Genomic DNA, 277035 nt, shown 5'->3' with positions numbered 1-277035 from the left:
TTATGACGCTGTGATTTACAAGCAGAACTGTGTTACTCGTTGGGCATACCAAAGCTTGTCCTTTTATTCGTGTATAAAATTGTAGTTGCCTTGAAATATTCTACTCGTAGTTGTCTTGCTCAGGCAGGCTTGTATACATGCTTCAATATATGGGGTTTTTTTTTGTGTGTTGATCATCGGTTCTTGTTGGAATACATAGCACTTAACATGGTTAGAACTTAGAAAGTACAAAGATGAGAAGTAAATTTATACTCCCTCCATTTCAGATTGTAAGACTTTCTAGCATTGCCCATATTCATATAGAAGTTAATGAATATAGACACATATATATGCCTAGATTCATTAACATCTATACGAATGTGGACAATGCTAGAAAGTCTTACATTATGAAACAAAGAAAGTACATCTTTAGTCGTACCACGTTGAAATGGTAATCGTGTGTTGATGAAAGTATTTTTATTATTTCTAGCCTGAGACAACATAATGGTGAGTTAAAAGGTGGTGCCAAAGCTTCCTCTGCTGGAAGGCCATGGAATCTCGCATGCCTTATTGAAGGATTTGTCAACAGAAGTGAAGGTTATTGATTGTAACCATCATTTTCCAACAGCTTCAGACTTGGTTGAGATGTTACTAGAATTGCGTATAGCCATATAGTGCTCTAGCTTGTAAGTGCAACTTTTCCTTTCCAGTTTTCACTTGATTTAGGGAGTCATTTCATTTTTTCTGAAATTATTTTGTATCATAGGTTGGTACTTTTCTGACATGTTACCCTAGGAAGCTATGTTTATTTAGCCATACCAAAACAATTTGACAACATGACTGTCTGTACTGGTCACTTCTTTTCTTGTTTTGTTTAGTATTATATAATTAGTGTTTCATCAAGGTTTCTATGTTCATTGACTCTTTGGCATAAAGAAACATTTAGTTATTGTTACCTCTTTTTCTGCACAGAGAAACATTAACATTGTCTATGTGCTTTAGATACTCAGGTGCCATCTGCATCTTTTGCATCGAAATGAAATGAATGTTTCCCTTTTCAAGTTTGCACTACTACGTAAGAATTCCTATTTACTGAATTATTTGTGTGCAGCCTGTGAATTTGAATCAAAATGGAAGAACATCTCCCGGAAAATGGCACGCAAAAGGAGTGAACCTAGCATGACCTCATTGCTGCAGCATCGAGATATGGCATTGAGCAGAGTGAAAAACGATCTGGCCTGTAGCCATCTGAAAATCAAATGGCACTCAAGTTGAAGTTATTTCTCTCATGTTGGTATGTACATGCATTTAAAACTATGCAAAAAGTCACCTGTTACTTTGTAATTTGTGAGTGTGCTTCAGCATAGGCTTTTCAAATTCCATATTTATGTTTGAAAATCACTTGTCTTCAAGCTCAACACTGTTATCTCGCAGAATGATGAAGCTGGTTGTTGTATTTGTTTATTTAAGATTAAGATATGAAACATTGAAAATTAAGGGTCCGGTGCTTTGCAAACATTGTGTTTCTTTACTTGGAGACTGCACCGGTGTCCAAAATGTTATCATTTATGATATTGCTATTTCGATATATTTTTCTTCAAAGGTTCTCCAAACTACCTGGCTACCCCAGAAGCCCAGATTGAGTATCGTCAAGCATAAATGCTGTTATCCTTGTATTGCCACAAATATTTGACGTATCAGATACACACACAGAGCGGACCGCGCGTGTCATAAATATTTGACGTATCAGATTCTGTCAAACATTATTGACGAAATCTTGTGTTAACAGTATTAAAGCCATGCGTTGATGGGAAAGATTGAAGCCATGCGTTGCTACACGAAGGTCAAATGGCCAAACCAGAAGAACCTCAGGTGATAAAATATTTAATAACCAGACAAACTAACCAATCAGCCTGCGCGCTCTTTAACCGGATTACATGATTATGCTCTATTCTACATAACTAAAGCAGAATTTTCACTGCAGTTAAATGTTTTTTTCAGCAGTACCATTTTCAGCAGGCCCGCCATTCGCCAGCTCAAATGGTCTATAAGGCACGTCACTCATTGGTCGAGGAATCAATCGACCTCCAAAATCTTCTGGGAAGAACTCAAAATTGGGACCAAAGTTGAACCTGACTTGACAGTTTGGTTGGTCAGGCAGTGTATACATTGACGCAGCTGGGTAGTACCGCCCTCCAGGAATGTCCACAAAAGCAGTGCCCTGGCATATCCCATTCTTGAAGTAGCATATCTCGCTACCTGCATTTGCAAAATGGATTATTTGATGAAAAACCAGTGAGAGGTTGAACAGATAAAACAATGGATGCTACAAAGTAGGAAGTGTCATATAGTGCAACTTTGCAAAACAATCATTGTTAGGACCCTGACTTTGTATGCGAAAAACAAACAAGTAACCCCTTTTCTGTTTAAACAAAAAAGACCATGTAGGCAAGACAGAGAGATCTAGTGGAAGATATTAATGTGCACCTATTACAGGATACCTGCACTGAATATCTAATATTGAAACTTTTCAATTAGTGCCTTTGTGGCAACTAAAATCTTACTGTAGTGTCTTTCATATTCAAGTAGGCATAATATAATGCAAGATAAGGTGGAATGTTGACTGGATAAGTAAAAACACCCAAGGTAACCTCTTTGATGTAGGAGGGAGACCTTGAGATCAGGATTAGTACAGTATCTTATGTTGTACTTGTGATGTAGACAAATCACAGAACGGAAAAATATAAGTATTTATAGTTCAGTATAAATATTATAGAATGTATCGTCAGATGAAGATATAGATACTCTTGAACAGGACAATGAGGTAAATTTTGTTACATTTCATGGATATTTCTTGTCTTTGATTGAGTGGCAAATTAATAAGTTATGCATATTGTAAGGCTGCTGCAGAAGCAAATCGTTACATTTTCATGTTGTGCTTCCTTTGCTTTTCTGGTTTACATTCTCAAGATAGCATCACTCAAGTAACATAAGCTGCTTCCTTTGCTTTCCTGGTGTACATTTTGACTTATGAACTGTATGTTGCACTCACCATTACCATATTATGGCATTATGCTTCTGCACTAAGCGCCTCCAATAATACAGATGAAGATATGCAATAACTATATTTCTTGGTACAGAACACTATGCTTTGGAAATGATTTCAAGAGAAGTGAGTGAAAACTATCTAGTTTGTGCAATTGAGATATAGTGACTACTGACACACATGTAGGTAACCTTGTGTCCAAACAGGGATCAAGAATTTTCTCAAAGGTTGAATAGGAAACATCAAAACAATCCCCCCAAGCTGACCAATGGGATTGAGATATTTACTACAAACTCGTGAAACTGAGCAATACAGAATGCAAAAGACCGATGAAGCTTATTAGCTGTACTTTTCAGTTTTGTAAGGACAAGTGCACTACTATCACCCTTTAACCATTGGAAGTTGTAATGTTTGTTGTATAACCATGCATCTATAAAAACACTGCCTAAAACCTAAATCACTTATTTTTTTATGCAATTCTGCCATTGGTAATTGGCACACAGTATTGCATATAACGTCATCAGATGTGCACCCTTGTTATTATGTACAGAATGTTATTTGTGAAATAGCTAGTTCATACCCATTTGTTTTGTGAAACATAGCATGTGTTATTTTCCTAGCACGGTGATCTGCAACTAGTCCACTAAAACACATGAAGTAACACCGGTGGCACTCACCAGGAACAGGATCCTAAATCCTGAATCCTAAATCACTTTAAAATGAAAATCTACTACTGGTAATTCCGTAATTGGTACAAATTCTACATTATGCCAAGTATTGCATATAACATCATGAAACCTGCATCCTTGTTATTACACAGAATTTTATCTGTGAAATTGCTAGTTCATACCAAGTTGTTTCATGAAAAATAGCATTTGTTGTTTTCCTGGCTGACAATCTACCACTAGTCTATTGAAAAGTGTAGAGTCAAACACAATGGTAGTATGGTACTGACCAGGAACTGGATCCGGCGTCTTCTGCTCAGCCGCCTTGGGAGCTTCTGCGCGGAAAGGAAGCCCCTTGTAGTGAACCAGGAAGGGCTGCTTGGGCTCATACAGCTCCCCGTCAGGAAGATGAATGTAGAAGCCGAGGACATCGCCATCGCCATAGCCTTGCTCAGCGTAATTGGCCCTCCATGCCTTGTGCACCTTGGTGCCATCCATGTCGCGGTATCCGAATCCAAACACATCGTAGCCAACGGGTGCGTGGATGTCAGCATTGTTGGTAGCCCATCCAAGGCGGGTGTGGCCGGTGCTGCCGAGGTGAAGGACCTTGACCTCGAAGTACCAAGCGCCGGCAGCGACGCCGCGGGTGGCGCGCACCATCCGGTAGCCCTTTGTGCTGCCGGCGGTGAGGCGGTCGTCGGAGACCTCGACCTTGTCGGACTTGAAGACGCGGGAGAGGAGCACGGGCCGATCGGGCGCGTCGTCGTTGCGCTCGGCGGCGAATCGGGGCGCCGGGGTGAGGACGAGCTCATCCTCGCCGCTGGAGGGCTTGGGGAGGCGGCCGTTGGCGCCGCCGCTGCCGCCGGCGAGGGCGTTGGCCGGCTGCTTGGCCTTCTTCTTGCCCTTGCGGGAGTTGGGCCTGGTCCAGACGCTGTTGCTGTTCTTCTTCTTGGACTTCTTGCTCGGCGGCGCCGGGGGCGCGAGGGCCATGTGCTTCATGGCGCCGCCCAACGGGTTGGTCCCGTCGTCGTCGGGTGGCGCGGCGACGCCCGAGGCATCAGCATCGGATGCATCGGCGAGCGCGGCGTCGGAGAAGGGGGTCTCGGGTTCGGCGGAGGCGGAGGCGGGGGTGTCGGGGAGATTTGGGGTATCGGCGGCGGATGGGGTGGCGTCGGACATGGGGGTATCGGCGGACGCGGGGTGGAACGCGGAAGGGGGTGGGGAGGGAGGCGCATCGTCGTCGGCGGCGGCGTCCGCCATGGGGAGGGTTTCTGTGCGATTTGGGGTCGGAATTGGGGATTTGGGTGGTTTTGCTGCTCTCTCTCCCGCGGTTTGGGTTTGGTTTGCGAAATCGCGAGCGGGAGGAGGATGCGGTGCACGGCACCCGGCACCCGGCCTCCCGCGAGTGGAAACGGTAGAGCAGTTTGCCGTTTTCTGCCTGCACACCGCCGAAAATATATCTCTGCGATCACTGGAGCTAGCAAAATCGATCAAAAACTGCTGAAACTTGGGCTGCAAATTGAACTAGAATCGGACTACATCTGGGTTTCCTCCCTGGCTCAACCCGTACTACTGCTGTTCTGGGTGCTCGAAGCAAGGTTTAATCGTTAAGATCCTTTTGCGCTCAGCTGCAGCAGTCGAGTGCAGCTTTCAAGAGTAGCAGACAGTTAATCAGAATCCAAGTTGCAATGCACGCCAGATGGAGTAAGAAGACTAGGACGAGCAGGATACTGAGACTTGATCAAAGTTTCATAACATGTTATTTATGTTATGAGAGTAGCAGAACCTCAAATACAACACATCTGCTGGTTGATCATACTACAACGACATATTCGAAGTTAACAGTCATAGGCACAACGAACTACACAGCTCACTAGAGTTTTATATATGAGCTACGGACGCTGGCCGCTCAAATGGGCATATATAATCAACAGATCGCCATCCATGAGACTAGAATTCAGACCAGCCTGCATTGCAGTTGAACAAATATTAGTTGAGATAAAAAAAACAAATACAAAAGCATATAATCACACGTCTCAGCAAAAAAAAAAAAAACATGCTAACAGTAACATGTGAAATGGTTTGTGGTTTCCCTGGTATCATACTTGCATACCAAAGTTGATTTAGCCTTTCCTACAACAATAGAAGCATAAAAGTGAATAATTCTAGATAGGGGAACAAAACAAACAGTCCATATACTTATACATATCAATATCAGGTAGGAGTGCATCTCCAGTTTATTGTTCAATGTGGCATACTTGAATTCAAGCATTCACCAACTAGCCCATTTGTATAAATTGTTCTGCTCCGCAGTCCATAGAGAACACTTTCGTTGAACAAAATCAGCAACAAGTGTGGTTCGTTTTTTCAGATCTTTCTCCAGTAACTAACACAAGCTATGATGCAGCCAGTGGAAAACCAGATTTGTCAGGCCTCAGGTGTGATCATTATACATGTGATCAAATGCTAACTGCTTCATCCATATAACCATTCAGCTATATCCAGTCAATACTAGCATGCTGCTACAGAAAAGGACAAAGCAATTTCTTAAACGCCTATATGCCAGGTTTTTTTGTGTCCATGCTCAAAGTTCAACAAGTTACTTTGGCATATCGATGCTAACCCATTACATGCCAAAGGAATGGAAACTATAGGTTTAAACATCATCACAGGAATATGAAGGATAATGCGACCATCAACACAAGAATAACACCACTAATCAAACTATTTTATCCACAGTGCGTTTAGCTACAATTTCCAATATCAACAACTAGACAACTCGCAATGCATGAACAACTGAATATGTGATAAAATAATGATGTATGAGTGACTGGCCACAACCGACAACACCAAAAACAGATGAAACTATTTGAAATTATAAGGATACAACATAATAAAATAGGAGGATGCTTGCTTCTATGGTTTTCAGCCTGCACCTCTGTCTTATGCAACATAAAAAAGCTAATGTAAGTACAATAACTGAACAGCAAAACTTGCAAATCAGATTTTTTTTTCCAGTACTGAATGTACCGGCTACCAGGATTTTCCTTTCCTGGACATCATATTTATGGCACATGGTTACATACTTACATGTTCATTCATATTAATCATAACTAGCCAACAAACCAAGACAACCCTATACTAACTCAGGTCCCAAGAGATTCTCAAATTACACCCTAATTAACCTGCCAATCTCGATATTCTAATGCATTCAAACAAGAAACAAATGCTATGCATTGGAAAATGCACTAAATGACTGAATTAGTGAAATCTCTAAATACAGGCTGGGAGGGGGAAGGCACCACACGGTGTTGAGCATATCCTCACAAATTTCTAAAGCCACAAAGCTAAAACCCAACCAACAGTTGACAAAGATAACAAGAGGGGAAATTGGGGACACCAATGAATACAACACAATTTGCCAGGGGTCATTACAAACATGAAACATCATAAAATAATCTAGACCCATTTTGTAGCTAACAGTACCAGCAAATATCCAGTCATCAATGTCTAGTTGATTGACCCACAACTTACATTGGAACCAAAGAATGTAGAATTACAGGAGCGCACAATTAATCCTCCTAATTACGTCGCCAGTAATCAGTCAGCATGCGAGAATTCATCATATCCCTCTATTCGACAAATGATGAGGACACGAATGACTACAACACCAGAAAGAATCATCCTAATCAATTGGCCAAAGCGGAACATTTGATACCCAAATAAAGGCCGCCCAATTCATGATTCCTAGTCAAAATTAAGCGTACCTAGTCCTCAATTCTCAATCCACAACACTATTTGATCAACCAAGAACCTTACCTAGCATCAAAGGAAGGGCCAAACAAGAACTGAAAAATTGAAATTACCAGAGGCACGGTGTCTAGTTGTAGTAGAGCTCGAGGCCCATCCCGTCGTGGATCTCGTAGTCCCTGAGGGTGATGTGGTCCTTGTAGATGTTGTACCACTTCTGGATGCGGATCTTCTCGGGCCTCGTCCCGGTCTGCGCCGCCACCAGCTTCTTGAGGTCGCCGATGGTGTCGTCCTCGTTGCACTTCACCCGCACCTTCTTCCCCAGCCGGTCGTTCAGCACCACCTCGATCATCTTCTCCTCCTCCTCCTCCTCCTCGAACTCTCTCCTGCTCCCTCCTCCCGAAGATCACGCAAACCCTAGCTCAGTCCTGGCCACGGCGAGACTTGGTGTTGGAAGCGGCAAGGGAGAGGAGAATCGTGTGGCCTCGCCTGCTCGCCCCGCTCTCGGTGGAGGAGCAGAAGAATCGAGAAGGAGATGAGGGAGCACCGGAGCAGTAGCAGTGTAGCACGAATTTTTTTCATTTTTAGATTTTTTTTAATATTTACAGAAATAATCTATCGGCCAAAAAAAATACAAAAATAGACCCTGCCGCCCCAGTGGTGGGCGGCAAGCTGACGTGGCAGACGGCGGGTCGACCGTGCCGTCTGCCGCCGTCGGCCAAAATTGCAATTACCCCCAGAGGGCGGCAAGGGGCTAATTGCAATTTTTGCCGCCCATAAAGAGGTTGCGCTCGTACTTTTTGCATTTGGGCCCCTTGCTGCCCCAGTAGAGGGCGGCAAGGGACCCAGATGCAAAAAGTACGGCCAAACGATTTTTCTATTTTATGTTAATAATAAATAAAGAAGTATTTATTGGTAAAACTTGTTAATATTGTTATAAAAATGTATTGAAGTTGGTTGTTTCGCAATTTCATATGTTAAGGAAGGTATTATTTTGTAACTTATTCGACGTATTAGTACTCGGATAATTAATAGGCCTATCGCAGTCTCGGTTGTAGAAACATTATATGGACTTAAACAAGGAGAATTATGTAACATGAAGAAATAGTAGTACAATTTGAACATGATACAACTATTTCCATTGCGGTTACATATATGATATTAGATTTGAACTAGGAGGGAGGTAGTGCAATAGTTGAACACAACGACGATGTAGTAATGGGACAAGGAAGCATGACAGTAGAAATTTCAATATGCCAAGTTGTCCGATAATAGCTAACCCCTACGTGAGTATCCCTCTCCTCTCTCAAAACGCGCTTTAGTAACCCTGTATTGCTCTGGTAGTTCAAGCTACACAACACGGCAAGGTGGAGTTAGAACCCTTCTGGTGTCTATCCATTCTTTGTATTGACATCTCCTTGGTGGTTCCTAGGAGGAAAGAATAGATGTAAAGCGAGCAAAGTTAGTAAATATTGTGAGAAAATAAGGATTCATGTAATCAAAATATTCTTACCATGAAATCGTCGTCAAGAATATTTGGACAAACAAAGAACCTTCGACCCAATGTTGTAGGCTTTATGGAACGAAGAACCTGACAACGATCACCACACCTGCATCTTGGACGGGCTTCCCATGGAGGGAGTGCCGTAGTTAGCACCCGCCAGTCGCTCTGTTGTTCACGACATTGTCGTTCATAAGCCGCTTTTCTCTGTAAGTATTGCTCAGTACTTTCGGATGCGAAATACCAGCGACCTTCTTGTAAACAAGTGGTTAGGTCGAAAACGGGATTTTCTGTATCGACCCACTCGATGTATGCGCAAGCCGTAGTGCGGGTCTGCCGAATAGAGTAGTGTTACGAAGAATAAAGCGATTGCCCATACGGAATGAATAAGCATATGCAGATAATAAAATACCTCACGGTCATAGTTAGGGCACCTAAAAAAGCGCCTTCCTCGAATATCAGGATTCCTCGAAGCCATTAGTTGGCATCGATCACCGCATAGGCAGAGAGGACGCTGGCACCAATGTGGTAGTAGGTATACACAAGAATCGCTACGCCAGTTCGGATCCTCAACACCCCGGCGTCTAGCCATTGACGAAAGCCGGTAGGATTTGTAATGAAGCAAGTGGGGAAGAGAGTACTGAATGTGACTGAGTTCTGAAAGACTGTGAGGCCTCACTCGTTAAGGTGACTTATATAGGCGCAAAAAATCGAGTGATATCCCTGACATGTGAACGTGGCGGGGCATGGTGGGTACGCCTGATCGGCGCCGAAAGTTACATTGGTCGTATGCGGCAAATGGCGGGCAAATACTCGTATCGCACGCGAATAAAAGAGGCTGCATCGGTGCGGCAGAAAGTAGTCGTGCATGCGCCGAAAGGTATCGTGCACATATAATGTCACGCCCAGAAATTCCCGAATAGAATTCCAAGCAGAATGTGCATTAAAACCCCCGTCCAGGACCGGCCGGGGTACACAAACGACAATGTTGACATACAGATCCACGTCTTACAAACATTATAAAAGTCTTACATAAATGCAGCGGAAAAACAAAAGATAACCGGAGCTAATCCTTGACTTGAACTGTAGCGGGAACACCACTCCACAGGCATCCTCGACGGCACGGACGAAGCCTACTCCTCGGAGAACCCGCCATCGGATACACACTCGAGCTCTGGGATTGGGGGAAAATAGAGCAAGGCTGAGTACTATCCACTGTACTCAGCAAGTCATACCGGAAAGGGGGGTATGATGCAGGGATTCAACAAGGGATAGCTAAACAGGTTCATTTGCATAAATACTGGCATTTATAAACAGGAATTGAATGCGAAAACAGTTGTAATAATTAAGCAGTATTAATCATCCACTATCCAACGTTACACCACGTTGCAACAGGCCCAACCATCCACCTATACCATCCAATTTCATTAGACTAAACTAAGGTGAGTCTAATCACGGTGAGTCTGGTTGACCGCCCATAACCGCGGGCACGGCTATTCGAATAGTTTTACTCTGATCAGAGGTGTACAACTGTACCCACAAGACACAGCCCCACGACACGTTTCCGTGCGTCGACATGCCACCACGACATACCGGAAAGAGGCCGTGACAGGACCCTTCGCATAACCCCCTCTAGCCAAGCACACCACACCTCAGGTTTCACCCCCGTTCCCAGCGGGCAACGGGCAGTCCCCTCTCGTGCCTAGATGAATCTGGAAGCGACAGAGGCCGTCGCAGGGCCCGCCCCGCTCCATCACGCCCACCCTTGCCTGGATGCGTCAGCTAGAGAAAAGCTACACTACAAGCCCAGCCGTTGCCCACGCTGGCTTGTGGTAAGTACGATAAGTTCTTCCAGGGTTTCCCGCGAACCGGTCCTTAATTGCCATGGGCGCGACTAGCAAAACCATGCACCCACAGCCCACCATGTGATTCATTTTATTTAACCAACACCAGAGCGGTGGTACTAATCCAACATTATCATATAAACCTATAGTCTAGGTTTTAAATGAGATTTCCCCATTGTGTGCTAGTTGAACTAAGCATGGCTAAGCAATTCCTAGTCCAAAGTCTAATCATGTTATAACCCAAGCTAACAAAGGAGCATGGTATCCAAAAAGCATGGCTGTAACAATAGGTAATCATCCCATAGTATAATTGCAAAACAAATGCGGTATTTGAAAGAAAACATTAGGACATTTGCAATATAGGATCAACATGATCAAGTGACAAGCATGACTTGCCTTGCTCTGCTGCTGGAGGAACCTCGGCGACTATTTCAAAATACACCGGAGCGTCGGAAGAGCCGGAATCTAGCGACATACAAGGCAAACAATGCAAACAGGCTATAAGACTACTGAAACAGAGAACAAAACCATTTTTAATGGATTCTACACATTTTTCTTGATTTACTGAGACTTGAATGGGCTTAAACGGAGCTCGGATGAATTAGTTATGAATTTTAGAAGATTCACTGTGTTTATTACTATAACAAAAATCCTTAAATAATTTATTGCGCAATATTTTCCAGGGCTGACGTCAGCACGGGGGGAGGCGCGGCGCCGACAGGCGGGCCCCACTGGTCAGCGACTCAAGGGGGGGCGGTTCACCGTGGACCGGGACCACACGGGTGGTCCACCGCCGGTCCACGGGACCGATGGCCCAGATCGCCCTCGGGGCCGATCGGACGGGCGGCGATAGAGGCGGCCGCCGGGCTCGGCTCGGCATCAAAGCCAACCGGCCGGCCAGGGCTAGCGGCGACGCACGCGGCCGACGGCGGCGGCGACCGGCGGCACGGGAGGCGGCGGCGGCGACCGAAGGCGACGGCGCGCGACTTGAAGCGGCGGCGCGGCACTAGGAGGGGAGGAAGGGGAAAAGAGGGGAGGGATGCCTCACCAAGGGTGGCCGGCGCGGAGGAAGACGACGGCGAACGGCGACGACGAGCCACGGGAGGACGACGGCAACCGACGGACGGGATTCGGGGTGCCCTAAGGAAGGAGAAGAGAGAGATTAGAGGGAGGGAGATGAACCACGGCGACCGGCATTTATGGCCGAAGGCAGCGGTAGAGGTTGAACTCACCGGAGCGCGAGGGGATGCGAATTCCGGCGATGAATCCGGACGGGGAAGGGGTGGCCGGGGTGGAGCTTAGCCTCGCAAACCCGACGGCAGCGACGGCGCGGTGCGGCGGCGACCCTAGCGGCGGCTAGCGGCGGCCGGAGTAGCGGAAACGGCGGCAACGGGTGGTTGCACGGCGCGGGAGCGATGGGGGGCACGAGGGAGTTCGGCGAGATGGGGAAAAAGCGAGAGGGGGCGACGGGGAAGCTTAAATAGGGGAGGGGAGTCCCGGACGTGGCCGGTAGGGGCGAGATTTTGCCGGCCAACGTGGGGAGTGGGGGAGGAGAGAGAGGCGGGATTCGAAAATCGAATCCCGGCCATCTCGGGCGCGGGCGCGAGCGCTAGAGAGGGGGAAGTGGGTGCGGGAGATGCGGCGCACGCGCGGGCGTGGCCAACGCGGCCCGGAGAAGGTGGAGGCGTGGGCGCGGTGGCGGTTGCGGGCGCGGCGGCGCCAGCTGGAGGAAGGAGACGGGCCCGACAGGTGGGGCCCACCTGTCGGCGTCCCGGGGAGAGAGGGAGGGGCGGCTTGGGCCGGCCCACAAGGAGGAGGGCGCGCGCGCGGCGGGGTGGACTGGGCCGACGGCCCAAGGAGAGGAAAAGGAGGGAAAAGGAAAAAGAAAAGGAGGAAAAGAATTTCCCTGGGATTTAAAATATTGCATGCTCGATTTTAATTGGTTAAAATTATTTCGAGAGCTCTGAAAATTCCACTAAAAATCTTGTTAGTGAATTTCGACATGTAGAACTCAAGAAAAATTCCACATGCCAATTCCGATTATTATTTGCATTGATTTAATAGGGTTAACTCTTGCTTTGCACCGGTATTTTCTTAGGGTCTCTTATTAATTCGATTTTAGGCTAAGGAGGAGAACTCAGGGTGTGACAAACCTACCCCCCTTAAACGGAATCTCGGCCCCGAGATTCGGAGGAGCTGGCGAAGAGGTGCGGATGGGCGGCTTTCAACTCATCTTCCCTTTCCCAGGTTGCTTCCTCTTCTGAATGGTGACTCCACTGAACTCGGCAAAACCTGGTGACCTTGTTTCTGGTTCTTCTTTCGCTGGTATCAAGTATACGAATCAGCTTCTCCACATATGTCAGGTCCTCCTGGATATCAATGTGTTCCGAATCAGCCTGTTCTTCAAGTACTCTTAAGCACTTCTTTAATTGGGACACGTGGAATACATCATGGATGCCGATCATATTGGATGGAAGTTCTAACTGATAAGCAACTTCTCCCCTTCGTTCCAAGATTTTGTAGGGTCCCACGAAACATGGTGCCAACTTGCCTTTGGTTTGAAAACGGTGCACTCCCCGGAGCGGAGTAACCCAAAGATACACATAATCCCCTGCTTCAAAAGTGAGCTCTCTTCGGCGGTTATCCGCGTAGCTCTTCTGTCGAGACTGGGCAATTCTCAACCTTTCCCTGATGGTTCTGACTTTCTCTTCTGCTTCCGTTAATACCTCTGTCCCGAACAATTGACGCTCGCCTGTCTGATCCCAGAAGAGAGGTGTGTGGCACTTCCGGCCGTATAAAGCTTCGAACGGTGCCATCTGTAGACTGGCTTGGTAGCTGTTGTTGTACGAGAATTCCGCATATGGCAAACATCTGTCCCAAGCTCCACCAAAGTCAAGAGCGCAAGCTCTCAACATGTCTTCCAAAATTTGATTGACTCGCTCGGTCTGACCATCTGTCTACGGATGGTAGGCGGTACTGAAATTTAAACGGGTCCCCAATTCTTCTTGCAGTTTCTGCCAAAATTTTGAGGTGAACTGACTACCTCGGTCAGATACTATCTTCTTGGGTACCCCATGCAAACACATGATCCTTGCGAGGTACAATTCTGCCAATCTCTTTCCCGTATAGGTGGTATGTACTGGTATAAAGTGAGCCACCTTGGTGAGTCGATCCACGACTACCCAGATTGAATCGTGACCCGATGATGTCCGGGGCAGTCCTGTTATAAAGTCCATTCCAATTTCCTCCCATTTCTATTCCGGGATTTGAAGAGGTTAGAGTAAGCCTGCTGGCCTTTGATGCTCTGCCTTCACTCGCTGGCAAACATCGCAGAGTGCGACGAATTCGGCTATTTCCCTTCTCATGCTGACCCACCAAAATTTTTCTTTAAGGTCTTGGTACATCTTGGTGCTGCCTGGGTGAATGTAATACTGTGTCTGATGGGCCTCGGTGAGTACCAGATCCTTCAGCTCCTTGTTGTCAGGTACACACAATCTTTCCCCCATCCAGATTGTGCCATGCTCATCCTCAAGGAAATCCCGAGCCTTTCCGACTCTCATGTTCTTTTTCAGCTCTGCTATTTCCGGATCATTTACTTGAGTGGCTCTAACTTGATCGACGAGCGTAGGCCGTGCTTCCAGAGCGGCTACGAACCCGTGTTCAACAATTCCCACGTTGAGATGCTCCAACTCCTGCCGCAATTCCTCACACATGCCCTCGATGCATAGAGCAGTGCAGTAACTTTTCCTGCTTAATGCGTCTGCCACCACATTGGCTTTCCCCGGGTGGTAGTGAATGCTCATATCATAGTCTTTGATTAATTCCAACCATCTTCGTTGTAGGAGATTTAGGTCCGGTTGGGTGAAGATGTATTTCAGACTCTTGTGATCCGTATATACTTCACAACGGTTGCCAATCAAATAGTGCCTCCAGATCTTCAAGGCATGAACCACTGCTGCCAGTTCCAGATCATGGGTTGGATAATTCCCTTCGTGTGGACGCAGCTGTCGTGAGGCATACGCCACCACTCTGCCTTCCTGCATTAGAACACACCCAAGCCCGTGGCGGGATGTGTCGCAATAGACTTGGAAGTCTTTCATCTGGTTGGGCAGAATCAAAACTGGTGCGGATACTAATTTCTTCTTGAGCTCCTCAAAGCTCTTATCGCACTCAGCTGTCCATTTGAACTTCTCATCTTTCTTAAGCAACTGAGTCATGGGTCGGGCGATCCTAGAGAAGTTCTCGATGAAACGGCGGTAATAACCCGCAAGTCCAAGAAAACTTCGAATCTGCGACACGGTCTTCGGTGGGGTCCATTTGGTAACCGACTCCATGTTGGATGGGTCGACGGCCACACCCTGAGCTGTAATAACATGGCCCAGAAATTTGACTTCCGTCAACCAGAAGTCACACTTGCTGAACTTGGCGTATAACTGGTGCTCCTTCAACTTCTCGAGTACCAGACGGAGATGATGCTCATGTTCTTCTTCGGACTTTGAGTAGATAAGTATGTCGTCGATGAATACCACAACAAACTTGTCCAGAAACTCCATGAACACTTTGTTCATTAGATTCATGAAGAATGCGGGTGCGTTGGTAAGTCCAAAAGACATAACCGTGCACTCATACAGCCCGTACCGAGTGGTGAAAGCCGTCTTTGGAATATCCTCTTCCCGGATTCTTAACTGGTGGTAGCCTGATCGCAGGTCTATCTTAGAGAACACCTTAGCTCCCTTCAGTTGATCAAACAAATCATCGATCCGCGGTAAAGGATATTTATTCTTGATTGTGACCTCATTGAGTGCGCGATAATCAACGCACATCCTCTTCGTCTTATCCTTTTTCTCCACAAAAATGACCGGAGCACCCCAAGGTGAAGTACTTGGTCGTATGTACCCTTTCTGCAGCTGCTCATCAACCTGCTTCTTGACCTTTGCTAGTTCGTTGGCCGCCATCCTGTACGGTCTCTTGTAAATTGGTGCGGTTCCCGGTGCCAAATCAATCCGGAATTCAATCTCTCGCTTGGGTGGCATGGTAGTGAGGTCTTCGGGAAACACTTCTGGTTACTCGCAAACTATGGGAATCTCTTCCAATTTCCTCGAACTCTTCTCCTTAGTGACCACTGGGATTTCCGCCTCAATCTGATTCAAGGAGACCCCTTGCTTTGGTGAGACTAATGATTTGTACACTACGGTTTCTCCCTTCTCGTTGGTCAAAGTGACTGTGCGATTCGCACAATCAATGACTCCCTTGAACTTGGTCAGCCAATCCATCCCCAGAATGACATCTAGGTCTTTGGAATCAAGAAGAATGAGGTTGGCTAGGAATGGTGATTTTTGAATTTCTATTGTTATAGAAGGGCTGAATTGTACCGAAGTGGAGCTATTCCCTGGGGTATGAACCCGCATGGGTGTGCTAAGTTCCTCTCTTATTAACCCATGCACCCCGACAAACTTCTTTGAAATGAACGAATGCGTTGCACCAGAATCAAAAAGTACTGTTGCAGGGATTGAGTTAACAGGAAACGTACCCAGTACGACCTCTGGTGCTGCTTGTGCCTCCTCTGCGGACGCATGGTTGACGCGAGCCTGGACAAACCTTGGCCCGGTATGCCTGGGCTTCGGGCATTTGTCAGCGAAGTGGCCAAGCTCGCCACAGTTGAAGCAGGACCCTGGTTTTGTGCCAGTCTCCTTCTTGGCTTGCGCGGACGGGGCTGACTGTGTTGGTGCCATTGGTGGGCGTGGAGCTGCACCGCGGTTGGGCTGACCTCCATGGTGCTGACTGCCACTGGCGCCCTGGTGGAAGTTGCTTGAGTTGAACGGGCGGTGCTGCGGACGATCATGGTGGTAGGTCCACCCTGCTATCCGGGAGTGAAGCGCGGTCGGTGCTGACTACCTTGGTTGGACCGGAGCTGCGCCGCCTTTCTCTTCCCGTCCATTTTGTTGCGCTGATCCTCCTGACGGATTGCCTTGTCAACCAGCCTTTCAAAATCAGCGTAGTCCCCAGATATCAGTTGGTTGGTCAGCTCGTCATCCAGACCTGCCATGAACTTTTCCTGTTTCTCGGCGTCAGTGCGGACATCCTCCAGTGCATATCGCGCGAGACGATTGAACTCGTGAAGATACTCGGTCACTGTCCTGTTGCCCTGATGGAGTGCCCGGAATTCCCTCTTCTTTTGTGCCACGACCCCGTCTGGCACCTGCGCCTTCCTGAAGCTACGACAGAACTCCGCCCAAGTGACTTCAGTGCCTAGCGGGCGGGTGGCCATGTGATTGTCCCACCAAGCTGACGCGGGACCTTGAAGCTGGTGTGTGGCGAAAGCGACCTTCTCCTGATCATTGCACTGCAGGAGATTCAACTTCTTCTCTATGGCATGGAGCCAGTCATTCGCCTCCATGGGGTTGGTGATGCTGGAGAAGGTAGGTGGCCTGACGCGTAGAAACTCTGGCAACTTGGACTGAGGGGGAGGGGGACCAAACTGCTGGTGCTGTTGTTCGGCATGCTGCAGCATCCTCTGATGCATCTGCTGGTGCTGCTGCTGCATTTGCTGCATCATGGCTGCCATCATCTGAGTCTGATGTGCCATAACTTGGGCCAGTGTCGGATTCTCGGGAAGTGGTGGCGGACCATTGCCGGAATCACTGTTGGGGTGCACACCATCAGCGCGTTCTTCGCCGTTGCTGCCCTCGCCAGTCGTGCGGGTGCCAGTTCTGGTGTAGACCATCTGGAGGAAGGGCAGACGGGGAAACGGAGAAAAACAGATGCTCAGGAACTAAGCTTTATTATATAGAAATTTAAACTGCAATTGTTCTGATCTGAATTAAAACACTTTAAACAGCAAGCAAAAATCCTTATTGGGACAGCCATATCATAGGCACATGATATCGACCATCGACTGACCCCAAGCAAGCAACCTAAACACACAAACTAACAAGCAGAAACTAGACAGTCGATAAGCTAATGGAAAACGAGCCTAATGCTCGGAACGGCTCCTGCGGTCGGTGGAGTCGAAGGCGTCCTCCTGCTCATCACCAGGTCCCTCTGAGCGACTCCTAGAGCCTGGCAGATAAGTCTCGCCGCTGCCTGGCTCTGAGCCACTGGAGCTGCTGCTGCTGCGGTCACGGCTGCCACTGGGAGTAGCTGGCAACCAACCTCCGTTGCCACTGGCGGGGCCCCTGACGGCTGATGCAGGTGCGAAGGAGAGCGCGGATGCTAGAGCTGACATGGGAACGGGAGCTGGAGCTGGCGCTGGAGCTGCAGGAACTGCTGGAGCTGCGGGTGGAACTGGAGGAGCTGCTGACGGAGGTGGGTTCCTGGGCGCAAGCTGGACGTGCACGGGTGCCGTTGTCGACTTGCGAGGCGTAGTGCGGATCCGGACTCCCCTTGGCGCGGGAAGACCCTTCAACTGAGCATTCTCCCTCTTCAGGCGCGCTATCTCGTCCTTCAGAGCGACGATCCTCATGAGCTTCCCATCATTCAAGGCCTTGGACGCCTTGTGCAGGTCCGAGTGCATCCTGTCCATCCCCCTCATCACAGCGCACATGTGACCGAAGGTGGTGTCGTTCTCACCGGCTGTCGGACGGAAAGAACTGACATCGCTGCCGCTGGCTCGACGAGGGTGGAAGCGGTACGCCGTGTCGTGGAAGATGTAGTTGTGGCGCTCCCATAGTCTGGCCATCATCAGGTAGGCTGCCTCCTGACATGCGTGATCTGCTGTGCCTCCTGACGCCTCAACCGCCATGTTAGCGAGGCAAGTCCCCACGTAGCCATGGACCTCCAAGCGGACACGGTGAGGAAGCTCGCCACTGAGCGGTGGAATAGTCGTGTACTCCGGTGCGTTGGGGTAGCCCACCACCAGTGTCATGCGTGCCAACTCTGCCACGAAGTCATCCATGCCTTCTCCGTGGTGGTTGGGTGGGTGCTCGGCCATCTGGAGAAGACAAAGGGGTAGGATCAATGCATGCTCAAATCCAAATTAAATAAAGCAATAAAGGACTCAAATAACAGAATCGAATAAGAGCGAAATTTTATGCATAGATCATTTTGCATGAGAGCGAATAAATAAGACGGACTTACATAGAGGTAAAATAATGGGGAAATTAGATACATACTTATAATAACAATAAAAGCATAAATACCTTACAACCCATATTCCTGAGCTAAAACCTAGTGCATTCGCCCATCAAATCCCAACTGACGGTCAAAAACATCTCAAATAATTTTTACTAAAACCCTAGACCGACTTGTTTTGACAAATCTCACTTAAACGAGCGACACGATTTTTCCCTTGAACCACAAGAACAGATCCCAAATTTTCCCGGAACAATTCCAATTGCAAAGAACTTATGCAATGAAAAGGATTCAGAGGGCTCTTAGGTTTCCATTTGGCTTGTCCTACGGTCAAGGTCGGCTCTGATACCAACTTGTCACGCCCAGAAATTCCCAAATAGAATTCCAAGCAGAATGTGCATTAAAACCCCCGTCCAGGACCGGCCGGGGTACACAAACGACAATGTTGACATACAGATCCACGTCTTACAAACATTATAAAAGTCTTACATAAATGCAGCGAAAAAACAAAAGATAACCGGAGCTAATCCTTGACTTGAACTGCAGCGGGAACACCACTCCACAGGCATCCTCGACGGCACGGACGAAGCCTACTCCTCGGAGAATCCGCCATCGGATACACACTCGACATTGTCGTTCATAAGCCGCTTTTCTCTGTAAGTATTGCTCAGTACTTTCGGATGCAAAATACCAGTGACCTTCTTGTAAACAAGTGGTTAGGTCGAAAACGGGATTTTCTTTATCGACCCACTCGATGTATGCGCAAGCCGTAGTGCGGGTCTGCCGAATAGAGTAGTGTTACGAAGAATAAAGCGATTGCCCATACGGAATGAATAAGCATATGCAGATAATAAAATACCTCACGGTCATAGTTAGGGCACCTAAAAAAGCGTCTTCCTCGAATATCAGGATTCCTCGAAGCCATTAGTTGGCATCGATCACCGCATAGGCAGAGAGGACGCTGGCACCAATGTGGTAGTAGGTATACACAAGGATCGCTACGCTAGTTCGGATCCTCAACACCCCGACGTCTAGCCATTGACGAAAGCCGGTAGGATTTGTAATGAAGCAAGTGGGGAAGAGAGTACTGAATGTGACTGAGTTCTGAAGGACTGTGAGGCCTCACTCGTTAAGGCGACTTATATAGGCGCAAAAAATCGAGTGATATCCCTGACATGTGAACGTGGCGGGGCATGGTGGGTACGCCTGATCGGCGCCGAAAGTTACATTGGTCGTATGCGGCAAATGGCGGGCAAATACTCGTATCACACGCGAATAAAGGAGGCTGCATCGGTGCGGCAGAAAGTAGTCGTGCATGCGCCGAAAGGTATCGTGCACATATAATGTCACGCCCAGAAATTCCCGAATAGAATTCCAAGCAGAATGTGCATTAAAACCCCCGTCCAGGACCGGCCGGGGTACACAAACGACAATGTTGACATACAGATCCACGTCTTACAAACATTATAAAAGTCTTACATAAATGCAGCGGAAAAACAAAAGATAACCGGAGCTAATCCTTGACTTGAACTGTAGCGGGAACACCACTCCACAGGCATCCTCGACGGCACGGACGAAGCCTACTCCTCGGAGAACCCGCCATCGGATACACACTCGAGCTCTGGGATTGGGGGAAAATAGAGCAAGGCTGAGTACTATCCACTGTACTCAGCAAGTCATACCGGAAAGGGGGGTATGATGCAGGGATTCAACAAGGGATAGCTAAACAGGTTCATTTGCATAAATACTGGCATTTATAAACAGGAATTGAATGCGAAAACAGTTGTAATAATTAAGCAGTATTAATCATCCACTGTCCAACGTTACACCACGTTGCAACAGGCCCAACCATCCACCTATACCATCCAATTTCATTAGACTAAACTAAGGTGAGTCTAATCACGGTGAGTCTGGTTGACCGCCCATAACCGCGGGCACGGCTATTCGAATAGTTTTACTCTGATCAGAGGTGTACAACTGTACCCACAAGACACAGCCCCACGACACGTTTCCGTGCGTCGACATGCCACCACGACATACCGGAAAGAGGCCGTGACAGGACCCTTCGCATAACCCCCTCTAGCCAAGCACACCACACCTCAGGTTTCACCCCCGTTCCCAGCGGGCAACGGGCAGTCCCCTCTCGTGCCTAGATGAATCCGGAAGCGACAGAGGCCGTCGCAGGGCCCGCCCCGCTCCATCACGCCCACCCTTGCCTGGATGCGTCAGCTAGAGAAAAGCTACACTACAAGCCCAGCCGTTGCCCACGCTGGCTTGTGGTAAGTACGATAAGTTCTTCCAGGGTTTCCCGCGAACCGGTCCTTAATTGCCATGGGCGCGACTAGCAAAACCATGCACCCACAGCCCACCATGTGATTCATTTTATTTAACCAACACCAGAGCGGTGGTACTAATCCAACATTATCATATAAACCTATAGTCTAGGTTTTAAATGAGATTTCCCCATTGTGTGCTAGTTGAACTAAGCATGGCTAAGCAATTCCTAGTCCAAAGTCTAATCATGTTATAACCCAAGCTAACAAAGGAGCATGGTATCCAAAAAGCATGGCTGTAACAATAGGTAATCATCCCATAGTATAATTGCAAAACAAATGCGGTATTTGAAAGAAAACATTAGGACATTTGCAATATAGGATCAACATGATCAAGTGACAAGCATGACTTGCCTTGCTCTGCTGCTGGAGGAACCTCGGCGACTATTTCAAAATACACCGGAGCGTCGGAAGAGCCGGAATCTAGCGACATACAAGGCAAACAATGCAAACAGGCTATAAGACTACTGAAACAGAGAACAAAACCATTTTTAATGGATTCTACACATTTTTCTTGATTTACTGAGACTTGAATGGGCTTAAACGGAGCTCGGATGAATTAGTTATGAATTTTAGAAGATTCACTGTGTTTATTACTATAACAAAAATCCTTAAATAATTTATTGCGCAATATTTTCCAGGGCTGACGTCAGCACGGGGGGAGGCGCGGCGCCGACAGGCGGGCCCCACTGGTCAGCGACTCAAGGGGGGGCGGTTCACCGTGGACCGGGACCACACGGGTGGTCCACCGCCGGTCCACGGGACCGATGGCCCAGATCGCCCTCGGGGCCGATCGGACGGGCGGCGATAAAGGCGGCCGCCGGGCTCGGCTCGGCATCAAAGCCAACCGGCCGGCCAGGGCTAGCGGCGACGCACGCGGCCGACGGCGGCGGCGACCGGCGGCACGGGAGGCGGCGGCAACCGACGGACGGGATTCGGGGTGCCCTAAGAAAGGAGAAGAGAGAGATTAGAGGGAGGGAGATGAACCACGGCGACCGGCATTTATGGCCGAAGGCAGCGGTAGAGGTTGAACTCACCGGAGCACGAGGGGATGCGAATTCCGGCGATGAATCCGGACGGGGAAGGGGTGGCCGGGGTGGAGCTTAGCCTCGCAAACCCGACGGTGGCGACGGCGCGGTGCGGCGGCGACCCTAGCGGCGGCTAGCGGCGGCGGGAGTAGCGGAAACGGCAGCAACGGGTGGTTGCACGGCGCGGGAGCGATGGGGAGCACGAGGGAGTTCGGCGAGATGGGGAAAAAGCGAGAGGGGGCGACGGGGAAGCTTAAATAGGGGAGGGGAGTCCCGGACGTGGCCGGTAGGGGCGAGATTTTGCTGGCCAACGTGGGGAGTGGGGGAGGAGAGAGAGGCGGGATTCGAAAATTGAATCCCGGCCTTCTCGGGCGCGGGCGCGAGCGCGAGAGAGGGGGAAGTGGGTGCGGGAGATGCGGCGCACGCGCGGGCGTGGCCGACGCGGCCCGGAGAAGGCGGAGGCGTGGGCGTGGCGGAGGTTGCGGGCGCGGCGGCGCCGGCTAAAGGAAGGAGACGGGCCCGACAGGTGGGGCCCACCTGTCGGCGTCCCGAGGAGAGAGGGAGGGGCGGCTTGGGCTGGCCCACAAGGAGGAGGGCGCGCGCGCGGCGGGGTGGACTGGGCCGACGGCCCAAGAAGAGGAAAAGGAGGGAAAAGGAAAAAGAAAAGGAGGAAAAGAATTTCCCTGGGATTTAAAATATTGCATGCTCGATTTTAATTGGTTAAAATTATTTCGAGAGCTCTAAAAATTCCACTAAAAATCTTGTTAGTGAATTTCGACATGTAGAACTCAAGAAAAATTCCACATGCCAATTCCGATTATTATTTGCATTGATTTAATAGGGTTAACTCTTGCGTTGCACCGGTATTTTCTTAGGGTCTCTTATTAATTCGATTTTAGGCTAAGGAGGAGAACTTCAGGGTGTGACATATAACAACAACGTAGTCATTACACAAGCATACAGTACTGGAAAGTGAAGCAAATAAACAAAGAGAAGACTGCTCTACTGGCCCTGCCCCGCGCCGCGACCACGCTTGGTCCTCCGGGCATGTGCTCGCACGTGGTCCTGGGAGCAGGTGAAACGATCCGGTGGCACAGCACGGGTAGCACGAGAGGGAAGAACTGCCTGGAACCGATCCCTAAAATACCTACATGTCCCATGTAAAATGAACTCCACTATGCCAACTAGTGGCAGTCCACGGACACCCAGTTGTAAACTTCTGCCAAATTTGTTGTCATTATTCCATATCTAGCACCACCTGTGTCATACGCCTTGGCCCATTTCTCTTTTGGTTCATGCAGAATCCATTGAAAAAATTTCCGAATCTCCAATCCAGTTCTTCTAACCAATGTTGGACTATCCGTTGGGAGAGGTCCAAGAGCTTGAGGAGGGTCAGCATCGGCGGTCGATGGAGCCGCTGCACGCTGATCACTGCATTTGGCTGTCAACTCATCGAATCTCTTCCAAAGCTCATTGAATTTTTTCTCCTGGTTCTGATTGCATAGCCTCTTAAACATGTTCATAAGCTCCTTGTTCTTGAATTGCTTGAAGAAATTAGCTCCCATATGACGCATGCACCACCTGCTCTGTACATCTTCCCACTCACCAGGGTATCCTCATTCCATACTCCCAAACTGCAACTCTTCTATCGCTCGCAGAATGCCAGCGTGCCTATCATGTATCAGGCACACATTTGGCCTCATACCAACAACTATTGTTTTAACCAATTTCAGGAACCAATACCAGCTGTCGGTATTCTCACTCTCAACAAAAGCAAATGCCAAGGGCAATACCTGATTGTTCCCATCTACCCCTATTGCTGTTAGTATCTGGCCCCGATACTTTCCTGTCATGAATGTCCCATCAATGCAGAGAACAGGACGATAGTTCACGAATGCCATCTTGCATGCATGTAGAGCTAAGAACGCCCTTTGCAGCACACTCTTGCCAGGATGTTCAATTGAGGGGAATTTCTTCACTTCGTAAGAGCTCCCAGGGTTTCTTTCCTCGATAACACCAAGCAGGCGTGGCAAATTGTCATACGAGGCTTCGTAAGTTCCAAATCTCATCTCTATTATTTTCTGTTTGGCCCTCCAGGCCTTGGCATAGCTAATAGTATACTTGTATGTCTCTTCGATGTGTCAGATTATTGACATTGGTTTATATGTGAGATTATCGATGACATGCGCATACATCTCAGATGCAACAAATGCACATGTAATGTTCCTGTGGTATTTCTGAACACTAGGTAGAAAACATGTATGCTTGGTAACGACTGACAATGTTCAATAATCCTTCCATTTCCCCTTGTACGCGTGCATTCTCCAGGGACAACCATCTTTTTCCTTAACACACCGAACTTCATATTGCGACCGGTTGGACTTGGCAACCCAAAACTCTCTATGAAGTGACACTGCAAAATGTTTTACCGCCTCCTTCATATCTTCTGCTCTACTATAAATCGCTCCCTGAATAACCTCATTTTCTTTGTACTCCCATCTCACACTATCCTCTTCAGAGACGACTAGCCCAGAAAAATCCTCACTAGCCCATTCTGTTGGATTAATATCCGTCTCATCATCTGACAAATCACCTTCCTCTACACGCTCGTTGTCAGAATCCTTCCTCTCCATTTCATCCACAATGGCACCGACAGTCTCCCCCTCGTCGGCCACTCCACCTGGTTGAATGCCCACTGGAGCTACTACACCCCTGTCCTCTCGTGCGTTGACCTCCTCCACAGAAGTCTCATTTACTTCAGCACTTGGTCCCTCACCATCATCCATGTTCATCTGCACACATGGATCCTTCGGGTGAACAAACGAAACCATAGCTAGAGGCCACCCGCGTTGCAATGCATTTTCCACATACCATCTCCACACTCGAGAGTTTTGAACTGGCATTAGTTCCCAATAAAAACCCTCAGCTGCCCGACTTACTATAACATTGATTGTTATGTCACTTGTCTGTAGATCAACTCTCAAGCCCCTCATTAACCATCCTTTTATAGAAGGTACACTCTCCTCAGCCGGTCTATCAATTCCCCTTTCTGATACAATAAAATCTGACAGATCTACCCAGTTGGCCCGTAACGGACGTTTCCTGGGCCATGGTAAACTTGGAATATTTGTTTGTTCGACATATCTGTCAACGAAATAACTAGATCATATTACTCTTTCATGCAATAAACATCTACAACGTAATATCTTCTTGTGTATGCCAATGCAACGGTAAAGTATTGATTCCAAACTAGCAGATCTACATAGTTACCGATATCTACAATACGCACTTCTAGATTAGTACAACTAAAACCCTAAAAATATAATGCATTTATTCAAACAAAGTTTTAAAAAATACACACTATTTAACTCAATAGTCACATATAGGATCTATGAATATTACCTGAAATCGGCGTCTGAATCCGGCAGGGCTTCGCCCCTTCTTCTCTTCTCCTCCCCTTTCTTCTTTTTTTTTCACTAGATTTGAGGGGGAGGAATGAGGGCTGGGGGCTGGGCAGCAGGCCTTTTATAGGCAGCGAGGCTTGCCGCCCGACCAGAGGGCGGCAAGGGGCCGCCTGCAAAATGGTCGGCCCCGACTGGCTTTTTTGCATTCGGGCCCCTTGCTGCCCCAACAGAGGGCGGCAAGGGCTTTACTGCAAAAAACCCTCCCTCCGTCACCGTCCGTCCCTCCCCCGTTCGCCACATCAGCTTGCCGCCCCAGAGGTGGGCGGCAGGGTCTATTTTTGCAATTTTTTTGGCCGATAGATTATTTCTGTAATTTTTTTTAAAAAAAAAATCTAAAAATGAAAAAAATTCAGTGTAGCACTGCTAGATTGTGATGGCCGATGGGCTGTATGGGCCTTGTCTACTTAATGGACTATAGTAGACAGTTCTGAATAAGTTCACTTGACGTTCCTCATTTTTCCGTCGAGTTTATATGGAATCCCTAAATTGCAATATCGAAAATCTTGGAATAAGTTCACTTTGACTCTCTGTTCGTATCTTATTGGTATCTCTCAACCATAATACCGGATATCTCAACCTCCTAACTATTAAAATTGGTGTAATTTGACTCACTCAGCGGTTTTGGAGGGCGCTTTCCCTTATGTGGCACCTACGTGAAGTTTATACTTTTTAATTCTAATAATGCCACGTAAGCGTCACATCAACGTCATGTGAAACGAAGACCAAGTAACACCGCCATGTAACCACCACATGAGCTAAACAAACGGGATGCGAAGGCACATAGTCGGATTGGGGATTTAGGGTGGATCCGAGTCGGAACCAACAGACTGCGAGAGGCGCTCGCACCAGAAGCGCGAGGCGGCGCGGGCCGGGGAACGGCCACGTTCAGGCAGCGGGGCCAGGGGGGACACGACGCTGCCCATGGAGCAAGTCGGCGCGCCCATGAAGCAGCGGTGCAACTGTTGCAGCGCTCGCCACGGGGACGGTTTAGGTTGTGTTCTTAAGGGTGTGTTTGGTTGCAAGCCACACTTTGCCACAGTTTGCCACGCCTAAGGTTAGGCAAATTTGACAGGTGTTTGGTTGTAGCCATAGTTGTAGCAAGATTCCCCTCCAATAAATTGGGTCCCACGTGTCAATGGCTCAAAAAAGTGTGGCAAGATTCTCTTAGGCTTAGTAAGTTGTGGCTAACAATTTGATCACCTCACCTTAGGCAAGATGTGGCAACTTTTGTTGGCAAGTAATGGTAAAGTGTGGCTGGGAACCAAAAAGCCCCTAAGTCCATGATCCCAACCTCACTCTCTCGTTTACCGCGCGCACGCTTTTCAAACTGCTAAACGGTGCGTGTTTTGTAAAAAAAAATTTATAGAAAAGTTGTTTTAAAAAATAATATTAATTCATTTTTAAAGTTTTTAAGCTAATAATTAATTATCCACGCATTAATCAAAAATGCTTCTATCCGGACGTCCGATCGAACATAAAAAAATCGGATGCCTGCGCGCATGTCCTTAAACCGTGTAATAAGATTAATAATAGTGCCCATCGCAATCCCTCATCATTCTCCCTCTCATATTTATATTGCGTAGGCATTTTTCTCTTGAAGTAGCCTATGTAACTGCTCTGACATAAAGTAGCCCATATTCTCTCTCTCGTATGCCTCTACCGCTTTGACATAAAGTAGTCTATATTCTCTCTCGTATGCCTCTACTACCACACATGCTTCTACTCCTTAATGAATAACTCCAAATAATCTTATTTCACAAATTATTTATCTAATCCGTAATCTAAATATACCATTGTATTCACCGCAATTAAATCTTCATAACAAGATCTCACTTAACTATATTTTGGTAATTTTTTAAAAAAGTTTTTTTGTTGTAATGGATTTTTTAGTTGTTGCAATAGGTATTTAATAACGTTTCAATAGGTCATTTGGGAATGTTGCACGAGGTGTTTTTTTATGTTTCAAGAGGTATTTTGTGATGTCTTCGATTGATGTTTCACTGTATCATTTTTTAATGTTGCACGTGGTGTTCTTTAAATGTTACATGAGGTATTTTGTGATGTTTCAGCTAATATTTTACTAGGTCATTTTAAAGTGTTTCACATGGTATTATTTTGATGTTATACCAGGTACTTTCTGATGTTTCATTAGGTATTTTGTGGTGTTTCAGCAGTTACAACTCATTGTTTTCATATATAATATAAAAATGTTTCAGTTATGAATGTAATTAAAAATATATAATTTATTAAAAATATAATTATGTGGGATCTCTTTGAAAAGATTTAATTGCAACGAATTCAATGGGGCAATCAGATTAAAAATCGGATAAATAATTTGTAAGAAAAATAATTTATAGTTTGTTAATAAAATGCACACGATAAGATATTTGCATTCACAAGAATAAATGAGAGAGAAATAATGCGTGTATATGAAGGCTGATAGATAAAAAGTGATACGTACATGGTGCATGTTGGGGATGCATGATGCGTGCCGAGGAGTGGCCGTCCGATTTTTTCTCATAATTCGGACGTCCGATTTGCAGTGGCTTTCCGCATTAATCCATTGCTCCGTTTTCCGTTTTCCATAGAACTCCAGTAAATCCGTGTGATTGGGGATTTGGGGTGGATCCGAGTCGGATTCTCTCTCGATTCCGATCGGCCGGGACGCGGAGTCCGATCGGTTTCTTCATCTATAAAGTCTGCAGGTAGGGGCGCGTTTATCTCCTGATCCATTCCCCCCAACTCAACCGCTGCGGCGTTCCGCCCTTGTCGATCTCTTGTGCAGGGAGGGCGGCGTGTTGCTGCTGCAGATGGAGGAGGCCGCTGCGGTCGCAAGAGGGCTACCAAGGGATTTCCCTCCCATCGAGAGCTACGTCGATCGTCACGGCTTCTTCCATAATAGCTGGACGGTTGGCAGCCGTAGCTACTCCAGCATCATGTTTCGTCCAAGAAGTACGCCGCCATTAACGCTCGCAGAAGTTCACGAGAGCACTCGCGAGGACGTGAGGGAGGCCATCAGTGAGGGGGTGATACGATTGGACAGAGCCTTCTTCCAACAGCTTCACGATCATATCCAGCGCCAGCCCCGTGGCACTGGCACTGCCATGGATGGAGTAGTAGATTGTCAGGATCTCAAGAAATCAACAAGAGAAACAAGAACACACAAGGATTCAGGCAACTAGTTTGGATTGATCTGCTCCAACCCAACAGGATTGAGCCTTCCGCCGCCACCGCCACCGAGATGCCAAATCATAGTTGTCTTCCTCGAGTTCATCTTATTTATACAGTAGCATCTCCCTACTCACACGACACACACAGTAGCCAGCTGTACAACAGATAGCTGGGCTACGCAACCCACTCGGACCCATGGTAACGAGGATTGGGCTTTGGCCCTCTTGTGGGTCTTGCTCTTCCTGGAGTAGTAGTCTGTATCTCCTCCTCCTGGACTTCAGCTTCTGCTTCATCAGGTTCTCCTTCTTCAGGTTCCTTCTCTCCCTGTTCAGCTTCTGCTTCATCAGGTTCTCCTTCTTCAGTACCCATAGTGACAGGCAGGTTCCTGACAATCCCCTCCCCATGAAATTTGGCTTGTCCCCAAGCCAAGGCTCCAGGGAAACGCATCTTCAAATCTTCCAGATCCTCCCATATGGCTTGTTCATGCTGTAAATAAGATCGCCAATGATCAATTGCCAATAAAATAGCCATACATTCCTTTTCATATGTAGAAAGTCCAATAGTTCTGGGCCCTAGGGCTCTGCTAATGTAAGCTATAGGATGCTTATCTTGAGATAATACAGCTCCTATCCCACATTCACTGGCATCAGTCTCCACTGTGAAAGTTTTCTGAAAATCTGGAAGGGCAAAAACTGGAGCTGAGGCTAATGCTTGTTTGAGGGTGTTGAAAGCCTTGTCAGCTTCATGTGACCAGACATATGGGATTCCCTTCCTCAGCATCTGTGTGAGAGGTTTACTAATGATTCCAAAGTTCTTTACAAACTTTCTGTAATAGCCTGCCAATCCCAGAAAACCCCTCAATTTCTTAACTGACACAGGTACAGCCCAATCTAATACATCCTGTATTTTAGAGGGATCAGTGGAAACACCATGTACTCCTATAATATGGCCAAGGTAAGATAGCTGCTGTTGTGCAAATGAACATTTACTGATTTTAACTCTCCACTGATGTTCCTTCAGAAGTTGCAGCACTTGTCTGATGTGATCCAGGTGGCTAGAAAAATCTTTACTGTAGATGAGAATATCATCAAAGAACACCAAGACAAACTTCCTGAGTACTGACTTCAGAGTGTCATTCATAGCTTTGAGAAATGTGGCTGGAGCCCCAGTCAATCCAAAGGACATCACCTTATACTCATAGTGTCCTGAGTGAGTCTGAAAAGCAGTTTTGTACTCTTCTCCGGCCGCCATCCTGATTTGGTGGTACCCAGACCAGAGATCTAGTTTGGTAAACCACTGAGCACCAGTGAGTTCGTCAAGTAATTCCTCTATCACAGGAACAGGATATTTGGTTTTCACAGTTATGGCATTGAGCTGCCTGTAATCAATGACTAACCTCCATGTGCCATTTTTCTTTTTGACAAGTATTGCAGGAGAAGCAAAGGGACTTTGGCTATGCTGTATGACACCAGAACTGAGCATGTCAGAAATCTGCTTCTCAATTTCATCCTTGAGAGCTGGGTTGTGTCTATAGGGTCTGAGGTTGATTGGTTTAGCTCCTGGGACAAGGGTAATTATATGGTCACATGTTCTCCTTGGTGGTAATCCCTCAGGTTCCTGAAAAATCTCCTTATAATCCTGAATAATGTGTTGTACCTGGTCTGGAATGTTAATATCTTCCTGTCTAGTTATAGGCTGCAGTTGAACCAGGTAACTGAGTGATCCCCTTCTACTCATTCCATTCAATTGATGGCATGTAACAGGTGAACATTGCACAGGAGTGGACAGCAGTCCTTGTACCCTGATGCTGGCACCTTGATGATTGAATTCCATCCACTTGTTTGCCCAATCAACCTGCATAGGGCTGATAGATTCAAGCCAATCCATTCCAAGGATGATATCATAGTTTCCCAAGGGCAACATTCTGAAATTGTTGCAGAACTGATACCCCTGCATCCACCATTTGCAGTTAGTAATTTCATGTGTGCAACTCATAGTTCCTCCATCAGCAATCCTAACAATGAGAGGTTGTTTTAGTTTCTGAATTCCTGATAACTTCAGACCTACTTCCTTATCAATAAATGAGTGTGTGCTACCAGAGTCCACCAACATTAGTAATTCCATATCCTGAACCCAACCCCTGAGTTTGATAGATCTTGTGGACTCAGTTCCCCAAACTGCTTGCTGTGAAATGGCCAGTAAGACTCCCTGCTGTTGGATCTCACTATCTTCAGGACTGGAATCAGGGTCAGCTTCTGAATTAACAGTTAGAGCTTCCAATAATTCCTCCACCACATGTAACTGTATAGAACTGGCACATTTATGTTCCTTGCCCCATCTTTCTCCACATGTAAAGCACAGACCCTTAGCTCTTCTATAGGACCTCAGAGCAGCCAATTTTTCATCTCTGGCTCTAGCTGCCTCTATACCTCTCCTGTCTTCAGCACTGGTATTGCTGGACTTTGTATTGAGCGGATTACTGTAATTACTGATGGGTCTACTGCCCTTAATTCCAAGTACTGAGTCTGATCTTTTAGGAGCTGGTGATTTAATCCCTTCAATTGCCTCTTCCTGCAACAGAGCAATAGCACAAGCTGTATCAAGATCCTGGGGTCTTTGGACCATTACCACCACCCTAATTTCATCTCTGAGCCCTTCAACGAACTTGGTAATAAAGTATACTGGAATCAGGGAGGAGTCATATGCCATCAGTTGGTGCATTAAACCATCAAACTTCTCCACATACTCAGCTACAGTACCAGTCTGATTTAAGTGAATCCATTGTCTAATGAGGGCCTGATGCTTGTCCTTAGCGAATCTAGCACAAACAGCTTCACACAACCCATACCAAGAAATTCCTGCCATCTGAGACCTCACTGACTGTAACCAAAATGCAGCATTTCCCGAGAAATTCAGGGTGGCAATTTTAACCCAATTTGCTGGATGAATTCCATATACATCAAAGTACTGTTCACAGTTGGCCTTCCACATCTGAGGATTATCACCACTGAATTGTGGGCATATCATTGGGGGAACACTACCACTAATTTCCATAGTACCACCACAGCCACCAGATTTCTAAGCAAATGATTCACAGAAATGAAAAGCAGAGGGAGTTGAATTTGGGTCTTGCATACCAGAGGGGTGGGTTTGTGTGCTCCCACCCATACCATTAGTTTGTTCCTCTTTGAGCTGACTTCCTGTCCCGATCTCCACCTTGGCAGCTTGCATCATCTTACTCTCGAGCTTGTCCACCTTGAGATTCAACTCCTGGAACGCGGCTCCCAGTTCATCCACCCTCTTCTCCACGGCAGGAATCCGTGACTCCACCGTACGCTTGAGATCTTGGTACTCCGCCCTGGTGCGCTCATCAGCCTCAACTCGTTTCTTCTCATTCCCTTCCACAAGTTGCAGAAGGAGGTCCAACTTCTTATCAGTCTCCATGGCCTCGGATCTGGATCAGGTACCTACTGCTCTCGCTCCGAATTCCGCGAACCTTAGGGGGCAAGTTTCCTTTTCGCGGTGCCGATCCGAAGATCAGCTCCAATCCACCCCAAGGAACAATTTCACCGCAGAATCAAGAGAATTTGAGAAGCAAGAGAGGCTCTGATACCAGATTGTCAGGATCTCAAGAAATTAACAAGAGAAACAAGAACACACAAGGATTCAGGCAACTAGTTTGGATTGATCTGCTCCAACCCAACAGGATTGAGCCTTCCGCCGCCACCGCCACCGAGTTGCCAAATCATAGTTGTCTTCCTCGAGTTCATCTTATTTATACAGTAGCATCTCCCTACTCACACGACATCTCCCTACTCACACGACACACACAGTAGCCAGCTGTACAACAGATAGCTGGGCTACGCAACCCACTCGGACCCATGGTAACGAGGATTGGGCTTTGGCCCTCTTGTGGGTCTTGCTCTTCCTGGAGTAGTAGTCTGTAGCAGGTTCCTGACATAGAGGAGGACGATATGTACAGGAATGGTGGGTTCGGCTCTGTGCCTGCGTCAAGCAAGGCCATGGCCGAGCTGCAGGAAGCGCAGGTGAGCGAGGCGAGGGAGAGCGACTGCGCTGTGTGCTTTGAGGGCTTCGACCAAGGAGAGAAGCTGACGAGGATGCCCTGCTCGCATTGCTTCCATGCGACCTGCATCTTGGATTGGCTCTCGCTCAGCCATCTCTGCCCGCTCTGCCGATTCCCGATGCCAACGGGGCAGTAGTAGCCATCAGCTACACTATTGTCTGAAAGTGTCTTCTAGAGTGATTGGCAACGGAGGAACTGTTCTGCCAACGCTCAAGAAATCTTTTGTTGATTGGCAACGGAGAACAATATTTACCATTACGAATCCCACACCTGAAAAATTGAAAAGAAAAACAGATAACTGAAATGGTTAAAAGTAGTCGATCATTTTCCCCAGCCCAATATCCATGATGAAAATCAAATGGTCCTGATCATCTAGTTGTCACCAAAATCAAGTAAAAACTATTCAAATAAATTTATTTCATTTTGTGCTTCACTTGAAAAAGTAATCGACAAATCTGAGCCCATGCCAAAAAAAAATATAGCCTTTGTGACACCAAACAGAGAAGAAAAAACGTACTCCTTAATGCTACCCCATGATCCATTTCTACACAAAATGGAATGCTCATTAACATCCTAATAACTATATGAAACTCCGCGCTTTGCTATTAGTATGAATCAGTAAAAATATCATAGCTAGACATCTTAAGCCCATAGAATTTGTATTTTTATTGATCATTGGAAAAAGGTTATAAACCATTATGTTGATGTGGTTTATGATAATTTAAATAGCATATAGATTGATAATCCAAAAGTAAAAGTAAGACGATATGGCTTCATGAGAGAAGAAAATGAAGAAAATTATTTAGGCTATAGATTAATCATCTAAAGGTTAGAAACAAGGCAAAATTTGCTATAGGACACTTAAAAATGCGTAATTAGCTGTGGGACATCATAAAAATGTGAATTTGCCCGAGAACACTTCAAAATTCCGGTAATTTGCTGCTGGACACTAGACACATTAAAATATAATATCCACTCAATTGATGAGAGAGAAACCATAAAAAATGACATTTTTACCCTTATCTTCTTCTACCGAATCCTCCATTGATTCCCCCCAATCCATCACCCCATTGGCAGACGGCGACTGCTTGGAGCCTAGAGCCGGCACGCCGCATGCAGCAGGGCAGGCGGAGGCTAGGAGGGGCGCGGCCGCCGGGTTCCTGGGCCACGGCACGGGCGGCGCGACGGCTGCACCTGCGGTCACGGGTGGGGATCGCGGTGTCCTTCTTGTCGCGCGCCATCGTGCCTTTCGCCCGTTCCTAGGTGGCGGAGGCAGCAAGAAGGCTAGCAAGAAGGCTATCTCGTCGTCGTCGAGGAGGAGGAGGAAGGTCGGGCTGGAGCTAAGCTTCCACGCGGAGGACGGTGTGTGGAGGAAGGAGATACTGATGGAGGAGCAGTGCCAGTCGTTGGACTTCTCCGGCATGATCTACTACGACGTCGCAGGGAGGCGTCTGGAGCAGCCGCCACCGCCGCGCACGCTGCTGTGCAGCCCGCTGCCGTCGTCCATCAAGCTCGCAGCCAACGCCGCTGGCGGCTACTAGCCAGAGACACCCCCTGCTCTCACGGGCTTGCAGCAAATCTCTGAACTTTTGGAGCAAGCTTAGCCAGCCGCCTTCCTCTGCTTTCTTGCTGCTTTTAATTTTACCTTCTTCGACATAGCAATAGGTCTCTGCTTCTGATCTTTCTTTTTCTCTCCTTCCCTTGGTGTGTGTAGTGACAAGTGATCACAGATCAGTACTATATAAAAGAGTTCTATGGAAGCTTAGCTTATGTTTTCTGAAACTAGCTCTTGTTTTACAACTCCCACTGTTTACAACTATAATTTTGAATCTTTGGTCATCTAGTTGTTCATTAGTACCATTTACTCTCTGACTACTTTTTAGCTCTGCTTTTGTCGCCGAAATCCATGGGAGCTCCGCCGCCAAGGAACGTCTCGGCGACACGCGCGGGCGGTCAGCGGGGGGCTTGGGGGTGGGGACGAGGCCGGTGCCAACGGCATGCTACACAACCACGCCGTCGACTACGCGCTAGCACCTGTCCACCATGGGCAAGCCAATAGAGCTTGCTACATGTGAGCATCGGAACTCGGAACAAACTGAAAGAAGGGAAAAAAAGATAAGGGCAAAATTGTCATTTTATGTGATTTCTCTCTCATTGATTGAGTGGATATTATATTTTAATGCGTTCAGTATCCAGCAGCAAATTACCAGAATTTTGAAGTGTTCTCGAGCAAATTCACATCTTTATAATGTTCCACAGCTAATTACGTATTTTTTTGAGTGTCCTTAGCAAATTTTGCCTAGAAACAATTGAGATGATATGCCATATTTATGGGCGATGCGCAAAGATGGGCATGAAGAAGAGGTGGAAAGCTATTCGGTGGATAACACCTACCATAAGAATGGGATGGTGATCGAATGGTGTGACGGGGTTATGTATTTAGATAGGCTCTTGAACCGGTAGCTTCACTTTGGTATGAATAGTCACGGTGCCATCGCCGCCGCCACCACCACCACCACCATACAACCTACTATGATGGCGTACAGGAATGGTAGTTTCAGTGATGTCCCCGCGTACAGGAACAGTGGGTTCGGTGCTGTGCCCGCGTCGAGCACGGCCATGGCCGAGCTGCAGGAGGCTTGGGCGAGCGAGGCAAAGGAGCTCAATTGCATGCGCTGTTTAACTGGAGGTCTTTGAGGTGGGAGAGAAGCTAACGAGGATGTCCTGCTCTCATTGCTTCCGTGGGCCCTGTATCTCGGATTGGCTAAGGGTAAGCCATTTCTACCTGCTCTGCCAACAGAAGAACAATATATGAAAATAACTCTCTTTTCTGTGAGAATTTAATTTCGTTTGTTCGTTAAATTCAAAGAACCAGCATGTTGTTTATTTTTGGATTCTTAACACACTAAACCTTTCTTTTAAACCTTTATTTGTGATGAAAAATACAAGGGAAAATTGTGTACCAGTGTAACCTCGGCCCAAGCCTATATAACCCATAGCAGTGAAATGGGCCAAGATTAATAAACATGGGAAAGTGCTGAGCTTTTACTGGCCAAAATCGTGATGGACTTCGAGCCACTCCCCTCAGCCGCCGGCGACGCCACCGCCGACGAGACTCCTCCCGGTCGCGCCGTCTGCAGCTCCGGCTGCGGCCGCCCAACCACCGTCTGCCTCTGCCCGTACCTTCCCGCCACGCCGCTCCCCACCTCCACCACCGTCGTCATCCTCCACCACCCGCACGCCCTCCGCCGCAACCCGCTCTCCACCCTCCCCCTCCTCGCCCGCTCCCTCTCCAACCTCCGCCTCATCCCCGGCCGCCGCCTCCTCCCTTCCTCCGCCCCCGTCATCTCTCGCTCTCCCGTCCTCCTGCTCTTCCCTTCGCCGGACGCCGCCGACCTCGCTTCCTGGTGCCGATCCACGCCTCCGCCCGCGCGCGCCAACCCGACACTGCTACTGCTCGATGGGACATGGAAGCAGGCCAAGGAGATGCACGCCGCTAGCCTCCCGTTCCTGTCCTCCTTCGCCGTCCCCGTCTCGCTGCCCGTCGACTGCGGCGTTGACGGCGACAGCATGTTCGAGGGGGAGCTTGTGGTGAAGAAGGAGCCGCACAAGGGGTGCGTGAGCACTATGGAGGCCGTCGCGAGGGCTCTGCGGCTGCTGGAGCCGGAGGGGAGGGGAGAAGAGATCGAGGAGACGATGGTGGGGGTGCTCAGGGCGATGGTTGCCTTCCAGGCTGAGCATTTGCAGCATCGGCCGATGAAACCGAGGGTGAAGATGAGGAAGAAGAAGGATATTAAGAGGGAGGAGGAGATGAAGAGGAACACATTGGACTGGAGTGACTGAATCACTGAACTACTGAAGCATCTCTGGACACATTGGACTGGAGTGACTGAATCACTGAACTACTGAAGCATCTCTGGACACTGGACATACAGTAGCTCATTGCCGAATCGTTGCTGGTCATTTTGGAGGAATATCGCTAACATTATCACCAATGAGCAAGGTTTGATCTCTTTTGGAAGCATAGTCTACGGTTACTAGTTCTTTATGAAAACTAAGTGAGATGATTACATTTTGATGGCTGTATCTCAAAAATTGCAGCAACCATGCATGTTTGACTGTTCGAAATGTTTCAGGATTCACCAGAGTACCTAGATAGACTAAACTATAGGAGGATCATGAATCATGCTGTTCTCTGTTCTGAAGACACTTGTAGGGCTGAAGTTCTCATTGGAACTTAGGAAGGAATGAACTTTATATTTTTCCAGAGTAAACAACACTGTTTATGCTACTAGATAGCGGGGCTTGGGGGGTCTACATGAACAATTCATGGTAATTAAAGGAATTGATAATCATCATGTAGCCAATGCTAAGCTTGACCATACCGCATATGTGCTGAACTCCTGCTTGGCTTTGTTCTGCATCAAAGAAAATTGTATTTGTTTAGATTGGTTTAGAAATGTTTAGCAATGTTGTGCTAGCTAGCAATTCAGAAATGTTCAGAAATATTTGTTTAGATTAGTTCTGAAATGTTCAAATATGTTCGGAAATATTTGTACAGATTATTTCTGAAATGTTCAGAAATATTTGGTCCGACTAGTTCAGATTATTTCTTGAATTCGTATAAGTTCGGTATGTTGCTATGTATGTTTTTCAGATGCACATGTACAGAACTTTACAAATGTAGTGGCCTAGACTAGAGCAGTGTATTGATCATCTTCTTTTAGAGGATTTATGAGAAATATTGTAAGGGCTAAAGGGCATGACAATTGGTAGTGCCCCTGTGGGGTTACTTTCAGTTTCAGTAATATTAACCTGTATATCTGTACATGTGCTAGTTATACAGTAAATTATCTGCTGTAGCTAGCAACTCCACTATAAAACATGTCAAACTTGGCATATTCTTAACTTGATGCAATACATGAGAGTTACTGATCAAGTAGTATTCAATTTTGTAGGCAGATGCTCACAAGAATATTCATGACTTTTGTGATTTCTGTAAACTTGTTCTTCGGTTACAAGAAACAAATGCGTAGGTTGATATTGCCTCCATGATTATCCCAATTCTTTATTTGTTTGATTATGAACAAAATGCCGTGGAGTGCAGATTTTTGTTTGAAGTGCAGGACATTCATAACAGTGTACTAGTGGCATGACATTTGGTTTGTTGCTTACTGAGTGTGCTCCTTCCTTTTTTATTTTGCAACTTATGTGACCTTGACCTTTTGTAGTGATCAAGAGAAGGAGAGGGCAGGAGATGCTTTAAGTGTTTCTTGAGCAATTTGTGCAACAGGTATTGGGAACTGTTCTTGAGTTTTGCTTTTGCATGCAAGTTGGAGATGATATTTCTTCGACAGAAATATGAGGCGGTTGAAGATGGATTTCTAAGCAGAATGTGGGTTGAATGCAGTTTACTGATGTCAGATTGTTTTGGAGCTGTACCTATGATTTTACTGGGTTAGATTTCCAAACAGTACTCTGTTGTAATGTTCTCTTGTTTGATGTAATGCTTTTCTGCCACTATATGAGTTCTGCCTTAGTGAAAACTAGGCACAATCTAAAATTTCTTGCGAGGTGACCCAAGTCGTTTTGTTAACTTTTTTTTTTTCGAGAATACGCTCAAGGCTTGCGTATCATTGTATCACAAGTGACGCCGGGGGGGGGGGGGGGGGGTCTGAGCAGCCCGGAGGGCCGCTTCCCTCCCCCTCAAGCTTTGCTACCTCGGCCCAGGATTTGCTAAGGGCCTAGACCTATATTACACTACGACATGGGTATGTAGGGGAGTCGCACCGTAGCTATGGCCAGCGCCATGGCATGCCACAAGAGAGGATCCACCGGTCCTCGATCATCTTCTCCTCCTCTTCCTCAAACTCTCTCTTGCCCCCTCCTCCCCCGAAGATCACGCAAACCCTAGCTCCTGACCACGGCGAGACTTGGACAGAAGATCACACAAACCCTAGTTCCTGACCAAGTTGGAAGCTAAAAGCGAGAGGAGAAAGGCTTGGAGTTGGAAGCTAAAAGCGAGAGCGAGACTTGGAGTTGGAAGCTAAAAGCGAGAGGAGAATCGTGTGGCCTAGCCTCTCCGCCTGCTCGCCCCGCTCTCAGTGGAGTTATGGACGAGTAGAAGAATGGAATAAATTCATTTTATGACCCTTAACTTTGACAGCTACTTCGATTTTCGTCTTGAACCGATACACCCGATATGTTAAAACCAGTGCAATATAGATTTTAAGGTGGTTTGAACAACGGTTTCAACTAACGTGATGTCTACGTGGCTAATTTGATTTGGTCTTTATCTGGCGTGGCATCGACGTGTCACATTAAGCAAAATTCAACAATTTAAAAAATAAAACAAAATATGTGGGCCCATACGCTAGTTAAATAATAAGATTAAAAAATAATGGGATCCACATCAGTGGGCCCATTTCCTTCACCTCATCGCATCAATTCTCTATCTCCTCCCATTTCCTCTTTTTTCTTGCTCCGACTACGGGGTGAGCACCAGCGTGTCGAGGTTGGACTGCAGCTTCCGCTCGTCGCGCTGCTCCTTTCCTCGTTGTTCGCCGTGCCTCTCCATGCCGCCCTCGGCGGTGGCGGTTTGCGGGGGCATGCGCTTGACAAGAGGTCACCAGACCCACCACCACCATCTTCGCCTCGACCTTGGCCGCCATTGTGCCAAGTTGAGCTCCGCTCACATGCGTGTGCCCACACACACACACCGATTTAAGAACAAATACTTAAAAATAAAATACAACGAAAAAAACCATAAAGCTTATAAGCTAAATCCTAAATGATGGGTTGTCAATGTTGAGCAAGAAAATTGACATTCTACCATTCTCAAATGGGTGCTTTGCTAAAATACCACTCCACAATTGAAATTCGCCAGAATGTCACTCTCAACTGGGGGCTCCGCCCAAATGTCATTTTCTTTCAATTAAAATAGTTGTCCCTTTCCTCCATCTTTGATGACCAAAATGCCCTTGGTTGTGTGGCGGTGTGACGTAGAGGCGGGCTAGTGAGCGTGAGCAGCAGTGTGGCGACAGAGGCGCGAGCAATGGGCGGTGGCTGGATGGCGCGGGAGGAGGTGCAGCGACGGACGACGCAAGGGGAGGGGCGGCGGAGAGGCAACCAGCGAACGCGAGCAGTAGGGTGGCGATGGAGAGGCATGAATGGGGATGATGGTTGGATGGCATGGGAGGAGGTGCGGCGATAGGGCGGCGCGAGGTGGGTTTAACTATTTGCCACTCTTACAAAGTGACACTCTTGAGATGCCACTCTTCCAAATTTCTTTACAGAAATGCCACAAGGAGAGAGAGCTAATATTTATGAATTACCAATTTTACCTAATTAGAACGCCATGTCAGCTTTGCAAGTATGATAGGAGACTTAAAATGACTCTTTTACCCTTGGGTCAAAGTAATATTGATTATCATATGAGATAAATTATTATGGACAAATATTCATTGAAATATGAGGGAATTATATACAAAGTTTGTATACAGTATTCGTTGAAATATGAGAGAAATTTATACATGATCTTGTTATGCGTACACAAACATCAACCAGGAAACAGACACAAGTATGTATTAAAACAGACAATTGGTAGATTAATTTCTCAAATCAATCTACTAATTTCGTAGATATATGCGAGATATATCTACATAGGTACGCAATATTTTATATACAATTTATCGTAATCACGTGGTTTTCATATATAAATGCAACACCGCCTTGGCCAACAGGAGTAGGGCTATTACATGTGTGCCCGAATCTGTATAAAAATCATTGTCTCTCGTCTCTTTTACTTCAATCTTGCGTATACCATAGCTCCAATGATCCCCATACTCTATGTTGGCAGTATCTCATGAGACCCTTCGACCAGATCTGCCGAAACCGTGCGACCAGTCAGGATTCAGGCTCAAGGTGTTAAGTTCATCGGGGCAAAGCCCCATGGTGAAGGCGGTGAAGCCACATGGCGAAGACAATGGAGCGAGGACGGCAAAAGATGGAGCCCCATGGCGAAGACTGTACATCCTGGGCGAAGGGTGCCCGCCAAAGGAGGGTGACTTCGCCATCCTGGCCGCTTTGGCCGGCCTTTGGGCCGGCATTCGCCAACCAGGCCCATTAGAGGCCCATGTATGCCAATGACACTGTATACCCATGTAAATGTCCCTTTCACAAGGGCAACCATATAAATTCCCCTGTAAAACCTAAACCCTAATAGGGGGGCCTGTAACAAGGATATAAATAGACCCCTAGGGCCATGTAAAGGGGATCCTAAGAAAAATTCTCAATCTAATACACTTTACTGTTTTCCAACCATCGTTGAGTAACCACGTCCTTCGACGTATGCAGTTGTCATTTCGACAACAGCTGGCGCCGACCATGGGGACCTCCAAGCGAAACTACTGAGAGCGAATGCCCACCAAAGAGGGTCGTGAAGGAGAAGGTTACAAGGTGAAAGGAAAGCGAAGCTGGGGGAGAGATGGCCACCGAAGAGGGTGTAGAGCCTTCGGCGCCCGTCGCCGAGGATGGCGGAGCGCCACCAGCTTCAGCACCCGCGCCACTGCTGCCGTCTTCGGCTCCTATCGCCTCGCTGGGGCAGGTGCCGAACACGCCTGACACGATGAAGGCGGCTGCAGCAGCAAGGGCACTCCAAACCAGGGCGGAGATCCTTTCGACAAGCCATCTGCTGGCGCCCCAAGCCGCTCCATCACAACCGGCAATGGTCTCGACTGCGCTCGTCGCCGCACAAGTAAACCCTGACCCCGAAACACAAGCCGAAGCCGACATGGAAGCCATGCGACAGAATATGACACGACTCCAAGGCATGCTTCGACAGATGCAAGAACAGCAACAGGCGTACGAGGCAGCGAGGCGGGCCAAGGCCGCTTCGGCCCCAATCCTCCAGTATTCGGCAGGCTATGTCCCACCCCAAGTCTACCCACAAGCCACGCAAGTGCCAGCATACTTCGTCGGGCAGCCTTCGATCGCAGCGGTACATCCGGCCCCTCGCGGGCAGCCGCAAGCTCAGCCGGTCACTGTTCAAGTACACCCACAACTGCCCGGCCAAGTGTCACAAGCAATGGCAAAAGGGGCTTCGACTCGGCAGGCACAGCTTCAAGCTTTCCTTCAGCAACTTAGCCAACCCAGAACACAAGTCAGGGTGCGCCCAGTTGGTTGCCGTCGAATCAGCCAGGTCTGGGGGCTTCGCCTTGGAGTCAGGGACCGCAGTTCGACTTCATCAATGCTGCTCAGGCACCAGCTGTTCGGCCGCAAGCACCAACGCCAGGCTTCGGGGCGAACCAAGCACCAAACCAGGCCGCCATGGCGTGGCCCCAGCCAACGTTCGACTCATCCATGGCGGCTCATCAAGCACCACCAATTGGAACCGCGCAGCCGAACACTGTGGCCCAACCTTACGCGCAAGCCGTTACCTCGCCTTTCGCCACGCCATATCCGCAACAAGGTGCCGTGAACAGGGCAGGGGCGAAAAGGGGCTACCACTGAGTGGGGGAATCAAGATCCGTCCAATCCCACCCCAGTTCAAGTTCCTACCCGTCCCACGCTATTCAGGCGAAACTGACACAAAAGAGTTCCTATCCATCTACGAGTCCGCGATCGAAGCCGCTCATGGCGACGAGAATACCAAGGCGAAGGTAATACATCTCGCTCTTGACAGCATTGCCCGTTCTTGGTACTTCAATTTACTAGCTAACAACATTTACTCATGGGAGCAATTGCGCGATGTCTTTGTCCTTAATTTTCGAGGCACCTATGAGGAGCCGAAGACACAGCAACATCTACTCGGCATTCGCCAGAGACCGGGGGAGTCGATAAGGGACTACATGCGTCACTTCTCGCAAGCATGATGCCAAGTGCAGGACATCACTGAGGCATCCGTCATCAACGCTGCTTCGGCCGGACTGCTCGAGGGCGAACTCACAAGAAAAATCACCAACAAGGAGCCACAGACACTCGAGCACCTGCTCCGCATCATTGACGGATACGCGAGGGGCGAAGAGGATTCCAAGCGACGGCAAGTGATCCAAGTCGAGTACGACAAGGCCTCAGTCGCCGCTGTCCAAGCCCAAGTACAAGCGCAAGTATCCGAACCGGCTCCTCTCGCTGTTCGCCAGTCTCAACCACCGGTCCAAGGACAACCGCCAAGACTAGGCCAAGCTCCTATGACTTGGAGGAAATTCAGAACTGACCGTGCAGGCAAGGCGGTGATGGCTGTCGAAGAAGTTCAAGCCCTCCGCAAGGAGTTCGACGCCCAACAAGCAAGCAGCCATCAACAGCCCGTTCGCAAGAAGGTCTGAAAAGACCTCTACTGCGCTTTTCACGGGCGCTCTTCGCACACCACCGAGCAATGTCGAAACATTCGGCAGCGTGGCAACGTGCAAGATCCAAAGCCACCACAAGGACAAGCCACCGAACCACCTCGCGAAGCTATTCAAGAGCAAGCGCCACCGGCCGAACACCGCCAGGATGGGCAGCGCAGAGTAATCCAAGTGATTACAAGGACCGACCCGCCGAATCAGCTGTCAAAACGGCAAAAGAAGATGCAACAGTGGATGGTGCACAACATCACTTCGGCAGGCGAAGGGGCCCCGCGATACCTGAACTAGCAGATCTCTTTCGAGCCAGAGGATGCCGAAGGGGTGCTGTTCCCACATCAAGACCCCTTGGTGATCTCGGCCGAGGTAGCTGGCTTCGAAGTCCGGCGAATCCTGGTTGACGGGGGGAGTTTGGCCGATGTCATCTTTGCCGAAGCATATGCCAAGATGGGGTTGCCAACCCTAGCCCTCACCCAGGCTCCAGCCTTGCTTCGTGGTTTTGGCGGCGAAGTAGTTCAGGTATTGGGCCAAGTACAACTGGTGGTAGCTTTCGGCATAAGTGAAAACAGGCGCGAAGAGCAGATACTGTTCGACATCGTCGACATCCCATACAATTACAATGCCATCTTCAGTCGTGCAACCTTGAACAAGTTCGAAGCCATCTCCCACCATAACTATCTCAAGCTCACGATGCCGGGCCCAATTGGTGTGATCGTCGTCAAGGGGCTTCAACCTTCGACCTTATCAAAGGGCGATCTGGTAGCAAGCAGGACAGTGGACAATGTTGAGGCCGAACCACATGACCATGCTAAACGCATGCCGAAGCCTGCACCTCACGGCAAGGTGATCAAGATGCAAGTCGACGACGCCGATCCCACAAAGTTTGTCCTGCTAGGGGGCGATCTAGGCGAAGAGGAAGCTGAGGATATCCTGAAGGTGCTCAAGAAGAACATTGACATCTTCGCCTAGGGCCCCGACGAAGTGGGAGGTGTTTCGAAGGACCTCATCATGCACCATCTGGCGGTCAAGCCGGGTGCCAAGCCAAGGAAGCAAAAGCTGCGCAAAATGTCCGCTGATCGCCAGGAGGCAGCAAAGGCCGAAGTACAAAAACTGCTCAAGGCGGGGGTGATCCAAGAGATCGATCACCCAGAGTGGTTGGCGAACCCGGTTCTGGTGAGGAAGTCGAACGGCAAGTGGCGCATGTGCGTCGACTTCACAGACCTCAACAAGGTATGCCCGAAAGATGACTTCCCCCTACCACGGATCGACCAGCTTGTCGACTCGACAGCTGGTTGCGAACTCATGAGCTTTTTGGATGCGTACTCCAGCTATCACCAGATCCACATGAATCCGGCCGACATCCCCAAGACAGCCTTCATCACGTCGTTCGGCACGTTCTGCCACCTCAGAATGCCTTTCGGCCTGAGGAACGCCGGAGCAACATTCGCCAAAATGGTGTATAAGGTCCTTTTCAAGCAGTTGGGGTGAAATGTGTAGGCTTATCTCGACGATATCGTCGTAAAAAGCCGCAAGACTCTCGACCATGCGTCCGACCTACAGGAGACCTTCAACAACTTGCGCGTGGCTGGTATGAAACTAAACCCTGAGAAGTGTGTTTTTGGTGTTCGCGCGGGCAAGTTGTTGGGTTTTCTTGTTTCTGAAAGGGGTATTGAGGCGAACCCCGAGAAAATCGACGCCATTCGGCAAATGAAGCCTCCGTCGAGCGTACGCGAAGTACAAAAGCTCGCAGGCCGAATTGCGGCGATCAGTCGATTTCTCTCGAAGGCAGCCGAAAGAGGTTTGCCCTTCTTCAAGACCCTCCGGGGCGCGGGAAAGTTTAGCTGGACACCCGAATGCCAAGTCGCGTTCGATGAGCTAAAGCAGTATCTGCAAAACCCACCCACCTTGGTCAGCCCAACACCAGGAAGCGAAATGCTGCTTTATCTAGCAGCTTCGCCGGTGGCGGTCAGTGCAGCTCTTGTCCAAGAGACAGAGTCAGGCCAGAAGCCAGTATATTTCATCGCCGAAGCTTTGCAAGGGGCAAAGACAAGATACATCAAAATGGAAAAGCTCGCTTACGCTCTAGTGATGGCTTCGCGCAAGCTTAAGCACTACTTGTAGGCCCATAAAGTCACTGTGCCATCGCAGTATCCTTTGGGCGAAGTACTATGGGGCAAGGAAATCACCGGCCGGCTCAGCAAGTGGGCGGCAGAGTTATCACCCTTCGACCTACATTTTGTCACTCGCACAGCCATCAAGTCCCAAGTCCTAGCAGACTTCGTGGCCGAATGGACACCGGCGTTCGCCCCCGAACCCGAGTCCGTCGAACAGCCTTGGGTAATGCACTCCGACGGCTCGTGGTCGCAAAAGGGGGCGGGCGCCGCGGCAGTACTCACTTCGCCAGGGGGCGTGCCGATTCAATATGCCGCAAGGTTGCAGTTTGGCACGACCAACAACATGGCCGAATACGAAGCTGTACTATTGGGCCTAAGAAAAGCAAAAGAATTGGGGGTTCGGTGCTTGCTCATTCGAACAGACTCCAAACTAGTGGCAAGTCATGTTGACAAGTCTTTTGAAGTAAAAGAAGAAGGAATGAAGAAATATCTGGAGGCCGTTCGGTCTATGGAAAAGTGCTTCGCTGGCATAACGGTCGAACACTTACCTAGAGGCCAGAATGAGGAAGCAGACGCCCTGGCGAGATCCGCCGCCTGTGGAGGCCCGCATTCGCCAGGCATCTTTTTTGAAGTCCTATACGCACCAAGTGTGCCCGCAGAAAGCCTAGTCATCCTGGCAATCGACCAGGCAGAACTGGGCGAAGATGCAGAGGACTGGCGAACACCGTTCGTCAAGTACCTCAAGAACGGCTGGCTCCCGGAGGATGAAGCAGAAGCGAAGCGCTTACAGCTCAGAGCCACAAAATACAAGCTTATCTCTGGCCAGCTGTATCGCTCTGGGGTGCTCCAACCCTTACTTCACTGCATCTCTTTCGCCGAAGGAGAGGAAATGGCGAAAGAGATACACCAGGGGCTGTGCGGTGCACATCAAGCCGCAAGAACGGTCGCCTCCAAAGTGTTTCGCCAGGGAGTCTATTGGCCCACTGTGCTGAAAGTTTGTGTCGAGCAAGCCAAGAAGTGCGAAAGCTGCCAGCGGCATGGCCGAAGCCAAACTGCACCTCAGTACGAGCTACAACCTATCGCACCAGTATGGCCTTTCGCCAGATGGGGGCTAGACATCGTTGGCCCATTCCCTGTGGCGAGAAATGGGTACAAGTTCGCAATTGTAGCCATCGAATACTTCTCCCGCTGGATTGAGGCCGAACCACTCGGTCCGATCACTTCAGCAGCTGTGCAGAAGTTCGTATGGAAAAACATTGTCTGCCGTTTCGGAGTGCCTAAGGAGTTCATCACTGACAACGGCAAGCAATTCGACTGACAAATTCAGAGAAATGTGCGAAGGGCTAAACCTGGAAATCAGGTTCGCTTTGGTCGCACACCCACAGTCAAATGGGGCGGCCGAACGCACAAATGGCAAAATCCTTGAGGCACTCAAGAAAAGGCTTCAGGGGGTGGCGAAGGGTAAATGGCCAGACGAAATGCTATCTGTTCTCTGTGCCCTTCGCACGACCCCCACCAGACCAACCAATTTCAGCCCGTTCATGCTTCTCTATGGCGATGAAACAATGACCCCAACTGATCTAGGGGCTAATTCGCCAAGAGTGATGTTCTCTAGAGGCGAAGACGGGCACGAGGTGTCACTCGAACTCCTTGAAGGGGTAAGAGTCGAAGCACTGGAAAACATGCGCAAATACGCCACAAGCACTTCGGCAACTTATAACAAAAAAGTTCGCCCGATAGAGCTGTTGCCTGGCCATCTCGTCCTAAGGAAAAAGGCGAACCCTGTGGCGGTCGGGAAGCTTGAATCGAAGTGGGAAGAGCCATACCTTATCAAGCACAGGTCCAGGACAGGCTCCTTTTGCCTAGCGACGCTGGAAGGCGAATAGTTCGACCATTCCTGGAACGCTGCTTCACTTAAGCTCTTCTATGTCTAGAACGGGTGGCACCCAAATTGCCAACTTGTAAAAATGTATAATACTGTTATGTAAGCCTTTCGGCACTATGTAAGCCCTTCGGCACAAAAATGCAAAAAAAGAGGAAAATAAAAAAAGAGAGGAAAAAAAACTGGATGTAGGGTTATTATCCGCCGTGGAGGCACGAACCAATATAAAATCCTTGTGTTTTTCGCCTCTTTACCTGTGTGAATGATAATTCGTGGAAAAACCCCAAGGCAAATGTCACGCCCAGAAATTCACGAACCATAATTTCTAAGCTGAATGTGCATTAAACCCTTGTCCAGCACCAGCCAGGGTACACAAACGACAATTGTTGACATACAGATCCACGTCTTACAATAATATAAAAGATTACAAATGCAACGGAAATGGAAAAAGCGAGCTAAGCCTGAAGACTTGACTCTTGCAGCGGGCGACTCCATTCCACATGCATTCCTGATGGTAGCGACGAAACCAACCTTTCTGAGACAGCTCCAACTGAGAAGAACTTTAGCTCTGGAGTAGGGGAAAAGAGAGCAAGACTGAGTACTACCCACTGTACTCAGCAAGTCATACCGGAAGAGGAGGTATGATGCAGGATATATCCAAAGGAGGCTAGAGGTTCATTTGCATAAAGCTAGTATTTAAAAGCAGTAGTTGAAGGAAATAAAACAGTTGAAGTAATTAATCAATATTAACCAATCACTGTCCAACACTACACTACGTTGCAACAGGCCCAACCAACCACCTGAACTACACCAGTTCATTAGCTAACTAGGGGTGAGACTAATCACGGTGAATCTGGTCGACCGCCCATAACCGCGGGCACGGCTATTCGAATAGTTTTACTCTGATCAGAGGTGTACAACTGTACCCACAAGACACAGCCCCACAACACGTTCCCGTGCGCCGACATGCCACCACGACATACCGGAAAGAGGCCGTGACAGGACCTTTTGCATAACCCCCTCTAACCAATCGCACCACACCTCAGGTTTCACCCTCACTCCTCGCAAGGCAGCGGGCAGTCCCCTCTCGTGCCACGGTGAATCCGGAAGCCGATCAACCGGACACCCCGGCCGACCCAACTCCATCACGCCCACCCTTGCCTGGGTACGTCGGCTAGAGGAAAGCTACACTACAAGCCCAGCCGTTGCCCACGCTGGCTTGTGGTAAGAACGATAAATTCTTCCAGGGCATCCCGCGAACCGGTCCTTAATCGCCATGGGCACAACTAGCAAAACCATGCACCCACAGCCCACCATGTACTGTATTTTAATAAACTAACACCATTGCGGTGGCACTAACCAAAAACTATGCCAATAATCAAAGTCTATGCATTAATGTGATTCCCCTTTTGTGTACTAGTTGAACTAAGCATGGCTAAACATTTCCTAAACCAACATCTAATCATTTTGATACCCAAGTTATCAATGGCATAAGGTAAACAATATATGGCTGAGTAGTAGGACCCATCCCACATGATATTGTAAAACAATGCAACATTTAATAGAAATGCGGGACATTTGTAAATTGGGTACAATATGATCAATTGTGATGCATGACTTGCCTTGCTCTCGCACTGATGAAACCACAGCAACGTCTTCGAGAAACCGCGGATCGACGAAACGGCCGAAATCTACGCGACAAACAAAGCACACAAGCAAAACATGCTATAAGTCTACTGAAACAGGAAACAAAACCATTTTTAATGGATTCTATACATTTTTATGAATTTACTGAGACTTGAATGGACTTAAACGGAGCTCGGATGAATTAGATATGAATTTTAGAAGATTCACTGTGTTTTTACTATAAACAGATAAATCCTTAATTGATTTATTGCGCAATATCTCATCCCAGGGCTGACGTCATCAACGAGGGGGCGGCACCGACATGCCGGACCCACGGGTCAGCGGCTTAAGGGGGAGGTCCGCGGTGGACCGGGTCCACGGACCGGGAAGGAGACGGCGCACCACGTGGTGCACACGTCGCGCCGACGTGGCGCACACGTGGCGGCCACGTGGCAGCCACGCGGGCGGCGGGTCGGGTAGATCGGACGGCGGGGGCGGCTCACGGCCGGCCGCACGGGCTCGGCTCAAGCCGGCCCGACGCCATGGCGCGCGGCGGCGCGGCTCGACGCAGCGGCGGCGACCGGGGGCGACCGGCCGACGGCGGAGGGCGGCGGCGTCGCGGCAACGCGGACGGCGCTAGCGGCGGCTAAGCAGCTAGGTGGCGGCGCAAGGCTAAGCGGCGCGGGAGAGAGAGGAAGGGAGGAGGGGCCCCACCGACGACGATTGACGACGGCGAGCGACGGAGGGCGACGGCGATGGCAGGACGAGCTCCGAGACCACCTAGCGAACACGAAGAAAGGGGTTAGAGAGAGAGAGGAAGATGGAAGAGGGCGAGGAAGCCGACCGAAAGCAGCAGCCATGGCGGTGCTCACCGGCGCACGGTGCGGAGTGGGTTCCGACGGCGGAATCCGACGGGAGAGGGGTGGACGGGGTGGCCCGCTCGACGGCGAACGCGGCGGCGTCGACGGCACGGCTCGGCACGGCGGCTAGCGGCAGCTAGCGGCGACCAGAGCGGTGGTGGCGGCGGCGGAGAGGAGGGCGACGGCGCTAGGGCGGTGGAAGGCACGGGGGCGGGTGGTTGCAAAACAAAAAAAAGAGCGGAGGAGACGAGGGCGCTTTATATAGACCCGCGGGGGTCGATCGTGGCCGGGATGGCCGCGATTTCGCAAGCCGACGTGGGGAGGTGGGGGAGGAGAGAGAGAGGCAGGATTCGAAAATCGAATCCCGGCCGTCTCGAGAGCGGGAGCGGCGGGATAGTCGGCCGGCGGTTGCGGGACGCGCGGGATGCGCGCAGGGTGAGGGCGACGTGGGCGCGGGTGCGCGGGGAAGAGCGGGAGTGGCAGTTGCGGGCACGGCGGCTCCGGCCGGAGGTGGGAGACGGGCCCGACAGGTGGGCCCTACCTGTCGGCGACCCGAAGGGAGGAGGGAGGAGGCGGCCGGCTGCTGGGCCTTGGCCTTCGGCCGGCCCAGCGGGGAGGGGCAGGGGGGAGAGAATGGGCCGGCGGCCCATTCGAAAAGAAAGGGAGGGAAAAAGAAAAAGAAAAAGAAAGAAATGAATTTCCAGGGATTAAATAATGCTTGTGCTCAATTTTAATTGGTTAAAATTATTTCTAGAGCTCTGAAAATTCCACTAAAAATCTTGTTAGCATATTTTGACATGTAGAACTCAAGAAAAATTCCACATGCCATTTCTGATTATTATTTGCATTAATTCAATTAGGGTTTCTCTCTCTTTTACACAGGTAATTTCTCGAGACCATTTATTAATTACTTTAGGCTTGGGAGAAGAACTTCAGGGTGTGAAAAACCTACCCCCCCCCTTAAATGGAATCTCGACCCCGAGATTCGGAAGAGCTGGCGAAGAGGTGCGGATGGGCGGCCTTCAACTCATCTTCCCTTTCCCATATTGCTTCTTCCTCGGAGTGGTGGCTCCATTGAACCCTGCAGAACCTGGTAACCTTGTTTCTGGTTCTTCTTTCACTGGTCTCAAGGATGCGGACTGGCTTCTCCACATAAGTCAGATCTTCTTGAATGTCGATGTGCTCCGAATTGGCTTGTTCTTCTGGTACTCTTAAGCACTTCTTTAACTGAGACACATCGAACACATCATGGATACCAGCCATGTTGGACGGGAGTTCTAGCTGATACGCGACTTCTCCTCTTCGTTCCAAGATTTTGTATGGTCCCACAAAGCGTGGTGCCAACTTGCCCTTCGTCTGGAAACGGTGTACTCCCCGGAGCGGAGTAACACGAAGGTACACATAATCCCCTGCTTCAAAAGTGAGCTCCCTTCGGCGGTTATCGGTGTAACTCTTCTGCCGAGACTGAGCGATCCTCAATCTTTCCCTGACAGTTCAGACTTTCTCCTCTGCTTCCGTTAACACATCTGTTCCGAACAGTTGACGTTCGCCCGTTTGATCCCAGAAGAGAGGTGTGCGGCACTTCCGACCATACAATGCTTCAAACGGTGCCATTTGCAAACTGGCCTGGTAGCTATTGTTGTAAGAGAATTCAGCATAAGGCAGGCTTTTATCCCAAGCTCCGCCAAAATCGAGTGCACAGGCTCGCAGCATATCCTCCAATATTTGGTTGACTCGCTTGGTCTGACCATCAGTTTGCGGGTGATAAGCTGTGCTGAAATTCAAACGGGTTCCCAATTCTTCTTGTAGTCTCTGCCAGAACTTTGAAGTGAACTGACTCCCTCGATCCGATACGATCTTCTTGGGTACCCCATGCAAACACATGATCCTTGAGAGGTAAAGCTCTGCTAATCTTTTGTCCGTATATGTGGTATGCACTCGAATGAAATGAGCGACCTTTGTGAGACGGTCCACAGCTACCCAGATTGAGTCATGTCCCGATGATGTTCTGGGTAAACCAGTGAAGAAATCCATCCCAATTTCCTCCCATTTCCATTCCGGAATCTGAAGAGGTTGAAGCAAACCTGCGGGCCTCTGGTGTTCTGCCTTGACCCGCTGACAAACATCGCAGAGTGCGACGAATTCAGCTATTTCCCTCCTCATGCTGGCCCACCAAAATTTTTCCTTGAGATCTTGGTACATATTGGTACTGCCCGGATGAATGGAGTACTGAGTCTGATGAGCCTCGGTGAGTATCAGATCTTTCAGCTCTTTGTCATCAGGTACGCATACGCACAATCTTTCTCCCAGCCAGATTGTGCCATGTTCATCTTCCAGGAAATCCCGGGCTTTTCTGACCCTCATATTCTTTTTCAGTTCAGCTATTTCAGGATCATTTATTTGAGCTGCTCTGACTTGATCCATAAGCGTAGGCCGCGCCTCTAGAGCGGCCACAAACCCGTGTTCTACGATTCCCAAGTTGAGATGTTCAAGCTCCTGCTGCAATTCCTTACACATGCCTTCGGTGCCCAAAGCATTGCAGTAGCTCTTCCTGCTTAATGCATCTGCCACCACATTGGCTTTGCCCGGATGGTAGTGAATGCTCATGTCATAATCTATAATTAATTCCAGCCATCTTCGTTGTCGGAGGTTCAAGTCAGGCTGAGTGAAGATATACTTCAGACTCTTGTGATCAGTGTAGACTTCACAGCAGTTGCCAATAAGATAGTGCCGCCACATTTTCAAAGCGTGAACCACTGCTACTAACTCAAGATCATGAGTAGGATAATTGGTCTCGTGTGGACGCAACTGCCGCGAAGCATATGCGACCACTCTGCCTTCTTGCATCAAAACACATCCTAGCCCTTGGCGAGATGCATCACAGTAGACCTGGAAGTCTTTCATCTGATCCGGCAGAATTAGAACTGGTGCAGATACTAACTTCTTCTTAAGTTCTTCAAAACTTTGGTTGCACTCAACTGACCACTTAAAATTTTCATCTTTCTTCAGCAACTGAGTCATGGGTCTGGCAATCTTAGAGAAATTTTCGATGAACCGACGGTAATAACCCGCAAGTCCAAGAAAACTCCGGATCTGAAAAATTGTCTTTGGTGGGGTCCACTTAGTAACTGACTCCACATTCGACGGATCCACTGCCACACCTTGAGCAGTAATGACGTGACCCAGAAACTTGACTTCCGACAACCAGAAGTTACACTTACTGAACTTTGCATATAACTGGTGCTCCTTCAATTTCTCGAGTACCAGACGGAGGTGCTGCTCATGTTCCTCTTCAGACTTTGAATAGATAAGTATGTCGTCAATGAACACCACGACAAACTTGTCCAAAAACTCCATAAACACTTTGTTCATCAAGTTCATGAAGAAAGCTGGTGCATTGGTGAGTCCAAAAGACATGACTGTGCACTCAAACAACCCATACCGAGTAGTGAAGGCTGTCTTGGGAATATCCTCTTCCCGAATTCTCAACTGGTGATAGCCTGATCGTAGGTCTATCTTAGAAAACACTTTGGCACCCTTTAACTGGTCAAACAGGTCATCAATCCTTGGCAAAGGATATTTGTTCTTGATAATGACCTCATTGAGTGCGCGATAATTGACACACATCCTCTTGGTCTTATCTTTCTTCTCCACAAAGATAATCGGGGCACCCCAAGGTGAAGTACTCAGTCGGATGTATCCTTTCCGCAGCTGTTCATCAACTTGCTCTTTGACTTCTGCTAGCTCGTTAGCTGCCATCCTATAAGGCCTCTTGTAGATCGGAGCAGTTCCCGGTGCCAAATCAATCCAGAACTCGATTTCTCTCTTCGGTGGCATTGTAGTGAGGTCTTCAGGAAACACCTCAGGATACTCTTGTACTATAGGGATATCCTCTAACTCCTTAGGACTTTTCTCCACTATTTCTGTCTGTTCCTTAATAGCAGCCTGATTCAGACTTGCTACGGACTTCTGCGACACTGGAGAACGGAAGGTGATCTTCTCCCCTTTGTCGTTGGTTAGGGTGATGGTGCGACTCGCGCAGTCGATCACTCCCTTGTGTCTGGTCAACCAATCCATTCCGAGAATGACATCTAGGTCTTTGGATTCAAGAAGGATAAGGTTGGATAGAAACGGTGACCTTTTGATCTCTATAGTCATCGAGGGGCAGTAGTGTGCGGTGTTCATGTCATTTCCAGGGGTATGAACCCGCATTGGTATTTTAAGTTCCACTACCGACAATCCATGTGTCCCAGCAAACTTCTTGGAAATGAAAGAATGCGTTGCACCCGAATCAAAAAGAACTGTTGCCGGATATGAGTTCACTAGAAACGTGCCCAGCACGACCTCTGGTGCTGCTTGTGCCTCCTCTGCAGACGCATGATTGATGCGGGCCTGGACGAACTTGGGTCCAGCACGCTTTAGCTTCGGACACTTGCTAGCAAAGTGGCCGTGCTTGCCATAGTTGAAGCAGGGTCCTGGCTTTCCTGCAGACTCCTTCTTGAGCTGTTCTGACTGGGCTGACATAGCTGGTAGTTCTGACTCAGCTGGTGCCATTAATGGGGGTGGAGTTGAGTTGTGGTGGTGCTGCTCACTACTGTTGTGACTGCCACCGTTGTAGTCGTTGTTGAAGTTACCCGAGTGGTAGGGACGGTGCTGACGGACGATCAGGGTGGAAGGCTCACCCAGCTGTCCCGTCATGAAGCGAGGCTTCTGACTGTTCCCCTGAGGAGTCCTGAACTGAGCTGCCTTTCTTTTACGGTCCATTTTGTTGCGTTGCTCTTCCTGATGGATAGCCTTGTCCACAAGCTTCTTGAAGTCCTCGTAAACTCCTGAGATCAGCTGGTTGGTCAATTCATCATCCAGACCAAACAAAAACTTCTCCTGCCTCTTGGCATCGGTGCGCACGTCCTCAGGAGCGTAGCGCACAAGGCGGTTGAACTCATGCAGGTATTCTGTAACTGTTCTGGTTCCTTGTTGCAGTGCACGGAACTCTCTTCTTTTGTGCCATGATCCCCTCGGGAATCTGTGCCTTCCTGAAGCTTTGACAAAACTCTGCCCAAGTAACCTCCGTTGCATCTAGACGGGTTACCACGTAGTTGTCCCACCAGGCAGAAGCGGGACCTTGCAACTGGTGTGTAGCAAAAGCAACCTTCTCTTGGTCGTTGCATTGCAGAAGGTTCAGTTTCTTCTCAATAGCATGGAGCCAGTCGTTGGCCTCCATTAGGTTGGTGGTGCTTGAGAAAGTAAGTGGCTTGATATAGAGGAAGTCTAACAGCTTGGACAAATGTAATGGTGGAGGACCAGACTGCTGGTTCTGCTGCGCCTGCTGCAACATCTCATGGTAATGTTGCTGCATCTGTTGCATCATCATTGTCATCATCTGAATGACCATTGGGTTCTCGGGCGGTGGAGATGGAATGTTGCTAGATGCACCACTGGTATGTGCTCCATTGATCTGCTCTTCGCTGCCACTGGCGCCGTTGGAGTCACGGGGATCATTCCTTGTCTTCACCATCTGGAGGAGGATAGGTAGAAATAAGAGAAAGGAAGAAAACAGACGGCTTAGAAACTAATCTTTCTTATATATTTATGTGCAATTATCTTAATCTTGATTAAAACACTTAAAAGGAAGCAAACAACTCCTAATTAAGGCAGCCATACCACTAACACATGATATCGACCGCCGGCTAACCCACAAGCAGCAAACCTAAACACAGAAACTAGCAAGCAACAGACTAAGAAGACGATAAAGCTAAGGGCGGTGACTCTGAAGCTCGGAGCGGCGCTTGCGATCGAGGAATAGGTCTGACATCTAAAGAGGACAGAGGGATAGGAACCAATACATGCTCAAATCCAAATTAAACAAAGCAACGAATGACTCAAGCAACTAGCCAAACATGATGATTTTTATGCATGGAACATTTTTCATGAACCCAAACAAAAGATACTAATGCAACCGACTAAACAATAAATTAATGCACGAAATAGATGCATAGCTATAATGATACGCATAAAATCTCCCCATTGAACCTAGACACGACTTAGTGCATATCACCTAATAAATTCCCGACTCACTGTCAAATAAATTCCGAATAAAATTTTACTAGACCCTAGACTGCCTCTAGCCGAGAAATCCGATTAAATAGCGATCAAGATTTTTCCCACAAATCAAAAGAACAAACCCCAAAATTTTCCCGAAACTAATCCAAGTGCAAAGGGCATGTGCAGATGAAAAGGTTTCAGAGGGCTCTTAGGGTTTCCAATTGGCATGTCTTACGGTCAAGGTCGGCTCTGATACCAACTTCTCACGCCCAGAAATTCACGAACCAGAATTTCTAAGCTAAATGTGCATTAAACCCCTGTCCAAGACCAGCCAGAGTACACAAATGACAATTGTTGACATATAGATCCACGTCTTACAAAAATATAAAAGATTACAAATGCAATGGAAAAGGAAAAAGCGAGCTAAGCCTGAAGACTTGACTCTTGCAGCGGGCGACTCCATTCCACAGGCATCCCTGACAGTAGCGACGAAACCAACCTTTCTGAGACAGCTCCAGCTGAGAAGAACTTTAGCTCTGGAGTAGGGGAAAAGAGAGCAAGACTGAGTACTACCCATTGTGAATCTGGTCGACCGCCCATAACCGCGGGCACGGCTATTCGAATAGTTTTACTCTGATCAGAGGTGTACAACTGTACCCACAAGACACAGCCCCACGACACGTTCCCGTGCGCCGACATGCCACCACGACATACCGAAAAGAGGCCGTGACAGGACCTTTCGCATAACCCCCTCTAACCAATCGCACCACACCTCAGGTTTCACCCTCACTCCTCGCAAGGCAGCGGGCAGTCCCCTCTCGTGCCACGGTGAATCCGGAAGCCGATCAACCGGACACCCCGGCCGACCCAACTCCATCACGCCCACCCTTGCCTGGGTACGTCGGCTAGAGGAAAGCTACACTACAAGCCCAGCCGTTGCCCACACTGGCTTGTGGTAAGAACGATAAATTCTTCCAGGGCATCCCGCGAACCGGTCCTTAATCGCCATGGGCACGACTAGCAAAACCATGCACCCACAGCCCACCATGTAGTGTATTTTAATAAACTAACACCATTGCGGTGGCACTAATCCAAAACTATGCCAATAATCAAAGTCTATGCATTAATGTGATTCCCCTTTTGTGTACTAGTTGAACTAAGCATAGCTAAACATTTCTTAAACCAACATCTAATCATATTGATACCCAAGTTATCAATTGCATAAGGTAAACAATATATGGCTGAGTAGTAGGACCCATCCCACATGATATTGTAAAACAATGCAACATTTAATAGAAATGCGGGACATTTGTAAATTGGGTACAATATGATCAATTGTGATGCATGACTTGCCTTGCTCTCGCACTGATGAAACCACAGCAACGTCTTCGAGAAACCGCAGATCGACGAAACGGCCGAAATCTACGCGACAAACAAAGCACACAAGCAAAACATGCTATAAGTCTACTGAAACAGGAAACAAAACCATTTTTAATGGATTCTATACATTTTTATGAATTTACTGAGACTTGAATGGACTTAAACGGAGCTCGGATGAATTAGATATGAATTTTAGAAGATTCACTGTGTTTTTACTATAAACAGATAAATCCTTAATTGATTTATTGCGCAATATCTTATCCCAGGGCTGACGTCATCAAGGAGGGGGCGGCGCCGACATGCCCGACCCACGGGTCAGCGGCTCAAGGGGGAGGTCCACGGTGGACCGGTTCCACGGACCGGGAAGGAGACGGCGCACCACGTGGTGCACACGTGGCGCCGACGTGCCGCACACGTGGCGGCCACGTGGCAGCCACGCGGGCGGCGGGATTGGACGGCCCCGATCTACCTACGGGCCCGGCTCAAGCCGGCCCGACGCCCATGGCGCGCGGCGGCGCGGCTCGACGCAGCGGCGGCGACCGGCCGACGGCGGAGGGCGGCAGCGTCGCGGCGACGCGGACGGCGCTAGCGGCGGCTAAGCGGCTAGGCGGCGGCGCAAGGCTAAGCGGCACGGGAGAGAGAGGAAGGGGAGGAGGGGCCTCACCGACGACGATTGACGACGGCGAGCGACGGAGGGCGACGGCGACGGCGGGACGAGCTCCGGGACCACCTAGCGAACACAAAGAAAGGGGTTAGAGAGAGAGAGGAAGATGGAAGAGGGTGAGGAAGCCGACCGAAAGCGGCGGCCATGGCGGTGCTCACCGGCGCACGGTGCGGAGTGGGTTCCGACGGCGGAATCCGACGGGAGAGGGGTGGACGGGGTGGCCCGCTCGACGGCGAACGCGGCGGCGTCGACGGCACGGCTCGGCACGGCGGCTAGCGGCGACTGGAGCGGTGGCGGCGGCGGTGGAGAGGAGGGCGACGGCACTAGGACGGTGGAGGGCACGAGGGCGAGTGGTTGCAAAACAAAAAAGAGAGTGGCGGAGACGGGGGTGCTTTATATAGACCCGCGGGGGTCAATCGTGGCCGGGATGGCCGCGATTTCGCCGGCCGACGTGGGGAGGTGGGAGAGGAGAGAGAGAGGCGGGATTCGAAAATCGAATCCCGGCCGTCTCGAGAGCGGGAGCGGCGGGATAGTGGGGCGGCGGTTGCGGGACGCGCGGGATGCATGCGGGGTGAGGGCGACGTGGGCGCGGGCACGCGGGGAAGAGCGCGAGCGGCGGTTGCGGGCACGGCGGCTCCGGCCGGAGGTGGGAGACGGGCCCGACAGGTGGGCCCCACCTGTCGGCGACCCGAAGGGAGGAGGGAGGAGGCGGCCGGCTGCTGGGCCTTGGCCTTCGGCCGGCCCAGCGGGAAGGGGGAGGGGGAAGAGAATGGGCCGGCGGCCCATTCGAAAAGAAAAGGAGGGAAAAAGAAAAAGAAAACGAAAGAAATGAATTTCCAGGGATTAAATAATGCTTGTGCTCAATTTTAATTGGTTAAAATTATTTCTAGAGCTCTAAAAATTCCACTAAAAATCTTGTTAGCATATTTTGACATGTAGAACTCAAGAAAATTTCCACATGTCATTTTTTATTATTATTTGCATTAATTCAATTAGGGTTTCTCTCTCTTTTACACAGGTAATTTCTCGAGACCATTTATTAATTACTTTAGGCTTGGGAGAAGAACTTCAGGGTGTGACAGCAAACACCCGATCAGCGAAAACGCTAGGGGGGCAAAACGAATCGGCCGAAGCATCGCTCGCCGAACGTTGAAACCGCGACAGCTTGTTTCGAAAAAAACCAACCGAACACCGTTATACTCAATCCATGTGAAAACGTAACTGCTCTCAGCACGAAATGTCACGGATTGAAAGCGGAAGTTGAAAGCTAAAAAGTCAGCATACCTATTTCGCTAATATACGCAAAGGGGCCGACATGTTTCGACCTAACGAAAGCACGAAAGGTGCCAATGCGAAAAATAGCGAAAAGGAAATAAAACACACGTTTATTAACTTCGGAAAAATGATTGAAGAATACTGCCATACAACATGGTACAAGCAAAGAAAGCAATGGCTTCACGGCCTACCTCACAAATAAATTACATCTTCGCCCCCAAAGCAATCCCCACTCCCAAAGAAATGGTTCGGCGAACATGGTTCGTCGTCACTACTAATGTCATACACTACCCTAAGGGGGGAAGGGGGCGAAACACAAACTAGACTATTTTCACGCCCGAAAATTCACTAGTAATTTTCGAACTTATTTGTGCATAAAATCCTCGTCCAGGAATCAGCCAAGGTACACAAACTGACAATTTAATATACAAATTCATCAAATTAACTAGAACGATAAATACTTACTTAAGAGGCACTTAGTCCTCACCAAGAAGTAAACTGCAGCGGAAAATAAAATCTAACGAAGCTCCGGCTCCACTCCCACAGGCAGCTCAACTGGGGTATAAGCCAAACGTCTTCTCCTTCGCAACTTGTCTTCAACTGAGGTTGATTAATTATTGCAAGGTGAGCATATGACATACTCAGCAAGCCACACAGCAAATATGCAAGTGCACAAGGATACCAAAGGATGGCATAATATAGGCTCATTTGCAAAAGCAGCACTTAGCAAAACATTTAAGAGATGTAAAACAGTGGAGTAATTAATCAGAAATTTTAATCAACACTGAACAACACACCCATACTGCACAGGCCCAACCATTCTGAACAACCATACCCGGCTGTACAGATCTAACTCCAAACCAGGAGCTAAGCAAATTATTACCAGGTATAACATCCATAATTATTGTGAGAGGTGTGAGACTAATCATGAAAAACATTGCTCAACCCGCCCATAACCGCGGGCACGGCTATTCGAATAGTTTTACTCTGGCCAGAGGTGTACCACTGTACCCACAAGACACAGCCTCAACATCATGTCTACCATGCGTCGCGATACTGGAAAGTACCCGAATAGAGGCTGTGACAATACCCTCTGCACAACACAACTCACCACAGTGCACCATTCCTGGATCATAATCACCCCCTCAAAAACCAGAGGCATGGACTCCCCAGCGACCCCCGTGGGCTTATCTCCGCCACTTCTCAGTCTGGTGCTCTGCAATGAATCATGTTATACAAAAGGTAAAGCCGTTGCCCACGCTGGCTTGTGGTTGGCACGGTTAATGTTTCACAATAGTAGCTCGCGAACCGGTCCTTAATTGTCATGAGCACGACTCTCAAAACCATGTGCTCACAACCCACCATTATCAAGTTTTAGTTGGCAAGTAATTAATTAACCAATCACGATTGACCATCGTGAACTATCATTAAGCCATCATTAAATAATAGTGAATCATAAGTTATCCCAATAATGTGCTAATGTTTCTAAGCATGGCTAAGCAATCATATCTAATATCTAGCTGAACCAATATATATAGCCCAACTAGTCAAGTTATAATAACCCAAGGTATCAAGGAATAAAGTAATCAATGCAAATTGGCCATAACAAAGGAATAGGTTCACACCACCCAGTGACATTCGAAAATAAATGCACAGTTGAAATAAATAGAGAATTTAAATATAGGATCAATATGCTCAAAGGATTGTGTTTAGGATCTGTGTGACTTGCCTTGCAATAATCGGTCTTCAATTAATCTTCTTGAATACTTCCGGCGCACTCGCGAACCTTCGCAACGACAGAAACGACAAGCTAACACGCAAAACGAAGAAAAAGACTAATAAAAACCAAATAAACAATACATAAAAAGTAAACAAACATGTAGATCATAATTTTAGATGAATTATGAGACTTGAACGGCCTCATTCTGACTTCAAATGAATTTATTATGAATTTTACAAGATTAAATATATTTAAAGCCCATTTAAAAAGAATTAAATAAATTTAATTCAATTTATGGACAATTTTAATATGTAGATCTTTATTTTACACAATTTTTGCAACTTGAACCACATTAAACTGAGTTACAATGAATTAGTTATGAATTTTTAAAGATTAAATCGGATTAAAACACTTATATGGATTTTAATTGAATTATGACGCAATAATGAATTATTTTTGAAAAGGAAAAGGAGGATTATTGCGTCAGCGGCTAGGGTTTTCGGTGGACCGGGTGCACGGCAGCGGTTCACGGGAACGGACGGCCGAGATCAACCCTATCCAAAACGGACGGCCGAGATCGAACGGATCCACCGCGGCTCACGGGAACAGCGACGATGACGTCAGCGATGACATCAGCGATGACGTCAGCACCGGCGGCGGCTCGGGAGCACAAGCTCGCTGGCGAACGACGGCGCGACGACGCAAACAGAGGGCACCAACGGGTAGAGGGCGACGCGGCGAACTCACCGGTGACCAAAACAACGGCGGAAAAGCAACGGACGGCGCCGGCGATGAGGAAGAAGCGGCGGCAACCTTCGGGTCGACGGTGACGGCGATGCTCCGGCGGTCTCCGGCGGCGGCGAAGGGGCGGACGAGGACGGCGGCGACTTGGCGACCACGATGGCGATCTCCCCGAACGACGGCGACGACAGGAGCGACGGCGGCGCACGGCTGGAGCGGCGGCGACGACGGCGGCGCGAGGCGGCACGGCGCTAGGGCGCTACAAGCGACGAGAGGCGAAGGCGAGGGTGGCAGCGGGTAGAGGAGAGCTCAGGGGTCCTTTTAAAGGGGCAAGGAGGCGGCGGCAAAGGCCCACGGTGACCGGCGACGACGAAGGAAAGCTAGGGCTCGGAGAGAGTAGTCGATCCGAATCGAACTCGAATCCACGGATTTCCAAATGAAATTAGGCGATGATTCCAAAAGAGAAAAGGAAGAGGAGATCGAGAAGATCATTTCCCCTCTAAAGATTTCACCGGAGAAGGAAAGACGCGGCCGAATTTGGAAGGAGACGGCGGCGGCTTACGCTAGGGTTTCGGGCGGCGGCGGACTGGGCCGGACTGGGCCGAGGGAAAGAGAGAGAGGGTTTTGGGCCGGCTTTCGGCCCAAAGCCAAAAGAAGACTTTTAAAAACCTTTTTCAATTTAAATTATTCATGAAATGCAATTCCATTTATTAAAAATACTTCCTTAGCTCAAATAAATCCCAGAAAAATCTAGGAATTATAGAATTAAGCAAAGTATTTAACAAAATTTTATCTAGCCCAATTTTATGTTGAGATTTAGCAAATTAAAATTAGATCTTCTCTTTTAGGCTTTTAAAATCATTTCTAATAATTCCTTTTAAACAACAATTTATAATTTACGGATTTTTAAACAAGAAAAGCTCTTAACAATTATAATTAGATCATTAATGATCAAATAATTACTGAACTGTTCTTTGTATCATTTAGGAATTGAGCTCTGAAAAATCCGAGAAAATTTCAGAGAGTTGACTTAATCATGGAGAATTTAATAAAAATTAAATCCATCCATGCTTTATATTTAGGAAATTTTATTTCCCACATTTAACTTCACTTGTAAATTAAAGAACATTTAATATAAATTCTAATAATAATTTATTAAATAATTTATAAATCCTAAAACGAAAATCAGGATGTGACAACTATAACGACGCTGGGCGATTGCTTCCTGACGATCGGATTTCTGATGGTTTCGCCAAAAGCGAACCATATCCTCCCGACGTTCGGTATGGACACTATCGTAGTCTTCCAGGGTTCGCCCGGGTGCGCCCGCATCCAGCTGGCAACCTTCAAAACCTTGTAGCTGTTGCCGTTGATTATCATCTCACGGTAAACTGGCCGAAACGGACACCACACCTTCGGCAAACCCTTCACCGCTACGAACTTTTCGTTTTTACTTCGCCAATAACCAAAGAGGGCCCGAATACACAGTTTCCGGCGAGCACCCTGATAAAATAGCACAGCAAAGGCAAATAGGAAAAACGCTGAGTTAAGACATGAAAAAGTGGGCAAAATGGAAAAACTGTCGTACGCGAAAATAATGCGAAGATAACGCGAAAATGATACAAGCGCATATGCCGAAGGCTTCAAGCACAACAGTTGGCTAAACTAGGGTCATTCATTTCATATGTTAAAAAAGCCGCTTTTGGCTACAACTAGAAGGACAGAGGGCCATCGACCAAATATACATTGTTCGCCCTCCACGACGAACACAAAAATAAAGCCACAAAATCTAAAAAGCAGGCGGAGGGCCTCACACCTCTGGGTGATCCTCGGCATCGCCTCTGCCCCCGCCGGCCGTCGGCTCTTCGCCTTGATCCGCCGCCTCCGCCTTTGCCAGTTGCTTGAGCAGGCACGCCTTAGCAGTGGAGCGGCCGTCCTTCTGCCAGAACTGCTTACGCCAAGCTCGCAGAGCGGGCGAAACGTCCTGCGGACTAATTTCCCAGTCCCCTTTCGCAAAGTTGGGGAACTCGGCGACGTGCTCGCAGCCGAACTGCTGCAGAAGGCCCAAGGCGAAAGTCGCGGACACGCGCGCACAGCTGTCGCCATACGTAGTGGCGCAGTCCGAGACCGCACCGCCGGCCTGCTGAGTCCACTCGGAGAAGTCGAAGGCGGAAGCACCTTCGCCAGGGACTCCGCGCATTCTCGCCCCCATGTCAGAAAGGGCGAGGCGAAGAGTTTGGCTACGGTCTTTGCGGACTCGGTGGCTTTCGCCATCTCCAGCGTGAACCGTTGCGCTTCCATCTTGGCATTCGTCTCCGCTTCGACGACCTCTTGGCGAAGAGCCTCCATCTTTGGCTCGGTAAAGTTGTAGTAGTCGGTCAGAGCGGCGGAATGAGCCTGCTCTTTTTTGAGCTCGGCCTTGAGGCGCTCAATCTCCGCCTTCGCCTCACTCCCCTCCTCCAGTTCAGCCCGAAGCCGCTTGTTCTCGGCCTTCGTCTCTTTGAGGGCGTGGGCGAGGCCTTCCATTTCCAGGCTCTTGCGGCCCAGTTCGTCATCTTTGGCTCGGAGACGGTTCTTCAAACCATCAAGACGAGCCCGCATGGTTCGCTCGGTCGAACAGTGGGCCGCGAGGATCTGGTTCAAAGGTAAGAGAGATAGAGCGAATGTTAAAGACAAGGTGTCGAAAGGTGGCGATCAAAATAAAAAACGACAATCAAGCTACGTACCCGAACCGCCAAGCTCTTGACGGCAGAGCAGCCCTCGTCGAACTCGTTCTGCTCTGTGAACAGACTCGAGCTGCCAGCCGGAGAAACGAGTTTGCTCACCCCCTCGACAAACGGGATAAGTTCTGCCCGGGTTTCGAAATCGCCAGGGGCAAAATGGGGCACGGCAAGGGAGTAATCCGAAACGGATGTTTCGACCGCCGTTTTCTTCTCCTTCCCAGGGGCGAGCGGCGAAACAACCGGCTGGCGAACAGGGCTGCCGAAGACCCTAGCCGCGGTCTTCGCAACCTGATCGATTGAGGCCGAAGCCCCGGCGACACTCCCGCCAACCCTGCCCGCATCGACCTTAACGCCGGGAGCGGTCGAAAGACCCAAGCTTCGACAGGCGGGCGAAGTAGGGGTCTCGTCCGAGGACTCGTCGTCACTAAAGACGCGACCGACATCGACGAGCCTCTTCCCGGAGGTCTTTTTAATTGAACCCCCCTTCGCCACCTTGGCCGCAGCGATCGCGACCAGCGCCTTCGCCCCCTCCACATCCTTTTGGCGGAGAGGGGAGCAGTTCGACTCCACCCCAGTCTCGACAGGCTCGGGGCTCGGGGTTGGAGTGTAGCCGGGCGTCTCGGCGCGATTATCGGCGGCTTCGCCAGCGGCCTTTTCGCCCACAGCTTCCGTCTCCCCCACATCCCCCTCCTCCTCTTCGTCGTCATCTTCGATGGTCTCCTCGTCATCGGTGTCGGAGTCGGGGGCCCTTCGCTTATGAGGGGTCCTTTTTACCTGCCAGCGCATCCGCTTGCGCGAAGGCCCTGCATCGTCATCGGTCCTGTGAGGGTTCGCCCGGGGAGGCAGTTCGCCACCATAAACCCGGTTCACCCGGCCGGCCGCCTGCCGCGTGAGCAGCTGGCTGAACTCAGTGACCGACACGTCGCCGATCATCTTTCGGGCTTCAGTGTCGGCCTGTGCAAGAGTCAAAACTGCGAGGACGAAAGGTGCAACTATATCATGCGTCAAACCGGGAAAAAGAGCGAAGCACAAAAGTATGGTTAAGCATAGACTCACCATTCGCCCCCGCAGGCATGACGAGCTTCGGCAAGCCGTCGACCTCCTCGTCTTGGTCGATCCCGACTTGCCACGACTGGGAAAGGGGGAAGATGTGAAGCATGCATAACTCCTCCACCAAGTCGCGGCAGCTGAGGCGAGAGCAGATCCGGCATAGCAGAACGAACCGGGCCTCCATGGCGCCATCGACGACGACCTTGGGCTTCCTGTTCGGCGAGATCGCCCCGCGTCGCCACCTGAGGGCATTCGCCGCATCAGACCCAGCCTCGAAGGGGATGGAGTGGTAGAACCACTTTGCCATCCAATGGCGATCCCACTTCGACATGGTTGCGTTCACCGGCTAGAGATCGGAGCGCTCGGGGCGAACATTGAAGTTCACGCTCCCGAATACAGTCTTCTTCGTCCCGGCCGGGGTGACCACCGTCTTCGAGTTCACAGTGGCGAAGAATACCACGCCGAAGAGGTCGGCGCTCGGTTCGAATCCGGCGGTCTGGCACGCCCAGTCAAAGATGGCGATGCGGACGAGCGCCGACGGGCTCAGGTGGGGAAGCTCTGTCACGCCCAGAAATTCCCGAATAGAATTTCAAGCAGAATGTGCATTAAAATCCCCGTCCAGGACCAGCCGGGGTACACAAACGACAATGTTGACATTCAAATCCACGTCTTACAAACATCATAAAAGTCTTACATAAATGCAGCGGAAGAAAGGAAAGACAACAGGAGCTAAGCCTTGACTAGAACTGCAGCGGGAACACCACTCCACAGGCATCCTCGACAGCACGGACGAAGCCTACTCCTCAGAGACACCTTCTTCCAACACATACTCGTGCTCTGAGGTTGGGAAAAATAGAGCAAGACTGAGTACTACCCACTGTACTCAGCAAGTCATACCGGAATAGAGGCATGATGCAGGGAATCATCAAAGAAGAGCTAGAGTGGTTCATTTGCATAAAGCGAGCATTTATAAACAGAAGTTGAAAGATTAAACAGTTATAATACTTAATTAATATTAACTATCCACTGTCCAATGCTATCCCATGTTGCAACAGGCCCAACCATCCACCTAAACTATCCAATTTCAAAAGATTACACTAGGGTGAGACTAATCACGGTGAATCTGGTTGACCGCCCATAACCGCGGGCACGGCTATTCGAATAGTTTTACTCTGATCAGAGGTGTACAACTGTACCCACAAGACACAGCCCCACGACACGTTTCCGTGCGCCGACATGCCACCACGACATACCGGAAAGAGGCCGTGACAGGACCATTCGCATAACCCCCCTCTAACCAAGCACACCACACCTCAGGTTTCACCCCCACTCCTCGCAAGGCAGCGGGCAGTCCCCTCTCGTGCCTAGGTGAATCCGGAAGCCGCATAGGCCGTCGCAGGGCCCATCCAAACTCCATCACGCCCACCCTTGCCTGGATGCGTCGGCTAGAGGAAAGCTACGCTACAAGCCCAGCCGTTGCCCACGCTGGCTTGTGGTAAGTACGATAAGTTCTTCCAGGGCATCCCGTGAACCGGTCCTTAACTGCCATGGGTGCGACCAGCAAAACCATGCACCCACAGCCCACCATGTGATTTATTTTAATTAACCAACACCAAAGCGGTGGCACTAATCCAACAAAACCATTAGAACCAACAGTCTAAACATTAATAAGATCTTCCCCATTGTGAACTAGTTGAACTAAGCATGGCTAAGCAATCCCTAGTCCAAACTCTAATCATGTTATAACCCCAAGCTGACAAAGAGACATGGTTCAACAACAGCATGGCTATGACAATAGGTAAACATCCCATAGTAACATTATAAAATAATGCAATATTTGAAAGAAAACAACAGAGCATTTGCAATATAGGATCAACATGTTCAAGTGACAAGCATGACTTGCCTTGCTCTGCTGCTGGAGGAACCTCGGCGACTATTTCGAAGTACACCGGAGCGTCGGAGGAACCGGAATCTAGCGACATACAAGGCAAACATTGCAAACAGGCTATAAGACTACTGAAACAGGGAACAAAACCATTTTTAATGGATTCTACATATTTTTCTTGATTTACTGAGACTTGAATGGGCTTAAACGGAGCTCGGATGAATTAGTTATGAATTTTAGAAGATTCACTGTGTTTATTACTATAACAAAAATCCTTAAATATTTTATTGCGCAATATTTTCCAGGGTTGACGTCAGCACGGGGGAGGTGCGGCGCCGACATGCGGGGCCCACTGGTCAGCGGCTCAGTGGAGAGCGGTTCACCGTGGACCGGGACCACGCGGGTGGTCCACCGCCGGTCCACGGAACCGACGGCCCAGATCGCCCTCGGGGCCGATCGGACGGGCGGCGATAGAGGCGGCCGCCGGGCTCGGCTCGGCATCAAAGCCGACCGGCCGGCCAGGGCTAACGGCGGCGGCACGCGCGCGTCGCGTTGCCGGCGACGGCATCCGGCGGCGAAGGCGACGGCGCAAAAGCGACGCGAAAGCGGCGGCAACGACCGAAGGCGACGGCGAGCGCGGGCGGCGGCGACGCACGGGGAATTGGGAAAGAAAAGGAAAGGGGAGGGAGTCCTCACCGGAGGGGACGGCGGCGTCCGGCGACGAGGAGCGACGGAGGGAGGTCAACACGCGGCGGACGGCGACCGGGACGACCTAAAGAACGAAAAGAAAGAGATTAGAGAGGAAGAGAGGGGCCATAGGAGACGGGAATGCCGGCCGAAAGCGGCGGACATGGCGACCCTCACCGTCGCACGATGGGAATGGCGCTCCGGCGGCGAACCTCGACGAAGGCGGGGTGGACGGGGTGGATCTCGGCCACGCGAACCCGACGGCGGCGACGGCGCGGTGCGGCGGCGACCCCAGCGGCGGCTAGCAGCGGCCGGAGTAGCGGAAACAGCGGCGGCAAGAGGTTGCACGGCGCGGGAGCGATGGGAGGCTCGGGAGAGTTCGGCGAAATGGGGAAAAAGCGAGAGGGGGCGACGGAGAAGCTTAAATAGGGAGAGAGGGGGCCGGACGTGGCCAAGAGAGGCGGGAATCGCCGGCCGACATGGGGAAGTGGGGAAGGAGAGAGAGGCGGGATTCGAAAATCGAATCCCGGCCATCTCGGGCGCGGGCACGGGCGGGAGAGAGAGGGGAGTGGGCGCGGGGAACGCGGCGCTCGTGCGGGCGTGGTCGACGTGGCCCGAAGGAGGCGGAGACGTGGGCGCGGCGACGGTTGCGGGCGCGGCGGCGCGGCGGGAGCGGCGGGAGGTGGGGGAAGGACCCGACAGGTGGGCCCCACCTGTCGGTGACCCCAGGAGAGGAGGGCGGCGGGGCGGCCTGGCTGGGCCTCGGCCTGCGGCCGGCCCGGGAGGAAAGGAGAGAATGGGCCAGCGGCCCATTCGAAAAAAGGAGGAAAAAGGGAGGAAAAAGAAAAAGAAAAAGGAAAAAGGATTTTCCCTGGAATTAAAATATTGCTTGCTCAATTTTAATTGGTTAAAATTATTTCTAGAGCTCTGAAAATTCCACTAAAAATCCTGTTAGTGAATTTCGGCATGTAGAAGTCAAGAAAAATTCCACATGCCAATTCCGATTATTATTTGCATTGATTTAAAAGGGTTTACTCGTGCTTTGCACCTGTATTTTCTTGGGGTCATTTATAAATTAAATTTTAGGCTTGGGAGGAGAACTTCGGGGTGTGACAAACCTACCCCCCTTAAACGGAATCTCGGCCCCGAGATTCGGAGGAGCTGGTGAAGAGGTGCGGATGGGCGGCTTTCAACTCATCCTCCCTTTCCCAGGTTGCTTCCTCTTCTGAATGATGACTCCACTGAACTCGGCAAAACCTGGTGACCTTGTTTCTGGTTCTTCTTTCACTGGTATCAAGTATACGAACCGGCTTCTCCACGTAGGTTAGGTCCTTCCTGGATATCAATGTGTTCCGAATCAGCCTGTTCTTCGGGTACCCTTAAGCACTTCTTTAATTGGGACACGTGGAACACGTCATGGATGCCGATCATATTGGATGGAAGTTCTAACTGATAAGCAACTTCTCCCCTTCGTTCCAAGATTTTGTATGGTCCCACGAAGCGTGGTGCCAACTTGCCTTTGTTTTGAAAACGGTGCACTCCTCGGAGCGGAGTGACACGAAGATACACGTAATCTCCCGCCTCAAAAGTGAGCTCCCTTCGGCGGTTATCCGCGTAGCTCTTCTGTCGAGACTGTGCAATCCTCAACCTTTCCCTGATGATTCTGACTTTCTCTTCTGCTTCCGCTAATACCTCTGTCCCGAACAGTTGACGCTCGCCTGTCTGATCCCAGAAGAGAGGTGTGCGGCACTTCCGGCCGTATAAAGCTTCAAACGGTGCCATCTGTAGACTAGCCTGGTAGCTGTTGTTGTACGAGAATTCCGCATATGGCAAGCTTTTGTCCCAAGCTCCACCAAAATCGAGAGCGCAAGCTCTCAACATATCTTCCAAGATTTGATTGACTCGCTCGGTCTGACCATCAGTTTGCGGGTGATAGGCCGTGCTGAAATTTAAACGGGTCCCCAATTCTTCCTGCAGCTTCTACCAGAATTTTGAGGTGAACTGACTCCCTCGGTCAGATACAATCTTTTTGGGTACTCCATGTAGACACATGATTCTCGAGAGGTAGAGCTCCGCCAACCTTTTGCCCGTATACGTGGTATGTACTGGTATGAAGTGAGCAACCTTAGTGAGTCGATCCACGACTACCCAGATGGAATCATGACCCGATGATGTCCGGGGCAGTCCTGTTATAAAGTCCATTCCAATCTCCTCCCATTTCCATTCCGGGATTTGAAGAGGTTGGAGTAAACCTGCTGGTCTTTGGTGCTCTGCCTTCACTCGTTGGCAAACATCGCAGAGTGCGACGAATTCAGCTATTTCTCTCCTCATGCTGACCCACCAAAACTTTTCTTTGAGGTCTTGATACATTTTGGTGCTGCCTGGATGAATGGAGTACTGGGTCTGATGAGCCTCGGTGAGTATCAGATCCTTCAGTTCCTTGTCGTCAGGTACACACAATCTTTCTCCCAACCAGATTGTGCCATGCTCATCTTCATGGAAATCCCGGGCTTTTCCGACTCTCATGTTCTTTTTCAGCTCTGCTATTTCAGAATCATTTACTCTGCTCTGACTTGATCCACGAGCGTAGGCCGTGCCTCCAGAGCGGCTACGAACCCGTGTTCAACAATTCCCACGTTGAGATGCTCAAACTCCTGCCGCAATTCCTCACACATGCCCTCGATGCATAGGGCAGTGCAGTAACTTTTCCTGCTTAATGCGTCTGCCACCACATTGGCTTTACCCGGGTGGTAGTGAATGCTCATGTCATAGTCTTTGATTAGTTCCAACCATCTTCGTTGTCGGAGATTTAGGTCCGGTTGGGTGAAGATGTATTTCAGACTCTTATGGTCCGTATATACTTCGCAGCGGTTGCCAATCAGATAGTGCCTCCAGATCTTCAAAACATGAACCACTGCTGCCAATTCCAGGTCATGAGTTGGATAATTTCCTTCGTGTGGACGCAACTGCCGCGAGGCATACGCAACCACCCTGCCCTCTTGCATTAGGACACATCCAAGTCCATGGCGGGATGCATCGCAATAGACTTGGAAGTCTTTCATCTGGTCGGGCAGAATCAAAACTGGTGCGGATACTAATTTCTTTTTGAGCTCCTCAAAACTCTTATCGCACTCAGCTGTCCATTTAAACTTCTCATCTTTCTTAAGCAACTGAGTCATGGGTCGGGCGATCCTGGAGAAGTTTTCGATGAATCGGCGGTAATATCCCGCAAGTCCAAGAAAACTTCGAATCTGCGACACGGTCTTCGGTGGGGTCCATTTGGTAACTGACTCTACGTTCGACAGATCAACTACCACACCCTGAGCTGTAATGACATGGCCCAGAAATTTGACTTCCATCAACCAGAAGTCACACTTGCTGAACATGGCGTTAGCTGGTGCTCCTTCAACTTCTTGAGTACTAGACGGAGATGTTGCTCATGTTCTTCTTCGGACTTTGAATAGATAAGAATGTCGTCGATGAACACCACAACAAATTTGTCCAGAAATTCCATGAACACTTTGTTCATCAGATTCATGAAGAATGCGGGTGCGTTGGTAAGTCCGAAAGACATAACCGTGCACTCATATAGCCCGTACCGAGTGGTGAAGGCCGTCTTTGGAATATCCTCTTCCCGAATTCTCAACTGGTGGTAGCCTGATCGCAGGTCTATCTTAGAAAACACTTTAGCTCCTTTCAGTTGATCAAATTCGAACAAATCATCGATTCGCGGCAAAGGATATTTGTTCTTGATTGTGACCTCGTTGAGTGCGCGATAATCAACGCACATCCTCTTCGTCTTATCCTTTTTCTCCACAAAAATGATCGGAGCACCCCAAGGTGAAGTACTTGGTCGAATGTACCCTTTCTGCAGCTGCTCATCCACCTGCTTCTTGACCTCGGCTAATTCATTGGCCGCCATTCTGTACGGTCTCTTGTAAATTGGAGCGGTTCCCGGTGCCAAGTCAATCCGGAATTCAATCTCTCTCTTGGGTGGCATGGTAGTAAGGTCTTCGGGGAACACTTCTGGATACTCGCAGACTATGGGGATATCTTCCAATTTCCGCAAGTTCTTCTCCACGGTGTCCTCTGGGATTTTCGTCTCAATCTGATTCAAAGAGACCCCTCGCTTTGGTGAGTCTGGTGATTTGTACACTACCGTTTCTCCCTTCTCGTTGGTCAAGGTGACGGTACGATTCGCACAATCGATGACTCCCTTAAACTTGGTCAGCCAATCCATCCCAAGAATGACATCTAGGTCTTTAGATTCGAGAAGAATGAGGTTAGCTAGAAATGGTGATCTTTGAATTTCTATTAGCACTGAAGGGCTAAAACTGACTGAGGTTGAACTATTTCCCGGGGTATGAACCCTCATTGGTGTGCTAAGCTCTTCTTTCCTTAACCCATGCATCCCGACAAACTTCTTTGAAATGAACGAATGCGTTGCACCAGAATCAAAAAGTATTGTTGCAGGGATTGAGTTAACAGGAAACGTACCCAGTACAACCTCTGGTGTTGCTTGTGCCTCCTCCGCAGATGCGTGGTTGACACGAGCCTGGATAAACCTTGGCCCGGCACGCCTAGGCTTTGGGCATTTGTCGGCGAAGTGGCCAAGCTCGCCACAGTTGAAGCAGGACCCTGGTTTTGCTCCAGTCTCCTTCTTGGCTTGCGCGGGCGGGCCTGACTGTGCTGGTGCCACTGGTGGGCGTGGAGCTGCACCGCGGCTGGGCTGACCTCCATGATGGTTCTGACTGCCACTGGCGCCCTGGGGAAAGTTGCTAGGGTTGAACGGGCGGTACTGGCGGACGATCATGGTGGTAGGTCCACCCTGCTGCCCGGGGGTGAAGCGCGGCCTCTGGTGACTTCCCTGAGGTGCCCTGAACAGAGCGGCCTTCCTCTTCCTGTCCATCTTGTTGCATTAATCCTCCTGACGGATTGCCTTGTCAACCAGCCTTTCGAAATCGGCGTAATCTCCAGATATCAACTGGTTGGTTAGCTCGTCATCCAGACCTGCCATGAACTTTTCCTGCTTCTCGGCGTCGGTACGGACATCCTCTGGTGCATATCGCGCTAGGCCATTGAACTCATGGAGATACTCCGTCACCGTCCTGTTGCCCTGATGGAGTGCTCGGAATTCCCTCTTCTTTTGTGCCACGACCCCATCTGGCACCTGCGCCTTCCTGAAGCTACGGCAGAACTCTTCCCAAGTGACTTCAGTACCTGGTGGGCGGGTGGCCATGTGATTGTCCCACCAAGCCGACGCAGGACCTTGAAGCTGGTGTGTGGCGAAAGCAACCTTCTCCTGATCATTGCACTGCAGGAGATTCAGCTTCTTCTCTATGGCATGGAGCCAGTCATTCGCCTCCATAGGGTTGGTGGTGCTGGAGAAGGTGGGTGGCCTGACACGTAGAAACTCTGGCAACTTGGACTGAGGGGGAGGGGGACCAAACTGCTGATGCTGCTGTTCGGCGTGCTGCAGCATCCTCTGGTGCATCTGCTGGTGCTGCTGCTGCATCTGCTGCATCATGGCTGCTATCATCTGTGTCTGATGTGCCATCACTTGGGCTAGCGTCGGATTCTCGGGAAGTGGTGGCGGACCATTGCCGGAATTGCTGTTGGGATGCACACCCTCAGTGCGCTCTTCGCCGTTGCTGCCCTCACCCGTTGCGCGGCTACCATTCCTGGTGTAAACCATCTGGAGGAAAAGCATACGGGGAAAAGAAGAAAAACAGATGCTCAGGAACTAAGCTTTATTATTTAAACTGCAATTGTTCTGATCTGAATTAAAACACTTAAAGAGCAAGCAAAAATCCTTATTAAGACAGCCATATCATAGGCACATGATATCGACCGTCGACTGACCCCAAACAAGCAACCTAAACACACAAACTAACAAACAAATGCTAGACAGTCGATAAACTAATGGAAAACGAGCCTAATGCTCGGAACGGCTCCTGCGGTCGGTGGAGTCGAAGGCGTCCTCCTGCTCGTCACCAGGTCTCTCTGAGCGACTCCTGGAGCCTGGCAGATAAGTCTCGCCGCTGCCCGACTCTGAGCCACTGGAGCTGCTGCTGCTGAGATCGCGGCTGCCACTGGGAGTAGCAGACAACCAACCTCCGTTGCCACTGGCTGGACCCCTGGCGGCTGATGCTGGAGCGAAGGAGAGAGCGGACGCGGGAGCTAACACGTGAACGGGAGCTGGAGCTGGAGCTGCAGGAACTGCCGGAGCTGCGGGCGGAGGTGGGTTCCTGGGCGCAAGCTGGATGCGCACGGGTTTCGTCGTCGTCTTGCGGGGTGTAGTGCGGATCCGGACTCCTCCTGGCGCGGGAAGACCCTTTAACTGAGCATTCTCCCTCTTCAGGCGCGCTATCTCATCCTTCAAAGCGACGATCCTCATGAGCTTCCCATCATTCAAGGCCTTGGTCGCCTTGTGCAGATCCGAGTGCATCCTATCCAATCCCCTCATCACAGCACACATGTGACCAAAGGTGGTGTCGTTCTCGCCAGCTGTCGGACGGAAGGTACTGACATCATCACCACTGGCTCGACGAGGGTGAAATCGGTACGCCGTGTCATGGAAGATGTAGTTGTGGCGCTCCCGTAGTCTGGCCATCATCAGGTATGCTGCCTCCTGACAGGCGTGATCTGCTGTGCCTCCAGATGCCTCAACCACCATGTTAGCTAGGCAGGTACCCACGTAGCCGTGGACCTCCAGGCGAACACGGTGAGGAAGCTCGCCACTGAGCGGTGGAACCGTCGTGTACTCTGGCGCATTGGGGTAGCCCACCACCAGCGTCATACGTGCCAACTCTGCCACAAAGTCGATCATGCCTTCTCCACAGTGGTTGGGTGGGTGTCCGGCCATCTAGAGAAGACAAAGGAGTAGGATCAATGCATGCTCAAATCCAAATTTAAAAAAAGCAATAAAAGACTCAAATAAGAGAATCGAATAAGAGCGAAATTTTATGCATAGATCATTTTGCATGAGAGCGAATAAATAAGACAGACTCACATAACGATAAAATAATGGGGAAATTAGATACATACTAATAATAACACTAAGAGCATAAATACCTTGCAACCCATGTTCCTGAGCTAGGACCTAATGCATTTCACCCATCAAATCCCAACTGACTGGCGAATAAATCTCAATAGTTTTACTAAAACCCTGGACTGACTTGTTTTGACAAATCTCACTTAAACGAGCGACCAAGATTTTTCCCTTGAACCACAAGAACAGATCCCAATTTTCCCGGAACAAATCCAATTGCAAAGAACATATGCAATGAAAAGGATTCAGAGGGCTCTTAGGTTTTTCCATTTGGCTTGTCCTACGGTCAAGGTCGGCTCTGATACCAACTTGTCACGCCCAGAAATTCCCGAATAGAATTTCAAGCAGAATGTGCATTAAAATCCCCGTCCAGGACCAGCTGGGGTACACAAACGACAATGTTGACATTCAGATCCACGTCTTACAAATATCATAAAAGTCTTACATAAATGCAGCGGAAGAAAGGAAAGACAACAGGAGCTAAGCCTTGACTAGAACTGCAGCGGGAACACCACTCCACAGGCATCCTCGACAGCACGGACGAAGCCTACTCCTCAGAGACACCTTCTTCCAACACATACTCGTGCTCTGAGGTTGGGAAAAATAGAGCAAGACTGAGTACTACCCACTGTACTCAGCAAGTCATACCGGAATAGAGGCATGATGCAGGGAATCATCAAAGAAGAGCTAGAGTGGTTCATTTGCATAAAGCGAGCATTTATAAACAGAAGTTGAAAGATTAAACAGTTATAATACTTAATTAATATTAACTATCCACTGTCCAATGCTATCCCATGTTGCAACAGGCCCAACCATCCACCTAAACTATCCAATTTCAAAAGATTACACTAGGGTGAGACTAATCACGGTGAATCTGGTTGACCGCCCATAACCGCGGGCACGGCTATTCGAATAGTTTTACTCTGATCAGAGGTGTACAACTGTACCCACAAGACACAGCCCCACGACACGTTTCCGTGCGCCGACATGCCACCACGACATACCGGAAAGAGACCGTGACAGGACCATTCGCATAACCCCCCTCTAACCAAGCACACCACACCTCAGGTTTCACCCCCACTCCTCGCAAGGCAGCGGGCAGTCCCCTCTCGTGCCTAGGTGAATCCGGAAGCCGCATAGGCCGTCGCAGGGCCCATCCAAACTCCATCACGTCCACCCTTGCCTGGATGCGTCGGCTAGAGGAAAGCTACGCTACAAGCCCAGCCGTTGCCCACGCTGGCTTGTGGTAAGTACGATAAGTTCTTCTAGGGCATCCCGCGAACCGGTCCTTAACTGCCATGGGTGCGACCAGCAAAACCATACACCCACAGCCCACCATGTGATTTATTTTAATTAACCAACACCAAAGCGGTGGCACTAATCCAACAAAACCATTAGAACCAACAGTCTAAACATTAATAAGATCTTCCCCATTGTGAACTAGTTGAACTAAGCATGGCTAAGCAATCCCTAGTCCAAACTCTAATCATGTTATAACCCCAAGCTGACAAAGAGACATGGTTCAACAACAGCATGGCTATGACAATAGGTAAACATCCCATAGTAACATTATAAAATAATGCAATATTTGAAAGAAAACAACAGAGCATTTGCAATATAGGATCAACATGTTCAAGTGACAAGCATGACTTGCCTTGCTCTGCTGCTGGAGGAACCTCGGCGACTATTTCGAAGTACACCGGAGCGTCGGAGGAACCGGAATCTAGCGACATACAAGACAAACATTGCAAACAGGCTATAAGACTACTGAAACAGGGAACAAAACCATTTTTAATGGATTCTACATATTTTTCTTGATTTACTGAGACTTGAATGGGCTTAAACGGAGCTCGGATGAATTAATTATGAATTTTAGAAGATTCACTGTGTTTATTACTATAACAAAAATCCTTAAATATTTTATTGCGCAATATTTTCTAGGGTTGACGTCAGCACGGGGGAGGTGCGGCGCCGACATGCGGGGCCCACTGGTCAGCGGCTCAGGGGAGAGCGGTTCACCGTGGACCGGGACCACGCGGGTGGTCCACCGCCGGTCCACGGAACCGACGGCCCAGATCGCCCTCGGGGCCGATCGGACGGGCGGCGATAGAGGCGGCCGCCGGGCTCGGCTCGGCATCAAAGCCGACCGGCCGGCCAGGGCTAATGGCGGCGGCACGCGCGCGTCGCGTTGCCGGCAACGGCATCCGGCGGCGGAGGCGACGGCGCAAAAGCGACGCGAAAGCGGCGGCAGCGGACGGTGGCAACGACCGAAGGCGACGGCGAGCGCGGGCGGCGGCGACGCACGGGGAATTGGGGAAGAAAAGGAAAGGGGAGGGAGTCCTCACCGGAGGGGACGGCGGCGTCCGGCGACGAGGAGCGACGGAGGGAGGTCGACACGCGGCGGACGGCGACCGGGACGACCTAAAGAACGAAAAGAAAGAGATTAGAGAGGAAGAGAGGGGCCATAGGAGACGGGAATGCCGGCCGAAAGCGGCGGACATGGCGACCCTCACCGTCGCACGATGGGAATGGCGCTCCGGCGGCGAACCTCGACGAAAGAGGGGTGGACGGGGTGGATCTCGGCCACGCGGAACCGACGGCGGCGACGGCGCGGTGCGGCGGCGACCCCAGCGGCGGCTAGTAGCGGCCGGAGTAGCGGAAACGGCGGCGGCAAGAGGTTGCACGGCGCGGGAGCGATGGGAGGCTCGGGAGAGTTCGGCGAAATGGGGAAAAAGCGAGAGGGTGCGACGGAGAAGCTTAAATAGGGAGAGAGGGGGCCAGACGTGGCCAAGAGAGGCGGGAATCGCCGGCCGACGTGGGGAAGTGGGGAAGGAGAGAGAGGCGGGATTCGAAAATCGAATCCCGGCCATCTCGGGCGCGGGCGCGGGCGGGAGAGAGAGGGGAGTGGGCGCGGGGAACGCGGCGCACGCGCGGGCGTGGTCGACGTGGCCCGAAGGAGGCGGAGACGTGGGCGCGGCGACGGTTGCGGGCGCGGCGGCGCGGCGGGAGCGGCGGGAGGTGGGGGAAGGACCCGACAGGTGGGCCCCACCTGTCGGCGACCCCAGGAGAGGAGGGCGGCGGGGCGGCCTGGCTGGGCCTCGGCCTGCGGCCGGCCTGGGAGGAAAGGAGAGAATGGGCCAGCGGCCCATTCGAAAAAAGGAGGAAAAAGGGAGGAAAAAGAAAAAAGAAAAAGGAAAAAGGATTTTCCCTGGAATTAAAATATTGCATGCTCAATTTTAATTGGTTAAAATTATTTCTAGAGCTCTGAAAATTCCACTAAAAATCCTGTTAGTGAATTTCGGCATGTAGAACTCAAGAAAAATTCCACATGCCAATTCCGATTATTATTTGCATTGATTTAAAAGGGTTTACTCTTGCTTTGCACCTGTATTTTCTTGGGGTCATTTATAAATTAAATTTTAGGCTTGGGAGGAGAACTTCGGGGTGTGACAAGCTCCACCTGGAAAAGGCGAAGGATCTCAGGCAACAGTACGTTGCACGGAAACCGAAGCCCTGCCTTGAAGAACATGGCGAATACAACCGTCCGGTTGTCGCCGGGCTTCGGCACCACGGCCTTCCCCGGGGCGAAAGCTTGCCCCTCCACCACCGCGCCAGAGCTGACCAACTTTGCCAACTCGTCCTTATCCACAAGTGAAACCCCTAAAAAGGCGGTGTTGTCATTGTCGATCTGGCCGGGATCGCGGCCCGTCGCGGAGGCCGGATTCGGTTTGCGGGGAGCCATGGCGAGAAGCATGCGCTGTGGCAAAAAGGGTGAACGGGCGAACGACCTAGCGACTCTAAGGGCGCTGTGAAGAAAAGAGAGAGAAAGAGAGTGATCTTGCGGTGAAAATGACGGGGGAGCGGCGGTGAAAAAGGGGAAGGGGAGATATATATAGCCCACCCAGGCAACAGTTCACCTTCCACCCAACCACGAGCCGCCGCGTGTCATAAGGGTAGGCGAAATGGTAAATTCCCATTGACCAGGCCGCACAGTGACAAGCCCACGAAGGAAAGCCCATCACTGTTCAACCCGGCCCAGCGAAAGAATAATACCAACTTCGCCGATTCGCAGAGTGTGAAAGCTGTAACACATTACTAACCACAGGAATAATGTATGCGCAGTGCACACATCCTTTACAGGATTCCAAGACAGGTTTCGGTAGGAGCATCGGTCAAAAGGGGGCGTCTCATACCATACCACATAGTTTGCATGGTCTCGGCCGAAGCTCCTATCTCACCCTTGCCCGTGAGGGGCTTGTTGGCAGTATGTCATGAGACCCTTCGACCAGACCTGCCGAAACCGTGCGACCAGTCAGGATTCAGGCTCAAGGTGTTAAGTTCATCGGGGCGAAGCCCCATGGTGAAAGCGGTGAAGCCACATGGCGAAGACAATGGAACGAGGACGGCAAAAGATGGAGCCCCATGGCGAAGACTGTACATCCTGGGCGAAGGGTGCCCGCCGAAGGAGGGTGACTTCGCCATCCTGGCCGCTTTGGCCGGCCTTTGGGCCGGCATTCGCCAACCAGGCCCATTAGAGGCCCATGTATGCCAATGACACTGTATACCCATGTAAATGTCCCTTTCACAAGGGCAACCATGTAAATTCCCCTGTAAAACCTAAACCCTAATAGGGGGGCCTGTAACAAGGATATAAATAGACCCCTAGGGCCATGTAAAGGGGATCCCAAGAAAAATTCTCAATCTAATACACTTTACTGTTTTCCAACCATCGTTGAGTAACCACATCCTTCGACGTATACAGTTGTTATTTCGACAACACTCTATAAATACCATCTGCGGGTATAGCCCATCATATAAAAACACTATTTATCATATATATAAAAAAAGGTTATCATGAGCAAATATTCGTTTGAACAAATTCAACACAATATAATAATAGATTTAACATGGTCACGCCCATACAAAACCGAAGCATCCACGCTAGTTCAATATATATTACTAAGCTAACATGTTCACAGGTCCATGATAACATTTTTTTTAGATATAATAAATAATATATTTTTCATATGTTTGTATATAATTTCTCTCATATTCTAACGAATATTTGCCCATAATAATTTCTCCCATATGATAAATAGTATTACTTTGATTTGACCTAGGGGTAAAAGAGTCATATTAAGTCTCATTTCATACTTGCAAAGCTGACATTTCATTTTAATTAGGTAAATTTGGTAATTTATAAAGAGTAGCTCTCTCTGCTGTGGCATTTATATAAAGAAATTTGGAAGAGTGTCTTAGTGTCTTTCCGTAAGAGCGGTGAATACTTAAAAACCCCTGGGGGGGGCAGCATGAACCCTGCCCTCCCAGGCTACTGCTACCTTGCTGACGCAAAAGGATGGAGATATTTTGATGATTTAATCAACAAATAGGGACAAAACTATTTTAATTGAAAGAAAATAATATTACGGTTAAGTCCCCAGTTGAGTGATATTCGTGGCGAAGTCTCATTTTGATAATAGTAGAATGTCAATTCTCTCCATCAAAGCGAGGGTTGATGAGAAGACACTCGTAAGAAAATTACCCTCTTCAAATATTTGAACGTATCATTGTGATTTGTGAATGTCACGGCAAAAAATCCATAATGGTGATTTTGTTTCCATTCTTATTATCGGCAATAAATGTAGGTGAACAGTAGTATGAGAAATAAAATCCATGAGATAGAATATAGTCTCGGATTACAGGTTTCATCTAATGCTAAATAAGTTAACCACAAGACTATTCGAAATTACACTGTATTCCATATAGTATTCCGAATATTCCAAATTGTGCCTACTAATGCGGAAATGTTTTTGGCAGAGGCAATGATTATATGAAACCAAACATTTCATTCCCATTAGTAATTACACTCTATTCCGTAGAGTATTCTGAATATCCCTAATTGTACCCACTAATGCAGAAATGTTTCTGGCAGTAAGATGATATGAAAGTGAACAATTCATCCCCACCAGTTCTCCATTCTTGTTGATCACCGGAGTCCCGAACTCTGCCGAAACACTCACCGCGCAGTTGTGCGAGAACTCATGTCCATTCAATGTCCTGAGCACAAACAAAATCAGCATTTTATTATTATATAGACGACTATTGCTGTAGCTTATTTACTTGATTATATGGATAATAAATCAAATATTTTGAAAAATAAACTTAACAAATATTAGTTTAAAACAAGTGGTTAAGCAATGAAATAGAAGTTTTTTTTGAGAGAACGTATTTTTCAAAGCACGAAGCAAATAATCTGCTGATTAAGCTGAAAATGACAGGGATGATATACATACATATGTGTGACATTTCCTGGAATTAGTTGCCCATATAAGCCATTATATACATACACTGCTTCGGACATCTGAAGCGGCTGATTGCACATTTCGACCCTCTTAAAAAGATCGGTATTGAACTTTTCATCACCCGGACAGCAATAGATTCCAACCAATCCATTTGTAATATTACAGTGCTTGGGAAGGGGTTTTATGCATTGTTCCCCCGGAAAGTCAACCGTGATTTTATCAGCTGCAATATTTCCCTCAAACGCACGAGCATCTGCTACAATATATGCATAGGTCGGATCACACTCCACAATAATACCATTTTGCCGAATAGTTCTTTCTGGAGTTTTTTCGATGGCAATGTTCACCACACTTCTATAAATGCCATTATACACCTGGGGCACAAACAGACAATTTATGTACTTATGTAGTGACCCGTCAAATTAGATAATACGGTACTGTAGTAGGCACTAGTTGCTCAGGATGCTCAGTTCTCTGTGTGTTTGTGTGTGTGTGTGTGTTGGGGGGGGGGGGTAGCCAAGGCACCATAGAAACACTTGCCGATTCCGTGATTCTGGGATCCACCTGACTTAAGCATAAATCTACTAATCTAAAGCCGACAGTTTTGCTGGCATCCTATTTGTCCATTTGGCACTACAAATTGCAAGAGATTTGGTGAAATCATGTCTCTCGCACTTGGTCACTCTAGATCAATCCGGAAGGTGGAACGACATATTGACCATTGGAAAAAAAAACATAGAGAGAAAGAAGGCAGGCCCTGGCTGCTCTCTCTACTAGGACCGTATGGCCCAATATACACATATGGGCTTATTGCGCATGGACGGAAAAAGAAGAAAAAACAAAAGAACATAACGCATAAAATCATTCGACAAATAAGATATACTACAGGTAAAGATGGTAGATAAATACGATATAATATGGGTTAATTTCAGAAATTGAGACAAGTATGATGACTATATTTATAATATACTACGCTCTCCGTCCCTAAATATAGCAACTTCTACTAATGTATTTGGACATGGCCAATGTGCTATATTTTGGGAAGGAGAGAGTATATTTCTAGAAAGAAACAATAAACAACAAAATTAAATGATATAAATTATGTAACAATATTGTATCAAACTTTGCATTCCTAAAAATCCTTTTTTAAGAATATTTAGTTTCCGATAGATTCTCATACATATAGAAAAGTACAAATCACAGCAATTTCGAGATACCATATCCTTCCTTTTATTTTTACTAATAGTATATATAGTTATTTGTCAAACTTAAAGAGACTCAATCCAACAAAATTAATGGCAAGCATATATTATTATTACTATGTTATTTTGATTTACAATCCATTAACACGTCTTTTTAGTGTATACTTTCTGTAGGAATTAAACTAAGTTAGATAGTAACAAAAATAACTAACCCATGTAAAAATTATACAAATTATTTTCTGTGCTATAGAAGAGCTCTAAATAATATGCAAGGGCCATAAACTAACCGGCGCCAACTGGGGCGTCTATTTTTCTAGTAAATGAGTAAACACTCACCGGATCTGGCGCCGGATCCATAGGAGGCGGGCTAGAGGCGGAGGTGCTGGAAGCGCAAGGGAACGACGGCGTGGAGCGAGAGACTTCGTTGGAGGCGGTAGGGGCCCAGCGCCTCCGCCGCGCAGCCAGTCACTAGGCCGCACCAGATCCAGACATGGATGGATGGAGACGAATGAGGAGGGAACAGTTGACGAGCGCGTGCCCAGACTCCGCCTTGGCCTGCGCCCACTCTGGGCTGGGCACCGCCGACCGGCCGCCTGCTCGCCGCGAGGGGGGAGCTAGCAAAGGGAGACGACGAGACGAGAGAAGAGGCGGCGGCGCTCGGTTCAGGGGCGAGGGAGAGAGTGTAGTGTGCGTGTGCGTGTGCGTGTGCGCTGGTCTGGTGGGCTTCGAGGAGGGAGGGTACCACGGACTGTTTAGGGCTTGTGGGCTGGTCGTTTAGTGCTACTTACTAGGAATAAGTCTATTTTGCCTCCCACAAGTCTTGCTCTTGGATGAATCTCACCCCTCAACCGTAAAACCGGGTATAACGCATCCCCCAACTTCTAAAACCGATGCAAATAGAGTCCCTTGGTGATTTTAATAGCGGTGTCATCATACGTGGCACTTACGTGGCGGGTTGACTTAATCTTTATCCCATGTAGTATTGACGTGACACTAAAAATAAAAAACCTAGATAGCATCCACATGTTAGTGAGTAAAACAATAAAAATAAATATCAGACCCACGTATCAGTTACCCTTTCTTTCTCTCAGGTCTTCGCCTCTTCCCTGCGAGTGACAGGGGATAGATGCCAGGAGGGAGCACCGTCTTGGCGTTGTCCGTCCCGTCGAGAGGGCGGCATATAACACACGGCCACGGCGCTCCTCGAAGTCCAGCCGGCGGCGACGTTCCCGTGGACTGCGGGATGAGCTGGCGTCTCAGAAGGTGGTGCTCGCCGAGATGGCGCAGGAAGTGGGCCTTCCCACCAGTGAGTGCATCTAGTGTATCATCTCGACGGTTATTGTCGGGAGGTCCTCCTTGGGGATGCTAGTGTGCTCCCCAACATTATTGTATTCAACACCTTGCTCATGGGCTTTCTCGAGGACAACAAACACTAAGCCGTTTTCTGACGTTGTTAGCAAACTGAGCTCACAAACACTAAACCATTCCCGAATCTTTTTTCTGCTAGCTCAAGAACAGTAAAAGAAAACGATTTTTTAATCTGCATCTTGGGGTTCTTGCAGATTCTTGGGATGACGGAGCGACGCAAGGCCCGGGAGGGCACCGCCACCTACTTGTCGTCGCACCACTGGATCAGGAGAGGGCTATCGCCAAACATTGCCTATGCCCATCGACCTCCTTGCCGCTGCCACCAAATCTGCTTCGCTGCCCTTGCTGCGGGCCTGCGTCGTAGTGACGAGCATGCCACCACTTAGAGTCAATGACGCATAGGCCATCATGTATATGTGACATATATGAGTACAGCGGTAAATTATTAATTACCACTTATAGGAGTGACAAATAATTAAATATCTCAAATTTAAGAGTTAAAACTCTATCAAACATACTCTTATCTCATTACGTTTTGTTCCGTACCTAGACAAGGCACGGCCAATCCTGTCCATCCGATCTTCGAATCAAATAGACCAGATCTCCTCGACGCAATCCCCTTGATCCGTGCCTCCACGCCTCTCCCGAGGGTACGCCTAATGGGCGATCGATCGCCCTGGGGATGGGGTAGCGATCAGATTCGCTCCCCACCTCCCCCTCTCTCCCTTCACCTGGTTTTCTTTTTTTGGCACCGCATTACTTTTCTATTTTAGTAAATTTATATACCTAAAGTTTATACACCTCAAGTTTACACATCTAAACTTTAGAGACCAAAAGTTTATAAGTCAAAAGTTTATATATCCGATTTAAATTTGAATTTGAATTCAAATATTTTTTATATATAGTATTTCTATACATCTAAAGTTTATACACCTAAAATTTATAGACCTAAAGTTTATATACCCGATTTAAATTTGAATTTGAATTGAAATATTTTCTATATATAGTATTTCTATACATCTAAAGTTTATACTCCTAAAGTTTATAGACCTAAAGTTTATATACCTGTTTCAAATTTGAATTTGAATTATATCTGATTCAAATTTGAATTTGAATTGAAATATTTTCTATATATAGCATTTCTATACATATAAAGTTTATAGACCTAAAGTTTATATACCCGTTTCAAATTTGAATTTGAATTATATCCGATTCAAATTTGAATTTGAATTCAAATATTTTCTATATATAGTATTTCTATACATATAAAGTTTATAGACCCAAAGTTTACATATCCGATTCAAATTTGAATTTGAATTCAATTTTTTTATATATAGTATTTCTATACATAAATTTTTCTAACTTTTTGTTTTTTTAAAAAAAATTGTGGAGATGTGTAAACTTGAGGTGTACAAACTTTAGATGCATAAATTTACTAAAATAGGAAAGTAATGCGGTGCTAAAAAAAAAAAAAGAAAACTAGGTGGAGAAAGAGAATCAGATCTGATCGCCCCTAGCGAGGTAGCATTCTCGCTCCCCCGAGGCCCCGACGCGCATCGCTCCGCATCCGGACTTTGTCCCCAGTCCCCATCCCACACACTCTCATCCCGCCGCCTCCGCCACTTTCGCGACGCACCGACTACGCGTCCCCTCCATGTCGCGCCCACGCCTCCGTAGCGTCCCTGGCGGCCCCTCCACACGCCGGCGTGCGCCCCCGCCTTCTCCACCACCGTCTCCGCGCTCAAGGAGTTCATCCTCGCTCGGTGGCCGCAAGGTCAGGCAGGAGATTCTTGATAGAGTAGATGGATTTTGTCACCTGATCTGCTGCATATTTGATTTGATGAAAACACTAGGGCTTGTGACCTGATCTGCCGTCGTTTTTCTCGCCTGGTGTTTGTGTGGGCGTTTCTTTCCCTCCCTGTTCCTACCCTCTCCTGTGGTTTTGCTCGTGTCCGATGACTGTTAAATCGGTAATTTATCCTTCTCTGAATGGACATTCTGACCAACTGAGTAGCGCGCAATTAGTCCTTCTCCCCGTAGCTTCAACAGTGTTCTAGAACTTGATAATTCCCCTTCTGAGTGTACTTGCATCATCCATAAAAAAAACCTTGACCTCGCGAATTTGGATATTGTATTGTGGGAAGAATATATGTGGCAGAGAACCGGAAAGACACATTTTAGGCAATGATTCGGAATTTCAGATCATAAATAAGTGCGATGATGGGCCAAACAAGAAACAATGTCGTCTTCCTTTGCCCTATGTAGAGTAAAGACGAATTAAATTTGAAAATATACTGTTCATACTTTTTTTTTCAGAAATATTCGTGATGAAAATCTTTTTGCAGAAATATACCGTCGATCTCACATAACCATTGAGCATGACGTCGTGGGCGGTATCGTGCAGGGAAAGCCGGTCTCGCTGATTGAAATAGCGATACCGGACTGCCACCGATTCAATTAGTGATTAATTATCATGATTAGCGATTAATTAATTAATTATTAATCACTAATCAGGATAATTAGTCACTAAATATTATTAGTTAATAGTTAATTAGGTAATTAATCACTAATTAAAAAGTGGAGATCATTGCATCAGTGAGACAGTGTCGCTGTTTCAATCAGCGAGACCGCTCTTCCGTTCCGCGAGACTGCGCGGTCTCGCCCTTTTGCGCAACGGTTGTGCGAGATCGATGGTATATTTCTGCAAAACAATTTGCATCCTGAATATTTCGAAAAAAAATGAATGAACAGTATATTTTCAAATTTAATTCGAGTAAAGACTCAAAGAAGATGGCACAATGCCATGTTTTATAACAGTATTATGCGCTTTTCGTGTACCTATTTGCTTTCCTACATTATCTGAAGGTAAGTTCTGCTAGCCCTATGGAACTAAACATATATTTGCTCCTTTGCGTCAATATGATTGCTGGGCCATTCGCAAGTAAACGACTAGTCGGCAACGATGAACTCTGGACACCAATTGCTAATGTATCATTTTTTTTGCGTGAAACCATCAGCATGGAAGTGATTATCATGATTTCAACCACAGCTGTATTTCTATTGACACTACCGAACACATGATTGATCTGGTTGTTTGTACACTTAAGCATAATGATCAGCAAGGGCCCCATTTATCTTCTCATGTGGGACACTGAAGTTACTGACAGGCAGCAGAATCTTTTGCATAGCTAATAGCAACCTTTTGTTTGTGTCATGGTCATTGGGCCGGAAGACAGAGGCCCATAGGCAGCCTATATCAATTAAGTTAGAGATATGATTATTAGTTCAGTTAGAGATAAGATTAGATCAGCCCATATCAATTAAGTTAGAGATAAGATTATTAGTTCAGTTAGATATAAGATTAGATTGAATCCTTACTTAGGGGTCAAGCTATACCATCTATATAAGGATGGGATTGTGTCTATTAGCATTAAACAACGAATATCAATTAGTCTAATCTCTCCCTCTCAACAGTGTTCTTCTCCCTAGCCTAAATCTACATCCCTTCTCCAGGAGCCGACGCTGCCCGGCTATCTTCCCGGCAGTGTTTATCCCGTCATGTACTCATGTCCTCGGGTCATGACAGTCTGGCTGATGTTTTGCCAAAAAAAGATGCTGATTATAAATGGGTGTCTGTTTACATTGATATCATTGGACCACTGATTTTCTGTATAACTGAGGAAATGTATAGATCAACAATTGTCAGAGAAAAAAAACTGACTATCACACTTAGACATGGGTTCTTTTCTTGATGTGCAATGCTTGGGTGAGGTGCTCCTGCCTGAGTAAACTAGACAAGTATCTGCAAACAAGATATTCCTCCTGCAGTACTTTTGCCCTCATTGACTGCACACACACTGAATTACAACTGGAAGTTTGAAAATGGTGCAATTTCTGTTTTTCTGAGACACTCGATTGATTATGAATGAGAATTAATGTTTTCTGGAGGTCCTCAGATTGACCTGCATTCAAGGGATCTTTTGTAATTTTGTAAAGATTTCACTTAATCATAATTCATACTTGTTATCCTTATTGGATTCCAAATTTATTTTATTCAAGGGATTGTTCTTGCCATTTTTATGACAGACAAGGAAATAACTCCAAAAACTGTCAATGACCTGAAGCTCATTAATGCCGGAAGGATATTGGAGAATAACCGGACACTTGTGGAGTCCCGTGTTCGAGTAGAAGTTCCAGGAGGTGTAATTACAATGCATGTGGTAGTCCACCCTCCACAATCCGACAAAAACAGTGGTATTGCCGCCAATTTGATCTGTCTTTTTTTACATTGTTTTCTTTTTGCACTGGGTCAATCAAATCAAAGGATTGGTTAAAATTTACATTTACAAGATGTTTAGATGTGATCTCTCTGAATTTTGCCAATAAAATAGATTGTAGTTTGTCTTGCTCATGTGAATGACAATACTATACCTGAGCACTAATCTAGGATTTTTTTTCTTGACATACCCATGTCTTTTTTTGATTGACTTTCATTCATACATCTAGGAGCAGTAAATCTAAGGACTGGAGAAACACATGTTTTGCTAGAAAAAAAATATTTACTGTCGTGGAGTTATGATGATCAAAAGAGCACATTGTGTTCTTTTTGTAAATATCAACAAATGCTAATTGTTTTGAGAAGGCTGGAACACATAACCTTTATAGTGACCAGTTGTTTGTTAATAAATAATTTGACCCTTTCCTCCGATCATGACACATGCATCTACATTTGACTACTTATTATTCTCCAGGATGGATGATTTTGAGTGAGTCAATCAATTCATAGGATTGGTTGAAGAAGTGATCCTTGCAGTTGCAAGTAAGTTTGGGAAATATCTAGGACCCATGCTTTCCCTACACTTAGGGGAATGCGGCTGTTGGTAGTTGGTACTCAAATCCATTGTAGCTGTTTGTACTCAGATCCGTTGTAGTAACGAGGTAATTCATGCATTTTTGCAGCATTTCAAGTCAAGCTTGCAAAATCTGTAGTCATGTTCAAGTAGTGAGTGATAATGAGATTCTTTTTCGTTGACCTAGAGTGATTTCTTCACACCCTGGCTAAACCAGAGATCAAACCTGGCCACCAAAGTGCCATATCATTTTTCTGCGGTCAATAAAAATCATCACTCCCTGCTTTGATGATTTCTCTCGCTGGCACTACCCTGCTATGATGGGAACCCATTGTTGATAAATCTGATGCAACCAAACTACTTCCGACATTCCTCTCTTGTTCGATATTAGGTTAGTGGGGCTAACCTAGCTCTCCCTGGTTTTCCATGCAGAGAGGAGAAGAAATAAGAACCAGAGAACATTATGGGCAGAGTGAACACAATGGATCTTCTTGACAGGAAACATTGCAAACCTCCCAGTGCTTCTCTCCTATGTCAATCCTGTCAAGCTGGGCAAAGGGAGACTATGGAACATCTCTTCTCCAGCTGCCACTTCAGTTCTGCTTGCTGGAATTATATTGGCTTTCAATGGGACTTCAACTTGAATTTTCATGATATGATTTTGCATCAGTGGCTACTGTTTGGACATCTTTGTTTCATGGAAGTTTTTCTTCTTGCTGCCTGGAATATTTGGAAACACCTGAATAACTTAGTTTTCAACAACGTTTTACCTACCACTTCAAGCTGGAAGCGAGCTTTCAAGGCAGACCTAAGTCTACATTTAGTTGGACTTAGAGATGATAAAAAACTTTTTGTTCAATCATGGATAGACATTTTGTAAATTCCCTGTAATCTTTACTCTTTTATATAATTTTAATATACCGTAGGGGCCTCCCCTACTGTTTCCTGGTAAAAAAAAAGGAAGAACCAGAGACACCCAGGTATCATGATCGTGCTAAGGAGTGCCTTGAGATCAAAACCCCGAGTATGAACATACAGAGCTTGGTTCATTTCATGCTGTGGCACCTCCTGGAACTGATTTAAGGTTACTGGCCACAGGTTTCATTTGTCTGACTTTTTTTTTTGTTTGGTTTATCATATGCCCTTCTGGAACTCTAACTTCAGCAATTATTGGTATTACAACTTGCAGATGCACACAGAATATCTATTGAGAAAAACAAATATCTTGGAGGTTGGTTGTGCAGCAGTCTTATATCCTTTTCATCCTTTTGGGGACAAGGAGTCACTTTGGCTTGTATGCTATAAACTTTTTTTTCTTGCTTTATTTGTTTGTACTTTATAGACATGTTCTCATACATGTGCATGAGTGGTTGAAATTATGACATAGTTGCTTCTGACTTCTGTGGAAATGAGAAATTGAATCTTTCTTTGGAACTGTGTTATGTCCACATACTGCAGCAATTCCAGATTTTTTATTTGGAATATGAACTATGAAGAGTGAACACTCGCTTGATTGTTAACTTCCTTTTAATTTGAAATATCAGGGGCTAGTGTGTACTTGGTATTTGGACCGAGTCAGTCAGTTATGCAGAGCTGAATATTAATGGTGGATACTGTAGTTGGACATTTTTTCTAAGAGCATATGATATATTCTTGTGAAAATGAAGACTCAGATGCTTGAACTACCATGTTGATTGACATTTAATTTTCACCTTTTGTGTTTTAAAGGTGATATGCAAATACACATCTGGTCATTGGATTGGACTATGCTCTACTTCACAAAGTACTAAGTGAAATAGAAAAGTAGGCCTGACACAGAGGGTGGGAAAGATACACAGCCAAGGTACTCCCCACCATACTATTGTTTTAGTCTCAGTGTTCCATACCATTTGATCATACCTTTTCTTGATAGTTTAGAATCCGTAGTATTGTGGACAACCTGTCAGATTCATGGTTCATTTCAAATGCTGTAATATATTGGTAAGAGTGATTACTGCTGTCATATTTCTTCAGTATAGGAAATTACGGAGTTGATTCCATTGTTTATTTATGACACAACAAGTTGTCAACCTCTTTTAGGGCCAGTCCTCTTTCTTTAATTGGAGGTGATTAAGAGAGATCCATTTTTCTCTTGTTGGACTGCCAAGCCAAATTATTCTGTTATTCATGATTCTTCCAACCTGTTTCTTGAGAGCATTATGCACAACTAAGTAGTTGGATTTGTATGGTGATGCTTCTTTAATGCCTTCTTTATTTTTATTCCGAGTGATAAAAATGAGACATATGTTTTACAGTGGCTGCTGGATCATTCTTAGTGAAACATTATTTCATGTACACTATTGTGAGGATCATCATTACCACCTTGTAGAATAATACAATAATTGGTTGCATGCATCTCTTGATTTGAGCTATACCAATATGAAATTATCGCCTCATGTCCTTCACCCTTGTCTGGACGCAGACACCTTTGTAAGTTAGTTATTAAGTAGATGGTCTATATATTTAGCCTGTGCACTTGTGTTGTTGAGGGCAACAAAAGAAGATCAGGCATCTCATTCAGCACGGCAACTGTAAAGGTATATTTCCTTTTAGTTTTAATTGATGTTTGCTTCTTATGTGATGGACCATATAATATAATATGGACACTAAATCCATTCTTGGTTCATTGCACTACGTCTATCAATGGATCATAAAGCCACAAAGCATCATAAAGTTAAATGAAATGCTTCTTCCTGATCGCATGACATTTATTTACAATATGGTAGCTCCTTCAAATGTTCCCATTTTTAGTGCTTACATGATTGCATGCGCGTGAGTGTGTGGTTGATTACATGTTACTGCAGACAGAATAGTCATGTAGAGCGAAGTGCAAATTATAGGCATTGGCTCTTCTCCCATTTTCCTTCATTTTATTTTCATCACTCATCCATGTTCATCTGTACTAACCATGGTGCTTTTATATTGTAAAAAAACATTACTGCTATTTCAATTTCTAATTTATCTATTCTATACTAGCATGTAAATGATAGCATTGCTTGTGTTTATTGGCTTTTACAGTACTCATATTGCATGACTATGTTGCATTCTATGATGTGTTTTGTTGTTTGTTTCTCTGCTTTAACCTGGAGTGCAGTACGATCAACATGCTCAAGCTCCCACTTCACTTCATAACATGCAAACAAGAGAAGAAAGATATGAATGATGAAAGAATTTTTCATCATTCGCTTCTTTGATTTGAACTATTGGTTTAAGTGGTAGGGTGATTAATTTCATTAATGAAACCAGGAGGATGGACTTACCAATGATATTCCGACAACTCTTCACAGGAGCAAAGCTGATTGCCCTGTTCCAGAGGTATTATGGAAATACATCATATACCACGTTGAGATTTCCTGAATATTATTGTTTTCCTCGGCATTCTTCTTGCTTCTTCGGGAGATGGTTACTGTCAGTGTGGATGGTTCTGTACTTGACAGGATTGCTAAAATCATGTCATACCTTTGACTTGGATCATCTGGGGAAGTCTTAAAGAAAAAGATAAAGGAAAGGGACTCAAGGTATGTTACTTGAAAATTAAAATGCATTTTGTGTAGCGGAAGTTGATTAAAAAACTAACTGACAATAGGAAAATGTTCTTGGTTAAGAGAGTATGTGAAAATATACTGAAATAATTTGTTTGGAATCTGAGTGTTTATATTTTGAGCAATATAGAAAGTATAATTTTATACTTTTTGCCAAGATGGTTGAGTCTTGTTTCAATTATTCCCTAATCTTCTGTCAAGAATTAAACTCCTGGTATTTATGTACTACTACTGGCTTTGTTCGATGCTGGTTCAATTTTGGGTATTTTGTGTACTGCTACAGTCCTACTAGCTTTGTTCTTTGCTGATTCAGGGAAACAGGGAAGCAAGTTCTGTTAATGAATAATTTATGGCCATATCTTACTCGTTTGCTTTATATTCTGCATGAGTTAATTAATTATTTGGCTTAATTTATTTGTAATGTATGTACTTTCTCATCCATATACACTTGCTTTGCTTGTTGAAGTTAGGTATCTTGATTCTTGTTATGCTTGCTATACTACGATGAGGTAGCTGGACCTGGCCAAACTAGGTTCTACTCTGAAACATCAAGTTCAAAAGCATATGCTGTCGCCACCACCCCTTCAAAATAATAATTTCATATTTCAGCAGGAGTGAGAAACAGCCTATTGCTAGAGAAGATGAAGATTACAATTTTGTTGGAGATGAAGTTGACTATTCTGCTAACAAATAAATCAGCCTTGTCTCTGAAGGTATGGATGAGTCTCCACATAACCATTAGAAGCAATCCTGTTTTGCTGAACCTGTCTACAAGCCCGTCCCACCATCTGACCCTGCTCAAGATTGGCCACAACCGGTAATCCCACTAATGTTCAGTAACTTCGGTTCCACAATGCTACATGTAAAAATTGAATTTTGCATGTTGGAAGTTTGAGACAAACCAAATTAAATTTGAACTATGCACGTTGAATGATTGATACAAACTAAATATTTTTTTGCCCATGGTCATGATCTTATACTGAAATTGCCATTAACTATTAGTTTGTGCTATCTTGACCTGTATCTCATAAAAGTTAACGTCTCTTCTGATGTCACTGGAAACGATACTGTTCAAGTCCGAATGGTAACTGCTGGATATCAAGAAGAGTTGTCAGGCTATCAGTTTGGTGAGCAACAGATGGCCTATCCGGAACAGTACATGCAACAAAGCAGACCCATCTATATCCCAGGAACCAAAGCTTGATAACTCAAGCAGATAAAGAGTTCTTTGGTTCTGTTTCAAACATGATAATTGAAGGCTTGAGCGGCTAAGGGAAGAGGATGCACTGGATGGAGAAAGATCCTAATTTTATTTCAGGGAGCGATGATGAGGATGATTAGTCGAAGATGGACATGGGTACTGTATTCTGTGAATCTGTCCTTACCTTTTGCCTGTTTCCCTTGCTGTGCGGATTTCTTGAGCTCATATTTGATATACCGTTTTCATCTTTTGCCCTATATTTCCATACCTCATTCTAAGTGTTGTACTATTGCATAGGTGGGACTGAGGAGTGGGCCAAATATAACGACCGGAAGCCATGCCAAAGGCTGCATTCCTGTTTGGAGGGAAATGCAGGATTGCAGGAAGACGAGGAAGCAGAACAAGGACCAGAAGCTCACAAATGATCTCCACAAAATTAATAAGATACTTGCGAGAAAGATGAATCATGAAACAGATGATGGCGGGCCTTATGATGATGATCTACCTAGTGGGAAGAAGCTATTAGCCACTTTTGTTAGTTTATCCCACGGGAGGTGTAAAGTTGTATGTGTACTGGGAATTACAGTGCCATGAACACCTGGCGGTTGCAATCTCCAGCGTTCATTTAAGGTTGGCCCTGTACAGTTCAATCTGGAACAGAAGTAGATGAGGATGACCATGCCTTCGATCTGGAACAGCGGTAATATGTGGTATCTCCATTTTTATAATAGAACAGTAGGAAATTCGCTTTGTTCTATGATGAAATAAAAACATTACCAAGATGTCCATTTTTTCTATGACAATGTATGCGTTCAGTAAGTCATTTAAAATATTTACAGAAGATGCCTGTCATAAATAGTTATGGAAAAACAATACTGCGAAAAAGTCAAATGAGTATAACTATCGTTAATTTCTGTCTAATCACCATCTTGCAGTAACTTTGTGTCAGTCAACCCGTAAGGTTACAGGTCCTAATCTGTCCAAACAGACGAGCTTGAGATATAAGCATTAATTTTCAGCTGGCTTGCAAAATCGTGATGTTCCTTTGGTCGATGTAAATTAACCTTTTCTGTTTCAGTAAAAAAAAAAATCACCGTTTATAGCAAACTGAGCCGTGCTAATTACTGAGTTAAGATATAAATGTTTGTTTTTAGTTCTTCGATGATCAGACTAGCTACAGTATCACCAAGTAGCATAAAAACAAACATCAGCACACCCATATCTTCGATAATCAGACTACACTATCACCAAATTATAATACTAGTATAAGAACAAACGTCACACCCATATCAGAAGTGACGCGTATAGGAACACTTGGAAAAGAACTTGTTTGATAAATCGAGGGAAGAGAATTAAGAGTTTAGATGAGAGAATTGGTGAGATTAATATGAGAATTTGATTCTTAATTTTATTATTTTGTTTGGTAGAGATGATGCGAACAAATTGAGATAGAGACGGGATTTTAAGTGAAAATATATGGTTAAGATTTTCTTAGGAAACTTAAAGAAGTAATTAATTTCGTTTCAACTCTCACCCCCTACCTTACTACTATTAAAGAGTATGGAGTTCCTTTCTTAATTCTTCATCCTTATTCTACTATAACTTGTAGCTCCTCAAACTAAATAGAATAACCATCATTCCATACTCTCAATCCCTTCTAAAAACTAAAACTTCCGCAACCAAATGGAGCATTGCATTTAAACAAATAGATGAAAATGAGTGCATACGAGAAACTAATTAAGCACGAACAGAAGTCACATTTCATGCATCCAACACAAAAAAGGTATTACTGAGTCAGGATAAACATAGATCTCCTAGTCACTCATATAATCTCAAACCTCTAGACCAGTTATCCTAATCAATCACTTGAAGTTTCTGGTACTCGTCCCCAGCAATTGCATCAAGCATCTCATCTTCCGGCTCCACCACCCCATTGTTCTCAAGAAACAATCTCATCAACTCATCCGAGTATCCACTAAGTGTCATGACTCCATCCTTAGTTGCGGTTAAGCCTGCAGAGCGTGGCCCCTTAAGGTTCCACAGTACGATCTGAGGTACCACGTCCTGAAAGCCTACCCTCTTGAATTCTTCGCACACCCTCCGATATTCTTCATGCCACGGACGCGACGACAATGGATTAAAATCTTCATGTTCAATCAGCTCAACCGGACGCACTGATGCCTTCTCAAAAAACTTGTCTGTGAATATGAATATGGTCTTCACCATATTGTCCGGGGTAACACCACTCGTTACTGCCCTTGTAATTATCCCCTCAAACACCTTCTTTAGGTTAAACCTCTCTTCGCAAGGCATCTGGCGAATAAAATTCAACTTTTCCCGATAGCTGCCAACAGGAAGCACAAGAGGGAAATAGTTTGAAGCGAAGGCATGCACCGAGTTCGTCCATGGAGGCGAACTGAGTTCAGAGATTAAGAATCCAAGCCCCACACAGATCTTCAACAACTTCTGGCCTTCACTTTTGACCAGCCCCCCCTTGTTGACGTCGCAGACCGCCATACAATTGCACAGAGATCCCTTCCCACGGAGATGATCGACCAAAGTGCGCCACTGCTGAGCAGCATCCTCCCTTCGTTTGATGTTGCTGGCATGCGATGCCAGGCCAAGCGAGGTAATGATGTCTTGCAGAAGGGGTGGCTGGGGCGCCGCCTTCTTTGCCTTGTGCTTGGCGGCCTCGCGGCTATCTTTGTGGTCTTTGAGAAACGCCGTGAAGCGCCCTTCATCGTGCTTCTTGAACAAGTGCTCGTAAATCCTCATGGCCTCTGAGGCCACGCGCTCGTAAGGCAGATCAGACCATTGGTTTTTGGACATATAAATCTCGGGCAGCTCCAGGTCCTTACGCAGCGGCACGAGAACCTCGCGGCGGAGACGGCGGCGCACAAGGAAGATGTAATGCTTCTCTTTCATGTTGGCGTAGCTAGCGTCTGATTCGCGTGGAAAGAGACCGCGAGCGATGGCCTCACATAACAATGTGGATTGGTCGAAGGACGAGTCTGGTGAGGGACAACATTTGGCGGTGAGCCCGATCTTGGACAGCTTGCCGGACTTGTGGTGCTCGAGATCGGAGCGGAGGTTTTGTCCACAAAGAAACTGGTGATGGAGTTGAAGAGGAGACGATAGTTGTCATCTTCATGGTATATTTTCATGGCCAACTTGGCGAGGCGGGCCGCCTTGAGCACCTTCTTGCTGGGGCTGCCCTTCACCGGCGCCTCCCCCACGACATCCTCTGTCTCCAGGTTGACGGCGTCGGCGAGCAAGTGGTCGGGCTGGGGCTGGGGCTGGGGCTGGGGCTGGACCTGGACCGCATCGGTAGACGCCGCAGGCGTAGGGTCGTCGTCGTCGTCGCGGGCGCGCTTCCGGCCGCTCAGTCTGGCGAGGTCGCCCCCTCAGGCCTTGGACTTGGCCTTAGCGACCTTGCGTGCATCAGCGCCGTGGATGATGCGGTAGAGAAGCTCGGGGAAGTCCTTGATGTAGCCGAACTCGGCGAACGCGGAGAGGTTGCCGGCGAGCGTGCGTGGGTGGTATTGGTGCATCCAGAGCGCGGCGGTGTAGAATCCCTCCCTGTCGCCCTTGCCGTTGTCGCGCACGCCGCGGAGGTTGAAGACGAGCTTGAGCGCGGTGAGGGCATCGTGCTCCCAGGCGGCGGCGAGGAGGTCGCGGAGGTGCTGGGGCGGCGTGTCCCTGTCGACGAGGGCGAAGAAACTAAGGCAGGGGTTGCCAAAGGCGCCACTTTGCAAGTGCTCGACGACCTCCGCGCCTGCGACATGTCCCGCGGTGGAGGTGGAGCCCGCTTCGGCTGACGACGACGCATTCCCGACGGGGAGGCCCGCGACGGGAGGGCCAAGGATTAGGTGGTCCCCGGCGGCGGAGGACATAGCGCGCAGCGGCGAGGTGGAGGAGGGTTTTGGGGGTTTCGGCTTGCTCTCTCCACTCTCCATCACCCGTGCTCTCCAGGAAAGGGAAGGGGTTTCCTTGTCCTTGGTTTTTCTCCGCCTGCCTGGGTCCGGGTTTTGGTTTTGGTTTTGGTTTTGGGGTTTCGGCTTGGTCTCTCCGCTCTCTCTCCCACTCTCCACCCCCGTCTCCAGGAAGGAAACATTGGGTTGGGCGAGGTGCCAAAGCTACGTGTCACTGTTTTACTCGTTGCAGCTGGCCTCCATGCCCTGTCCCCATGGAAACAGTGAACCCGCATCTTCTGACCTGATATGTGTGTGTTGATTCGGTCCGTTGCCTATTGGTCTGCTCTGTACTCTACTCTGCACAGTGACGTTGCAGCCTGCCTGGTCCATGGTGCACCGAGCGTATATGCTGCTACTAGTCCAAATTTAAACCCAAAAGGCATCTATATTCCATTTTGAAATGAAGGTTTGAACGGAGTAGTTCATATTTAAACCCAAAAGGTATCTACATTTTGGGTGTGTTTAGTTCACGCTAAAATTGAAAGTTTGGTTGAAATTGAAACGATGTGATGGAAAAGTCGAAAGTTTGTGTGTAGAAAAGTTTTGATGTGATGAAAAAGTTGAAAGTTTAAAGAATAACTTTGAAACTAAACACGGCCTTTGAAGCGAAGGAAGTGCATACCAATATACCCTACCTGCATCAGCAAGCAATGCAAACGTATAATCATACCATATTATATCTTCATTTTTTTAACCCACGGGATGTTTGGCATGTGTAACTTTTTTGTTTTCCATTAGCACGTTTTCGAAACTGCTAAACAGTGTATTCCTATATAAGAACTGTTATTTCTTCGAAAGATCAAATAAACTTACAAAAGTAAGTTTATAATGGTTTTGTCTTGTTCTCTGTGTCACGAAATTGTCATTGCCAAACTCTAAAACGAACTCAACAACATAAATGTATTGCCCGGAATAGCCCGTATGTATCCTTTCGCCACCTACATAATCTTAAAGAGATCTTCTGGAATGCTTTAAATTAATTAGAACCCTTGATCAATAATGATCTAACGGACAGAGAGAGAAGGTACTAGAAAAAAGGTATTAAAGGAGTGGGCCAGGTACGAAAGGTGAAAGGAGTAATTGATTTTCATTAAATTATTTTTCGGTAAATGGCAAAAGCGGTGGACCTCGTTTCCATGATCGCCATGGCGGATGGCGCGGGAGGAGGTGTTCTGATTAGGGCCGCGTCAATTGATTTGAGATCTCCGGTGATCGATCTGGTCAATCTATCTGCAGGATTGGATTGTTCGCTTGATCGCTTCATCACTAGTTGGTCAGTTGGTGTCGTTTTTCTTTCGTATCCTGTAGCTGTGATCTCGGCTGCCTGACAGCCTGAGGCCCTTGTGCTTCTGAAACTTCTGATTAATTTGATGATCCGAACCTGAGATGAGATTGACTGCCTTGCTGTTAGTTCGATCATTCAAGATGTTCGATCGATTTTGATTGTCTCATCAATGTGCATGATCGACCTGCTCGAGTACCCATTACCCTTTGCCTTCCTGGTGAATGGATTTGTGCAGTGTAAAAAATTTTGTTCCTAAATTACCCTTTGAAGATTAACGGTGGATAACACTTCATTAAGAGGTACCTCAGGTACCTTCCAAGCACTGTAAAAGACCTCTTAATTAAAAGGGTATACAGCGAGCGGCATACTCCCGGTGCAAATAATACTGGCCAATTCCGGCCAAATTCCGCTTGGTATTGACCATAATGACCAGATTTGACGTAATATTTGTTCATGTGTAATGTAAGTGATATTTATGTAGAATTTGCTCTAGTTGATTGGTCGGGGAATAAGCCAAATGACATATTTATAAACAAAAATAATTTATAAATAAAAATTTTATATGCATGTTCTTAACGATCAAAAACTAAAGGCTGAAAAATAAACTTCGATAAAATAAACCCAGAATGAACTCTAAATTTAAGGTTGAAATTTTATTATATCTATAAAGTAATAGAAAAAGGAGCCTCCACGTTCGCTCTCACGACCTAGAAATTCTCACATTAATCCAAAAAATAAGAAAAAAGAAAAATAGAACTAGATTAGGATTAGTTAAAAACTGAAGAAAGAAAAAAAAGGCATATTATGAAACTCGAATCGGACAATCTGTCCAAAACAAAAAAAAAAGGAAAACCTAATCTTTCTTTTTCCTTTTAGAAAAAAATCACGTTTTATGTGTGCAATGTCCGATTGGACAATGAAGAAAAAAATTACCTAAGCTGGCTACAGTAACCGTGTACAGCACAAATCACAAGCGTGCATGTATGTGACAGGTACTATCCAATATTGGCTCACTGTTTATCTCTATTCTCTCCGTTGCAACAAATCGAATCTCTGATGACGGGTTCAGATGTGCAGACTCCTGTTGTAGTGGAACCGTATCCTCTGACATTACACAATAATGTCATGGTGTGACATTCTTTCAAAAATCCACACCATCCATTCTAAATCAACAGTCATAGATTATTTGGCATGCAATTAATCAAACTAATTAGTGGATTGTGTAGTTATAAATTGTCCCTAGATCAAATATTGCATTTTCAAGAGACAAACATCGTTGTTGACTGGTGGAAGAATCCGCAAGTTACTAGCACATGATGATAATTAGGTATCTCCGTCAGAACGGCGCAATTCTGAATATACAAGCCGATGGGTTAATGTTTAATGAAGATGAGGATACTGCTTTAGTGCTAACAAAAAAAAAATTCCTTCCCACCTATTAAGTACACACCTACATAATCTGTTAATTAGTTTGATTAGTTAGATAGCAATTAATATGTGGCCATTGATTTAGAATGGATGGAGCGGATTAAGGAATGTCACACTGTGACATTACTATATAATGTCAGAGGATACGGTTCCCCTGTTGTATTTATCCATATATCTATATTATCTTAATGTAATAGGAAAAAGGGCCACCATGTTAGCTCCCACTTCCTAGAAACTCCCATAATATAATCCATAATAATTAGAGAAAAAAAGAGTCCAAACAGAACCACGTGGTCAACAATTCAATACATCTAAAATTCAGAATAAAAAAATAAATAAAAATTAGAGAAGAGTCTACGTAGATGTACAATTTAGAAATATCCGAAACTCGGATTAAAATTTAAAAATAATTAATATTGAGATAAAAGTACCTTTAGAAATACAATTTAGGCAAAAAATAGATAATATTAAGAGAATAAGTACCTAAAATTTGGAGAGAGAAAATAAATATTATGAAAAAAATTGTTCATGTATGAGTATTATATAAAAATAGTTTGAAGTTGGATTAGAACTAAATAATATTCTTTCCGTCCCAAAATATATCAACTTCTAGCCTCTATAATTTGTCTCAAAATAATATAGGTATAAATATAATTTATAAATACCTATAATTAAGATTCAAAAAATATTATAGAAAATGGATTTTTTTAAAAAAAATAGTAATTGAGAGAGTCATTAAGAATACAATTTTTAGAAAAGAAAAAAAATGAGAGTTCAAGTGAAAAGTAGAAAATACAATTCAAACTATGTGAAATTCATAAGTAAAACTAAATAAAACTAAAAAAGAGTCCACATATAAATACAGGAGCCTCCACGTTCGCTCTCACAGCCTATAAATTCTCATATTACTCGGAGAAAAGAAAAAAATATAGTCTATCTATAAATACAATTTGAAAAATAGCTGAAATTCAGGATTAAAAAATAAGGGATATTGGAAGAGGGGACTAGAGTCCATATAGTTATACAATTTAGAGATAATTGAAATTTGGAATGAAAAAAAGTTAAATATAGAGTTAAAGTCCATATGGAATACAATAAAGAAATAACTAAAACAGAGTTAGAACTAAAAAAATAAGAAAATTAAAAGTAGACTTTATAGTCCATATAGAAATACAATTTAGAATTACAAAAAATCAAAACTAAAAATAAACAAGATTGGCAGAAGAGACTAGGGTCCATATAGGCATAAAAACTAGAAATAATAAAAAATCAGAATAAATAAAAAAATTAGAAAATTAAAAGTAGAGATTAGAGTCCATATAGAAATACAATAAAGAAATAACTAAAATTCGAAGTTAAAGATAAAAAATATTAGAAGAAGAGTCTAGAGTCTAAATAGGAATACAATTTCGTGGAATTCAATTTTTTTAAGAAAAGAATACTAAAAGAAGAGTCAAAAGTCCATATACAAATTTAGAACTAACTGAAAGTCAAAAATTAAAAAAAATAATAGTATATCTTAGAGTTCATATAGAAATACAATTAAAAAAGAACGAAAATTCAAGATAAAAAAAGATTGAGAGAAGAGTCTAGACTCTAGAGCACCTATTGGAATACAATTTAGAAATAATTGAAGGTCGTAATTAAAAACTAGGAGTATTGAAAGAAGAGTATAGTGTCCATACATGAATACAATTTAGAAATAACCGAAATTTGAAATTTAAAAATGAGGAATATGGAAAGAATAGTTTAGAATCAATATAAAAATAATTGTAATTCGGGATTTGAAAATAAAGAATATGGAAATAACATAACTTTCAAATTAAAAAAAAGGAATATAGGAGAACTTTGAAACTGAAAAAAAAAAGAAATATTGGAAGAGGAGTCTAGACTACTCTAGAGTCTATATAGGAATATAATTTAGAAATACTCCCTCCAACCTCCATCCCATAATATAAGGCGTCCACGCATTTTAACATTCCACCTTCAAAACATTTTGACCAATATTTAGTACAATATAAATTGAATTTTACTTGCTAAAAATTATATCATTGGATTAACATTTGGATTTACTTTCAAATGGTTATAATTTTGTTACTACAGACCTTATAGTATATGAGAAATTATAAGATAAAAAATAGTTTTAGAGACCGTGTCAAGTTTGATCATGCCTTATATTATGGTATAGAGGGAGTAACTAAAATAAGGAATTAAAAAATAATTATAACTATCACATATATACAATACAACATGAATACTACACATTGGTTAGTTTGGTCAAGTTCATATAGAATTTAAAAATTATGTTGCCATTTTTAATATATTTTAATAATAAAATGTGAAAATAGATATGTTAATAAGTGAAAAAATATATAACGGTACTAGCCGTGCAATCTGCGCGGGCCACCATACTAGTTTAAATTATGACAGATAAGCATAAATATAAGCGAAAATATGAGGATGCGAAGTGGGAGTTAGGTTTAGGGTTTGTATATGGCTAATGGGCCAAGAGAAAGGGGCACAAGAATGAAGAGATGGGCTAAAATTAGCTAATACAAAAGTATCGGGTCAGGCATGGGTTATCCGTGAAAAATAATAATATACGACTATTGCCCGCTATGTTCTTAGATTTCAGACGGACGTGTCCGCGGGTAAAATATTACACCCATACCCAGTGAGCGGAGGCAGCGGCCGGGCACCACGGGCAATTGCTCGGGCTCCATGCGTACAACAACACTGCTCCAATGCATATGCAGCATATTACTCGTTAATCATATACTTAATCACTTTGTCTCGTAGGTTATAATGGAGATTAATCAGATGAATAAACAGAAAACGAGGCAGCAAGGACCAAACCATCGAACTGTAGCTAATCCAGTTTTAAATTAAAGGACGTGTTTTAGATAAACATAATAGTTGTGGGGGGTTAAAATGGACTTTATCGTTTACAAATGATCTGAATCAAACTCGATGTTAAAACGAGGGACCTTATTGCACATAAGAACCATTTTGTCCGCTGAGCCGGGGCAGGTCGACCTCTCCGTCCCCTTCACCCGCGGGTTCCCGCGCCGATCTCCATCATCGGGAGCGGCGGCGCCGACGGCGTCCACCGCATACTCTCGCCTCTGAATCTTTGCGCCCAAGTCGATCTACCCGTTCCCTCGGCCTCGACTCCCATCTCCTGCGAGTTCGTCGCCGCCTCCGCCGATCTCCATCAGGCGAGCAGCGGTGCCGTCGTCGTGCTGCTTCCGCCTCCGCCCTCCGGTGAGCACACCCGTACCGACGCACATCCTATTTCTTTCTCATCCCTCGCTTTCGTTGTACCGCACCTTTTCTTTTTGCCTTATCTTCTCATCATTTGGACGCTAGGTTTAGGTTGCCCCCTCCCCCAACTGAACCCCCATGGCCCCGCCCTTGGCTGGTACAAATTTCAATAGTTGAGCTAAGAAAATATTTGGAGACACCTATCAACATTATCGTTGTCTATGCCCGATACATCTACGGATCTACCCCTTGTGAATTGGAGGTCTGAAAAAGATATTGCAAGGAAACATTGTGCTTAATTCTAATGACATTATGGATTTTAAAATTTGTATATTTTCTGGTAACTGTTTTGAGTCCTGTCCAACAAACTCATTGAGTGAAGAGTATTTACTCTTTTATACTTTTGTAAAGTTGATTTTGGATCTTACAGGAAAGTCATCATCATTGACATAAAACCTATATTTGTGACCTTTTAATTAGTAAATCCGTGTTAGTTTTATGGTGCTGCTTTTCTGTTCTGATCCACATTTTGCACCTTTTTTTCTTTTAAAAAAACTTATGCTTCAGTGCTGAGAAGATGCGGAGCGGTCGTTATGATCTCAGAAGTAACTTGAAGAGGGATGAAAAAACTGATTTTGTCATGACGTATTCAAAGAAGCATAGAATAAAGGAGGACATAGTTTGCAATGAAGGAGAGATAGCTGAGTCCTTGGTTTCAGGTTTGCTGGTCCTTCCTCTTTTCTGCATGTCTCTTATATCTCTTGCTGAGCATTCACGGTTGTGTTGTATGTAACTAGGTGACTTGCCCTGCGAATCGAATCAAGGTGTCTTCTGGAGTGAGCTCAGTGGAGAAGTTGCATCTAATCTGTCCAAAAGTGTTGTTTCACTTGCCCTGCACGATGGTGATTATATGTGCTGTTATACCCTTCTTACTTTTCCAGGCATATATATAAACACCGCTAATTATGAATGATTTAAATCACAATCTTATGTAGGAAACACAATGTTATTTGTATGCTCGGGCATAGCTGTACACCGTAATGGACATGTTATAAAATTGCTGACCTCAGCAAGCTTGCTTAAAGCTTTTAATGACGCAAGAAAAGATCATGATAACTTGAAGGTTGGTGCTGCTAATCATCCTTTACTATTTTTTCTTCTTACATAAGGTAGTTGACTGGTTGTGATCATTGCTTACTCTTCACCTGATTCTTCATTATAGGTTGAAGTGCACCATGAAGACACTGTTGTCATAGGGTTTTTGAGAGAATATAATTTAGATCACAACATGGCTGCTGTCATTGTGGAGAACTTACCTGATCTTCGTCCTGTGCCTTTCAACAATGTTCAGAAATTTGTACCGCATAGCAAGGTAGTAGCTCTAGGCCGTGATATCTCTGGCAAATTAATGACCACAAGTGGGGTATTGATTGGTGAATCATACAATGGATATCTTATGTCGTCCACTTGTAAATTCTCTGAGGTACACCTTTTCTTTTACTACTGTGAGGTACACGCTTGCATTACAACAAAAATATTTAATCCCTTTTGTTTTATACCTCTGAGGCAATAAGATGATGATTTTTCCTACATATCTTCTTGTTCCATTTCACTTTATTTTGTCCAATGCAACTAGTATTGCCTGTAATCCTGTTCTGTTTGGTGCCAGGTTTATGAAGGTGGGCCACTTTTTGATTTTGATGGGGACTTTCTTGGCATGAACCTTTCCTTCACTACCGAGGGAACCGTATTTGTGCCAGGGGATAGAGTTCTTGACCAGCTTGTGAATTGTATACTCGATCATGAGGTCAGATTTGCTGCGCGGTTAGAGGCTTTGAAGGAAGTCTGGTATGTTTTGCATATTTTGAATGGGACACATATCCTGCTCTCTCCCTGCCATACGTGATTTAATGAATTTAGCTGTTCTTTATGCCAAACAGTTTATGGGACTAGGTTTTGCTATAATCTGGATAGTTGGGTGTTGTTCCTTTTGTAGGTTTTCTGACATTGTAGTTCCTCTGCAGTTTTCAATGTGTTATGTTCCCATAATGCAACATGATTCTCTCCCACCTATACCAAGATGTTTCTCTGTCCTATTGGCACATAACACTACCTCCCTGTACTAGATTAGTCACATGTTTCAATGTTTAATGATATTTGTCTAATTTTATTAGAGAAAGGAACATTTTGTCCAGATTTAGTGGTCACACTGCTATGAATTATGATGCCTCTAGACACTGGAGGTTTTATATAACATTTGTTCAATTCTCTTGCTTTCTTGAAATATTTATATCCATAATACTCCAGGTCCTCTTTTATCTATATTGTTTGTTCCTACAATTATATTCATGCTGGTGTTGCATATAAATTGTGCTGGACCTGGTTTGATAAATTTTACTTTTGGCTACTCATGTTGATATTTTTCTGCAGGGTTGGAGAAAGTCCCAGCGGTGAGATGCCTAGCTCTCATCAAGGTGAGCACAGTGATACTTTAGGCTTCTAGTATTTTGGTATATGCAATTCATCGTTATTTCTAATATTCTGTATTTGTACATAAATGGTGTAAATTTTAGGTTTTACACTTACACTCTTGTGATAACTATCGATGGGCTTAGCTTTTTACGGTTGTCATGGAGTTAGCGACAATCAGTTAATACTGTTACCCTATGCTCATGGGTATTGTTAAGCAGAATCAATATATTGTGGTTTGCAACTCGGGTTATCATCATATATTGATCGTCTGTACTTATATTATGTGTGGAATTTTAGTTGAATCTTATCATATACTATATTAGTGTTAATCACTCACTATTGATATTGATACGCCAGTACATAGAGATGTTCTTAACAAGGATCGATACGGGGATCTAGAATCCTTGGGCTATCCTGAGCCCCCAAAATCGAAAGGTAAGTAAAACCCTGTAAATATCGTGACAGTTTCATGCATTGTGTTTTTGTACTTACTGTACCACTTACAACTATTTTACTTGGTATGTTCAACTAGATGGCATGATTTTGGCTTATACTTTTGAAGAGCCTTTTGGTGACATATTTGGTAAAGGTGTCTGGAGTGAACTAAGTGAAGATGTTGCCTCTAGCATATGCGAAAATACTGTCGCACTTGCTTCATTCAACGGTGATTTTTCAGTATTGTGCTGTTTACGGTTTCATATTTGTACTCTAATCATAACTAACTAATGATCAAAATTATGATATCCAGGAGATAAACGAACTTTTGCATGCACGGGTTTCTTTATTGAATGGAACGAGTGTGCCACTATTCTGACTTCAGCGAACTTACTTAGGGATTCTAGTGATGAAAACAGGATTGCTGAAAACTTGAGGGTTGGTGCTTCTAAATATTCTGTGATCCCTGTTCATTTGATGAACTGCTAAGAGTTTTAATTGTGTCGCTTGCAGATTGAAGTGTTGCTTCCAAATAATCTGCGCACCGTAGGGACAGTACAACATTATAATTTACATTACAATGTTGCTCTAGTCAGTGTGAAGGATCACTGTGTTCGCCAACCAGTGAAAATTCAACCTTATGGGCATAACTGTCGGAAATTACTAGCTGTAGGGCGTATCTTCGAATCTGGCAGATTAATGGCTGCAAGAGGGCAACAATTTCCCACTGTTGTCACACATGACTGCAAATTTCTTAGTTACTCTGGATGTACAACCACTAAGGTAACAGCTTCTATTTTTCTTGTCTACTACACAGTTGAAGTAAATAGTTGCATCAGAATATGAGTTAACTATGATTATTTGATTGGCATTACCAATTATAACTTCTCCATTTCACCTGGATAGGCTGGCATTGGAGGGCCTCTTCTTTGTTTCGATGGAACCTTTGTTGGCATGAACTTCTACGATGAGGGTGTAGAAGGCACCGCATTCCTATCATGGTGTGAGATTCGCGAGATCCTGAAGTATTTTAAGACAAAAGGGTATGTCTAGATCTTTTTGGTTATTCAAATGCTTTGATGATGTGCTCCTTCCAGTCACAAAATAGTGATGTTCACATGTAGTTAAACCAATTGACTTTGACCATAGTAATTATTTCAAATGTTAAGCTTTGAATGTATAAAATGATACAGTAAAATATCATAATATTACACTAGATTAACATTTTGGTGACTTTTTTGAAGTTAATTTTTTATGTTCTGCCATGTTGACTTTGAAAAGCCAAAAACTTGATCCTTTAGTAAACAGAGGGGATATTGTACAAATTCATGTTTTGAATGTATAAAATGATGCAGTAAATTATCATAATATTACACTAGATTAACATTTTGGTGACTTTTGTGAAGTTAATTTTTTAAGTTCTGCCACGTTGGCTTTGAAAAGCCAAAAACTTGATCCAAGTAAACAGAGGGGATATTGTAAATTATCATGTTTCAAGGACGTGCTCCTGTAATACTTGTGAGAACAATTAATTTTGAATTGTTGTTGAAGCAGGTTCAGTCAAATCATAATTTTCCATTGAATTCTTTGTTGTGTTTGATAGGGCTGTTGCTGAACATAGCCATGGTAATCCATCTGATGTGCTTGATTGGAAGATTGCTGGAGATGATAGTGTTCACCCTGATAGGTATTATGATGCATTACACTACTATCACGTTAAATATTCGTACAAATTTGTGGATAACATTACATTGTGGGCAAATTACTGAATGGCAGATGGCCGGTTCCTATGCCGTATTGGACTCTTCCTGAGGATCTGGTCCAACGTAAACTTGCAGCTAAAATAAGAAGACAAGAGGCCATCCTGTGTTGAATTGATCCCCATATCACTATCTTGTGAACCTGTTTAACGTCGAGAGACCTAGTTTCTAACTTTATCACAATGATTATTGTCTAGTTAGTGTTGCATGTATTATAGTGCTTGGTTTCATAAATTATTACTAATGTTTCTGAGTAGTGTTTAAGTGCTCTGCCTTTTGAGCCCGACTGCCCGAGGGCCATCCGACCAGTGATGGACGTCCGAGCGTGCACTGTGATGGGCCATATAGCCTATGGTCTTCCATGCCCTTCTTGTGCTACAAATATGTAATCATCCTTTGTACTCCCTTCATCACAAGAGTTGCACGTACTTATTTCGTTTCAGTTTTTTCTCAAGAGTTTTACGTATTCTGCATGTGTCTCGAAAGACTAATCGCGCGGGCCTTCGTTTTGCGGCTGAATTGAATTGTCCACGCGAGCGGCCCTTGGTTCCTTTTAATTAAAATTGATGAATCTGCGGCTGAATTGAATTGTTCACGCCAACGGCCCTTCGTTCCATTTAATTAAAATTGATGGATTCATCAACGTTTTCCTCAAAGGCCACCCTCGCCGCTGCTGCGCCAATAGCAAGATGGATAATGGGTTAGTCCGCTATGTCGTCAGAGATGGCAAGGATGAAGCAGCGGTCGCTGAGTTTGATAGCGAGCACGGCGGCGCCGACGAAGCAATGCAAGAATCTGACTCTATCTCGTAGTAGTACGTGATTGATTCCCTAGCCGGCGATACTGAAGTGATGCCAGCAGAATCCCAGCAGGGGGACCGTGGACGGTGAGCTCGTAGCCCGTGGAAGGCATCATCGTGGGAACGACACTGTCGTCGATGCGCTGCATGCCGATGGTGACATGCATGAAGCTATCCATGCACTTGTGCACCTCTCATCGATCAATGAGTGGATATTCCAGATCAATGAGTTCATGATGCTTGGGCAGCCATTGCATTTGGATTGAGGAGGGATTGGAGGCAAAGAATACGAAGACTGAAGGGCTGATTGAGGAGCAAAGAACTGATTGAGAAGCAAACAATTGAGTGGCGATCTGGCGCCCGACCCGCCTGCTCCCGCGTGGTCGCCGCCGCTGCCGCATCGCAGGTCGCCGGCCACCGGCCGCCGAACCTCCTCCTCTCCCGTCTCACCCTGTCGGCCGGCCTGCCCACCCAGACTAGAAGAGAAGTGAGAGAGAAGAAGGGAAAAGAGAGACATGACGTGGCATCCTGATACATGGGGCCCATATAGACCCACGCTAACTCAGCAGTCACGCCAGATAAAACCGGTATCAAGTGAACAGTTTTTCAAGTTGAGAGACGTGGTTTTACGGTTGGAGACGATTTTGCAACTCGATGACAACTTGAGGGACCTTGGGTATACTTTTTCCTCCATTCTTCCCCCAAGCTGCAAGGGTTACCCCATATTCAGGCCCAATTACTGGGGCAAAAAGCAGCCGCTAGGGCAAGGGCCTACTACTACAGCGTTGCGCCGTCCGCCTGCGTCCTTGCTTGATGCTTCGCACGCGCGTGACGGCGCCGCCGTTCCTCGCCTCTCTCCTCTCTCCTCTCTCCGCCACTCCGCCTCTCCCCCATCCCATCGTCCACCCGGCCCGAGCTGCGGAGGCGCAGACCTCCGCCGCTGCGCCCGCATCGGCACAGCTACAGACCAACGCGGCCGCCGGCGCTGGGAGCTCGGGACGCGAGGACAGCGGTACAGCCGGACCCCCGGCTGACTGACGCAGTGCCGCCTGCCTCTGCCCGTCGCGGCGTCGCCGTTAGCCTCTTCTCTTGCTCTCTGCCCTCTGCGCTACGGCTGCCGGCTCGTGTGACTCAGTGGCTGTGAAGTCCTTCCCAGCGGGCGAGACGGCGACCCGGCTCCTGCAGGTTATACCTCTAGCAGTTTAGCTCATAGCTTCATTATTCCCATTTAGTCATTGTGTTTGAACTTTCTGCCAATTGCCACTACCATTTGCTAATCTGTGATTAGTGAATGGGATGCTGACTTGCTGCCGCTGTAGTTTGTAGGATTGGTAAAACATGAAGAGAAATGGGGATATTGCTGTTGAACTATCTATACTTCTATACTATGAGCTGGTGGTTCTGCCAACCACCACCACCACCACCACTGAAATATGGGCCATGGTGTTAGTATAAGTTTCTGAGTGCTTGGTCAGCTTTTTTCTGTACTTCTGTAGAATAGTTGTGTAGTCTTTACTCTCTAGCTGGTATTTGAAGTACTATATAAACTAAAGTTCTTTAATTTTATATTGATTTACCTTTTGTCATCTTGATTCAACTAAAGAAAACCCACAAACTTTTTAGGTTTTAATTGTAATTTAAAATGACATAGACAGCACAATTCATTGAAGAGTACATATTTTGTAATCATATCAAAGGACATATTGTTAGCACAATTGGAGTCATCTATCTATACTGAAACAAACTATGCCATTTTTCTTTCTGTTTGTTAATACAAAGAAGCTAATATTTGTTGCAACACGGATGTAATTTGTTTGTTGCTGTTTTGAATCTGGTGTAACGCACAGGTATTTGGCTAGTCTATATTTATTATTTGTACCTTTTGAACTTGCTTGTTTCATTAGTCGATTATTTGTTTTATAAGATGTTATTTGCTATATTTGTATCTCTTTTTACCAAATTTATACTTGCAATGTTCAAAAATTTTTGGCATGTAATGTGAAATTGTGAAGTAGGGCTAGTCAACCATAAATTCCTGGCTATGCCAGTCTCCGTCCGGTTACCAGAGGAGCTCAATCCAGTTGCTTGCAGCTTGTATCAGGCGGTGAGCAGCTCACTCCTGTAGATCCGCTTGCTTGCAGCTTGGATCGGGCTGGGAGAAGCTTATTTTGGGACAAACGGAAGGAGGCAAAGATGAACTTTTTATGGAACGGAGGGAGTAGGGTGGAACAGAAAAAAAAAAAAGAAAACCTTTGCTTTGCTTTGGCAAGGAAGTTAAACCGCATGGGTCCTTACTCCTTAAATCCTAGCTTTGCTAGCTCTGCTCCCCTTCTCATTTTTCTTCTCTTCCTCTGGATCAAATGGAGCACAAACTTTGTTTAATGCACACTTGCAAAAATTGAGCACCGCACCAACACTGCCGGATGTTAGCACCCTAAGCAGCAGCCCACAGGTTGTCTTGCTGGGAGGAGCTCGCTCTAGTGGTGGCGGGCTCATCTGGGTAGCGGGGTCTTCGATTTGGGTGGCGCGAGAGTACCCAGCCATTGTGGTTGTTGTCCAGAGAGCGAGGGAGGGTGTACGGTAGGAGGTGTACAAAGTGAGATGGAAATGGATCCCCGAGTAACATAGAGAAGAGGCCAAGAAGGGATCCAATCACATCTCTCTCGCAATCCAAGATTGGGAATTCCGACCAACATAACTCTCAACGACCCGCTGCAGTGCTGCGATTTTTGCATCCCAACCTCCATATAGAGGGTCAAACAACGAGATCTCTTTGGTTAAGACATTGAATATTCTATCATTGTGCTGTTTTTTTTTTCTTTTGCTATTTCTACTGTTGCAGCAGCTCTCTCTCTCTCTCTCTCGTTGCAGTACTATGCTGCTAATTGCTTTCTTTTTATTATTTTGTTTCAAAAGGTTGTCTTATTGTATAAATCTATAAATGTTTGCTCCTAGTTGTAGCGCCTCTTTGATTTTTCATATTTCGTTTTTATTTAAAATGAACATCACTATAGGTTCATGATTGGGATTTATTATTTTGCAGTTGAGTTGCCATGGATATTGAGCGACAAGTTCAAGAGACATTTAGTAACCACTATAAAAGCGTGGTGCTAATCAGAAGGGGATCAGATGGCATCGGCACTGGCTTTATTATTGGTAAAACAAGGAAAAGTTATGTTGCGATGACATGCTACCATGTCATCTCAGGTAACCCCTCTGGTGCTTTAAAGGTCAGACTACCTAGGGACACAAAGGATTATGTTGCTGAGCTGCTATATGAGCATCAGGGTTATGATCTTGCAATTATTAAAGTTAATGGAGTGAGTGGAGAATGCCCAATTCTTCAATTTGGTGATTTAGAAGGTGTGGCGCATAGGGCCAATGTCGTTCAGCTTGGATATATCCTTGGGTCACAGTTTGCTTTAAACTTGGACCCCTCAGTATCTCCTGGATCAGTCATGTGAGTTATTTTCTTTTGTTATTTTTTTGTTAGCTTGTCTAGTTTATACTAACTTATATAGTAGCCACATTATTTTTTTTTGTTATTTTTTTGTTAGCTTGTCTAGTTTATACTAACTTATATAGTAGCCACATTAATATCTTTTATTTGTTTTAAAGAAGACCGGCAAACCAAAATGGAATGATGGGCAGCCAGGATGTTGTCTACAGTGCCGCTGCAAGACATGGCGCCTCAGGATCTGCAGTGATGTTTGATGATAAAGTTATTGGAGTACTATATTCAATGTCTACAAATAGCCAAGTTGCGTATGCTCGATCAAGTACTACTGTTCACATGGCCTTGAAGAATTGGTTGCATCCAAATGTGAGTTGTTTCTGCTCTTTTTTAAGGTAGTCACTTAACTGTTGCTTGTCACCTAATTATATTTTATGACTTCTTTTTTCAGGATGCTGCAATAACCACTGAGAAGATGATAGAACTTGTAGTAAAACCTCTAAATGATTCAGAGTTAGACGATTGATTGGACTGGCTATGGATTGCAAGGGCATGTGGACTCAATGGGTGTAGACTCTATTAATGTAATCGCCCATGGTTGTTTGTTATTTTTATTGATGTCCTCTTTCCATGGGAATATGTTGTCTATGTAATTTTTAATGTTTGAAATTATCAATAGTTAGCTAGCTATTAGATCTTGTTCTTTTCAGCTGATGGACAGCTTACGGATAGTTATTGCATGCTTTTAAAGCTAGAATTCCTTTCAAAAAAAAATGTTATCGTTGACAACTTTTTCTAAATTGTGGGACAGTGATAGTATTAGTTAAACCCAGTCTCTATAGTAATTTTTGGCTCCGTTGCCCGTGCTTTATAAACAGGAAGGCTAATACATTTACAAGTGAATTACTCTATTTGTTTTTGTTTGGCATTGATTAGTTTAAAATTGAACTAACCAATGTCATACATTGTGGAATGGGGATAGTATTAGTTAAGCCCCAAGTTAGCTCTAGTCTTCAAATTTTTGGCTCCGTCAATTATGCCCGTGCTTTATGAACAGGAAGGGTAATGCATTTATAAGTGAGTTGCTCTGGTGGTAATCTATCTACTCAGCTGACACTCTTCTCGTAGTTGACACTATTAGTATGGATGGTTAACCGCGTGCACTAATGTAGAATTGTAGATTGTAGAATCCAAGGCAAATCTTTTGTTTGCTGAGAATTTCTGAAGAGTTTAAGCGTCGGATGTGAATGATGTAGCTCTCCCCTCTGTGATAAGAGTTGCCAATATATGTCAGGCCACCACTATTTTGCCGGTCATGCATTGCCAAATCTAAGGGCACTCACAGTGAAGACCCTCATTTGAGGAGCCTCAGGACGTTTCCGAGGACGTGACACATCAGAAGAGTTGCACCCTTTTCGATTTTTTTTCTTTTTTTTGGGGGGTGGGAAGGGGAGGAGGTATTATACCCGGTTTTTATTGTTGAGGGAGCTGACTACGAAAATTAATTTGTAAATAAAACTTTTATATATGTGTTCTTAGCGATCTAAAAGCAAATGCTGAAAAATAAAGTTCAATGAAAAATCCTCAAAATCAAATCCAAATTTAAGGTTGAAAATTCAAATTTTGACTGATAAGCATAAGTATAAGCGAAAAGATGGGGCTTAATAAGGTGCAACAGATTAGGGAGGCAAAAATAAAGTTATTCCTATTTGAGGGAGTTAGGGTAGACTTTTGCCATGTCAAAATGTCAATGAAGCACATCAACACGATCAGGTCACACAAGCCTGAATCGTCGTCGGGTAAAAAACGGCCCGCTCGACTCATGTAATACGGCAAGAGTGTAAAGGTAGACGCCCCTCAGCCACGGAGACACCAACCCTAAAGTGTCTTGCGGTCTCGCCCCGCCGCCATCTGTGTAGTCGCCACCTCCCCACCGTCCCTCTCTTCCAAGTTCTTCCAAGTTTCAGTTCACCGGTGGAGAGATAGCTTCGGCGGAAGACAGGGAAGGAGGTCAATCTGCCGCGTAAGTTGTGCTCTTCACTCATCACTTCGTTAATTTTCTTTTCTCAGCTTGGGTGTTTGATCTTGTGATGGTGTTTTGCTCTAATTTTGCCCCCAAACTGCATTTCAATGAAGAACCGTAGATCTGTGTGTAGCAACTATATTTGGCCATTGACTTTCCTCAAAACTCCATTCCGCGACCAACAGGCACCTGCCGGATGCGGCGAGCTGCGGTGCGCCTTGTAGTGTTCTTTGTTCAAGGGCTGGGGTTGGGACTTGGGACTCCGCGAGCTCAAAGAGAGCACCTTATCTTCTGTTTTGTTTGTATAGGACTAATATATAATATTGCTTTTGGGATAAATTGCTATTGTGTTGTTAGTTTATGAGATAATTAGTTGATATGATTTTCTGTTTTGTATAGGACTAATGGAGAATATGGAGAATGAATTTCGTAGGGTCTTCAAACATGTCTCTCCAAGTGTTGTGTTAGTGGAACAAGTCGGACGGATCGACTATTACTGTATTGGTTCGATTATTTTCAGTGATAAAAAAAAACTTTCATACTCACCCAGTCCTCAATTACTTCATCTGCTGCGAATCTGTCTGTCCGTTTCTCCGATGGTTTTAAACAGTCAGCATCCCTCATTTTAAAACAAGATGTACAAGAAAGTGCAAGCGGACAATGTGAATTATGCATCTTGATGACTGATTATCATTCCAATTCCAAGACGGTGGAGTTCTTTGAAGGTGATGTTGATCATTCATATGCGGTTGCTATCGCCCCTGAGTCAAAATATTCCGTACACAACATGCCCGGTTTTATTATACATAGGTCACTTGAAGCAGCAAGCGATAGCTCTGAAAGTGTGTACAAAGGTTCTGAGGATTATTTCACTTTCGCATGCCGATATGGAGACACAAGTCCGAACCTTGTGAGCAGATTAATCACAGGTCCAGTTTTTAATCTGAATGGGCAAGTTTTAGGGATCGTTGTTGATGATATTGAGTATAAATTCTGGCCCAAGAAGCCCAGGAAGGAAGATGGTAGTCAAGAGATTATTCATGAAGATCTTTTCTATCGCGCTGGATATTTCTTAAAGGTTGCTATGCGTGTTAACAACCTTCAGCAAGACTTGAGGTCGATGGTAAAAGACAATGACTGGCAGAATGGTCTGAAGAAAATAGCTACTGAAAGAAGAGTGTAACAGCAAAAAGGAGCATGATTCCTGAGATGAACAGTAATAGTTTTTGGTCGCGATCCCTAAACTGTTTCTGCTGTAGTTTAGTTGTCTGCTAAGTACTTTGGCTTGAATCAGTCATATTTAATCGTACTGTAAGACTTTATTTGTCGCAAAGTGTTGGCTCTGCAGACTTTATATGTTTTCATTCGTACCGATCGGTTGTAATTAATTTATCAGACTTGAGGTCTTTTGTTTGGAAAAAGTTCATTTTTGTCTTAATTATCACCAAATTCAAATATCGAGCGATCTTCAGATATGCTTATTATTAGATTTGTTTTATCGTATATTTTGAATAGGAAATATTGGTTCAAACTGTTTGTGATTTTGCTATATGATTTAAAAGTTTTTAGCTGTCAAAGAGAAGATTAAACTACCAGTATTGTTTGCTACCATGTGCTTGCATGGTCATTACCGGTAACGTAAGAGCAAGTTTAATAGTATAGTCCACTATTAGCTCCAAAACATTTATAATTAATGTAATAGCCAATTTATATAATAGTTGTTTACTATACTATAATTATCTGGTCCCACTTGTCATACACACATTATATCTTGGAGTTCGTGCCGTAGCTGGCTACAGATCTGTAGCCCGCTGCTCTTCTCTCTCATCCGTTATCTCTGTAGAATATGTTTATAGCTGGCTTATAGCCTGCTATTGTACCTGCTCTAATGAGGCAAATACACATGATGTGTGGCCCACTGTCAGTCTGTCATTAGCTGTTCTAATCTAATACTATATGTCTTCCGACATATGATCCTCGTCTCCTCGATCCTCTTTTTTTTCTAGTCCCTCCTAATTCGAGCTCAACACAGATAAACATTCAGATTGCTACTTGTTGCACTTGCACCTGATCGTTGCAACAGCTGGTGAGAAAGGAAAAGGATTGGATTATACATCACCATCGGCATCTAGTTAAAAAATAACAATCAACAAGTCATTAGTGGATTACATTCACGTTTGCACAATTTACTCCCTGAATTTAAATTATTCTCCACTGGACATTTTCAAATCCAGACTATCAACATTAGCCAAATTAAGTTGTGATCCCTAATTTGCTCCAAAAATTTGTGAAAATAGAATAAGTCCAATTATATAAGATGTAAATAAATAAGTAGAGCATGCTCATCTTTCCTGGAAAATAAAGAACCCATGCAATACCTGCACATGTAATTCAAAATGGACTCCGATGATTCCCATGCAACAAGAAGCTGATCACACACATTTCGTGCACGTTTCATTAAAAAGGGCAATCATTTAAAACTCTCTTACTCTATTTGGTCAGCGTTACCACTACTAGAAAACGACTTTTAGCGACATTGGCCTTTTATTTTTCCACACGGGTATGATCCTCGCAGCCAAATATCTGCCTACGAAAATGTAAACCGAGGTGGATTTTCGTCATCCGCCTGTGAAAATCATTTTTTCTAGGCGGACCACTTAAGAGGTCTGCCTGCGAAAATACCTCTTAAGTGGTCCGCCTAGAAAATACATTAAAAAAAATCTAAGTCCTATCTTATCTTTTCCTCTACCATCTTATCCTCTCCCCACCACTCATTCCTTCCCCCCTCTCTCTCGTTTCCCTCCCCTCCCTTTCCTTCCTTCCGGCGGGAGGGGGAGGGGGGGGGGTGGGGGCGGAGGCGGAGGCGCGAGCGGAGGAGGTCGGCGGCGGTGCGGGGGGAGGGGACGGGGCCTACCGCGCGTCAACGACGATGACGACGACGACTACCGAGCGACGATGACGACGATGACTACCGCCGGCCGCGTCGTTGCCCCTTCCCTCGACCCCTCCCCTCCCAGATCCGGCGGAGGGGAAGGGCGTCGGCGGTGGCGCGGGCAGAGGGCGTTGGCTACGACGACGAAGACTACTGCAGGACGACAACAGCCCTACCGCGCGACAACGACGACTAGCGCCGGCCGCGTCGCTGGCTCGCTGCCCAACACTCCCCTCCCAGATCCGGCCGAAGGGGGGAGGGAGGCGGCGGCGGCCACCACATGCAATAGAGGAGTTCGCCGGCGACGATGACATTGTGTTTTTTTAAGTTTACATGTTCATTGATGTTAACTTGCTGTGGATTTGAATCCAATGCTTTTGTGTTGCAAGTTTATAATGTCTGTGATTGGATTTTGTTTCCTGGATGAGATTTGTGAGAATTTATGATTTGTGATTTGAAACCCTAGGGAGGGGTGGGGTTGGCGGGAAATTTTTTTGGCGCTGAGGATATTTTCGCAGGCGGGGCTACAGTAGCCCCGCATGCGAAAATAGCACCTGCAGCTCTTGGGAAGATTCGAACTACTGCCTGTTTTGGTCCGCCTGTAAAAATTAGGGATTTTTACAGTCGTTTGGATACAGGCGGAAGGTTTTGCCACCTGCGAAAATGTGTTTTGACCGCCTGGAAAAACGTTTTTTTAGTAGTGTACTACATTAGTTTGCTAAATCTATTTTCTCTGGGCTTCCACAGTTTTAGCAGCGTATATGATAGTCAATAGAAATTTGTAACAGGTAATAAACCATTCCAAAAAGTATTTCTAAAAACTGAACCTTTTGGCCATGCTAATTGAGAGTGGCTGGCGTGGCAGGCTGGCATGGCAGGACAACGCTGCCACGCCAGCTGCTTGTGGCATGGTAGAATTATTTGGCCACGGCCTGACGTGGTCAAAAGGTTCAGATTTGGAAATACGTTTTGGAACGATCTAGTAATAAAATTAAAAAAAATAAAAAAGTCTAAATAATAATAATAATAATAATAATAATAATAATAATAATAATAATAATAATAATAATCTCTGAGCTAACCTGTGACAGAAAGCAAAATTGCAAAATCACAATAGGTTGTTGCTGCAAAATGCAAAATCCTGTTTTGTGAGGCTCCTGGCTGTCACAATAGGTTGTTGAGGCTGTATTCCTGCTTATAAAAAAATCAGCCAACAATGACGAGCATGTAAATTAGTTTTGGTTGCAGCAAAAAAGCTTATTGCACAGCTATATATAGATTACAATCAAGATTGTTCAATTTTGCTATATATTTGTCGACAAATTTTCTCCTGAAAATTTGACAGATGTAATTACAATACAGTCGTAGTGTAATTACATTGTAATTTCAATGTAATTACACCACAACTACAATGTAACTTGTATGCAACTTTTAAATATCTCTCCATAACATGTTTGTTGGCGGATGGCATGAGTCCCTTCGACCGAATCTGCCGAAACCCATGGCGAAGACCACGAGCCAAGGATGATGCGAGGCGAAGGGTCGCACGAGTGCACGCCGAAGAAGGACGACTTCGCCATGCCGAAGAAGGATGACTTCGCCAGGACCGGTTCGCCCCGGCATCCAGCCCAGAGAAGGACGGCTTCGCCAGGTCCAGTTCGCCCCCGCGAGGGCCGAAGTAGCCTTCTCGGCCCACCAAGCTTAGAGGCCATAGGGCCGGCGATCGCCTGATGGCCCATCAAGGGCCCATGAGCCTCCCTTTACGTTATGTAACCCTGTAAACGTCCCTTTCATAAGGGCAACTATGTAAATTCCTCAGTACACCCTAGACCCTAGAAGTGAGAATCTGTAACGGGGCTATAAATAGCCCCCTAGGGCCATGTAATACAGGGGAGAAAATTCAAGAAATCAATATACTTCGTTTCTTTCCAACCACTGTTAAGTAACCACGTCTTTCGACGTATGCGGTTGTCGTTTCGACAACAATGTTATTTTGGTAAAATAGAGGTCATGGGAACAAATCCTCTCACGTGTGTGTTGTGACTTTTTTCTTCCTAACCTACAAAAAACTTGAAATAGATCTAACGGTTTAAAATTATGTGAAAGTTACATACAAATTACATTGCAGTTACAGTGTAATTACATGCAAGTTATAGTGTAATTACGCTACGATTGTACTGTAATTACATCTGTCAAATTTTTAGAAGAAAATTTATCGACAAATAGGTGATCCCAGATTGTTTACATGAACTTTCAACACTAAAACAGGGCTCGGGAGTTACTTTGCTCTGGTTGCTGGACCAATTAGCTTAAATGAACATCACCTTATAAGAGCTATGATTATAGTCCTAATGATTGAGGATAACTTTCTTAACACTGACCAAAACCATATGAGAGCTAATGACCCATGTATGGTCAAATCACTACTACAAAGATGGTTTTTGCATACGGGGGAGAAGGGTTTTCGCATGCGGTTGGCACAACCGCATGCACCAAATCGTCAGCGAAGATCGTGATCTTTGCATGCGGCTGGCGCAACCGCATGCAAAAATCCGATTTTCGCATGCGGGAGCTTAAGACGATCACATGCAAAGAGAAAAAATCACGAAAAAAAAATAAAATTCCAAAAATAAAAAAAAAAGCAAAAAAGAAACCCTAGCGCCGCCGCCCGAGCTCGCCAGCCGCCCCGGTTCCGCCGCCGCCCTCCCGCCCGCGCTCCCGCTTCCGCTGCCGCCCGCCCGCGCTCCCGCTCCAGCCGTCGCCGCCCGCTCGAGCTCCGGCTACCGCTGGCCGCTCCCGCCTCCGGATCCAGGCAGGACGAGGCCCGCCACCGCCGGATCTGGCCCAGCTCCTCGTGGTCGTCGTTGGCGACGGTGAGGCGGGGATGCTGGTGGCGCCGCTGCCCGCGTCGACGCCCACTCGTCGTCGTCGTCGGGGTCATCGTCATCGTCGTGGCCACCCACTCGTCGTCGTCGTCGTGGTCGTCGTCGGGATCGACGTCGTCGTCGTCGTCGTCGTCGGGGTCGACGCCGCCGCCACCACCACCACTGGGGAGGAGCGGCCGCACGCGAAGGGGAGCGTCGACGGTGCCGCCGAGACCGAGAGAGAGAGGAGAGAAAAGAGAGTGATGAGAGAAAAGAGTGAGTGAGAGAGAGGAATAGGAGGAGAGATAGAAAATATCAAGGGGAAAGAGAGAGGATAGGAGAGATTGAAAATTTTTTGAAGTGGTGAGGAGGGAAAATTTTTATTTGAAATTTCGGATAGATTTTTACGGCACTAAATCAACTCGTATGAAAAGGTTGTCAAAATCAAAGTTGTATAACACATTGAGATCTACTATTTTTCTTTTGGTCATTTCGCCATCTGTGTTTGATTGAACTATATAAAATTTGAATTTTAAAAATAAGAAATTCAAATAATTTTTCAGGTAGTAAATGATTTGAAATCAAAAAAATTGTCAAGAACAAAGTTGTAAAACACATCAAGATCTATTTTTATTTTGGTCATTTTTCTATATGACTTTGTTTCGACAGTTTGAATTTGAATTTCAAATTATGACAACTTCAAACAATATTTTCAAATACTAAATGATTTCAACTGAAAAAGTCATCAATAACAAAGTGGTATAACTTATCAAAATCTATAACTTTTATTTTGGTCATTTATTCATCCAAAAAAGTGATTTGTAAGATTATTCACAAAATGTACATATCTCTTATATAGTTTTATAAACTATAAGAGAGATATGTAAATTTTGAAAAAATGTTACCATCACTTTGTCAGATGAAGAATGACCAAAATAGAAGTTATAGATCTTCATGAGTTGTACAACTTTGTTATTGATGACTTTTTCAGCTGAAATCATTTAGTATTTAAAAATATTGTTTGAAGTTTTGAAATTCAAATTTTTAATTGATAAAACAAAGTCACAAGAAAAAATGGCCAAAATAATAGTAGTAAGAACATAATAACATGGTAGAGCATGATTTTAGAAATATTTAGGAAAAAGAATTATCCAATTTGGTGTTCATATGAGTGAGATACACTATTTTCAAAATTTTCAAAATTATTTTTGCATACGGCTGCTTAAGACGCCCGTATGGAAAAATCGATTTTTTCCATGCGGGCGCTTAAGTGAGCCACATGCACTCTTAAGAGGCCCGTATAGGAAAATCGATTTTTCCATACAGGCATCTTAAGCAGCCGTCTGAGAAAATGCTACTCGATTTTTGCAGACGCCACTAGTTATGGTCCGTTTGTAAAAATAAAGGGGTCTCGTACAGAAAAATCATTTTTGTAGTAGTGAATACAAATAAGATATGTTAACACGCTTTTACTTGCAACAATAAGGAGCATATCAAGTAACATGATTTTACATTACCATGACCATGCCTTCATGCATTAAATATATAAAAAAAACACATCTGGACAAAATCGCCAACCTTCTTTTGTTCCACAAATTAGAACTATGGAGTGAATTTAATTCTAAAAGATCATTCATGGATATTGCCATAGATGGATCATTCATGATATAGCCAATAGGATCAATAGTTAAATACACATACCTCAAACTCTCAACATGCTGGTATAGATTATCTCGACTCACTCTAGCCCAAAAACATGTTGTCTTATTGAACCTCTCCTATCCCTTAGCTTCAATAAATTGACCATGTTCTAGACAGATGGCCCTCCAATAATTGTTTTCTTCTTTTAAATAATCTTCCTTCACAAACTGCAGCAAGTATGGTACTAAAATATGTGCCATGTTAGAATTCTAGATCTGGACATCACATTTGACAGACGACCATATAATTTCATTGTAACCTTGAATGTCCACTTAAAAAAAATGAAGTTACAAACTGCGATTTTTTTAGAGATAATTGTTTCTCTGCGAACTTTAGGACCAAGAGTAGTCTCCATATCCATTCCAAGAATTTGTTTGTCTATCTTGCTGAGCGACAAATTAACTTCTAGATTACTAAAAGCATGAACACACCTGATGTAGACTGAGAAGCGGCAAGGGCACAGCAATGGTGAAGATATATATAGAAGACCATGTGCGAAATAAGAACATTTCGGTGCAGTACCGCCAATCCTATGTAAGTTATAACCCACTGAATCCTAAACCTCAACATGCAAATATACCACATTATCATCCACTAATAATTATTACATTTAAACATCATGCAAGTAAGTTATATTATCTATAATATTATAATTTATTAAATTTTAGAGTTTTAAAATGTAAGCATGTTAAGTCATAATCCCACATAATTCACATGATATTTTCAATATATTTCTTTATCATTTTTTATAATATCATATATATGTTATTTCCCTCTTCTCTCATTAAATCACATCAATAGATTGTTTTTAGTATTAGATGATTAATCTATGGTCCAAACTATCTCGAGATTAGCTCACTCATTTTCTTTTTTCATAAAGCAACATCACCTTACTATTATATTTGAATCATCATTCTATATATAATTTAAATTTAAATTATCATAAATCATATCAACTTACATAAGTTTACGTTGTCTAGTTATCTTATAGATTATTTTTACTTATTGTTATCATAATAAACTTCCGCCGCAGCACGTAGGGTTTCACCTAGTTAGTACAAGAAGCAAGACTATTTTACCAACCAAAAAACAGAAGGGGATCAGGGCCTTTGGCCGCGTTCTTTTCAGTGGTTGGGTTTGGATGATTAGCTGCACGTAAAACGAGAAACGCGATCAGCATATAATTAGTTAGTAAGTATTAATTATTAAAAATTTGAAAAATAAATTTATTTGATTTTTTAAGCATCTTATATATAGAAAATTTTCGCACAAAATATACTGTTTAGTAGTTTGAAAAGCATGCTAACGGAAAACGAGGAATATATGAACTGCATTAGAGAAAGTTTAATAGTATAACCCAACTACTAACTTCAAATCATATATAGCCAATCTAATAGCTCATTCATACAACTAGGAAGGTAGCTCGCGTATTCGTGTGGGCATGTACCGTATGTAAGACGAATTTGAGAAACTTATAGGGACAATATACCAGCAAAATAATATCTGCAATGTTTCAAAATTGTGATTGTTTTTCATGAATTTTCTTCATTAGCATCACAAAACGAATTTAATTGTTATTTGTAAAATTATCTATTGAAGATTGGGGCTGGTAACTTATGGTACCTAAGAGGCTAAGACATACTCCCTCTCTGTCCCATAAAAAATCATCTTAGATTCATAGTTAGAAGTTGACTTTTTTTTGACGGAAGGAGTATGACTCTTGAAGTTCCATATGGAAAGAGAAAAAACTTAAGTTATAAAAGATATTACATATACAACCATATATAATTAATGGTTGTACTGATTTATGTAGAAAAATTGATACTATAACAATATTATTGGATGGCAGACATCGATTGGTCATAGCTATGGATAATTTCTCATAGGAAATTATGAATATGTGTATTGTACAGGGATACAAATTAGAAAAAAATAGTAGAGGCTACGAGAAAAAACAAAATATATGACCCTCAATTTTTACTTAATTCGGTAGTCCATTATTTCTGACCATTGGATATTTAGATGATCTAACATATTGTGCATATTCCAACTAACCAAATTATTCGTCTTCCCTCATCACCAATGTTGGACATGTTAATCCGGATAAATCTATTTATCTATGATTTACATATATAAAACTTTAAGTATAATAAAATGTACACACTACTCTGCCAACGCAGCCAACGATGTGTGCGACAGGTTCGCCACGGCCGGCTTCAACGTGAACATGATCACGTATACCTGACGTAGCAGCTGCACCGGCCGCTGGTGGTGGCCTCGAACCTCCTCACCAACTTCACCGGCACGGCTGATTCCTTCGCCAGCCACCTCTGGACCATCGCCACCGACGGCGTTCTATCCCAGCTCGGCATGCTCGGCCCCTCGTCGTGTCGGCGCTCGTCCCTGCCCTCCGCCCCGCGTCGTGCAGTGCTGCTGCCGCCGCCCCGTGACGACGACTATTTAGACTACGTACGTATACGTACGTACGCACGTACTGAGGAGAGGGTGGATCTATGGGAGAAGAGGAGGGTTGTGGGATTTTTTTTTTCTAAAGATAAATATAATAGTTGAAAATAGTAGGTCTAGCGATTTATTATTACAGAATAGTGGGTCTATCGATTTATTAGAACGTCACGTGATGGCTTAATTAGGAGCGTGGCAGCTTAATAGTGTTTGTAGGAAGTTTATTGGACTTTTAGTATATAATGGATAGAGAGAAGATACTTACCTATAAACATATACTACACCATTAATATATGGTCCCATCTCTCATACACACATAACGTATTGGAGTCCGTGCTACAGCTGGCTACAAATCTATAGCCCGCTTTCCTTCTCTCTTCTCTTCTCTCCTCCACATGTGCTTACAAGCTGACTTATAGCCTACTACTGTACTCGCTCTTAGGCCCTGTTTAGATCCCACACACAAATTTTATACCCTGTCATATCGAACGTTTGAACACATGTATGAAGTATTAAATATAGGCTAAAAAATAACTAATTGCATAGAATGCGACTAATTTGCGAGATGAATCTTTTGAGCCTAATTGCTCCATGATTTGACAATGTGGTGTTACAGTAAACATTTGCTAACGACGGATTAATTAGGCTTAATAAATTAGTCTCGCGGTTTACTGACGGATTCTGTAATTAGTTTTTTTTATTAGATTCCGAACACCCCCATACGACACCATATATAATATCCGATGTGACACGCCAAAAATTTACACCCTTGAATCTAAACACCCCCTTAGATGTTTAGAACGCGGCCCAAGACATCTCTGAAATTGTGCGAGGAAACTACTGATTAAGAGATCGATTGTTGCTTCAGATTTACTATAATTCGCGCATGACCCTTCTATGGCAATTATTGCTAGTACTTCCTCTTAGAGCAAGTATAATAGTAGGCTATAAGCCAGCTAAATGTTGAGGTGGAGGAGAGAGAGAAGAAGCGGGCTGTAAACTTACAGCCGGCTTGGACACAGAAACCAAGAAACTCTGTGAGAGAGACAAGTGGACCATATATTAATTGTAAAGAGCTAACTATTATATGGGTAGGCTGAGAGAAGGCTATCAAATCTTATAGCCAACAGGTCGGCTATATTATTAGCCTTGCTCTTAAGCAGCTCCTGCGTCTCTCGTTAGCATGTAATTCAGGTCATCCAGCCATATGATCTTGCTGCACGCATGCAATTAAATCATTCAGACATGAAAGAATGCATTATCAACTTAATTAGGGACATATAGAAATTCAGTGTCAGACAGCGGTGTAGGATCGAACAAAACTAAACAAACCTACCGAAGTGTGGATAAATGGTAGAGAAAACTGAAAACCCAGAATCTTTTGTAGAATAAAAGATTTACTTCGAACGGAGTAGACGACAAAGCTCTATCGCCGCTGGTCACACCGCCCGCTTGCCGCCGGTTAGACCACCGTGTCGCCTAAGGTTAGACCGCCACATAATCAACCTTGGAGCGTTCCTTAACCTAAAACAGCCTGTTCCCTTTCATAATCCGATTGATCAGCATGGGCTTCCCACACCTCCGAGGCCTCGGAAAAGCAGTAGTCAGGGAGAGGCTTCGTATCGGAAACGTCAAAATCCAGATTAAGGCCGTGGCGATGGATTGGAGAAGAAGACGACGACGGATGAGGGATGTGTAGGGGCGGGGAGGGATTCCTATCTCTCGCCCGCGGCCCAGCAACAGAGGTCGCGCGACGCCGCACCCCCCCCCCCTTCCCCCGCTTTTTTTTTCGATTTTCTCATTTCTTTTCGTGTTATTTTCTGATTTTTTTTTAATCTTCAACACATGTTTTCAAATCTTTACTTAAAAGTTTTCAAATCTCTAGTCGAAAGTTTTTAAAATTTGTCTTACAAATTTAAATTTCGAGTTGAAAATTTTTAAAGTTTGAGTTGAAAGTTTTAAAAATTTGAATTTAAAGTATAAATATTGAGTCGAAAGTTTTTAAATTTCGAGTTAAAAATTCTAAAAGTAAGTTTAGAGTTTCAAATTTTAAGTTGAAAGTTTTAAATTTATATAGGACTTTTAATTTTTCAATAGAAAGTTTTAAATCGGAAAACACGCACGGGCTTTCCAGGGTGGGGGGTTGCCGGTTAGGAGCCTCTTTCTAGAGCAATGCTACATGTACTAATTTTTTCTTACTAAACTTTTACTAACAATTATCTCAACCATTTAATTTACGTAGATGAAAGTTATAAAAAATCTAGATGCCACATAGCATGACACAACAGTATTAGTAATAATTTAGTACGTATAGCCTTTTCCCTCTAGTAGATATCACACTATACATGAGCAGATGAGCTCTCAAGGATCGAATTCCCTATAGATCTGTCGACAGATTTTCAGTTAAACATTATAATTATAATTACATTGTAATTTTAGTTTACTATCACTATATACCTTCAATATAAACTTTTTTTCCCTTGAACCAACTTGGCTTAATTGCTTTATGGTGTACGGTTAACAGGGCAGTGCAACTAGAGCTCTTCGAATCAATCCCCGCTATGCACGCACTTGTGTTTTTATCCATCGTATTAGTTAGCACAAATCTCCACGCAAATCATATGGCCTAAAAATCGATAAATCTTTAACTGAAAATCTGTCGACAGATCGATAGCGAATTCGTTTCTTTTTCACACGCATACTTTTCAAACAGCTAAACAAAGTATTTTTTCATTCTTTTTAAAAAATAGATAATACTTAATTAATTATATGCCAAGAAGTTTTATGTGCGTGTGAGATTAGTTTCCCAAACCACGTGATACGTACAATCCAATACTACTCGTTGCTCTCTGTATCAGGCGCTCTTACTACTCCCTCCGTTTCAAAATATTTGACACCATTAACATTTTAGTACGTGTTTGACCATTCGTCTTATTAAAAAAATTAAGTAATTATTTATTCTTTTCATATCATTTGATTCATTGTTAAATATATTTTCATGTACACATATAGTTTTATATATTTCACAAATTTTTTTTTAAATAAGACGAACGGTTAAACATGTGCTAAAAAGTCAACGGTGTCAAATATTTTGAAACGGAGGGAGTATTTCTTACTATCCGGGCGGCATGCTGAGAGGGTGGCGGCGGGGCACAGTCCCCGCAACAATCTCAGAATCCGGTACGGGGGACAAAGAGGTGAAACTGGCAACGGCGGTAGGGAGCTCCGGCATGGGTGGCCGCGCATCCGATGTCAGCGTCAATGGATCCAGCTCCCCCTGTCTGGATAAGGTGCCCTTGCGCCGGATCTGGCAGGGGCCGTGGCCGGCACCGCGGGGGCGCAAAGCTGGCGTGGCCGGAAGCGGCGATCAAGGCCGTGCGTGGCGGCGCGATGGGGCACGGAGGAGGTCAAGCGGCGCACGTTGCTGAGCGATGCGTGTTAGACACGGGAGCTGGCGGCCAGAGTGGTGGGTGTGGTGGATTTGGCCCTCCAGTGGCTAGATCAGGAGCGGGCAGCGACAAAGCTCATGGCGAGCAGGCGGCTCCAACTACGTTGCTTCTCGCAACGGTGGCGGAGCTCGCGGCGACTGCAGACGGGTGGAAGCGTGGGGTGGAGTGCGGAAGCGCTCCCGTGGTCGGTGGCGGAGGAGGACGACAGCGTAAGCGATGGTTGCACGACACGACCGTCGGCGAGGCCGAAGGCATGGAGGCCGTCACCGTGAGGCCAGCGTAGGCGTGGGCAATGTCAGTGAGGCCGGCACAGATGACGCCATGGAGGCTGTCATGGCGAGTCCGGTGGCGGTGATGGTGGCTAGCCGATGAGGCGCACGACGAGCATGGTGTGATGGCTTGTGGCTGGCGAGCGCGGCGCGGAGGTTGAAGCGGTGTGGCAGCTGTGGTGGGCCTGCAGCGGCGAGGCTACAGCCATGGGAGGTCGGAGGTGACAGTGATGCGACCAAGCGGCTCGTCAAGAGCAACCTGGTTGAGGCGGCAACGCCATGAGGTGGGAGTCGAAGGCTGCGCCGATCTCATCTCCTGGCGTCAGTCCTCTTGCAGCGGTGGCTTGCCACCGCCAAGATGGCCACTAGGGGTGGGCATATTTAGACCGAACGGAAGAACCGAACCGAAAAGATCGAGACCAAGAAATTCGGTTATCTGTTCGGTCCCAGTCCTTAAAAGACCGAATTTATTTCGGACATTTCGGTTATTGGGCTCGGTTAACCGAATTAACCGAAATGACTGAAATTTTGGCCCAATAGACCTAGGAAGCCCAATAAACCCACTAAAACAAACCCTAGAAGTGATACAACCCTACCAGTCTACCACCACAGCCGTCTACCGCACTCCTCCAGTCCCCACCGCGCTGCCGCCGCCTCCTTCAGCCCCCACCGCCGCCGCCGCCTCCTCCAGCCCCCACCGCCCCGCTCCCTCTTCCAGCCTCCACCGCACCGCCGCCGCCGCCTCCGATCTCCGCCGCGCCACCGCCGCCGTCCTCCACCGCGCCGCGGCCAACGCCTCCGCCCTCCACCGCGCCGACGATGCCTCCGTCCTCCACCGCGCCGGCGACACCTCTAGCAAATTTTTTCGTTCCAAACTTTCTCCTCAAAAATTTTGGTCAGACCGAGACCGAGACCGAGACCGAATTTGCCGGTCCTGAGTTTTTTTGGATGAAATTCGGTCCTGAGTTTGCAAAGACCGAACTGATCGAAAAACCGAAGACCGAGACCGAATTTTTCGGTCTGACCAAATGCCCACCCCTAATGGCCACACTAGACGTGCCAGTGCCCCGGGGGGGGGGAGGGGATCCATCCTTCTCTTTCACCCTTTCCCTCTCCAACTTGCCCGCGTGGATGGATCTGGAGCGCATCGAAGGTTAAGACCTTACTCTGATGGCCGGCCAACGGCACGGTGGCTGCGCATTAAGGGAGATTAGCTGGTGATGGATGCTATATTTGACGGGCACTCGTTGACGCGGGAGAGTAGGAAAGCAATGGGTGAAGGCCTAGCCTCTGGGCCGGCAATGGCAATGCTTGTGAGCGTCGCTTTCTCCCTTCGGGTGTTGTTACACTTTACTCCTTCTCCATTGGTTTCTTTAGGTGCGAAGCATCTAGGCCCCCATCATTGATTTTGGTAATTAATGACAAGCGCTAATTGTGGACTAACTATTTTCTTGAGTTATACATTTTGAGTTAGGACCACGTGATATGTATGCATGGATGATCACCGGGGACTAAATTCAATGGTGCAAAGCAAAAGGAACAAAGATGGTAAAACTAGAGGTTTTATTTTAAGTGATCGATGAGTTGGGCGATCAAAATTTGCTAGTTTTATTCATAGCTTTGTCGTACTATAAAGAGGGGTAATGACCTAAACAAAGAGATGATAAAAATGCCACATTAGATCATTTGCATTTAGACTTGGTTCACAATTAAAATTGATTTACTTCTCTATCTAATGCCGGTCTGACCGAGGGCCTAATGCCGATCTAACTGGCAGGTGTTGGCCGGTCTAACCGATGGGACCTTGCCAGTCTGACCGGCTGGCCTAGTACCGGTGGTCGGCCTCTGGGCGAAAAACCCAAGCCCCAGAGCCACAGCCAGTCGGTCTGATCGGCCGCCCTATGGCGGTTTGACCGGCTCCCGTGTGTCTGTGCATTTAATGCACTGCAACGGCTAGTTTTCTAGCCGTTGCAAAGTAGTCCGGTCTGACTGGCGACCCTATGGCAGCCTGACCGGCAATGCACTGAGTTGGGGATTATGACCCACACGGCTAGTTTTTGTGGGTGGGAGTATAAATACTCCCCCACCAACAGCAAGGAGCTCTCTTGGCACTTGCTTCACTTGCATATACCCCTTGTACACTCTCTCACACTCTCTAGTGCTTGTGTTCATCCATTTAGTGTGATTGAGGGTTGATTAGCCAATAGTGAAGTGCATTTGATTCATTGTAGAGCTAGTGTGGCACTTGATCATCTCCGAGCCAGGTCATTGCTTGTTACTCTTGGAGTTTGCCGCCTCCTAGATGGCTTGTGGAGGTGTTGCCTGGTGACCTCTCCAAGGAGATTGTGGAGAAGGCCCGGCGCCGGTTGTGAGTGGTTTGAAGTTCACCACCTTCGGAGTAAAGGAAGAACTACCCCTAGTAATTAAGGCTCGGGTAGTCCACTTCGTGGGTCGGCTCCCACCTTACCCACCCCTTGACAAAGGGGGCTTGCGGTGGCTTCGTGGTTTTGAGCGGTGAAGTTGGGCTCGCCTCAATGGGAAGTAGGAAACCGGCGAGTTTCCGAACCTCAGGTGAAAAACTCCTTCTCTCTTGTCTCATTTGCTTATTCTATTTATATTTGTGCAATTTACTTTCATAGAGACATATTTAAACCCATATCACCCTACGATTGCAAAACTTATATTATGTGTGCAATTTACTTTCACATATACATATTTGAGGCCGTATCACCCTAGGATTACAAAACATAACTTAGTTTCTTAGTTAACCTTGTATCTCACCAAGCCTAACAACTTAGGTTAGTTTTGAGTATGTGTCATTTAGTTTTAAATCGCCTATTCACCCCCAACTAGGCGACATCACGATCCTACAAGGTGAAAACCATAACCTGGTTTTTTAGAACGGGCAACGACGGCACTCTTGGCATCGCCACCTCCTTGGAGGCGTTGTTTAGAAGATTCATTCGTGTTGTGTGCCTGTTAGGCTTTTCAGTAGCAGGATCAAGCGCAGACGCGTGGTGTGGTTGTATTTTCCTTTTCCTTACTATAGTCTCCCAGTAATGTAGACCTTTTTTTCTTGTTATATATCAATATAAACGTCATAATATCTTGTACCGATTTCACCGTACATGAATGTCGCGGTTGCTGTTTTTGATGGTCGTTGAGACAGATAGTTTGGTACTATCAGATTTCAGTTCCGTAGCTCCTGGATCATGATAGCATCAGTTTCATCATCAGTTGGTCTGCGATTTCATCGTAGGCTAATAAATAGTACTTCTTCTTCTTCTGTACCCTAATATATATAAGAGATTTCGATATTTTGCTTACACTGTTTGACTACTCATCTTATTTAAAAAATTTGTGCAAATATAAAAAGTAATTTAGATAATAAAATAAATAAAAAAATAAAAAATAATTCTAAATTTTTTTTAAATAAGACAAATGATAAATAGTGCAAGCAAAATATCAGAACCTCTTCTATCAGGAGAGGGAGGAAGTATGTGACATGTTCTAGCCTTTTGGAAAGGAGAATCTACTGTTTGACCTGAGCATCTGAACAGTGCGAGCCCCAAAACTGAAGTCAACCTGGTGAATCTTGGGAAGACAAATGATGCCTTTTGCCATGGAAAAACATTTCAAAAGTCCCCAAGACCGAAGCAGAAATGGAGATGCTACTACTGCTATTTGTCTCTTTGGCCTATTTTTAGAGCGCTCATGTCTTTCTGCCTCACCGCTGCCTCTGCCTCCTTCCAAATGCTTCGCCCCCCGAGCTCTCCTCGGCGTGCGCGGCGCAGCGCCATCCACCCCGACAACTCCTCCCAACCCCCAACCTATCCAAACACATTTTCTTGCCCGCCCCTGCAGCTCCCTCCACCGCGCCACCCATCCATCGCCAGCCATGCACACCCTCGCTCTGACGACCCTGTCACGTTGAGCTACGCTCGGAGGAGGACGCCACGACGGCGACCGGGAAGAAGATGAACCCGCTCCCTCCCCCGGCCAGCCGGCTGTGGGAGGCGAGCATCCGCAAGCTCAAGTACTCCACCATCCTCCGCGGCTCCGTCGTCCCCTCCGGCGCCGCCTTCGATGGTGCGGCGGCGGCGGCCACCGGAGGTGACCCCGTCACGCTCACCCCAAGCCTCTCCGTCAGCTCCTCCACCTCCAACACCATCTACCAGTACGAAGACGGCGACGACGACATCGACTCCGTCCTCGACGACGTCGACACCGACGACGACGACGTCGACGAGGCGTCCCTCGGCGAGCCCAGCCACTCCGACCAGCTGCTGCCCAGCGGAGACTTCTACCAGGGCGACCTGCGCGGCGACCTCCCCCACGGCGCCGGCAAGTATCTCTGGACGGACGGCAGCATGTACGAGGGGTCGTGGCGCGGCGGCCGCGCGGCCGGGCGCGGCAAGTTCTCGTGGTCGTCGGGCGCCATCTACGAGGGCGACCTCGCCGGCGGGTACATGCACGGCCAAGGAACCTACATCGGCGAGCTCGGGGACACGTTCGCCGGGCTGTGGGCGAACAACCTCCGGCACGGCCGCGGCACGCAGGCGTACGTCAACGGCGACGTGTACGACGGCCACTGGCGCGACGGGCTGCAGGATGGGCACGGCCGGTACATCTGGCGCGGCGGCCACGAGTACATCGGGACGTGGAAGGCCGGCGAGATGCACGGCCGCGGGACGGTGATATGGGCGGACGGCGACCGGTACGACGGCGCGTGGGAGGACGCCAAGCCCAAGGGGCAGGGCACGTTCCGGTGGTCCGACGGCGGGATGTACATCGGCCTGTGGTGCCAGGAGTCCGGCGAGACGCAGGGCAAGGGCGTGTACTACCCGCCGTCCGGTGGCCCGGCGGTGCCGTTGCCCCGGGAACCCAAGGAGGTGATCACGAAGCTGCTCGAGGAGCTGGAGATGTCCGAGGGGAAGACGGTGTCGCTGCTGCCGTCGCAGAAGGTGCTGACATGGCCCGGGGTGGAGCCCGTGACGAAGAAGCCGGTGTGGCGGCCGCCGGAGGTCGCCGCTGACCAAGGGATGTGGCGGCCGCCGGAGGTCGGAGCTGACCAAGGGAGGAGGTCGAGCAGGAGGAACAGCATGTCGTCCGACATTGACAGCCTGGTTGAGGGGGAGGACGGCGGCGAGGAGACTCGCAACGACAGGTCATGGGTGCGGACACCGTCGTGTATGCGCGCGCCCACGCTGCCGAAGCCGGGGAAGAAGCAGGGGGAGACCATCTCCAAGGGCCACAAGAACTACGAACTGATGCTCAACTTGCAGCTGGGTATCAGGTGAGATGATTTGCTTCATGTCCACTAATGTTATTACACATGTTGACTAATTGACACTTTTAAGATATGGTAATTAAGAATTTGCAATTTGTTGTCTATGACATGTGAGTCCAATAGCAAGAATCACTTGTAAGAATGACAAATAGTTAATTATTCTGTCATTGGTGTTTTCTGAATGCTGATGCATTGGTCTTCTAAATTCGATGCATTGACATTTGCTGTTCATATTATTTGGGGATACAGACATGCTGTAGGAAGGCAGTCAGCTCCTGCTTCATTGGATCTTAAATCATCAGCATTTGATCCGAAAGAGAAGGTGTGGACAAGATTTCCTCCTGAAGGATCAAAGCATACTCCTCCTCACCAGTCATGTGATTTCCGGTGGAAGGACTACTGTCCATTGGTTTTCAGGTCAGTATATTAAGATACTGTAATATATGGTCATTCTTTTAGATTTATAATATATTGACGTGCAAAGATTTTGAGATACTGTAATATATGGTCATTCTTATAGATTTCTAATATATTGACGTGCAAAGATTTTGAGTGTTCAAAAAAAAATTGATAAGTTTTTTAGATAAGGAAGGTAAATTACATCCCCAGCCTCTACATCCAGGATGCAATATGTCATTAAATGTACCGTTCAAAAAAATGTGTCATTAAATGTTCCTTCTTTATTTTGTCCTACAGAGAGTAACTTCATTCTCTTAACTGTTGCTGGAAGCTTCAAAACCTGTGTTGATTTGTTCATGTATAATTCACCACAGGACTTTGCGCAAGCTCTTTGATGTTGACCCAGGAGACTACATGCTCTCCATTTGCGGGGATGATGCACTGCTGGAGCTTTCATCTCCCGGTAAAAGTGGAAGTTTCTTTTATTTCACCAATGATGACAAGTACATGATCAAAACAATGAAGAAAGCAGAAGTTAAAGTAAGCTCCATTCTTCCTTGTTTAGCTAATTTAGAAGAGATTCAACATTTCCTGTTGCATTTATGTTTTTTTTTTATGATCAGGTACTTCTGAGGATGCTTCCAGCCTATTATAAACATGTTCGATCTTTTGATAATACTCTAGTAACAAAATTTTTTGGCCTGCATTGTGTTAAAATTACAGGAGCTATTCAGAAAAAGGTTAGCAAATGCTATGATCAATTGATCAAACTGTCATAAGAAAAATTGATGCCTGACAAATGCTCAGATTTTGTTACCGTTGATAAGTACAGGTTCGGTTTGTTATAATGGGGAATCTTTTCTGCTCCAACTATTCAATCCACAGACGCTTTGATTTGAAAGGATCATCACATGGTCGCACAACGGACAAACCCCTCGATCAAATTGATGAGACTACCACTTTGAAGGACCTTGATCTAAATTTCATTTTCCGGTTAGAGGGATCATGGTATGAAGATTTCTGCAGGTATTTTTGCTCTCCCCAAATTGCATATATAGAGTGTTTCCCTTTCTCTATTTACTACTACCTCCGTTTCAGGTTATAAGACTTTCCAGCATTACTCACATTCATATAAATATTAATGAATCTAGACACACATATATGTCTAGATTCATTAACATCTATATGAATATGGGCAATGCTAGAAAGTCTTATAATATGAAACGGAGGAAGTACTTGTACTAAAAATTCATTTGTCCAAAAAGTACAAGGAAAGTATATTTGAGGTTCCAAAGCCAATCTGTGTCAGCAGACATTTTTAAAAATATATGCAAGCAATCATTTGTTTGTTTTTTCGTACCAGGCAAGTGGACAAAGATTGTGAGTTTCTGGAGCAAGAGAGAATTATGGATTACAGTCTTCTGGTTGGCGTTCACTTCAAAGACCGATGCAAAGATATGTTCACACTATAGTGATTGTTTCGAATACTTATAAATTTTTTAGGAGATGCATTTTAAGTCATGGGCCTGAAAATACTTTTTTCTTGGTTACAGACAGCAGCAGTCCTGACAACGAGACAACTCAAACTGCTCTTGAAGATGAGGAAAAAAGGTAGTGTATTTTCAGGATGCATTTGCGTCTAAAACATGGTTATATAGGCTATTTTCAGTTAAATACAATCATATATGTTTCAAAAATGCAAACACATTGTTTTCTTAAAGATTTTAGAACGTGGTGAACTTTTTCATCTATATATCAGCTGCTATTCTTCAACAATTCGTTCATTCAAAAAGAAAGAAGTGCCACTGCTTTCATCTGAAGAAGCTCCATCTTTCAGGACACCACAAAAGAAGCTTTCACAACAGCAGTTTCTCTGTTCTACCTAGCCTTCTTTATACTGCATTAGCAACGTCTGTATTATATGCACTTTGAAAGTTAAAACAGAAAAATATCAACTCCAAAGAAGTAACACACTACTTATAATTTTGCAGAAAAGCACCAGTCAAGCTAGGGATTGGCATGCCCTCAAGGGTGGAGAATGTTGTGAAGAATCCTGAAAGCGAATCCCAGCTCATTGGCGAACCAACAGGGGAATTCCAGGACGTTATCCTGTTCTTTGGAATCATTGATATCCTACAAGACTATGATATCAGCAAGAAGCTTGAGCATGCCTACAAATCCATGCAATATGATCCCAACTCCATATCGGCTGTTGATCCAAAGCAATACTGCAAAAGGTTCAGGGACTTCATTTACAGGGCTTTTAGTGAAGACGTACAGTAAATACGTCATTAACAAAAGGGAACACTCTTAACTCTTAACTCAAGAAAGCATAACGACCAGCCGATGGATGTTTTTTTTGGCCATTCCAGGACTATTTTGTAGGTAAGATCATTCATTCATTATGTTGTAGATGGCAATACGTAATTAGTCTGACGGTTTCTGCCCCTGGTGGGTGTATAGATTTTGTACATTTCCCAAATCTTTTCATGTGTAATTACTAATTAGAAGTAGTGTACTTGTACTCATGTCAATTGACATGAAAAGGATGTAGGACAGAAATTGTTGACCATGTAACAGTTCTTTCATTTTTGTTTTACTTATTTCCTCTTGTAGCAAAATAGTTGTTATATGAGCAATACTTAATCAATTTAACCGTCCAGTAGTCGGTAATGTTTTTTTTTCTTTTTAATGGAACTACTTACAAGATAATTGTAAATTTCTTAGTGAAGTTTTTTTTTGACGGGAAATTTCTTAGAGTTTATTAGTTATGTTACAAGATATTATTCAAAAAGAAAAAAAGAGTAACTATCCGGTGCTTCTATTAGGCTGTGTTCATTCTACCTTGTTCCCAACCCCCTCCCTCGTTTTCCGCGCGCACGCTTTTCAAACTGCTAAACGGTGTGTTTTTTACAAAAAGTTTATATATGAAAGTTACTTAAAAAAATCATATTGATCTATTTTTTAAAAAAATAGCAAATACTTAATTAATTACGCGCTAATGGACCGTTCCGTTTTCCGTGCCGGAGGGTAGAGTTCCCAACCACATGAAACGTAGTATAGTAGAATTAATCCGAGTTATGCTAGTACAATGAGTACAAAAGGTTCCATGCATTGCAACTAGAAGCTGTCAACAATTCAAAAACAAACTACAATGTACATGAAAAAAACCAAGTAAACTAGAAATTCCTACACATATGGAAATCAAATTCAACATAGAACTATGTACAAATCCTAGGAAAAACCCTCCTTCTGCAGGCAGAGTTGTGACTGTACAAAGAGGATCACCATCCATCAGGGCCATCGAGTCAGGCTTTGGCTCTACAAATCTTCAAAGGAGAAGCAGTGTGTGAGCTTCTCCCCCACCTTGTCCATCACCTTCTTCATCCATCTCGCCACACCAACGGACACCACCACAAGAACAACAATGTACGCCGAAACCCCGACGAGCAGTGCCAAGATGTAAGCCGACGTCGTCACCCTCCTGCAGCTCCCGGCGGCGTACACGCCCATGAGGCCGAACAGGTCCAGTATCATGGCGGCGTGCAGCGCCAGGAGCGCCGGCTGGGTGTTGCTCACCCTCTTGATCAGCAGCAACACCATTATCACCAGCGACGCCATGAACGACGTCGCGTTGCAGTAGAAGAAGACCTTGTAGCGACGTGCATAGTTGGTCAGGAGAACAGGGTCACCGACGATGTGCTCGGTTTGGCCGTCATCCCAGAGGCCACCGGGCGGGCTCATCGCGGCTTGGTAGGTGACGGCCGCCGCGAGCGCTGCGAGGAGCAGCAAGTATTTGGGGAGCTTCTCGTCCCAGAGATCGCGAGGCTCGCCGTCGCCGCCGTCGGCGGCCGTGTGCGGCAGCCGCTCACCGGCGTCCTCCTCAAGCGGCGCCCCTAGCTTGGAGAGGAGGCTGTTGACGAGACGTCGCAGCGACCCCGACACGACCAGTGCGACCTGGAACGCGATGCAGAGCAGAACGGCGAGGACCAAGACGAAGACATAGATGGACGTCTTCACCTTCCTGCAGCTGCCGGCGGCGAAGGCCCCCATGAGCCCGACGAGGACAAGGATCACGCACACCCGCAGCGCGTACGACCGGATTCCTCTCGCCGAGAGCTTCCGGTTCACCAGCAGCATGATGATGGCCAAGGACGCGACGAACGCCGTGGTGTTGCAGAAGAAGAACGCCAGGTAGCGGTGCCGGTAGTTGTCGTTGTTGAGCACCGGGTCACCGACATGGCCGGACTTCTTCTCCTGCCAGAAACCACCCGGTGGGTTCATGCCTGCTTCGTAGGTGAGGCTTGCTGCAAGAATCGCAACGAGGAGTAGGAGCTTTCGCCTCTTCTCCAGCTTCCACTCTTCCTCTTCCTCCTCGACATGCTTCTCCAACTCAAGCAGATTCTTGAGCCATTCAGGCATACATTGCTTCAGCTTCTCCCTCACTTCTACTCGCCATGTCGCCCATGTCGGAGACACTTCGAGCATGAACACCAAGACATGGATACCAACATAGAGAAACACCGGCAAAACAAGAACCGAGACGTACACGGATTTGGACGCCTGCCTGCAGCTCCCAGCGGCGTAAGCTCCGATCAGGCCAAACAAGTTCAGAATCATGGCGACCTGCAGCGCACAGTACTTGATCCCCTGCGTGCTGATCATGTTGCTCAAGAGGAGGATGAGGATGACCAGCGACGCGATGAAGGCGGTGGCGTTGGAGTAGAAGAACACCATGTATCGCCGGTGATACGTGATGTGAAGAACCGGATCGCCGGCGAGGTAATGGCGGTATCCGTCGGTGCCATCGCTTTGCCAGAAGCCTCCCGGCGGGTTCAGTCCTGCTTGGTATGTGACGCTCGCCGCGAGAATCCCAAGCAGGAGCAAGTACATGCGAGATTTCTTGAGAAGAAGGTAGGCGTCGCCATTGCCTTGGTTGGATAGTGTGATCTGCTGCTGATTTCGCTGCTCCAGTTCATCCAATTTCAAGCACTTTTGCAGCGTCTCTCCAGCACGGTGGAGCCAATCCTTCACGGGCTCGCTGATGAACACCATGAACTGGATAGCAATGTAGAGCAGGACGGCGCCCACCAACGCGATGACGTAGATGGACGTCTTGAAGCTGCGGCAGCTGCCGGCGGCGAAGGCGCCCATGAGCCCGACCATGGCCGCGCCCACGCACACCCAGAGCGCGCTCGACCTGAACCCGTGGCGCGACACGGTCCTGCTCATGAGCAGCATGATGGTGACCAGCGACGCGACGAACGCCGTGGTGTTGAAGTAGAAGAACACCATGAATCAGTACGGGTGGTTGCCGCGGAGCATGGGGTCGCCGGCGAGGTGCTGGTTCTCAAGGCTGCCTAGCCAGAATCCGCCCGGCGTGCTCAGCCCGGCTTGGTACGCCACGGTCGCCGCCAGAGTCGCGAAGATGAGCAGGTACTTGCGCGCGCGCTCCACCCGCTCCGGCGCGTCCGGCGCGCTCACCTGCGCCGTCGTCAGCCCGTAGAGCAGGACATGGGCGGAGACGTAGGAGCAGACCAAGATGACGAGAACGAGGATGTAGGCGGACATGGCCGCCTCCCTGCTGCTGCCGGCGGCGTAGGCCCCCATGAGGCCGAACATGTCGAGTATCATCGCGGCCTGGAGCGCGCGCAGCCACCACCGGCGGCGGCACAGGAAGCGGACGAGGAGGAGGTTGACGATGACGAGGGAGGCGACGAACGCGGTAGCGTTGCAGTAGAAGAAGGCCTTGTAGCGGCCAGGGTAGGTCTTCTGGAGCACCGGGTCGCCGGCGAGGAGCTCGCCCACGTTGTCCGTCCAGAACCCGCCCGGCGGGTCCAGCCCCGCCGTGTAGGTGACCGTGGCGGCGAGCGTGGCCAGAAGCAGGACGTACTTGCGGAGCTCCCAGAGGAACTCCGCCTCCTCCGCTGCCGGTGAGGTGGCCGGCGCCGGAGCTCGCCGCCAGGCGTCACCGTCAACCATTAGTACCCTCATACGCGTATAAATCTGAAGTATTTGCTTTGCTAGTCAGGTGCTTGTTTTCTTGAACTTCACTAGCAAATTATGCTGATTTATTAGCGATCATTCCCGCGTTTGGGAAATTTCTCGCCGCGTCTGCGTCGCGTCGGGAAGAATTCATGCAAATTTCCAGACCTGACAGGATTCCCCGCCATTTTGTCCCTATCGGGGACGGCGGCGACTGCAGAGTAAACTGCTCGCTCGTTTATAATACTTCATAGTAGTAGATAGTACGGTGGTAGTAGTGGACTAGTAGTGCTGCCTCCATGGACTCCGGCCGGTAGGTGGCAGCAACAAATCCCCGGAAATTCGCGCGTCGCTGCACACAAGCGTTCTTCGCAGTCCAGTCGATCGAGTCACTCGCCGTGTCTTCACTACCAGATGGCGTGGTGATGTACTGAGAAATTGCGACTGCGCTGCGCGGCTGCGCGTTGCGATTTCTCTGTAGTTGTTGGGATTGCGTCCGCGTCGCGCGGTGGATTTCACGCCAAATTCCCAGAAGAGTAGTGGACTGCAAGACCGATTCTGTGAGTGGCATGTGCTGATTTCGTCGCGGCAAGGACTAGGAAAGCCCGAGGACGAGGACGACGAAGACTAGTAGATACAGTGTGGGGTTTGTTAGTGTTGACTGCATTGACTGACTCGTTCACACTTCACACAACACACACTTACTTTCCACGTCATGGTGCAACAGAAATTTCTTTCCTTGGTTCAGATAAAAAACTGTTCCTTTTTTTTTCTGCTTTCATGTTAGTGTGTAGTTTGTGGGAAAACTGTTTTAAACACTCAGGTGGACGTCCATCCGTTTTTTTCATGTCATCTAAATGGTTATAAAAAATTTTCAAAAAAATTAACATGATAGTTTAACATGTAATATATCATTTCACAAACATGCAAGTTCAAATTCGACTTCTACAAGTTATAACAAAAATAACAAATTTGACTATGAATATACGTATACTAGTTAGAGTTTAATTTGTTATTTTTGTTACAACTTATAAAAGTCGAATTTAAACTTGCATGTTTGTGAAGTGATATATTACATATTAATATATCTTGTAATTTTTTTTGAAATTTTTTCATAATCATTTAGTTGACATGCAAGAATCGGGTAGATGTCTACCCGAGAGATTAGAATCCATCTTCTTTACTCTTCACTAGTTGGGCTCCATATACCTGGTTCATACTCCCAGCAGTAAATCTGACAACCCAGTCTGTTCTTCGATTGAAGTACAAATGTTTCATCTCTATGTATTTATTTCAGATAATCTTGCAGATATTAGTTATAAACATATGTTTCATATTTTTTAGCATATGTGACTGGTTAAACATACAACAATAATGTTCAGAAAGGGTAGAGTTCGCACATACCACTGAAACATGAATCAAAGAAGGCAATGGGGTTCGGAGTTTTGATCTCCGACCGCTAGTGCCTATCCTATTTTTGGGGATGGGGTCTTCTTTTTTAATGAGGTTAGAGAATATAAAATTAGAAAACGAATTTACTGTAACAAACAAATATTTTCAACTACTAATGTTAATTGTTCTATCTGAGGTTAGAGAATATAAAATTAGAAAACGAATTTACTGTAACAAACAAATATTTTCAACTACTAATGTTAATTGTTCTATCCTAGATTTACATTGCATAAACTTCAATAATGTATTTGTAGTAGTGTTTCAAGTCAGACTATTAATATATGGGTGCTTCCAAATTTCGCCTTTCATTTATGAAGCTCAATTGTGAATTTGAGATACATTGCTAGTATGGGAAGACAAGTAAAGTAATGCTCCACTTTTTAGTAATCCCCATTAACATGAACCAACAATGAACTTGAGCTGAATCATACTAGTTCTATACCAGTTAAACTTAACAAGAAAGAGGTTTTAGTCACACAGCTCTGAACTCATCCAATCTAATCCTGCCATCACCATCTTTGTCAAAAACATGAATCATCTTTTCACAGTCCTCATACCTAGCATCCTTATCATCACATTTTGCAACTCTAAGGAACATATGAACCCATCACCGTCAAAATAGAATACACTGAACGCTTCCTCTAATTCACCATCTGTTGACTGTAAATCCGCAATTGCCTTTTTTCAGATTACTTGTGTGCATTAAATTATAATCCTCATCCTCTAAGCACGTGAGTTTTAGCTGTTAGCAAGTAATAACAGCATCTACCTGACCCAATCATCGACGTGACGCACGGCATTGCAAAATACCCAATCAACTCGATCGCCATTTTCCCGCTTCTCGGGAGCTTGAAACAGAGGGCCGGGGGGTTCGGAGATCAAAGGAAGCCAGCCCATTCTGGAAGCCCACTGCCGGGCTGCACCATGCTTCTACGAACTGGGCTAAACAGGCCGACATTAACGTCCGTCATGGGCTGCACGCCCGGAAATTAAAGCCCTACACGTGCAGTCTACGAATTTTTTTTATTTTTAATTTTTTTTATTAAAAGTTTTACAAAAATAATTTTACATTTTGAAAATTGACGGAAGTAGTCGCCTACCGCCCTCTGGGAGGGCGATTTTTAAAAATCGCCATCCCAGAGGGCGGCGAAAATGACGTGGCAGACGGCCGTTCGCTCTCGGGCGACGGCCGTCAACGAAATTTGCAGGCGGCCCCCTTGCCGCCCTCCGCTAGGGCGATTTTGTACTGTGCGGGGGGCCGCCTGCAAATGGGCGGCGAGGGGGCATGGAATTTTGCAGGCGGCCCCCTTGCCGCCCTGGGGGAGGGCGATTTTTGCCTCCCCCTATAAAGCCCAGTCCCCCCTCTCTGAAATTTCATTATATTCACTAAAAATCCAAAAAAAACGAAAGAGAGAGAGGGGAGGGCAGCAGAAGGGGAGCGGCGAAGCCCTGCTGGTTCGCTCACTTCATCACAGGTTTGCTCCCATACATCTTTTGCATTTGTACTAATATGTTATGTTTGAGTATATATGTTGCGTTTTAGTTTTAGTTCCATATATTTTAGCATATCTGTAGCACACAGCACATATGTGTAGATCCAGAGCATAGAATATAATAGTATGAATTGAGACATAGACAGTAGTGTTAATTGTAAGATGTAGTTTAGTTTGATCTGGAGAATGTAACCTACTTTTAGAATTTTGGAGAACAATATTGTAGAGAATGTAACTTAGGGCGTAGTACAGAAATGCGAGGTTAACGCAATTATTGTTTTCATCAGGCACAATGTCAAATAAGGTCACATTTCAGATAGTTCACGGTGAAGGAAATATTAGATTTGGTCCAGATGGTGTTGATCTGTCAGATTTTGTAATGACATCTAAGGGCATCGATAGGCCTGCGGAGAGAACATTTCAGTCAATTTATAGTTGGTTGTTGAGAGGATTTAGAATAGACCAAGAAGTCTACACAATGTCAGTATCAGTTGTAGTGAGTCGTGCAACAGAAGGTTATTTTTGGGAACTAATGCCGATGGACAGCACTGCTGCTTGGAGACGGTATGTGGAAATGGCTTTTGAACGGTCATGGCCCCTCGTTATATTTGTGTCGGTACAAGAGAAAGATATAAATGTTTCAATGCAAACCGAAGATGTAGAGGGTCCTATCAATGCAGGGGATGTTGTTGGACCATCGATGCAAAATGAGGAAAATCAACCAAGGGAGGAGCAGGCCATGGGCATGGCGGATGAGGGGGAGAGAGTCGGTATAATTGTTGATGAAATGGAGAGGGAAGATTCGGATAATGAGGAAGCGGACGACGACGCATCATCCGATGAGGAAGGTGATGTAATGGCCACTGATTGGGCAAATGAGGACTTCTCTGGACTTGTTATATCAGAGGGTGATCATGTACCCTGGGAGTATAAGGAGAACGAGGTAATTGACGGTGCAAGGTATGCTCATAAGGATGAGATGAAGGAGGCGATGAAGCATTGGGCAGTTTCCTTGCAGAGAGAGTTTAGGGTGGTCAAGTCAACAAATTATGTGTATGAAGTGAGGTGCATGAAGGAAGATTGTCCGTGGCGTGTCCATGCATATAAGGGTAAATGGAATGATTATTGGAAAGTTAGCATTGTGACCGAGCACAAGTGCTACTTACAAGGGGTGGAGAAGTATCACCGAAACATCACTTCAGCTTTTGTGGCAAGTGAGATGTACAGCAGTGTTGTTGGTAACATTGGCTTTGAACCAAAATCAGTTATTAGGCACATCGAGAACAAATTCAAGTACACCATAAGCTATGCAAAGGCCTGGAGAGCCAAACAAAAGATTATTGAGATGAGGTATGGCACATTTGAAGCTTCTTATGATAATTTGCCTCGTTTGTTAGCCACCATTGCCCAGAGGAATAATAATACTTACTATGACCTACATACATTTACATCGGTTGATGATCGAACAAAGAGTGTGCTGCAAAGAGCCTTTTTCTCATTTGGTGCTTGCATCAATGCTTTTGTGCATTGTCGACCTGTTCTATGCATAGATGGAACTTTTATGACAGGTAAATACCGAGGTCAGATATTGACAGCAATTGGGTGTGATGGGAACAACCAGGTTCTACCTATGGCTTTTGCATTTGTAGAGAGTGAGAACACTGAAAGCTGGTACTGGTTCCTAGAGAGAGTGCACATTGCAGTGGTGCGTATGAGGCCCAACGTTTGCCTTATACATGATCATCATGCGGGTATGTTGCGGGCTATTGACTACTTGCATAACGATTGGGATGAGAAGGGACTTCCAGCTAAGTGGCCTGATGTTCGGAGTCGGTGGTGCATGCATCACATGGGTGCAAATTTCTACAAGCAATTCAAGAACAAGCATCTTATGGAGCTCTTTAAGAGGCTCTGTGCACAGAACCAAGAGAAGAAATTTAATGAGTTGTGGGACAAGTTGGATGAGTTGACAACGAAGCAAACAGATGAGCAATCTCGCATACCACAAGTTGAAGGTGACGAGCCTCCCATACCTCTTGGTGCATTACATGATGACCCACCAACAATGAGAAGGAGGTCAGGGTCGTCCATCAGAAATTTCACTCAGTGGATTGAGAATGAGCCTAAGGAGAAGTGGTCTCTATTGTTCGACACCGATGGATCTCGGTATGGCATAATGACAACCAATTTGGCAGAGGTGTACAACTGGGTAATGCGAGGAGTTCGGGTACTTCCATTGGTTGCTATTGTTGAATTCATCCTTCACGGCACGCAAGCGTACTTTAGGGATCGATACAAGAAAATTGGTCCGTCCATGGCCGATAACAACATAGTGTTTGGCAACGTAGTGACAAAGTACATGGAAGATAAAATCAAAAAGGCACGGAGACATAGAGTTGTTGCTCAAGGCACACAAGTGCATCGGTATGAAATAATGTGTGTTGATAGGAGCAGGCGTGGTATCTATCGCAAGCAAGTCGTGCAGGAATGTGTCTTGAAGGCGGATGGTGGATGTACCTGCAGTTGTATGAAGCCGAAGCTTCATCACCTTCCTTGCTCACACGTTCTTGCTGCTGCCGGTGATTGTGGCATATCTCCCAATGTGTACGTCTCAAATTATTTCAGGAAAGAAGCAATCTTTCATACATGGAGTGAGGAGATATATGGGTTCGGGATCTCAGGATCTTACACAACGCTGAGTGCCCAAGTTTTTTATATTCCAGATCCATCTAAGTTAAGGGTGAAAAAGGGTCGACGCCAAACTAGACGCATCAGAGGTTTCTTAAGTTTTGTTTCTGTTTTTGTACGAAAACATCACCCCGTCGTAACTTGATGTTCCATCCTCGCAGGACCTCGTTTGCCTTCGAGCGCCCCTAGCTTCGGAGCAGTGCGACCTACAGCACCGGTTTCGCACGGTACAGTTCAGCCCAGAGATTAGTTCATTTTTGTTTCAGCTTTTGCACGAATATGTCACCATGTTTTAACGGCACGTTTCCTCATCGCAGGACCTCGTCTGCCTTCGAGCGCATTCGCAGGCACGACCGGTGCTTCCGCGAGCTCCGCAGGGGCGTTCGCCACCTCTTCGGGCGCGTTCGCCAGCTCTTCCTCTCATGGAGCGTCGATCCCTCGCCCACACGGTACTTTACTTTTTATTAATACTATTAAATACCTGTATGAAACTGATGGTCCTTGTCCAGCAGGATTTGCAGCCGGGATCTTCGGTGCTGGGGCCTCTTCGTCTCACGCCGGTAGGACTGGACCTACTAGCCAGTTCTACGACGACGACTTGCACGGTGCACACCACCACGACGTACTAGGCTCCTCTCAGCTTGGAAGAGCTCCAGAGGCGCACACTCAGGAGCAGCCAGAGGTCACACCTGTACAGGTAGGACGGGTTGGCTGTGCCGTACCCCCGGACCGACTCACGTACTCCCAGGGGCACATTAGGGCGCAGGGTAGGAGGGACAGGGGTAAGAGGCCTCGTCAGTAGTGTTCTACCTCTTCAGTCCTTATGTGACCGTTTCTTTTGGCTTACAAACTTGTAAAGCAGTACTACTTTTGCTATTACTACTGCAGTACTACTTGTGTTTGTCTCGTCTACATAGTTCTTTTCATTCATATGGTGCTAGAACAACTTATGCTCACGACAACACACTTTCGGCGCTTCACGGTAGTGTCAGATCCAGTAGCGCGCACAGTCCACAACAGCACACATGAAAAGCGGCAGCTCGAGTTGTCACTATCAACTTTCGGCGCTGCCTGTTGACATAAAGTGAATCACGCCCACGCGTGATCGTCTTGTCACATCTAATGAATAATGTATCTCATTGAGTTCACATATATTGCAGTGAAAACGACGCTATATAATTGACAATCTGAAGGCAACCTCTTCATATCTTCTTTCCCACTAGCACACAACACACGAAAATGGAAGCGCCATTCCTTGAGCGTCTCAACTGGCGAAGCGATCCTTTTGCTGGTTGGTTTCCACCATGGTGTGACCGTCCTTTGTGCGATTGTGGGGATGGATGCATACTCAAGTCTTCCCTCATGATACAAACTCGGGGCAGGAGATTCTTCCAATGCGCGAACTTTGATCAGGTATGCTTCATCTATTCGAAGTTCAAATGGATAAAAAAACTAACTTCTTCGTACACAATTGTAACATCTTACGCAGACATATCGTCCAATGTGCAACTTCATCGAGTGGGTAGACATGGAGAACCCACAAAACGACGGAACCCGTGCTTACCCACGTAGTGAAACAAGATCGGACTACCTAAGGCGGAAGGATGAGCATGAACGTCGAATTGCTGCTGAGGCTTTAGAATGGCACGTAAATCCCCTAGGACTCCCCACGTGGCGTGAGCGTCCGGAGTGTCGTTGTGGTGACCGTTGTCAGGTCATAAGGTCCGTACGGCACTGAACTCGAGGACAAAGGTGTTTCGTGTGTCCAAACATTGTCGACGATGATTTCGTGGTAATTACAACTATTCTTTTCATCACTCCTCAGTACTATCATTAACTTAACTATCCCAAAATGGATGTACATAGGAGGATGTAAGGAAATGTCAATTCGTACAATGGATTGACACAGTCAGAGTTACTTCAAGTGGCGGGCCGATAACGCAACCTGAACCGACCATACAGTTCATTCATGCTTGGATGGAGTACGAACGTCGGGTGGAAATTGCAAGCTTAGACTGGAGGAACAATCCATTAGGGTTACCTAAATGGTCCGAGCGTCCAAAGTGTGGGTGCAGAGATCGCTGGCAGGTGGCTACATCCTTTGCTGAACAAACATTTCGAAGGAGATATTTTGTCTGCCCCAATGTAGACAACGATTTCGTTGTATGTCTAACCATTTACAAAATCCGCTATGATTTGCACAAAATTACTACCCAAACTGAATAACATTACAATTTTTACAGGGCAATCCAAGGATGGGTGGATTTACTCGATGGATCGACAATGTCACTCCATCATATCATGGCCAGAAGATAACAGAGTCAGAAACACAAGTAGAGTATCAACGATTGAAGGACCACGAGAATGCAATGCATTCTGACCGACCTAGAAGGGGCTGATAGGTTACCGCATGCTTGATTCGTCGGGATCGACAAATTTGTACCGTGTATCGATGGCACTTCTTATCTATCTTATCATTACAATGTGTAATTATGGTGCTGATTTTTTGTATGCGTAAGACTAAGGGCCTATTTGGATTGCTACCAAAAACATGCCCTACCAATATTTTGGTAATTTGAATAGTACTTGTGTTTGATTTCGATTGAAGCCTATTCATTGGTAATACGTAATCTAGATTTGAGATTATGTAGAACATTCTTCACTACAATTTTACATTTTGGCAGCAAACCAAATATGATCAAATGCAATTTTACCTTACCAAATATTTGATAGTGCCAAAACTTGCTTATATTTTGGCACTAACAAAATATTTGTACGGTAACATTCCAAATAGGCCCTAAAAAATAATAAAATTGTATTTTACCAGTCTTGGAGATTTTAATCTTGTATAGTTTTCAATATAAAAAGATTTGATAACTATTGATATTTATACAAAAATATAAAGCACAGTATAAAATCGCCCTCCCCCAGGGCGGCAAGGGGGCCGCCTGCAAAATTCCAGGCCCCCCGCCGCCCATTTGCAGGCGGCCCCCCGCACAGTACAAAATCGCCCTAGCGGAGGGCGGCAAGGGGGCCGCCTGCAAATTTCGTTGACGGCCGTCGCCCGAGAGCGAACGGCCGTCTGCCACGTCACTTTCGCCGCCCTCTGGGATGGCGATTTTTAAAAATCGCCCTCCCAGAGGGCGGTAGGCGACCACTTCTGTCAATTTTCAAAATGAAAAATTATTTTTGTAAAACTTTTAATAAAAAAAATTAAAAATAAAAAAAATTCTGCAGTCTACCTCCATATCAATCTTTTTGTTCGTCTCCTCGACATACCATGCCGATCACGTCTGAAGGCGAATCAAATCCGTATACTATACTGCCTTATTCTGCCTATAACAAAGCAGTAGGAGATCGAGATTCATCTACCCGTTGTCTCTAATCGACTCATCGTTAAATCTTGTATCCATCGCTAGGACGGAATTAAGCCAAGCTGCAAAGTGCAAACCAATCAATGGAGCGCACACGACGTGTCGATTCTAACCGGCCGCCTCTCCGGGACGCTAATCGGATCCGCGTGGAGACCATGATGCGGGGAAGAAGATACACGCTACTGCACAGCCCACCAGTGCAGGCACAGCAATACGATCGCTATCATCATCAGCTTCCTCACAGGGAGATGCGGCAGCGAAGATGGCTACGGGATTACTTGGCCAGCGTAAGCGAAGAGATGGATCGAAGACGGCTACAGGCACGAGCCGGCATCGACGACCATCGACTGGAGTCGCTGCACCGGCCGAGGCTGGGGGAGACGAGGGAGGAGGCGTGCGCCGTGTGCCTGCAGGATTTCGGGGAGAAAGACGAGGAGCTCAGGATGATGCGTGCTCGCACTCGTTCCATCAGCGCTGCATCTTCGGTTGGCTTGTGATCACAGACAGCTGCCCCGTCTGCCGCTCGGCGATGTCCTCGTACAACGATGTTTTGGAGGAGCTGCACTCTGAGCTAGAGCAATGGATACAGGTCGTAAAGCTACGACTGAATAATGCCAATTGACCGCGCACTGCTCCTATGGGGGCTGCTATATAACGGTATCCCGTTTTCGAACGGGATGATCCCGAGTAGGTATCAGGTGTGATACCTATCAGGTATCAGACAATTCTACACAACAGGATGATCCCGAATAGGTATCAGGTGTGATACCTATCAGTTATCAAACGATTCTACACACGTTTCAGATGATACCTGCAAATATCATGTGATACTTATCAGGTATAATGCGATTTTCTACCACGTATCGCGTGATACTCGCGAGGTATCATGTGAAACCTGTCAGGTATCAGATGATTTCAACCACGTATCGCGTGATACTCACGAGGTATCATGCGATACCTGTCATGTATCAGACGATTTCTACCACGTATCACATGATACTCGCGAGGTATCAGACGATTTCTACCATGTATCACATGATACTTGCGAGGTATCGGATGATACCTACCAGGTATCAGGTGATTCCTACTAGATATAGTTGGGCATCCCGTTGGGAGAGGAGCACCCCGACACGCAGTGGCGAAGCCAGGATTTAAAGATGGGGGGTGCCATCTACGAGACGTGATAACTCACTTAAGGTTCGGTGAACAGTGATATTGTAGCGTTGATGTATGATCGCTAACTCGACATCATACATGTTATAGCGATTAGCTACAAGAGAGAATGAGAACCCATAGATCATAATTTGCCAATTTAAAATTCAGTGATATTTTTAATATATGGATGATTAAACAGTTTGTTCCATGATTTTAATTGGAGTCTTGCAATCATTTTTAAAATGATAAATCAGTTAACTAAGTCATTTCATAAGTCCTATATATATAGCTAGGCAGTTGTCCTATATAGTTAGTCTCATCCGTAACTAATAATATAATTAATTGCTAGATTATAAGGGCTAATTATCCTTGGGAGAAGAGAGGGGAGGGGAGGTCACATAGGGGTTAGGGGGGTGTTGGCCCTCCCTGGCCCCTACGGTGGCTTCGCCACTGCCGACACGCGCGGTCGCCCCCAGCAGCCGTCCCTTGTAGACGAGGACGGCGACGGCGGCAGCAGATGACGGGCGCGGCGACGGCGGCGGTAGCGGGGGACGGGCGCGACGACGGTGGGGGATGGGCGCGGCGGCGGCGGCGACGGCGGCGTCGACGGGGGAAGGACGCCACCGCGGCGGCGGCGGCAGCGGAGGACAGCGACAGCGTCGGCGAGGGACGGGCGCGGCGGCAGCGGCGGATGGGCGCGACGGCGGCGGCGGAGGAGGAGGCGACGGGGGACGGACGTGGCGGCGGCGGGGGACGGCGACGGCGGCAAGTGAGTGTATGGATAAGAATCGCGTGTGGAGAGGAGCTATCCCGTTAGATATCCCGTCCCCTAGCATTCCCCGCTCCTATTTATGGGGGTAAAAATCAAGTTTAGCAATGATGCAGTTTGGTTCAAATGCACTTCTCCAATTTTTTTTTTTTTTTTGGGAATAACTTCTCCAAATTTTTGGAAGACGTCTTCTTGAGGAAGTTGAACTTGTTAATTTTGAAGCAGTGTGTGATTACGTCGATGCTCCCCTTTGATCACGATCCTAATTCCAGTTTCTTTCTCCATTGTTTTGCGTGTAGTTTCCTGGGGCGTTTTTTTCTTTTCTTTTTTCCTTTTCGAAACAAGATTGTTCAAGATTTTACCCAGGGACAATTTTTATTTTCTATAAAAGGTGTGAGATTAATCGAACAGCGCAGAAGGGGTTCGGAGTTTTAGTCGCCGTCCCCCAGCCCATTCTGGAAGCCCATTATCACAAGCTCGTCTGAACTGGGTAACGGAAACAGCCCATGTTAACTTACTGCGCGCCCGGAAATTAAAGCCCAACGCATGTCTACTGTTCGTCACCATTAGGTGCACTGGGGCGGTTTATACTCCACTAATCCGTGTGATTGGGGGTGGATCCGAGTCGGATTCACTCTCGATTAAGATGCGGAGTCAGATCGAATTCTTCGGCTATATAGTTTGCAGGTGCGTCTCTTGGAGGTCTCGTTTACCTCCTGATCCATTCCCCCCACCCCGCCTATTGATTGATCTGCTCGCCTCCGCCATTGTCGTTGTCGATCTCTTCTGAAGGGTGAGCGCCGGCTGCGGCAGGGAGGCGTGTGTTGCTGCCGCAGATCGATGGAGGTGGATGCCTCCGCGGTCGCAAGAGCACTACCAAGAGATTTCCCTCCCATCGAGAACTTGAGCTTCGAAGGCTTCCCCCGTTATACTTTCAAGATCGGCAACCGGATCCACTGCACCAACTTGATGTATCGCCCAGGTAGTCGGACGCTATTAACGCAGGAAGAAGCTCATGAGATCATTCGCGAGGGCTTGAGGTCTGACATTCGTCGGGGCCGCATACAACTGAACGCCGACTTCTTGCAGCAGCTTGTTGATCAGGTTCGCGATCATATTCTTCAGCGTCAGCGCCGTGGCACTGCCACTGCCATGGATGGAGTAGTGGAGGTGGAGGATGCGTACAGGAACGGTGGGTTCGGCGCTATCCCCGCGTCGAGCAAGGCCATGGCCGAGCTGCAGGAGGCGATGGCAAGCGACGCCAGGGAACGCGGGTGCGCTGTGTGCCTGGAGGATTTCGAGGCGGGAGAGAAGCTGACGAGGATGCCCTGCTCGCATTGCTTCCATGCGACCTGCATCTTGGATTGGCTCCGCCTCAGCCATCGTTGCCCGCTCTGCAGATTCCCGATGCCAACCCAAGACCAATCTTACTAGGCTGTAAGAGGATAACGCCGCGGCCAGAGATGAAACAAATCATACAACTCTTGTGCTTACTCATGCTCCATCAAACACCATTCCATTCATGTACCATCTGTCATTTATGATCGAATAACTAATCATATGCTGTGTCGGTGAACGTTCATGACCAAAAAAAATTGTTGCAAGTTTTTTTTTTTTGCCCATTCATTAATTTAGAAGTACCAACATCCTCTTTAATCGTTATATATTAAACCTTCCAGTATTATTCATGCCAATGCCTGCTATCGTAGTAGTATATGAGTTCCGCCTCTTAAAATTTATGTTAACTAGTAGTATTGCTTTTAATGATCATTATGCTCAGGGGTCAGGAAGAAATTTATGGTTAAAGGTCTTCGAAATTATTGAGAAATTTTGTGTTAATCATGTAATGCATGTCTTCATACGTTTATTAAGTTCTGTAATATATACTATCTATTGGCTATGCACTGTGGAGATTGGATTTTTTTTTTAATAATGGATTAAGTCCGGCCTTAGCTTAGAAACTACAACCACTTTTTTGTTATTACAAAATTTTGGCTTAAAACCAAGGATACCAATACCTAACAAATGATGAAGAGATGCCACATTAAAAAGCTACTATCAACAATGAGCGAGAGATACAACATATTTAAAGAGCAATTCTATCAGTAAATTTTCATCCAAAATGAGAAAATTTACATATAACCATTGTCTCTTGCTGCCGGCATGCAACATGAATGAAATCATTGTTCTCTTCACACCTTTGTTGTTAGACACAAAACTGAAGCCAATAACCTGTGGCGATTGGATATTGAAGAAACAAAGACATGAAGTTTAAATTAACTTTAATTATAAATAAACATCCCATATAATTAAGTTAAGTTGTTTACTGATAAGCCATTGCCCTTAAGACATCGAAGATCAAGTTTATCCCCGGTTGGTATCGGACTTTTGGGTACTATAACCATAATATCTGCTGCCAAACAAGCAACAGCAGGACTGTAGGAGGATTGGAAAGCATGAGTCCTCATCAAGGGTAGAGTTGAAACAAATTAGGAGTATCTGTACATGGATTTATTATGTGTTACCTCAAGGTCTCCAGATATCTCAAGTACCATTGGTTATTTATGATTAAATTATTTATCCAAAAAAATGTATGATTAAATTGCCATGGAAGTTATATACTTGTATTGGGATTAAATTACTAAGAGTACTATGGAAGTTATAATGGGATGATCAGATCAATCCCCAAACTGACAATAAGAGCTGTAAATGGAACCTAAACACAGATTCAAACAACAGAATTCGTCAAAAATTTATAACGGGTTACTCGAAACATCAGTATGCACAGCAGCAAAGTTGAAATTCTCGATACAGTACTAGTGTTAAGGCAAGGACAAAGCTTAAACAAGTTTCTAAGCACAGCAGAACTACTACTAGTACTGTGTAAGGACAAATCTGAAAACCAAGAAAAATTTCAGATGCTAGCTCTCGCTAGTGCATTGGCATTACAGGGATAATTCTGCATATGGTGAGATGTCTTCACTGAAATTTGCTCTGTTTCAGTACAGTAAAAAACCAATAGACACTTCGTCTATTTGCCACCTGTACAACATACTTGCTGTTTCGGTAGAGTACAAAACAGGAGACAACTCTGCCTATTTGCCACCTACAATACTTACTAGCTGTTACTTTTTAATCTGTGCAATTTCAGGGTTTCTCCACTCTACACTAGTTCTACTACAACAGAATGTGCATGACATGCACAATATGATTTAAAGATAGGAAAATCCAACTGAACAATAGCTAAAATCAGTAGAGAAGGAAAATGATATGCTAATATAGATGCAGAACTGCAGGCAGTTATTTTAGTGCTTGCCTCCTTATTAGTCAAGGATGCGACGGCATGATCTTACAGAACTGTATATAATTGGAACCACACACACAACTTTATATATTCAGGGTCTACATGAACTGAAGGCAAAAGATGGCGATAATTGTAGGTGGAAAAACACTACAAGGCAACTGACAAAATAACCATGGTATCTGATAATAGGATGTGTCTCATGTGTTCAGTACACACAAATTCCAACCAAAACCTGCTAACATCAAAGATCTGCAATGTTATGAGATATGCAGATGATTATCCCATCATTTCAGCGATATTGGAATGGAGTAGCACAACAGTCTCACTGCACCGGGATTTGTGTAAACCAAGTATTCACCAGGGATAAAAAATAATTTGCGTAAACAAAGTACTCACCAGGGATAAAAAAAAAGAATGTGTAAGCCCATCACTATATTTTCTTCTTACATATGTCAGGCACAAGGCCTTGCATTGGTGTCAATGAGAAAGACAACTACCAATGAACAATACTTTTCACTGGGCCGGCCATGTTTATTAGGAGGAGAAACTGGTACGAGCTCAGCAGCAAGGCGCTGAGGATTACAACATAACCACCCATTTGCCTGGGGGTACCTGATCCCGGCAACAATGATGAGCTACCAATTACAATTAAAGTAATCTACAAAGGTTACCAATGAAAAGATTACATCAATGATGCAAAAGACAGCATCTTTGCTTCTAATTTTTCATTAGACGGGAGATAAATATTCTTCCTTGAAGTATATTGGATCAAACAACAAAGTTTATGATTGACAATCCCATAAATAAACTTACATGGTGTTCTGAAATCTACTCTAATCAGAGTAAATTTCACAAAAAACCACATTTTGCGGTCAAAGTTGCATAAACCTCCGGATATTATGACTCGAGGCACATAACCCTATGCTCTATAACCTAGAAGTATCATAAAATCCATCCTAGTTCAAATTTCAGCTAATTTTACCATCCTTGACATAATAATGTTCAAAACGTTGACTGATTAAACTGGTCATCCTGATCAAGTAACCAACATTTGAACAATACATAGTGGTTTATGGCATGAAAAATGAAGTGAATATGTGTCAACAAGTTGTTTTTTTTATGATTTGAGTGAATGCTGGGTTTTGCGAAACCTTGATACCATAATGACTAGGGTTATATGCTACATGCCATAATATCCGGAGCATTATGCAATTAAGACCACAAAACACAGAATGTTCTGAAATTTACTCTAATAAATATATCTACCAAGAATATTTAAGTGGAGCAGGACAATTGCTGCCATCTTTAGATGATAAATATATCAACCATGAAGCATAAATAAGATCAACTCAATTGTGAGACAGGACACAAGCAAAGTAACTCACTAAGCAGATTGATCTTCATCAATCAGTTATTGCCATCTTCAGGTGAAGCACTAACTCGTTCTTTCTCAGCCTTCTCCGACTCAAAATCAGCCTGGGAGGGCAGCGTGAAACGGCACACCGGGCAGATGCGGCTAATGCGGAGCCAACTGAAGATGCAGCGCTGATGGAAGGAATGGAAACATGGCATCATTCTAAGCGTGTTGCCTTCCTCGAAAGGCTCAAGGCACACGGCGCAATCCTGCTCCCTGGTCTCGCCCAAATTGGGCTGATGCAGAGTTACCATGGCCTTAGCAGAGGCCCGGTCACCGCAACCAAAGGCACCATCATGCGAGTTTTCTCTATCCTCGAAAACCTCCAAGGTGGCGGCTCGCCTCCGCGCCTCGTGCCTCAGTAGATGATCCTGAGACATCCGCACACGCAGGTTGGACCACCAGGCGTCAGGGCCGTCGTTTTGGCCGCCGAAACGGTCGGCGAGTGCATCTTGGTCACCATATCGCGCGACGAGAGAATCATAATGTCTTCGGCTTGCAGGGTTCATCGTGTACCAACAGGGACATGAACCCCCTAAATTCTTTTTGGGGGAAGAACTGTTGTTGTTAGTACTAAGGTTAAGACAAAGAGAAAAGCTTTCAGATCTAGAAGAGAAGATAGGGTAGAACGATAGGGATGAACCATAAAGAAAAAGGATGTGCGTCGTGGTGCTCACCGGAGGACGACGGCACCCACCGGTGCTCCCCTCGTGGGATGGATGGAGATCGAGAGGGTCGGCGCAGGCTGCGGGCGAAGTCGATCGCGTGGAGACTCAGAGAGTCGAGGCTGAGGGTACGGGGAGATTGACCTGGGCGGGGCGCGCGGAACGAGTAAGGACGCCCTCTGCACCGCTGCTCGCGGACGCCGGACGGTGATGGAGATTGCGCGATGAGGTTGAGGGGCAGGCGGCCGGGCAGCAAGGAAACGGGACGGGACTGGAGTGGATGAAGGTGAGGCCGTCAGGGGGTTGTCGACTCTCCAGACTGCAAGCGCAAACCAAAAAAAAATCTCTCACAGCGCTTGGTAAGTTGAGGAAAGATGATTTTGGGTGTTTGGAAAAAAATATGAGATTAATACGTGAATTTGATTTTTATTCTATTTTTATTTTGGTAGAGGTGCTGAAAATTGATGGGGAGTTTAATTAGAGAATCTTAAATAAAAATGGATAGTTGAGATTTATTTTGGTAAAGTAAATGAGTAATCCTCAGACCACAAAAACATCCCTGAACTTGAAATCGAGTTTAAAAACATCCTCAAACCACAAAACCAGATATCCAGCATCGCTTAACTAACCAAAACCGGTCACAATAGGGGCTGGCCAATGGGCGATCGATCGCTTGGAGCGATCGATCCCCATCCACCCCTATACAATCCACTCCCCTTCTTCTCTTCCTACTACACCGTAATTTTTTTAAAAAAAATAAAAAAATAAAATTGAAAAATTTTAAAAATTTATGTACAGAAATACTATATATAAAAAATATTTGAATTCAAATTTAAATTTGAAACGGGTATATAAACTTTTGACTTACAAACTTTGGGTCTTAAACTAATATTTGAATTCGAATTTAAATTTGAATCGAGTATGTAAACTTTTAACTTATAAACTTTGGGTGTATAAACTTTAGATGTATAGAAATACTATATATATAAAAGATATTTGAATTCAAATTCAAATTTGAATCGAGTATGTAAACTTTTGATTTATAAACATTGGGTCTATAAACTTTAGGTGTATAAACTTTATATATATAGAAATACTATATATAAAAAATATTTGAATTCAAATTCAATTTTGAATCAGATATAATTCAAATTCAAATTTGAATCAGATATAATTCAAATTCAAATTTGAATCGGGTATATAAACTTTTTACTTATAAACTTTGGGTGTATAAACTTTAGGTGTATAAAATTTAGATGTATAGAAATACTATATATAAAAATATTTGAATTCAAATTCAAATTTGAATCGGGTATATAAACTTTTGATTTATAATCTTTGGGTCTCTAAACTTTAGGTGTATAAAATTTAGATGTATAGAAATACTATATATAAAAAATATTTGAATTCAAATTCAAATTTGAATCGGATATATAAACTTTTAATTTATAAACTTTGGGTCTCTAAACTTTAGATGGATAAACTTGAGGTGTACAAACTTTAAGGGCATGAATTTTTTTTTTGAGAAACACAGTACAAACGCAGGCGCTTACAACGTGCGCACACTCACCCCTATGAACGCACACACGCACACCCTACCCCTATGAGCACCTCCGGAAGACTGGGCCGGCATGTCTTGAGATTGACGAAGTCACCACAGGCGCCTCGCTGTCGACGGGTACGTCGCCTACCACTGAAAGAATAATTAGCCGTAAATGCGAGCACCCGTGTCAAATCTAGGATTTGAACCCGGGTGGGCTGGTTCCACCACAAGGAACCTAACCAGTTGAACTATGCTCACTTCACATTAAGGGCATGAATTTACTAAAATAGGAAAAATAATACGATGTCAAAAAAAAAAGAAACAGGTGGAGGGAGGGGGATCCGAAGAGATCTCTAGGGGCGATCGATACCCTTACAGCTTGTTTGGCAACTTGAGGGAAGGGGATTGGGAGTTTACACGAGGGAATTGATGGTGAGATTAAGATGGAAATTTGATTTTTCATCCCAGTCTCTTGTTTGGTAGAGGTGGTGGAAATTGATATGGAGTTTAGTTGGAGATTAGATCATTACTGAAAACGAATGGCTGAGATTTGTTTAGGCGAAGTAAAGGAGGAATTCCCTCCCAATTACCTGCCCCTACCCAGGTATTGAAAAGGAGGGAGTTCATTCCTCAATTCCCCATCCCCATCCTACCAAAATTCCCATGTCCCCCAACCAAACAAAACAGTTAATAACCTCATCCCTTTAAACTCCCAATCCCTCCTAGAAACTCCCTCCAACCAAACAGACCGTTATAGCAATCTCGGTCATAATAGATCCTTCGGTAGTTTTGATCTTAGTTTTATCCTACGTGGTGACTAAGTCAGCGTGAGACCCACGTGGACCCCACATGTCAGGGTCCACGCCATCTTTCTCTCCCTTCCTCTCTCTCTTCTCCTCGCTCACTCGCTGCAGGGCCGCTAGCGGGCGCGCGTGGCCACCGTGGGGCGCGAAGATGGCCCAGCCGCGGTGTTGGCGTGGAGACGGCGAGGTGGGCGGCGGCGGCGGCGAGGGTGGGGATGGGAACGGCGGGGAAGGGGAGGGGAGCCCGAACTTGAGGTGGCACAGCATCATCAGGAAGATCTGCGCGATGATGAAGGTGAACGCCATGATGAACATCACCACCACGCTCTGCGCCGCCGACCTGATCTCTAGCGGGAAGATCTCGCTGGGCACCAGCCACCCCAGGGGCCCCCACGACCACGCGAACGCCGACACGAACACGCAGATGCACAGCACCACCACGATGGCGTAACCCCGCGAGATGTTTGCCACGCCCGCCGTCCCGAACTTGACGGCGATCAGCGTCCCAAGAACGAACTGTCCATGCAAAAAATCATCCGAATTTTGTGCGTTTGATTTTGTATCTGATCGAGTATTATGTGCGTTTAATTTTGTATGTGATCGAGTTGAATGGATTTTGTGTATGTGTGTACCTGCGCGAAGATCATTTGGATGCCGCCCTGGAGGAGGAGCTTGCGGCGGCCGAGGCGGTCGACGGTGGCGATGGAGACGAAGGTGGCGAACATGTTGACTAGGCCGGTGATGACTGCGGACATGAGCGAGGCCGTGCCGGCGCCGGCGAATCCGATGGTCTTGAACAGCACGGGCGCGTAGAACATGACGACGTTGATGCCGGTGAGCTGCTGCAGCGTCGGGATCAGCACCGATATCACCAGCTGCAGCCTGTACGAGAAGGGGGAGCGCCGCGTTGGCGACGACACGGCGGCGACCACGCGGGAGGTCGCCGGGGCGAGGCGGGAGAGGAGGAGGGCGGAGCGGCGGCGGCAGTTGCGCCCGCCGCACTGGCCTGCCGGAGGACCGGGCGAGCGGTTGGCAGAGCGGGCGGTGGCTCGGAGAGCGGCCGGCAAAGGTTTAGCTAGTCCTCGCCTCCTCCGCCGCCTCGCCGCCGACCCGGTCTCCGGTGATGGGGAAGCGCGCGCCACGCTGGCTCCCGTCAGTCCTACTCCCCCTACTTCGAGTCCCAGCTCTGCTGCCTCATCACCGACGCCGGCCTCTCCGCCTCCTTCGCCGAGGACGTCGCCATCGCCATCCGCTGCCGCTTCCCCGAGTTCCGCGGTTCCGCCGCCATAAGATCGACCCCTTCACCTAAACTTCCAACACCACCACAAGCCACTCTCCCCACCGGCGGCGACTCCAGTGACCCCCGCGCCGCCGGCAACAGCGACCATGCGCCACTAGGTAGGCCTTCTCTCCCGCCTCCTCCTGCGCCACATACTCCGCCGCCTCCACCGTCCGCCGCGCCCTCAACTTCATCCCCTTCTGTCCCCGCCCCACCCCTCGCCTCCCTCCTCCTTCGCCACCGCTCACCTCGCCGTCTCCGTGCCCGACTTCGACGCCGCGGCGGGGGCCATCTTCACGCCCCACGGCGGCCTCGCGCGCCCGCCAGCCGCCCTGCAACGAGTGAGCGAGGAGAAAAGAGAGAGAGGAAGGGAGAGAGAGGTGACGTGGACCCTGACATGTGGGGTCCACGTGGGTCTCATGCTGATTCAGCCGCCACGTAGGACAAAACCGGTATCAAAACCACTTAAGGATCTATTGTAACTAGTTTTGATTTTTTAAGGAATGACGGATATCTAGTTTCGTGGTTTAAGGATGTTTTTTAACTCGAAGTGTACTTTTTCCAACACAGTACTACGTGACACTGTAGCAATCGAGGACCGTAGAATCGCGATAATGTAGCACGAACAATACCACCTCGCTTTCCCAGCTAAAACAACACCAGCTTAAATAGGAGGCTTGTCTATGATTTTGATACCGAATATAGGGGGTGTTTGGATATGGCTAAAAATTTTTACGACTTGTCACATTGGATGTGTAGACACTAATTTGAAGTATTAAACATAGACTAATAAAAAAACTAATTTTATAAATGAGAGCTAATACGCGAGACGAATTTTTAAGCCTAATTAATCCCTAATATTATATAGGCTAATCATGGATTAATTAGGTACAATAGATTCGTCTCGCGAATCAATCAAAGGTTATGGAATGGGTTTTGTAATTAATATATGTTTTATACTCTAAATTAGCATCAAACATCCATGTGACTGTGAACCAAACATGGCTATAGTCTGGTTTTACGCGCACCAGCGATTAGAGGAAAGATGATGCCACATTGCAGCGGGTCTCATGTGTTTGGATTGATTTTGTAATCACGAAAAAAATGAATCGTGTTTCCTACCACAAGACTTCCACAGGACACCGGATTTCAATTTCTCATGTGCCGCAGGACACCTAACCACATCATTACATCATTTTTTTTCCATTCATGTAATATTTCCTTCTTATTTTTTTTAGAGTGAAAGCGATTCATTACAACCAAACAAAAACAAATAAGCTTTATTACAAATTTAATAGTATGTATAACATAATTGAATAAACTTAAAACAATTGTCTTCACCCGTCACCCGTTGCAACGCACAAACATTTTTTCTATTTTAAGAGTAAATTTCACAAAACTATATATACTTTGATCAAACTATCATAAAATTACATATTTAAGATGGTTTATCACAAAACTGCATGTTTAGAACCGAATTTATCCTAGTACTACAAATTTAAGATGGAAAATCACCAAACTACGGATTTAATAATAAAATTATCATAAAACTACATGTTTTGCATCAACTTAACTACAAAATTACAGCACTTATAACTCTTAACATAATAGTAGTGGTTGGGATTTAAACTGTAAAATATGTAGTTTTGTAATAACTTTAGTATTAAAGCTATATTTTTGTGATACTTTGTCTTAAATATGTAGCTTTGTGTTAAATCTGTAATCCTGTGATACAACACCTTAAATATGTAGCTATGCGATAAGTTGGTCAAAGTACATGTAGTTTTGTGAAATCTACTCTTAATTTAATAATAAATTAGTAGCTCAAATATGTTATTTATATGTATTTATAATATCCACATTCCTTATCTAGATTCACTAACATCCAAATAAATTCGGACACATATATAGATGAATGTATGAATCTATTCAAAACCTAAAATGTCTTTCATGTGAAACATAGGAAGTAACTTTTATTGGTATCATATATTTATCTTATTACTTTCTCTTCTTTAATTAACTAGAAATTAATTATTTTATCAATAAATTATCTTTGAAATATATGTTGTACTACTTATAAACTTAACTTGGTAGTCGAGCCCAAACCAAGCTTGTTTGAAAGCTCGAAGGTTACATAGGCTCAGCACAAGTTTGTATCGAGCTCAAACCTAGGTAGGCGAGCTCGGCTCGTTGATAGCTACCAAGAGACTTGTTAGATAGAGTAAAGTATAAGTATAATAGTTAGCCATAAACCAATTATAACTATTTGTGAAAAAAGATTGGGAAACAAAAGTTGTTAACTTTGATGCCAGAGGTAATTTTATATAGAGCTAAACTTATAGCTAATTTATACTTTCTATAAAGTTATAGCCCATTAAGTCTAAAGATCCACATGCAATCATGCCACACGCTCATAAATAAGGGGAAAAAAGATAATTTGTTCCTTAGTTAATACTCCCTCCATCTACTTTTAATAGTTATATTTCCAAATCTGAAAAATTTACTTTTGATAGGCATATTTCAATCCAACAACCTATTCTAAGGGCTTATTCGGAATGGAGGATTGAAAAAACACAGGAATAGGAAAATCATAGGAATATGATAGGAATGCACGTGTAAAACAGAGAATTGAAAAACATAGGAATACTATATAAACATGCGTTCGGATAGAGCGTAGGAAAAACATAGGAATTTTTAAAGAACCTACCCACTAACTAAAATCATCATGTGTCAGAGGAGTGAAGCTTGTGAAGATTAGTTTGTTGATTGCCTCGTTCCCATGCACAGGAAAAATAAAAAGAGGTTGGAGTGGATTGTTTGTTTTCCTGTGGAATGGATGGCCAAGGAAATTTTCCTTCGAATTTCCTCTGATTTTCCTACAGGGGATTCCTTTGATCCGAATGCTGCTACAGTACCCGAATCCATAGGAATGCAGATCCTATGTTTTTTCTGAGTTTACCCTCCGATCCGAATAAGCCATTAATGACTTTCTCGGATTTAATGAGTGACTCTCTATTTCTTCCATACAAGATTGGTTGTATGTGCATCGAGAAATGTAAATATTAATGAATAGCTTGTTTACGAGGAATAACTACTCCCTCTGGTTCTATATTAATTGACGTTTTGGACAAGGTTGAGGTTAAATTTTTATAACTTTGACCCTCAATAACTTTAAAAATATTTAGTTTAAAACAACTAGAAAAACATATATAGATTTCTCTTTCAAAAAACTACAATAAAAGTAAACATATATTTATTTATTGTATATATTATAATAGAAAAATAAGGTCAAAGGTATATCTTGTAGAGCGTGTCATTGTCCAAAGCGTCAATTAAAATGAAACCGGAAGGAGTAGTAGCATGTTTAAATGGATAATATAATTATCCTTAGTTTGTGTGCCAAGATAAAATATGACTATCAAAAGTAGATGGAGAGAGTATACCGTTAACCATCGATCGAACACCTCCTGTGCAACTACCGCCCAAGCCCCTCGTCCACAATTCGTCATCAAGTTCCGGGGGAACTCGATCCCTATGCTTTGTTCTGCCTCCCCGAAACTCTCTGCTGAAGCCCCGCGCCACCGGCGACCCTGCTGCACCGAGCCAATCGAGGTCCACGCCATCGCCATCCTGCTCTGTTCTTCACCGCCAGCACCGCGCATGAGCTCGTTTCGCCGTCCAGCCATCTCTCGGTGAGTCCTTCCGTTTGTAGCATCAGTGCATCACTATCCATCGTAGAACCTAATATCTACCATCAATTTAGGCATGCCGAGCCGAGAAATTGGACATTCTGCCACTACCAAAAGAGGGTTTCGCTATAATGCCATTCCGCCGATTGGATTCGTTAAAATGCCATCCCCAAGCGATACCAAGCATTTGTTTTGCCATATTCATCATTTCACTCCATTTCCACCAATTTTTGCACCCAAACTGATCAAAATACCCTTTGGCCTGCTTCTTCTAGCTCAGCCCTTCTCTCTCCTTGGCCACTCGTCGAACTGAGGAAGTGCTCGCGAGAGGCGGATGCAGCGGCCATGGTTGTGCCGCAGATGTTGTCACTGCAGCCACAACACGCGCAAGGTCACAAGGTGGTGAGCCTGGCGCAGCTACACAAGTGGCCGACGGCAACGAGGCTAGCTCCGCTTCGACTTCGACGACGGCGTGTCGGACGACCTCCTCCGCGTCGTGTCTCCTCTCTGACGAGCTTGTCGCGCATTTCGACTAGTACAAGAACGAGATGGCACATATGTTTCATCGTGTTGATTTGTTGCTTGCTGCTGGTGGTGCTCGGCGATGCGTTTCTGATGATGGTGGCGTTGCTTTGCTTGCTTGTTGTTGCAGATGGAGAGGCTCCGCCGTGCGCTTGGGGATGTGAGGCGGCGACACTGCCGGCCGTTGCTCGGTGCGGCGGAGGCGGCGGGGGTGCGCCGGATGAGGGAAATGTTGAGATTATAGACATATAATGATTTAATCTATTCCATAAATAAATCATGACATTACAGATGAAAACTAGCATGAACGCATCATTAGATCTACACATGTAAACTACACAGTATAACATGAACAGATCAAATATGCGCAACATATTGAACACGTACCGAGGTGACGAAAAGACCGGTTGCTTGGTCGAAACTTTTCGCAGGTGTCTACGAAGGCACGAAACACGCGAGCGAAGAGGAAGGCGAGCCGTCGCGAACGAACAGGGAGCAGTCGCGCGAAGCGCTTCCCAAAAACCTTATTGCCGCCTTCTCCCGGTGCAGGGCGTCAAAGGCAGAGGTTCCGGAGACCTGCTCTCCCGATCGCTGGTGCACGCCGGCGAGTGGGATGGAGTAGTCTACGAGCGACGGCGCAGTACAGAGTAGAAGGCAAACCCTAGATTGATTTTGCGTATATACTGCGTGAAGACGGCGGGTCGGTTTATATAGAGAAGGGTCGCTTGATCAGGGCGCCCGCACGATCTCTACTGCGTGTAACCGAACCGGATAAGTCGCGCGTAACTTATCCGGACTCCACGCCGTTTGCACGCACCGGATTTTTCGGAACGTTTCCAAAACAAAAACGAATCCGAATTTGCAGCAAAACAAAACTGCAAAAGGAGGCTGCATCTGCGCAAGGGTGAGGAGCCAATTTTTCGGACCATTCGACGCGTACGTCGTGCACGCGCGCCGCCTGCCCTGCCCTGCCAGGCCAGGCCAGGCGAGCGAGCGCGCGCGTGTGTTTCCCCTCTTCTCTCCACCACACATGCTTCAAGTGGCTAGGAGGACATCCTCCCTTTTAAGGAGGTCCCCCTCTCCTAGAATAAGCAAGGTGGTACTAAACTCCACATGCATGCCATCCCATGAGGTGGGCTTTTGTGATTTTCCAAAGAATTAATCTTCGAGTGGGCTATGGCCCATTCATTAATTCCAACAATCCCCCACCAAATCTCAAAATCCCACTGAGATTTGCCTTTTCCAATGTACTGTTTATATACCAGCGGTTCGATGGAGACCAATTAAGGTTGAACATCCACCTAGAACTCCAAGCTACACTTACTCACAACTTGAACAATGGACTACGCCTTGAATTGCAAGTCTTGTGCAAGCAAGTTTCACTCAAAGTCTTATCTGGTACTAGACCGTCTGTAGACTACCCCTCGGGTGGAGCATATAAGTCATACTCCTAGGTCTTTAGTAAGCTTCCTAGAAGATTCACCCAAAATCTTCATAGACTGCGACCAACAGTCAAGCTCACAAAGGTGAGTTCTTTCAAGAATGCTCTGCAAGACAACATCTTCGCTAATTAAAGCCAACAGAACTCATTAAGGCATAGCCAACCTGCCTTGCAGCTCACGAGAGTACATGCATCTTCACTTGGAGAGGGTATATATATTGATACTCTCCTCTAGTTTACTAATGGTTTGTTCTTCCCAGGATCTAATTCACGGGATCTCCGATCACATAGACTGGGTTACCACCATAGTATAACTCACATGGGTCTCAAACCCATCTCCTTCGATGCATTGTTTATCACATTTCGTGATAGTCCCTTCGTGAAGGGATCTGCCAGGTTTCTCGCTGTTTGGATGTAATCCAACGTTATAACTCCGGAGTTTCTTAATTTCCTGACAGACTTCAATCGTCTTTTCACATGTCTAGACGATTTCATATTATCCTTAGAACTATTCACTTTGACAATTACCGTTTGATTGTCACAGTTCATAAGGATAGCCGGCACCGGTTTTTCAACAACAGGCAGATCCATTAATAGATCACGCAGCCATTCTGCCTCAACAGTAGCAGTATCCAGTGCCGTTAGCTCTGCTTCCATGGTTGACCTCGTCAAAATGGTCTGTTTGCAAGACCTCCATGAAACAGCACCACCACCCAGTGTGAAAACATATCCACTAGTGGCTTTGATCTCATCCACATCAGAGATCCAGTTAGAATCACTATAACCCTCCAGTACCGCAGGATACCCAGTATAGTGAAGCCCCAATTCCACAGTACCTTTCAGATAGCGCATTACTCGCTCAAGCGCACGCCAGTGATCATCTCCCGGATTAGAGGTAAATCGGCTCAACTTGCTCACAGCAAAGGAGATATCAGGCCTAGTTGCACTAGCCAGGTACATCAACGAGCCAATGATTTGGGAGTATTCCAGTTGATTCCTAGCAATTCTCTTGTTCTTGCGAAGCAACAAGCTAGGATCATAAGGTGTTGGAGAAGGCTTACTATCAATGTAGCCAAAGCGATTCAAGATCTTCTCCACATAATGGGACTGCAAGAGTGTAATCCCATTCTCACCTCTAATTAGCTTAATGTTTAAGATAACATCAGCTACTCCCAAATCTTTCATATCAAAATTTTGAGACAAGAATGATTTAACCTCATTTATCACCTCAAGGTTTGTCCCAAATATCAGTATGTCGTCAACATACAAGCACAAAATAACTCCCTCACCCCCACCATGGCGATAGTACACACATTTATCTGCCTCATTGACTGCAAAGCCTGCAGATGTCAATGTTTTGTCAAATTTCTCATGCCATTGCTTAGGAGCTTGTTTCAGACCATACAAAGACTTCAACAATTTGCACACTTTGCCTTCTTGACCTTCAACTACAAACCCATCAGGTTGATCCATATAGATCTCCTCATCCAGCTCTCCATTAAGAAAAGCTGTCTTAACGTCCATTTGATGAACGAGAAGACCATGTGAGGCTGCTAGGGAAAGTAGCACACGAATTGTGGTCAATCTAGCAACAGGTGAGTAAGTGTCAAAGAAATCTTCGCCTTCTTTCTGAGTATAGCCCTTAGCAACAAGCCGAGCCTTGTACTTTTCAATAGTACCGTCAGGCCTAAGCTTCTTCTTGAACACCCACTTGCACCCCACAGGTTTACACCCATAGGGTCGCTCTGTCACCTCCCAAGTCCCGTTAGCGATAATGGAATCCATTTCACTACGGACAGCCTCCTTCCAGTAGTCTGCATCAGGAGATGCATATGCTTCTGAAATTGACTTAGGAGTGTCATCCACGAGGTACACAGTGAAATCATCACCAAAAGACTTAGCCGTCCTTTGTCTCTTACTCCTTCGAGGAGCTTCACTGACATCCTCCTCAGAGACAAGTTCATGTGTATGTTCAGTTTGTTCTGGTGGTGTGATTGAACTGGGAATTATTTCAAAGGGTTGGTTCGAACCACTATGTGTATCCTTCATTGGGAAAAAGCTCTCAAAGAAGGTAGCATCACGAGACTCCATAATTGTACCAACATGCATGTCCGGTACCTCGGATTTAACTATTAAAAATCTATAGGCAATGCTATGATGAGCATATCCCAGAAAAACACAGTCCACAGTCTTAGGTCCAAGTTTGCGCTTCTTCGTTATTGGTACATTGACTTTCGCCAAGCACCCCCATGTGCGCAAATAAGAAAGTGATGGTTTTCTACCAATCCATATCTCATATGGTGTTTTGTCCTTATTTCTGTTAGGAACTCTGTTTAACACATGATTTGAGGTCAACAATGCCTCCCCCCACCATGCCTTAGGCAGTCCCGCGGTGTCCAACATGGCATTCACCAAGTCAGTCAGTGTGCGGTTCTTCCTTTCAGCAATCCCATTAGACTCGGGAGAATAGGGAGGCTTCCTCTCATGTATGATGCCATGTTCCTCACAGAATAAGTCAAACTCGTTCGAGAAAAACTCTCCACCACGATCAGACCTAAGCCTTTTTATCTTTCTGTCAAGTTGATTTTCAACTTCTGCCTTATAAATTTTAAAATAGTCTAGAGTCTCGTCTTTCGTTTTCAACAAGTACACATAGCAAAATCTAGTAGCATCATCAATCAATGTCATGAAATATCGTTTTCCACCCTTCGTCAACACCCCATTCATTTCACAAAGATCTGAATGTAGGAGTTCTAGTGGTGCCAAGTTTCTCTCCTCGGCAGCCTTGTGAGGCTTGCGAGGTTGCTTCGATTGCACACAACTATGGCACTTAGAACCTTTGACAATGGAAAACTTAGGAATTAAACACATGCTGGAAAGCCGAGACATCAAGCCAAAATTAATATGACATAAACGTGAATGCCAAACATTAGCCTCATCATCCACACTGCCACAAATATGGTTCACAGACTTATTGCAGAAATCAGAAAGGGAAAAGCGGAACAGGCCTCCGCACTCATAACCTTTACCAATAAAATATCCATGTTTAGACACGACTACTTTATTAGACTCAAAAACCAACTTAAATCCGTCTCTAGTCAGACGGGAGCCACTAACAAGATTCCTGTCGATAGAAGGGACATGCTGCACGTTCTTCAGCTGCACGATCTTTCCCGAAGTAAACTTCAGATCTACCGTGCCAACACCATGAACAGAAGCATGTGACCCATTCCCCATTAGGATGGTGGAACCCCGTGCGACCTGATAAGAAGAAAACAATGAGATGTCAGCACAAACATGTACATTGGCCCCAGTATCAACCCACCAATTAGTAGATTGATTAACTGAAAAAACAGTAGGTAAATTACCATACCCGCTTCCATCTCCAGTGTTGCCAATGGTCACATTAGCAGACTTAGAAGTCTGCCCTGCAGGTGCCTTCATCCCCTTGCGCTGTGGACACTTCCTAGCCAGATGACCAACTTAGCCACACACAAAGCAAGTCCTCTCATCCTGATTAGGATTGTTGTTGTTCTTCTTCTGCTTCTTGAAGTTGGTGGTCTGCTGAGCTTTGTATTTCCCCTTGCTCTTGTTCTGGGCCTTGTGCACAACATTGGCACTGGACTGCCCACCATCGCCCTTAGACGCGGCATCTTTTTCCCGAGCTTTCTCCTCAACATCAAGAGACGCAATCAACCCCTCAACGGAGTATTCCTGTCTCTTGTGTTTGAGTGCAGTACCGAAACTCCTCCAAGATGGAGGTAGTTTTGCAATAATGCACCCGACCACAAATTTGTCGGGTAAGACACACTTAAGGAGTTCGAGTTCCTTAGCCATGGTTTATATCTCATGAGCCTGTTCGACTACAGAACGGTTGTCAGCCATTTTGTAGTCATGAAACTGCTCCATGATATACAGATCATTGCTAGCATCAGTAGCACCGAATTTAGTATTCAGTGCATCCCACAACTCCTTAGCGTCGGTCATATGCATATACACCTCGACCAGACGATCGCCAAGAACGCTAAGAATGCATCCCACAAAGAGAGTAGTGGCTTCCTCGAATTGCTTCTGCTGTTCAGCAGTAAGAACTCCTTCAGGTTTGCCAGTACTCACCCAGAAGCATTTCATAGCTGTCAGCCACAGAGTGACCCTGATCTGCCATCTCTTAAAATGCACACCGGTGAATTTATCCGGCCTCAGTGCATCGGCAAAACCAGCCATAGTAAAATCACAGTGCCTATAATAAGGTTTTTGGATTGTTGAGATTATAGACATATAATGATTTAATCTATTCCATAAATAAATCATGACATTACAGATGAAAACTAGCATGAACACATCATTAGATCTACACATGTAAACTACACAGTATAACATGAACAGATCAAATATGCGCAACATATTGAACACGTACCGAGGTGACGAAAAGACCGGCTGCTTGGTCGAAACTTTTCGCAGGTGTCTACGAAGGCACGAAACACGCGAGCGAAGAGGAAGGCGAGCCGTCGCGAACGAACAGGGAGCAGTCGCGCGAAGCGCTTCCCAAAAACCTTATTGCCGCCTTCTCCCGGTGCAGGGCGTCAAAGGCAGAGGTTCCGGAGACCTGCTCTCCCGATCGCTGGTGCACGCCGGCGAGCGGGATGGAGTAGTCTACGAGCGACGGCGCAGTACAGAGTAGAAGGCAAACCCTAGATTGATTTTGCGTATATACTGCGTGAAGACGGCGGGTCGGTTTATATAGAGAAGGGTCGCTTGATCAGGGCGCCCGCACGATCTCTACTGCGCGTAACCGAACCGGATAAGTCGCGCGTAACTTATCCGGACTCCACGCCGTTTGCACGCACCAGATTTTTCGGAACGTTTCCAAAACAAAAACGAATCCGAATTTGCAGCAAAACAAAACTGCAAAAGGAGGCTGCATCTGCGCAAGGGTGAGGAGCCAATTTTTCGGACCATTCGACGCGTACGTCGTGCACGCGCGCCGCCTGCCCTGCCAGGCGAGGCGAGCGAGCGCGCGCGTGTGTTTCCCCTCTTCTCTCCACCACACATGCTTCAAGTGGCTAGGAGGACATCCTCCCTTTTAAGGAGGTCCCCCTCTCCTAGAATAAGCAAGGTGGTACTAAACTCCACATGCATGCCATTCCATGAGGTGGGCTTTTGTGATTTTCCAAAGAATTAATCTTCGAGTGGGCTATGGCCCGTTCATTAATTCCAACAGGAAAAGGAGACGGAGGCCTCAAGTGCGGCGCGGCGCGGCGCTAGAGCAGTGTGAGTGCTAGCACGACGCAGCGGCTAAGCTCGATCTGGCGTCGGTGGTGCCCCGGCCGCGGCCTCCGTCTCCGGGCTCTCGAAGAGGCGGCAAAGGCGGGCGCGGTGGTCGCGACGGGCAAGGGGCAGCGAAGCCGCCCTGGGCAGCAGCGGCGGTTGAAGCACCACCGGATGCGGCGGCGGCAGCGCTGGAGCTGGAGAAGAAGAGCTGAGCTGGAAGAAGCAGTCCCGAATGAGTATTTTGGTCAACCCGGGTGCAAAAATTGGTAGAAATGGAGTGAAATGGTGAATATGGCAAAACAAATGCTTGGTATCGCTTGGAGATGACATTTTAACGAATCCAATCGGCAGAATGGCATTATAGCGAAACCCTCTTTTGATAGTGGCAGAATGTCCAATTTCTCTGCCGAGCCATATGATATGATGCCTCCTCGACGAGCTCTGTTTACTGCCATGGCAGACCTCCGTGGACAACCACCTTGCCAGCCTCCTTCTTCCCATCAATTAAACCCAAAAATATATTCCATCAGGCTTCTGCTGACATCCATGGTCGATCAGCATCATCCAGCTGGCCTATGCTGACACAGTGATCGTCCATGGTTGTCCTCACAGTCCCAGGATGACAGCGCCAACAGCCTAACACATTTCATATTTCAAAATTCTGCGCACATAAGTTCCAAGTTTCAGTGGCCTGCGAGCATTGAGGCAGCCAGGCAGGTTCCATGCGTCGTTAGAGGAATATACTGTAGCATCAGAATAAGTGTAGCCGCATATGGAAAATTGCAAATTTATCAATATAATACTGTTAAACATCAACGTATTCTTTGTGATAAATTTTGCGGTTTCTCTGTTGATAAAATTTGTAGGTTTTTTTTATCTTATGGCACTTGATGCTAAAATTAATTATTCTACCCGTGTGAAATTGCATGCATTCTGATTTTAAAAGTTTCATCACAGAAAAAAATAACTTGTGATTGTTTCCGATCTACCATGAGCAAGCTCCCTTGTTTTTTTTAGCACTGTTGACTATGTACGTTTGTCTCACTATTAGCATTTATTTTGTTGTGTTGTGATTTGTTTTTTATGGTTGAATGTATTTTAAGCGTCATTTATATTTTTTTTAAAAAAATAAATAAGATAAATGATCAAATATGTATAAAAAAAATAATAACGTCAAACCTAAAAAAGAAATGAAGGGAGTATTATAAGAAGAAAAACATATAGCCAAGTATTATAAGAAGAAAAACATATAGCCAAGAAAACCAAGTATTTGCTATTTTTTTAAAAAAATGGATTAATATGATTTTTTAAGTAACTTTCGTATATATTTTTTTTTAAAAAAAAGTTATGTTTAGCAGTTTGAAAAGCGCGCGCGCGGAAAACGAGGGAGGAAAGTTGGAAACGGGAGGTAACGAACACAACCTAAAACTTGCGTTTAACTAGCATAGATCCATTGTTGGACTTCTATCTAGACCCTCTTTGACAGTTTGCACTTCGCCATCATACGTAGGGCTGATTCAATAGATGTGTGGCATAGGGGACAATATTGCTAGTTCGTCCGAACCCCTTTTCTATAGTTTATCTTCCGTCCAGACCCTCTTATGTAATTAGCCATGAGAAGCATTTGCATTTAGGTGGTGCCCACCATTTACAGATTATTTGAGATCGTTCCAACTGACCCCATGAATTGTAGCATGTATGTGGATTTGGCTGAGTAGACTCCATTGGTCGTAAGCTTCCAGGCGATGGCATCCCTTTGTGTGCTCAAAGGCCCCACACGGTGCACCATTGTCTAAAGCTAGACATACTGTCGTAGGTGCTTCGCTTCCGTAATCCGCGGGAGGTTGATGCCTCTGATCCACGTGTTGGACTACAAGGCATCGCACACCGTTCTGCTTTTACACTTCACTGGAGGAGGACTGGTTGTACAAAATTTCTCAGCTGCCCCAAATCCCGCGAAAGGCTCTAAAATCGATGATCATCCTGGTCACGTGGGAGCTTTGGTGTGAGCGATGCGCCTAGATCTTCCGGCATATTGCTTCTACGTCAACCACAATCATTGCCAAGATTAAGGAGGAAGCGAAGACCTGGATAAAGGCAGATTGTCCCCTCAGGTGAATAGATGTAGCTCTTCCCTCTTTTTTGCGGGTCACCCTGTAAATTCTTGTTGTGGAGGCTTTTTCCTCCTTCTCTATCAATACAAAAGTGGCAAAGCTTTTGCTCTTGCTTAAAAAAAAGCATAGATCCACAAATTGAGAAGTAGTAAATGATATTATCTCTTCCATAGTGCTTACCTACCCACCTAACAATAATGAGCCTATTCGGCTACCTGTCTGTGGTGGCTGCGGCTGCGCCATGTGGGTGTGGCATTGTTGGTGTCGGCTGCGCCGCAGCCACAGCACGGGCAGCTGAACAAGCCCAATACTAATTCGCTGGTTAATGCTGGACTCTTTCGTCTTTTTAATCCATATTAATTTAAATTGCTATTGCTAGAAATCAACCTTGTTTTTTTAGCTGAGGCGGCAATACCGGGTGAACCATGACAATATAATAAAGTCATACTTATTGTTATTTGGAATGATCCCACCTTTGCACATTGTGATTTTAATGTTTTCCAAACTGAATTGCACAAATTAAATCAAAACAGGAAACATTTTTGGTCTCAAATACTTTTTTGTGTACAAAAATCAGCCCCGCGGCCGCGGCGTGTGTGTTAGCTCACTGGAATTAAGATAACCGATCACGAATGAGAGACTGGATGGATGGGTCCACCACACAGCCGTGGCCTGTAGGAATAGGAGCCAATATTTCAGTTCCCCGCGCCGCGCGGAGCCGCCTCTATCCCCCTCCTTCTCCCGGTGACCCCGGCACTCCGCCGATCCGCTTCTCCTCCTCAAACCCTCTCTTCTCCGGCAAGCTCCGAGGCGTAGCCATGGCGGACGACGTATCCAAGAGGTGCTCTCCGGAGGAGGAGGTAATTGCTGACATACTGTTCGCTCTGCCGAGAGGGCCTCGCCCCGTTCTTCTCCGCCGCCGAGGAGAAATCAACCGCACCGGCGGCGATTCAACTCGAGATGGAGACTCAGCGGAGAAGTCTCGCACCGGCAGGGGGCATGAAATACGGGGGAGAGCTGGCGGCGTTGAAGCGGAGGCAGCCAGGGGCGGGTACTCGAGAGAGGATCTCGCCACCAAGGGGGGATCCGTCGGATCGAGGGATGGCGGCGGCGAGGCCTTTCAATCAAAGAGGGAAGGTGCCCTGAGGTACAGATGCACTATCGAGGACCTCTCCACCTCGAAGGGACCCGGTGGCGGCGGGGGCTATGACTATGAATTAGTGGGGAGGGGTGGAGTCGCGGCAGCGGAGCGGGACACGAGGTGCAGGTACTCGGTCCAGGACCTCTCGACCGTGGGGAAATCTGGGGGGATGTATGATGGAGGCAATGGCCCTGGGTTCAAAGAAGGTGCCCAAGAAACTGTAGATTGTGTCCAAGGGTTCAAGACTCATCCTGAGTTAGGACTTCCTGCCAATGATTCTGGCACTGACACGGAAACAGTTGATGTATCAGTGTCAGAAGAGTTGATTCGGCTTCAGACCACGATCAGTAAGCCCAAGACTAATACTGCTACTGATGATTCTGCCGATGATTCTGCTGCTGAAATCGAAGCATTTGATGTATCGGAAGAATTGATTCGCTTTCAGACTGTTGTTAGTAAACCATGGGATGCAATATGGAGAGAAGCACCTCTGGTCTTCTGTGATTCGTTCCTATGTCCTACTGGTGATAGGAGTGGTTTGAGTCAAAGTGAACTGAAAGATGCAGTAGCTTCAATACTTCTTAATCATAAAGGTGTTGTAAGCTATTTCAGGATTGACTCAAGTAGATCACTGAACCTTCAAACTCTTGAGACCTGGTTTAATATCTTGTCTGAGAAGAAGGTCAAAGAGATGGTTCTGTTTAATTGTTCAGGACCACAGAAATTGATAGAGTTTCCTATGGATATCCTGGATGGCAGCCAAGTTGAGGTTCTCAGGATATGTTTTTTCAAAATTCCAGAAGTTTATGCATTTGATCTCTCAAAGCTACATCTACTGGATTTCTCATACTGCAAATTTGATACCGAGCACCTCCTTCACTTTGTTGAAGCATGTCCTAATATCAGAGAGCTGCATCTGGGCTACTATGATGGAAATGTCCGGATACGCTCTGACAAGCTAGAAATTTTTCAAGTATGGTGTTCAACTATGAAGTCTGTGAACATTGAGCATGCTCCTGAATTGAGAAAACTTACCATAGCGGCATTTCCTGGAAAGTACTCATCCTCATTGTCTGTGAGGGTCATAAACTCACTTTACTTGGAGCATATCACGTGCAACATCAGTAATCAATGGATTACAATAAATGGCTCAAATATACAAACAGTACGTGAGCTGTGATCATATAAGCACAATTGTACTACTTGGAGCAATAACCCAATACTGCATACTAACTATTTGTTACTTTATTTGTGTTGCAACAGGATGATAAAGTTCTTCTCAATGTCCGAAAACTGTACATTGGACTTTCTATGTCCAAAAGAAGGCAACGGGAACAGCTCTCTAACATTTTGAATTGCTTAACGCATCTAGAAGATCTGACTATTTGGGTAAGTATTCAAAGCTGTTGTGCTCACTCTTGTTCTTTATACTTTTACTGACCCTATTTTACAGCGGATGGATACCGTCGCTAACAATGAAGATTATGATGCGGCACTCGAGGACTGGTCACCTAAACTGCGTGTGAAGACCTGCTTGAAAAGCCTCCAAATATGTAAGATGGAAGGATACCAAGGTGGGAAGCTTGAGTCGGACTTTGCATCTGCTGTTCTGGTGCGTGCAAATCGCTTGAAAAGGCTTATAATTGAATCCGATAAGGAAGATGTCTTTAAGAAGGCTGTTGGCATACTTCAAAAGGTCAAGTGGACGTCACCCGATGTCAGTGTAGAGAGAAGACTAAATCCACTGGTCAGCAACTGACAGTCGAAGGTAAAGCTGGTTTTCTTTCGAAGCATGTAGACCTATAATTGATTTGCATATGACAAGAAATGTAAACTCTGTGATATTCCTATTCTCTGGCAATCTACTGATTTTCAAAAAGAACCAGACAACCTCTTAGCGAGTCCCTGGTAAGAACTAAAAAAAATGAAGATGATTGGAGAACATTTGACATTTTCTTGTGTTCAATATTCACATTTGATCATTGTCAATGGAAGAATTCAATATTTCGACCAGTACTTTTATGCATAGGATTTTTAACCTTCCCTCTGTTTATCTCTAAAAGATAACCTTATAAGATCTTGTTAATTGTAGATGCTGTAATTTGGGGTATTTGGAAAACAAGAAACAAAGCATGTTTTGAAAACAAATTGCCTACTGACCCCACTGACATTGTTTTCTTGACCTGCTATTGGATTGAATCTTGGGCTTTCTTGCAGACAACGGAGGCAAGTCAAGAAAAATTGCCACTGGAAGCCAAGCTAATAAGGCAAGTTGCGAATGATGTTTTCAACTCAAAGTTTGGATGGAACGCTGGAACAAGGAGGCTGGGAGCATAGAGATGTGAAGATGTTGACCCTGCTGCAATTTGTCACCAGAATTGTGGAAGTTTTTTGTGTTGGGCCCTGTGAAGCTGATCTGGTGTCTCTTTGCTGCAGTTAGCTAGACTTTGTTTTTTGTTTGGCAGCTCTGCTTTTCTTTCTGTTTAGTCTTCTATGGCCTGCCCTGTTTCCCTGGAAGAAACTTATGTTATTCTGTTGCTCTTTTCTTTCTGCTGTAAGAACCTTGTAGACTGTATCCATTTCTGATAATAGAAATGTGGGCTATGACCCTTGATCTAAAAGAGAAAAAAAGATCTGGTTAATTTCCTGATACTAGAAATCGGTATTTTGATTGTGTTGTGCCTTATGATTTTGTTGGATGTGATTGATTATTTGATGGACTGTAGAGGACACAATTTCTAATAGGCCCTCTGTATTTGATATGGTATAGTACTATCCAATGTGCAGCATTTTGTGTTTGAGAATTCTGCAATATAAAGTTTGGCTTCTTACGAATTAGATCTTAAATTTTGGAATTTCTTGAGTAAGTTCTAAGTATGCCTTTTGGGTTATTCTGGTTTCTGGTTGAAACTTTTGTAGGGTTAGAAATGGCTTTTCATCAATGAGGTGTTCTCTTTTTGTTTTTTGGCGAAGGATTCAAGACTGAGATGCCAATGTTCCCTCTGCTGCCATGTTTTTCTGTTTTCTTCACCTGGTGTATTCCCTGATGATGGAAAGGTGCAAACAAAAAGTTCTCTACTGATGGCTATTTTGTTGAGGACTGTTTCTTAGTGGGAATTCGTTTTTTGTTGGTAGTCTTAGCTCAGCAGTCCTTATATTCCTTCCCATGCTCTTCATCAGGCTTGCCAGAACATGACTTCTCTGCTCTTCGATATGGCTGGGAGGTGGCATCTCCGGTCTAACCCAAAGGGTTTTGACATGTTTGTGTAGATCCTGTTTTGATCTTTGTAGAACCTTGATCATTTCCGTTAATGGAAATGGAGGGTTTGAAGCCCTTTGCTAAAAAAAACAATAATAATTGGGAACTAGTTTTGTTTTTTCAAAAATGGGCTATGGCAGGAGCTTTTAAAGAAAAAAGAAATATTTATATAACAAAACTCTGAGGCAAAAACCTTCGCAAAACGGGGAATCTTTCTTCATGAATGGTTTAATGAAGGTCAAAGATGAATTTCTTAGTTTTTGTTCTAAGAGTATTGGAAATGGGGAAAGCACTCTGTTTTGGGAGGATAGATGGAATGGGTTACAAACTCTGGTGGCATATGTGCTGGATAACTGCAAGCTATCTTTTCTTCTTGTTATGCTTGTTTTCGGTTAGTTGGGGCTCTGTAATGGAAGAGGTTAGTGTGGGGAGTTTACACAGGCAATGGGATGGCATTGCTGTGGTGAAAACCCACTATCCCTGCTTTTGTTTTTTTATCTTTCATGGAGTCTGAACTTCTTTTCCTATAATGGAAGTTTGTTTTTATCAATTTTTGATAAGGGAAAAGCTATATAACATCAGATATAGTATCTTGTTCTAATATGTTAGATGTAACTTATAATATAATTATACTGCAACTTAGAGGTAATTATATTACAATTGGAATGTAACTAGTTTGTGTACACAAAGTTCAGCCAGCTTAGTTGGAAATCGATACTTTGACAGAGAGTTAGCTATGTCGATTAATGAACGGTAAGATGCCGGGGGAAGATCTGTTAACACAAAATTAGAGATTCCAATGAATGACTTGCAAAAAAGAAAAAAAAAATCAGATCCTACTACTACCTGAGATTAATTAAATGCTTGGCTTTGCATGTAGTATGTAACTGACATGTGGACCCAGGAATCCAAGATGCGCCCCGAATCGAGATAGCCTCTCCTCCCTCGCTTTTGCTTTTCTTCCCGAACCTATTCGACGGGCGATTGGGCAACCGGGCAATCACAATGGTGGATCAAATCTTTCCAGATCCGCCTCCCAAGATGACCAGCCGCCAGCCGCCGTACCCGTCGCCGGAACCCAGCCGCCAGCTGCCGTAGCAGTCGGCGGAGCCCTAGCCGCCATCGAGCCGTTCGCGCGGTACCTAACCCTTTCCCTCCCAATCTCATCGCCGAAACCCTAACTCTCGCGCCTCTTTACCGTACGGTCATCTCCGACGAGAAATTTTACGAGCCCTTTGTTCGCAAAGGCAGGCTTGTGAAATGTGCGGCGCAGTTGCTTTACGGTAACGTGGGGTTCAAGGCTGGAGAGGTCAGAATTGATTGTGACGAAAACCGCGGCGTGGTGGTCATGGTGCTCGACGCACTCACAAGGTGATACCTCTTTTTTCCTTTTCCGTGTTCAATCCAAATAGTTGAATTATCACATTACGTGCATATGAAAGTGGTGGTGCTTTGAGACATCTGTGGACTGCAAGTTCCCTGATTCATTTAGCTAATGGCAATATGTCTTGATTAATGTGTTAATTGTGAGTGTTTTGATTGGTTTAGCAAACAACAATATATGTTGATTAGTGTGTGAGCTGCGAGTATGCTGATTCGTTTAGCAATGAGTGATCATTGATCAATGCATGTTGTTGCGCTTTGCCTGATCTGAATTTCTGCTGTGTGGATATGATTTATAATCTATGTGATGATTTATGCATGTTCAATTTTATGGGATTTGTCTGTATCTGCGTTTTATGATTCCCTGTAACATGAGTATAGCTATTATGTACATGAATCTGGGAATTTTGTTCGAAATGCTTAGGTGCTAAGCTATGATTCAGATTTTTTTTTATCATAGTTTTGTAAAGTATGAGGAAAAGTTGAATCATTATCTATTTCTTGAGTAAAATCTCAATATTCTTGGTTAAGCACCTAAATACCAATTAGAATTATCATATATTACTATATGAATTAGCCAGTAGCCCAGTACTGCTATGATGATTCCATTAGATAAGGTGGAATCTCCACATGTAATTCTGTGATATGCTTTGGATGATGTGTCATATATATCACTGGAAGAAAATAATCATCATACAAAATACTTCTGTAATGTTGTACTTTTGACTGGATAGACTACTTTTGGAGAAAAAAAATGCTGGGAAACTGCTGCCTGATAATAGTGTCTTTTTTACCTTCAAACCATGTTGATTTCTTTTATTTGTTTCTCAGATACCAGTGGGTACCAGACACTCACCTTGCAAAATCATTAAAGGTGCAGAAGAAAAAGTTATGTCTGATCCTTGAATTTCTTGAAAAACAAATGTTCGTAAGAAGATGTGAGGTGAAGGTAGTGTTCATTGAACCATGCTATTCCAGCCGTTTCAACTTTTATGCGATAGAGACATCATTGGGTTTTTTGGAAGCATGACAGTTAAATGTGGGAGAGTCAAAATCGCAATGTGGTTCTAAGTTTTATCAAGCCAGTCACTGTTTCCTGAAAGTTATGCATGGATAAAATTAACATTTTATTTTTAAATTAGTAGAAAAACTTTATGATAGGAGAATTTTAAGTGAGTTTGAAGTATTTCTTCAAGTAACTAAAAATGAAATATTTAAACAAAAACATTTTCGCATATCCAAACATAGCTGTTGCATACTTTGTGAAAAATATAAGAACCAAAACCATTCCAACGGTTCAGCTGTGTAATAAGGATTCGACCATGTGTTAATCTACTGAGGAAACCAACATTTGCAATCACTGATGGCATTGGGTCAGAAGTTTGGATCGTCAATTTAATTTAATGAATCATTGCTGTTATTTGAAGTTGTTACTCTTTGTTGAAATCTGTAGCACTTCAGTTTCATGCTTCTACCATGGGGTGGAGAGGGAGCAGTTCTGTACTTGAATCTGAAAGTCTCTGTTGCACTATTGCTTCCTTTTTATATAGCCTTTCCCTTGTATTTGTGACTCCACAGGCCAAAACTGGACGAAATGTCAGTAATACTGCTACGACAGCTGGTGTTTCTGCTATTCCCAGGAACGAGAAAGTGAAGTCAAAACATCCTAAGTGGTATTGCTGTATAAACTATGCCAAGGTTATCTCTTATGGTCTACTTTTCAGTATTCTTGCTTGCCTTTTTAACACATAAGGACCATATTGTGAAGACTCGTGGATAGCTACAGCATCAGGAAACCAGAAGCAGTAGTGCCCTATGTGTCCCATGGAATGTCTGGATGCATTTGTTATTTTACTTACATTTTGGCAGGCAAAACGGCAACACAAACTTGATTTGATCTGAGGACCAACTTGTTTGACACTTGTGACCTGAGTCTGTGCAGTGTTGCTGATGACATGTATGTTCTTCTGAAACAGATATGCTCTGTCGTAAGGTATCACATAATGCAAATGGAGGCTAACTTGAAGTCTCAACTAGAGAATACAAATACAGTCGATAAGTACACATGCCCCAATTGTGGAAAAAGGTATGAAGTTTATTCTTGTTCTCGCAAGATAAAGGGAAACATTGAGCTATACTTGTATTGAGTTGCAGCTTTTCAGCATTTGATGTCAAGGATTTAGTGAGTTGCACCGATGGAAATTTTTACTGTGAAAGTTGCAAGCATGAACTAGTTGCATGCAGCGAATACGGAAATTATAATGAGAGAGAGGGAAGAAGTGCAAACTTGTTGGACTTTCTTGAAAATATGAAGGTTTGTTCACTATATCTGTTTAGAATTCGTTAAGCAATGTTTGAATGTACTCTTTTTGTAATGATTTCATACCTTTTAACTTTTGAGCATGATTTATGAGGATTTGAGATGGTCTTTTCTTTATGTAGAAATAAGCAAGCAAAATAAGTCTGCACTGGTTGCTCTACCTGTTTTAATATCTCTGTTTGTGCTTTACCAAGAATATTAATTTAGTGCGTGCATTCTTCAAAAAGATATTTAGTACATATATCAATCGAGCACTGGTAGGCATATGCACAGTACGCACAGAGAAATCACACTACACACTACTTGAGCATATGTTATAGTAGTCAGTGCATCTTTTATTTCTCAATTAACAACAAAGATAAAGAAAACTAAGTTAGTCCTATCTATACAATAAACAATGTCATATGGGAATTATATTTTCATCGGTTATCAATTTAATACCTGTGATTTATAGATTGCCAAATTTATCCCACTTAACGTTTATGGGATATGATGCATCTCTTGATGTTCTATAATTGAGGATTTTGAAGCGACTGGGGCAGTATGCATTCTCTGTTGCGCAAAAACAATGGAACATTATGCTCTGTGCTATTTTGTGACTTTTCTAGTCCTTGATCTGCACATTTATGCACCTTGCGGAATGATTGGTGATCTTGTTGTTTTATAATTTATTTTCTTGTTTGAACCTGAACTTTTACTATGAATGCAGGAGAAACTAAGGCCACTCAAGACAAAACTTGATCTGCTAGAGGACCTACCTGCTCCAGACTTTGGGAGTACCCCAGACTTCAAAGGAACTTATAACATTTCAGATTGGTCGAGGACCAGTGTTCCACTTCCAGAACCTACAAACGTAAGCTGAGGCCATTCCTTGGAGGGAAAATCAATGTAACTCTTATTATCAGCTACGCTACAGTAAAATTTAATAGTTTTGGACATATATAGATGTGAAACTAAGTACTACCTCTATCTCAAAATATAGCAACTTTAAGCTATGTAGTCTAGATTCATAGCTAGAAATGTTTATGTTTTGGGACGGATGGAGTACTTATTATCAGCTATCTTGCATTAAGTTTAGCAATTTTGGTAATATATGTATGCTTAGTCAGACTTGAATCACTTTGTTACATTTGAACAATCTATTTCTTGTGGTGTTTGCTAGTTGTACATGGGAAATTGATATGCTTGATTTGAGGAGTTGAACACTTTGTTATATTGTCTGTAATTTGGTTTATATGATATTTTCTTTTGATTAATTTGGGGTTAAAATAGAATGTCCCATACTCTCATTGAAGTATCACTACAACACACGAGTTCACCTAGCAGGATCTAAGAGAATGCATGTGCTAAGTTTTGAAAAGTTCTTTTATTCTGACATATCATACGACATGCCTACACCCACTAGGGTACGCTAGCTGTTCCTGTCAGCATTATGTCACCCTTCATATGAACATAGGGTGTTTTGCTGTTTATCTAATACTCACCCTGAAATTACTGAAATTTACTACTCTCAGTTTCATTGTTCTGCTTCAGCAGTTTTTTATGCTATTCCTGACTTTCTCCTTTTGTTTTTATTAAGACAGCATCTCGTATACTTGTTTATTTAATAGCTTTTGTTGCTTTTTTCTGTTAGGGGCAGATATTCTCCTGTTAATTTTAACTTCCACTTTCTGTCTGTACTTCAAAGTCATCTGCATGAAAATGTATCTACCTTGAACATGGCTACCTATGCCCTTTCAACAGTACATTTGTGAGACCTTACTGAAAACTCTGTGAGCTCAAACCTGATATTTTTCATCACAGTCTACCTAATAGTCATGAATCAACGTGTAACCTTCAGGCACGTGCACGTTGACACTTGATATCCTAGCTAGTATTTATATGCATATGCTACTAGTGGGTTCTATTTCTTTAACTATACAGTAGCTTGATTAGTTCAATTATCTCTTTTCCAGGGTGATGATTCTTTTTCAAGCCCTTGTGCAAAAGACGATGAATCTGATGCAGGTGTTTCAGAGTTAAAGATCTTGCCTTCATGGCTGATAAGAAAAGGTATGAAACTTAAGCAAGCACACCTCAGTAACAGTTCTACTGTGTGTGGAGAGGGAGGTACAAATATACAGGTCAGTTTAGAAAACGTGCTATGATCTGAAAGTTGGATTTACAGTCAAAAGTGTTCATTACTGTGGAGCTTCAGTAGTTCTTTCTTTAACGGTGTAGGAAGAATACATGAAGGCATATTATGAGGCCATACAGAAGAGGCAGGAAGACAGAATAAGACACTCTGGTCAGTCATCTGTCCCTGGAGGACCTTCTGTGAGTTCTGAGAGGCCAATGGGCGTAAAGCGGCAGAAACTTTGTAACGACATCAATAACAATGCACTAGAGTGCCAAGGGGAAGAACCGCCAGGTATCGCTCTCTTCCTTTTCTTTTTTAAAGCTTTAGTACTTGAATTTCGCCAAGGTAGTGTCTTTCCTGCGTGCAATTGTTCTGCCGTATACCTTAATAAGTTCCTGCAAAAACATTGTGCCTGCTTGGGAAGCTATATGAGTCATGTTCATTTCAGTTTATTACGTTAAAAAAGAATGGACCAAAAGTTTGTAGATGATGTTTTCCTTTTCATGTCAAAGCTTCAATTGCTGTATCTTTCATACATTTGAAAATTTGTTGTCTGCTGGTCTAATTTGTTCTGAATTGATATATTTGTTGTCTGCTGGTCTAATTTGTTCTGAACTGATATAGGGGATACATTCAGGACATAAATTGGATATCGAATGCTGGGAACCTAAGAATCAGGTGAATATGAAGATGGGAAGATGGCATTGAGTAAAGAGGATTTCAGGTCTACGAGTCAGTGGCGGTGTCCTTTTCTACAAACAACAATACGATGCATATGCCACAAAAACAGTAGCGTAGATAGTGCATCAACTGCCTTCTTACCTCTGGTTACCTAAAACCGAAGTGTGGTACTACGTAACTGTTTTTTTAGCCTTGATTACCTAATTGCTACAAACTGCATTCTACTCACCCTTGCCAGAATTCAGAAGCTCAACGGTTGGCAGCAAGCAGCTTCATTCGCTAATCGCCTAACAAATTCGTACTCGCCGGTTGTTGGGCTAAGTCGTTAAGAACAGGGTTTTTTTTTCAACATTAACTTTTAAATCGCTAAAAACACAAAAAAAATAATTTATGTATAAATTATTATTTTTCGCTAATAAACTGTTACAACTTATAATAAGTTTGTAGGCAACCGATGAGTTCCAAAAATACATAAAGGATTGGCGGGAAGACTGGACACACAAAAAAAAATTTCAAGAATTTCAGATATACTCTTTCCATCCTATAAAAAAACAACATTAAATTACGTTAACATCTAGTCTAGTACTAAGTTTGTCTTTTTATAGAACGGATGAAGTACAAAGTTGTCTTTTTATGAGACGGATGGAGTATTAGACAACCACAATAATCACACACTGATTCCACCGCCGGCTTCTCCCCAGGGGACGCGGGGCAGGGTGACAGACCCTGCAATGGAAGGTGTGGGAGCAGGGCATCGAGCAGATGTTTGGACACTAATTATAAATATTAAACGTAGATTATTAATAAAACTCATTCTATAACTCTGGACTAATTCGCGAGACAAATCTATTGAGCCTAATTAATCGATGATTAGTCTATGTAATGCTACAGTAAACATGCGCTAATTATGGATTAATTAGGCATAAAAAATTAGCTCTCATTTATATAATTAGTTTTATAAATAGTCTATGTTTAATTCTCTAGATTGGACTAAAGTTTTAGTCCATGATCCAAACGACACCGTAGTCGTCGTCCTCGAAATTCTTGAAGCACACCGAGCAGCTCCTGCAGTCCTGCTTCACTCCGGAGTCTCTCGTCCTCTCGGGCCACCCACCAACGGGGCTTTTAACTATTTGTCACTCTTATGAATGGTGTTTAATGATTTGCCCATGGTGTGGCAAATCGGTAATTGCCATGTCACAAGAGTGGCAAATAGTTAAATTTCCCCCCACGAGCAGCAGTTGATCCCATCAATTTGCACAAACCAGTCCACCAGCCAAATAAAAAAGAGAAAGCAAGAAAACGGGAAAAAAATCCCGTGGTGGATGTGGATCTCGTCCCCACTACTCCACCGCGCCTCTCGCTTCCTCCGTCCCCAGCCGCGCCGCTCGCTGCCTCCGTTTACAGCCGTGACGCTCGCTAGTCGCTACCTCCACCCCAGCCGCGTCGCTCACTGTTTTCCTCCACCGCCGCAGTCTCTGTCCCCACCCGCGCCGCTCGTTGATCCACGTTTGGGGGCGGATCCGAGTCGGATTCACTCTCGATTTCGATCGGGACGCGGAGTCCGATCGATTTCTTCGTCTATAAACTCTGCAGGTAGGGGCTCGATCGTGTCTTGGTTTCGTTTAACTCCTGAATCCTGATCCATTCCCCCCCACCCGACCGCCTATTGATTTGCTCGCCTCCACCATTGTCGATCTCTTGTGCAGGGGACGTACGGTGAGCGCCTCCGGCGTGTGTTGCTGCCGCAGATCGATGGAGGTGGATGCCTCCGCGGTCGCAAGAGCACTACCAAGAGATTTCCCTCCCATCGAGAACTTGAGCTTCGAAGGCATCCCCCGTTATACTTTCAAGATTGGCAACCGGATCCACTGCACCAACTTGATGTACCGCCCAGGTAGTCGGACGCTATTAACGCAGGAAGAAGCTCATGAGATCATTCGCGAGCGCTTGAGGTCTGACATTCGTCGGGGCCGCATAGAACTGGACGCCGACTTCTTGCAGCAGCTTGTTGATCAGGTTCGCGATCATATTCTTCAGCGTCAGCGCCGTGGCACTGCCACTGCCATTGCCATGGATGGAGTAGTGGAGGTGGAGGATGCGTACAGGAACGGTGGGTTCGGCGCTGTCCCCGCGTCGAGCAAGGCCATGGCCGAGCTGCAGGAGGCGATGGCAAGCGACGCCAGGGAACGCGGGTGCGCTGTGTGCCTGGAGGATTTCGAGGCGGGAGAGAAGCTGACGAGGATGCCCTGCTCGCATTGCTTCCATGCGACCTGCATCTTGGATTGGCTCCGCCTCAGCCATCGCTGCCCGCTCTGCAGATTCCCGATGCCAACCCAAGACCAATCTTACTAGGCTGTAAGAGGATAACGCCGCGGCCAGAGATGAAACAAATCATACAACTCTTGTGCGTACTCATGCTCCATCAAACACCATTCCATTCATGTACCATCTGTTATTATTCATGTTTTATGATCGGATTGCTATTGTTTCGGGGTATTACAGTGCCAACATTGGGATTCCCCTCGAAAGATGAACATACTTTCCCGCTAAAAGCTTCCTCTAGTTCTTCCCAGCTCGCTTGCTTCTCTTGCAGTAGAAGCTTCATCCTCTACCAAAGAAAGCTCCTTGCACTCCTCATTGGCGTTCATGTCCTGGAGCCCGAGGACAGCCATTACCACAGCGACATCACGACATCGCCATGTATGAGCTGTTGGAATATAAACATGTAATCTTGAGCATCGATTTATCTGTTTGCTTGCATGTAGTTAGCCGGCTGGAAACACTTTGGATTCGGCCGAAAGAATAGTTCTTTTAAGGTTTACATGTTTCCTGTTTTATAGTTGCGATGACCCGGTTCAGATCGTATTGAATTTGAACTTGCATGTTTATGGAATGATATATTACATATTAAAACATATTCTTAATTTTTTTCATAACTATTAGAGTGGCATGTAAACAACGAGGGGACAATCCCCTTAGAGGTATCAAAATCCATCTCCCTTGTTTCTCTGCTTTCTGAGTTCTTCAGTGTACTGTACACGTCCGACAATATTCAGAGATTTCAGAGGGTGAGTGCTTTGGTGAGTTTGATCTTGGGAAATTGCTGACACGAGCTCTGCTCTTGCTTTGGTTTCAGAATGTTCAGAAAAGAAGAAAATTCAGACATAGTAACAGAGGTAGGAACACCTTCGTATAAGGAGGAGCAGACTTGTACTATGAACATATTTGCGCAGAAACAAGAATGAGAACAACAGAGAAAAAGAAGGATAATGCAAAGAGCTATTACAGACTTTGAATTGAAGATCAAGAAAGCAGAAGTATATAACTATGTAAATTTCAACATTTCGATACAAATTTCCATAAGGGATTCATGGGAGAACTGGAGACGGAATATTCCATAAGGGACTCGCAGGAAAACTAGAAATAAAAAAAATTCAGATAATGAAGTTCTCAGAGAGTTGCAGGTTTCTTGCAATTTTCAGAGAATTGCAGATTTGTTGCATGGCCACGACATTGATCAGTTAAACAAGCACTGATTCCGCGCGAATTCATTCAATCAATGCATAGTCCGAGGGGCTTCCGGCTTTTCGACGGTGGACGGCGGAGCAGCTGGGTGACAGACCCTGCAGGAGCGGTCGCCCAAGATGCAGAGCTGATGGAAAGTGTGGGAGCAGGGCATCGACCAGATGCAGTCGTCCTTCTCGAAACTCTTGAGGCACACCGAGCAGCTCTGCTCCATGGCGTCCGCGGTGGCGGTGGCGGCGGCGGCGTCCTTGCCAGACCGGCCGGCCTCCATACATAGCATAAGCGGCTTCCTTATCATCCAACTAGGGATCTGTGGCAAGCGGTTGGCCTCCGTCGATAGCATTGGCAGCTCCGTTACCATCCAACTAGGGATCTTCTTGGTGGAGGAACCTGTCCCGGCCGTCGGATCCATGCGTTTTTGCGCAGAGAACTCTCTGCTTGGTAAGAGGAGGCGATCTGAGATCGATCGATGGATGTTGCCGGTGGCGAAGAATCGATGGGGGAATTGGGGATGAGTCATCGTCGTCGTGTGGAATTTATAGGCGCACAGGTGTTGGCTATACACGGAAACCTGGAAGGAAATTCGGATCGGAGAAGGTAAAGGACAGGATTACGGTGGAACGGGGGAGACGCGCCTGCAGTTTTTTCCTAAAAAAAAATGATGGGCTGAAACCACCATGACGGAGCTTCCGGCCCGTTGCCAGCCCATTCGTGTATTTCTGCAAGTACAACTATACCACCATGTAAGGTCTAGTGAAAATTATTTTATTACTCCTGAGTGTACTGATTGCCAAATATATCCTGTCAGTACAAAGTGGCATGCCGATCCATTACTGTCGTGCGTATCAAAAGCAATGAACCGATGATAGACTGGAACTCCTTGGATTGATATGTGGCCATACATCGGCAAAGTTTTTTGGTAACACAACAGAAACCAGCATAGGCAACCAAGGGAAAATGGTTCAGCTCAGCTACCATTACTTGTTCAAATCAAGAAACAAAACTATCAGCCTCGAGCAATTCTACGGTCCTTGAATAGATACCATGAGGTACCAAAATTTACACTAAAATTTTGGTACCTCATGGTACCTCATAGTACCTAGGTACCATGAGGTACCAAATTTACAATAGAAAAAATGGTACTTCATGGTACCTCCTCAAGGACCGTAAAATTGCTCATCAGCCTCAGGTGATCGATACGGGCGTATGTATATGTTTTCAGATCGAGTAGTCAGTCACTCGGGCAGCTCCGGCGATGAACCTTTTCTCTAAAGAAAACAAAACTCAGACAACTCCTTGCATCATGACTTTAAACTCATCAAAATTGATCATTCCATCGCCGTCTCTGTCGAAAACCTTGAGCATTCTCTCACACTCCTCATGGCCAGCGTCACGCTGCAAACACAACCTTCTCATCACATTCTGCAGCTCCAGGGGACTTATGAATCCATCGCCGTCGCCGTCGAACACGCTGAAAGCTTCCTCTAGTTCTTCCCAGCTCGCTTGCTTCTCTTCCAATAGTACAAGAGCTTCATCCTCTACCAAGGAACGCTCGTCGCCCTCCCCGTTGACACGGAGCCCAAGTGCTGCCATTACCACAGAAACTCTGCTTGCCTTCTAGCTTTAGCATCGGCATTGTGCTAGTCCCGGTTATATATAAATCTGTCATTTGCTTCATGCAGCTTTGTGTCAGGACAACAATTTGTTAGATCAGTAGGAACTATATAGAATGGCATCATATGGCCCAAGAACACTGATGTTCGTCAGGCAAGATCATATGGTCCAAGAACACTGATGTTCTTCAGGCAAGGAACCATACATCAACATGTGTGTCGCACTGAGTGTATAAACCTGATGTTTAGTTAAACTAGAGCATTTCTGGGAAATATTGGGACACTGTCATTGTCATATATAAAACAGTAATACAATGAAAATAGGCATAGCTATTCTTTTTTAAAAAAATGATAACAATCATCGCCGGCATAGCTTTTTCCTTGTAACATTTTTATGGACACCCTCCCTGAATTATTTTCAGGAACTATATATGCACTGAATTACGAATTCTCAAATCTGTTGATCCCTTTTGTTTCTCTTATTGTCTGGCCCAAGAAAACCAGGCTAACATATACTAAGACCCAAAGAGCTATTACAGACATTGAACTGAATATCAAGAAAGCAGAAGTAAATAAATAAATAAATAAATATATATATATATATATATATATATATATATATATATATATATATATATATATATATATATATATATATATATATATATATATATATATATATATATATATATATATATATATATATATATATATATATATATATATATATATATATATATATATATATATATATATATATATATATATATATATATATATATATATATATATATATATATATATATATATATATATATATATGAACTAGGGCATGAAGCCCCTATTTCTTTTACTAGAAATGAGATCAAGTCAGAGTACAAGAGTACCAAACAACAAAACGGAAAAAAACTAAAGCATCTGAGGGAGGACAACCGACCCTTATGCAAAAGGCCATAGCTAGATTATCTATTACAGAGCTATCTTTGCTCAATCCATCCACACAAAAAACTCAGTAAACATTCCCTTTCCTGAGTTATGACCCAATCCTTCTAACGCCTCCTCTCCAGCCGAGCTTCGAGTTGTAGACTTCATTTACCACTTGCTTTAGCAACCTGGCCCCCAATTGAAGATTTCTTCGACTTCCCTCCTGCTTCTGTAAAGTTGCCCACGATTCCACCAAAGAGCAAGCCATAAACACCAGATCAGTAAGATCAGCTGGGAGTTTTTTTTCAAAACAAGCTTTATTACGAAATTTCCAGATTGTCCATATTATTGCCGCAAGACCCACTACCACAAGTTTTTTTGTAAATTTATCAATCTTGTTCATCCAAGATCCAAACAGATCTTGTCTATTCAACACAGGATTTATATTGAGAGCACATTTCACAATATTCCATAACAGTCTAGCTAAAGGGCAATAAAAAAAGAGGTGTTGTAAAGTTTCTGTTTGATCACAGAATTGGCAATTAGCCTTCCCTTTTCTCCAGCCCCTTTTGAAAAGATTGTCCTTTGTGAGAATCTTGTTTTTTGTAAATAGCCAAATAAAAATTTTGATTTTCAAAGGCACTTTGAAACCCCATAACTTTTTATGCGGGAAAATCACCTGTTGCATCTTCAGAGCTTTGTAAAAGGAATTCACAGTGAATTTCCCATCTTTGGTCAAACTCCACCGGAGTGTATCTTTGGTTCCATCTTCCAGAACCAAATCACCCCAGAATTGTTTAATTTTCAGCCAATTCCTCAGTTTATTCCCCAGGACATCCCTTCTGAATTTAATAGAGTCAATCCCCCCTTGTTTCACATTTGCCACAGTAATCTTTTTTGTCAAAGTAATATTATACAGATCAGGGAACTGTTCAGCCAAAGGTTTACCTCCTATCCAATTATCTTCCCAAAACAAAGTATTCCTTCCATTGCCAACTACTTTAGTACAAAATTTATAAAACATTTCTTTCACATCCATAATTCCTTGCCAGAAATGAGAGACTCCAGGTTTCACTTTCAAACCTGACAAAACTTTGTTGTGACAGTACTTTTTTGTGAGAATATCCTGCCACCAACCCCTCTCATTTTCCAACCTCCATATCCATTTTCCCAACATAGCACAGTTCATGATCTCTAGATCCAAAATTCCCAAACCTCCCTGGTCCCTAGGTGAACAAACCAAAGGCCAATTAACCAGATGATATTTTCTTATTCCCTGATCCTCCTGCCATAAAAATCTTTTTCTGAAATAATCCAACCTTTCTTTGACTCCTTTTGGCAATTTGTAAAAAGAGATCATATACATAGGTGTATTGCTTAGGCTTGAGTTGATCAAAATCAACCTCCCTCCAATAGATTGGAGTAAATATATATATAACTATGTGAATTTAAACATCCGGTTACAAATTTCCATAAGGGATTCACAGGATAACTTGAGACAAAAAGAAATATTCCATAAGGGATTCCCAGGAAAACTGGAGACAAAAAATTCAGATTATTCAGAGAGTAGCAGGTTTTTGCAATTTTCAGAGAAATGCAGATTTGTTGCACGGCCACAACATTGATCAGTTAAACAAGCACTGATTCCGCGTGAATTCATTCAATCAATGAATAGTCCGAGGGGCCTCCGGTTTCTCCTCCGTGGATGGGGGAGCAGCCGGGTGACAGACCCTGCAAGAGCGGTCACCCAAGACGCAGAGCTGATGGAAAGTGTGGGAGCAGGGCATCGACCAGATGTAGTCGTCCTCCTCGAAATTCTTGAGGCACACCGAGCAGCTCCGCTCCGCCGTCTTGCTGCCCACTCTCGGCCGGTGAAGATCGCCGCGGGGGAGTGCATGTTCCAGCCGCGCCATATCCATGGCGTCCTTGCCAAAGTGGCCGGCTTCCATACATTGCATTAGTGTCTTCCTCATCATCCAACTAGGGATCTTCTTGGTGACCTCGCACCCGGAACATGTCCCGGTTGTGGGATCCATGCGTAGCGCGGAGCTCTCTCTGCTGGAAGTGGAGGCGATCTGAGTCGGGGTGGAGATCGATCGATGGATGTTGCCGGTGGCGAAGAATAGATGGGGGAATTGGGGGATGAGTCGCCGTCGTGTGGAATTTATAGGCAGACAGGTGTAGAGGCTATACGAAGCAAATTCGGATCGGAGAAGGATTACGATGGAACGGAGGAGACGCTCCTACAGTTTTTCCCTGTAAAAATATGATGGGCTGACACCACCAGGACGGAGCTTCTGGCCCATAGCCAGCCCGTTCATATATTTCTGAAAGTACATAACGATACCACCATGTAAGGTCCAGTGGAAATTATTCTATGGACTCATTACTCCTGAGTGTACTGATTGCCAAATATATCCTGTCAGTACAAAGCGGCATGCCGATCCATTACTGTGGTGCGTATCAAAGCAATGAACCGATGATAGACAGGAACTCCTCAAATTGATATGCAGCCATACATCGGCAAGGTTTTCGATAACACAACTCGGTTTCAAAAAAAAGAAAAAAAGGTTCAGCTCAGCTACCATCACTTGTTCAAATCAAGAAACAAAACTATCAGCCTCAGGCGATCGATAGGGGCGTATGTATATGTTTTCAGATCGAGTAGTCAGTCACTCAGGCAGCTCCGGCGATGAACCTTTTCTCTGAAAAAAAAACAAAACTCAGATAACTCCTTGCATCATGACTTTAAACTCGTCAAAATTGATCATTCCATCGCCGTCTCTGTCGAAAACCTTGAGCATTCTTTCACACTCCTCATGGCCAGCATCGTGCTGCAAACCCAACCTTCTCATCACACTCTGCAGCTCCAGGGGACTTATGAATCCATCGCCGTCGCCGTCGAACACGCTGAAAGCTTCCTCTAGTTCTTCCCAGCTCGCTTGCTTCTCTTCCAATAGTACAAGAGCTTCATCCTCTACCAAGGAACACTCGTCGCCCTCCCTGTTGACACGGAGCCCAAGCGCTGCTATTACCACATCGACATCGCCATGCGTGAGCTCTGTTCTTGCTTTGGTTTCAGAATGTTCAGATGGGCATGTGCTGTGTGTGTTGTGCTTGTCACAGAGAAGAAAATTCAGAGGCTGGAACAGAGGTTGTTAGACAATATGGTTTAGATATGTATATGGTTGAGTTTTATCTCTAAGCCTAGATCCTTATCCTCCCGATTCTGTTGCTATAAATCGGTAGAGTGGTTATGGACAGGCATATATATGTACGCACTCCGTGATTAATCCAATCTACGTTGAATTCCTCCGTCTTACATGGTATCAGATACGGTATCGCTTCCGCTCCACACCTAAACCCTATCGCTGCTTCCCTATGGCGCCCGAGAACACATCGACGGTGTCCACTTCCGATGCAGCCTTCGCTGCGATCGACGAGGCTGTCAAAGCAGTCGCCGACGCCGTGCGCCACTCCTGTGGATACATGTACCAAGTTATCTTCCACCGACGGTCCACCAGTGGCAGATCCTACAGATTATCGCAGTCTTGTAGGAGCACTTCAGTACCTCACTTTCACCAGACCAGACATTTCGTATGCGGTCCAGCAGGTGTGCTTACACATGCATGATCCTCGCGAAGTCCATCTCGCCGCTCTCAAAAGGATTTTGCGATATGTCCGAGGTACAATTGATCTTGGTCGCCATATTCAGCGTTCTCAGGCCACTGACCTTGTTGTCTATTCTGACGCTGATTGGGCTGGCTGTCCAGACACTCGTAAGTCCACATCCGGTTATGCAGTTTTTCTTGGTGACAACCTTGTATCATGGTCATCCAAGCGCCAGAACATTGTCTCTCGGTCGAGTGCTGAAGCTGAGTATCGTGCTGTGGCAAATGCGGTTGCAGAAGCCAGCTGGTTGCGCCAACTCCTCCATGAGTTTCATTCCCCGCCGTCTAAAGCCACCTTGGTGTATTGTGATAATGTGAGCGCAATTTATCTCTCCTCCAATCCAGTACAGCATCAACGAACGAAACATGTCGAGATCGATCTACACTTCGTGCGTGACAAGGTTGCTCTAGGTGCTGTCCGGGTGTTGCATGTTCCAACTTCATCACAGTATGCGGATATCTTCACCAAAGGTCTTCCCTCTCCTGTTTTCGTCGAGTTTCGCTCCAGTCTCAACGTTCGCTCCAACAACGTTGTGACTGCGGGGGGGTGTTAGACAATATGGTTTAGATATGTATATAGTTGAGTTTTATCTCTAAGCCTAGATCCTTATCCTCCCGATTCTGTTGCTATAAATCGGTAGAGTGGTTATGGACAGGCATATATATGTACGCACTCCGTGATTAATCCAATCTACGTTGAGTTCCTCCGTCTTACAGAGGTAGGAACACCTTCGTCATATGGACGAGCAGACTTCTAGTGAACATATTTCCGCAGAAACACAGTGATAAGAATGAGAACAACAAATAAGAAAGAAGGATAATGAAAACCAAATGCTTAGGTAGCACTAGCTATACTAACACTGCGTGAACAGAGTACTGGTTTCTGCATGGTTCTTGAATTTATAGTGCACGCATGAGGCGTCAACTGGCTGGTCGTCTCTATTTATGTATTGAAAAGATGATAATGGGGCAGGAGTAACTATGAAAGTTCAGCGAATTGGCCAAGAGAGAGCAGTGGCTTGACTCCTCAAGTCCACGTTTCAACGTACACAAAAGTGAATATGTACTAGTGAGTATGTACTTTCTATAGAAATTTATCACTACAATTAACTTTCTGGTTATCATACAAGTTTGTTAATTCTTCAGTGTGAAACCATGTGAACACTGAAGAAGTCAAACATAGGCTGTCATTGCATATTCAGGAGCTATATCCATCCGTATTGCTACCAATTGCATATAGAGAAGTTCCGTGAATATCCACCATGACCGTGTATTCTGTGTTATTAATGTCAAAAGATGAAAAAAAAAACGAACTCACAATTGTGAGATGGGCTGAGAAAAAGAAGTATAATCAGACTGAACAGAGTCCAGCCGTTTGTTTTGTTTGGGCCTGTTTTCCTTTCCGTGTTTGGTGGGCCTTACTCTGTCCTAAGCAGCCGCAGCCGCCGCCGCGGCCGCCGCCATCATCTCCTCCTCCTCCGGCCTCTCGGCGACAGCATAGACCAGGGATGGGCAGCGAAAAGAGGAAGACGAGAGACCGTCATGGAGCAAGGGGCAAGGCTTCCTATGACAAGCCCAAGCCATCCATTACAGATCCAGAGCTAGAAGAAACGGAAGACGCCGATCAGTTTTAGTCGGGGCATCTGGGGATCATCGGCGGTGATTCGGACGAGGATCAAGCGGATTGCGATCAGCCGATGCAAGAAGCAACAGAGGATCTCAACCAGCCGGGGATCGTCGGCGATGAGTTGGATGAAGGACGTGGTCGGTCTGTCTACCTTGTGGCGTGCCACTGGGATTGGTCCAGGTATTCTAAGCCCTACTCCGTATACAATGTAGGCGTCACCGCCACTGCCACCGCCACTTCATCTCCACCGCAGGCGAAGCGGAAGCGCCTGCGCCGGATCACCCGCCTGCCCACCGCTGCCGGCGGTAAGAGCTTCACCTCCGTGCGGTCGATCCACCGCGCGTGGATCGTCGGTGTCGGGGGTGATCCCGGCGACACCGTCATCTTCGACACGAGGACAGAGAAGGTCGTCCATGGCCCGGCTCTCAACTCCGCAAAATGGTGCCCTGCCCTGATGTCAGTGGGCGACAAGGTTTATGCCATGTCCAAGTCCCCCTCCTGGATTGCAGACCCCGATTTCCCGCCATGGTTCGAGCTACTCGATCTCTCCCAATCCAAAGTCGTCGCTGCTACTGCTGGCCGCGGCTACCACCTGGAGGGATGTTCCTGGATTAAGCTACCGCATCCACCTTGCTTCCCTTGGAAGCTTCGCCCGGTAGATTACACATTGCTGCCGGTTGTAATCGTCATGTCCTATGTGGTGGTTGATGCCTACATATTGGTATCATTCAATCAGCCATGGGGCACGTATGCATTTGACACCAACTCAATCAAGTGGCACAAGGTTGATGACAAGAGGCTACCTTTCACCGGATGCGCCGCCCCACATGGCTCTGTGTTCCTTGGCTTATCGAAAGACAACGGACCCATCAATGCTTATCGCATCAATGTCACAACTTCTGACAAGGAATATGATCCTTGCTTATCCATCGTTGTGCTCCCGGTGAAATACATGGAACATGAAGTTGATGCAGGGTCATGCTTCTTTTCCTTGGAGGATGGACTCTTCTGTTCTTTACGTTTCTCGCTTGACAGCAGCAGCGTGATTCGCTCCAAGAACCTTGAAGTTTTTCCAACCAAGGCACATGTAGACCTGAGAACCTATCAAACAGAGAACACTTCACCATTGGAGGCTCCAGAGGAAACATTGCTAGCAGTGAAGCCGGAGGTTACAGTCTGCAGCCAATGGGAACAGGCCTTCAAGATTTCCTGTTCATCCCATGGGTTCTCTCCCTTTGCATTCGCTCTTTTGTCCATATAAGTAAGTCCCGTTGGCACCTTTTATTTCAGAATATGTTCCTTAAGAACCCTTTTAGCTGCAAATATAAAATGCCATGTTACCTTAATGCACGCCTGTTTCATCGCTCACAGTTTCTACATTTTATAGGATGTTTTTCTTGCACAGGAATATTACCTTAAAAAGATATCGAAACATCTTTTATTCTTTTCATTGCAATCAAGCCTTTTCTTTATTTTGGAGGCTAGGAAACTTGCCATCTAGGTGCCCTAAAACTTATTGCTTCGAGTATTGGATGTGCTAATAATCGATGGTTATGTTGCTACCTCTAATCAATTTTGGTGCTAAACATGGTAAGAAAGATGAAAAACAGCCTGACTTATTAACAAATGACAAATAGTCCTGTACTCCCTTTATCTCAAAAAGATTATAATCCTAGAATGAGTGGGGAATTTAGTGGTAAAGGAAAATGACATAGATACCCCCTCACCTCATTAAATGAGGTGTGGTCGAGAGTAGGAGGGTAGTTGGTAGTTAAAATAGAAGAAATTTGAACAAGGAGTAGTTGGAGGGAAAACCGGAAAAGTAACATGATCGGTATGTGTGACATTACATCAGCGACATTGCGATGTGTGAGCTCTGTTCTTGCTTTGGTTTCAGAATGTTCAGATCGGCAACTGCTGTGTGCATGATGCTTGTCCCTGAGAAGAAAACTCACTGGTCAGAACAGAGGCAGGAACAACTTTGTTATGTGGAGGATCATATGCTTCTAGCGAACATATATACACGCAGACAACAAGAACAGCTAAAAGGGCGGTAGCAAAGAAGAACCAAATGCAAGATAGTTTGAGCTACTAACACTGCATGAACAGAGTGGTCTCTGCATAGTTCTCAGATTTATAGTGCAAGCTTCGACTGCCTGTCTAGTCCTGTTTATTTACGTTTTAAAATTTAAAGAGACGATGAGATCAGGAAAATGAGTGTGGAGTAACTCTGGAAGTTCAGCAAATTGGCCAAGTGATAGCAGTGGCTTGACTCCACAAGTCAATGATTCAACTAACAGAAAAAGTGATTGCGTAGTACTCCGTATAAATAAATATACTCCTATCTAACAGGGGCTACAGGAAATTACAACTTTTGGCAGGAAATTATCATGCCAGCTTGTTAACTATTCAGTTTGAAATAGTCTAAAACTAGGCTGTCATTCGTATAATCGGATTGGCGCCAATGCATTCGTATGGCTATTATCATTCGTATAATCGTATTGGCGCCAATGCATTCGTATAATCTTATTGGCGCCAATTCGACCGTGATTACATCGTGCGTCTCTCTCTACTCTTTGTTTTTTTTTTCTGTAGATGTGGAGACGAATCATGCAGAAAGTTCATTGCATCTGTTGTATAATCTGTGTTATTGTGTTAATGCGAAAAGTTCCATATTAAATATGAACTCACAATTGTGGATTTATGGGATGGGCTCAGAAGCACAATTAATCACTAATCAGAATGGACAGAGTTTGGTAGTCTAGTTCTGTCCGACAGCCCAACCAACGTGAAGAAGCCGGCAGAACTGGAATGAGGTGATTACTTTCAGTAGTTCGGCCTTCAGTGAAGATACCTTAACCTTTATACTAGTAGCAAATTGTTTGCTGATGTAGTAACACATTGTTGTGAAATTTGTCACCAGTAACTGATTGGATTCAAGGATCTTTTCATTTCGTTAATGAAATGGGAGGGCTTCGCCCTCTTTCTCAAAAAAAAAACCTGATTGGATTCAAATTGGACCGAGTCAAAGCACATTCATATCTGTCTTGTTTCAGCGAATTCGGATGTGTACTTGAATAAAATCACAAACTAAATGGGAGTATAATAGATAAGAACAAGAGGGAGACTCCTCATGTGCTTACATGGAGAGGGCAGCAACCACAGGAATGCCAGAACCCAGCAAACCATGTATTTCCTTGGATTCGCATGAATGCATCTGTTCCTTCACTTGTAGTGCAAGTAGCTGATCCTTAGCCTTAGATTCCTGGGACTGACAATGAGTCATGATAGCTTCAATGTTCTCTATCCGAAAGGCAGTCGAGATAACATGGACCTCCTTCAAGCAGCTGGTTTTTGGGCTGCGCCAGCGACGATAGTTGGTTTTTCGTCTGTGCCGGAGACGAGATGGCCCCAACCTGATGCAACAGAAGCTGCCCTTTCCCATGGGGCAGAAGAGCGGGAAGGTAATCTTGTCCACTGATGCCATCACCTTGAACTTTTGGATTGATAATGAGGGAATGGACGAGGAGATTTTGATGGACATGTGGAACACAGAGGCAGATGTTGAGGTTGAGGCAGTGTTGGATATGGGACAGGCGGCGAAGAGGCTGCCGCCAAGGTGCACTGCCTGACCAACAAAAGGCAGGTTCTTTTCATGGATCTTCTCCCAAATTTTGTTCACCACATGAAAAGCGTAAGTACCTACCACTAGTTCCGGCTGTGGGGAAATCAAAATGTATGAGCCAATGACAGCATAGGATGAGACTGAAAAATTTCAGGTGGATTGCGAAATTCATAGGGATTCAAGAAACACGGGAAGAAGGGTGGTGGCGGCAGGTGATGCCATGAGACCCAACGGCCGCACTCCTTGGAGGGGACACCATCTTTGAAGCTGAGAGATTCAAACCATGGCTCGCAGTCCATGGAGGGCTTCACTCTGGGGGTGCCTGAGATGGCATACACCTCGCTGCCATGGGAGATCAAGACGGGCTTGTGCTTGGGGTAGCCGAGCCGCGTGATGATGGTGCCCGGGTCGAAGATGATGGTGCCGGCTCTTAGCCCACCGCCGACGCCGACAATCCACGACCCGTGCCTCGAACGCGCCGTGACGAAGGACATGCCAGGCTCGGTGCCGGTCGTCAGCACGGCGACGGCGCGGACGCGCCGCGGCTCGTCGTTACCGGCAACGGCGGCGGCATCGATCTTCAGAACGGAGTAGGCGGCCGCCTGGTCGTCGTCGCGCACTGCCACGAGGTAAACCGGCTTGGCGAACTCCATCGTGTCGCCCGATGGATTTGCGAACTCGTCGGTTGATTCCCCCACGTCGTCGTCGTCGTCCGGCTTCCTCTTGGGCGCCATCGTCGTCTACCTCGAGCAAAGGGTTTTGGTTTGGCAGCGGAGTCGGGCAGCCCTTGGGCCCACGGAATGCTAGTTACGGCCCACTAACTTGCAGCCATTGGGCCTTTCCTTATATGGGCTTTATTCCAAGTGCGGGCCAAAAAATTGAAAAGTAAAAAAGGAAAAGGAAAAAAAAAAAGGGAAAACCCCATTTCGATCTGGTGCGGCGGTGGCTGTGCTTCGTCCCGTCTCTGCCGCCGACGAGCGACGATGCGGCGCCTCCTCCTCGCCGGCATCCTCCGCCGCGCCTCCTCCTCCCCTTCCTCCCACCACCACCTCCACCTCGTCAGGGCGCTCTCTGCCTCGTCCCCGCTCCCGGCCTCCGATGCCGACCTCCGCAAGTACGCCGGCTACGCGCTCCTCCTCCTAGGCTGCGGCGCCGCCACCTACTACTCCTTCCCGCTTCCCCCCGACGCGCTCCACAAGAAGGCCGTCCCCTTCAAGTACGCGCCGCTCCCCGACGACCTCCACGCCGTCTCCAACTGGAGCGCCACCCACGAGGTCCACACCCGCGTCCTCCTCCAGCCCGACTCCCTCCCCGTCCTCCACGACGCGCTCGCCGCCGCCCACGGCGAGCGCCGCAAGCTCAGGCCCCTCGGCTCGGGCCTGTCCCCCAATGGCCTCGCGCTCTCACGCGCCGGCATGGTCAACCTCGCGCTCATGGACAAGGTGCTCGACGTCGACGCCAAGAAGAAGACCGTCACCGTGCAGGCCGGGATACGCGTCGCCGAGCTTGTCGACACGCTCCGGGAGCATGGCCTCACGCTGCAGAACTTCGCGTCCATTCGGGAGCAGCAGGTCGGCGGCATCATTCAGGTCAGTTCTGTAGCTTCTGCTGGAATGAAAAGAATTTGTAGCTATCTAGGGTGATTTATTGGAGATTTGATAGTAAGAAATTAATGATTTTACCAGTAGTACAAAAATATAATTGGTAAATTTGTTGGATAATATGTTCAATGAAATGTAGTAGAATTTGTTTCAATTGACATTAATAGAGCTTTCCCAAATAAATTGGTGAGATAGTCAAGAGAGGCTTTCTGATTAGAAGATAGTCATCCAACAAAAAGTAACAAATCGGAAAAATGTCACGGTTATCTCTACTCTACAATCTTGTTGTAATTTTTTTCTGCATTTGATAGCAATTTGTGGAAGCTAGAAATGCCTTCACTGTTTGTTCTTAACATGGCATTGCATTCCTATATACTGAAAACTTTTGCAGTTATTGTTCTTCCTTGTATTTGGACAAGGAGTATAACTTTTTTTTTGTCACTCTGTTATCTCACATCTGTTAATTCTCCTGTATGGTATGACAGTGATTACCTTATAAGCATTCACTGAGTTTACTGTTGAAATGATGGAAATAAGATCTACTGTATGTTGTTTCCTTCTATGAAAGTTGGCTTAAGCTTGTTAGGGAAGATCCGAAGATGTGTTTGTGGATTAGGTAGGGAGGGATAAAGAAGTACTACCTCCGTTTCATATTATAAGTCGTTTTGACTTTTTCGTAGTCGAAACTTTTTAAAGTTTGACCAAGTTAATAGAAAAATATAGCAATATTTTCAACACAAAATAAACATATTATCAAAAATACATCCAATGTTACATTTAATGAAACTTGTTTGGTGTAGTAGATGTTGCTAAATTTTTCTATAAATTTGGTCAAACCTAAAGAAGTTTGACTAGGAAAAAAAATTCAAAGCGACTTATACTATGAAACGGAGGGAGTATTACTCAAACTAGAATAAATAGATGGGACTTAACATGCAGTTCAGGCCATATGCATTTCTGTACAGCTTACCTCGGATGATCATTTCATGACTGATTGCAGGTTGGTGCCCATGGCACTGGTGCAAGGTTGCCACCAATTGACGAACAAGTTATTAGCATGAAATTGGTTACCCCTGCCAAGGGGACAATAGAGTTGTCAAGGGAGAAGGATCCTGATTTATTCTATCTTGCTCGCTGTGGGCTTGGTGGCCTTGGAGTTGTAGCAGAAGTTACTCTTCAATGTGTGGAAAGACACCAACTTATTGAACACACTTTCGTTTCCAGTGCAGATGAAGTCAAGAAAAATCACAAGTAATGTTATCTCATTCTGATCATTAAATGGATGTCTGGAATTGGTTTGCTTATCAATTTTGTCATCATTTACTGGAGAAAACTGACTTTCTTTCACTCCCCTCCTTTCTCAGGAAATGGCTCTCTGAAAATAAACATATTAAGTACTTATGGATTCCATACACCGATACAGTTGTTGTTGTCCAATGCAATCCTCCTTCAAGGTGGAGAACTCCAAAGTTTACCTCAAAATATGGAAAGGATGAGGCTATCCAACATGTTCGTGATCTTTATCGTGAGTCATTGAAGAAATATAGGTACTACCTCAAAACAATATGCACTGCATTCAAACTGTAGCTGTATGCACTATGCAGATCTACTCAATGGTTCTTTTTTTTTCTTTTGCACTAAACATTCTAGCTTTACTCAGCAATAGCATTCCATTAGTTTCTAGCTAATGCCATCTTGTAGATGCTTTTCAGAACTAAAGCAGAAAGTAATGACCCAGAAGTAGATCAGCTTTCATTCACTGAATTGAGGGATCGGTTGCTTGCCCTGGATCCTCTAGACAAAGATCATGTGATCAGAATTAACAAAGCAGAAGCTGAATATTGGAAGAAGTCAGAGGGCTATCGCATGGGCTGGAGTGATGAAATATTAGGCTTTGATTGTGGTGGGCAGCAGTGGGTTTCTGAAACCTGCTTCCCTGCAGGGACCCTAGCAAAGCCTAATATGAAGGATCTGGATTATATAGAGGAGCTGCTGCAGTTGATTGAGAAGGAAGATATACCCGCACCGGCACCTATTGAGCAGCGTTGGACTGCCTGCAGCAGGAGTCCCATGAGCCCAGCATCAAGCTCTCAAGAAGATGACATATTTTCATGGGTAATTTGCTCTGCACATTACCTTTTTCATTATATTTAACAAGGATTCCTTGTTGCCACCATCCACCTCTGGTTGTTTATATATTTTACTGCTAATTTGTTTCCTGTTGTAATGAATATTGGATAACTTGGTTAAACAGTCGGACTGGGCAATTGATATACAAGATGACAGATAGTTACTCTGCCTACAAATCTACAATAGCTATCATTTGCATTTCTGACAGCAAATCTGTCTACATATAGATATAGGTAGTCTTTCTTATAATATATTATTACATATTTAAACAGGAATCTCTGTTTAAACAATAGAAAAGAACCTTGGACATTTGCTCTCATGGGCTTGAAATTACCACATTGATTGCACTTGGAATTTGGCTAGTTTCTGCATATGATGTAGTTTAGAGGATGCTCCCTCTTGCTTCAGTGGTACTATGTTTACATGTACAAAAAATATTTTCTTCAACTTCAATGTAGATGATCTGTTCACATGTTCTGCAGCATTTGTTATGTCCCCTCCAGAATTTCTAAGGTGTAAACCACAATCGAGCAATATTTAATGAATACATGGTAGGCAACTGACTGTATATAGATATTTAACTGGTTCCGGGAGAACCGTGCAATTTCTATGATTCTTTTTTCGAGATTTCATTATCGATACTCTCCATGTGACACTGATGTAGTAGTACTTCTTTGAGAAATGTCACAAAACATTATGCAGTTTCACTTTGTAGTGTGTAACATTAGTGTTAATGACCCGATTTATTGTGATCAATATGCAGGTTGGGATAATAATGTACCTCCCAACGTCGGATGCTCGACAAAGGAAGGAAATTACAGAGGAATTTTTTAATTACAGAAGTAAGACGCAAACAAATCTGTGGGATGGTTATTCTGCATATGAACACTGGGCCAAAATTGAGGTGCGAACTTTCACTGCTTGATGCAAGATCTGGGCAGCTACTTTTATTAATTGTTTGTTAGTACAGTCCATTGCTGCAGAGATGGTTGAAATTAACATCAGACATGTTAATTTCGAGAGAATGGCCTCCCTTGCATTGTATGCATAGTATGATGCATGATACCACTGTCCAGTCCGCTTTGTTTGCAATATCACATACTGTACTGATCAACATTTCTTCGCTTTTCTTAGGTTCCGAAGGATAAGGATGAACTCACTGAACTCCTGGCTAGGTTGAGGAAACGTTTCCCAGTAGATGCATATAACAAAGCACGCATGGAGCTTGACCCTAACAAGGTTCTTTCCAATGCAAAGTTAGAGAAGCTCTTCCCAGTAACAGAGGTCCAACATGTAAAGTAAGGTTGTGCTGATTGTTGACATGTTTGAAGACATGTCGGGGATACTTAAATCAATAGCCAAAACTACAATTCTGGTGGTTTCTCGTTACATAACCGGATATGAAGAGTTAAATTCTTTGTAGAACGTGGTCTGTTGCTGGAGAAGGGTTTTAGTGCTCCTCTTGGATCAGTGCTTAGTACTGAACTGACGCGTTTGTTGCTGGAGGCTTTTATACTTGGGAACATCCATGCCTGTTATGAGACTAAATGGTCTGTTTTATCAAGAGAAACGGCATGTAACCTTTTGCAGCAGAAATAAAGTGCGTGAAATAACAATTTGATGCGCTTCAAGAAATTAAAGATTTGGCCAGTCTAATTAGCTTTTATAAACCAAAATGATAGTTATTATTCGATAATAATCTACTAGTACTTGCTTTTAGCTCGCCTATAATTGTGATAAGTGGTGATTAACAGCGGAAAAAGGGAGTGGACCTGCAGTAGTGTAAAAATAATTATAAAACCTTATTTCGTTCGGTTTGAAAAGTTTGGGGTGTGTTTTTCTCCGTTATCAGAGTTTAGGGACAAATCAGACAAGTGCAAATTAGAGGGGAATGTCTATATGAGTATTTTGTTAAAAAAAAAGCCCAGATCTCGGTTAATAAGTTCTGATGCAAATAGATAATCTTATATTTTTGCATCTTTTAGTTCTTAAGGTACATGGTTTTTGTCTTTTTATTTGGTTTAAAAATTGCGAGACATGTTGTCCTTGCCTCGACGGTGCTGTCACCAGCGTCGACAAGCCCTCATTGACCGTTTTCTATCGCGCTCATTAACCTTGCCTTCCTCTGTATATCCACTCCCTTCTCAAAGCAAGTTTCTATCTTCTTCAAATCTAGTGAGATGTCTCTACAAACTTTTTTGTTTGGTTTGAAAATTGCGAGGCATGCTGTTGTCCTTGCCTTGATGGTGCTACTACTAGCGTCGACGAGCCCTCATTGATTGCTCTCTGTCGCCTCATTAACCCTGCCTTCCTCTATATATCTACTCCCTTCTCAAAGCAAGTTTCTATCTTTTTCAAATCTAGTAAGATGTCTCTACATCATCTTTTAAGTCTAGTGAGATGCTTCCACATCACCAAGCCACTTGATTTCTTGGCTACATATCCCGCCCACCCCATGCCTCCTACTCATGACTCTGGTGGTGGCGCCACATCCTCGTTGCATTGTCTTCACTGTTACCTACTGCCAGTCAACTGCTACCTCGTTCTTTCTAGATCAAGAACTACATCACTTTTAACCTTCCCACAAGCCCCCGAACTTGCCCGAAATTTTATCCTTTGTCTTAGCCATTGTTGTGTTGCTGCCGAAGTCGGTAAACTCACCAAGAGAAAGAAAAGTTGAAGTATGAATGTTTGTACTAACCAAAGGTTGGGAGCTAAATTATTGTTGTATAAACAAATCAGTTGAGCGTTATTTAGGAAATCTCTTATTCAATAATCTACCAAAATTATCTTTTGAGTTATAGATCAAAGTGACAGTTTTTCTTCGAATAGCTCATCCAAAGTTGTAATAGGTGAAGATTAACCGTCAAGAAAGGTAGACATGGAGTAGTGTAAACATACTCTAAACCTTGGGTTCTCTTCGGTTTTGAATAGTTTGGGACGTGTCTTCTCCGCCATTAGACTTCAAGGGCAAATGGGACAAATGCAAACTAGAGGGGTAATTTGGACTTTTCTCATATAAACACATTCTAGAACCCCATTTTGTTCGGTTTAAAGAGTCCAGCGCGGATTTCGTTCATTATTACCGTTTAGGGGCAAATCGGACATACTAAATTTTTACGGGGTATATTAGACATTTCGATAAAAATGAATATACTTTTACAGTATAAACACGTTCTAAACTCTATTTCATCTTATCAGAACATTTCCAAAAACTTAGCTAGACAGAAAAATATTAGGTCACCTTAAAAAGAGGTTAAGATGAGTCACTCCTCCCCCTCCCAGCAATCCTTCACCACAATAGAATCGGCTGAGAGCGCGACCGCCGCCACTTCAATAGAAACCGCCGAGAGCACCACCGCCGCCCGCGACGTGTCCCCTCCCGCCGCCGTCTCCGCCGCGCGCGACGTTTCCCCTCCTCCTGCCGCCGCCCGCGACGTTTCCCCTCCCTCAGCCGCCGCCTCCGCCGCCCGCGACGTTTCCCCTCCCTCGGCCGCCGCCCCCGCCGCTGCGCGCGACGTTCCCCCTCCTCCTGCCGTCGTCCCCGCTGCTGCGCTCGACGTTCCCCCTCCCGCCGTCGTCCCCATGGCGGCGGAGATGGAAGTCGACGACGTCGACGTGCATGAGGTCCCCGAATGCATAGCGTCGATGATCGACCGCGGCAGCGTGGAGAGCCACCGCCTGTTCCTGGCGCGCCGCACGGCAATGGAGATGCTCCGCGACCGCGGGTACAGCGTGCCGGAGGCCGAGATCGCCCGCACCCTCCCTGAGTTCCGCGCATGGTGGGCTGAGAAGCCTGGGATCGAACGCCTCGCCTTCACCACCACCCTCGTCTCCGACCCCTCCAAGAAGGTATATCTCGCCCAATCATTTCTTGCGATACCATTTCTTTCATCTGCTCATCTGCTCATGTGTTTAAGTTGCGACCTATGGAGTTATTAAATTATTATCGTGGTCATGATTTATTTTTACTCATTAGCGTTCGTCTGGGATATATACATGACGGGAAAAGTGTTAGATTGAAAAATTAGGACAACTAGGTATACACACTGCACATTGCTTCAGGGATGTTGGTTCTTCTAGAAAATGTTTGGGAGTAACATAATAATGAAGTTGTGTTTTCATTTGTGTTATAGTACTATCCAGTGGTTGTTTAATTTATTCTGTGGAATGCGAAATATACTTTTCAGGAAAAAAGTTTGCTAAAAGATTGCTAATGCGTATGATAAAGAGTATTTTACCATGGCACATTTGCCTTTTTGTGTTCCAGTGATATCATATACTCCTACTTGTTAGTTTGTAAATAGGTAAAAAGGGGGATAAACCCTGCATCTGGTAGGGGTTTTTATTATGGTTTAGCAAATTAGTATTCTTGTGGTTTTATCGTCCATGCATAGCGCCATCTTTAAATGGGTTCAATTTATTATTTAACTGTTGAAACTTAATGCTTACATAATCGGTATACTTCCACGCCTGCTGTTAGAGTGCTTATATCTATATCATTTTTCCATGCATAATGCTATTTCTTGGAGTGTCTATTTTTGTTACCTTTTGGTAAGGGGGTTAAAATAAACTCTAACTCAATCACTACTCAGGTACAACTTGTATTCTGTCCACCAGAGCCTGTCAAAATCGCAACTATCCGAGAGATATATCTCCAAACAAAAGAAGAGAACTTGTCCAGGCTTGTTCTGATACTGCAGAGCAAAATATTATCTAGAGCTAGAGAGGCTATCAAGGAGATCTTTAAATTTAAAGTGGACATATTCCAGGTTTGTTTTTGTTTAGTTTTTATGGCCTTTTTTCCAACGGAAAGTTCTGGCAATAATGCTATATATATATCTAATTCATATACATGCTTCTGCAAGTTATGCTCTTAAACCAATAATGCTATGTTCGATTAATATTTCGTGACTTTAATCATGCATACGTTTTGTTTACTGTCTTATAATTTGTTAATATACTCTGGTTTACACATAAATTGAGGTGTTTTTCCAATGGTAGGCCACAGATTTACTGGTAAACATTACTAAGCATGTCCTGAAACCCAAGCATGAAGTGTTGAGTGCAGATCAAAAGGCCAAGCTCCTCAAGGAATACAATGTGGAAGACTCACAGGTGCTTGTCTATAATTTGCTAACAGTGCTTTAGAATCTGTTACCAATTTTTGATGTCAGTAATCAAATAATGTGATGCTTTTGTGAAACTACATTTGTTGTAAAATATGGTTGCTAATGTGAATAGTAAGTTGTATGGTAAGCGGTAAGCCCAAAGGGCAAACAGATCCAAGTACAGTAGAAGTACCCTTGAGTGTATTAAATTTACCATATACAAAATATGCCATATTTTACGATAAATGTTGATCCTCTACATTATTTGCATAGTCACATGTTGATCTGCATCATATTTGTTATTGCTGTATCCTTGTTATGTGGTAAACATACCAGTGATCCTCTTTATATTCATTATGAGAAATGGATAATTTTCTTTGTTTTGATAGATGGAATCTTGTTGTGCCTCAAAGCCAAATCACTTTTGTTTTCACTACCATTTTACTCCTTCCGGTCATTAATATATGGCATTTTAACACTAAAATTACTGTCCTGAAATACCTTTACATCACTTCGCTGAAATGGTGCTTGTATCTTTCAGTTGCCACGCATGCTAGAGACTGATGCTGTTGCTCGCTACTATGGCTTTGACAAGGGAACCGTGGTTAAAGTTACATATGACGGCGAACTTACTGGGAAGCGTGTGGCATACCGATGCGTCTTCTGAGGGATCCATGTGTTCCTATGGATGAAGGTTGTAGTAAGTTATTAGCTACTAGTTGTTGATCTATCATCTATGTGACTCCTCTTTGCGTGATTTACCTGAATGTAGTTGGGAAACTTGCCCTGTTGCCCATGAAAGTTGGGAAATTTACCTGAATGTAGTTGGGAAACTTGCCCATTTAAGTTGGGAACTTTACCTGAATGCAGTTGGGAAACTTGCCCATTAAAGTTGTTCGGTAGTGGTTTTAAGATATTCCTTAACAAATATGGCACAAGATGTTTTCAGTGGCCCTTAATCTCAGCGGGAATTTGAAGGCTTAACTGGCTTAAAATCACAATGTGATGAACTGAGAATCACCCATTCGAATTCAAGCAGTATCCGTTAACGGATTCCATTCTATTTTGTAAACTAGATGTTAGTATCCCTTTTACAAATCAGTATGTCAAAAACCGATCAGACAGAAGCAAGAAAAAAAAATCAGTGTCAAATGACCAGTCAGATGCTAAATCAACTATGCCTTGGTCTTATTGTGTGGGGCAAAATTTCTTCATCGACTGCCTTTCTCTTGTGGCTGTTGGTGCTAGTGCTGCTGCTGCTGTTCTCGCTTGTGGGGTTACTGCTGTTGTTGCTTTCGCTGTTGCTTTGCAGGTGTTGTTCCTGCTGGTAGTGCTCCTTGCATCTGCTTTTCAGTATGTGGGGCTTCAGCTTGCTCATGTCGGAGAGCCGAACTGGTTTGAGGAAAAATTCATCAGCTCCTTCCTCCAGGCATCTGATTCAGATAACAAAATCATAACTGTATCAGAGTTTATTCTAAGATCAAAAACCATGATATGCAATCCAGAAATTGAACACAGAATTATTCTCCATGTACTATCCATTACAAATTTCTTTTTTTATTCATATCTTATGATATCTGGAGGATTTTTTTTTACTTTACTTTTAGAGTGCCCTCTTGTTGCTCCATTTGTTGTGCATGTATAATAGAATATATTGTGACAAAGACATGTGGTGCTAGTTAGTTGTCTGCAACTAAAGACCATTTTATTAGACACCACATCATGGAAGATCGACAAGATTGATTTGCGTATCACTCCATATCTTCATTATTGATTTTACACCAAAACTGTCGAGATAGAATATTAAGACGACGTGAGCTGTGGGGCTTGTTCCTTAATTATACTACATGTGACTCCAAATCAATTAAGGATTCGGAGAGATCTCCATATCAAGTTTAGCCTTAAACCAGCTTGGTTCTATATTTGATTATTTTTCACAAATGATAAGGTTTCCACTACCTTTTTTCTCTATATGCATACAAAGATGTTCTCCTTTTTTGTGCTCTATGTTTTTACTAAATTATCTGCACATCTGACTTTGGCATGTTCATCCAAATATCATAAGATGCTTGTATTGTAATAGATGGTCGAAATAATATGGTAGATCCATAAGAGTGTTCACCTATTGATCCTTGAAGGAATGTTATCCGATGACATGATCACAACTGGGATGTCCCTTAAATAAGACGATTCCTGATTGAACAAACCAAAAGGGAAAAAACTGTATTCAGGAACTGACCTCACTGTCATCTTGAGTAGATCAAATCAAATGGTTGGTACAATCAAATAGAGCAGAGATGGTAATTACCTTGATCTTCTTGAGAAGATCATATCCTGTCATGCCAGGCATGCAGTAGTCTGTGATGATCAGGTTCACTCCAACCTCCTGTTTATCCATAAAAGAGCAATTTAGAAACTCTTGTTCAGAACAAAACACAATTTTTTTTCATGGTTAGCACCTATGGTACCATTCATCTTCTTACCTGCTGATCTGATTGAGTAGAAATTGGGCTGTCCTCATGATCATGGAGCCCCAAGAACTCCAGAGCCTTGCTCCCCGAATCAACAGTGGTTACTACACAAACAAAAGCCAAACCTACCATCAGGTGCCAATTCATACAGCAACTGAGAGAAGAAAAGAGTCTGCAAGCACAAAAGAAAAATCTTGTAATACCTTGGAAAGAAGAGGTCTTGAGTAGCCTCTCGATGAGCTTCCTGTCAGGAAGGCTATCATCCACAGCCAGGACATGGAACGGAGCCTCTATAGCCACTGCCATGGAAGAAGGCAAAGCTTGCACAGATATGTTTCTCTTCTCTGGAAGAACAGAAGGAAGAGGCTACAAGGAGAAAGCAAGAATGGTAGAAGAGAAGATGCAGATGGTGTGTGTGCTTGGCATGAAAGGCTTTGCTTTACAAGGTTGTTTGGGTGTGGTTGAGCTTATATATATACATAAGCATGTGAAAGGATTCTTGGAGATATGAAGAAAGAAGAAAAGCTGATGGGGAAAACAGGTGTGATGACTAAAGAAAATCCTGCCTCATGGAAAGCAAGATCCCGGGCAGATTTGCTGCAAATCTTGCCAGGAATTGACTCCACAAAGAATAGGCCCCCGGCAACATCAGTAGTACTCTTTGTATTCTAGAGCAAGAAAGATGGTCCACCATTTTCTTTTGCTCCCTATCCCTTTTTCAAATCCTTTTCTTCTTTAGTTTTTAGTTAATTGGGTTGTCCTCTTGTTGGATGACCTGAAAGACTGAAAGATACGGATCGTTTTAGGCGATTTGGTAAAGCAAAAGAAAATTCTTCTCCATGTGTGACCTGCCAGTTTGCTGCATCAGATTTGTTGCTGTACATCAACACATATATTGCTACAATCACAGTCATTTCTTGGCACTCAAACTGTCAGTCTGTCGCACATATCGTTTCATCAAACTTATGTGAAGTCGCATGTTTGCATGGTAACACTGCACACGCATCCATCATCCATGCATCAGAGAACAAATCAAAGATTAGCTGGTAATGTTCAGGGCCAGGCTGGCAGATATCTGAATTCTGTAGCCACATACACAGACTGCTAGTAACTGATAAGCATCGCCTGTACAAGATTAGAATATAATCAGCTAGTAACTGATAAGCATCGCCTGTACAAGATTAGAATATAATCAGGCTTCAAATCCTCGGATCGGATGGGGTTGCCACACCAACCAAGAAATCCTCCTGATCGGACGATTTCTCGGTCGCTACCAACTTTCCCCAGCCAAATCTTGGCGATGCAGCCAGCAACTTTCCTTATCATATCATCAGCGACTCAGCGAGTAGTAAGGCAGGCAAAACACTTAAAACACACACACATGGAACGTGAAGTGGTTCGCGGAGTCACCCAAATCTGAAGGCGTGGATCCGGTGACGCCTGGCACGGCCAACTGAATAAGATCGAGAAGTGGAGATGATTCGATATGATATCGCGTTCGATCGCCGCGTCGCTTTCCAGGGCAGCGATGGTTTTGACATGATCGAGCGCGAGGAGAGGAGACGAGAGATTTTGCTCGGAGTATCCGCTGCCGATCACCACGAAAGTGGCGTTTTCCTGTGCCGCGGATACGCTCCCGATTCCTACCCCACTTGCGCTTGCGCCTTTCTCTTTCCTTGCAACTGCCGGGCTCTTGTCGTGAACATATTTCCTCTCCCAAAATAAACCAAACTTCTACCTTCTTACGGTCTTACCTACCGCCAATCCATAAATCGAAAAATTTTATTACTTCAATACCCCTCACCTACTCACCAACCAATACAAATTTTACATTAATTAAGGATAATTTGGTCTTTTGCTTCTTTCCTTAATGGTTTCTTGGGATTTTAGGGTCTGGTTTTATCAAGGGGGAGAGGGAGTATTTTGGCTCGCGTTTCCTTGACCTGTTCAATCCCAGTTTGTACGTACGCGCGCGCTTGCGTTGCATTTGCATGTACGTGTATGTGTGGTGTGGACTTCACTTGGGAGCGAAACGGAACAGAGCGTGGAGGATTCCGTATCATCAAACGCGGATTCAAAGGCTTGGGTATCTTCTCAGATTTCCACGTACTATTTGATATGAACGTCGTCTCTTCAGTACAGGCGTACAGCTGTACAAGCAACCGACGAAAACAGCAAGAAAGCATCCAGTACTATCACTGTATCACATCGCTGCTGATTGTAATGGAGTCGGTAACGGAGAGGGATTCATGCAGTCATGTGAAACGTGCGAATCGATTGTATGCTCAGAAAAGTCAGAATAGTTTCCGTCCAGACGAAAATTTTGTAGCCGAAGCGAGGCTCTGTAGTCTGTACACGGACGAACGTTACGTTACGACCGGCGGCCGAACCACTTATGGGCCAACACAAATGGGCCTCAGATACATTCCAGTCCAGTTCAGGCTCAAACTATATGGGCCGCACCTACACCACAGTCCCTATCCGGCCCAACTTATAAAGACTGCACGCACGTGGAATAAGTTCATCTGAGGTCCCTTAACTTTACACCGAATCCGATTTTCGTCCCTCGATCGGAAAACCAGACACAACGGGTCCCTCAAGTATCAAAACCGGTGTAGATTAAGTCCCTCGGCGGTTTTGAGGGCGGTTTTGGCTGACGTGGCACCTACGTGACCAATTTGACTCGGTCTTCGTCCGACGTGGCATTGACATGGCGCTTACATGGCAATTCGACCCGGAAAAATAATAAAACCCGTGGGACCCACATGTCGGCCCCACATAGAAAATAATAAAACAAATCGTGGGACCCACGTGGGTCCCACATGTCAGTCAAACTCACCCTTTCCTCTTCTTCCTCCTTTCTCCCCGTCTCCCTCTCTTCATCTCTCTCCCCTTTCCTCTCCTCTTCCGGCGAGAGCGGCGAGCTGGAGGGGCGGCGAGACCAGCGCCCGCCGGCGAGAGCAGCAAGCTGGAGGAGGAAGCCGGGGCAATAAAGGGGGATCGGCGACGGCGGTGGGCGGAACAGATCGACCCGGGCGATGGCAGGTCCTCCCGGAGCAGTGCCGGCAATCAAGATCCGACAGTGGCGGCCGGGAGAAGGGCGGTGGCCGGCGGGGAGAAAGGGCGGCGTGCAGCGATGGTCGCCGGAGGAGGAGAAGATGCGGCCATGCTGGGAGGCGTGGCGGTGGCAGCTGGAGGAGGACGTCCGCCACGCGCTGCTCCCCCCCGGTAGTGGCGGCGGCGCGGGGGTCCTGGGAGTCGCCGAGGATGCCGAGGTCGACGTCGACGTCGTCCGCGGCCACGGCCATGGTGTCCCCGTCCGCATCCGCGTGCGCCACAGAAGTGGCGGCATGGGGAGCGGCGCCTCAGCTACTGCAGCGGCGGCGTCAATGGGAGGAAGGGGAAGCGGAAGCTTCTCGCTCCAGTGGGCTGCTGCTGACGAGCTCAGTGGCGGTGAAGCGCGACGGATCGAGCGGCATGTCACCCTCACTCCCCTCTTCTTCCACCTCTCAACCTTTTGTCGGTGGGGAGCCGGCGTGGTGACTGGGCATCGGCGGTGCGCGGGAACACAAGGTAACGACGGCGTGAAGGAGGGCGGCGTCGTTGGCGCGGCAAGGGAGGTGCTGGCGACGACGGGGGCGGTGGGAGATGAGGAGAGCATCGGCAGCGCGGGAGAGGGTGACGGGCGGCGTGGCAAGGGAGGAGTTGAGCGGCGGCGGGAGAGAGGGAGGAGGCGACGGGCGGCAAGGGAGGAGCTGCGCGGCAGGAGAGAAGCTAGGCGGCGACCGCCGCCGGGGAGGGCGTCGCGACGGGCGGCAGAGAGATGGGCGGCTGCCGGCTGCCGGCGGGAAGAAGGTGCAGTGCCCCGCTTCTTGCCACTGCCGCTCCGCCCGCCGCCGCTCCACCTGCCCCGCTCCGCTCCGCCCGCGGCCCACCGCCGCCCTGCTCTGCTCCGGCCGCCCCGCTCCGCCGGCCCGCTCTGGCCACCACCGTTCCGCCCCCGGACCTGCTCCGCTCCGGCCGTCTCGTCCATCGCCCGCTCTAGTCGCCGCCGCCCCGGTCCACCGGTTCAGTGAGGAGAGAGAGAGATGAAGAGAGGGGATATGGGGAGAAAGGAGGAAGAAGAGGGGTGAGTTATGACACGTGGGCCCCACCATTTTTAATTAATTTCTATGCGAAACTGACAGGTGGGTCCCACAAGCTTTATTATTTTTCCGGATCAAATTGACACGTAAGCGCCACGTCAATGCCACGTCAGACGAAGACCGAGTCAAATTGGCCACGTAGGCGCCACGTCAGCCAAAACCGCCCTCAAAACCGCCGAGGGACCTAATCTGCACCGGTTTTGATAGTTGAGGGACCCGTTGTGTCTGGTTTTCCGATCGAGGGACGAAAATCAGATTCGTTGACAAGTTAAGGGACCTGAGATGAACTTATTCCCACGCACGTAGACCTTCCAGCCCAACTTATATGGGCCTCGCGTACACCACAGTCCCGTTCCGGCCCAGCTTATATGGTCCACACGTACGCCACAAGGCCGTTTCGGCTGATGGGCTGATGCGCGCGCGGCCTCTCGGTGCGGATTTGATCCACAGCCGTTGTGTCTGTGTGCGGACGGCCTGGTGCTCGTGCGTTGGTGCGGCACACGAGTTCACTGTTGAGATACAGTAGATAGGCAGATGGCCGCAACAGCCATACTGTATACCATGCACTAGCATACAAAATGGTATCTCTTATAACGATTTCAATGCTGTTTCTCGGGCAACTAGCCCTGCCACGTGGCGCATCCTAATTTCTGGGTTTGCTCCCCATGCACAGCCATCACTTAATCTCAAGCTAGCGGCTTGCCAGCGATTTGATTGGACCACGTGTCATATTTAAGTTTTGAGATAAATGGAGGATTTTACTATTGGTAAAAAAAGAAAAAGAAACTCAGTAGGCTACAACGAGAACGTTCTCGCTTCTTGGGCCAATCGGGCTCTCAACTTTATACTCCTACACAGTGAAAAACCAATCACTTAACTGGTCCTTTCCTACTCATTAATGGATCCCCTACCATAAGTGATGCATGAAAAAAATAATAATAATAAATTAAATCTAGAGATTTCAATAAACTCAGCATCTAGAGAATTCTGGCTTGGTTGATCTTATGACAAGAGATGGTAGACAAAAAGATTTGAGACAATGGCCGAGCATGGAGTGTCCTCTTTTATAAATAAAAAAAGATAATGCCTCATGCCTTGCTGCGAATTTATGTTAGATATTGTAAAAATGATTAAATGATTTGGATTGAAATATTATGAAAAAGATTTGAGAATGATGATTTAGCATGTGTATGTTTAGTTTTAGAATGAAATAAATTATAGATATAATTAATACTCCATCCGTTTCACAATATAAGTCATTCTAGCATTTCCCACATTCATATTGATAATAATGAATCTAGATAGATATACATGTCTAGATTCATTAACATCAATATGAATATGGGAAATGCTAGAATGATTTACATTGTGAAACGGAGGAAGTATATGCTTGTATGTTGAGCTTTATGTGTATTTTTTTAAATCTGTACACCTCACAATTGAAACGTAATTTCAAATCCATAATCAATTCATTATCTAAAAAATTCATTATCAATTTGAATTTCTTTATACAAATTCATCGTTTTAAATTTAAATACTAAATACATTTATCTGTCAAACTCTGATTCATTTTTTGAAATTAAAAACAGACAAAATGATTCACTCAGATCTAAAACTTCAGCAAAAATTATATACATTGAATTAGCTCTGATAAATAAAAGTCTTGCAAAGAGCACATGGGAATGTAACATAGAGGGAAAAAATAGGTGATAAACTAGAATGTCCGCCCACAAATTATAATTTTCCACACATGTAGAAACACAAAATACTAGGGACGCAAAACATGTGAAACTTATTGAGTTTTGATGATAATGCAATCTTTATGTTAATTTGGAACTTAAAACTTCATCAAAAATTTTATTTGAATATACAACTTTTGCATCAATTTTAAATAAATAAAACTAATTCTTATAAAATTCATAAAATGTAAATTTCTTATTAAAAAAATGTGCACAGGCTATCAAGAAGACACGTTATTCTGCAAGATATAAATTAGGCGCACCAATGGGTGCGCCCATTTTCTAGTCTCCACCGAAATAACACCATCAGCAACAGACAATTCATGCGTGTGTGTGATCTATCATTACTATAGTAGTATAATAGTATGTCGCTACAGATAACATTGTTATCTTGCACCTTGCACGATGAAGTCGTCACATCACTTACCGCACACATGCTCTTTCGGAATGCTTAGTTTAATATACATGAAATTTGTTCCAAATGTGGCCTCTCTTTTCTATTTAGAACTCCTAAACTCCCTTCATCTCAAAATATACATCTTTATAGTTCAAACATAGATATATTATTGTCCGATTTGAATTGTAAAGATATGTATTTTCTCTATCCTGAAATATATAGTAACTTTTAACTATATATTCATGTTAGCATCTAAAGTATTGTTTACTAGAGTTGAAGAGGATTTTGAATACATTGAGAAGTACCCCCTCAGCCCCTCTTCTAAACCAGTACTCCCCTGTTTCAAAATATATTAAATTTTAGCTATAAATCAGGATAGGTTCTCTATACAGGGTGTGACACATGATAGTACTACGGATATGGATATATCTCTATTAAGTTCGTTGTACTAAAAATATATCATATCTTATATCTTTTAGATTCTTTCTTTAAGATGGAGGGAGTACTTCTCAGTGATCTTATACTCCTCTTAATCTCTTCAAGGCTACAAAGCCGTATTTTCGGTTCTAATATGAATATTTTTTATGATATGATGTATGTATATGATTCCTTTTGAGGTGCATATGAAACTCCATGTTCTGATGTTCTTTTTCTCAAAAGTCATTCCATCATATTTTCCCATCATGTGCATGCTGCCCCATACATTCCCCTTTTGGACCAAACAACATTATTTTATGCATCCAACTCTAAACTAATAATAATCACCACTCCAAAAAAAATCTAAACTAATCCCTTTTATTAAACTCTTTCCTCAATAATTTAATCAGCCACCTACAAATACCCCCACAAACATCCTACCCTTTGGAGCAGATCCTCTGGTTGTCGGAGCCTCATCAATCTCACTCATTCTCACTCGCTCCTTGCCCACGACGCGCACGGCCACGCCGCCATGGCCGCGGCCGCGCTGCTCCTCCTCGCCGCGGCCGCCGCCGCCGTCGTGGTTGCCATGGCGCTCAGATGGCTCCTCCTCCTCGGGGGCCCCGCCGCCGGGAGGCTGGGGAAGAGGGCGCGGATGCCGCCGGGGAGCACGGGCCTGCCTCTGATTGGCGAGACGCTGCGGCTCATCTCGGCGTACAAGACGCCCAACCCGGAGCCGTTCATCGACGAGCGCGTGGCGCGCCACGGCGGCGTGTTCACCACCCACGTCTTCGGCGAGCGCACCGTGTTCTCCGCCGACCCGGCCTTCAACCGCCTCCTCCTCGCCGCCGAGGGCCGCGCCGTCCACTCCAGCTACCCGTCCTCCATCGCCACGCTCCTCGGCGCGCGCTCCCTGCTCCTCACCCGCGGCGCCGCGCACAAGCGGCTCCACTCCCTCACCCTCACCCGCCTCGGCCGCCCCGCGTCGCCGCCCCTCCTCGCGCACATCGACCGCCTCGTGCTCGCCACCATGCGCCAGTGGGAGCCCGCCGCCACCGTCCGCCTCATGGACGAGGCCAAGAAGATCACCTTCAACCTCACCGTCAAGCAGCTCGTCAGCATCGAGCCGGGACCGTGGACCGAGAGCCTCCGCCGCGAGTACGTCAAGCTCATCGACGGCTTCTTCTCCATCCCCTTTCCTCTCGCCTACTTCCTCCCTTTTACCACCTACGGCCAGGCCCTCAAGGTGCTCGTCCTTTTGCCTCCATTCATTTTTTTTTCTTTCCCTATGCATCTTGCCTAACAACAAATTGGCGTAAGCTATTGATGTACTCCTATATCTCTCATAAAAATGTGGCATTGCACGATTTGATTCCTGCAGGCGAGGAAGAAGGTGGCCGGTGCACTGCGGGAGGTGATAAAGAAGAGGATGGAGGAGAAAGCGGAGAATGGTGGCTCCATTGGGGATGATGAGGGGAAGAAGGAGAAGAAGGACATGGTGGAGGAGCTTCTTCAGGCGGAGGGTGGCAGCTTCTCGGAGGAAGAGATGGTGGATTTCTGCCTTTCTCTGCTGGTGGCTGGGTATGAGACTACGTCCGTGCTCATGACGCTCGCGGTCAAGTTCCTCACTGAGACGCCTGCTGCGCTAGCTGAGCTCAAGGTATAAAACTATTCAAATTAGTTGTTTGGTAATTGTCAATTCTTGTATACACGTGCGGTAGTAGGTACCAGGTGCTGTCAATTGTCAAATAACGGCTGAAATAGGAAGGAATTTCATTTATTATAGTTGGGTGTTAATTGTTAAAAATATGGTTGTTAGACTATCTTTCACACCAATTCTGTCCAAAAGAGAAGTTTCTACTTTCTATTTCCGGTCTGTTGTTTTTAGTCAAGTTCAACTACAGCTTTGTTCCTGGTTTGTTATTGACTTGAATACTTGATCCTGAGTATTAATTTATTATTGACTCGAATCATTTATGTTCTTGAGTCCTGACTTCTTTTAGTTTAACTGTGTAAGAATGAATCTTCACTTCAGTCAGTACTCTGGTTTCCTTTTTTTTTTTTCTCATTTTATTTACTTGCATTGATGAGTGCTAGGTTCCTCAGTCTAACAACAAAGTGAGAGAATCGTAGCAATAATATCACAATAGGTCCAAATCTTAGAAATCTGAACTTTATGACTTTTCCTGGTACAAGTTTTGTTTCCAATATGTTAAGCTTTGAGAGTCCTCAAGATTGGTCCAAGTGGTATTTTTTACTTCACTACATGTGTAACTGATTCCAGATATCTTGCTGATTTTACAGGAAGAGCATGCCAATATCAGGGATATGAAAGGGAAAAACCAACCATTAGAGTGGAGCGATTACAAGTCCATGCCATTTACTCAATGTGTAAGTTGGAAAGCCCTTGTTTTCTTAAAAATTAGCTACTCCTAAAAATATCATGCCAACAGCACGAATCCATCTAGTGTAAATGGCATCTCTTAACTGAACCTTTGAGACAGTACAGTTGGTTTACTCACATCATGATTAAATGAAGGGTTAACATTTCTTCAGGTGATAAATGAGACACTCCGTGTGGGTAACATTATTAGTGGAGTATTCAGGCGAGCAAACACTGATATTCATTATAAAGGTATTTCAATATAAACTATACTAAGCCCACGTACATTTTATTCATTATCTAAAAGAAGTCCCCATACATTTTTCATCAGAAATGCTCATTATGTATGGCATTTTTCTTTGTTTCTTAGATTACACAATTCCAAAGGGATGCAAGATTTTTGCTTCATTCCGAGCTGTGCACCTTAATAATGAACACTACGAGAATGCTCGGACATTTAACCCTTGGAGATGGCAGGTACTCCTAGGGGCTCTGTGTTATTGCTATTGGGTCTACTTATTCAATTATGTCCTGTGCTACAAAAGTAAAATGCACGCTGAAGATATCTGCAACAAATTTGTTCCTGTGCAGATCAACAATAAACTTCAGAATGCGGTAGGGGCCAATATATTTACTCCATTTGGTGGTGGACCTCGGTTGTGTCCTGGCTATGAGCTTGCCCGGGTTGTCGTTTCTATCTTCCTCCATCATCTTGTAACGCGCTTTAGGTGAGCCACCTTAATCTCTCTAATTCAATCGCTATCTTGCTAGCCAGAAAGGTGTAGATAATCTGCAAATGAATTTTCCACAATTGTGATCCAAATTGGACACCAGTCTGATTCCATAACAACTTGACCAATCAATTTGCAGCTGGGAAGAAACCGAAGAAGATAGACTTGTCTTCTTCCCCACCACACGAACTCTCAAAGGATACCCTATCAATCTTCGGCTGCTTTCAGAATCAATTTGCTGACGTTAGATTGTTTTGCAGCTGCTCTTATCTTGGAAGAAAGACTAAACATAGATAAATTTATAGAAAAATAGTTCTCGCATAGGTAGTGCATTTCCCTCTTTTTTGTTGATCTGTAACCTGGTATGTAAACAGTAGGCAGCAGAGTTGTGCTGCTTGTAAAATGACCTAAAATGCTGTGGATACCGGTTACAAGCAACATTTTGTTGTGTACTAGTAGTACTTAGCTAGTCCTATCATCTTGTCGTTTATATGGCTATCCCCTACAGTATCATCAGCAAGATGCTGTTCTATGAGCAACGGGGAAAGGTCACATTCCGTTTCCTCGTTCCACTGTGTTTGGGTGGCAGTCTTTGTCATACCACTATCATAAACTGTTAGCCCAAAATCACTCGGTATCAATCTTGAACTGTTAGTGATTTTTTTTGCTAGACTGGAAAGATTCTGTGACAAGTTCAGTTCTACAGTCTACTGTACATAGATAGCACACAGTGATGTTCAGAAATGGGACCTGCAGGCAGGAAAGCTTGACTGCTTGACCATCCGGTTACCAAGAAAGCAGTGAATGCATGATCTCAGACTTCACAGAATGCAACTATTGATTGTCTAAAAGAACTATACATTGGGCTTAAAACTGCATAAATATGAGTGTGCAATCGAAACAGTATACAGTGCATAGTTCAGATGCAGTAAACCAGTAATAACAACACACATTTGCCTCCATCTTGCACACTAGCTAGCCTGAACTCTGAAGAATCACCACCACTCGTTCAACCATCTCAGTAAACACACAGCAACTGCATGCAGAGCCGACGCTGCTCCAGTGCTCTGTGCTGCTTCCCCTTTCTCTCTCGACGGATCACATCATGGACCTGTCCCTAGCTGCTGTTTGCGACCGATTGCGCACGCTCGCTTGCCTCCATCCCTGCCGACGCGAGTTCGTACTGCGTACATGACAGTACAGTGCAGCAGTAACGTCATCGATGTTGAAACGCTAGCTGATGAGATCGAGTGCATATGGGCCTATCTACCTTTCTCTGTAGGCGATGGATCTGCTACTACTGCTCTGTTAGGCTGTCGCGATCGTGAAAGGGCTGCAAAAGTTTGGGCACTGTCCTGTCGGAGCAATCATGCAATCAGCCATGTTCCTTGCTCGTGCGCATCTACGCTTTCTGGGAGGCGACGATGCTTCCTGAAGCCATCCCGAGCATGCATGGCAATATGGTGCTCTCATGTTCGTGCATAGGATCGATCGCCCTTTGGAGTCCCGTGTAGCCAAAGCCCTGCAGTTTAGATCTTCAGAACATGCAGTGCCTACAGTGACAGTGTTTATGGCAATCAACCGTGGACGCCGTTCTGCTGAATGGGAAACAGAATGTAAGGCCAGTCACATTGCAGGCCACGCATTAATTGACCTTCATGCGCTAAACTACAGGCCAAAGGCCACAAGCCTCACAGCGCAAGTGCCCTCATGAATGGCTTCAAGTGGATCCATGTTACAGTAGTTCTAATAATAACCGAACAGCCGGTCTCTAGCATACCGTATCCTAACATAATTAAAATATCCCGTATATCTCTCACCAATGTTAGGGCACCTCAATATTATAAAAAAAACCAGGTAGTAAGCACTAAATCACTGCTTACTACCTGGTATTAAACATTGTGAGAGTGGTGCATAATTACAATCAGGTCATAGCACTGCTACCGGAAGAACCGAAATAAAAAATGATATGTACCCAGAAATCAGTTCATGAATGTAATGCGCGCGTAGAAAGGTTTATGTCAGAAGCGATTTTTTAACCCGTGAATCCCACCTTATTGTCTGTTTCACAAAAATATAAATTGTGGAGGGTGTCTTTTCCTACTGCCGCTTGTGGTGTGATCCCACACTAATACTCAACCAGTAAACATACATTGCTGATGCCCTAAGCGGGTAGCCGTGTCTTGCAGCGATCCGCCTCAGGAGCAGGCGGGGCGAGCGTCTCCTCTTGGAGGGCTGCGTGATTAAACAGGGAGGCGACTCGCGATGCCACGTATGCGTTTTTCAGACGTGTTGGCGTGAGATTACGTGACACGTACTCGCACTGTGACTGGCCTAATAGAGTCACCTGATTGCCAAATTGCCCCCAATTCTATCTGTTGGCCATGTTGAAAAAAGCCGATCGACCATACGTGACAGCATGCGAGTATCTCGATATATTCGTGCGTGCTGCTTACCAAAAGGAGATTAGAACTGCAGCACCGTGAAAAGCAACTAGACATGCGCACTGCTGTATGTGTAGTGTAGGCCACTGCCAACTTGCACACAAAGGCTGTGTTTAGATCTAAAATTTGGATCTAAACTTCAGTACTTTTTCATCACATCAACATGTCATACACACAACTTTTCAGTCACATCATCTCCAATATCAACCAAAATCCAAACCGACAGACGAACTGATCACATTGCATGCGTGCATGTTCCTCGTTTGCAAGTTGCGACTGCTGCAAATTGCAAGAGCAATCGCCGACCACTTAATTTTTTTTGTTAAAAATATTAGCATGCATGATGCATGCATCTTTAGCGACGTGACGAGTATATTGTAGCATATTCGCAGCAATTAACTATTCCAGAATAGTTGCAAGCGGCGCACCTTTTCAGCATATGGAGTATGTGATTTATCACTCGCAGAAGACACAATGAGCACCAAAGCTCCGTGGCAGAATTTCATATATGTCTGAAAAGAAAAGATTAATCTATATTTATGACGCTACATTTTTTTCTGAAAAAAACAGTCAGCATGTAAGTGTAATGCAACTTCTATATCCCACTATAAATTATATATATTGATATAATATCTACTACATTAGATACATGAATAAATGAACTAACTAAGCATGTTAAGTTGTAATTAAGCATGCTATGATAGCCGCAACGTCTCATGATTTGAAAATTGACATCTGTCAGTTGCCACGGCAATATGCACGGACAGGATCACACTAGCATGGGACTAGGGGTGGGTGTTCGGTCTGACCAAAAAATCAATCTCGGTCTTTGGTCTTTCGGTCATTTCGGTCTTTTGAAAAGTGAGGACCGAATTTCTTCCAAAAAACTCAGGACCGACGAATTCGGTCTCGGTTGGACCGAATTTTGACAGCTTCGGGAGATAAGTTTGGAATGAAGAATTTTGATGAAGGGCGGGCTGGCTGGTTGGAGACGGAGGCGGCGCGATGGCGGCGTTGAGGCAGAGGCGGGCTCGCTGGAGGGCGGAGGGCAAAGGCAGAGGGCGGACCGGCGGAGGGCGGTGCGATGGAGGCGGAGGGCGGAGGCGGCGCCGGCGTGATGGAGGCCGAGGACGGACGGGCGAAGATGGCGTCGGCGCGATGGAGGTGGAAGGCGGAGGCGGCGCACGAGCGCCGAGCGGCCGAGCGCGATGCGATGGATGGGATGGGAATGGGAGGCACGCGCGAAGCTGGGTGGGAGGGAGTGGCTCTGTGGCTGCCTTTAGGGTTTAGTAGTTTACTGAGCTTATTGGGCCTTCTAGGCCTATTGAGCCAAAATTCGGTTTTCTCAGTTCATTCGGTTAACCGAGACCAATGACCGAATTGCCCAAATAAATTTCGGTCTTTCAATGGCTGAGACCGAACTATTAACCGAATTTCTCGGTCTCGGTTTTTTCAGTCGGTTCTTTGGTTCACTCTTATTTTGCCCACCCCTACATGGGACTCAAGGAAATCTGACGCTTTAAAACACTGACTGTGATGGAGAAGAAATCAACCAGCTTTGACTCAAACAAAGCCAAGGCCCATAAGCCCATTTGGAAGTCCAACTTGTTCGCCCGGCAATTGGACCGGTTTCCCGGACGGAATTGGGCCTCCTAAACGGGCTCCCGAACGATGCCAATGCTGGCCCACCTGTACATCTCCCCATAGGAATGGCGTTATTCCGATCAAAGCATCGCAAAGCGGCAACAGCGAACAGTTCAGTAAAATTAAGGGTCTTGGCATATGTTACAGTGTCTACAAAGAAATAATCAATCTGCTTTTGCCTGTTACAATTTTCCGTGCGACCGACTCAACAAACTGATCGAGCCTTCTCTTCCAAAAAAAAACAAACAAACAAACTGATCGAGCCAGGTTACAAATTAAAGACATCATATACATGTGCAGTGCATGCTTGATGATGCACGGTGACAAAATTGCCAAATTAGAGTGCTGATCATGTCCCCGAACCAGAACCAGGCGTGGGCAATGGCCACAGTCCCGCCTCCGCCTCCGCCTGGGTGGGCAGCGCGAAGCGGCAGAGCGGGCAGAGGCGGCTGACCTGCAGCCACTCGAAGATGCAGTTCTCATGGAAGGCATGGCAGCACGGCATCTTCCTCATCGGCTTGTCGCTCTCCTCCTCGAAGGCCTCCAGGCACACGGAGCAGTCCTTCTCCTTCGCCTCGCCGGCCGACGTCTCCTCCAAGGCGGCGATGGCCTCGCTGCACGCCGGGACGGAGCCGAAGCGACCGTTGCTGTACCCTTCCGGTGCGGCAGCGGCAGCGTTAGGCCTCTGGAAGTGCAGGTGGGGCGCCAAAATAAAGAGCGAGGCCGCGGCCGCTGCCGTGGGAGCCTGCAGCCTCCTGTACATGTCGTGGGGCAGCAGCAATCGTCCGGTGGTCGCCATGCTCCGGCGACTAGGACAAGAATGCGCGCGACGCTCGATCGGCACCAATGAGCAGCTAGCCGATCGAGAATTTGAAGATTGATGTGCAGGGACGCGTATATCGGTATGTACCGCGTATGCGTGCAGATTTATAGCTAGGCTCGCATACCACGCACGCGACTACGCCGCTGTGTTCGAGCTAGTTCGAATCGGACATGAAATCAGTAGTCAGGGATGGTAATGCTGGTTCCGTGTTGGAGTCCGCTTGCTGCCTTCGCTGCCAGTGAGTCAGTGCTCATCAGCTGTCGGAGCCTTTGCGGATGCTGTTGACGTGCCTGTTGGCTGTGCTTGTGTCTTCACTTAAAAAGGGTGCCCAGGTGAAAGTGCATATTCTGTACATGAAGTGGGGAACATGTGAGATTTGTACGAGTAATAAATTGCACTTCATTTCAAGTTCATCTTTACATTATAAAGCTGATTGCAAATTAAAAGGTGCTATCTTCTTAAATATCCGAAATTAATTAATTTAACCTGCTTGATCTCTTTTCATCTAGCTACGACTCGGGGAACAAGAAGCGGATGCACATCGTTGCTTCTTCTCCTTCGTCGTGTTCATCTTCGCCCTCGTCGTTGTCCTCCAACTCAGCAGGCATGGCGGAAGTAGATTTTTTGTCCCTCAAAGGGACATCCCCTCGTTTTGTGCATGACATTTAAAAAGTTATAAAAAAAATTTGAAAACAAATGTCAGGATAGAGTCTGACCTATCAGTGCACACGTTGTTCCGGTGGATCGAGTCGGATACAGATTCGAGTTATCATGACTTTTAATACACGTTGCATAAAAAGTTGCTTACAAAGTTACAAAAGAGGAGTCCGAGTGTTGCCCCTGCACATGAACAGAGGTCACTTTACAAATCGTGATTTTATCTTTTGACATGGCATAATTGTGTAATGAACAATGCCAGCAATTCAGATCCATATCTACATCAAAAACTGAAATTGCATCTCTCAATGCTGATCAACTCGTATACTCAATCAGCCGCATTAGCGAACAGTCGATGCAGGCATAGGATTGTCTCTTCACCATCGTCATCGTCGTCGTCGTTCTCTGCCTGGGCCACCTCTTCTTCCTCCTCCGTCTCAGCAGGCAACGGAAAGCGGCAGAGCGGGCAATGGCGGTTAATCACGAGCCAGCTGAATATGCACTGCTCATGGAAGCAGTGCGAATCAGCGCACGGCATCCTCCTCAGCTTGTCGCCCTCCTCGAAGCCCTGAAGGCACACCGGGCAGTCCTTCGCCTCGCCTTTCTCGTCGCCGACGGTAATCTCCGGCAGGCTCACGATCGCCATGCTCGACGCCGGCGTAGCTCCACCGCCATTGCCGTCGTCGTCCGGTTGTAGGATACCGTCCAGTAGGTCCACGATGCTGAAGCCGCCGGTGGCCTGATCGTCGAGTCCGCCGCTACGGTCGGAGTTGCCGGAGAAGCGCGCGACGCCGTCCCCGTCGAAAGTGACGGCCAGCCATGACGCCGCCGTCCGCCTGGTTGGCCCCGGCGTGGAACTTGACGACGTCCTGGAAGCACGAATCCAACTCCAAATGTTGAATCCTTGCTCTGCCCAGTACTGGTCGATGAGCTGTTGAAATTGTTCGTCCGACATGTGCGATGTGTCGGGGACATCGTCGGAGGCGTCGCGCGACCATGGTTCTTCATCCGACATATTCCGGCAGAACGAACAGATTGATATACAGTGATACTACCTAGACTGCAAGATTTATTGTTGGAATCTCTCTTTCAAAATAAACAAAGAGAGAGAGATTTATTGAAGAGCTTTGCAGGGAGATATGCTGTTCGTGTTCGGAGACGGAGTCAAGTTCGAACTCGGTCGTGGCGCACGCACGCAGGGGTGGGGGACGCAGGCCCAAGCACAGTCGGCCTGTTCGTGATAGGCCGGCACGGCCCATCTCACCGAGGAAGCGCATGAGGTGCACTTTTAGGATGTGTTTGGTTCCCGGTCGAGGTTGGATGGGATATGGCGGTCCATATTTTGCTGGAAATGACGATCCAGTTTTTTGTTTGGTGGAGTGAATATGGCGATCCAGTTTTTCGTTTAATTGTAGGGATGAAAGTGGATATGGTGATCCATTTTTTTGTTTGGTTGGGGGAGTGGGATGGATGAGTGGTTGCAATCACCCTTTCATTAGAGGTGGTGAGCATACCACCTTCAAATTCACCAAACCCAAAAAAAATATCAATCCACTACCAACAAAAAAAAACTAAATAGAAATAAAAAGTCAGAAATAAATTAAAGGGGAAGGAGAAAAAGGAAAAAAAAGAAAAAAAAAGTCTCTTCGTCGGCAGCTGCGGCGCCTCATCTCCAGCAGTCGCCGGCCGCCGCAGCGCGTCCTCTCCCGCCGGCCGCTGGTTCGCCTCCTCTCCCGCCGGCCACCGGACCTCCTCCGAGCCGCGGTGGTGGCGGCGTCCCACCTCTTCCTGCTCGCCTCCCGCGCCGCCGTCGCCCCTCTTCCGAGCTCGCCTCCCGCGCCGCCGAGCCCACATCCCGCGCCGGCCGCCGTGCCCGCATCCCGCGCCCTCCACACCGGCCACCGCCTCCCTCGCGTTGTCGTCGATGTCACGTGGTGATGGGGTGAAGCGACCGCCTCCCTTGCTCGCCCAGCTCGCCCGGGCGCTCGGGCGGCTGGATCCGGGCAAATCGGCCGGATCCCCCCATCCAGCATCTGAGGGGAATATTCCTCTCCAGGCCGCCCCATCCCACCCTTGCCCAGCAACCAAACACCCACAAAAAATGGGCCGCCATGTCCTATCCACCCATATCCCTCCATCCAAACACATCCTTAGTCTCCGTGTTCCTTTATTGCCACTGTATTGCCTAAATTTACTCAAAATAAAAATAGCCTTGCATAGTTGCATGGACAAAAATATGTGCATCAAATTAATTTCTAGTCCGTTGTAAACTCCTAATACCAATTGTGTTTTTGACAATACAATGTCCAGCCAAACTCCAATAACCATAAATCTATATTCATCTCTATCTCACGCTTCTTCTGGGTTTTTCTGTTCAGAATCCTTCTCCGCAGGCAAAGCAAAACGGCAGTGTGGACAGAGGCGGCTCACCCTAAGCCAGTCAGAGAGGAGGCGCCTGATGGGCGATCGCTCGCTTAGCCAGCGATCGGTGCCGCACCTCCTTTCTTCCCTTCCTCCTCCCCTTCTTTTCCTGTTACAGTACACCACACAAAAATTTAAAAAAAACAAAAAGTTAGAAAAATTTATGTATAAAAAATTTGAATTCAAATTCAAATTTGAATCGGGTACGTAAACTTTTGACTTATAAACTTTGGATTTATAAACTTTAGGTCTATAAACTTTAGGTGTATAAACTTTAGAGGTATAGAAATACTATATATGAAAAATATTTGAATTTAAATTCAAATTTAAATCAGAAATTTGAATTCAAATTCAAATTTGAATCAGATATAATTCAAATTCAAATTTGAAATCGGGTATAATTCAAATTCAAATTTGAAATCGGGTATAATTCAAATTCAAATTTGAAATCGGGTATATAAACTTTAGGTCTATAAACTTTAGGTGTATAAACTTTATATGTATAGAAATACTATATATGAAAAATATTTGAATTCAAATTCAAATTTGAATCGGATATTTGAATTCAAATTCAAATTTGAATCGGACATAATCCAAATTCAAATTTGAATCGGATATATAAACTTTAGGTCTATAAACTTTAGGTGTATAAACTTTAGATGTATAGAAATACTATATATAAAAAGTATTTGAATTCAAATTCAAATTTGAATAGGATATATAAACTTTTGACTTATAAACTTTTGGTCTCTAAACTTTAAATGTGTAAACTTGAGGTGTATAAATTTACTAAAATAGAAAAGTAATATGGTGCCAAAAAAGGAAACCAGGTGGAGAGAGAGAGGGGGAGGGGGAGGGGGAGAGAACCGATCGCTCTGGGCGATCCCTGGCTTAGTAGCATTTCCGAGTCAGAGATGCAACTCGAGTGGAAGTCATGAGAGCAAGGCATCTTCTTGACTTTGTCACCCTCCTTAAATCCCTCTAGGCAAACCGCGCATGCTTCCTCCTCCCTCGTCTCGGTCTCACTCACCGTCGTCTCCGGCAGCGCAGCGATGGCGTCGCTGGAGGCCGGGACGGCGCAGAACCCGTCCTCACTGTACGCGTCGTCATCTTCTTCGATATCACGATTGATGTGGATGTATGCTGATTCAACACCGTGTGGAACGTAGCTCGGCCCCTGTACGTGTGATAAGTAAAGGTTGATGAGCAGCAACGTATGGGTCTCCGACAAGTTCAGGTCTCTGATCTGTTCATCAGCCATTGTTGCTTTGAGTTTTGAAGTGGATGTGGCTGTGGGGCAAAACCAACAGAGTGTATTGAACTATTGCTAACTAAGCTGCTAGAATCGTTCCCTTTTGTAAGAGGCAGATCGGAATCCGAATCACTCTCGATCAACTGGGACATCATTATTGTTTCTCGGTCTGATTGGGATTCTGCCTCGAATTCGTTTCTTATGTTCCGGTGCTGCGTGCCTGTGTCGACCCTGCCGCTATCTGCAGTTGGCCACCTCTACATGCAATGTTTTCCCATCAACTCAAAACAATACAAGTTTTCAACTCGAAATGTTGGCCTTCAATTCAGAAGGTTGGCGCTGAAATTCTTCCACTTGACTAGAAATTTTGGCTTAAATTACAATGAAGTTGGTCTCACGAGCGATTAATATTATAATTTTGTTTAAACTCATCTGATAATTTAACTTAAGAAGTTGCCTTCATGAAAGATTCTCCACAAGATATCATAACCCCAGTGTATGAGCAACTGCACTTTCTTCTAGTTTCATTGTTACACATAACGAAGCGGGAAAAAAGTGCTTCCTTGCTGAATACCGAACATTGAACTAATCTACTCTGGGAACAAGAAACGGATGCACATCATTGCTTCGTCTTCTTCTTCTTCATCATCATTGTTATGTTCCTCCTCCTCAGCCGCAGGCATGGCGAAGAGACAGTAGGGACAAAGACGGCTGACCTGAAGCCATTTGAAAACGCAGCTCTCATGGAAGTAGTGCTCGCATGGCATCTTCCTGAGCTTGTCACCCTCCTCGAACCCCTCTAGACACACCCCACACTGCTTCTCCCTCGCCTCGCCGACGGACAACTCCGGCATGCTAACGATGGCCTCGGACAACGCCGGCACCGCGCCGAAGCCACCGTTGCTGTAAGCTTCGTCATCATCGGCTGCAAAATAATCAGCAACGCCGCCGCTGTCATCGTCGAACTCCGGTGACAAACCATCGTGTGGAGTATACGCGAACAGGACATCAGGCTCGGTGTTTTCGACCACACTTGCGTTGCGGATGTGCGGCGGCGGATCAGCAGCAGCAGCAGCACGGCGGCGTTGCGGCCTTCGCAGCAGCTCGGCGTCGGCTGGCTGCCGGGTGTGGCCGTACATTACGGCCATCAACGTCAGGCAAAACTCAGCTCGCTGTTGCTCGGACATCACGATGGACTGATCACCGGCCATCCGTGGAGCAATTCCGTTGCCAATCATAGCGGCGTCCTCCGTCTTTCTGCTTGATCACCAAGCGCGTGGGCAGGATGAGACGATGAGTCCTCCGTAGTAGACATGAAACGATTTATAGGAGGGGGTGGCGAAGTGTAGTAGGATTAATCCGATTCCGATTCAAGATGGATGTTATCTTGCCATCTTGGTGGGTATCGCCACCGAGAAGCGGGGCTTTTAACTATTTGCCACTTTTAGATTTGGCAATTAACTATTTGCCACACCTATCTCAATGACATGTGAGTCCACATGTGTCTATGACATGTGGATCCAGTGGCAAATAGTTAATTGCCACATCTAGTTCAATATCTCCCCGTTTGCACCTGAAAGTACTAATGGGCGATCAATCGCCCTAACGATTGGGTAGCGATCAGATCCCTCCTCCCTTCACCTGGTTTCTTTTTTGGCACCGTATTACTTTCCTATTTTAGTAAATTTATGTAACTAAAGTTAGTACACCTAAAGTTTACACATCTAGTTTAGAGACCAAAAGTTTATAAGTCAAAAGTTTATATATCCGATTCAAATTTGAATTTGAATTCAAATATTTTTTATATATAGTATTTCTATACATCTAAAGTTTATACACCTAAAGTTTATAGACCCAAAGTTTACAAGTCAAAAGTTTATATACCTGTTTTCAAATTTGAATTTGAATTATATCCTATTCAAATTTAAATTTGAATTCAAATATTTTCTATATATAGTATTTCTATACATCTAAAGTTTATACACCTAAAGTTTATAGATCCAAAGTTTATAAGTCAAAAGTTTACATACTCGACTCAAATTTGAATTTGAATTCAATTTTTTTATATATAGTATTTCTATACATAAATTTTTCTAACTTTTGTTTTTTTAAAAAAATTTGTGGTATATACTGTATTAAAAAGAGAAGAAGGAGAGGAGGGAGGAGCGTATATGCGGGGGAGGGACGGATGGGTAGGGACGGACCCGCCCATCAGAAGCCCCCGTTTGCACCTTCCGGTTGGGATTCCCCCTCGGATTCGTTCCTTCTGGCTTCTATTCTGGCCACTTGGCGCTGCGTCCCTGCTGCTGATCACTCTTTTAGTTCAACTCGAAATGCTGACCCTCAATTCAGAAGTTCTCGATACTGTACAACCGTAGGTTGGTCTCACGATTAATTTCTTACAGTAATAGTTTTGCAATACTCATATGTCAAACAATTATTTATTATTGTCTTATTGGAAATACAATTTTCAAATATGAATTATACACTACATACCCCAAAACTTCCTGGATGTTCAACCTTAAGTCAGGCTCCACCAAAGAAACCCAGAACATCCTCCAGATGCACTAAACGGAAAAACCATGTTTCAACAAGCACATACTCCTTGCTGGGAATGTGAAACATAGAACCATCCGATATGAAAACCAAGGAGCGTCAAGACTCATTCTGTGGTTTGAACTCTTTGGCTTTCAGATACTTCACTACTAGCCTTGATAGCCCCAACAAAACTGGACATCTTGTTCAGGGCACTCAGGTAAGCTCGCACACTGGAAACAACAATATCCAGTGCGGCACCACTCCCACTGAGGTCAATAGGCAAAGAAATTATTAGTTGATGAGAAAAATTTAATTGATAATAACAATAATAGATGTTGGAAACAACACAGAAGGAAGGTGCCCAGTGAAAAAAAAAAGTAGTATAAAGGACTTACCTGAATGCCCGGTTGAAGGAGTGACCAGTCAAAGCATGTTTAGAGTCGCTGACATCTCCAGTGACAACCACTCTAGTAGTTGCAATTGCATCAATGCCTTCTGTGACCGATGTCATGCTATATTCTCGAAGAACAGTTGGGATCTGTGAATTGCAAATGATTCTTAGATGTTTCATAATTTCTCCAGTTTTACTGAAATGAATGCAGATAGTTTACAAATCATGCCAGTAGATGTAGGTAATTTCTCTGTTAACATCAAAATAGTGCACTCATTTTGTTGAAAGCATGCTCATAAGTCATAACACATCGCATGCTAATCCTTGTTAAGTACTGAATCTCCTATTCTTGTGATTCTTGTATATTTATCATAGAGGCAACATACTGCAAGTTATGTTACCAGATGCAGGATGTTTCATTCTTACATATTGAATAAACACATCCATATTCCATCCCATAAACTGGTATACTAGTGCAAGAACAATAAAAAATATTGCAACTGTCACCTGTATTATATCATCAACAGCCTTGTAAGCTGCATCAACTGGACCTGTTCCAACTGCACATGCAATCTTCTCATCTCCATCCGGACCTATCAGTTTGACAGTTGCTGTAGACAGACCAAGTGTTCCACAAGTTGCCTGCAAAAAGGCTTCATATCAATTTTAAAATATCAACTTCTCCATTAGCCAAAAAGTAGTAAATTGTGGCAAAATTATACCTGTACATCAGCAAGGGACCAAAAAACCTTGGGCTGAAATATCTCATCAGACAACAGCGCCTCAATGTCTTCATCAGTTACACGCTACAATGATTTAAAGCACATAAGCTAGAAGTTATCAAAATGCTTTCTGCTCTACAGACAAAAAAAAAAGGTTGAACATGTCACTCGAGCAACAGAGCACTCAGGAAAACTGGCACCTTTTTCTTCTCTGCAACCTCTTTGTAGCGTTTAAAGAAATCCTCAAATTCCTTGTCAGTGATTTCATATCCAAGCTACATATTGGATGACAAAGTATTGTTCAGCAACGATAACTGAAAAGAAGGCATTTAATTCTAACTAGAAAAATAAAGACAATTCCAATACCTCCACTAGTTTAGATCTCACAGCATGCCTTCCACTGAAAAAAAAAGGAAGACATGAAAGCATAATTATGAACTTGGAGTTGATAATCTCAAATCAGATTTAAGTCATAATTGCAAGCCTATCGTAAGTATTTGAGCAGGATTGCTGCATCAACCTCACCTAATATACAAGAGTAAAGATGAAAAAAAAAATATGGCAACCTCATTTATTCTAGAGAAGTACAGAACAACATATGATAACTAGATAATTCTAAATAAAATGACCAGGCCAGGTAGAGCTTTCCTCAATGTCAAGTGAGCAATGTTTAACCTAAAAAATTAAAAAAAAAACAACAGCAAATTCACTAACTTTAAGCAAAGGATGACATCACACAATTTCTCAAGTAAAAATTGTACTGTGACATGATCTGCATACATATCTCGGAATTTAGACCTTACATGGAGTATCCATATGATATGGTCATTCAACATTTTAAGTGTTTGATAGTTGGAAAGTGTACTTTGCACCAAATTAGCTGAAAGTGCATAAAGTAGATAAACTATCTCCTCGAGTAACATCTCAGGGAGAATGTTGCAACTTGCAAGAAATCAAATTATGGGGGAACATATGTATGGATGGTACCTGAGCTTCCCAAGAACAATACCAAACTCATTTGCACGTGTTAGACCAATATCATCAGGAGAAATTATTTCATAAGTTCCTTTGTACTTAAGCATCCCATCCTGAAAACAGAATAACAAAAGTGAATATCAAGATCACTTCACTTAGAACCAACACAATTAATATGAGAATATGCAAGGCAAGGTTCATATAAAACCGTGATTGATCTATCATATATGAGAAAATGATTTCATCGGAGCTGAGAAAAAAAAAGGCATCCATAAAAATAATTTGACTTCCCTCAGTATGTGATACTATAAAAATGTGAGCAAAACTTTTTCCTAGTGCACATATGCAAACTGACAACTAGAAAGATTTCTGAAACTTCCAAAATTTAGATAGGAAATAAAAAGTAATGATAATCAATTCCTTAGTCCTAAAATGTAAATTGATGGCAAGAAACACTTTTAGAGTTATAAAATATAGATAAATGGCAAACAGAAACAAGAACCCAGGCAACACTAAAAGTCAAGAAATATAGATAGATGTGAAATTGAGGTACCACCAAAACAACACTAAAGAGAACCCAGTCAAGAAATTTGATGGCAATATTACGGCAAGAATGCAAATTTAGTTACCTGATGAATTCCACTTTCATGTGCAAAGGCATTGGCACCGACAATAGCTTTATGTGGTTGTACATGAAGTCCACTGTGCTCTTGTACCTAGAATAAGCAGAGTATTTGCAAAAGTGCATGAAATTTCCAGTCACCTGAAAAAGACAAAAGATAAAAAAAAAACAAAAGAAGAAAGAAAACAAACATAATTGTACCATTTTGCTTGACATAGTGATATGTTGGGTATTGATTCCAGTATACAGACCTCCTAAGAGTTCTCGACGACATTTAATTGCCATCACAACCTGAAAAATATATTTTTTTTAAAAAAAAAGTTGCATATATAGGAAATCAATATTACTTGCATTCATTCTTCTGCAAACCATTAGATGAACATGTGCAAAATACCAACAAACAACATAAACATAGTATATGAGTTCACCTCTTCCAAAGAAGCATTTCCAGCCCTTTCACCAATACCATTGATAGTCACCTCTAATTGCCGTGCTCCTGCATGAGCGCCCTAAAGGTTAAGTCACATTAGTGACATGATTAAACCAATGATAATGGATCAAAGAGATAAGGAAAAGGTAGTACCGCTAATGTATTTGCGGTTGCTAGACCAAGGTCATTCTGGCAATGAGTAGAAATAATGGCATTTTCAATTCCTGGAGTGTTTGCTTTTATATCAGCAATTAGTTTCCCAAATTCATAAGGAAGAGTGTATCCAACAGTGTCTGGGATATTGAGTGTTGTTGCTCCAGCTTTTATGACTTCCTCTAGTATATGATATAGAAACTCTCTGTTTGACCTACAAGACAGAGTGAATCATATCATGCCACAGCCTTTTGCGCATAAAAAAGGAGGCTAATTGATTGTGACTAATAAAACATACTACCTCCGTTTTTTAATAGATGACGCCGTTGACTTTTTCTCACATGTTTGACCATTCGTCTTATTCAAAAAATTTACGTAATTATAATTTATTTTGTTATGAGTTGTTTTATCACTCATAGTACTTTAAGTGTGATTAATATCTTATACATTTGCATAAAATTTTTGAATAAGACGAATGGTCAAACATGTGAGAAAAAGTCAACGGCGTCATCTATTAAAAAATGGAGGGAGTAGATAATAGCTTGGCATGAGCTAATGTTTAGGCATTCCTTTTGCGCCAACATGTTTGAAAGCAAAGAATGTACAGTAAATGATATGCAACAATAAGCTTCGTGTGTAGATTTAAAGATGGAACACAACCACAAAATTTTAGTAGCTGGCAACTAGCATTCTCTTTGATTTACTACTAGAACTCCTTACATATTGTAGACATCTACCAGCAGTACAAGGATGAAGGTATTCAAGATACAATATACATAATACTTCCCTTTCCAGACCAAAGTAAATTCAGTACTTGATAGTAAGCAACTAAGCATACACCGCATCGCTTCAAAATCAACCCCACTTCACTAAAGTTGGATGGACCTCTTACATGCACAGTACTTAGGCATATAGATTACTAGGTATGGTGTCAATTCCAACCCATATTATAATTACTGAAATTGTTGGACATTTCAACGCTGACTATTTTAAAAGTAACCTAATGATTACAAATTTGCAATTAAAAGTTGGATAGACCTCTTTCATTCATTGTACTTTCCAACATCTAGATTATTAGCTAATAAGTCAGATGCCAGTTCCAAACCACATTGTAATTACTACTCCAGATATGAAACTTTTGGTCATTTTAAGGCTTACAGTTTAAAAATATTGGCCTAAAAATCAAACAAATATGCAGTTAGAAGTGATACATGCCAGCATCGCTGAGTCAATGATGAATGTGTTCAAAGTAGGGTATACATGATGCATAGTACTTAATCTCCAGACCAAAGTAAATTTAAGTACTTGATATACTAAGCATATATCGCTTTGCCTCAATCAACCTAGCTTCCCAATAGTTGGATGGACCTCTTTCATTCACAATACTTTCAGACATCTAGATTATTACTCCAACCAATAGGTCAGATGCCGGTTCCAACCAACATTGTAATTACTACTCCAGGTATCAAACTTTTGGTCATTTTAAGGCTTACAATTTTAAAAATTGGACCTAAAGGTTGAACAAATTTACAATTAGAAGTGATACCTGCCAGCGTCTTCAGGGCTGAACTCGACATCAGGGCAGCCTAGGCTGCGGGCGTAGGCCACCATTTCCTTGGCAATGGCCACCACCTGCTCGGGCGTCTTCCTTAGCTTGTGCTGCATATGGATCTCGCTGGTGGCAATGAAGGTGTGGATGCGCGGCCGCCGCGCGTGCCGCACGGCCTCCCAGGCAGCATCAATGTCTCGCTTATTGCATCTCGAGAGGCCACAGATGACCGGCACGTGGCCGTCCTCCCCGACGGGCGTGTTCCCGACCTCGATGGCGATGGAGCGCACGGCGTCGAGGTCGTCGGGGGAGGAGGCCGGGAACCCGGCCTCGATGATGTCGACGCCGAGGCGGGCGAGCTGGCGCGCGACGACGAGCTTCTCGGCGCTGGTCATGGTGGCCCCGGGGGACTGCTCCCCGTCGCGGAGGGTGGTGTCGAAGATGCGGACGTAGTTGGGGTCGTCGATGCGGTTGGGGACGTACTCCGGGCGCCGCGGCTGCGCCATGGACGCCCGGACGGGGCGGGCGAAGGCGCGGTGGTAGCAGCGGCGGGAGGCGCTAGGGTTTGCGGCGGCGGCGGCGGTGGCGAGGCCATGGGAGAAGCGTGGGGCGGCGGCGCGGAAGGGGGAGAGAGTTTGGGCGCGTGGGCGTGGAGTGGAGGTGGGGTTTGCGGAGGAGAAGGAGGAGGGTTTTGGGGAGGAGAGGAGGGAGGAGGCCATGGTGGTCGCCGGGGTTTGTGGCGTCGACGACTCGGGGGTTTAGGGGAATCGAATCAAATGGTGGGAGAGGGAGATGCACTTGCTCTGCTTCTCGGTGATGTGTGTGTGAGTCAGAGGTGGAGCTCTTATCTGGACATGACAACGGGGGTTTCGTGGGATGCACGAATGCTGTGATGGCGGCGTGGTTTTTGCGGCGAAGAAGACAAGTCGGACTTGCACACAAGGCTCGGGGGAGAAATGGAGCATGCGAGAGTGGTGATGCTGGTGACTTGGGGAGTGACCACATGACATGAGCAATTGGCAAGCTTGTGTAAAACAACCAAACCAACCAACTTCTTTTTGAAGCTCTGAAGTCTGAAGATGGATGACAGGAGTAGCCTAGCTTGCCAAGGTAAGGTTGTTTGTCACATACGCATATCAAAGGCAGAATTTGGGAGAAAGGATGTTGTTCACAGCACAGTAGTGTGAGGCTTTTGCTGTGTTTCTTTTGGTTCACATTGTGATCTTATACAATACAAATAAACAAATCCACTTTTGATCGCTCAAATATGGCCATTTAATCTGATTTTGGCTTTATCTTTTGTTCGACGGTTTTAAGACTTGAGGGCCAAAGGTAAATTTTTTTCTTAAAATCAGTCAGGCTCGAGTTCTTCACAAAATAATTACACGCAATGGAAATTGTGCTTATGCTAAGTTTAAGTAGCATAAAAAATTCAAAAGGAAAACAATACAATCCACGTCATAATTCATATTTTGATTAGTTAAAGAAAAAAACAATCAAAACTTTACGATACAAACCAGACTAAATATCTTATCGAATAGGTGAAAAAAAAACTCATAAACAACCTAACATTATTGCACAATACATAGCTTTCTAATTAGAAATATAGTTGTTCAGGTGGTTTTTTATTCATATCATTGTAATCTTAAGTCTCGTTGCTGGTAGTGATGATAGACATTAGCTTTTCAATAAAAATTGGCAACCATTATTTTGAACACTCACTAAATGCTAGATCTATTATTTTGTTACATATGCTTCATATCATAACACCACGCTTGTATACTAATATCTTCACTACCTTTGTAACTTATGCATTCTCTCTCTATGTATTAAACTATATACGATAAAGCCCAAGAAAAGGTGACAAAACAGATCCTATCCAGAGGTTCCCATCCTTTTCTTCAACTTCGCTAATAGACTTGAACAACTTCCTAACATCACCATGAACACTCATTGCTTCTATGGTCTTCCCATCCTCACTCAACCTCAAAGCTATCACCTGACGACCAAATCCTGTCAAGAACGATGTGATGCGTTGAATGCGTTGAGCTGGTAGCTTCAAGATTACTTTCCTTAGCCAAGGGTAAGAAATTGACCACTCAGCGATCTTCCCTCTCTTGGCATGAAGACCAACCCAAAACCCTCCTCTAGGACTCATCTTGATGTTGTCTGGAAACCCATGTAGTTGCACAACTTCTTCAATAGTTGATGCTTTTGGTGTTTTAATCCAATATCTTAGGATCTTACCCGTTGTGGTTTCCGCAAGTAGCAAATAAGAACCATCGTTGCTCATAGCCAAACCATTAGGAAAACATAGGCCATCAACTAAGACTTCAACCTTGTTTTCCTTTGGATCATATTTCAATAATCTTCCAGTGTTGTCACCCGTTATAACTATGTTTAGAAACTCCCTATAAATAATTTGAATGAAAAATTATATATATATTACATGAATTGTTCATTAAAAAAATAACAAACTGATGAGTGACAATAATAAATTTATTTATTTTATTGGTCCATACCTTCTCTGAAACCTTGTACTGGTCTCGGTGAAGTAGATTACTCCAGTTTCATGGTCAATCTCAACGCCATTGGAGAAGCTGAATGGGCTTTCTGTCCACTTAGGAACAAGCGGCCTAGACACGTTCTCACCCGGGCTGACCACTCTCAGCCCAAGGTACGCATCTGCGACGTACAGCTCACCAGTCTTGCTATTGAACTTGAGGCCCAGTGGACGCCCACACTCCTGCTCCCGTTTCGTGTCCTTGGATCCTCTGCAGCTATCCAACCTGCAGCAGTTCAGGTCAACGACCAATCAATCGATAAATGCCGTTCCAACAATTCAGGACGGAATCTGCCATACTATAAATATTATTTGGACCATAGCATAAATGATAGTCAAAAGGAGTAGTGAAAATGAAATGAACTGAACAATAACATTGTTGATGATCTGAACTCTGAAGTTGAATTATACCAAGAACTTTTCAGTCGTTTTCCATATGTACAGATGTAACTCACAGCCTCACAGGCCATATTAAGCTCACAATTAATCATCAATTAATTGGGGATTTGGACAGTGCAACTGTATTTGTCCGGTCCCTGGACCTGGATCGTAAACTAACCAACCAACTACTACTAACCAAATCATGAGAACAACAGAGAACTATACTAGGCAGCTAGCAACACGGGTGAATACTGAATAGTTTCCCAAAGTGAAAAAAGACTTACAGCTCCGGCACGGAGCAGGAGTGCTCCACCCACCGGCGCTCCGGCGGCGGCAGCCACTTGAGGACCCTCCCGTCAGACACGCTCGTGTACGGCCCCTCGCCGGCGTCGCCGAACACTATGCTCTCCGGCCCCGCGGCGCCGTCGAGCAGAGGGATCAGCTCGACGTCGCCGTCCCTTATCTCCAGCTGCCTCACGTCGCTCCGCGAGTCCAGCGACAGGATCGCCGCCGCCGCGAAGACGGCGAGCGCCAAGAACTTGGCCGTGGTGCTCATCGTAGCTAAGTAAGCTAGGCTTTTGGTGAGCTACCCACAAATGGAAGTGTTCCTCAACTAGGCAGAGTATGGGTTGGTTTTATGCTACCTGCAGACCGATCTAACTTCCTAAGTGTTGATTTATTGATCATGGTAGGATAGTTAATGCATTGCCATCTCCATATCTACAACCATTAAAATTTTAATGGTGAAAGAGAAAGAAAGATCCAAGACCAGTGTACGGTCCAATAGTTGCCACTGTGTCCATGCTGACAGGCGTGTTCCTGTCTCACGGTTGCAACTCGCAACTACTACCTGAAATATGTTTCACATTTTTTAGAGTTTCTTATTACTCATTCTCTGCAATTTTACATGAAGAGCAGCAGGCTAATCTTAGGTACATCAACTATTCATGAAAGATGCTTCTCTATCCAGTGTTAAATAGTGCTGACTACTAGTACTACTTTGTAATGTACGTCGATTGAATAAGACGTTCTTTTAAGAGAACAGATAGTGTATGAAAAGTGGACATCTATCTCTGAACTTTGAAAAAAAGAAGATCGACATTTTAAAGTGTATTTTAAGTTCGGTGCCCCATAACCATCCCATGATCCATTGTTGACCTAAAACAACATTTTTTTTTCAGAAGAAACTAAAAAAATGCATAAAAAGGAACCAATCTCAACATAACTTATTTGAACTTACCCTACCTAGTTCAGATTTCAGAACTCCCCCAATATGTTGGCATGGTCCTAAAAGAGCTCCCGAATATATCCATTAACAGTAAACAGCATAAGGTCGATGAGGCCATAAGTGAGTTTTCAGTAGATTGGAAAAGCAAATGTAAGACTACCATGTGCCCATGAAGATAACATGTCGTTAGAGATGCAGTACATGTATGAGGTATCAAGATACTTTGCGCTTGGTTGGTTAGCTAATCAAGCTGCCATAGGTGTGTTGGAAAAGGAAAGAAAGCTACAGGCGACGGCCGGTGACCGTCCATGAAGACAGAGAAGATGGATAGTGTAGTATTTGGGTGGATGCGGGTTGAGCATCGTGCTATTGTTTTCAGTGAATTTGATTATTACTATGAGATTTCAGCTACCAGCATCGTGCAATCTTATCGAAGATGAATCATATGCAATGGAAGTGTGCCGAAAGCCATTGCAAATCAATGATGCGGCAGCTCTGCTACATAAATTGATTTACTTTCTGTAGGACAGGGGAATAATAGACTTAAGTACACATGCCATTATGCCAAGAATTATCATTGCTGAGAGGAGTTGCAACTGTACTTAGATCTGAGTAGCATCACACGCAAGTAAATGCATGCAGATCGAGAGAACAGTACTATGGGATGAATCGCTGGATCAACAAACATTCATTCAACAAGAGACAGATATATATAGATTAAAGCTTACATATGTGGCTCGATGACGGCGGACGAGTGTTCGACCCAGCGGCGCTCCAGGGGAAGCCACTTGAGCACCCTCCCGTCCGACACGCCCGTGTACGGGCCGTCGCCGTCGCCGTCGAACGCCACGCTCTCCGGCCCGACCGCGCCGCCGGCGTCCACGGTGATAAGCTCGACGTCGCGCTCCCATATCTCCAGCACTGGCACGTCGTCGCTCCGGGGGTCCAGGGACACCAACAACGCCGCCGCCGCCACGGCGGCCGCGAGCACCACGAGCCTGGCTTTCATCGGAACCAGAAGTCCAGAACCTATGTGAATAACTGCGATTAATGAAATTGTAACTGCGATTAATGAAATTGCAACGCGTGAACGGCTCCGGATTTGTTTATGTAGAGTAGAGATATGGTTGATTGCCTTGTCGCATTTGCTCCTTGACATGATATTCCACCAAATCATATACCATGTTGTCTGAAGAGAGAGACATCCTCCGAGCAAGTTTAATAGTATAACCCACTATTAACTCCAAATCATATATAGTCAATGTAAGAGCACCCGCAATAGTAAAGTAAGGTGCTATCTATAAAACATGTGTATTTCAGTAATATATTAGATTAATAGTAAACCACTTCAATGGTATGTCTACATGGGTATCTATAGCTCTCTAATCCATTGCCTCGTTTTTCTCTATAGACTATCTCCAGGTTAGTAGATAGCTTTGCTCTCTCTTTTCATTTAATCTCTTCCAAGTAGAAAAATATGCTGATATAGATCTCTTGTAGAGAGCCTATAGATAACCATTGTGGCTGCCCTAATAGCCAATTCATACAATAGTGCTTACTATACTATTAATACCTGATCTCATTTGTCATACACACATTACGTATTGGAGTCCGTGCTGCAGCTGGCTACAGATCTATAGCCCGATGCTATTCTCTCTCTTCTTTTATCTCTTTAAAATATATTTATAGCTAGCTTATAGCCTACTATTGTACCTGCTCTAAGTACACATCTCAAAGGTCCGTGTTCCGTACGTGTATGACTCTGTCTGGCAGTTGGGATTTGAAACGGCGGGTGACCAGCGCCGCCGAGCCGAGACAATCTGGTTGCGGCGCGCACGCTATTCTATTCTGTCCCCGAAAAGCGGTCTAAACCACAAGAAATCCGGAAAAAGTGCACCAAAGGTCCCTCAACTTGTCATCGGGATACCAAAACGTTCTCGAACCACAAAACCAGATACGTAGGGTCCTTTAAGTATACAAAACCGGTCACCCGAGGTCCTTCGGTGGTTTTGTCCCCGGTTTTGGTCTACGTGGCGGCTGAGTCAGCGTGAAACCCTCGTGGGCCATACATGTCAGCGTGCCACGTCAACACTCTCTTTCCCCTCTCTTTTTTCTCTTCTTTTTTCTTACTTATTCGCAGCAAGGTAGTTCGCTCACCAACGTTCATGCGGCGGCGGCGGCGTAGAGATGTGGCGGCAGCCTGGGCTCGGCGACGGTGACGAGCGGCACCTTCCGGCGTGTGGACAGCCTGACCAGCTCCTCCATGCTCACGTCCTCTGTCCGGCAGCCGCCACGCGAACCCCTGCAGCAAGCTTGCCACGCCCAGCGCCACCATCTTCTTCGCCAGGTTGGTCGCCGGACTAATCCGCCGCCCTGACCCGAACGGCAGCAGCTCGAAGTGCTGCCCGTGCACGTCCACTCCGCCATCGCAGCCGCCGGCACCGGGGAGGAAGCGCTCCGGCAGGAACGCATCGGTGCGGTCGGGCCACGACGCCGGGTCGGGCGCGATGGCCCGCACGTGCACTAGCACGCGCGCGTCGGCAGGGACGTCGTAGCCGGCGACCACCGTGTCCTGCCTGGCATGGTGCGGGACGAGCAGCGGTGGGCCCACCGGGTGCAGCCGCAGCGTCACCCACCGGCAACGGTTCGCCACCTCCACCGCGTACTCCGGCTTCCCCTCCACCACCCGCCCCGTCGCCCTCTGCCTCACCACCAAATCCGCCGCCCTGCACGCCGCCGCCGCCGCCGCCCCTTCGCCTGCACGCCACACGCCACAATTCGTTTAGCACTGAAATGACAATGTACTAGCAACTAGCAAGTACCAGGTAGTAGTAGTACTAATTAGCAATTTTAATCACCTTGGCTGCTGGCGTTGCAGAGGAGGGTGAGTGAGACGAAGACGAAGGCCGCCGCCGCTCTCGCCATGGTTAGCCAAACTGCTGTGAGTGTGAGGTGATACGGTTTTGATTTCTCGCGAGAAGGCCTCAGCTTATTTGTACCCGGATGCAGAGACATGCATGGATCGATCGATCGGTCGCTCGATTACGCTTGTTGGATAAGGGAGCTAGGCTGGGAGGATGCAGGCAGGGCACGGCAGGACAGCGAGAGGAAGGAATGGGTTGTCGTGCGTGGCGCACGCATGTCATGTGGCAGATCCAGACGACGACGACGACGGTGAACGGTCAGATGTCCAGCGATCACGCATGTGATCGATCGTCTGCATGATTGACGATCGCGCGCGTCGCAATCTCGCATGAATGAGCTCACAGGATCACCAACCAGGCAACCAAGCAACCAACCGGATAGGATCCGCGAGGAGGGAGGGAGGGGGGGTCGCTCACCCACTGGTTGAGGTCGATGTTAGAGGGTGATCTGGGCGGCGGTGATGAGGATGTCCTCGACGGCGGAGTCGAGGCGCTGCAGCACGGTGAGGTTGAGCAGCCGCGTGCCCTTAGCGTCCATCGTCAGGTTTGGGGTCACCTCCCCCCCCCCCCCCCCCCCGGGCGTTCGCCGACGTCGCTGTCCTCGGCTGCGGCTGCGGCGGCATCCCGCGTAGGCTTGGACAGTGGCAGGCGCTGGATCTAAGGGAGCGCAGCAATGGAGTTGGGAATCGCTGCAAAGAGAAGTAAAAAAAAAAGAGAAAAAAAAGAAAGGGGAAAGAGAGATGACGTGGACAGTATGACATGTGGGGCCCACGTGGGTCCCACTCTGCCTCAGCCGCCACATAGACCAAAACCGGGGTCAAAACCACCGAATGACCTCGGGTGACCGGTTTTGTATAGTTAAGATATCTGGTTTTGCGGTTCGAGGGCGTTTTGCTATCCCGATGACAAGTTGAGGGACCTTCGGTGCACTTTTTCCAAGAAATCCTGGTGTTCGCGCGAGATTCATCCAGGTTGGTGGGTAGCGGACACGGGCTGATCCAGCAAGGACGGGGGCACTCGATCCGCATACGGGGCCTGCGGTTTTCTGCGTGTGGGCTGGGCTGGAGCCCGCGGTTGCAGCGGCCGTTAGCTTTCCCCTCTTCTGGGCCTCGCACCACTGGAGCGCGTGCGCTGCGAAGGCTGGAACCAGGCCGTCCGTTCGATCTGGCTACCTGCAAAGCCCAATACTTAGGCAGAGTGGTTGTGGGCTCGACCGGGTGCTTCTTTCGAGTGAGAAAGAAACAAAGCAACACGTTTCGTGCGAGGGAGACACGGAGTTTCAGGCTATAAACCCAGTCGCTGAAAACCAGCACCAAAGGCTATTTGTGTTATGCATGCCGGGGGTTAGCTACGCGGCTCATGCTCAGCTAGCTGAACAGTCAACATCCCAAAGCCTTGTTTGCAGCTTGTTTGCTGTAGAAAGCCTAGAAGAAAAGGTAGTAGGAGTACATCGATCATCAGTGCAGACGATCGAGGGACTCTGACCACGCACCGGTGCAAATGTGAGAGGTGCGACACAAAAAGGAAAGGAGGCAGCTAGCTGCAAACGCAAAGCAATCAAGTGGAGAGAAAAAGTCATGGGCCTCCTGTCTTGACGTGACACCTCCTCCTCCTGAGTCCAGACTCCTGTCCTGGGCGGCCTCTGCCGTGCCATCAGCAGGGCCAGCCTGCAGCTATCTGCGCCCGCTGCAGCATATTATTGGTTCGTTAATCTTGCAGCAATGCGAGTTTAGCAGCTTTTCAGTAGCCCGGCCACATCAACGCGTGCGTTTTCTCGTCAGTCAAGTGAACGAAGAGTGGGTTTCCATGCGACACCGTACCCTAGCTCTGGATCCTAAAACAATACTTTATCCCTTTAATTGACCTATATAAACACTGGAGTGCTACTGTTTAATTACTGCTTGAGTTGAGTACTTGGGGATTTTCTTTTCATGTGAAATGGCAAAACTATACATTAGGTCAAGGGAAGTATGAAATATAGTACACCCTCTGTTTCTTTATCAATAGCTGAATACCCATATTTTGCTACGGTAAAATATAATTTTCATGAAGCGTGCTTTGTTATGAAAAATATATTGATCTTGTTTTAATTTTATATGTGGCTATCTATTTAGATTTGATTTTTTATATTAAGAAGTTTAAGGCTTGATTTGCAAAATTTATAATTAGAGGTGGCTGATTTCACCGTCACCATCAGTAATATGATTGACAATGAACCGACAGTAATATGTTGGCAGGGATTGAACATTTTTGTACTAGTGCTTGTTATAAAGAAATGAAATACGCCTTGTATTTTTCAACAGAGGGAGTATTTCTGATGAGACATGCATGAAAGTTCTGTTTTATAAAGTTTGCATACGTTAAATTAATAGTAGGGTCTAAAACCTCCAATTTTTAGTTAGTATGGGCTAAATTAATACTACATCACTAATCTTTAATTAGTGCAAACATGATTAATAATATATATACTACCAGCTCACATAAATAGTAACTCACAAGTACATCTTACCCTCAACTTAGCTCATTTTTTTTGTGCTAGATCCATCGAGCAGGCATGTAGTACTCCCCCGTCTCTAAATATAAGGGATTTTAGATGGATGAAACACTTTATAGTACTACGAATTTGGATATACTCCCTATCTAGATTCGTAGTACGAAAGTGTCGCATCCGTTCAAAATCCCTTATATTTGAGGACGGAGGGAGTAGTAGTATATTCTAGCAGAGAATGTGCATGATGCCAAACGAAGAATTCGATAGATCGCAGTGATATGATATGACGCACTGCAGCGTGTTTGGTGTGGTCCTTCTTTGTGTATGTTCTCCCATTGGCATGGAAATGTGTATACACACTTGGCGATATGCACGCACGCATGTTTATTGTTCTTTTCCCTTTCCTGTTCTCTCGATCTTCTCTAATAGCTAGGCGCCACCATCAGGCACAGTCAGGTCAGGTCAAAAGCTTTAAAACAGTACTACTCCCTCCATATTAAAATATAACAACTTTTAGCACTTAAAATTTATCTCAAAATATAACAACTTATCCACCAACATTTTTTTCTCAACCAATCACAACTATTCACCATTCACTTTTCCCACCTACATCCACTTTTCAGCTAATCACAACCCCTTCCTATTTAATTCTACGTATTTTCTTAATAACCGTGTTCAACTCTAAAACTCTCTATATTCTAGGACGGAGGGAATACTACCAAATGATCAGCTGGAGATAGAGCTAGCACTATTCCAGCATGGCACATAGTGTTGAGCTATATTATTCCTTTTCCTGCTTGAACAAAAAAAAAGGCATCTATTCATGCCATGCCTCCCTGTTTCCCAAACTCTCTGAACATGAGTAATAAAAGAGATGGATCAGCATTTAGAGGCACTATTCATCGCCATCTCTATCTCATTCGTTCTCCAAGATAAAATATGGAGCTCATCATCGTCAGACAGGCCGGATGGAGCTAAGCTTAGGTAACACCATTCAATTGATGGGACGTTGGATATCACTGTAAAGATTCTCAGCATGGAAACAGCATGTACTGCTACTATGAGCAAACAGGAACCAAAAGAAAGAAGAGGAAGAAGAACAGTGCCACATGTTTGCGTGCACGGACAATTAGCTGGAAACAAAAGGAATTATCGGGGCTCGATCTGACGCTAATTAAATCCCCAGCTCTTGCTAATCGATGAACAAAACATGAACTCGATCGCCGTATTGCAGCAGTTGATAGACGATCAATAGATCCAGGCAGTGGTACCAAAACTAGCAGAAAACAGGTGAAGCGAGCGAGAGAGAGTACGACAAAGAAAGGATCGATATCGATGGAGATAATTGGATTTGTCACGACATAATTAAGATTCATGGATCATGGCCACAGTAGCTAATCAATTTGACAAATCAAGAACTGTATATACAGCATGAAATGAGGGCGCTGTAGGGCCGGCCATGAGAGCGAACAGCTAAGCTCAGCTAGCTCTCATCCATGGTGTCATTGGCGTTTGTGTGTGTATGCGATGAAGGAAAGAGAGATTAATAATCAATTAATATTGGCAATATGATAGAGGGGAGCATGCATAAGAGGACAGGGGCAGGCAAACAGTGGAAATCCAAGCCAGGAACAGTTGGGGAGGAACCCACCATGGGAGACCACGCTTTTATTGCGAGATGTTTTTAACAGTTGCAGTGACTGATGAGAGCATGGTACCGTGGGCCTCTCCTCTACAGTATTCTATACAGCGAAGACGAGCGAGAAGTACGTACCAGCCGGTACGTACGTATACGTAGCCAATAGCCATTGTTAACTGTTACCTACTATAGCAGTAGCTGTAATGCATGTCATGTCTATGATCTACTCCGTATACTGCTGCTGGTCATATGCATATGGATGGACAGTAATTAATTAACCGCGCGCGCAGTTTTACTGGTCTTGAGTCACAGATACTCCCTCTGCTATCTAATATAAGTGAGTTTGACATTTTATTTACACGGTTTGACCAATCATCTTATTTAAAAAATTAGTACAAATATAAAAAATAAAAAAATGTGCTTAAAATACTTTGATAATAAAGTAAGTCAAAATAATAATAATAATTTCAATTTTTTTAATAAGACGAATGATCAAACAATACAAATAAAATATCAAAATCCCTTACATCCTCGAGGATGGAGTAAAAATTAAAGAAGATATCATGCATGCATGCCGAGCTCTCTCCAAGGAATCTACTGCGCAGTTGTCCTCATGCACACATATCTGCAGGAACAATTGAAGGGATCGATATAATTGGAGAGAAAAAGGCAAGGGGTAGCTGGATATATATATTCATCCATATGCTCAATCGACATGCACGTATATATACTCCCTCTCATTTTTTTTAATGTATAACACCGTTCGCTTTTTAAGATACATTTAAACATTTATCTTATTAAAAAATATGTAATTTATTTATTTTATTGTGACTTGATTTATCATAAAATATTCTTTAAGCATGATTTAAATATATTTTTTTATAAAAATTTTGAATAAAACGAATAGCCAAACTTTGATAAAAAGTTAACAACATCGTACATTAAAAAAAAAGAGATAGTGTATCGCACTGACATGAGCAATGAACAAAGTGAATTGTGTGCAGTACGATACTGCATGCATATAAAGTGTAGTTTATCTTTATTTATATATTGAGTACAACTAACATTGGGATGTAGACTTGCAGTAGAATAAATCCCTGTACTAGATTTTTTTTTATTTTTTCTAAAAAAATTTCAAGGACAAACTCCCCGAATTTGAACTTTTCTGCCATATTATTTTAATTAGTGTGACAGAACAACACTATCATGCTGATAAAAAAAATCAAGGCGTGTTACTCTATACTAGCCACTCCATTGTTCATGGTGTTATGGTGTGGTAGAGTATGGGGGTGTTTAGATCCAGTGGTATAAAGTTTTGACGTGTCACATCGGGTATTATATAGGGTGTCGCATAGGGTGTTTGGGCACTAATAAAAAAATAATTACAGAATCCGTCAGTAAACCGCGAGACGAATTTATTAAGCCTAATTAATCCGTCATTAGCAAATGTTTACAGTAGCACCACATTGTCAAATCATGGAGCAATTAGGCTTAAAAGATTTGTCTCGTAAATTAGTCGCAATTTATGCAATTAGTTATTTTTTAGCCTATATTTAATCCTTCATGCATGTGTTCAAATGTTCGATATGACAGGGTGTAAAATTTTTGTGTGGGAACTAAACAAGGCCTACCATACCACTACATCAAATGGCGTGGTCAAAAAGTTTATTTACATAATAGCCTAGATGGTTTATTTTTTAAGTAGTTTTTAGATCAATAAAAGTTCAAACAATAAATAATTCATGAAATTTCTGCTTTTCAGATGGATTGATATCCCATCTATCGTATCCGATCATGGAAAGATATACATACATGATCCTCTAAAAGTCTCAATGCATAAATGAAGAGAAGGCCAGAGAAGGTTGATTTTTTTCAAGTTAAGTTTTTATATATGAGAATAAAAACTAGAGAAGGAATATTTTTGTGAAGAAAATTACAGATAAAAGCTAGGTTTGTGCATGTGATTGGTACACATGTACTGTTTGATGACATAATTGTATGAGTAGTACTTACTGTGTACAGGGTACATGTCATCTCAGCAGAATTAGGCAGCGAGCATTCAAATACGACACGATTGAGACCGAAAAGTTGCAACAACAAAATGAAAATAGGAATGTGCCTTTACACTATTCATGAAAATTCAAATAAAGTTGTGAATTTTATAATTTCCGATAGTGGAAGCTATAGTATTACTTAAATAATTTGACGATTACTGTTGTTGTGTATAGTTTTATTATTTTTTACGCTATCAATAGGAGGGGCCAAAATAGATGAGTTAAGGAATATTTTGATTGTACGCAATTATTTTGACTTTTTTGTTTTGAAAAAAAGAAAGAGAAATAAATTTAGGAATAACGTTGGTGTACCAAAATGAACCAAGTGAAACACCAGGCCCTATCGTTTTAATATTTCATTCGCTATATGCGTCTAGATCACAATAAGATGAAATATCCTATTTTTCTTGTCAACGTACAATGGTTAGATTGTAGGGAAGACGGTGGGTTGTTAGCGGTGTCGGTGGTGATTGAGGTGAATTGATTCCACCTAATTACCATATCCAATTTACTTTTTGTTTGCTAGGCGGGTATAGCAAGGAGCAGCATCAACATGACAAAGGAAGGCTAGCTGGCATTGTTGGCGATGGATTGATAGGGGGTGCGACGCTGGATCTAGGACCTAAATGATGTTCAGTCTGGGGTGTACGTGCTTGTATATGTTTGTGTAGCGGCAAATGTGGGTTACGTTGGAGGGGTTCTTCTCTTCGAAGGCACTAGATGCTGGGAGTCACTAAATTTGGATCGATTGGATCCATCCAGTGATAGGGATATGGTGCAAAGGAGCTGATCAAAGGTGGATATAAAACAAATAAGGGGTGTAAGAGTTCAGACTGCACATAAGATCGACTCAGTGTGGTTTTTGGTGTGGCAGGCTTGTTAGGGAGAAGAAAACTGAAGCTTAGTCTTCTAGTATTTTTGTTTTATTTTCTTGTTTCTCAATTATGAGACCTAAAATATAAGTATTTTTATAACCTTTGGCTATTTATATTCGCTTGTGGATAGATAGGCCAAATTTCTATCTGTCTAAAAAATAACTTCCTTACGCCTCAATTTTTACCTTTTGGAATGTGCATCCTTAATTATAAGAGAAAAGATGATTATACAATGTTCTCCCAATGTGTTGCACAAATTATTCTTTGAGGATATATATGTCGTACTTAATTACTAAAATTAAATAAAAAATGCACGCTTTATGAATCAGCAGTAGGAACCTAATTCGGTTTGAGAAAATATGTGCCGTGCTGTAAATTGAATTATAAAAACATGCTAAGTTCAAAATAATATATTCCTTTAATAATTGGTGGCTAACTTGGGTCGCATAAATAGAGTGAGTTCCCTAATAGAATTAGTTCACTTAATGTACCTTTTTTTTATATTCATTTCTTCAGATGAGAAAAGCCATCTGAAATGTATACCACCACATGCATATATACAAATGTAATGAATGTATCGATACATTTTTGGTTTACTACGGATGATCTGTAAAGAGAGAAATAAATAAAACTAGTAATGTAAATAATATCCTTGCTACGCCTAATTATAGAAAATTAATTAAGATGGTACTAATTTTATTATTAATAATATATATATATATATATATATATATATATATATATATATATATATATATATATATATATATATATATATATATATATATATATATATATATATATATATATATATATATATATATATATATATATATATATATATATATATATATATATATATATATATATATATATATATATATATATATATTGGATACTGTCAGGGTTATGGGTAAGGTATACCCTCTACCCTTCGATATACGTCACATATCGATATGGTATACCTGCGCGTATACGGACGTTTTCGGCATACGTTAAGGAAATTCATTACGAAATTCATAGATGGAAGGAGTCTTACTCGGACAAAACTGGGTCGTCATTGTATCGTGCCGGGTCCGATGTCTCCGAGTCCTACTTGGAGACCAGTTGACCTACGATATAAAATGGACCCCCCGGGAGGACCTAAGGCATCGAATCTCATAGCCAACACATCCACCACAGCCTACGGAGTTGAAGCCTACAGGAGCCAAGTCGCCGGTAGATCTAATCGAACTTGTCCGATTACAATCTCGTCGGTATCATCGAGTTCCGCTATTCCCTTTGTAATCTGTGGTTTCCATCATATAATCCCATATCAACTGGATTAGGGCTATTACCTATCAAGGGGCCTGAACTAGTATAATATTTGTTTTCTGTCTGCTTGATGTCGTATTACGTAGATCCTCGTACCAGCGTACCCCAGTACCCTCTATATCCGGTCTACGGGTATCCCCCGTCGACAGATACTAGTAAATGAAGGTATACATTTAGCTAACCCTAGAGTCTCATCAAACAATGGGCCCATGCACTAATCAGTGACCGGTCCCTACATGGATATATAGGAGTATATATATTAGGCCACGGTCGTCAAATTATCTTTTTTGAGGACTACTCTAAAGGTTAATATAATTAAGAAATAATATTAATAATGACACAATGAATTAGCAGGAGCTAGGATATCGTCTTTATACATCTATTAACTTAATAAAATAATAGAAAAAAGAGCTATCACGTTCGCTCTCAAGGTTTAGAAATTACCACGTTAATCGAAGAAAATAAGAAAACGTTCGCTCTCAAGGTCTAGAAATTACCACGTTAATAGAAGAAAATAAGAAAAATAAAAAAGACAAGCGGAGAAGGATATGTGTTAATCGGATGAAAATATGAAAAGAAATAGTAAAGCAATCGGACACGGATTCATGGAAACTGTCAAAGTGTCAAACATCAATCAGAAACAAACTGGAGTATTGTGGAAATGGAAATACAACTATACAAGTAAAAATACAGACTCTGGTCACAATGCATTCGTATCGTTTAGAGTCCAAAAGTAAAAAAAAAACAAAACTATTTAAAATACCTGAAATTCAAAATATAACTAACTATTGCAAGAAGAAACTATGTATAAATACAATTTAGACTAATCTGAAATTACAATTTTTTTTAGAAAATCTAATATTGAGACCATAGTTGTATAGAATTTACTTAAAAAAGAGTCAATATAAAAATATAATTTAAAAATATCTGAAATCTCTAATTAAAAAAAGAAATATTCAAAGAGAAGACTAGACTCCATACATATATACAATGTAGAACTAATTAAAATTTGGAACCAAAGTTAGAGTCCATAAAGAAATAAAATTTAAAAATAACTAATATTCGGAATTAAAAAATATTGAAAGAATATTTTAGAGTCATTATAGAAATACAATTTACAAATAATAGAAATTCTGAATTAAAAAAAAAATATTGGAAGAGGAGTCTGAGTTCATATAGGAATAAAGTTTAAAAATAATTGAAATTCAGAATTAAAAATAAGAAATACTTATTGAAAGAAAGGTTTAGAGCCCATATGGGAATAACATTTATAAATAACAGACATTGAAATTAGAAAAGAAATAAATATTAGAAGAGGATTCTAGAGTCCATATAGAAATCTAATTTAGAAATAACAAAAATTTAAAATTTAAAAATAGTTAATAACTATCACGTATATACAATACAATATGAATATTACATTGGTTGGTGCGGTTAAGTTAGTACAAAATTTAAAATTATGTTGTTATTTTAATATATTTTAATTATATTATGTGAAAATATATATGCTGCTATGTGAAAAAAAATATAACGGTACTAGCCGCGCATGCAATTTGCGCGGACCACCATACTAGTTTTAATAAAAATGGAAAACACACACATATATACACTTGCTTTGACTAACAGAGTCTGTCGATCATAGAGATATGCAAAAGTTCATATGGTGTTCTAACAGGAGGTTTGTAATTTGTCGCCTCATGTTAGACAAAAATCACGTACTGCCGGTACTAATTGTACAAGATCAGTACAGGATCGAGAGCATGCATACCATCAAAAAGCCATTCTTAAAGAGACAGAGAAAAACGACCTTACCAGTAGATATTACTTCATCCATGCAAAAGGATCGATCTGGGCCGTCCAATCCTCCAGGATATATACTGTGGCGAATTTTTATATGTATCCCAGAGAAAATGTCGTCACACAGGAGAAATGCATGTGCAAACCCTGTGACATTCAATTGCATGCACACTTAGATTCGCCTTGTCGAACGCCACTCGATCCCCATTCCTTCACATGATCTTGCACCCCGCTTTCCTATCGTCCAAAGCCTACTACAGTTACCAAAAGCTGCACTGCATAAAGACATTGTAAAAACACCAACAGCTAAAAATCCTCTTCTTCAGGCCATCAACACTAGTAGCTGCAGCTGGATCGAGCATATGCTCATCTCCTGGTGGATCGATCACATTGGAGACTACAGCTCCAATATTACAAGATGAACATTGCTTGATGGTTTGAAACTTTTTGAACAAATTAGCTAGCATGCAACAGTTTGCTGCGCGCGCAAGCGAATCAATCATGCGAAAGATCGAACAATCCACATCAAATACCACTAAATTGTTGCCCATTTATCCTAGCTATATAGTAGCTAGCTACACCATTTGCTGCTCATCTTGTCAACCATGCATAACCCCACAAATCTCAACACGGCTAGTAGAAGAGAAGGATAGGGAATAATATTACTTATGCGAAGCCATTGGGGAAGTACATGGCGGGCGGCGGGCTCCCTCGGCCGTTGTTGCTTTTCCTCCCCTCGCCGGCGGCCACGGCCGCCGCCATTTCCTGGCCCTGGTACATTAGCGTCGAGTTCATCGTCAGGCTCACCAAGCTGTCGTCGGCGTCGCTCCGCGGGAAGTTGCCGCCGTCGCTTCCGCCGGCCTCGCCTCCGGTGACAGGCGCACCGTCGTCGCGCGTGGTCACCATCACCGCCGACTGCACGAGCTCGAGGCAGAGCCTGAGCTTGTTGGGCTCGATGTGCGTCAGCCCCGGCACGGCGCCCTTGAAGAGGAACTCGGAGGTGAGGCTGCGGAGCACGTCGAGCGGCGTGACGCCGTCGAGCGTCCTGGAGTTCGGGTCGGCGTGGTGGTCGAGGAGCACGGACACCATGTCCGGGGAGACCATCTCCGCCGCAAGGTGCAGGGCGGTTTTGCCTGTCGGGCCGGCGCGGGAGTTGACGTCGGCGGCGCCGAGCTCGAGCAGCGCCTTGACGACGTCGCGGTTGCAGTGCTGCACGGCGTAGTGCACGGCGAGCGCGTCGTCGAGGTCCAGGCCCTCGCCCATGACCATCAGCTTGACGAGCTCGATGTCGGCGGCGTCGAGGGCGCGCCGCATGCGCCGGATCTTGTTGTCGCGGTCCGCCGCGGAGGACGCCGGGTTCATGGGGAGGTAGTGGTGCGTCAGGAACGGCGAGCGCGGCGCGGCCGCCGCGGCGAGCGGCGACTTGGCGCGGATCTCCTCGATCTTGGCCACCACATCGATGGGGAGGTGCTTGGCGAGGAGATCGGCGGAGAGGCCGGAGCGCGCGACGAGGTGGGAGCAAGTCGCCCACAGCTCCTGCATCTCGAACTTGCGCGACGCCATCAGCACCTTCATCACGTCGTCCACCGACGCCTCCTTCACCATGCTCTCCAGTTGCTTCTGCATCAACACATTGCATTGTGCAACTCGCCGTTAGTTCAATTAAGATGCTTAATTAATCACCCCAAATGCACGGCAGCTAATTAGCAGCATGAAATGTTGTTCTTAGCATGTAGTACTTTCTTCAGTTCTGTTCAGAGAGATATGCAAACATGTATGATGATGCTTAACTGTACTTTTTGCTTAGAACACAGCATGCATGCTGTACATTAAGAATTATTTTTGGAAATGATGCTAGTTAGGATCGAAGTGGCCACCCCGGGTTGGATCTCCAAGAAACCCTAGCAATGGAAATGCCGAAATGATGCGAATTAAGAAATCAGGAAAGCAAGCATGGGGATGGATGTGATGTAAGGAAGGGACAGACACAACAAGGGCTTGAAAAGACCCTTCCTAGTAAAGATGAGTCAGAAGCTCCATGACAAGTGATGACAGAAGCAGCAAGGGCGAAGCAGCAGAAAAGCAATCGAGACTAGAGACGACTCAGTCCTATCAGTACACTATACCCCATCTATCTCACTCCCGAAAAAAAAAAGAACACAAGAAAAAATGTTAAAAAATTGCGATGAATGAAGTGAGGGCATGCACTAGATTCTGCTGCAGCTACTGCGCATGGATCAGATGCCACAGTTGAGAGCAGTAGTGCATGAATCGTGCAGCTCAGCTCGCTCAGTAATCGGAAAAAAAAGGCAAAGGGGGCATGCAACCTAGGGATCTAGGCAAGCATGCAGCAGGATCAGCTCAGACTTGAACATTGCTTCTGCTGACTCCTTCTTAATGTCACCAAAAAGATGCTCCAATCATGCCAGCCTAACTACCATCATGTACTCTTAATCAATATCCAGTGTTAGCAGCAGATCCCAAGATCGAATTGCAAGCATATGGAAGAGGAATTTCAAATTATTTGCAGCTGCAGGATGCATGACGCGTATATACTACGTCGTGTTCCTGAATTTTTCGCAGTACCTGAACCAGCAGGGCGAGCTGCTCGACGCCGAAGGAGCGCGCGGCGGCGAGCGTGTCGAGGGCGAGGTCGACGGCGGCGCCGCACCGCGTGTGCCAGCAACCCCGGGCGCCGCACCCCGGGAGCGGCCCGCTCTTGGGCGCCGCCACCGACGCCTGCCCGCTGTACAGGAACTGCAGCACGAGCACGAGCACCTCGTACCGGATCGAGCTGACGGGGATGACAAGCTCCGGCGTGGCAGGCGCTCCTCCACCACCACCGGCGCCGCCACGCCCTCCACCACCAGAGCCGCCGCCGCCTCCCCCCGCCGTCGGCCAGTTTAACGGCGGCGGTGGCGGCGGCGGCGGCTGGTGATTCGGATCGAGCCCGCAGAACAACTTCCTGAAGAACAAGCTCCGCGCCGCCAGCACGCAGCGGTGGGCGTGCACGAGGCGGCCCTCGACGCTGAAGGCGACGTCGCTGAAGGCCTGGCCATTGATGAGCAGGTTGAGGTAGTCAAGCGACAAGGATTTGAGCGAGTCCTCGGAGCTCATGATCTCATGTGCAGCTTATCACCACCAGATAAAAGCGCCGGATTGGCCCCAACTTTTCAGGCGCAGGAAGGTGAGGAGGAGGGATTTGGATAGAGATTTTGAGGAAGCAAACCAAGCAAGAGAGGTGGAGGGGAAAGGGAGGGAGCAACACAAGGTAGAAGCAACTGTTGCAAGAGGAAAAAGAAAAGGTTAGGGTGAAGGAGAGGTGTGTGTGAGGAGAGAAATGGAGAGGGGAGCATGCGGATGCTATCAATCCCCTTTGTGCTACAGCTACAGTGAGCAATGGTACCGTACCCGTCGTCTCTTTTGTGGCAAGCTTGTGGGTGGGGACGCATACAGCTGATGGCCATACTGTTCTGGCTACAGTATCAATGGTCCATGGATGATCGGTGCATTGTTGCAGCTCACTGTGCGTTTTGATCGTCACTGACAGGAAGGGCACTGCTCTGGGTAGACCCCATCTGCCAATGACACTATAGGCACTAGTGAGTGGTTTGCACTTTTCACCACCTTATAGAAAAAAAAAACTAATTACACAGATTACGTGTAGATTGCAAGATGAATCTTTTAAGCCTAATTGCGTCATGATTTGATAATATGGTGCTACAGTAAACATTTACTAATGACAGATTAATTAGGCTTAATAAATTTGTCTCGCAGTTTACAGGCGGAATCTATAATTTGTTTTGTTATTAGTCTACGTTTAATATTTTAAATGTGTGTCTGTATATCTAATGTGACACGTCAAAACTTTTCACTTCTGAATGTAAACACAGCCTTTGTATATATTGTGTGCAACTTTAATGAACATTAGATTTTTATGTGGTAAAAAAGCGAGGAACGAAGTGAATGGGCAGAGCTTGTGATTGGTTAGTTTTTAGGTTCATAGAGATTCAGACGTTAAATGATTCCGACCTACTTATTATATCCCTTAGTTTTTTAATATATGATACTATATATTGATTTAAACAATACATTTGATCATTTATCTCATTTAATAATTATGTAAATATGAAAAATATAAAGCATGTTTAAAGTACTTTAATAATAAAATAAATTATAAGAAAATAAACGATAATTGCAATTTATAAATAATACTTACAAATGATCAAACGCAAGATCATATATTAAAAAAATGAATGGAGTATTTTTTTAGAATATTTAAATTCGGTGACATCCCAGCTAATGTATGCATATGTATATCTGTATGTGTGGCAGATATATATGCATGCATGTCACACAGTGTTTCAGCCCGGGCCACAGTATTTGCGTGTGGATGTTAGCCTTTTTCCCGATGGCTAGTTGATTATACCAGCAGGGTTTAGTTCCACTTCAGTCAATTCATGAAGCGCAAAATATCTCTCAATTATCTGATTTTCCGTCGCTCTTCACGTAAATTATTGGGTACGTATTGACCTCGCACCAATGTCACCATTGCCAACCTGTTTAGAAAGCGCTATTTTTAGGGTTAGTTGATATATTGTAGATTATTCTAATATTATGATAACTTTAACATTAAGAGTTAGAAATGGATTTATTTAGTTTTTAAAGAAACTTTTATATAGATACTTTTTCAAAAAATACACCATTTAGCGGTATGAGAAATGTGTTAACCTAGTAGCCAGTAGTTGAATCAAACAAGACCTTCAAGCTGATATATTACATATGGCTGAAATTAATTATAAGGTAAGACTTTTAGGGTCCGAAAGTTAAGGCTGAAAATAGAAATCCACAAAGAAAACCCTAAATAAATTCTAAATTTAAACTCTAAGATTTAAATTTGGTTGCAGCTACCTCAAAGCATTTTCCCCATTAATCCGACCACTGCACACTTTCATCAGATATCATTGCCCATTGCCGTGCCTCCAAACCTTCAAATTTAAAGCACAATTTAGGTTACACTACTACATGATTCATTTTCCTGGACGCCGCCCCATTTTGTTTCCATACGGTACATAAGTGGAACCGCACGGAAAATTAGGGGACCGGTGCCGGGCTATCGCCCGCACGGGAAAACGCATTATCCTGTGCGAGCGGTTTAAGCCAACCGTACGCGAAAATAGCCCATCCATTTTATCCTCACGCGCGCGCCTGTCGCTCTCAGTCCGCCCCTACCTCCCTCTATCCCACTCCTCTCCTCCCACCTCCCTCTCTCCTACCTCCCTCTCCCACTCCACTCCTCCCACCTCCCTCTCTCCTCTCCTCCCACTCCCGTCGGGTTGTCGTCACTTGGCCGGTGGCGACAGCAGGCGGCGCGCGGTGCCTCCCTCCCTCTCCCTCGACTGCGGCGACAGCATGCAGGCGGCGGCGGCGGGTGACGGGAGTAGGTGGTGGCGGCGGCGGGCGACCACGGCGCCCCCTCCCCTCCCTTCCCTTGCCGATCCAGCGGAGGGGAGGCATAGGGGCAGTGGATGCGGTGGCGCGCGCCCCCTCACCTCCCTCGCCTTGCAGATCCGGCGGAGGGGAGGCATGGGGGCGGCGGATCCGGCGGCGCGCCCCCCTCTCCTCCCTCCCCTTGCAGATCCAGCAGAGCGGCAGCATGCGGCGGCGTGAGGTGCGGCACCGGTTGGGAGGTGTCGTCAGCGGCCGATGTGGAGGTGGAGCCGCCGACAGGAGGTGCGACGGTGTCAGCGACCGGCGGATCCATCTCTCCCCCTCCTTCTTTCTTTGTTTGTGACTCTTTGTGATTTGTGATCTCTTTGTTTGTGACTCTTTGTGATTTGTGAGATGCGTTCTTGGAGTTCATTTATAGCTCTTGTGATATGTGTTCTTGGAATTGATGTGAGGTCTATTGTGTGTCAATGTGCGACTATGGATCCGGCGCTGGCGACAGGAGCGGGCGGCGGATCCGTAGCCGGCGACCGTGGGGTCGACGGCGGCGGATTAGGGTTAGTTTTTTTTCTTTTTTATTTGTTTTGATTTTTTTTTGTTTTTCCATGCGGGCGGCTTAAGCGCCCGCATGCGAAAATCAGTTTCCGCGTGTGGGTGCGCCATCCGCACGCGAAAATCATGATTTTCCCAGACGACTGTGTGCGTGCGGGAAGCCCACCTAGTGGCGGAGCCAGGAATTTAACCCTGTGGGGTCGATGAATAGCAGTTTATATTTAAGTGGGATCATTTTTCTAAGTTTTCTGGATTTATACATAAAAATCAAGGTTTTTAAAGGGGTTTTTCAAAAACCTGTGGGGTCAGACGACCCCACAGGATATGCATGGATCCGCCACTGCGCCCACCCGCACGCGAAAATCGACTCGCCCGCACAGGACAATCGGTATTGTAGTAGTGTTAGTATATATACATTCTAGGTAAGACTAGCAATTTTGATAGCAAAGTTTGAAACTCGATCCGAGCTGTAAGGTTTAAATATGTAATTCCAATTGTAATTAATCTGTCATATTATTTAAGTTTAGTTTAAATTTATTTATTTTTAGTTTAGAAGTGAAAATATACCAATTAAAACAAAGCTTTCAGTTGTTATATATATAGCAGTTGGGCTGGTGAACAGTTGAGGCTGTGTTTGGTAGGGAAGGATGGGAACATGCATAGTGCGCATGGAAAACGGAGTAGTCCATTAGCGCGTGATTAATTAAGTATTAGCTTTTTTTTTCAAAAATGGATCAATATGATTTTTTTAAACAACTTTTGTATAGAAACTTTTTATAAAAAACGCACCGTTTAGCAGTTTGAAAAACGTCACCGTTCCCAACTCTTCTCCCTCATTTTTCATGTGCACGCTTTTCAAGCTGCTAAATGGTACGTATTTCGCAAAAAGTTTATATAGGAAAGTTGCTTTAAAAAAATCATATTAATCCATTTTTCAAATTTTTTTTATAGCTAATACTTAATTAATCACGTGCTAATCTATTATTCTGTTTTTCGTGCGGAGAGGAGGGATTCCCAACCCCTCCAAAAGAACACAACCAGGATTATCCAAACCAAAAGAAAACATATATAAATGATTAACATCGCCATTTTTTGTTCTCTGGAATAATGTCGCGCGCCATTTTCCTTTATTCCATCAAAATGTTACTATCATCAATTTATTGCACGAATAAATATGACGCGCAGATTTTATTGAACACTGTTCGTTTTTATTAGGTACTCCTACTTGTCACCTTTGATTAACGCTGCACAAATCACAAACATATAATATTATTATGTTTTATAAACCCCAAAAGTTATTATATCATGTTTATATTTTTTACGACAAATTTATTCATATGAACTGTCATTTTCATGTATCCAACTTAATATTTAAAAATATTCTTAAGTAACTTTTTGAGATATTTTTGACCATTCGTCTTATTAAGAAAATATATGTAAATATCATTTATTTGTTAGGACTTGATTTATCATCAAAATTTCTTTGAGCATGACTTATATTTTTTTATGTTTGCACAAAATTTTAAAATAAAATAAATGGTTAAATCTATGTCTAAAAGTCAATAGCGTCATATATTAAAAATCGGATAGAGTATAAACCATGTTCAAACGTGCATTTGGAAATGAAGGAGAGAGTTCCGTTCTAAACATTAATTTATTCAAGAAAATAATTATTATTCGTGGTGTGCAGATCGATCGTGTCGCTCCAACTATATATAATTAAATGTGGGAACAATCATGTTTGGGAGATTAATTGATAGTGTATGGTTTCGCCAGCATATTTATTTGACTTCCTATATAGGAAAACAGGACAACATTTTGAAGCAATCATCTACTATATCTCTCCTCGTTCTTTTCCTCTTTTCTGCTTTATAATCCTGCCATCTCTAGCTTTGAGCAAACAGTGGAAGCTCTGATATATATACTTGCATTGCATATAGTAGGTGATTCTCACTTTCTCAGTTGATCTTCAATTTGGTGCACGCTGACAGGACATTTCACATGCACGTACACGGCTGGCTAATTAATTAGCACCCATGCCTAAAAACAGTGACGTAGCTAGGATTTAAAGTAAAGATGGTTCATCTATATATAATATGTCAATTAAAAGAGTGGTTTACTGTACAATTTTTATCACTACACCGGACAAGGCTACCTGTGACGGGCTCAAACTGTTACCTCTGACGGATTTGGCCCTGGTCAGAGATAAGTGGTCACTGATGACTGTCCTCATCTTTGACGGGTGAAGGTCCGTCAGTGGTGACCAACACCTGTGACGGACCATATATAAAACCCGTCACAGGTGACTATTAACCTGTGACGGACCTTATATTGTGACCCGTCAGTGATGTCTTTAACCCAACAAAAAAAATTGAAAGACATAGCGTGCAACCCGTCACTGGTGTGAAAAACCTAGCAAAAGAAAAAATGGCGCACGCTGCCATGGTGGTGCTCGTTGTCACAGTTGCTTTGCTCACACAAGAAATTCAAACCGAATAATCTCATATAGCACACATTCATAGAAGTCATATAGCACACATTCACAGAAAGGGGATGGCAAGAATTTCTCAATCCACATACAACAATATAGTATCAAAGCAAAACAAGAGGATGGCGGCCATGGCGAGGGACGGTCGGGAGGTGGAGGCGGCAGCGCCCTCTGGTGGGAGGCACATCCGGCCGCCGGAGCGAAGGGGAAGCAGAGCCGGCGTTCGATAGTCGGGAGGCGGCCTCGTCCGATGGCTGGAACGCGGATCCACATCCCCTAACCTTGTGGAGGCGGGATCTGGTGGGGGAGGCAGGGGAGGCGTCCGGCAGTCGGTGTGGGAGGCGCTGGCGGCCGGATCCGGCTTCCCGGAGGCCAGATCCGGCGTCCGACGGTCGAGAGGCGGCCGCGTCCGGTGGCCGGGACGCGGATCCACGTCCCCTGATCTCGTGGAGGCCGGATCCGGTGGGGGAGGTGGGGGACGAGTCCGGCAGTCGGTGTGGGAGGCGCTGGCGGCTGGGAGGCGGCCGGGATGCGTATCCACGTCCCCCGACCTCGTGGAGGCTGGATCCGGTGGGGGAGGCGGGGGAGGAGTCCGGCAGTCGATGGGGGAGGCGCTGTCGGCCGGATCCGGTGTCCGATGGCCGGGGGCCGGCGAGGCGTGGGAGATGGAGGCGACTGGCGGTCGGGAGGTGGCGAGACGTGGGAGGTCGGGAGGAAGAAGAGAGAGGTGGAGGCGGGAGGTCGGGAGGAAGTGAGGGAGAGAGTTGAGGAAGAGGAGAGAGTGGTGGGGAGGAGTTGAGAGAAGAGGAGATAAGGCCGGGAGGTGAGTGGGTGGTGGGCCCCCTGGGTGGGTGGTAGGGGTTTCTTTTTTTTTTAACTCACCAGTGACGGGTATAAAAATCCAACACGTTTGAGGTGAGGTATCTCACCTGTGACGGGTTACAAACTTAAAACCCGTCACAGGTAAGAGGTCATCAGTGACGGGTCTATATGTAGACACGTTAAAGATGTTGTGTGTCGGGTTCCTTATATAGATCCGTCACAGATGAGTACTTACCTGTGACGGGTTATTTTCTTGAGCCCTATCTATGACATGATTTATTGTAACCCGTCACAGATGAGGTTATCTCTGACGAGGCACTTTGGTCCGTCACTAATAGGCCGTCACAGATGGGCCGATCTGGCGTAGTGTATTATATTAACTAGCACATATACTATAATTTTAAATTTTTAGGTGGTCCATGAACCACAGTGCCACCTAGCTGGCTACGCCACTGCCTGAAAAAGATCGAAAAATTCGATCTGTGCGTGATCGATTGCTGAAGATCGATCTTCCATTTCAATTCGCATATCGTTAGGTCCCGTATTTTGATTAATTGCTACTACTAGCTGCTGCTATACAAGCTACTAACAAGCTTGTCCGGTCGTCTGTGCAAAAGTATATACGTCCATGCAAAGCATCCCGGCATGCAGCTGCTCAGCTCCTCCATGCCTCCATGCTCGCTATCTCTCTGCAATCTGCAGCTATGAGAATTATTTATTTTTATATATCGATCTGAACCTGAAGATAGCTAACAGCATGTATGCTGGTAATACTTTTACCACAGTTGAAGTGTACAGAAGACCAACACACTTTTATTAGTGGTGGTTCAGTTCAATTACTTCAGCATCTTATTTGCCAGAGAGACCAGCAACAGTGGTTGATGTCAACTGTACAGTAGCACATGTGCAGACAACGCAATAAAATGTACAGTATAATACACTGGGAAAGTATAGAGACTATATGGATGTATGGTCATGGATAAGTAGCTTCTCCTGCAATTCTACAACACCACGCGCTGGCCGGCCATGCCTCAACATTTATTAATTATGTCGTTAGCCGTTTTTGCATGTATTAATAATCTTACTAGTTGTTAGTGCAACTATAGCCGGGAGCCGGCATGAATTACTGGCTAGTGAAAGTAACATCTCATTTAGTTGAACGCACAAAGTTAGCTAGTGAAAGTACTACTTCAATTCAGTACTGCTGCTGTTCATCTGAATAATGCTATTGCTAGCTAGCTCGGTCCATTATTCATGCATATTATTTGCAACAACCTACCTATCAAATCGGCCAATATGAAACAGTAGAGATCTCTGTAATAATGTATCGGAGAGCTGACAAAAATTAAGCATGTTTTGAAGTGCCGAGGCCTAATGAAGCAATGATCAGTCACCAGTAATGCATCTGCAGAAAGATATACAATCATAATATCATGCATGCTAGTGTAGATGCCGCAGAGCAGACAAGGTTGTATTCGTGATGGGCCGGAACACAAAGAATTCTTGGGCCAGGCCGGACCGTCCGTTTGGGTTTGGGTTAGGTTGTCTCAGGCTCTCAGCCAGTACCAGCAGCGTTCAGTCTTGGACTATGTCATATTGTCATTTAGAAGCTTAAATATATAGTTAAATTTTTTTAGATAATGACATACTACTCTAAAGTTAGATAAATCTTCAAAACATATCATTCGATCCTTAGTCCAAGGAGATTGGCCACAAAGTAATCTGTTCTGTTTCTTCCTAGTAGATGAGCTAGACAGGTACCAAGAAGACAAAGAGATACCCAAATCCATTGGAAACAGAGTAACAAACAAGTATATTCCAACAAGAAATGCTTCAGTGCAAACAAATGATGAACTTACAAGGCTACAACTTGGCTAATGTCCATCCAAAATCCTGAAACCCAGGTCATAATTTATAAGCAACAAACTAATACCTTAATCATCCAATGACAAGAAATGAGGCAAGCATACACACACGCATCTTTGCTTCTATAAATTCAACAGCTGCCACAACATTGAAACCCTGCTCCTACTGAGACCACCTGATCCAACTATACTAGCTGCTGGTAACTAAGCTCTCATTAAATTACTTAGCATTTTTTATCAGAGGAATTAGTTAGCGTTTTAGCCATGTTCTCTGGTACGGACTCCTCATCGCCGGAGCTGTCGCTCTGCTCGCCATATGAGCCGTGGACGCAAGGCCGTGGCCCAACCGAGGAGATGGGCCTAGCTCTGTTGGAGTGCGCGGCCCACGTAGAGACTGGGCCCATGGAGAAGGCCACGCGTTGCCTCGCGCGCGCCACGGGCCTCGCCGCCGCCGCCGCCGCCGGCGACGGGCCGCAGAAGCGCCTCGCCGAGGCAATGGTGGATTGCCTCGCGCGGCGCCTCCTCCGCCCCGTCCAGGCCATCACCGACGCGCTCATCGACCCCTCCGTCTACCTCGACCGGCGTTCCGTCAGGGCGGCGCGCCGCGGGTTCTTTGAGCTCAGCCCCTTCCCCAAGGTGGCGTTCGTCGTCGGCAACCGCGCCATCGTCGAGGCGGTGGAGAACGAGAGCTTGGTCCATGTCGTCGGAATGTCAGGTCCATTTACCCAGCCATGTCAGTGGATCCAGCTCCTGCACGAGCTTCGCCGTCGCCCGGAAGGCCCGCCGCGCGTCGTTCGGCTCACCGTCGTCCACGACGACGGGGAGTTGCTTGCCAAGATGGCAGAGGTTCTCTCCGACGAAGCCGAAGAGCTCGACATGGAGTTCCAGTTCCATGGCGTCGTTGGCCAGCTCGAGGATCTGGATTTCAGTAACCTTCGAGATGTCCTTGAGATAAAATCCGGCGAGGCGCTCGTCGTCAGCTGCACTCTTCAACTTCATCGTCTTCTTGCTGCTGATGACGATGCGATGTATAGCTCTCGCTCTGCCCATCTCAACCAAATGGCGAGCATCGCGCAGCTCCAGCAGATGGCGGTGAGCTCGTGCCCGCCGAGTACAGGCGGCGGCGGAAGCGTCCAGTACAAAGACGACGACGACGACCCATACCGAAGCCCTGCCACGCCGCTGACGTTCGTCTCGCCACCGGCGTCCACCCCTCACCTCCAGATGCCGGCGGCGCTAGCCAACTTCCTGTCGGCGGTGCGCGCGCTGTCACCAAAGATCGTGGTGGTGGCGGAGCAGGACGCGGACCACAACGGCGTCTCCTTCCGGAAGCGCTTCTGCGAGGCGCTCCACCACTACGCCGCCGTGTTCGACAGCCTCGACGACGCCGCGGCCGCCACCACCTCGGCGGCGTCGCACCTGTGGTCGCCCGACGAGCGCGCGCAGGTGGAGCGCGTCGTGGTGGGCGAGGAGATCAAGGGCGTCCTACTCCGGGATGGCGCGCACCGGCGGGAGCGGCACGACCGGCTGCGGCAGTGGGCAGCGCGCATGGAGATGGCCGGGTTCACCGGCGTGCCGCTCAGCTACGCCGCCATCAGGAAGGGGAACGACATGGTGAGGCGATGCGGATTGAGACGCTGCGAGAACAGGGAATGCGGCGGCTGCCTCCTCCTGTGCTGGAGCTCAAGGCCTCTCTACTCGATCTCGGCATGGCGGCCGGCGGCGAGCGGAGGAGCTGGGTCAGGTTCAGAGAGAAGCGAGTACATACATGTCGGTGCCGAGGCAGATGATCGATGACTCCGGTACATAGCTTTGATGACCAACCAGACGAAAGAGCATGCATTTGTAATTTAGTTTTCAAGTTGTAACCTGTTTCTTTTTTTTTCATTTTTTGCGAGATTAATTAATCTGTATAAGAGGCACAGAGTTCTTGACTTGCAATTATGTGGAGAGGAGAAATGATTAACTATGAAAAATCTAAAAATACGATCAAACTCTTTTTTTTCTGAGATTAGAGTGTGGCCATTTTGATCTGTTTGAAATTCCAGTTATTTTTGGGCCAAATCTAGCAATGTCAAGACGGGCCACTTCTTATGGGCTCCAAGCCCCAAAGGCCCAATCAACCATACGCAAAGGCTTCGGCCACCTTCTCCTTCTTCCCAGTCCCCACACTGATCCGCCATGTCGCGTCGGCCGTTCGGCGGCGGCGGCGGCGATGTCCGCCAGTCTCCACCGGCCAGCCCTCGCTTCTCTACTTCAGATCGAGGCGGGAGGCTGCGGAGTCCTTGGTGTATTTGCGCCGGGACCCCGGCTCCCCTGTCGCGGCTATCACCCGTGCAGGAGTAGCAGCATTCTGGGTTCCGCGTCACTGACACCGCGGCGCCGGCATATTTCCCCTTCCGGACTCCGGATCAGGGACGTTCTGGTAACAATTTGTCCTTTCCTTTATTGCACCTTTAAATTTGCAATGCGAAATGTTGTGGATAAGTTTCAATTTAGAAAAAGAAAGTGAGTATTTAGTCGCTACTGTGCTAAGTGCCTTTGTGCTAATGTTGTGGTTGTGGTTGTGCCTTTGTACCATGTAACAAGTAAGAAATCACTTAAGCTGTTGGTACTAAGCGTTACCAATTTTATCAAATTAACAAAATTTGATTCTGATCAAATGCTAAACCGGCTAACCGGCTAAACCCTAGTGAAAAGGAAACACAATGCAGTTATACTAATCAAGAAAAACAGACCAATGAAATGTGCATCTGCCTGAAATGTAAAATATATAACCCAGCTGAAATGTAGAATATATAATGTGATTCTTCCCTTGTTAAAGCCATCATCGTTCACAACAAATATTTAGGGTCTGGCCAACAGGGCAGTTGGGTTTGCTAGAACTTGTGTCCAACCATAACAGGTTACTTAGCAAATAAGGATGCTAACCGCATAAAAATTGCTAAGATATTAGTATCACTTAACAGTATGTACTGCATATATTTTCTCATTCTAAGTAGGTACCACATGATCCACATCTCTTCTTTGTATATTAATTTTTTTAAAGAACCATATCTGATAAGCTTGCCAAAAGTTCCATGCATAGTAGTATTCCATAGTCCAACGAGATTGACCCCAATGTTTGTCAGTTGCTACCTGGTGGATATGAAGAAACCAAAGGGACAAATCCAAACGGAACAAACTGAATATTCCTATAGTATTCCTTTCGTTGCGGACATGCCAACATGTAAAACTTTGCCTATACCGTGAATCCTTTCAAATTGCCTAATGTAATTCTATATAAAACCAAAAATCTTTATTTTGTTCTATCAGTTAAAGACATGAGTTAGAGTGCTTTCCCTACGTATCACATATGTAGCTGTGCATAAAATCGGAGTTACTCCAGCAAACTCAGCCAAACAATACTTCCTACTTGACCACGCCAATCCTTTCCTAGAGAGCAGAAAATAAAATGATGCATGGGCTATGGGTGCAAGATCAGGGTATGGTGGATCACTTAGCACAGCTCGTCCCTCTCTTGCATGAGTGTGCTTCCCATGTAACTGAGGGATCTTTTGAGAAGGCTGACTTCAGCTTTAAGAAGATCAGAATGCTCACCATAGCTGACGGGCCATTGCAGCACCTATCCAAGATCATTGTTGACAGCCTAGATCACCGCCTTCTCTCCTCCATTCAGGGCCTTTATGGTGCCCTTATCAATCCATCTGATTACTTTGAGAAGTCAACCCTCCGGGCTGCCCGCCACAACTTCTTCAAGCTGAACCCCTACCTAAGCACCGGTTTTGTCACTATCAACCGGGCCATTATGGAGGCAATGGAGGATGAAAAGGTCATAGTATGATTTGAATGTGCTTTTAGGGAAAAAAAATGTTTTCAATAGATATGCAGTTCACCCAATACATTGGGATCTGTCATTACTTTGTGGTTGAAGCATGTATTTTTTTTCACCTGCTTAATTTGGATGAAGTCTTCTTTTTTCGGCTATTTATTTAATTATCAATTTAGCATGGTGCTAGAATAACAAGAAATATAATTCTCCTTTCCAAGGCATATAAACTCTATAGCATGCTGACTTCCCAGAACATCAATGTTTGTCACTATTGATGCAAGAACTAGAGTTGATACTGTTCCTTTCTACTTTTCTAATAATGCTGGGTAGTGTAGATTTGTTAAAATTTCTTCCTGAAAACATGCAGAATTTTTTGGAGATCAAAGTAAAGAGCAATTTATGTTCCATTTTAAAACTTTCACATTATAACTTTAAAACTTTACAAGGTGCAATTTATGTTGAAAGGTCATTAATGTTTAACATGGTAGGTAAAATTGATATACTTTTGCACACAACATTCTTTAAGAACAAACTTAGGACCTGCAGAATTGTTGGTTAGCATTAGCGAGCATTAATGAGAATTTGAGATTATTTGTACCCTTGCTTGTAATCTTCTGACGCAGGTAGAGTTGCAGGTTGTCCACATTGTTGACTTGTCCTGCTCAGCTGCTCATCCATGGCAGTGGCTTAAGCTCCTCGATGACTTCCATGGACGGCCTGGCGGGGCACCTGAATTATACCTTACTGTTCTCCATGATGACAACGATTTCTTGGCCGAAATGCAGTCATTGCTATCTAAGAAAGCTGAATCTCTTGAGGTGTCCTTCCGTTTTATTTCTGTGATAGGCAGACTTGAGACCTTGGATTTCAGCAATCTCCGTAGCACCTTCCAGATAAAATTTGGTGTGGCAGTTGCAATCAGCTGCGCTCTACAAATGCATCGCCTCCTCTTGGTTGACGACAATTTGAGCTCCACCAGCATTGCTCAGCTCCAGAAAATGGCCAACTTCACTCAGCCTAAGCAAATGGCCAGCTCTGTGTGCAGTCCAGCCTCCACACTGAACTATCTGCAGACACCATCCCCTCGTACACCAAAATTGCTGGCAAGATTACTGTCTGCCATCCGAGCGCTCAAACCGAATATCATGGTGATCATGGAGCAAGATGCAGACCACAATGCCCTGTTGTTCCGTGATAGGTTCAATGAGGTACTCAACTACTATGCTGCCCTCTTTGACTGCTTCCATGCAGTGGCTGCAGCTAACCCAGGGAGGACTGATGAACGCTTACGTGTGGAAAGGATGATCCTGAGGGAAGAGATAAAAAACATACTGGTATGCGAGGGAGTCCATCGGCACGAACGGCACGAGAGGCTGGACCAGTGGGCAATGCACATGGAAGAATCTGGGTTTCACAATGTGCAACTTAGCTTCAGTGCCATCAGGGAGGGTAAAGAGAATCTGCTGAGCTTTGGATTGAAAAATTGCCAGAACAAAGAAGACAGGGGCTGCCTTCTACTGAGCTGGGGTTCTACGAATCTCTACTCTATCTCGGTATGGAGGCAAAATAGAGGTTCATCCTCTGGGAGCAGAGAGCATATGTTATTAGTTCAACGCCAAATAATATGGCCATTCCAGTAGGCCTCTCTGTCCGTGGCAATTCTAGAGCAGCAGACTACATCCAAATTTCCCACTCTGGGTGCTCTGTTCAGCATATGTCTGGCAGCTCAAGGTACAGGCTGATATTGTGTGTTTGCAGCAAGATTTGACTCCTGCACTAAAGCTATGCTAATATAAGCTCACTTGGTGTAAAAAGAAGGGTGGTATAGGACATAGAAATATCTTTTGGTGTGAAGTATGTAAAGAACTGAAAGTTCTGTTTTTTTCTCTCTTTGAAAATTGGAACCGACTAAATGGGATTGGCAGAGATGCTTAATTCATCATCGATCCTTGAATGACTGCCTATCATTTTGTAGTTTTCTCTGTGTGCAAAATGATTATGTTTCTTAGAAAATGCTAGTACTTAGTTTTGGCAGAGTAATCTCATATCCAAAGTTTATGCACCTGATTAAGAGGCTGAGAAATGCAAATTAATCTCATATTCCTAGCTTTTCCTGCAAAAATAGACGAGAAAATTAGGTTTGGAGGTAAAAGAACAACAACAGCTTGGGTCCAAATGCGAACGTTTGCTCCAAGAAAGCCCCCTTGCAGTCACCTACACTTTGACGTTTGCAACTTCAGACAAAGCCAGGTTTTGTTTGGACTAAGAACGCAGATTTTGGAGGTATTAGTTTCATTGATCATCGCTTAGTCATGGAGCACAAATAGAAAAAAAAAACAAAATCGTGACTGCAATAGACTGGGAGCAGAAGAAATTGATCTCAAAATTGTCAGATAGCATCTGATCCAAATGCTGGAGATAAGTTCCAAGGGAATAATTCCAAGCTCCTTAGTTATTCCACCAAGATACAGACGACATCTCTTAGTTCTATCCGAAGAAGCATCCACTTCTTCTTTGTCCCTTCGTCGTCCCATGACAACTTCGTCGCACAGGAACACCTGACCTTGCAACATTTGTCTCAAACCCAACAATGGCGACATGCCAATGATGCCATTGCTTGATAAGCTTCACGGCTCTGAAAACTGGTAGCAGTTGAGGCTGTGCTGCACGGACAGGGGCATGTTCCAGGACGACATGCTGTCGTCGGCGACGTCATCGCCGGCGTCGTCGGTGTACTCGCCGTCGCCGTCGCCGTCGAACGGGTCGTGGGTGCAGGAGCTGAGCCATGACCAGCAGAGCGTTCGGCTGATCGGCCTGCTTTACCAGTGCGCCGCCGAGGTGTCCGCCGGCTCCTTCGACCGCGCCAACCTCTGCCTCGAGCACATCACGCAGCTCGCGTCCCTGGACGCGCCGCACGCGCTCCAGCGCCTCGCCGCCGTCTTCGCCGACGCGCTCGCGCGCAAGCTGCTCAACCTCATCCCGGGCCTCTCGCGCGCGCTGCTGTCGTCGGCCAACTCCGCCGACGCCCACCTCGTCCCCGTCGCGCGCCGCCACATGTTCGACGTGCTCCCGTTCCTGAAGCTCGCGTACCTGACCACCAACCATGCCATTCTTGAGGCAATGGAGGGGGAGAGGTTCGTCCACGTCGTCGACTTCTCCGGCCCGGCGGCGAACCCGGTGCAGTGGATCGCGCTGTTCCACGCGTTCCGCGGCCGCCGGGAGGGCCCGCCGCACCTCCGCATCACCGCCGTCCACGACAGCAAGGAGTTCCTCGCGAACATGGCCGCGGTGCTGTCCAAGGAGGCGGAGGCGTTCGACATCGCGTTCCAGTTCAACGCCGTGGAGGCGAAGCTCGACGAGATGGACTTCGACGCGCTCCGCCACGACCTCGGCGTCAGGTCCGGCGAGGCGCTCGCCGTCAGCGTCGTGCTGCAGCTTCACCGCCTCCTCGCCGTCGACGACGGGAGGAGGCACGCCGCCACCGGCTGCCTCACCCCGGTCCAGATCATCGCGCGCTCCAGCCCGAGAAGCTTCGGCGAGCTGCTGGAGCGGGAGCTGAACACGCGGCTGCAGCTGAGCCCCGACGCGTCCGTGGTGTCGTCGCTGTCACCCCACTCCCCCGCAGCAGCAACGGCGGCGCACCCGACGACGTCGACGCCGAAGCTGGGGAGCTTCCTGTCGGCGGTGAGGTCGCTGTCCCCGAAGATCATGGTGATGACGGAGCAGGAGGCGAACCACAACGGCGGCGCGTTCCAGGAGCGGTTCGACGAGGCGCTCAACTACTACGCGTCGCTGTTCGACTGCCTGCAGCGGAGCGCGGCGGCGGCGGCGGAGCGCGCGCGCGTGGAGCGCGTGCTGCTCGGGGAGGAGATCCGCGGCGTGGTGGCGTGCGAGGGGGCGGAGCGGACGGAGCGGCACGAGCGGGCGCGGCAGTGGGCGGCGCGGATGGAGGCGGCCGGGATGGAGTCGGTGGGGCTGAGCTACAGCGGCGCCATGGAGGCGAGGAAGCTGCTGCAGAGCTGCGGGTGGGTGGGGCCGTACGAGGTGAGGCACGACGCCGGCGGCCATGGCTTCTTCTTCTGCTGGCACAAGAGGCCGCTCTACGCCGTCACGGCGTGGCGCCCGGCGGCGTCGCGACGCGGCCACACTCGGTCGTAGCTGTGCACGCGCATGTGTTCTCTGTGTGAAATTGACAGTTTGTTTGGATTGGATAATTGGAGTGGAAAGAACTGAATTGATCAGCTTAATCGTGTTGTTTTCACTGGGAGATTGTTGCTTTTTGCCAGCATCATCATCGTCATCCAAGATGATGCACGGTTGAATTTGCAACCTGGTTGCGATGTTGAGTATGAGTGTATAATAACACTATTAATGTGACAATACTACTGTGATCGATGCTTCACAGTATAGATCACTTTGGATCATAAAGATGGTTTGTGAACAGTGAAACTCAGTGTATAGATCACTTTGTCCTGCAGCTTGAGTGCTTGACCTCTTGTCTTTGTCACTGAAAAAGTGCAGGGCTAGCTTGCTTTTGACCGGAAAGTTGCACTGCATCTCGCTGCAATTGCATGCACCGTTGGTAAGTTGCCCCGCAATTGCAACGCACTGATGTCTCCGGTCTCCCGCGCGCTCAACATGTACAACGCATGCAAACTGTTTTCCACGGGGAAGATTAATTAAGGTCCCGTTCCAACGTGCCTATCGGGCAGGCAATTAGCTGCTTGGCTTTACTTGGAGAAAACACTCAATTGACGTATGATTAGCTAAGATTGAATAAACTTAAAAATATATTTACTTAAATATTTTAAGAAATTTCTATAGAAAATTTTGTTTTAATGAGTAAATTGTAGGATGACTTATACTCCCTCTGTCCTATAATATAAGAGATTTTGGGTGGATGGAACGGATGGAGTATTTATTTACATATATAAAGTACAAACATCTATAACAATAGTTGTATATATGAGGAGGCACCTATGATATGATGGTAGAATCATGATCAAGTATGGAAGTATGGTGTTGCGTATGTAGTGATCGATATGTGTGCTTGTGTTTACCGTAAGTCTAATAGTTAAAAAAAAGATCAATGACTGGTGTATATGATGGTATGTGTGTGCATCTTACGTATAATTAATTTATACAACTTTAAATGTTGACAGTGGTGGTAGCAGTGAATAAGCTACATCACTCTCTATCATTGACGTGTGTGTGCGCCTCTCAATATTGGTGAAACTTGTGTACTCGCTTTCAATTCCCAATCCTCAATCTGTCCTTTGATTCTATTGCAATGCACGGGCAAATTAAATCAGCTAGTAACGGAAAAAAAAAAGAGAGAATCCATTATATGCCACTGACTTTGTCACAAGTCTATAATTTACCACTGACTTTGTCACGTTTTACAATATGCTATCGACTTTGTCCGGTTAGCCTCCGTTAGTACTGGACAAATTTGTCGAAATGATCAAAATACCCCTAAGACAAAGTCAGTGGTAAACCATAGACGTGTGACAAAGTCTCAGTGGCATTAATGGATTCTCTCTCAAAAAAAAAAGTTACCGATCTTGCAAACAAACAACCTAACTGACCGTTCTGTTCATTTCTTCTGTGAAACTCGTACTACGTACAAAGAGAACAAAAGAAATCAGTGAGACGATGAACAGCAAACGAACGACACGTAGATACAGGAGACGATCGATTAACATGCATCACGTACATCGATCAAAACCTAATAACCTATATATAATCACGCGCGGCCACACATCATCATGCGGGCGAACTCGTCGAAGCAGACGAACCCGTCGCCGTCGGTGTCCACGCCGCCGATCATGCGGCGGCAGTCGTCGACGGAGCAGAGCTCGTCGCCGAGCGAGGCGAGCACGGCGCGGAGCTCCTCGGCGGAGATCCTCCCGTCCCCGTCGGCGTCGAACACCGCGAACGTCTCCTTCAGCTCGCCCTCGTCCGCCGCTGCGGCCGCGATCTCCTCCAGCACGAGCTCCCCGGCGTAATCCGCCTCGGCGAGCATCGCGGCCAGCTCCTCCTTGCTCGACACGATCCTCCGCAGGGCCACCTCCAGGTCCTCCCGCGTCACGGCCGCCGCCGCCGGCTTCTTGGTGCCGGAGGAGGACGCCGCCGCCGACGTCGGCAACACGGATCTCGGCGTGGTGGCGGCGGAATCATCGGATGATGACGCCGCCAACGACGACGAGGACGTGGTGGAGCCGAAGGAGCAGCTCTTGGCGCCGCTCCTCCTCTTCTTGCTGCTCACCTTGTTCTCCTTCTTGGAGGAGGAAGACGAAGAAGAAGAGCCGAACAAATGCGCAAGCTTCATCATGGCGATGTCTTTAGAAATCGAGAGCTGAGGAAGGGGCGAGGAAGATGAGGGGGAAGACGAGGAATTATAGGGGAGCAAGGCAAGGTGAGCTTCCACGAAGCTTCGTGCGCGGGAAAACCGAATCGCGCGGGCCTACCATTTCTGCTGTTTATTCGGCTGGGCTTTGAAGGTTTCAGTACGTCCTTTGAGAACGATACGGCATGCGAGCGAGATATCGTACCAAAGTTCACAATGACTACCGTACCCCATCATGGTACGTAGTCCACTAGCTTGTGAGTTGTGAGTCAACTCGAAACTGTACTTCAGATTTCCCGTCGAATGCAACCGAGGGACTGTTTAGTTGGCAAAAAAAAGTTTTGCCCCTACATATACATCGGATATACGGACACATATTTGAAATATTAAATACAGTCTAATAACAAAAATCAAAGTACAAATTCCGCTAGGAAACTGCGAGACAAATTTATTAAGCCTGATTAATATGTCATTAGCAAATATTTACTGTAGCACCACATTATCAAATCATGGCGCAATTAGGCTTAAAAGATTTGTCTCACAATTTCCTAACGAAATGTGTAATTGGTTTTTTTTCCACATTTAATACTCCATGCATGTGTTTAAAAATTCGATGTGACAGCGTGAAAAATTAGTGAGGTTCTCGATATACTTATAGTCTAATTATTGAGTGATATAATGGTTAATATGACTAAAACAACAGAAAATAGATAAGCTACCCGATATTCGGGGAGACGGGGACTACCACGAGAAGCTTCGTGTAGGAATGTGTAGGAATGCCATTGGACGTAGCATCATATATATGTATACTAATTAGCCTCCAATCTAAAATATAGTAATAAGTTGTACCTTGAGCACCAGTGAGTTATATATAGATCTATCCTATAGTTGAACAAATGGTTTTACTCATTCATCATTCATCATATCACACATCCAAACGGTGTAAAATCATCTGATGAATTTGGATCAACGTCCCAGATGCGCGTGTCCCACCCCTCCCTCCGCATCCTCTCCCGCACCTCCCTCTCTGCCGCAATCGTCGCGCCTCCTCCCCATCGCGCGACCGTGCGCCTCTCTCGAACACCTCTCGCTCCGATCCGATCCAGACCAGACCGCTTCCCCTCTTTCCCTCCCTCCTCGATGGCGCCACCGTCGCCGAATCACCTTCGCCGCCCACGGCTGTCGTTGGAGCGAGCGCCGTCGTCATATCCTCCTCCACCGCCGCCAGCCTCGCGATCTCCTCCGCGGCCGCTGCCGACCGGCACCGCCGCCTGCATCGCCGCCCCAAGTGACGCCACCATCAAGTCGTCGTTGATCACTCGTCATCCGGTCCCCGTCGCACCTCCTCGCCTCCACGCCGCCAACCCCTGCCGACCGTCGCGCCGTGCCGCCCCGCCTCACCCTTGCGTCGCCATCGGTTCCGCCGTTCGTGCCCGCCAGTCTCCATCACGCCGCCATCAAGTCATCGTCGATCACTTGCCGTCTCAGACTATCTTGCTTGTCTCTGCTAACATATAATTAATGAGGTAAGATAGTCTGAGACGGCAAGTGATCGACGATGACTTGATGGCGGCGTGATGGAGACCAGCGGGCACGAACGGCGGAACCGATGGCGACGCAAGGGTGAGGTGGGCCGGCACGTGGCACGGCGCGACGGTCGGTAGGGGTTGGCGGCGTGGAGGCGAGGAGGTGCGACGGGGACCGGATGACGAGTGATCAACGACGACTTGATGGTGGCGTCACTTGGGGTGGCGATGCAGGCGGCGGTGCCGGTCGGCAGCGGCCGCGGAGGAGATCGCGAGGCTGGCGGCGGTGGAGGAGGATATGACGACGGCGCTCGCTCCAACGACAGCCGTGGGCAGCGAAGGTGATTCGGCGACGGTGGCGCCATCGAGGAGGGAGGGAAAGAGGGGAAGCGATCCGGTCTGGATCAGATCGGAGCGGGAGGTGTTCGAGAGAGGCGCACGGTCGCGCGATGGGGAGGAGTCGCGACGATTGCGGCAGAGAGGGAGGTGCGGGAGAGGGTGCGGAGGGAGGGGTGGGACACGCGCATCTAGGACGTTGATCCAAATTCA

At 45.4% G+C, this 277035-nt stretch overlaps 38 protein-coding genes, 4 long non-coding RNA genes and 2 pseudogenes across 55 annotated transcripts in view; 21 read left to right on the top strand and 23 right to left on the bottom strand.

Annotated features, from left to right (window-relative positions):
- Positions 1-1495, top strand: part of LOC4351480 (structure-specific endonuclease subunit slx1) — a 2185-nt gene extending 690 nt beyond the window's left edge. The window contains exons 2-3 of the mRNA XM_015763900.3: positions 470-576; positions 1091-1495. Of these exons, the coding sequence (XP_015619386.1) occupies positions 470-576; positions 1091-1254 (271 nt within the window). The 3' untranslated portion in view covers positions 1255-1495. The remainder of the gene's footprint in view (positions 1-469; positions 577-1090) is intronic.
- Positions 1496-1721: 226 nt separating this feature from the next.
- LOC136354748 (uncharacterized) lies at positions 1722-3540 on the top strand. The gene is made up of 2 exons (XR_010738503.1): positions 1722-1851; positions 1984-3540. It is a non-coding gene; the product is annotated as an uncharacterized lncRNA (long non-coding RNA).
- On the bottom strand, positions 1829-7966 carry LOC4351479 (protein TRAUCO). Its single transcript, XM_026022227.2, has 3 exons — positions 7557-7966; positions 3981-5657; positions 1829-2238 (listed from the first exon to the last, which is right to left on the bottom strand). The coding sequence occupies exons 2-3, from the start codon at positions 4948-4950 to the stop codon at positions 1964-1966; spliced, it is 1245 nt and encodes a 414-aa protein (XP_025878012.1). The 5' UTR covers positions 4951-5657; positions 7557-7966; the 3' UTR covers positions 1829-1963.
- Positions 5428-7966, bottom strand: LOC112936086 (ubiquitin-like protein 5). The gene is made up of 2 exons (XM_015763897.3): positions 7557-7966; positions 5428-5657 (listed from the first exon to the last, which is right to left on the bottom strand). The coding sequence occupies exon 1, from the start codon at positions 7790-7792 to the stop codon at positions 7571-7573; it is 222 nt and encodes a 73-aa protein (XP_015619383.1). The 5' UTR covers positions 7793-7966; the 3' UTR covers positions 5428-5657; positions 7557-7570.
- A 9581-nt stretch (positions 7967-17547) lies between these two features.
- On the bottom strand, positions 17548-28581 carry LOC107279707 (uncharacterized). The gene is made up of 2 exons (XM_015763898.3): positions 28142-28581; positions 17548-18715 (listed from the first exon to the last, which is right to left on the bottom strand). The coding sequence occupies exons 1-2, from the start codon at positions 28199-28201 to the stop codon at positions 17759-17761; spliced, it is 1017 nt and encodes a 338-aa protein (XP_015619384.1). The 5' UTR covers positions 28202-28581; the 3' UTR covers positions 17548-17758.
- On the top strand, positions 28055-33201 carry LOC136354746 (probable E3 ubiquitin-protein ligase RHC2A). The gene is made up of 2 exons (XM_066306383.1): positions 28055-28796; positions 32802-33201. The coding sequence occupies exons 1-2, from the start codon at positions 28491-28493 to the stop codon at positions 33069-33071; spliced, it is 576 nt and encodes a 191-aa protein (XP_066162480.1). The 5' UTR covers positions 28055-28490; the 3' UTR covers positions 33072-33201.
- LOC136354745 (uncharacterized) lies at positions 28850-32600 on the bottom strand. The gene is made up of 2 exons (XM_066306382.1): positions 31989-32600; positions 28850-29337 (listed from the first exon to the last, which is right to left on the bottom strand). Exons 1-2 carry the CDS (start codon positions 32293-32295, stop codon positions 29333-29335), a joined length of 312 nt encoding a protein of 103 aa, XP_066162479.1. The 5' UTR covers positions 32296-32600; the 3' UTR covers positions 28850-29332.
- A 2784-nt stretch (positions 33202-35985) lies between the features above and the next one.
- LOC4351476 (tRNA-uridine aminocarboxypropyltransferase A) lies at positions 35986-38518 on the top strand. The gene is made up of 2 exons (XM_015763899.3): positions 35986-36938; positions 38167-38518. The coding sequence occupies exon 1, from the start codon at positions 35999-36001 to the stop codon at positions 36776-36778; it is 780 nt and encodes a 259-aa protein (XP_015619385.1). The 5' UTR covers positions 35986-35998; the 3' UTR covers positions 36779-36938; positions 38167-38518.
- Positions 37020-39004, bottom strand: LOC107279709 (uncharacterized). The gene is made up of 2 exons (XR_001541994.3): positions 38726-39004; positions 37020-37353 (listed from the first exon to the last, which is right to left on the bottom strand). It is a non-coding gene; the product is annotated as an uncharacterized lncRNA (long non-coding RNA).
- Positions 39005-50717: 11713 nt separating this feature from the next.
- On the bottom strand, positions 50718-55272 carry LOC136354755 (uncharacterized). Its single transcript, XM_066306411.1, has 3 exons — positions 54907-55272; positions 53286-54833; positions 50718-50984 (listed from the first exon to the last, which is right to left on the bottom strand). Exons 1-3 carry the CDS (start codon positions 55270-55272, stop codon positions 50718-50720), a joined length of 2181 nt encoding a protein of 726 aa, XP_066162508.1.
- Positions 55273-80633: 25361 nt separating this feature from the next.
- Positions 80634-83174, bottom strand: LOC9269749 (uncharacterized). The gene is made up of 3 exons (XR_001541993.3): positions 82816-83174; positions 81269-81651; positions 80634-81032 (listed from the first exon to the last, which is right to left on the bottom strand). It is a non-coding gene; the product is annotated as an uncharacterized lncRNA (long non-coding RNA).
- Positions 83175-85405: 2231 nt separating this feature from the next.
- Positions 85406-90145, top strand: LOC136354747 (uncharacterized). Its single transcript, XR_010738502.1, has 4 exons — positions 85406-85621; positions 87934-88101; positions 89130-89781; positions 89887-90145. It is a non-coding gene; the product is annotated as an uncharacterized lncRNA (long non-coding RNA).
- A 3070-nt stretch (positions 90146-93215) lies between these two features.
- Positions 93216-94274, top strand: LOC4351475 (suppressor of mec-8 and unc-52 protein homolog 2-like; annotated as a pseudogene).
- A 976-nt stretch (positions 94275-95250) lies between these two features.
- LOC4351474 (uncharacterized) lies at positions 95251-97489 on the bottom strand. Its single transcript, XM_015764193.3, has one exon. It carries the CDS (start codon positions 97433-97435, stop codon positions 96884-96886), a length of 552 nt encoding a protein of 183 aa, XP_015619679.1. The 5' UTR covers positions 97436-97489; the 3' UTR covers positions 95251-96883.
- Positions 95334-96404, bottom strand: LOC107275247 (uncharacterized). The gene has a single exon (XM_015763651.1). The coding sequence runs from the start codon at positions 96402-96404 to the stop codon at positions 95334-95336; it is 1071 nt and encodes a 356-aa protein (XP_015619137.1).
- Positions 97490-103194: 5705 nt separating the features above from the next.
- On the top strand, positions 103195-108539 carry LOC4351473 (uncharacterized). The gene is made up of 14 exons (XM_015762692.2): positions 103195-103430; positions 103998-104149; positions 104228-104332; positions 104426-104553; positions 104653-104913; positions 105100-105278; positions 105861-105904; positions 106260-106337; positions 106435-106566; positions 106651-106775; positions 106851-107120; positions 107244-107380; positions 107941-108024; positions 108114-108539. Exons 2-14 carry the CDS (start codon positions 104008-104010, stop codon positions 108208-108210), a joined length of 1782 nt encoding a protein of 593 aa, XP_015618178.1. The 5' UTR covers positions 103195-103430; positions 103998-104007; the 3' UTR covers positions 108211-108539.
- Positions 108540-109704: 1165 nt separating this feature from the next.
- LOC4351472 (uncharacterized) lies at positions 109705-113141 on the top strand. Of its 2 annotated transcripts, XM_015762982.3 has the most exons (5): positions 109705-110081; positions 110216-110341; positions 111940-112356; positions 112515-112719; positions 112802-113141. In XM_015762982.3, the coding sequence occupies exons 3-5, from the start codon at positions 111950-111952 to the stop codon at positions 112874-112876; spliced, it is 687 nt and encodes a 228-aa protein (XP_015618468.1). In that variant the 5' UTR covers positions 109705-110081; positions 110216-110341; positions 111940-111949; the 3' UTR covers positions 112877-113141. The 2 variants fall into 2 exon arrangements, with proteins under 2 accessions (XP_015618468.1, XP_015618467.1); XM_015762981.3 differs by lacking the exon at positions 110216-110341.
- Positions 113142-114224: 1083 nt separating this feature from the next.
- Positions 114225-115830, top strand: LOC4351471 (uncharacterized). Its single transcript, XM_015763339.3, has 2 exons — positions 114225-114373; positions 114773-115830. Exon 2 carries the CDS (start codon positions 115053-115055, stop codon positions 115554-115556), a length of 504 nt encoding a protein of 167 aa, XP_015618825.1. The 5' UTR covers positions 114225-114373; positions 114773-115052; the 3' UTR covers positions 115557-115830.
- Positions 115831-131780: 15950 nt separating this feature from the next.
- Positions 131781-136390, top strand: LOC4351470 (phosphatidylinositol 4-phosphate 5-kinase 6). The gene is made up of 8 exons (XM_066306003.1): positions 131781-133347; positions 133591-133758; positions 134115-134280; positions 134364-134480; positions 134573-134766; positions 135104-135199; positions 135298-135351; positions 135732-136390. The coding sequence occupies exons 1-8, from the start codon at positions 132029-132031 to the stop codon at positions 136021-136023; spliced, it is 2406 nt and encodes an 801-aa protein (XP_066162100.1). The 5' UTR covers positions 131781-132028; the 3' UTR covers positions 136024-136390.
- Positions 136391-136832: 442 nt separating this feature from the next.
- Positions 136833-139785, bottom strand: LOC4351469 (uncharacterized). Its single transcript, XM_066306692.1, has one exon. The coding sequence runs from the start codon at positions 139033-139035 to the stop codon at positions 137062-137064; it is 1974 nt and encodes a 657-aa protein (XP_066162789.1). The 5' UTR covers positions 139036-139785; the 3' UTR covers positions 136833-137061.
- Positions 139039-139785, bottom strand: LOC136354867 (uncharacterized). The gene has a single exon (XM_066306693.1). It carries the CDS (start codon positions 139732-139734, stop codon positions 139039-139041), a length of 696 nt encoding a protein of 231 aa, XP_066162790.1. The 5' UTR covers positions 139735-139785.
- Positions 139786-151249: 11464 nt separating this feature from the next.
- On the top strand, positions 151250-152320 carry LOC4351468 (uncharacterized). The gene is made up of 2 exons (XM_066306540.1): positions 151250-151343; positions 151449-152320. The coding sequence occupies exon 2, from the start codon at positions 151497-151499 to the stop codon at positions 152088-152090; it is 594 nt and encodes a 197-aa protein (XP_066162637.1). The 5' UTR covers positions 151250-151343; positions 151449-151496; the 3' UTR covers positions 152091-152320.
- Positions 152321-154695: 2375 nt separating this feature from the next.
- LOC4351467 (E3 ubiquitin-protein ligase RING1) lies at positions 154696-156321 on the bottom strand. Of its 4 annotated transcripts, none has more exons than XM_015762969.3 (2): positions 156052-156321; positions 154696-155947 (listed from the first exon to the last, which is right to left on the bottom strand). In XM_015762969.3, the coding sequence occupies exon 2, from the start codon at positions 155881-155883 to the stop codon at positions 155368-155370; it is 516 nt and encodes a 171-aa protein (XP_015618455.1). In that variant the 5' UTR covers positions 155884-155947; positions 156052-156321; the 3' UTR covers positions 154696-155367. The 4 variants fall into 4 exon arrangements, with proteins under 4 accessions (XP_015618455.1, XP_015618457.1, XP_015618456.1 ...); XM_015762971.3 differs by having other exon boundaries at positions 154696-155932; XM_015762970.3 differs by having other exon boundaries at positions 154696-155916.
- Positions 156322-158388: 2067 nt separating this feature from the next.
- LOC107279620 (sugar transport protein MST8-like) lies at positions 158389-159140 on the bottom strand. Its single transcript, XM_015763650.1, has 2 exons — positions 159018-159140; positions 158389-158901 (listed from the first exon to the last, which is right to left on the bottom strand). The coding sequence occupies exons 1-2, from the start codon at positions 159138-159140 to the stop codon at positions 158389-158391; spliced, it is 636 nt and encodes a 211-aa protein (XP_015619136.1).
- A 14268-nt stretch (positions 159141-173408) lies between these two features.
- LOC4351466 (uncharacterized) lies at positions 173409-176494 on the top strand. 2 transcript variants are annotated; one of them, XM_066306691.1, is made up of 5 exons: positions 173409-175007; positions 175106-175231; positions 175296-175454; positions 175539-175610; positions 176060-176494. In XM_066306691.1, the coding sequence occupies exons 1-4, from the start codon at positions 173520-173522 to the stop codon at positions 175599-175601; spliced, it is 1836 nt and encodes a 611-aa protein (XP_066162788.1). In that variant the 5' UTR covers positions 173409-173519; the 3' UTR covers positions 175602-175610; positions 176060-176494. The 2 variants fall into 2 exon arrangements, with proteins under 2 accessions (XP_066162788.1, XP_015620494.3); XM_015765008.3 differs by having other exon boundaries at positions 175296-175610.
- Positions 176495-178087: 1593 nt separating this feature from the next.
- Positions 178088-183832, top strand: LOC9270379 (uncharacterized). 2 transcript variants are annotated; one of them, XR_010738578.1, is made up of 10 exons: positions 178088-178239; positions 178353-178472; positions 179316-179433; positions 180063-180182; positions 180461-180570; positions 180639-180798; positions 181514-181657; positions 182760-182856; positions 183025-183214; positions 183548-183832. XR_010738578.1 is itself a non-coding variant. In XM_015765006.3 (10 exons), the coding sequence occupies exons 2-10, from the start codon at positions 178450-178452 to the stop codon at positions 183565-183567; spliced, it is 1053 nt and encodes a 350-aa protein (XP_015620492.1). In that variant the 5' UTR covers positions 178088-178239; positions 178353-178449; the 3' UTR covers positions 183568-183832. The 2 variants fall into 2 exon arrangements, 1 of the variants encoding a protein (XP_015620492.1); XM_015765006.3 differs by having other exon boundaries at positions 182760-182927.
- Positions 183833-184922: 1090 nt separating this feature from the next.
- Positions 184923-186543, top strand: LOC9267810 (E3 ubiquitin-protein ligase SIRP1-like). Of its 2 annotated transcripts, XR_001542277.3 has the most exons (3): positions 184923-185200; positions 185314-186011; positions 186110-186543. XR_001542277.3 is itself a non-coding variant. In XM_015765005.3 (2 exons), exon 2 carries the CDS (start codon positions 185360-185362, stop codon positions 185957-185959), a length of 600 nt encoding a protein of 199 aa, XP_015620491.1. In that variant the 5' UTR covers positions 184923-185200; positions 185314-185359; the 3' UTR covers positions 185960-186347. The 2 variants fall into 2 exon arrangements, 1 of the variants encoding a protein (XP_015620491.1); XM_015765005.3 differs by having other exon boundaries at positions 185314-186347.
- A 1873-nt stretch (positions 186544-188416) lies between these two features.
- Positions 188417-188725, bottom strand: LOC9271939 (uncharacterized). The gene has a single exon (XM_015763649.1). It carries the CDS (start codon positions 188723-188725, stop codon positions 188417-188419), a length of 309 nt encoding a protein of 102 aa, XP_015619135.1.
- A 2608-nt stretch (positions 188726-191333) lies between these two features.
- Positions 191334-191705, bottom strand: LOC112937425 (uncharacterized). The gene has a single exon (XM_026022082.1). It carries the CDS (start codon positions 191703-191705, stop codon positions 191334-191336), a length of 372 nt encoding a protein of 123 aa, XP_025877867.1.
- Positions 191706-194843: 3138 nt separating this feature from the next.
- LOC107275664 (uncharacterized) lies at positions 194844-197417 on the top strand. Its single transcript, XM_015763648.3, has 2 exons — positions 194844-196228; positions 196865-197417. The coding sequence occupies exon 1, from the start codon at positions 195038-195040 to the stop codon at positions 196226-196228; it is 1191 nt and encodes a 396-aa protein (XP_015619134.1). The 5' UTR covers positions 194844-195037; the 3' UTR covers positions 196865-197417.
- Positions 197418-197982: 565 nt separating this feature from the next.
- On the bottom strand, positions 197983-199339 carry LOC107277556 (uncharacterized; annotated as a pseudogene).
- A 166-nt stretch (positions 199340-199505) lies between these two features.
- On the top strand, positions 199506-203937 carry LOC4351464 (L-galactono-1,4-lactone dehydrogenase 2, mitochondrial-like). Its single transcript, NM_001423318.1, has 6 exons — positions 199506-200181; positions 201194-201444; positions 201558-201740; positions 201906-202308; positions 203087-203227; positions 203458-203937. Exons 1-6 carry the CDS (start codon positions 199576-199578, stop codon positions 203623-203625), a joined length of 1752 nt encoding a protein of 583 aa, NP_001410247.1. The 5' UTR covers positions 199506-199575; the 3' UTR covers positions 203626-203937.
- A 1599-nt stretch (positions 203938-205536) lies between these two features.
- On the top strand, positions 205537-208325 carry LOC4351463 (DNA-directed RNA polymerase V subunit 5A). The gene is made up of 4 exons (XM_015764143.3): positions 205537-206175; positions 206919-207095; positions 207328-207441; positions 207976-208325. Exons 1-4 carry the CDS (start codon positions 205585-205587, stop codon positions 208099-208101), a joined length of 1008 nt encoding a protein of 335 aa, XP_015619629.1. The 5' UTR covers positions 205537-205584; the 3' UTR covers positions 208102-208325.
- Positions 208326-208487: 162 nt separating this feature from the next.
- LOC4351462 (two-component response regulator ORR10-like) lies at positions 208488-210348 on the bottom strand. The gene is made up of 5 exons (NM_001423317.1): positions 210109-210348; positions 209918-210009; positions 209743-209820; positions 209557-209627; positions 208488-208867 (listed from the first exon to the last, which is right to left on the bottom strand). Exons 1-5 carry the CDS (start codon positions 210209-210211, stop codon positions 208606-208608), a joined length of 606 nt encoding a protein of 201 aa, NP_001410246.1. The 5' UTR covers positions 210212-210348; the 3' UTR covers positions 208488-208605.
- Positions 210349-217051: 6703 nt separating this feature from the next.
- Positions 217052-220354, top strand: LOC4351461 (cytochrome P450 90A4-like). The gene is made up of 7 exons (NM_001423316.1): positions 217052-217849; positions 217985-218263; positions 218908-218994; positions 219160-219238; positions 219357-219463; positions 219578-219714; positions 219857-220354. Exons 1-7 carry the CDS (start codon positions 217136-217138, stop codon positions 219957-219959), a joined length of 1506 nt encoding a protein of 501 aa, NP_001410245.1. The 5' UTR covers positions 217052-217135; the 3' UTR covers positions 219960-220354.
- Positions 220355-225613: 5259 nt separating this feature from the next.
- Positions 225614-226369, bottom strand: LOC107276519 (E3 ubiquitin-protein ligase RING1). Its single transcript, XM_015763646.2, has one exon. The coding sequence runs from the start codon at positions 226298-226300 to the stop codon at positions 225614-225616; it is 687 nt and encodes a 228-aa protein (XP_015619132.2). The 5' UTR covers positions 226301-226369.
- Positions 226370-227640: 1271 nt separating this feature from the next.
- On the bottom strand, positions 227641-230324 carry LOC136354727 (uncharacterized). Its single transcript, XM_066306312.1, has 3 exons — positions 229675-230324; positions 228737-228883; positions 227641-227815 (listed from the first exon to the last, which is right to left on the bottom strand). Exons 1-3 carry the CDS (start codon positions 230194-230196, stop codon positions 227726-227728), a joined length of 759 nt encoding a protein of 252 aa, XP_066162409.1. The 5' UTR covers positions 230197-230324; the 3' UTR covers positions 227641-227725.
- Positions 230325-231385: 1061 nt separating this feature from the next.
- Positions 231386-237153, bottom strand: LOC4351460 (2-isopropylmalate synthase A). Its single transcript, XM_015764134.3, has 12 exons — positions 236336-237153; positions 234790-235003; positions 234635-234715; positions 234408-234497; positions 234214-234300; positions 233597-233697; positions 232976-233009; positions 232810-232884; positions 232610-232693; positions 232395-232529; positions 231892-232034; positions 231386-231762 (listed from the first exon to the last, which is right to left on the bottom strand). Exons 1-12 carry the CDS (start codon positions 237055-237057, stop codon positions 231621-231623), a joined length of 1908 nt encoding a protein of 635 aa, XP_015619620.1. The 5' UTR covers positions 237058-237153; the 3' UTR covers positions 231386-231620.
- Positions 237154-237997: 844 nt separating this feature from the next.
- Positions 237998-244103, bottom strand: LOC4351459 (protein STRICTOSIDINE SYNTHASE-LIKE 10). Of its 4 annotated transcripts, none has more exons than XM_015764132.3 (6): positions 243369-244103; positions 242668-243267; positions 241646-241744; positions 241239-241551; positions 238861-239127; positions 237998-238749 (listed from the first exon to the last, which is right to left on the bottom strand). In XM_015764132.3, the coding sequence occupies exons 1-6, from the start codon at positions 243523-243525 to the stop codon at positions 238173-238175; spliced, it is 2013 nt and encodes a 670-aa protein (XP_015619618.1). In that variant the 5' UTR covers positions 243526-244103; the 3' UTR covers positions 237998-238172. The 4 variants fall into 4 exon arrangements, with proteins under 4 accessions (XP_015619618.1, XP_025877837.1, XP_025877838.1 ...); XM_026022052.2 differs by having other exon boundaries at positions 241646-241699; XM_026022053.2 differs by lacking the exon at positions 241646-241744.
- Positions 244104-253948: 9845 nt separating this feature from the next.
- On the bottom strand, positions 253949-256975 carry LOC4351457 (BTB/POZ domain and ankyrin repeat-containing protein NH5.2-like). 4 transcript variants are annotated; one of them, XM_066305973.1, is made up of 2 exons: positions 255592-255664; positions 253949-255224 (listed from the first exon to the last, which is right to left on the bottom strand). In XM_066305973.1, exon 2 carries the CDS (start codon positions 255207-255209, stop codon positions 254271-254273), a length of 939 nt encoding a protein of 312 aa, XP_066162070.1. In that variant the 5' UTR covers positions 255210-255224; positions 255592-255664; the 3' UTR covers positions 253949-254270. The 4 variants fall into 4 exon arrangements, with proteins under 4 accessions (XP_066162070.1, XP_066162069.1, NP_001410243.1 ...); XM_066305972.1 differs by lacking the exon at positions 255592-255664 and adding an exon at positions 255396-255414; NM_001423314.1 differs by lacking the exon at positions 255592-255664 and adding an exon at positions 256191-256975 and having other exon boundaries at positions 254136-255224.
- Positions 256976-265043: 8068 nt separating this feature from the next.
- On the top strand, positions 265044-266576 carry LOC107275472 (scarecrow-like protein 3). Its single transcript, XM_015763645.3, has one exon. It carries the CDS (start codon positions 265044-265046, stop codon positions 266574-266576), a length of 1533 nt encoding a protein of 510 aa, XP_015619131.1.
- Positions 266577-266940: 364 nt separating this feature from the next.
- Positions 266941-270588, top strand: LOC107277905 (scarecrow-like protein 3). The gene is made up of 2 exons (XM_066306311.1): positions 266941-267204; positions 269235-270588. The coding sequence occupies exons 1-2, from the start codon at positions 266995-266997 to the stop codon at positions 270249-270251; spliced, it is 1227 nt and encodes a 408-aa protein (XP_066162408.1). The 5' UTR covers positions 266941-266994; the 3' UTR covers positions 270252-270588.
- Positions 270589-270971: 383 nt separating this feature from the next.
- Positions 270972-273015, top strand: LOC107276886 (scarecrow-like protein 3). The gene has a single exon (XM_015764139.3). The coding sequence runs from the start codon at positions 271291-271293 to the stop codon at positions 272767-272769; it is 1479 nt and encodes a 492-aa protein (XP_015619625.1). The 5' UTR covers positions 270972-271290; the 3' UTR covers positions 272770-273015.
- Positions 273016-274175: 1160 nt separating this feature from the next.
- On the bottom strand, positions 274176-274982 carry LOC4351455 (probable calcium-binding protein CML36). Its single transcript, XM_015764146.3, has one exon. It carries the CDS (start codon positions 274943-274945, stop codon positions 274358-274360), a length of 588 nt encoding a protein of 195 aa, XP_015619632.1. The 5' UTR covers positions 274946-274982; the 3' UTR covers positions 274176-274357.
- Positions 274983-277035: the final 2053 nt, after the last annotated feature.

The sequence above is a fragment of the Oryza sativa genome, chromosome 12 (assembly GCF_034140825.1).
Source record: "Oryza sativa Japonica Group chromosome 12, ASM3414082v1".
Classification (NCBI taxonomy): domain Eukaryota; kingdom Viridiplantae; phylum Streptophyta; class Magnoliopsida; order Poales; family Poaceae; genus Oryza; species Oryza sativa.
Note: the sequence above shows the minus strand (reverse complement) of the source record. Positions and strands in the feature narration are given on the sequence as shown.

Coding starts and splice junctions, on each gene's coding strand:
- LOC4351479 (XM_026022227.2), bottom strand. CDS start 4,950: ATGGCGGACGCCGCCGCCGACGACGATGCGCCTCCCTCCCCACCCCCT. Junction 2,239..3,980: donor GACGCCGGATCCAGTTCCTG/GTCAGTACCATA, acceptor TTGCAAATGCAG/GTAGCGAGATATGCTACTTC.
- LOC112936086 (XM_015763897.3), bottom strand. CDS start 7,792: ATGATCGAGGTGGTGCTGAACGACCGGCTGGGGAAGAAGGTGCGGGTG.
- LOC107279707 (XM_015763898.3), bottom strand. CDS start 28,201: ATGAGAAAAAATCGGACGGCCACTCCTCGGCACGCATCATGCATCCCC. Junction 18,716..28,141: donor GCATCCCCAACATGCACCAT/GTACGTATCACT, acceptor TGTCTTCTCCAG/ATGGCCGAGCACCCACCCAA.
- LOC136354746 (XM_066306383.1), top strand. CDS start 28,491: ATGGAGGAGGCCGCTGCGGTCGCAAGAGGGCTACCAAGGGATTTCCCT. Junction 28,797..32,801: donor GCACTGCCATGGATGGAGTA/GTAGATTGTCAG, acceptor AGTCTGTAGCAG/GTTCCTGACATAGAGGAGGA.
- LOC136354745 (XM_066306382.1), bottom strand. CDS start 32,295: ATGGAGACTGATAAGAAGTTGGACCTCCTTCTGCAACTTGTGGAAGGG.
- LOC4351476 (XM_015763899.3), top strand. CDS start 35,999: ATGGACTTCGAGCCACTCCCCTCAGCCGCCGGCGACGCCACCGCCGAC.
- LOC136354755 (XM_066306411.1), bottom strand. CDS start 55,272: ATGGTGAAGACAAGGAATGATCCCCGTGACTCCAACGGCGCCAGTGGC. Junction 54,834..54,906: donor AATGCAACGACCAAGAGAAG/GTTGCTTTTGCT, acceptor TAACCCGTCTAG/ATGCAACGGAGGTTACTTGG. Junction 50,985..53,285: donor ACCAGTTAAAGGGTGCCAAA/GTGTTTTCTAAG, acceptor GATGTGTCTCAG/TTAAAGAAGTGCTTAAGAGT.
- LOC107275247 (XM_015763651.1), bottom strand. CDS start 96,404: ATGAAAGAGAAGCATTACATCTTCCTTGTGCGCCGCCGTCTCCGCCGC.
- LOC4351474 (XM_015764193.3), bottom strand. CDS start 97,435: ATGGAGAGTGGAGAGAGCAAGCCGAAACCCCCAAAACCCTCCTCCACC.
- LOC4351473 (XM_015762692.2), top strand. CDS start 104,008: ATGCGGAGCGGTCGTTATGATCTCAGAAGTAACTTGAAGAGGGATGAA. Junction 104,150..104,227: donor AGCTGAGTCCTTGGTTTCAG/GTTTGCTGGTCC, acceptor GTATGTAACTAG/GTGACTTGCCCTGCGAATCG. Junction 106,567..106,650: donor CGCACTTGCTTCATTCAACG/GTGATTTTTCAG, acceptor TATGATATCCAG/GAGATAAACGAACTTTTGCA.
- LOC4351472 (XM_015762981.3), top strand. CDS start 111,950: ATGGATATTGAGCGACAAGTTCAAGAGACATTTAGTAACCACTATAAA. Junction 112,357..112,514: donor GTATCTCCTGGATCAGTCAT/GTGAGTTATTTT, acceptor TTTGTTTTAAAG/AAGACCGGCAAACCAAAATG. Junction 112,720..112,801: donor AGAATTGGTTGCATCCAAAT/GTGAGTTGTTTC, acceptor TTCTTTTTTCAG/GATGCTGCAATAACCACTGA.
- LOC4351471 (XM_015763339.3), top strand. CDS start 115,053: ATGACTGATTATCATTCCAATTCCAAGACGGTGGAGTTCTTTGAAGGT.
- LOC4351470 (XM_066306003.1), top strand. CDS start 132,029: ATGAACCCGCTCCCTCCCCCGGCCAGCCGGCTGTGGGAGGCGAGCATC. Junction 133,759..134,114: donor TACTGTCCATTGGTTTTCAG/GTCAGTATATTA, acceptor AATTCACCACAG/GACTTTGCGCAAGCTCTTTG. Junction 134,481..134,572: donor CAGGAGCTATTCAGAAAAAG/GTTAGCAAATGC, acceptor TGATAAGTACAG/GTTCGGTTTGTTATAATGGG.
- LOC4351469 (XM_066306692.1), bottom strand. CDS start 139,035: ATGGTGTTCTTCTACTTCAACACCACGGCGTTCGTCGCGTCGCTGGTC.
- LOC136354867 (XM_066306693.1), bottom strand. CDS start 139,734: ATGAGGGTACTAATGGTTGACGGTGACGCCTGGCGGCGAGCTCCGGCG.
- LOC4351468 (XM_066306540.1), top strand. CDS start 151,497: ATGGAGGTGGATGCCTCCGCGGTCGCAAGAGCACTACCAAGAGATTTC.
- LOC4351467 (XM_015762969.3), bottom strand. CDS start 155,883: ATGAACCCTGCAAGCCGAAGACATTATGATTCTCTCGTCGCGCGATAT.
- LOC107279620 (XM_015763650.1), bottom strand. CDS start 159,140: ATGTCCGCAGTCATCACCGGCCTAGTCAACATGTTCGCCACCTTCGTC. Junction 158,902..159,017: donor TCCAAATGATCTTCGCGCAG/GTACACACATAC, acceptor TTGCATGGACAG/TTCGTTCTTGGGACGCTGAT.
- LOC4351466 (XM_015765008.3), top strand. CDS start 173,520: ATGGCGGACGACGTATCCAAGAGGTGCTCTCCGGAGGAGGAGGTAATT. Junction 175,008..175,105: donor ATGGCTCAAATATACAAACA/GTACGTGAGCTG, acceptor GTGTTGCAACAG/GATGATAAAGTTCTTCTCAA. Junction 175,232..175,295: donor TAGAAGATCTGACTATTTGG/GTAAGTATTCAA, acceptor CCTATTTTACAG/CGGATGGATACCGTCGCTAA.
- LOC9270379 (XM_015765006.3), top strand. CDS start 178,450: ATGGTGCTCGACGCACTCACAAG. Junction 181,658..182,759: donor CACTTCCAGAACCTACAAAC/GTAAGCTGAGGC, acceptor TCTCTTTTCCAG/GGTGATGATTCTTTTTCAAG. Junction 182,928..183,024: donor AGGGAGGTACAAATATACAG/GTCAGTTTAGAA, acceptor TTAACGGTGTAG/GAAGAATACATGAAGGCATA.
- LOC9267810 (XM_015765005.3), top strand. CDS start 185,360: ATGGAGGTGGATGCCTCCGCGGTCGCAAGAGCACTACCAAGAGATTTC.
- LOC9271939 (XM_015763649.1), bottom strand. CDS start 188,725: ATGGCAGCACTTGGGCTCCGTGTCAACGGGGAGGGCGACGAGCGTTCC.
- LOC112937425 (XM_026022082.1), bottom strand. CDS start 191,705: ATGGATCCCACAACCGGGACATGTTCCGGGTGCGAGGTCACCAAGAAG.
- LOC107275664 (XM_015763648.3), top strand. CDS start 195,038: ATGCAAGAAGCAACAGAGGATCTCAACCAGCCGGGGATCGTCGGCGAT.
- LOC4351464 (NM_001423318.1), top strand. CDS start 199,576: ATGCGGCGCCTCCTCCTCGCCGGCATCCTCCGCCGCGCCTCCTCCTCC. Junction 200,182..201,193: donor AGGTCGGCGGCATCATTCAG/GTCAGTTCTGTA, acceptor GACTGATTGCAG/GTTGGTGCCCATGGCACTGG. Junction 202,309..203,086: donor AAGATGACATATTTTCATGG/GTAATTTGCTCT, acceptor ATCAATATGCAG/GTTGGGATAATAATGTACCT.
- LOC4351463 (XM_015764143.3), top strand. CDS start 205,585: ATGAGTCACTCCTCCCCCTCCCAGCAATCCTTCACCACAATAGAATCG. Junction 207,096..207,327: donor TTAAAGTGGACATATTCCAG/GTTTGTTTTTGT, acceptor TTCCAATGGTAG/GCCACAGATTTACTGGTAAA. Junction 207,442..207,975: donor ACAATGTGGAAGACTCACAG/GTGCTTGTCTAT, acceptor TGTATCTTTCAG/TTGCCACGCATGCTAGAGAC.
- LOC4351462 (NM_001423317.1), bottom strand. CDS start 210,211: ATGGCAGTGGCTATAGAGGCTCCGTTCCATGTCCTGGCTGTGGATGAT. Junction 210,010..210,108: donor CAAGACCTCTTCTTTCCAAG/GTATTACAAGAT, acceptor TTGTTTGTGTAG/TAACCACTGTTGATTCGGGG. Junction 208,868..209,556: donor ATTCCTTCAAGGATCAATAG/GTGAACACTCTT, acceptor TATCTGAATCAG/ATGCCTGGAGGAAGGAGCTG.
- LOC4351461 (NM_001423316.1), top strand. CDS start 217,136: ATGGCCGCGGCCGCGCTGCTCCTCCTCGCCGCGGCCGCCGCCGCCGTC. Junction 219,464..219,577: donor TTAACCCTTGGAGATGGCAG/GTACTCCTAGGG, acceptor GTTCCTGTGCAG/ATCAACAATAAACTTCAGAA. Junction 219,715..219,856: donor CATCTTGTAACGCGCTTTAG/GTGAGCCACCTT, acceptor ATCAATTTGCAG/CTGGGAAGAAACCGAAGAAG.
- LOC107276519 (XM_015763646.2), bottom strand. CDS start 226,300: ATGTCGGATGAAGAACCATGGTCGCGCGACGCCTCCGACGATGTCCCC.
- LOC136354727 (XM_066306312.1), bottom strand. CDS start 230,196: ATGATTGGCAACGGAATTGCTCCACGGATGGCCGGTGATCAGTCCATC. Junction 228,884..229,674: donor GCGTTTTCAAATGGCTTCAG/GTCAGCCGTCTT, acceptor TCACACGTACAG/GGGCCGAGCTACGTTCCACA. Junction 227,816..228,736: donor CTGCGCTGCCGGAGACGACG/GTGAGTGAGACC, acceptor GTACTGTAACAG/GAAAAGAAGGGGAGGAGGAA.
- LOC4351460 (XM_015764134.3), bottom strand. CDS start 237,057: ATGGCCTCCTCCCTCCTCTCCTCCCCAAAACCCTCCTCCTTCTCCTCC. Junction 233,698..234,213: donor ATGAAAGTGGAATTCATCAG/GTAACTAAATTT, acceptor TTCTGTTTTCAG/GATGGGATGCTTAAGTACAA. Junction 232,885..232,975: donor TGAGATCTAAACTAGTGGAG/GTATTGGAATTG, acceptor TCCAATATGTAG/CTTGGATATGAAATCACTGA.
- LOC4351459 (XM_015764132.3), bottom strand. CDS start 243,525: ATGTCTCTGCATCCGGGTACAAATAAGCTGAGGCCTTCTCGCGAGAAA. Junction 241,552..241,645: donor CAAGGAGCAAATGCGACAAG/GCAATCAACCAT, acceptor CATTAATCGCAG/TTATTCACATAGGTTCTGGA. Junction 239,128..241,238: donor GCCGTCATCGAGCCACATAT/GTAAGCTTTAAT, acceptor GAACTGCTGCAG/GTTGGATAGCTGCAGAGGAT.
- LOC4351457 (NM_001423314.1), bottom strand. CDS start 256,721: ATGAGCTCCGAGGACTCGCTCAAATCCTTGTCGCTTGACTACCTCAAC. Junction 255,225..256,190: donor AGCTCGCCCTGCTGGTTCAG/GTACTGCGAAAA, acceptor GTGTTGATGCAG/AAGCAACTGGAGAGCATGGT.
- LOC107275472 (XM_015763645.3), top strand. CDS start 265,044: ATGTTCTCTGGTACGGACTCCTCATCGCCGGAGCTGTCGCTCTGCTCG.
- LOC107277905 (XM_066306311.1), top strand. CDS start 266,995: ATGTCCGCCAGTCTCCACCGGCCAGCCCTCGCTTCTCTACTTCAGATC. Junction 267,205..269,234: donor TCCGGATCAGGGACGTTCTG/GTAACAATTTGT, acceptor CTTCTGACGCAG/GTAGAGTTGCAGGTTGTCCA.
- LOC107276886 (XM_015764139.3), top strand. CDS start 271,291: ATGTTCCAGGACGACATGCTGTCGTCGGCGACGTCATCGCCGGCGTCG.
- LOC4351455 (XM_015764146.3), bottom strand. CDS start 274,945: ATGATGAAGCTTGCGCATTTGTTCGGCTCTTCTTCTTCGTCTTCCTCC.